The 288,358-nt window shown below is 41.6% G+C and overlaps 4 protein-coding genes across 10 annotated transcripts; 2 read left to right on the top strand and 2 right to left on the bottom strand.

Moving 5' to 3' along the window:
* Positions 1-20,393: 20,393 nt before the first annotated feature.
* On the top strand, positions 20,394-40,866 carry LOC113142625 (dapper homolog 1-like). Its single transcript, XM_026327676.1, has 3 exons — positions 20,394-20,786; positions 29,146-29,275; positions 39,024-40,866. The coding sequence occupies exons 1-3, from the start codon at positions 20,526-20,528 to the stop codon at positions 40,649-40,651; spliced, it is 2,019 nt and encodes a 672-aa protein (XP_026183461.1). The 5' UTR covers positions 20,394-20,525; the 3' UTR covers positions 40,652-40,866.
* Positions 40,867-64,822: 23,956 nt separating this feature from the next.
* smfn (small fragment nuclease) lies at positions 64,823-81,834 on the bottom strand. The gene is made up of 7 exons (XM_026328887.2): positions 81,542-81,834; positions 80,531-80,614; positions 73,562-73,639; positions 71,676-71,787; positions 71,474-71,582; positions 71,207-71,260; positions 64,823-68,052 (listed from the first exon to the last, which is right to left on the bottom strand). The coding sequence occupies exons 1-7, from the start codon at positions 81,803-81,805 to the stop codon at positions 67,923-67,925; spliced, it is 831 nt and encodes a 276-aa protein (XP_026184672.1). The 5' UTR covers positions 81,806-81,834; the 3' UTR covers positions 64,823-67,922.
* Positions 81,835-115,708: 33,874 nt separating this feature from the next.
* On the bottom strand, positions 115,709-237,918 carry amot (angiomotin). Of its 7 annotated transcripts, XM_026327807.1 has the most exons (16): positions 237,631-237,918; positions 237,466-237,539; positions 191,396-191,708; positions 183,054-183,173; positions 176,979-177,039; positions 174,636-175,647; positions 163,091-163,664; positions 161,554-161,698; positions 146,728-146,820; positions 146,374-146,519; positions 137,136-137,285; positions 136,780-136,976; positions 125,701-125,829; positions 124,722-124,960; positions 124,308-124,556; positions 117,886-118,019 (listed from the first exon to the last, which is right to left on the bottom strand). In XM_026327807.1, the coding sequence occupies exons 4-16, from the start codon at positions 183,066-183,068 to the stop codon at positions 117,886-117,888; spliced, it is 3,144 nt and encodes a 1,047-aa protein (XP_026183592.1). In that variant the 5' UTR covers positions 183,069-183,173; positions 191,396-191,708; positions 237,466-237,539; positions 237,631-237,918. The 7 variants fall into 7 exon arrangements, with proteins under 7 accessions (XP_026183593.1, XP_026183595.1, XP_026183598.1 ...); XM_026327808.1 differs by lacking the exons at positions 237,466-237,539; positions 237,631-237,918 and adding an exon at positions 214,308-214,538 and having other exon boundaries at positions 115,709-118,019; XM_026327806.1 differs by lacking the exon at positions 237,466-237,539.
* A 35,642-nt stretch (positions 237,919-273,560) lies between these two features.
* LOC113143016 (paraneoplastic antigen Ma1 homolog) lies at positions 273,561-274,391 on the top strand. The gene has a single exon (XM_026328434.1). It carries the CDS (start codon positions 273,561-273,563, stop codon positions 274,389-274,391), a length of 831 nt encoding a protein of 276 aa, XP_026184219.1.
* The last annotated feature ends 13,967 nt before the right edge of the window (positions 274,392-288,358 follow it).

A 288,358-nucleotide genomic window follows, 5' to 3' on the forward strand; every position in this document is an offset into this window, starting at 1 on the left:
AAAGACACTGAAAAAAGCACAAATGTCAGGACATGTCAAAATTTGTCCAGGCCCCAAAAACCCCCTCAGACCTCAGAGGGTTAATTAAACTGATTGGACTTGATTAGGAAAGGCACGCACCTGTCTATATAAGACCTTACAGCTCACAGTGCATGTCAGAGCAAATGAGAATCATGAGGTCGAAGGAACTGCCCAAGGAGCTCAGAGACAGAACTGTGGCAAGGCCAAGGTTACAAAAGAATTTCTGCAGCACTCAAGGTTCCTAAGAGCACAGTGGCCTCCATAATCCTCAAATGGAAAAAGTTTGGGACGACCAGAACTCTTCCTAGACCTGGCCGTCCAGCCAAACTGAGCAATCATGGGAGAAGAGCCTTGGTGAGAGAGGTAAAGAAGAACCCAAAGATCACTGTGGCTGAGCTCCAGAGATGCAGTAGGGAGATGGGAGAAAGTTCCACAAAGTCAACTATCACTGCAGCCCTCCACCAGTCGGGGCTTTATGGAAGAGTGGCCCGACGGAAGCTTCTCCTCAGTGCAAGACACATGAAAGCCTGCATAGAGTTTGCCAAAAAACACATGAAGGACTCCCAGACCATGAGAAATAAGATTCTCTGGTCTGATGAGACCAAGATTGAACTTTTTGGCGTTAATTCTAAGTGGTATGTGTGGAGAAAACCAGGCACTGCTCATCACCTGCCCAATACAATCCCTACAATGAAACATGGTGGTGGGAGCATCATGTTGTGGGGGTGTTTTTCAGCTGCAGGGACAGGACGACTGGTTGCAATTGAAGGAAAGATGAATGCGGCCAAGTACAGAGATATCCTGGAAGAAAACCTCTTCCAGAGTGCTCAGGACCTCAGACTGGGCCGAAGGTTCACCTTTCAACAGGACAATGACCCTAAGCACACAGCTAAAATAACAAAGGAGTGGCTTCAGAACAACTCTGTGACTGTTCTTGACTGGCCCAGCCAGAGCCCTGACCTAAACCCAATTGAGCATCTCTGGAGAGACCTGAAAATAGCTGTCCACCAACGTTCACCATCCAACCTGACAGAACTGGAGAGGATCTGCAAGGAAGAATGGCAGAGGATCCCCAAATTCAGGTGTGAAAAACTTGTTGCATCATTCCCAAGAAGACTCATGGCTGCACTAGCTCAAAAGGGTGCTTCTACTCAATACTGAGCACAGGGTCTGAATACTTATGACCATGTGATATTTCAGTTTTTCTTTTTTAATAAATTTGCAAAAATTTCTACATTTCTGTTTTTTTCTTTCAAGATGGGGTACTGAGTGTACATTAATGAGAAATAAAATGAACGTTTTTGATTTTGGCAAATGGCTGCAATGACACAAAGAGTAAAAAATTTAAAGGGGTCTGAATACTTTCCGTACCCACTGTACATACAAAACATAGGAAAAGCTTATAAACCACTTAAAGGCCTGATTTTGTTTTTTGGTATTTGTGAAGGACATTCCTCTTCAATTTCTGAAATTTTACAAACTAAACTATACAAACCAGATTAACTCATAAACACTGTCAGTGGTTACAGCACTGCATAAAACAAATAACAATAAAATAAAATACAATAAAACTGTTTCTAAACTGCAACAGTAAAATGCTGCTGATATATTAATGTATGCTCTGACTCAATAATGATCTAACAACGGGTCAGTTTAGATCAGTTTACATGGACTTTTTCTGTACTTCTGCATTCTGCAGTGTAATTTTATTGTCAATACTTATAACACAAAAAAGTGCTGTTCATGTCCCTTTTCCTGTCAGCATCTTCTCCAACATTAAGCTGTAGTTTAAACCCTAACCATCTAGCTTCGCTAACTCTACAAGCAAGTTATCCAAACCAAACTTAACTGTAAACATTTGTGTGTCACATCATAAATCAGATTAACTTTGAGAACAGCCAATTGTGTAAGGCTTTGTAAGCCACAGACAAATTATATTTTCCTGCTTATTGGGGTGCCAGACAAGCCCCGAGGAATGGTGCTTGCCATTGAAGCACGTTTGGTTTGATGGTTTGATTTTGGTTTGTGTCATGACACACAGAGGCCCAGAAAAGTATTTTTACCATAGAGAGTAATTGGAAATAGAATACGTGAATTCATTTTTCAGAAAAGCACAAACCTTGCAAAATGGGTCTTTTCATTATCAGAATTTGATTCCAGTATTATTTGTAAAGGCAACAAAAGCTGTAGGAGGCTTTTACTTTATACAATTTTATGCAGCTTGGCCAGGGGAAATCTCTGCTTAACTAGACAAGGACATTAGTTTCTTTAGGCAAACAAAAATGACGGACAAGCAGGTATAACTGATTGTTACCATAGAAATAGGAAGGATGTTACAGAGAAAGGGTGGCTTTTTGTAAAACTGTTTAATTAGATTAGATTATTTAAAAGCAAAATCAAGACTGGCCTAATATAGAGACCACTGCAAGATCTTAGTGAAACTTGCAGATAAGCATTGCAATTGCTAAATCAAACAATTTGGAATAAGTGCACTTCTTACGTTATGCTTAGACAGGGTCCATCACAAACACAAACTGGCTGTTTACTCATAAACAGCCAGTTTGGACAGCATATTCATATTTCACGGAAATGATAAGGTGTAATAGTTGGAAATTCCCCATTGGCATCAGCTAAGCAGAAGTAGAGAGCTATATGAAAAAAAAAAAATACACCCCCACACACGTATGAATAAGAGAAAAACACTCACCCCATTGTAGGAAACCAGAGACATACTTCTCTCTTGCAAATGGTGAGCTGTAGAACTCCTGATAGACACCCACCAGTAGGTCCAAAAGGGTCTGGAGTCCAACAGGTCCTGTGGACTGGGGGCTGTTGGCCTGGTCAGGTGCACCAAAGCCAGGGCGTGTTGACATGTTGCCCAGAGGGTGAAGTGGTTTAAAGTTGCAGTGTAACTGAGATTTCCATGCTGTATTGCATTTATAGTCATACAGGCTGGATGTTCTTTGTCCACTTGGCTTACAGTTGCTCTGATCTTACCCACAGAAACAGCCCACCTTCACTATCTTTTATGGTCTGCACCCTCCACCGATACACACGCTTACTGTTTGGATCTCTTTCTGGATCACCACCTAACCCCACCCCCTGCTCCTCCTGACATGCCTTTTCTTTATAGTTGCTCTGCCTGATCATAGTACAGAAGTGTGTGTTGTCTGAGCAAACATCCTTTTTTAAAAGTTCGTGTTTCCTCTTTTTCTTCATGCTTTTAGTTTACAAACATTTTGCTCTGTCCTTATCTTTATATGCCAGTTCCCTCCTCTCTGTCTCACTCCTTGTTTTGCTCTCCCAGTGGCTCCCCATGGCTGTGCAGCATCTGTCAAGCCTGCAACTTCACCAGCTCTGACTCAAGACCTTTTTTGGTGTTTGAGCCCTGCACCCCCACCATCCCACTCCCTCTATTTAAAGTACTCCAAACTTTCTACCACAACAGTGAAACCTAACAGAGAGGCATACACAGTCTGTAACAATTCCCCTTTATTGCAAAATATTTTTATTGCCTCTCTATGTTTGATTTTCCTACTTTTTTTTAGGTCACCCCTCTCCTTATGTCACGTCTCCCTCACAGGGGTTTTCATGGATGCAGTGGAGATTGTTTTCTCTTGATCAATTCACTGATTTTGAAAATCCTCCAAAAGTTGTCAGTTTCTCTGGTGACTCTATCCTTCATTCTTTACTGCAAAATTTCTTTTTGGACTTTTCAAGTAAAATGAAAAGTAAATTAAAATTTAAAAGTATAAATATTATAAATATGCCATATCTGCCACATGCACTGCTTGAAACCTTTCATCTTTTCGTTCCATGTGGAACCAGGCTGCGGCAAGCAGTATATTTCACAAGTATACCTTGTCATAAGTATACTACTATCAATGTACTATTAGCATACTTTTAAATGTAATATTTCAGCCTAAATTGGCCCACTTTTAATGTGTACTTTAGAGTAGTAAACTTAGAGTAGTAAACTTTAAGTATACAAATAATTCATATCTAAGTTCAGTGTTGTAGTGCAACTTCTGAATTGTACTGTGTTTTATACTTTTCCCCTACTTTTTAGTTGAAAGTGTATTTTGATGTACAGTGGGTACGGAAAGTATTCAGACCCCTTTAAATTTTTCACTCTTTGTGTCATTGCAGCCATTTGCCAAAATCAAAAAAGTTCATTTTATTTCTCATTAATGTACACTCAGCACCCCATCTTGAAAGAAAAAAACAGAAATGTAGAAATTTTTGCAAATTTATTAAAAAAGAAAAACTGAAATATCACATGGTCATAAGTATTCAGACCCTGTGCTCAGTATTGAGTAGAAGCACCCTTTTGAGCTAGTACAGCCATGAGTCTTCTTGGGAATGATGCAACAAGTTTTTCACACCTGGATTTGAGGATCCTCTGCCATTCTTCCTTGCAGATCCTCTCCAGTTCTGTCAGGTTGGATGGTGAACGTTGGTGGACAGCCATTTTCAGGTCTCTCCAGAGATGCTCAATTGGGTTTAGGTCTGGGCCAGTCAAGAACGGTCACAGAGTTGTTCCGAAGCCACTCCTTTGTTATTTTAGCTGTGTGCTTAGGGTCATTGTCCTGTTGAAAGGTGAACCTTCGGCCCAGTCTGAGATCCTGAGCACTCTGGAAGAGGTTTTCTTCCAGGATATCTCTGTACTTGGATTCATTCATTCATCATTCATTTCATTCATTCATCATTCATGCATTCATCTTTCCTTCAATTGCAACCAGTCGTCCTGTCCCTGCAGCTGAAAAACACCCCCACAACATGATGCTCCCACCACCATGTTTCACTGTAGGGATTGTATTGGGCAGGTGATGAGCAGTGCCTGGTTTCTCCACACATACCGCTTACAATTAACGCCAAAAAGTTCAATCTTGGTCTCATCAGACCAGAGAATCTTATTTCTCATAGTCTGGGAGTCCTTCATGTGTTTTTTGGCAAACTCTATGAAGGCTTTCATGTGTCTTGCACTGAGGAGAGGCTTCCGTCAGGACCCTCTGCCATAAAGCCCTGACTGGTGGAGGGCTGCAGTGATAGTTGACTTTGTGGAACTTTCTCCCATCTCCCTACTGCATCTCTGGAGCTCAGCCACAGTGATCTTTGGGTTCTTCTTTACCTCTCTCACCAAGGCTCTTCTCCCACGATTGCTCAGTTTGGCTGGATGGCCAGGTCTAGGAAGAGTTCTGGTCATCCCAAACTTTTTCCATTTGAGGATTATGGAGGCCACTGTGCTCTTAGGAACCTTGAGTGCTGCAGAAATTCTTTTGTAACCTTGGCCAGATCTGTGCCTTGCCACAATTCTGTCTCTGAGCTCCTTGGGCAGTTCCTTCGACCTCATGATTCTCATTTGCTCTGACATGCACTGTGAGCTGTAAGGTCTTATATAGACAGGTGTGTGCCTTTCCTAATCAAGTCCAATCAGTTTAATTAAACACAGCTGGACTCCAATGAAGGAGCAGAACCATCTCAAGGAGGATCAGAAGAAATGGACAGCATGTGAGTTAAATATGAGTGTCACTGCAAAGGGTCTGAATACTTATGACCATGTGATATTTCAGTTTTTCTTTTTTAATAAATTTGCAAAAATTTCTACATTTCTGTTTTTTTCTGTCAAGATGGGGTGCTGAGTGTACATTAATGAGAAATAAAATGAAGTTTTTTGATTTTGGCAAATGGCTGCAATGACACAAAGAGTGAAAAATTTAAAGGGGTCTGAATACTTTCCGTACCCACTGTATACTGTTAGTTTGCTAGTCACATAACACTCAAATTCTTTTTAGTTAATAAATGAATCCTTCCTTTATTACCTATAAGACTTGTAAACTTTGAGTACACTACTACTTTACCTTATATATTTACACTTCATTTGCAGCACTGGCTTAGACAGGAAGCACTTTTAATAGCTTCCTTTTATTTAGACAGGCCCATAGAAATAGTACAGACTGTACTTCTGCCTCCAATGGTAGTGTGTCCATTCATCTTTTTTTTTCTCTATGATTTACCTGTTCCTCTCTTTGTCATCACCAGAGTTTCCAGTTGTCATCTACCTGCCTGGCCTCTCAAAGGAATTAAGGAGTTTGCCAGCCTCACTACACACCAGCCTGTCCACTCGCCCATGTGTCATTTCTTGTGTCTCACTTTCTCTGCTGAACTGGTTATCTCATTATTGCCATTTTATATATAAACGTGTACTCCTTCAAACCTACCTCTCTGTAATTGCCTGTAATTGTTTATTCTTAAACTTAACAGAACAATCTGGCCAGTATGCCAACACAGTGGCCTGGAAAAATAGTCTATTAACATATTAAAAAAAAGCTCTCCATAAAACCAGAACTGCATACTATTCATCACTAATAGAGGAAAATAAGAGCAATCCTAGGTTTCTTTTCAGCACTGTAGCCTGGCTGACAAAGGGTCACAGCTATGTTGAGACCAGTGTTCCCTTAGCTCTCAGCAGTGATGACTTTATGAGTTTCTTTACAAATAAAATCACAACTCTTGGAGATAAAATTCATCAAATGGACAGACTCATTTCTGTTCATTCACTGGGAACACTAAACAGTGTCTCATATGTTCAGAAACCGTGGCACTTATTAAAAGTGCCAATGTGAAACGTCATTATCAGACACAACATAAAGATTATGAATTCATTTGATTTGAATTTCATTTTGATTTGGTATTGATTACATGCAGATGTTGATAAAACTACTAGGCTACTAGTTAGACATTATGATCTTCCAGACCTTTGTTTCAAGAAATTTGACTGGACCTCTTTAAATTTTAGTTGAATACCCCTGTCCTAGACCTTAGTGCTGCATTCGACACTATTGACCACAACATCTTATCACAGAGACTAGAGCATGTGACTGGTATCAGTTATGGAGTTCCACAAGGCTCTGTGCTAGGACTGATTCTGTTCACCCTGTACATGCTTCCTTTAGGCAATATCATTAGGAAGCACTCTATTAATTACCACTGCTATGCAGATGACACTCAGCTGTATCTGTCTATGAAACCTGTTAACACAAACCAGTTAACCAGACTTCAAGCGTGTCTAAGTGACATAAAGGTCTGGATGACCAGTAACTTTCTACTTTTAAATTCAGAGAAAACAGAAGTTATTGTATTTGGGCCTAAAAACCTCAGAAATAATTTTTCTAAAATTATAGCTACTTTAGATGGCATAGCCCTGGCCTCCAGCACTACTATGGAGTTATTTTTGACCAGGACATGTACTGAACTAGGACTGCCTTCTTTCACTTGCGCAACATTGCCAAAATTAGGAACATCCTGTCTCAAAATAATGCAGAAAAACTAGTTCATACATTTGTTACCTCAAAGGCTAGATTACTGTAACTCATTACTATCTGGATGTCCCAGTATCTCCATAAAAAGCCTCCAGTTAATCCAGAATACTGCAGCTCCTTCATACCTTAAAGACGTCATAGTATCATATTATCCCAATAGACCACTTCACTCAGAGTGCAGAGTGCAGGTCTACTTGTGGTTCCCAGAGTTTCCAAAAGTAGAATGGGAGGCAAAGCCTTTAGCTATCAAGCTCCTCTCCTGTGGAACCAGCTCCCAGTCTGGGTTCAGGAGGCAGACACTCTCTGTACTTTTAAGGCTAGACTTAAAACCTTCCTTTTTGGCAAAGCTTATAGTTAGGGCTGGCTTCAGGTAACCCTGAACCATCACCACAACCTGCAGTGTCTATCTCATAAGGGAATTGTTGGGTTTTTAGTTTTAGTTTTTGTAAAGTGCTTTGAGATGATTTGTATTGTGATTTGGCGCTATACAAATAAAATTGAATTGAATTGAATTGAATTGTCCTGTTTTCTACAGATTAACAAACTCTCCATCTGCATTGCCATCAGAACTAATTTCAACATCTAAATACAATGAGTTTGCATTATTTTTTAATGACATTTTCAGAGTATTAAACAAGCAATAAACTGCACAACACAACTCTGCAGCCATCCGGGAGACACTTGGTAGCACTGACATTTTACATCTGTAAATGACAAAACAGTTGAAGAGATCATCTCCAGTCTGAGTTCATACACCTGCTGCTTCGATGTTTTACCCACTAGATTTCTGAAATCAGTACTAAGCAGTTTGTTACCCCGATTCACTCAATTAGTTAATAACTCATTACAGTTTGGAACATCTTCAAAGGCCTTGAAAATTGATGTCATCAAGCTTCTGGAGAAGAGCAGTCTTGATGCCACAGTACTGAATAACTACCAGCCCATGTCAAACCTGCCGTTTTTAGGCAATATCCTTGAAAAAGTTGTTTACCAACAACTTACTGACTTTCTAATGCTAAACAACTACTTTGACAATTTTCAGTCAGGTTTTATGCGCCATCATAGCACTGAGACTGCACTCATCTAGGTGACAAATGACATTAGTCTGAATGCTGATGTTGGCAGAGTTTCTGCCTTAGTGCTGTGGATCTGTTGAACTGTTTCCAGGTAAGTGAGTCACTTCCTATTGCAAACGTATCATGCTGTATAGCTCGTCTACAAATTAGCAGTGTGTCAGCGATGTGCATGTCTTTGCCTGGTGTGTATGTGACATTTAGATCATACGTCTGCGGTTGTAGCAGCATTCCTTGTAGCCTTGCTGGCGCTTTTTGCTCAGTGGCTTACACATGATGACCTCCAGAGGTTTATGCTCGGACTGCACAGTCACTGGTCTGCCATACATACCGGTGGAATCTCTTTGTAGCAAATACTATGGCGAGTAGCTCCTTTTCTTTTTCTGCATATCTCTTCTCTCTGTCAGTAAGGGCTTGTGATGCATTGCACACTGGGTGACCGTCCTGTAGTAGGCAGGCTCCTAGCCCATCTTTTGAAGAGCCTGCTTGTAGGGGGCGCCGTGAGTGAAGCTTCATTGGTATGTAGGCTACTGTGCCAAGAATTTTGTCATTCTCAAGAGACGTTGAAGACCTTGCTTGTCTTCTGGTGTTGGGATGATTGCTTTGATCTTTGAATTGTCAGCTTTCTGTCCTGCTGCTGTGATAACATGTACCACGTACTTCACTGTGTTCACTTTGAACTGGATTTTTTCTTTGTTGAACTTTACTTTTGCTGTCTTTGCTCTCTCCATGACTTTCTATAAGATTTCATCATGTTTCTGCTCTGATTATGCTGCAATTATCATGTCGTCTGCTATGACGTACACTCCTGGGATATCCCCAAAGGTCTCACAGTTCTTTTGTTGAAATACTTCACTAGCAGACTTGATCCCAAATGGAAGTCCTAGGAAGTGAAACCTTTATGTTTGACCGTTCTGCATTCCAGAGACACAACACCATCTACAGGTATGCGGGTTCCACCAAAAGCAATTGACACACTATCTGTGGGCCTGAGTGTGAACATGTAGCTAACGAAACGTGTGCACATTTGCATCGGCACCTGTGTCAAGCTTGAAATCAATTGCTACACCTTTGATTGTAGCCTGTTTGTGCCACACTGTGCCCTTCATTTGACATACTGATTTATTTCCTCCTTCACACACCATTATAAAGAATTCATTTCACTTTCTATCTTGTTTACAGTTTTTAATTTAAAGTTGCTGCATTGGCTCTACAGACCTTTGAAAAATGGTTGTTTTTTCCACATTTGTGACACACCACTCTGTATGCTGGACACTGACGGGGCTCATGTTTATTTCCACACTTTTGGCAGGTTATTGCTTGCACCTTGTTCTTTGTCTTGCTTTTATATCAGCTAGCTGTTCGTGCTTGCCCTGTTGTTTTTCTTAATGCATTTCCTGATGTGTCATGGACGACAGATATAGTTTGCATGGCCTGTATTTGTGATTTGGCTAATTCTGCTGACCTGCATATCTCTATGGCCTTGCGTAGAGTCTGCTCGTTGTCACGTAACAGTCTCTCTTTCAGACGAGTGTCATTTATGCTGACCACTAATTTATCTCTGATCATGTCATCTTCATTTCGGCCAAACTCACAGTCTTTGCTCTTCTGACATAACTGTGATGAACCTGTCCACGGATATTCCTGTTGACATTGTGTGCGACCAGAACTGATGGCGCTCGAAAACAACATTCTTTTGTGGGCTGCAGTAGTCTGTGAGTGCCTTTGAATTGCTCCATGCTCAAGATGTAGCTTCCGTTCACTGTTGGCTAATCTTCAGTTGGCTTGTGTAGCAGACGTCAAGCAGTAACCTTGGGACAGAAGCACGACCACACTAGGACGGGATGACTGATGAATTTTATTCCCCTTAAAAGAAAAGTAGTATGAGGTAAAATCAGTACCAACACACCAAAGGATCTAACGTCACTCTCTCTCGCTCTTGCACGGAAAAACACACATAGGTATGAAGCGCTAAAACATATCGCAATTAAAAGTGACGGTTACATAGAAAATTCGCTAATTACACGGTCGCACTTCATAAAATACATATTAACAAAGTTTTAACACAACATACACTGTAATAAAGTTACACATAAGCAGGATATATATATGAGAGAGCGAAAGATACCCGTGCTTCCCATCTGCATCCACAATAAGGCTGCATGTGAGTGCCCAAAGGGGAAGCGGTACCTCTTCCTGAGGTGTGCCGCTAATTAAGACCCCACCTACAACAATTGGTAGGAACTCCTGACCGGAACCATTGACCTAAATTACACCTAAATAACAGTTACAGAGAGTAAACATTAAGTACAAGTTTTGATGAAGTTAATACAAACAAAACCTTCAACACAAATATATATATAAAAAAATGCTGTAAAATAACCGATATAAAATAAAATATAAAGGTCACAATCTACTGGCTACACTTGCTTGCATTAGCTACTGTCCTCGGCTCACTCCGCGACTCCGTCTTCTGACACCATGTTGTGTTATTTATATCTCTTGTAGTACTACGCTCATGGGTTATTTAATACACTGATACAAAACACACGGTCTTAGCTCAGGGGGGCTAACGCCATGCTTTTTACTCTACGACATGTCACCGTACATTACCACACCATCAATACCTCGAACCAGTGCTTGTGACATTGACAGTCCTGAATAGTTGAGCATCGAGTGCTTGATCCAATATACTGTTGAAAAGTCAGACCTTGTGACCTTCACCCGAGTTCATTAATGGAGAGATAAAAGAGGACGGAGTGGAAGTTAGGAATCGGCACACCGGTTTATTATAAAAGACAGAGACGTCTCCGGAGATCAGCTCACACACACAGGCAGAGAGATCCAAACAATAGCTGGAAACTATACAATGTTTAAACTGTTGGGCAGCGCCCCACCAAAAGGAATTTATGATGATCTTCTATGTGTTCTGGGTGGGGGTCGCTTGAGCAAACCAAGGCCAGTTACTTCCTTTATCTTATGTGAAGTCCCCATGGGTGCATCTGCATTCCACAAGTCCCCCTTTTGGGCTCTCCTAAGAGGCCATCTAAACAAATTGGAATTTTGCTATCCCTCTCTTGATCTCCTAAGGGAGATCACATCTCTCAGAGCTGTACCCCGTCTGAGTCATCACTGTCGTCATCTGAGCCCTGGGCCAATAAGGGCATCAGAACTTTCGGGTCATGTTTGTCTAAAGTAGACGATATAAGTCGCAGGCATGGAATGAAGCAGCACCCACAGGTGACTAAGACCCCTACAAACACAGCAATAGAAACTACTACAGACATAACAAGCCAATCCAGTCCTCCAGGGGATTGTTGATACCAGAGTGTTCATGCATAGTTTGTGAGAGCGTGCGCAACCCTTCCAGAGCTTTGGAAACCGACCCATCTGGTGCCGAGTTGTTGGAAATGAAAGTGCAACACATATCACCAAACATGGCGCATACACCTCCAGCGCCAGCACCATACGATTCTGAACTGACATCAGGGAGGTAGGACCGGCCTGCTCCGCCAACCCCTCTACCGCATCCCTGGTCAGATTAGCCAATCGGAGTATGTTGTAATGTACGTAATTGATACGGTCAACGTTTTTACTCTGGGTAATAGAAAAGAGAGCTGAAATAATCGGGAGATTTTCAAAACCTGCTGCAATTTGGTCCACCAATTTATATTCGTTGGGCACCCCTCGGGGCACTCCAATCACATCAATGTACGTGGGAGAACCGACAGAAAGGTCAAAATATTGAGAGGTCACCTCCCGTTTAGAGAAAACATGGTGTCGGCGTCGCGCGGTTAATTCTGGTGGGCTAACCCCCAGCCTTGAAGAGACCAAACGGTTTCCCACCAGCACCAATGGCGCACGAAGTTGCACCATAGCACATGTCCCTACACCAGCAGGGGGAAGACGAACGAGAAGACGTAGGCCACCACAATAGTAGTATAAACCTGCTCGTGCCCATGACCCGAGGACAGATCCACTCAGGGTATGGTTACACCAATCCCATGGGATCTGTCCCAGAGCAACGGAGGGACTCCGTGATGGTAAAACATATATAAGAACCGTTCCCCTTCTGGTGTAAAGGGGCCAGTCTTAGTCTTATTATCAATCGGCGGAAAAATACTAGCCAAGGTAGTACAGTTGGCGGGGGTGGCAGCTCGAGTTAACCCTATCATACACCCATAACCCCATTTGTCCTCTGGGAAAAGAGGAGCGGGTTCAGTTCTTAAGTGGGGGCGTGCGGAGGCACAGGCCACACAGTCCCCTATGTGTTGTTCTTTGGCATTTTGTGCCACCCAGGACAACCACAGGTTCTCCTCTAAATATCCAGTAGCCAATTCCATAATGTCTAGGGGTTTAAGAGTGGAATAATCAACTGCTATCACTTTATCTGTAATAGTCGAACTAGGCTCACTGGACGGAGCAGGCACAGGGAGGGATAGAAGACTTGTATTCTTGTTGGGAGGAGAATCTAGGACTATGGCAGGAGGGGCACATAAGTAGACATCGTATTCCCGCCAACTACTTGGATATCCGCCACAATTTATGACAGCGCACAGGTCAAATTTGAATAGTGTCTCAGACCATTGCGTGTAGTTGAGGGTCAACTTAGGTACGCAGTGATACCCTGTCGCAAACCTACGGCGATCCCTGTGAATGATAGTTGGGTCAGTGGAAAAAGAAAATATAACCAAACACAAAACAACAATCAGTCTCTTGGAGGAACTCAAGAGACTGCAAAAGGGGGCATCCCCCCAGGAGAGAAGTCTTTGGAAAGAGAGAGGGGCTACTGAGGTACAAGGATTGTGGAGGGGGCCGGATGGTCGTCCCATACTTCCTCCCGGAATCAGGAGGACAGCCCTCTTGGAAGCTCACGGGGTGGGGCATGTTGGTACAGCCCAAATGTTAAAGAACTTAGAGCAATGGTGGCATCCATATCTCAAAGATATGGCTAAAGAGCTGGTCAGGGAATGTGACATTTGTACTAAGTACAACACCAGACCGACAGTGAAACCAGAGATCGGTAGGTATCTACTCGTTACCAGGCCTGGACGAGAGATTGTAATTGATTTCACAGATATGGGCATCACCGTTCGGGGGTACAGGTATGTATTGATGTGTGTGGATGCGTATTCAGGGTGGCCAGAAATATCCAGTAGCCAATTCCATAATGTCTAGGGGTTTAAGAGTGGAATAATCAACTGCTATCACTTTATCTGTAATAGTCGAACTAGGCTCACTGGACGGAGCAGGCACAGGGAGGGATAGAATTGATTGTAATGATTCTTTAATCTCTTGCGCCAGCGACCATAGTCAAATGTTTCCTGGGGCCAGAGTGGGCGACACTGAGTCAAATCTGAAGCTGCTGGCTAAGGCTAAATATGGAAAAATTGTTATTCACGTCGACAGCAATGACACCCGATTACGCCAATCGGAGGTCACTAAAATTAATGTTGAGTCGGTGAGTAACTTTGCCAAATTAATGTCGGACTCCATGATTTTCTCTGGACCCCTCCCCAATCTGACCAGCGATTACATGTTTAGCCGCATATCATCGTTCCGTCGCTAGCTGTCTAGGTGGTGTCCAGCAAACGATGTGAGCTTCACAGACAATTGGGCCACTTTCTGGGGAAAACCCGGTCTGGTAGCGAGAGACGGCATCCATCCCACTTTGAATGATGCAGCTCTCATCTCTAGAAATCTGGCTGAGTTTATTAGCCAACCTAAAGCCTGACATTATTAAAGTCTGGATTATTAAATATCTAAATCTCTGTTAGTAAATGATTGATAACTGATTACCAAATTGATTTTCTCTGTCTTACTGAAACCTGGTTACAGCAGGATGAATATGTTGTGTACCGTCCACCTGTCCCTTACTCAGTTTTTAATTGAATTTCCAGACTTCCTATCTGATTTAGTGCTTAGTTCAGACAAAGTCATTATAGTGGAAGATTTTAACATGCATGTAGATGTTGAAAATAATAGTCTCAGCACTGCATTTAATTCAATATTAGATTCAATTGGTTTTACAGGCTTCAGTAAGAGCAATTTGTTCAGCAGCCTGTGCAGACAGATGAGAAGGCAATTTGCCTCTATAAATTACACTATGTTTGTGACAACTGCAAACCTTACCTGATTTTTGCCTGTTTTGACATCACAGGAAGCAGAGTCATCAACAAATAACTCCATCTCTGCATTCAAGATTGGTGTGTCTGCAAGATCAGGTCTGGGAGTACAGATGGTTTCCAACACCTCAGTGCAGTTATGAGCCTTTCCATCATTTTCTGTGGGAAGAAGCATTGCAGGGTTTGGCACGTTACACCTTTTGACAGTGATGTTAGGCGTTTCAAGCAAAATAGTGTGATTTCTTAACTGTGTTGACAAGTGTGCAGTTTTCTGTGTGTGTAGTATGTGTGCAACAGTATGCGGAACCATCAGTGACAACAAAATCACATGATGCTAGAACGGCTTTCTCTGCTGCAGCGACGGCTCTCAGACAGAGAGGAAGCCCTGTTGCTACTGGATCCAGCTTTGACGAGAAATAAACAGGTTGTAGTTTGCCGCCGTGAGGTTGGCATAACACAGATGTCATGTACCTGTGCTTCTGGTCGACAAACTAAGTGAAAGTTAAGTTAGGATTAGGCAGACCCAGTATGAGAGCTATGGTGAGTGCTGCCTTTAAATCCAGAAAGGCCTTTTCTCCTTCAGGAGTCCGCATGATTTTGTTATGTGCAGAGAGTTGTTTACCATGCACCATAGCAGACAGGGGAGCTCCACGCAGCGAGTAGTTTGGGATCCACTGCCTGCAAAATGATGTCATGCCAAGAAAACTCATCATTTGTTTTTTTGTAATTGGCTTAGGAACATTTTGAATTGCAGCAATTCTTTTTTGTGACAGTGTCTTTCCTTCTGGGGTGATGAGGTGTCACCTTTTGTTGTACAAACTGCAGTTTGGAAAGACTTACTTTAAGGCCATTTTCTGCAAGATGTTTTAGCAGGTGCACTGTATCTGTTCTGCATGCTTCTTCAGATGGACTACAAATCAGCAAATCATCTACATACTGTAGTAATGCTGAACTGCCAGGTAAATAAAGGCCTTGATGGCTTCTACTAAGAGTCTGATGAAAGTAACTCGGACCTTCAGAGTAACCTTGAGGACATCTGGTCCAGGTGTAAATCTTTTCTTCAAATGAAAAGGCAAACCAGTACTGGCTACACAGGGACAGAAAAGAAGGCATTGGCCAAATCTACTACTAAAAAATTAGTCAAATTTGACTGTCAAAGACAAGATGGTTTGAGGATTACTTACTTCTGGCACTTGGGGGTGGATTGGCTGCATCCACCGCCTGTAAATCTTGCACAAAGCGCCATTCAGTTGGTTGACCTTGGTAAAAAGGCAACAGCAGCAGTCTGTGACATGTGTCTGATAGACATGTGTCATATCTATCACTTCCACTTCCTCATTTTTTACCTTCCACATTCTTTCATATTCAACATACTGCTGTCCTTCACATGACTTCCCAGTCACCTTGTGTTTCTTTTTTATCTCTTTTGGACAAAGACCTGTGTTGCTCTGCGCGCTCTCTCCTCTTTCCTTCTTTTTAAGTTTATCTTTTAAACACTGCTAACTGTTGACTACTCACACTAAACTCCACAAGAAACCCCAGCTCCCACCAGTTACTTACAACTTGCGTTGTACTTTTTTCTAATTTCTTCATTTAACAGTGACAAATAAGTTGGTTGACCAGACCCTGGCTAGGCATTTGTTTCCCTTTTGTACTATTCTCTAGTAGCCGTTCTCTCTTGTTATCTTTCCTTGTGGGACCCAGTCCCTTTATTGTGCTGCATACAACAGTAATTAATAACACAACAGTCTCTACCAAGAGAACCGTGGGACTCAGCCCCTTTACTGTACTGCATAGAACAATAATTAATAACACAATGGATCTACCAAGACGACGTCTCGTCAGCTACTCAACCATGTAGTGAGTCAGCACTTTCCTTTACCGTGACATTACCGGTCTGTCTGTGTCTCTGCTGTTCCGCCGTTGGTCCGTACTTTTGTTTCTTGGGTTGGAGTGGCGACTGGGCTCCTTAGAATGAAAACTTCTCGACCTGTGGGGAGGAATCGCTATTTAGTGCGCATTGTTACTTTCCGTCCTTCAGAGTCCAGACCGTGCGTCCATCCCATTTCTGACACCAAATTTGTCGTGGCAAAAAGCACTTGGAGGCAAATCTCAGGTTAAAGGATGGCAAATTTAATAGGCAAAGCAACAGTCAGAACAGTTGAATTAACACAGGACACACGGGAGGTAGCAGACATATTTTCTATTACCTACACTCAGACATGCTGTCTGTCAAGGTGTGAATTTCCCTCACACATCCCTCCTTTTTCCAAACAGAAACCCAACAAATTCCTTATGAGTAAGCACTTGGCGACAGTGGAGAGGAAAACTCCCTTTAACGGAAGAAAAAAACCTCCAGCAGAACCGGGCTCAGTTTGGCTATCTGCCTCGAAAGGTTGAGGTGAGTGGATAGAGGAGAGAGAAAAGTAATGAGTTACAGTAACCTAGCCTTGAGGTAACAAATGCATAGACTAGTTTTTCTGCATCATTTTGTGACATGATGTTCCTAATTTTGGCAATGTTGCGCAAGTGAAAGAAGGCAGTTCTAGAGATTTGTTTTATGTGTGAGTTAATGGACATGTCCTGCTCAAAAATAACTTCAAGGTTTTTCACAGTAGTGGTGGAGGCCATGGTTATGCCATCTAAAGTAGGTATAATTTTAGAATTTTAGGACAGATTCTGTTCACTCTGTACATGCTTCTTTTTGGCAGTTTCATTAAGAAGCACTCTATTAATTGCCACTGATATGCAGATGACACTCAGCTGTATCTATCTATGAATCCTGTTAACACAAACCAGTTAACCAGACTTCAAGCATGTCTAACTGACATAAAGGCCTGGATGACCAGTAGTTTCTACTTGACAACTGAAAGCATCTCAGTAAATCATCAATGGAATTTTGACAACATTGGGGAGGTTTGTAGATGATTATGTAGAGAACAGAGGGAGATCATTTTAGCCCATGCAGCAGGATTGAGGCCTCAGCAGGGACGCTGTTGTCGCACTGAAGGAGGCTGTTGCTGCTGCGGCTGTGGCTGCTGCGGCGCTGGCTGGGGCAGCTCTGGAGACTCTGGCCAAGGTGGCGGCACTAGAGATCCTGGCCGAATGGGCAGCGCTGGGGACCCTGGCCGAGTAGGTGGCGTGGGGACCCTGGTCGAGTAGGCGGTGCAGGCTAAGGAGGCTCCTGAGACTCTGGCAGAGGTGGCGGCACTTGAGACCCTGGCCGAGTAGGCGGTGTTAGGGTCTCTGGCTACTGCGGAGCTGGAGGCTCTGGCTCGGTGAGTAAAAGTAAATCTCTTTTAAGGAAAGAGCCACAGTGAGTTACTACCAATGAGGCAGACTGACGAACTGGCAGTTGACTGGTGATGATCCGGTGCTTTTACTGTGTGGGATGTGGATACTGCCGTGAGTGCCTCCTCGCCTCGTACACCTGCGGGAAATCTCATTAACGAGACACAGAAGGAAAATGGGAAAAGAAACGAGGGAAAAAGGGGAAATGAGGCAGTGCTGCTGCAAAATGCAAATGAGGTGACGATCTGTGAACTTGAAGTGAATATTTTTGTCTAAAATACTGTGAATTGCTCTAAAAAATGCATATTGCTTTTTGAATTACTTAAGAGAGAAGGAGGAATTTAAAGTCATTACAGAAATGTGAAGTGTTACTTACCAACTGCCTTACTAAAGCCATCAGCTGGCAGCATAGTGTTAATATGTGACAGACTGGCAGATACATAAACCAAGCCTATAAATGCACAAATAAGTCAAATCAAGTTTGTCATATAGCACGTTTCATGCATAAAGGTACATTTTTAATGTGGATGCTGAAATTATGTATTTTACTCTAATTTATGATGGTCTTTGTCACTCCTGTGTATGCTCTACTGTATATGAATGCAGGGTTATCCAACAAATGCTGAAGCATTAGTATTATGTTACATTTCATTACATTTTATTTAATATGGCTGTGTAAACATTGACAGTAAAAAGCAGACTCCTGCTCAGTCAAATGCGTATATAATGGTATGAAATGACAACTCAGGATGTGGTACATTTAGTTACATAAAATGTGATGCCAAAATTAAAATTCCATTTACAAAAAGCAGAATTTTAATGGCAACCTCCAAATTGATTGCCTGTGTTGCTTCAACTCTGTCATTTCATACACATGCACACTCACGTACACACACCCACACACACACACCTTGGCTGCATCCAGTTCACTATGTGGCGTAGCACTGTATAATCCTGTGCATGCTCAAAATGTCTGACCTTTTTGGAAACCTATTTTGATCTGCATATATGAAACTATGAAACTAAACTGTTTATACAGATACACACATGGATAAAATTGCTGATACTCTTCCATTAAAGAAACAAAAACCAATAATGGTCACTGAAGTAACTTTAAACTGACAAAAGTAATAATAAATAAAAATTTACTAAAAATTAACTAATTAACTAAAAATAAATCAGACATTGCCTTTGAATTGTGGTTCAGTACAAGAATAAAAAAAAATAAACAAATGAAAATGGCCTGAACAAAAATGATGGTACCTTAATATTTTGTTATACAACCTTTTGAGGCAATCACTGCAATCAAGTGATTTCTGCAACTCTCATTGAGACAGGTATTTTGTTCCACTCCTTGTGAGCAAACTACTCCAGCTGTCTCAGGTTTCAAGGGTGCCTTCTTCAGACCGCATGTTTCAGCTCTTTCCACAGATGTTCAATAGGATTTAGATCAGGGTTCATAAAATAGTCAGAATAGTCTAGTGTTCTGTTCTTAACCATTCTTGGGTGTTTTTAGCTGTGTATTTTGGGTCATTACCCTGTTTAAGGACCTATGACTTGTGACTGAGACCAAACTTTCTGACACTGGGCAGCACATTTTGCTCCACACGACATTCTCCCAGAAGCTTTGCGGCTTATCAATATGCATTTTGGCAAATTCCAGTTACGCTTTTTTATGATTTGCTTTGAACAATGGAGTCCTCCTTGATCGTCTTCCATTAAGTCCACTTTGGCTCAAACAGCAATGGATGGTGTGATCTGACACTGATGTACTTTGACCCTGGAGTTCACCTCTAATCTCTTTGGAAGTTGTTCTGGGCTCTTTGGTTACCATTCATATTATCCATCTCTTCCAATTGTCATCAGTTTTCCTCTTGTGGATACAGTCCTGTGGACCTTAAACTAATAAATAATATGTGCAACTGTAGTCACAGGAACATCAAGCTGCTTGGAGATGGCCTTATAGCCTTTAACATGCTTGTCTATAATTTTATTTATAATCTCCTGAGACAACTCTCTCCTTAGCCTTCTGTGCTCCAGGTTCAGTGTGGTACACACCATGATACCAAACAGCACAGTGACTACTTTTCAGCCTTTAAATAGGGCGACTGACTGTTTGAAGTTTGAAGACCCTTGTGATGCTAATTACACTTTAGTCTAACATGTCCCTAAGGTCAAATTCTTTTCAATCTTTTCTAGGGGTACCATCATTTTTGTCCAGGCCAGTTTCATTAATTTTTTTTTAATTCTTCTGTTGAACCACGATTTAAAAGGAGTGTCTGATTTGCATTAGTTAAGGTTCAATACATTTTAGTTTATTATTTTTGTCAGTTTCACGTTATTTCAGTGACCATTGTGGGTTTTTCTTTCTTTATTTGAAGGGTACCAACAATTTTGTCCACGTGTTTCTGATACATATAATCGTGTATGGCCTGGGTCGATTGTAGATGTCTGGCAAGAGTCAACAAAACTACATGCCTATCTCTACATGCCTACCAACAGCTGTCCAAGTGAGACTGCACAGCAGAGCGCAGGAAGGGGGGGGGTGTCTGAGTCGCATAGCGGTGAGTTCAGCTGTTGAAGCCTTCAGACGATTCCGTTCTACTGTAGGTATCTAGAGAATAAAGGGGTGAAGCACGTATTCGGTAGATAATTTAGCCTCAGTCTGTTGGGAAAGAAAGAAAAGAGTCTGTATGTCTTTACAAGATTTACCAAGCTCGTTTGGAGTCATGTTCCCAGCGTTTACCCTGCCCATGAACGCGGAGCGCAGTCGGAATAAGGAACGGCTGGAGGCCAGTTTGGCCGGCTTGTGTGAGCTGGAGTTGCTCAAACAGAGGCAAGAATGCAGGGTGTTGAGCGCTCTCTGCCCCGGGGACTCTCCTGTTCCAGGCCGTCTGCTTTGGGATGCACGGAAGATAGACGCGGCTGATGACTATGGACCCGAGCTCCAAAATGTAAGTTTTGTTGATCTGATGATGATTATTTGGTAGAAATTAGGTAAAATGAATGTCCTGCTAGTTTGTTTTGTAAATTAATTGAAGTTGTAGTGTGGCGTGAGACGAAAACCCTACTTGATACACAACAAAACGCAAGTGTTAAATCAACACTAAAAGTGGACACATATAAAGACTTTTAGTGTTATATTAACTCGTTAGCGTGTTTGCTGTGTAAGGCTTGACCTTATCAGAAGGTCTTTTGTTATTAGATATGACTTGGCCGACAACTCCGCTGTAGCGAGAGAAATCCGCAGATTTATTTAATATGCTTAATCAGTTTCCTTTTTTGGAGTCTGCTCGGGCCTCTGGACCTCCTTGTGGTAACAACTGGGTTCGATTTACACCACCAGCCAAACATTTGGACATACTTTCCAATTTAATTCATTGTGAAAGTGTGTCCATGTGTGCATTTATGTGTGAAAAAACCCCCACAAAACCAAATAAAACAAAAAATAAAATGTTAGAATGCCAATGAGAAGGTAGCCTATGAAAATATGAAGTTGATCAAGTTACCGTTTATCATCAACTATTCTAGTTACAGGGCCTATTTTTAATCTGCTTAATGTTCTGCTTGTCTGAGGGTTTCATTTCTGACGGTGACAACGCAGCACCACTGCACTTTTAAAGGTCTACTAGTTTCTTGTGCCTGATTGTGTGTTGGGGGAATGAGATGAAATAATAAGCAAAGGAACAACAAAAAACAAAACAAAACATCTCCTGGGTGTTATGCAGGAGAGACACAGGCAGAGAAAGAATGGATGTTTGTGTTTACGAGAGTATTTATTCGTCACAGAGAGCTGCTGATAGCCTCGTGACAACCCACAGCAGCTGAAGAAGCAGCGCAGCCTTCACTGTTGCCTCCTGATTGTCAGGGGACTAATCAGAGGCTGCACTGAAATTTGCCATGTGTGCTGTGCATAGTTAATGCATCAATATCTACCCGTTGCACCCATGCTGTCTTAAAATATTTTATCTCTTTTAACAAAAGTGGAAAAAACTAACACTAATAAAAAAGATAAAATAAAATGAACAAATAAATGAAACAAATATAAATAAATGAATTTAATTATAAATTAATTAAGCAAAGTCAGAATACTAATAAGCATGACCAAATTGGAGACAAACTAAATGTCCATTAAACCTTCTAAATAGCATAACACTGTATCCATACCTACCTGAATGCCATATTTCATATTATATAATAATAATAATATATTATATCATATTTCATATCAAATCACAACATAGAGTGCTATATCACCATCATTATATGCTACATCATCATATTGTCCCGGATTGGTAACGGAGGAGACTTCAACTACACATGGACATAGGACTGAGGGGAAAGGGGTTTTATTTCACACAGACAAATGACTAGATACAACCAGTAGATGTCCCTGAAGAGCTAGGTCAGTCGAGTGAACAACATCCGGCAACATGCAGATCAGAAAGCTATACTTCACAACTCTCCTGCGAACGGGATCTCCGTTGTTCCACTCAACACGCCCCATGAGCACGGCTCCAGTCGGGATAACAGGGAAACAAAAACACAGGGAACTGAGCCGCATCGCTCAGTGGAAAACAAAAACGCAGGTGAGGCGCAGGTGAAAACAATCATTAAATCAGGAGAACCGAAAACAACCCAACCGGTTCCTGTCATGATCCTCCAAAATAAAACAAACAGGAAGTCCAGACTGCGGATCATGACACATATAAGAGGGTGTAGCATATATAAGTTACAGCATATGATCCCTACCACTATATAATTTCTATTCTGTCATCCTATAGCTGAATGCTCATTTTGCATACATAGAAAAATGGCTGACATCAGGCTATACAACATTATTGCCAATGTGAGATAACTGACCAACATGAATTTTTAGATTGTTACTTTGTTTGATTCATTATTATATTTTGCTACAAGACTACTTGGATTTCTTGTAGGAGATGAATAGTTTATCTGTCTGTATGTACTACACATGGACATAGGACTGAGGGGAAAGGGGAATAGTTAATGCTAGTCCAGACAAAATGACAGAAAGCTCTGATGCTTTCTAAGAGGACAAAAGTGATTGAATTTTACAATCAATGTAGAATGATTCATTGTTTATTATTAAAAACACATAGTGGCTGACAAAACATGGTACATCAGCTGCAAAGACTAGACTTGCCTTCTAGCAAGGTAGCAATCCACCACCTGCTGTAACTGTCAAATACTGTGGCTTTGCAGTGCTTTGGACATGTGAACAGTTGGTATGATGGTGCATGTAATTACATTGTGTGCTTGTGCTGCCAATATACTGCAAATCAGTGGAGACCTTTGCAGCTCTGTGGCTAACTTGTTGCTGAAATCAAACACAAACCTGCTCAACTGTACTGGATTTGTTTTTGTTTATATTTGGCACCTTCGTAAAGCCAGAACTGCATACCATTTATCACTAATGTAATGAACTATTGGAATGAACTATTTGAAGATTTTCAATCAGGATTTAGAGCACATCATAGTACAGAAACAGCACTGTTATAAGTCATCAACGATCTTCTCTTAGACTCAAATAATGGATTTGTTTCTATACTTGTCCTCCTAGACCTCAGTGCTGCATTCGACACTGTTGACCACAACATCTTATTACAGAGATTGGAGCATGTGACTGGTATCAGAGGAACAGCATTAAAATGGTTCCAATCCTATTTATCAGACAGATTCCAGTTTGTTCATGTCCATGATGAACCTTCCACACGCACAAAAGTGAGTTACGGAGTTCCACAAGGCTCTGTACTAGGACCGATTCTGTTCACCCTGTACATGCTTCCTGTAGGCAATGTCATTGGGAAGCACTCTATTAATTACCACTGCTATGCAGATGACACTCAGCTGTATCTATCCATGAAACCTGTTAACACAAACCAGTTAATCAGACTTCAAGTGTGTCTAACTCACATAAAGGCCTGGATGACCAGTAACTTTCTACTTTTAAATTCAGAGAAAACAGAAGTTATTGTATTTGGGCCTAAAAACCTCAGAAATAACTTTTCTAAAATTATAGCTACTTTAGATGGCATAGCCCTGGCCTCCAGCACTACTGTGAAAAACCTTGGAGTTATTTTTGACCAGGAGATGTCCTTTAACTCACACATAAAACAAATCTCTAGAACTGCCTCCTTTCACCTGCGCAACATTGCCAAAATTAGGAACATCCTGTCTCAAAAACTAGTCCATGCAATTATCACCTCAAGGCTAGATTACTGTAACTCATTACAATCTGGATGTCCCAGTATCTCCATAAAAAGCCTCCAGTTAATCCAGAATACTGCAGCTCCTTCATACCTTAAAGACGTCATAGTATCATATTATCCCAATAGACCACTTCGCTCAGAGTGCAGAGTGCAGGTCTACTTGTGGTTCCCAGAGTTTCCAAAAGTAGAATGGGAGGCAAAGCCTTTAGCTATCAAGCTCCTCTCCTGTGGAACCAGCTCCCAGTCTGGGTTCAGGAGGCAGACACTCTCTGTACTTTTAAGGCTAGACTTAAAACCTTCAATTCAATTCAATTCAATTTTATTTGCATAGCGTCAAATCACAATACAAATCATCTCAAGGCACTTTACAAAAACTAAAACTAAAAACCCAACAATTCCCTTATGAGCAAGCACTTGGCGACAGTGGAGAGGAAAAAATTCCCTTTAACGGAAGAAAAAACCTCCAGCAGAACCGGGCTCAGTTTGGGCGGCCATCTGCCTCGACCGGTTGGGGTGAGTGGATAGAGCAGAGAGAAAAGAACAGCAACAATAAACAACAAATAGACACTGCAGGTTGGTGGGACCAGTAACTGCACATCAGCGATATACAGCTCCAGGACCAGGGACACCTGCAGAAGGTACAGAGAGAATAGAGAGAGAGGGAGAGAGCACAAACTAGGGGAGAGAGAGAACACAAGGTTAGTAAGATTCAATGGTGGAATATACATGAGGTGGGAGGAGAGAAGAGAGGGGAGGGGAAGGGAAAGGGGGGGGTTAGGGTAGGGGAGCTCAGTGCACCGATGGTCCTCGGGCAGTCTAGGCCTATAGCAGCATAACTAAGGGATGGTTCAGGGTTGCCTGAAGCCAGCCCTAACTATACGCTTTGTCAAAGAGGAAGGTTTTAAGTCTAGCCTTAAAAGTATAGAGTGTGTCTGCCTCCTGAACCCAGGCTGGGAGCTGGTTCCATAGGAGAGGAGCTTGATAACTAAAGGCTTTGCCTCCCATTCTGCTTTTGGAAACTCTGGGAACCACAAGTAGACCTGCACTCTGAGAGCGAAGTGGTCGATTGGGATAATATGGTACTATGAGGTCTTTAAGGTATGAAGGAGCTTGATTATGAAGGGATTTGTATGTGAGAAGAAGGATTTTAAATTCTATTCAATATTTTACAGGGAGCCAATGAAGAGAAGCCAATATAGGAGAAATATGATCTCTCCTGCTAGTTCCTGTCAGGATTCTGGCTGCGGCATTCTGGATTAATTGGAGGCTTTTTATGGAGATATTGGGACATCCAGATAGTAATGAGTTACAGTAATCTAGCTTTGAGGTAACAAATGCATGGACTAGTTTTTCTGCATCATTTTGAGACAGGATGTTCCTAATTTTGGAAATGTTGCGCAGGTGAAAGAATGCAGTTCTAGAGATTTGTTTTATGTGAGTTAAAGGACATGTCCTGGTCAAAAATAACTCCAAGGTTTTTTACAGTAGTGCTGGAGGCCAGGGCTATGCCATCTAGAGTAGCTATAATTTGAGAAAAGTTATTTCTGAGATTTTTTGGCCCAAATATAATGACTTCTGTTTTCTCCGAGTTTAAAAGTAAAAAGTTACTGGTCATCCAGGCCTTCCTTTTTGGCAAAGCTTATAGTTAGGGCTGGCTTCAGGTAACCCTGAACCATCACCACAACCTCCAGTGTCTATTTGTTGTTTATTGTTGCTGTCCTTTTCTCTCTCCTCTATCCACTCACCCCAACCGGTTAAGGCAGATTGCCGCCCAAACTGAGCCTGGTTCTGCTGGAGGTTTTTTCTTCCGTTAAAGGGAGTTTTTCCTCTCCACTGTCGCCAAGTGCTTGCTCATAAGGAATTTGTTGGGTTTCTGTTTGGAAAGTTTCCTTAAAACAGGACTGTGGCGCCAGGAAAGCAGTAATTGTTACGTAGCCGCATTAAAAAAGCAAATGTTTCTTATAATGGTCACCAACTCTCAATGTAGTCGGTGGGAACAACAGCTGAGGTGGAGATGTGTGTGTGTTTTCCTGGGGCTGTGGAGGATTATTAGGGAGAGTTTGCTGTCAGAGGAGGGAGACAATCACCGGAGAGCCGGAACACAGCCTTCTTAAGGCCTTAAGGTGATGTTCAGAGCAGCGTCACCGCAAGCCGGACCCTCACAGAGCACAGCCGTACAGTCTGGTGCACTCCTCCGCACCACAGGGAAAGTCAACAAATGCCTCCAGATCTGGAGGACCTTAGGTCACACAGTCCTCATCAGGACAGGCTGGAGGATCAGCAGCCAAGGCTGCGAAGTGATTTGAGAGGCTCAGTGGGGGAGCTCTCGATGTATCCACCAGAAACCTTTTATGCCTGCGGTGTACTACCTCTTTTTTCAGTAACCCCTGCTTGGGAGTTGAGCAGAAAGAGGGCTGCAGACAGGTGGAAGGGTCACATGTAGCAGTGTCCTGCTGGACAGCACTGGGGGAGGGTAGTGCTGGGAGAGGCCAGCCATTTTTTTTGACCACAGGCCCCATCCATAAGTTCAAAGCTTTCTTCTGCAACTCAGCTTTGAGATGTCAATTATCCTCCTCAAGGTCAGTGATTTTACTAGCAGTCTTTTTTAAAAATGCAGCGCCACTAGACTACTGGTCATTGCGTTAGGTTCAAGTGACATGCTAAACTAAGCTAATCTCGGGCTGGGCCCCCAGTTCAGAGAAGTAAGTATTTATATAAGATGAATGGTGCTAGATTATTTATGCTGTCAGGGTTTGGAGCCCAGGTCAGTGCTGAGACAGAAACAGAAAACACCAGGTTATTACGAAATCTCTGTAACCTGAGTCTGTATATGTGGTAGTGCAATGTCTCGAGTCAATATGGATGACTAGGTATAGCCTAGTTCTAATGTTAAGTTGTGGAAACATGTTTAAAAATGCAAAAGCCTATTTTATCTGATTACTCGATAGAATACTCAACTCCAAAAATAATCAATAGTTACAGCCCTAAAATGCAGTTAACTTTTCTAGATTAGTTTAAACAAAAAATCACTATGTACCTGTGCATCAGCACTTTATATCATGCATGGAAAACAACTAGTGTTAATCAAATTTCCAAATGCCAAAAGAAGGACATTGTTGTTAAATGCATTCTTGGCAAAATTGTGTGTTTAAGGTGTTATTAGTAAGCGATGTGTGCCTGAAATGCATGAAATTCTTGGAGCATTAAGCCAGAATAACTGGTCAACCCATGTCTAACTCCTAAATATTTGCTGGACAACATTTGTTTGATCCAAATGTTGATGAATGTTGTGAAATGTGCTTGGCATTATCGGTGCAGTGTGTGAATCGTCCATTTGCCTTTGACCTTAAGATTGTAATTAAACATCGTAATTTCTGATCGACATCAGCTTTTTTTAGACTCAGGCACAATAAAAATAAATGTTCAAAGAATATACTGGCAGTACTGTATGCTTTAATTAAATAACTCTTCTAAAGTTTTATCACATTTGTGTTAAAACAAAATTTGTCACCTTCTTAAAATAATGGCCTACGTCATTTTTGACAAAGTTATTTTTTTTTGCCTAAGTCAGCTCTTCATGATGCTGGCCACCTCTGGCAAAATCACGTACATCCTCAGTGGAACAGATCATGCAATTCAAAACCTGTAAAATAATGGCCTATGGCAAGAATGTGACTTAGGCTGTTATATTTTGGTCAAGTCACGAGACAAAGTGTTTTTATAAGCTTTTGAAGATGGCGGCTGCTTCAAAAAGAAAGAAATTCTACCTAGCTAGTGAAGTTATTGCCATAATACAGGACCCATTACCCATTGTTGTGCGCCACTAGCATTTTCAAATGTTTGTGGCTTACACTTCCCCATGGTCAGTTTTTTGAAAAACCTGAAAATATGACTCAGGCAAACATTATAAGTGGGTGTTGACTTAATGAAGTCTAGCGTGTTTAGGAGAAACAATCTCTACAGATGCTCTGTACAATTCCCTTTTCGTCTACACACTAATTCTTTGAATATGCCAAAAACTGGTCAGAATTTTTAATTCAATTCAATTCAGTTTTATTTGTATAGCAGTGGGATACATAAGGTGGAATAACTGTAGAATCAAGTTGTCACTTTGCAATTGTATATATCAAACACATAATCTGTAATTAGAATTCCACCATTCATTATTGGTTTACAGCAGTTTTTTTGTCAGAAGGTAGTGTTAGAAAACATTGTATTTTAGAGGGTATTATTTAATTGAATTTCTGCACTAGGGCAGATTTTGGAACTTGTGAACGTGTCTCAAATTGCCTAAAAAAACAAGTGAGTTTGGTTAAACATGAGGTCTTCTGTAGAAATCATTGCACAAACAGAGTTTACATTTGGGTGGTTCAGACCAAATGTGTGTGTGTGTGCGCGCGCGTGCGTGTGTGTGTGTGTGTGTGCGCGTGCGTGCGTGCGTGTGTGTGTGTGTGTGTGTGAGAGTGAGTGAGTGATGGGGGCATTGTTTCTATAATAAGTGTTTGTGATCATAGCTGTTTGTGAGTGTGAAGGTTGTTGCTCTATACTTTTCTGTCTCTAGCTCTGTTCCTCTGAGATGAACAGGGAGATGATAAGTGCACTCGCAAATGAGTGTGTATTTTAATTGTATTTTTGTAGGAAAAAGATAAACTTTATTAATCCACACCGGAAATTCAGGAATGTATGAATGGATGAAAGGATGGATGGGTTGTTGTTGATCTATGTATATAAAAAGTAAAACACTTCCCACATTTTATTGCTTGAAGCATACAGGCTTACTGAGAGTAAGTTTTGTGTTACCTGTTGTAAGGAGTTTAAATAGTTCACTTTTTTTTTCTTGCTATATTTCCCCTAAAAGTAGGTATGATGACTAGTGCTTTGCAAGTTTGCCATTGCTACTTCCTGTGTGTCAAATCACATTTGACAACATTTATTCTAATTACACACAATCAAAACAATGCATGAACAGCCCACAAGTTATGATAAGTAAAAAATACTTTGCACATATTCACTTGTAATTTGAATGCTACCATTCCTACCTAAGTAAGGTCTCTTGAGTCTGTCTCTCTGTGTATTTCAGAGCAGTCTCCAGTGTACTCCATGGGATATAAACACAACTTTAGAGCAGCAGGTGTCAGAGCTGAAGGTAAACACTGAGGTAAAATCAACAGGTTCTCCTAATGATCTGAAGGACAACGAACTCAATTCAGGTAAAATTATCAACAATAACAGATATTAAAATTTTTGCAGGGCTTATTATGTGTAGAATACAGATACTGAAGACACCCATTTGGATTGTTGTCATGCCTACTCTGCCATTGCCTACTCACCTACTGGAACCTACTGGAAAGTTCAGTAGGTTGTTTTCATCCTACAGTTTCATTGTCATCTCTACGTACCTTACATAAGAAACAAATCTGTGCACACTGGAACTTAAAGAAGCAAATAGCCCTGTGTCTTGCATCAAGGAGGCAGTAATTCCATGGTGCTGGTTGTACAAGACCTTAATCAAGCTAAACTTGTGTCTGGCAATACCACAAGTCGCTTGAAGTATATGGATGAGTAAACTGAAACAAAATTAATTACTTTCATGTACTGTAACAAGCAACCACAACTGACTTTGTGGCAATTTTTGACTACTATTTCACATATCATATATATATATATATATATTATGAAATTTACCATTTACCTCTGAACCTTGAACTACAGAAACAGCCCCAAACCTACAGTATATGCAGTTTTAAAAGTAAACATGCATGAAGAATTCTCCTTTTCCATGGATGCAGAACTTTTTCCCATTTTATGTATGAATAAAAAATAATTGAGAGTATAAAAGTCAAGTTCAAGACTCATTAACTAGAGAATACGAGTAATATAAATACATTAATGTTAGTAAAGCTATATATTACTATAAGAAATTGCAATTTTATGATTTTAATTTCAATAGTGTATTTTTGCTGTGGTTGTAAAATGTTATGGTTAACTTTACTTTGTCTCCTGCCATGTTTTCCTTTTAAAATATCCAAAGCACTCTCAAATAACAATATATGAGATTGTGTTTTGATGTAAAAGGTGTCAATTTGACATTGCATAACATTATTTTACTCATTCAAATCTTCAGCATGTCTGGAAAGGTAGGCCCTGTGTACTGAAGCAATGATATAGCTCTTTTGGCAGATAATGTAGAAAACACCCAGCTAACCTGTTTACAATTTTTCTATGTACACTGTGTGCTCAATTATTAGGCAAGTTTCTCCTAAGATTTTTGAGGATTCATTTTATTACTGAACAGTGTTCTCTGTCAATCCAAAATATCAATAAACCCAATTATTGGGCAACTATTAGTGTGCAGAATTATTCAACTAGATGAAAAACAAAAATATTCCCATCTCATTTTCATCTGTTAAAGTGAGAATAATAAAGAACTCAAAATTTACAAATAAACATTTCTGACAAAAATAAAAAATCAGTGACCAATATAGTCACTCTTCTTTTCAATAAAAGCGGCAACCACAGCCTCCCAGATACTGTTCAGAGAGGTGTACTGTTTTCCTTCACAGTAAATGGGCCTGTTTGCACCATGACTGGTGGTAGACTGGTGATCTAAGAGTTCTGAGGTGAGTAGCTGAACATCCGGGTAAGCGAATCACTTTTGTCTTGCAGGCGTGTCGTGTTGTGTGTGTTGTGTGGTTCGTCTGCAGACTGGCGGCAGACTAGCTGTGGTTTGGCACACCTGGGAACCGGCTAGACTTTGAACAGTTCACTGGCTGCTGCATTCCGGTGCTGGTCGGGTACCTTTCTGTTTTGACCGGTGTTTGTTGCTATTTCCTGACTTAGCGCTCGTTGGCCTACCGGTTAGCTTAGCTAGCTAGTTAGCTTGCTAACATGGCCTCTCCCTCTCTCTCTCTTTCTTGCTCGGTGTGCCACATGTTTAGTTATTCCTCTGCCTCCTTTAGCGATAATGATACCTGTATTAAGTGTAAGGTTCTGTTAGCCTTGGAGGCGAGGATCACTGATTTGGAAGCGCGGCTCCGCACCTTCGAACAAAAGCCAGCTAGCCTAGCCCCGTTAGCTGGTGTGTCAGGGTCTGTTAGCGGTCCAAGGGCAGCTCCGGAGCAGCCCGGAGAATTAGCCTGGGTGACGGTCCGAAGGAAACATACTCCTAAGCAGAAGCCCACGGCTCATCACCTACCTGTTCACGTTTCTAATAGATTTTCCCCGCTCAGCGACACACCCGCTGAGAAACCGACTCTGATAATTGGCGATTCCATAGTCAGGAACGTGAAAATAGAGACACCAGCGACCATAGTCAAATGTATTCCTGGGGCCAGAGCGGGCGACATCGAGTCAAATCTGAAGCTGCTGGCTAAGGCTAATCGTAAATATGGGAAAATTGTTATTCACGTCGGCAGCAATGACACCCGATTACGCCAATCGGAGGTCACTAAAATTAATGTTGAGTCGGTGTGTAACTTTGCTAAATTAATGTCGGACTCCGTAGTTTTCTCTGGACCCCTCCCCAATCTGACCAGCGATGACATGTTTAGCCGCATGTCGTCGTTCCGTCGCTGGCTGTCTAGGTGGTGTCCAGCAAACGATGTGGGCTTCATAGACAATTGGGCCACTTTCTGGGGAAAACCCGGTCTGATAGCGAGAGATGGCATCCATCCCACTTTGAATGGTGCAGCTCTCATCTCTAGGAATTTGGCCGAGTTTCTTAGCCGACCTAAAGCCTGACAATCCAGGGTGGGGACCGGGATGCAGAGACTCAGTCTAAAACGCTTCTCCGCAGTTTCCTTAGAGCCGCCGCCCCCTTCAAACCACATAGAGACTGTGTCTGCCCCTCGAACATATAAATCAAACAAATCAGAAGTTAACAGAAGAGGAGTTATTCATAAAAACTTAATAAAAATTAAGACCACTCCTCTTATTGAACAGAAAAACAGAACTGTCAAATGTGGATTATTAAATATTAGGTCCCTTTCTTCTAAATCTCTGTTAGTAAATGATTTGATAACTGATCACCAAATTGACCTACTTTATCTTACTGAAACCTGGTTACAGCAGGATGAATATGTCAGTCTGAATGAATCAACCCCCCTCAGTCATAAAAATTATCATGTTCCTCGAAGCACAGGTCGAGGTGGAGGAGTAGCTGCAATCTTCCAGTCAAACTTATTATTAAACTTTCATCCTCAGAACAGTTATAACTCATTTGAGAGCCTCACTCTTAGTCTCTCACATACAAACTGGAAAACACAAAAACCAGTTCTACTTGTCATTTTGTACCGTCCACCTGTTCCTTACTCAGAGTTTTTAACTGAATTCCCTGACTTCCTGTCTGATTTAGTGCTTAGATCAGATAGTCATTATAGTGGGAGATTTTAACATTCATGTAGATGTTGAAAATAACAGCCTCAGCATTGCATTTAATTCTATATTAGATTCAATTGGTTTCATTCAAAATGTTAATAAACCCACCCACTGTTTTAATCACACCCTTGATCTTGTTCTGACCTATGGCATCGAAATTGAACATCTAATAATTTTCCCCCCAAATCCTGTTTTGTCAGATCATTCTTTAATAACTTTCGAATTTAAAATGATGGATCATGCAGCGTCTGGAAGAAAATTCCACTACAGCAGATGTTTATCCGACAACGCTGTTAATAAATTTAAGAAAATGATTCCATCTTTATTTGCATCTATGCCAAGTATAAACATAATGGAGGGCAGCTGCCTTAATCCTACTCCCTACCAAATTGATCATGTTGTTGACAGCGCTGTAACCTCACTGCGTGAAACGCTTGATTCTGTAGCCCCTCTGAAAAAGAAGTTAGTGATTGAGAGAAGACTAGCCCCATGGTATAATTTACATGTTCGTACCTTAAAGCAGGCATCACGAAGGCTGGAAAGGAAGTGGCGTTCCACAAACTTAGAGGAAATTTTTCTAGCCTGGAAAAACAGTCTACTAACATATAAAAAAGCTCTCCGTAAAGCCAGAACTGCATACTATTCATCACTAATAGAGGAAAATAAGAACAATCCCAGGTTTCTTTTCAGCACTGTAGCCAGGCTGACAAAAAGTCACAGCTCCGTTGAGCCCAGTGTTCCCTTAGCTCTCAGCAGTGATGAATTTATGAGTTTCTTTACAAATAAAATCACAACTATTAGAGATAAAATTCAGCAGATGCTTCCTATACCTGCAATAAATGAATCTTTTACTACAGTAGCTCTTGAATCATCTGTAGGACCTCAGTTATGTTTAGACTGCTTCTCTCCTATAGATCTCTCTGAATTTACATCAGTAGTTGCTTCATCGAAATCATCAACGTGTCTCTTGGACCCCATCCCGACTAGACTGCTTAAAGGCACCCTGCCATTAATGAACTCATCTTTATTGGACTTGGTAAATTTATCTCTAGTATCAGGCTACGTACCACAGGCCTTTAAGACTGCAGTAATCAAACCTTTACTCAAAAAGCCTAGTCTTGATCCAGGTGTCTTGGCTAATTATAGACCAATATCCAACCTGCCATTTATTTCTAAAATCCTAGAAAAAGCTGTTGCTAAGCAGCTATCAGACCACTTACACAGGAATGAACTATTTGAAGATTTCCAATCAGGATTTAGAGCACATCATAGTACAGAAACAGCACTGTTGAAAGTTACCAACGATCTTCTCTTAGCCTCAGATAATGGACTTGTTTCGATACTTGTCCTCCTAGACCTTAGTGCAGCATTCGACACCATTGACCACAACATCTTATTACAGAGACTGGAGCATGTGATTGGTATCAGAGGAACAGCGTTAAAGTGGTTCCAATCCTATTTATCGGACAGATTCCAGTTTGTTCATGTCCATGATGAACCTTCCACACGAACAAAAGTTAGTTATGGAGTTCCACAAGGTTCTGTGCTAGGACCGATTCTGTTCACCCTGTACATGCTTCCTTTAGGATATATCATTAGGAAGCACTCTATTAATTACCACTGCTATGCGGATGACACTCAGTTATATCTATCTATTAAACCTGTTAACACAAACCAGTTAACCAGACTTCAAGCCTGTCTAACTGACATAAAGGCTTGGATGACCAGTAACTTTTTACTTTTAAACTCGGAGAAAACAGAAGTCATTATATTTGGGCCTAAAAATCTCAGAAATAACTTTTCTAAAATTATAGCTACTCTAGATGGCATAGCCCTGGCCTCCAGCACTACTGTAAAAAACCTTGGAGTTATTTTTGACCAGGACATGTCCTTTAACTCACACATAAAACAAATTTCTAGAACTGCATTCTTTCACCTGCGCAACATTTCCAAAATTAGGAACATCCTGTCTCAAAATGATGCAGAAAAACTAGTCCATGCGTTTGTTTCCTCAAGGCTAGATTACTGTAACTCATTACTATCTTGATGTCCTAATATCTTAATAAAAAGCCTCCAATTAATCCAGAATGCCGCAGCCAGAGTCCTGACAGGAACTAGCAAGAGAGATCATATTTCTCCTATATTGGCTTCTCTTCATTGGCTCCCTGTAAAATATAGAATAGAATTTAAAATCCTTCTTCTCACATACAAATCCCTTCATAATCAAGCTCCTTCATACCTTAAAGACCTCATAGTTCCATATTATCCCAATCGACCACTTCGCTCTCAGAGTGCAGGTCTACTTGTGGTTCCCAGAGTTCTCAAAAGCAGAATGGGAGGCAGAGCCTTTAGCTATCAAGCTCCTCTCCTGTGGAACCAGCTCTCAGCCTGGGTTCAGGAGGCAGACACTCTCTGTACTTTTAAGGCTAGACTTAAAACCTTCCTCTTTGACAAAGCATATAGTTAGGGCTGGCTTCAGGCAACCCTGAACCATCCCTTAGTTAGTTATGCTGCTATAGGCCTAGACTGCCCGAGGACCATCGGTGCACTGAGCTCCCCTACCCTACCCCCCCCCCCCCCCCACCTCATGTATATTCCACCATTGAATGTTACTAACCTTGTGCTCTCTCTCTCCCCTAGTGCTCTCTCCCTCCCTCTCTCTCTCTCTCTCTCTGTACCTTCTGCAGGTGTCCCTGGTCCTGGAGCTGTTTATCGCTGATGTGCAGTTACTGGCCCCACCAACTTGCAGTGTCTATTTGTTGTTTATTTTTGCTGTTCTTTTCTCTCTGCTCTATCCACTCACCCCAACCGGTCGAGGCAGATGGCCGCCCAAACTGAGCCCGGTTCTGCTGGAGGTTTTTTTCTTCCGTTAAAGGGAGTTTTTTCCTCTCCACTGTCGCCAAGTGCTTGCTCATAAGGGAATTGTTGGGTTTTTAGTTTTAGTTTTTGTAAAGTGCCTTGAGATGATTTGTATTGTGATTTGGCGCTATACAAATAAAATTGAATTGAATTGAATTGAATTAAATCTCCCATTTAAGAAGGGGCCCATAAGTTCTCAATAGGGTTTAAGGTCAGGTAAGGAAGGTGGCCATGTCATTATTCCTTCATCTTTAAGGCCTTTACTGGCTAGCCATGCAGTGGAGTACTTCAATGCATGCGATGGAGCATTGTCCTGCATAAAAATCTTGATCTTCAAAGATGCACTTTTTCCTTTACCACTGCTTGAAAAAAGTGTGTTCAAAAAACTGGCATTAGGTTTGGGAGTTGATTTCGATTCCATATTTAACCCAAAAAGGTCCATCTAGCTCATCTTTAATAATGCTAGCCCATACCAATACGCCTCCACCTTGCTGGTGTCTGAGTTGAAGTGGAGCTTTGTACCCATTACTGATCCAACCACAGGTCCATCCATCTGGTCCGTCGAGTTACCCTCATCTCATCAGTCCATAAAACCTTTGAAAAATCTGTATTCAGATATTTCTTGGCCTAGTCTTGATGTTTTAATTTATGTGTCTTGTTGAGTGGTGGTCAGATTTCAGCCTTCCTCACCTTGACCATGTCTCTGACCACTGAACACCTTGTACTTCTGCACACTGCAGGTAGGTTGCAGTTCTGGAACGTGACAGCACTGAAGGATAATGGTAGCTTCACATTTGATTCTGCTCAAATCTTGAATCTTGGGCAGTTAATTTGTGTCTTTTTTTTCTCACATTTCTTGCAACCCTGTTGACTATTTGCAACAAAATGTGTGATGGTTCTGTGATCACACCCCAATATCCTAGCAATCTCAAGAGTGCTGCATCTCTCTGAGAGACTTTTTACAATTTTTGACTTTTCAGAGTCAGTTAAATCTCTTTTTTGGTCCATTTTGCCAGAGGAAAAGAAGCTATATAGCTATATAATTATGCACACCTTAATATAGGGTGTTGGTCTATGTAGGCCACACCCTCCCTCATTACACAAGTACACATCACCTGATATGCCTAAATCCAATAAGCATTCAAGTGTATACGGCTTGGAATTGATAAATTATATTATAGCAGACCTAAGGCAGGATGTTGATAGGATATGTGCAGGATATGTTCACATTCCAAGACCAAGGAAAGAGTTTTTAGCCTCAGGAAATTTATATTAACCTTATTAGTCCCACAATGGGGAAATTGCATTACCACCCAAAGTGCACACACACACCGTGAACACACACCAGAGCAGTGGGCAGCCATTGCTGCAGTTGGGAGTTCGGTCTCACCTCAATCATGGTATTGAAGGTGGAGAGTGCGCTAGCTATTCACTCCGCCCCACTGACTGAGACTCAAACCTGCAACTTTCAGGTTACAAGTCCAACTCTCTAGCCATTAGGCCATGACTGCTCTAAAACTTTTAGTAAACAACAGGAAGAGCTACAGCCCTCTCCACCAAATACTGCACTGTCAAGAGCAGACCACCAACTCTTACTAAGAGAACCCCTCTCTTTACAAACATACTTCCCCTGCTCACACCCAGCCACAAATACCTTAAAACTAGTTCCTCGCAGAAAGGACCTGAAACTTATACAATGACTTATAAGTTGTTCTTGTTATATTTCTGCTTTGATTGTTAAACATGTAACGTGTGACCAGACCTACAGAGCATCACTGTCAGACTAGTGTTCTATAGAAGCTGTGCTATTGTTTATCTGTCACTCATGTTTGTGGTTAATCCATGAACCTATGTTAAGTTTTATTGACTCTCATTTAAGTTGCTGAACTATTGACTCTGGTTAGTTGCTAAGTTTGTCATGTTTTTTAACTTTGCTGGGTGGAAAAAGAAATTATTGTTCCCATTATGAATACATTCTTAAAAACACTTAGTCTCACGATTCACGCAGACCAATGAGACTGTACCGTCACAATCAGGGGACTATGAACCAATCGCTAGCGAGGAAGGAGCACCTCCTGGGCACAACCACATCGTGTCAAGCATGATGACACACTAACCAGATGGATTCACCCGCCCAGCGCACCAAAACACAAAAAGACATCACACAGAGAGACACGTGCAGATTTACATATTTTGAGATTTGCAGAACAATTTAGAGATTTACAGGTCTGCAGACTCCTCAAGACCCTCTTGCTCTGAGGAGAAAGACCCTCAGAAAAAGAGCACCTACAGAGCAATGAGGTAGAGACTGCTTTTATTGCGGCTGTCCTGTAGCAAACAGCTCACCAGCTGACCATCTTGCATCAATGAAACTCCATAGGACAACTCTGCAGCAGCCAGACAGAGAGCGAGGAAAGGCAATGAATTGACTCCAGGCCTGCAGCCGAGGACTTCGGGGAGCACCTACATCTCTCCTGGAAAACTTCCGCGGGATTACAGTCAGACCAGCTCACAGCGGAATGGAGCGAGCCTCAGTAAACTCGAGGTCAGACAAGTAATCTGTGGCTGTTCTGGTTGTGTCACACTAATCTCAGTTGGTCTTGGTCAGTTGGACCTCAGACCCAAACACAGAACATAAATTAATTTCAAGATTTCTTTTCCACCACTGCAAACAACCTATTGTTAGACTGTTTAATAATATTTTACTCGTTAATTCATCTAGTTTCTCAGATTCAATTTAATTCAATTCAATTCAATTTTATTTGTATAGCGCCAAATCACAATACAAATCATCTCAAGGCACTTTACAAAAACTAAAACTAAAAACCCAACAATTCCCTTATGAGCAAGCACTTGGCGACAGTGGAGAGGAAAAACTCCCTTTAACGGAAGAAAAAACCTCCAGCAGAACCGGGCTTAGTTTGGGCGGCCATCTGCCTCGACCGGTTGGGGTGAGTGGATAGAGCAGAGAGAAAAGAACAGCAACAATAGACAACAAATAGACACTGCAGGTTGGTGGGACCAGTAACTACACATCAGCGATATACAGCTCCAGGACCAGGGACACCTGCAGAAGGTACAGAGAGAACAGAGAGAGAGGGAGAGAGCACAAACAGAGAGGGAGAGAGCACAAATCAGTTCTCCGTCCATTTCCCCCTATGTAAATAGCATCTATCTACCATGTAAATAGCTGAATAAATTTTAAAAAGACGTGTGACTGGCGTGATTGATGTTATTTTGCACAATAATTATGACACTGAATCTTGCTCAGATTGTAGAATGATATCCTATATGGTTAATTAATTGACTGGCTGATCTGCCATCAAAGGATGTAGTGCCCCGAAATTATGAAGATGGTTCATGATATTCATAATTCCTAAACTAGACATAACAAACACATTCATGTCCAATACATGTATATATTTATATTCTACAATATGGTCAAAATATTTACTTGCCTAATAATTGTGCACACAGTGTATTTAGTAGCAAAGTTGATGTTTTTTCCAAAGATGCCTTCTTTTGATTGAATCAATTCATCAACTTGTTCAGCAAGTTAAAGATACATGATTGACTTATGAAGTGAGAAGTAACATTAATGCAATTTGCAACAGTCAGAATTTGTACAGAATGATTTTTGTACATCAAAATGAGAATCATTTTACAGAAGTTTAACCACACAAAGATTCTGATCATTTTCGTTGTCCTTGTTCTCTTTGTCAGGTGAAGTCCTTGCAGGCAAGCAAACTGGATCTTCTCAATTAAATTACCAATCAGTAGTCACTTGTTCTCTCTCAGCTTCTTTCAAGGGAACAGGAGAAACATGGCTGTCAGATGCAATGAGACAGACCATGGCTACTAATGCTTTGGAGATGAGGGATGTTGATTCTAGTCAGGAAGATTATCAACAAGCCCAAAAGGTCAAGACTTACATATTTAGATTGATCCAACGCCGAGCTTTGCCCACACGGCCCTTAAAGCCCCGAACCAGCCTGGCACATGATGCCCGAGCTATCAGTATGCTGAAGCAGAACAATTTATGCCACAAGGAGGCACAACATTCACCAAAGCAGGTGTCTGTTCAAGTGGTCTGTTCTCCTCAGTGTTTAGAAGAAACTGCTTCACAGGCTAGCCATAACCTGGATCAGGAGTGCTACCTAGGGAAAGAGTTTGCTGAAGATGACCCACCCCCAAACCACCACCTCCATGAAAGAGTCCAGCATCAAACAAAGTTTTGTCAAAAACCTAGACAGGCCTCTATGATTAACACCCCCTGCTCAATCTCGCTGGAGTATCCATCTTGCAGAGTTCTGAAAGTCCATCCAGACTCCAGCAATAGTGAGTCCGATTCACCCCAGCATTTCAACAATTACCCTTCCCCTTTAGCTCTGTCACAGCCTCACAGACCACTTTGTCCTGATGAGCAGCTTGTCAGTGCAGAATATATTCCAGCCCAGCCCTGCAGAGCCTCCATGAGAACTTATGCCTATACCCACTCCAACCCCCTCAAGGGCTCAGGAATACCTAAGACCAATGAAAACACATTTTCTCCAGAAAAAGGTCATTATCATCATCTAGAGCAGCAGCCCACATCATCTCACATCCAACCCTCCAGATGCCGAGGTGGCCCAAAGAAATGTCGTTCACATGAAGACAGAAATGGTGCCAGTAGGAAGCTGGGGAAGAAGGCATGTAGGTCTCAGTCAGAGAACAGCCTCCAAAGAGTTCCAGAGCGCAAGTACAATACAGTAGAGCGGGACGGTGGAGGAAGTGGAAGTGGTGGAAAGGGAAGCCGGAGTAGTCAATCAAAGAGCAAGAAACAGCAAGGAAGTGGTAGCTACCTCCGCTGGCAGTCCACCCTGGAGCTAAGCCAAGATGAGGCATGCCAGTCACTGATGCATGGCTCTTTAACTTCAAACCAAAGGGATCACTGTGCAAGGCGTGCACGCAAATCTCGTTCTACACATACATCATATGCCTACCCACACCGCAACCACAGCCACCACCATTCCAGCCTTCATCAGCACATTAACTACCAGTTAGAGAGAGAAAAAGTGCCAATGTGCCACCCAACTGAAGACTACCCTCACCCAGGTCAGGGTGAGTCTGAGTCAAGCATGAGTGAAGCTGATTCTCTTGATTCCAGCTCTTTGTCCAGTGACTCAGATGAAAGTGGTGGTCTGGTTTGGCCCCAACAACTACCCCCTCAACTTTCCTTCCCATCATCTTCTGCCCCACATGGAGCCCCTCTGCAGCCCAAGGCTTTTGTCAAGATTAAGGCCTCACATGCTCTTAAAAAAAAGATCCTGCGCTTCCGCACTGGTTCACTGAAAGTAATGACCACTGTATAAATAGGAGTACTGGCCAAACTGAAGGAACCTGAACCATGTAAAATGATGGCTGACAAACCACAGTGTATATAAAAAGTAATGTGAATATGACGGTTATATAGTCCATTGATTGGGTGGTCTTAAATTTCAATTCAATTCAATTCAATTTTATTTGTATAGCGCCAAATCACAATACAAATCATCTCAAGGCACTTTACAAAAACTAAAACTAAAAACCCAACAATTCCCTTATGAGCAAGCACTTGGCGACAGTGGAGAGGAAAAAACTCCCTTTAACGGAAGAAAAAAACCTCCAGCAGAACCGGGCTCAGTTTGGGCGGCCATCTGCCTCGACCGGTTGGGGTGAGTGGATAGAGCGGAGAGAAAAGAACAGCAACAATAAACAACAAATAGACACTGCAAGGTGGTGGGGCCAGCAACTGCACATCAGCGATAAACAGCTCCAGGACCAGGGACACCTGCAGAAGGTACAGAGAGAACAGAGAGAGAGGGAGAGAGCACAAACTAGGGGAGAGAGAGAGCACAAGGTTAGTGACATTCAATGGTGGAATATACATGAGGTGGGAGGGCATCAAAAGTAGTAAGCATTATATGGTAAATTGTACATGATGTATTATAGTTTACTAAAATTCTTATATGAATGACTTGTGCTTTGCCAAAGGGTACACTAATTTGGCTACACTGACCAATAAATATTTCCACACAATCACTTCATATTCCATGCTGACATTCTATTTGAAGTAACAGAGAACTGCATTTCATGATTTTAATTTTCTTTCCTGATAGATATTAATCTAATAATATCTATTAATCTAATTAATTATTTTAAGCAACATTGGGCCTTATGTAAAAATAATTTCAGTATTCGTATTCTTAACCATTTTTTTATATGGTCAGATAATTAGTCATCCAGTAAAATGTTTACGCTTCTCATGCCAATTGACACAGTAAGTTGCACATCTCACTGAGCAGACTTGTGTTTTATTTAATATCAGTCCACACTGACTCTTAAGACGGGCAACCTCCATGTTTTTTAGGCTTCATTTCCTGTGGAAATATAGACATGTACCATTTAGGTAAATTTTCTAAGGCCAGCTATAATATGCAGGGTGAGAGCTTTTTTTTTTAGCCGCTGTGTCTCTCATGCTGGCAGTAAAAATTGTACACACTCACCACATACTCTGCTCTGCTCTGATGACTGAATGCAGATCAGCAGTGGTGTTGGTTAAATGTTTGTTTTCACACATAAACTCCCAACAATACCATGAGAATCATATTGTCCAAAGTTGTCATTTTAAATGTGCTCACACGCTCCTCAAGTGAGATACACACTCACATTGACAGAAAATCTAGCTAATTAAAGTGAGGGGCAGTATTGCTTTTGTAGAGCATACAGGATACACAGTTGACTTTTTACAAGGGAGCTCCTAGTTAAAAATTCCAGGTCTGTGTTTCTCAGAAAATTGTGTGTCTGAAAGCATGTCACTTCACATGGGTTATTGTGTCACACACCTTTGGTTTCAGTGTACAATTCTAGTAAATGCGCTTTTCTTAATGTAAAAAAACAAAAGTAAGAATAATTCAAGTTTGTTTTATTTTTTTATTACATGTAGCCACCTTGTTTCAGGTTCATACAATAAAATGTTGAAAACATACTTATTCATATTATTTTGTCTGATTAATTGAAAACATAATCAAACGATTACTCAATTATTAACATTTACTTATAATTGTTTGTTATAAGATAAGCTTTATTCATCCCCTAAGGGAAATTCAGGTTGTCCTGTAGTACAATAAGTCAGTAGTGTTGCAGTCCTAGTCATCATTAGTGTGTAGTCAGAGAAAAATACCAACTATTGCATTTTCTTAAGCTTAGTCTACAAAGGGAGTGGGTCACCTTTCATGGAGGCTGCCATGTTGTGCTACAGAATATACAAAATCCAAGAATGGATAATTTGATCACTGGCTCTATCACTGGCTACAATGCTCAGAATCACTCTCATCACTAGATGAGGTTCAATTTTTTACATTTTACACATTGCATCTTTAGCATTATGGTGGTCTTGGTGAGTGGCAAAAAATAGGTAGGTACATTTATTCATTTACTTCACTGCAATGTGCAATGATGCAACGTGTAAAGTGTAAAAAAATGGTCACCTAGGTCACCAGAAATTGCCCCTAGCCATCTACCAAATTCAGCATTTACTGCTATGAATCCACACTACTAATCAAGAATATTAGATTTTTCACAACTGTTCTTTGCCAGATGCCACCTCATCCAGACTTACCTTAAGACCCTTCTACTTCTCCTTCCTGTCTTGATTACAACTATTGCTGTATACACTGGACATATGGACATTTTCTGACAACAATCCGAAATCTCTAAACAAGATATTATCAACCTCATTGAAAGCACAAAATATTATGGATACTGTATGATTTCCAGCCCTTTGCCACTTCCCTGTTTCAGCAGCATCTCTATAGCCACTTAGGCAGTTTTCTTTTTTTTATCTCATGCAAATCCAGCATTTCTTCTTTGAAATAGAACCCATCTAAACATGAAGGGATCTGCTCTCCTAGATCAGAACATTAAACTCTCTTTACTATCTTACATTCTATCTACCTCTTCACAATTACCCATTCACATGACTAACAACCCCAACAAACCCCTCTCCTCCATCTATGCTGAAATTCCCTTCATCGTTACCATTAAGAACATCCTTCCTCCATGCTTAACTCTTGTATTGTCTTCACATTTCAATGATTAGAGGCATACAAGTAGATGGAATATCACAGACTGGTATATATCAAAGTTTAGTCAAGATGTTGTTTTGAAACCATTTAAATTTTTTAATGGAAGCAAACAGTCACAACTGTTGTCCTCCGGGGTCAAATTGACCCATCTAGGTCGACTGTTTATTAAGCATAAAGTGTAAAATGATCACACCATTCTGTGTTACATATATTTAACCAAGATCATTCAAATTACCTCTACCACTATTTTAAACTTCTTTTATATCTCCTTTGTATTACACTTAATTTATGAACAATAAAGCTCTATTACATGAAATTATACTTTTATTTTTGAATAAAATAAGCAGAAATTAATAGTTAGTTTGGATAACCACTGACTGGTATATCTCAAACATTAGCCAGGGTAGCCAGGTCAGCCAGGTCAAAATTGACTGATGCAATCATATTCATAAATAGAGAGCAAACATATGATTTGCAAAGCACAACATTTATTTCAAAACTTTTTTCAACTTCTTTAGAATACAATCAACAGAAAAACTGTGTGCGTGTGTGTGTGTGTGTGTGTAGCCCCATGAAGGTAGATCAGAAGTTGTGAGCAAATCGGCAAATTGGTAGCTTTGAAGTTGTGTGTGTGTTAGAGGTCATTTGGAGTTGGGGTGTGTGTGTAAATATGTTCGTTGTGCTGTAAAGCGCAATAGAATATGTTATAGTACAGAAGTGGACAATGCATGTTCCCCTAGGGCCACTTGCTTGCTTTCCAGCTTCTGTTCCAGCTTCTGATTGGCAGAACACATCTGACCCAGATAATCAGCATTGGTAAGGCAGGGATAGTTGGAAAACAAGCAGGGCTGTGGCCCTCAGTGCCCACCTCTGGTATAGTATATAACTGTTTCCGACACTAAATGTAGGTGGGTCAAACTGACCAGGGAAGACCACAGGTGCTATAAATTTTAATAAAACACACATAATTCAACAAAAATAATCAGAACTAATTTTACTTGCTAGAACTATCCATGTCATTTTTATGAAACAAAACCAATGTTATGACATATTAAGATTTGAAAATGGGTCAAATTGACCTGACGACAACAGGAGGATTAACTATGTTCCCCAGTGCAACCCCATTTCTATTCCACATTCCACATCTGTGCAACCTCCCTAATCTCACTTCTATCTCCTCCTTAAACCGTGCCAACTTCTGGTTGGGTTGCCTTAACGTCAGGGCCCGTATTCACAAAGTGTCCTAAGCCTAAAAGTTGAAGAAAATTCCTAGAATTATGATGTTTTCTTAGAATTTCCCCTTAAATTTAGAACTAAATCTTAGATTCACAAAAACATCTTAGCCCTACAAACAGCTCCTAAGGTAAAAATTGCTAAGAGTAGAGAGGAGGACTTTTGAGAGGCTTAAGAGTTTCTTTAGCAGAGGATTAAATGGTGGAAAGAAGAAATATTCTCCAAACACTGAACAATCATGAGTTAATTAAATGCTATAGATTGGATCACAATGGGATAATGTTTGTGGTCGAACTTATTAGAGATGCTCTCACATCTCCCACCCAATGTAGTAATGCCTTAATGCCAGAAATGAAAGTCATTACAACACTGAGGTAGTTGGCAACTGGAAAAATAAAACAGTGCAGTAGTGATGACTTGTGTCTGTCACAACCTTCCATCAGCAGAGTGATCACACAAACTATTGAAATGCTTTCACAGCCTCATATAGTGACACAGAAATCTTCTGGTTTCCCAGTCTCTTCTGTCCAGTTTGGTTTTCTTGTTCTTTTACTTCCTTCCATCTCTCTTGGATTGTTAGCTACATGCCATCCAAAAGTGCAACTTAAACAGACTGTCTTCCTTGGTAAAAGGTGAGCCATGTTGCTCCCATCAATCTCAAATGGATTCAAATGGAAGTAATAAAATCAGTACGGTAAATAAATGTAAGCACTTAAATATAGTAACTACTATGTGGAAATTGGTAGACACATTTTCAACATTTGGCTGTTTTAATAAACTTTAAGATATTTAACCTACAGGAACTTTGTATAAATTAGCCTGTATTCATGATTATACAATTTCTTAATACATTTTATGATTTCAATGTCCATATTCAATGTCCATTCTATTATCATATATTCTATTTTCACAAAGAGGCATTTTAAAATTTTTACAGATAGTTTTTGATCAACCAATCACAGTCGTTGATATACTACGTCATCAACAGCAACGGGGTCAACCACTCCAACTCACTAAGATAAAGGTTTTTGTACTTTCCTTACTAGCTGCTCTGAGAAGTTTCCTAAATCACTTTTAATGTAGGACTCCCAGCTAGGACTTTTTAGGCTGAGACAGGAGCTCTCTGAGAGGATTCTAAGAAGCTTTATGAATACGGGCCCTGGAGTTCAACCCGGTTTGAAACTGCAATCTGAGATTAAGATAAGAATTACTTTTAATTTTTGCTGTGAGGCTCTGCACATAATAAAACTTTAAGTAAATAAAATTTAAGCTACCATCAGAAAACTGACTTTTGTCAATCTGAATACTTTCTGAATACACTGTATATGTGTTTATACAGAACTTTCAATTTTAGACTTTCCTCCCAGATCCAAACCAACAACTGCAGAATCAAGGACACCGGAGAAAACACATACAGCAGTTGCCTGAGCCATGGCTAGTGTGGGATGCATCAACCCCAAGTTGGACTGCAATGTAAAAACCATGCACATTGCAGTCCATTGCAAACAAATTCATCAACAATGGGGCAAAATGCTGTACCACCTTCCACACAGCGAGTAACTCCAGCTTGTTTATGTGTACCATCCAACAGCATGGCCACTGACCTCCCACAGGCAGGTCCCTCCCCACCATAACAAAGACGTAACTGCATACCTCCCCCTCACATTTATGTTACCACTGAATATCATATATATATATATATATATATATATATATATATATATATATATATATATATATATATATATATATATATATATATATAACTTTGTCCCTTCTTTTGCATATAGGTAACACAACAGCAGCCTTTAGCTCTCTAATACAGTGTTTTCTCAGTTTTTGTAATGGACTGTTGTCAGCTCTGTCAAGTGGCGAAGGCGGTGCAAAGAGAGGAAAGAGAAGCAGGGCTGTAGAGCAGGCCTACTCGCTAGGCCAAGACATCCATACTGACCACCACTACCAAGCATATTTCTTTCTAACACCAGGTCCCTTGTCAACAAGATGGCTGGACTGCGGCTGGCAAAAGACAACTGTGTGCGAGACTGCTGTGTCTCAGTAATAACGGAGATCTGGCTTCACTTGGTCATTCTGACACTGCGGTACAGCTGACAGGCCGTGCCTTTCCCTAACAGGACCATAGCAAAGAGTCCAGTAATACCAGACATCATGTTAGGTGAGTAGCATTAATGAGAACGGATCCCAGAAAGAGTCAAAGTTTATTTCTATTTTACAAAAATTCAAGGTGAAAAAGCTCCAGTGAATACTCTTTTGTGCTGCACACAGTTCTCCCCCACAGGATTCCTTGCAGGAGTTGAGGGAGGAGTAACTGGCAAAGATCACAGATTGTTTAGTATACAGGTATCTGAGTTATAACTGGTGAGGATCTCAGAAGTCACTGAAGATTAATCAATTGGCTCTGTGAGTAGCTCCTATAGAAGGTAAACAAAATCCATACAACTACTTCTTTTGATTCCTGTGTTGAATTCGGCAGGGGAGTTTAGATGAGCTGGACTCTAAATAATAATCCTAGTTTACAATTTAGAACCAGATGACTGAACCTGTATATCTTAAACTAATTTAACATAAAATTAACAGTTTAACAGACCATGATCATCAGTGTGTAACAGATGCAGGCTGACTCAGAGGTAAGTGAAGTCACCCAAGTGTTTTATTAGACAGGGATACATACACTGGCACCAAAAGGAAACCATAGGAAACTGAAATAGGAGGATCGTAAGTTGGCTTTAGCTTGCGGGAGTAAGGTCCACGTTGTGTTCACGAGATCGGATGAGGAGAGGAGTGTGGGAAGTGCTTTTATGTGTGGCTGTGGTAATGAGGTGCAGGTGATCCTGGTAAGGACTCAGGTGAAGCGGATTGTGTTGATTGTCAGAGGAGGGAGCCTGGCCGAACCGTTACACAGTGTTAATTTTGGCAGTTATTTTAGAATTTCAGTTTTAGTGGCTGCCATTAATAGCACCATCAACTTCCTGAGATTCCATCTGCATGTGGGCCATCATTCAACCCAATGTCACAGACATACTGCTTAAGTGTAGACTGACCATGTAGCCTTTCCTAAATGTCCTCTCTTTGGAAAAAAAATTCTAGTTACATCTTGTCTCATCAACGAAGAAAAACATATATTTGGTCATTGCAATTCGTATTATCCATCTCTTCAATCTCTCATCAATTTTCCTCTTGTGGCCACGTCCAGGTAGGCTTCTGGTGAACCAATTCAATTCAATTCAATTCAATTTCAATTTTATTTATATAGAGCCAAATCACAATACAAATCATCTCAAGGCACTTTACAAAAACAAAAAACCCAACAAGTCCCTTATGAGCAAGCACTTAGTGACAGGAAAATCTCCCTTTAACGGAAGGAAAAACCTCTGCGGCCATCTGCCTCAACCGGTTGGGGTGAGTGTATAGAGGAGAGAGAAAAGAACAGCAACAATAAACAACAATTAGACACTGCAGGTTGGTGGGGCCAGTAACTAACCAGACAGCGATATACAGTGGGTACGGAAAGTATTCAGACCCCTTTAAATTTTTCACTCTTTGTGTCATTGCAGCCATTTGCCAAAATCAAAAAACTTCATTTTATTTCTCATTAATGTACACTCAGCACCCCATCTTGACAGAAAAAAACAGAAATGTAGAAATTTTTGCAAATTTATTAAAAAAGAAAAACTGAAATATCACATGGTCATAAGTATTCAGATCTTTTGCAGTGACACTCATATTTAACTCACATGCTGTCCATTTCTTCTGATCCTCCTTGAGATGGTTCTGCTCCTTCATTGGAGTCCAGCTGTGTTTAATTAAACTGATTGGACTTGATTAGGAAAGGCACACACCTGTCTATATAGGACCTTACAGCTCACAGTGCATGTCAGAGCAAATGAGAATCATGAGGTTGAAGGAACTGCCCAAGGAGCTCAGAGACAGAATTGTGGCAAGGCACAGATCTGGCCAAGGTTACAAAAGAATTTCTGCAGCACTCAAGGTTCCTAAGAGCACAGTGGCCTCCATAATCCTCAAATGGAAAAGGTTTGGGACGACCAAAACTCTTCCTAGACTGCTTAATTCTAAGCAATATGTGTGGAGAAAACCAGGCACTGCTCGTCACCTGTCCAATACAATCCCTACAGTGAAACATGGTGGTGGGAGCATCATGTTGTGGGGGTGTTTTTCAGCTGCAGGGACAGGACGACTGGTTGCAATTGAAGGAAAGATAAATGCGACCTTGTACAGAGATATCCTGAAAGAAAACCTCTTCCAGAGTGCTCAGGACCTCAGACTGGGCTGAAGGTTCACCTTTCAGCAGGACAATGACCCTAAGCACACAGCTAAAATAACAAAGGAGTGGCTTCGGAACAACTCTGTGACCGTTCTTGACTGGCCCAGCCAGAACCCTGACCTAAACCCAATTGAGCATCTCTGGAGAGACCTGAAAATGGCTGTCCACCAACGTTCACCATCCAACCTGACAGAACTGGAGAGGATCTGCAAGGAAGAATGGCAGAGGATCCCCAAATCCAGGTGTGAAAAACTTGTTGCATCATTCCCAAGAAGACTCATGGATGTACTAGCTCAAAAGGGTTTCAGTTTTTCTTTTTTAATAAATTTGCAAAAATTTCTACATTTCTGTTTTTTTCTGTCAAGATGGGGTGCTGAGTGTACATTAATGAGAAATAAAATGAACTTTTTTGATTTTGGCAAATGGCTGCAATGACACAAAGAGTGAAAAATTTAAAGGGGTCTGAATACTTTCCGTACCCACTGTACAGCTCCAGGACCGGGAACACCTACAGAAGGTACGGGGAGAGAGAGAGCACAAGGTTAGTGACATTCAATGGTGTACAGTATCTCACAGAAGTGAGTACACCCCTCACATTTTTGTAAATAGTTTATATCTTTTCATGTGACAACACTGAAGAAATGACACTCTGCTAATATGTAAAGTAGTGAGTGTACAGCTTGTATAACAGTGTAAATTTCCTGTCCCCGCAAAATAATTCAACACACAGCCATTAATGTCTAAACCGTTGGCAACAAAAGTGAGTACACCCTTAAGTGAAAATGTCCAAATTGGGCCCAATTAGCCATTTTCTCTCCCCGGTGTCATGTGACTCGTTAGTGTTACAAGGTCTCAGGTGTGAATGAGGAGCAGATGTGTTAAATTTGGTGTTATTGCTCTCACTCTCTCATACTGGTCACTGGAAGTTCAATATGGCACCTCATGGCAGAGAACTCTCAGAGGATCTGAAAAAAAGAATTATTGCTCTACATAAAGATGGCCTAGGCTATAAGAAGATTGTCAAGACCCAGAAACTGAGCTGCAGCACGGTGGCCAAGATCATACAGTGGTTTAACGGGACAGGTTCCACTCAGAACAGGCCTCGCCATGATCGACCAAAGAAGTTGAGTGCACGTGCTCAGCGTCATATCCAGAGGCTGTCTTTGGGAAATAGACATATGAGTGCTGCCAGCATTGCTGCAGAGGTTCAAGGGGTGGGGGGGTCAGCCTATCAGTGCTCAGACCATACGCCACACACTGCATCAAATTGCATTGCATGGCTGTCGTCCCAGAAGGAAGCCTCTTCTAAAGATGATGCACAAGAAAGCCCGCAAACAGTTCGCTGAAGACAAGCAAACTAAGGACATGGATTACTGGAACCGTGTGCTGTGGTCTGATGAGACCAAGATAAACTTATTTGGTTCAGATGGTGTCAAGCGTGTCTGGTGGCAACCAGGTGAGGAGTACAAACAAAAGTGTGTCTTGCCTACAGTCAAGCATGGTGGTGGGAGTGTCATGGTCTGGGGCTGCATGAGTGCTGGGGAGCTAAAGTTCATTGAGGGAACCATGAATGCGGAGAGGGTGAGCAGCACCAAGTTCCTGGGGGTGCACATCGCCAAGGACCACGCATAGTGAATACAGCCAGCAAGATCATCAGTGCCCCTCTGCCCTCCCTCACAGACATTTTCAACACCTGCCTCACCCACAGAGCCATCAGCATCGCTGGTGACACTTCCCACTCCTCACACTTCTACTTCAGCCTCCTGCCTTCAATGAGATGTTATCACAGCCTCCGGGCCCGCTCCACAAGACTTGTAAACAGCTTCATCCACCAGGCTGTAAGATTGTTGAACGCCGTCCACTACCTCCCCCCTCTGCCCCCTCCCCCTGAACTTTAACCCATCCATCGCACATGAAGACTCTACCTCAGCCATTCCCACACATGGCCACTGAAACTGTTGCACATAAATTCTGGACCTACAAACACATAATTTGTATATTAAACTTGACATAACTGCTGCTTTTTTGCACTTTATTGTAATCATTGCACTGCACTGCTGCTGTTGGTATTTGCACCATTATGCTCCATCCTGGCATACAGTTCAGTGCTGTTCTGTTTCCCATGCACCTTTCACACTGGTGCTGTCTCCGCAACACTGTACCAAGGTTTTACACGACTGTCTTATTGTACTTAACTTATAACGTACTTTGCAACTTATTGTATTTAGTATAGTTTAGTGTATACTGGGCCATTTGTATCTTCATTACGACTATTTCAAATTTTTTATACTACTAATTTTATTTCTATTTTTAGTCTAATTTTATTACATGTTCATGTTCATGTAAGAGAGCAGAAACTGCGAGCAGAATCTTCCACATCCAGGCAAAAACTCTCCCTTATTTTACTTTCTGATGATTAAGGGTAGGGCTGGGGGTGAGGGAATGCATTATGTCAGTAAATGTCCTCACAAAGATAGCAGCACTTCTTTTTGTGTGTATGTCCACTATAAAGAAGGCAAGCACAAGGGGTTTTCTATGGGTTGGGTTGTTTTATGACATTAGGATTCAGTTCCAACTGCCTCAGTTCATTAAAGTGGAAAAGAGAGATGCCATAAATGGAAGAAAGGATTGAGAAAAAGAAGAGTAGAAATATTTTTTTTAATCCACAAGTGTTCAGAAGGAAAAGAACAAACTCATGCACTGCAACTTTTAAGGCTCTTCATAATCTCTTCTATCTCTGTATTACCTGAGTTATCCCAGCTGCTGTGTTTCTGCTCTCATACCCTTCCCTTCCATCTTCTATCCCTCCATCTGTTAGTGGTTAGAAGAAACATGCTCCCTTCAGGGCCAGGAACCTGGAGTATTTCCTGCTTTCCAGGGAGCAAGGGGGAGAGGAGGAGACATAGAGGAAAACCTACACTGAGAAAGAGAAACAGGGGATTTGGGGTGTGTGGGGGAAGGGGGGTTGGAACGATGAACATACACACATCTGGCTTTGATTAGTCAAGAATTAGAACCAACTTTTTTAGTCGACTGTCTCTGTAGACGAAGTAGCAGGAAGGCAATTTAAGGTGTGGCCCATGTACTTCTCCACCGTTTCTCAATTCTTTTGTCTCATTCTCACACATACATTGAATCAAATATGTAGTGGTGCAAATATACTAAGAAACACCTAGTGTATATGCTGCGTACATTTCTGAAATGCACTGTCAGTGCTAAATATCTTTTGACTAAGGCAATATCTTTATCTAGTGTTGAAGATCAAATGTCTGAAATCAGTATTTTATCATTAACCCATGTCAGCACATGTACTTTATCTGTAGTCTGTCAGCCAATGATAATACATTTTTTAAAAAGACAATATGAAAATTATAATCTTCCTCTAACACTGTGGTTTCCAGAGATGTAACATCTTCAATTTGTTTATAATCATGCAATCAAAAATGAACTGATTTGGCTTTAGAAATGATGGCAGATCTGCTGGGGTATTTCAAAGATAATGAAGAGCTACTGAACTAAATGCTTATTGTATTCATGATATTCATTTGAAGACAGTGAGTCATGGAATTAAAGATGCTCTATAAAACTTTTGCTGTGTCAGCAAGGGTCAAAGAATTTACAGTCATACCCTGCCTTATATCATTAATTGATTCCAGAAGGTGCAGCGTACATCAATTTTTGATGAATGAATGAATGAACATGTGATGCAGCTATCATGATTCCCCTTTGGAACTTCCTGCCGTGGACCTTTACACTGAAAGAGACTTCCTCGTTCCTTTGCACTGGTCCCCGGCAGCTTTACACTATTAACCAGATTGATTTTACCTGTGTCTCATCACCTTTTTTGTTCTCTTTATATATATATATATATATATATCCCTTGTTACCTTTGTTGCTTCCTGAAGCATTACCTGATGACTAGCTAACTAGCTAACTAATGTTAGATTGCAGACATATTGCAAATGTTCTATGTGTTTTGATTGCTGCTACTTTCTACCGTTTTATTCGGTTATAGATTTGTTACCATTTCATTCGGATACCTTTGTATTTTTCCTGAACCCTGGGATTTCCTTGGTTGTCCTGCATTTCGGTCCTAACTCTCCTTCTTCTCTCCAGCACACCAACATGTAACAGAATGCTTCAGCCAGCCATGGACCCAGCGGAGACCCACGGAAGGATGCCAGAGGAGGAGTGGAAAGCGGGGTCGCTTTGTGCCTTCCAGTTCGTCCCAGGCTGGGAGAGAGAGAGAGTTAGAGGGGTCGTCCTGAGTCCAGTTCGAACCATCAATAACTGTTCAGCGGCACTTGTTGCTTGTGCCCAGCAGGAGTGGGATCTTTGGTACCCCCCACACTTCATAAAAGGGGAAAGATCAGAAGAGTGTGCTGATCTTTTTTGTTCTTTGCAGGCCATACAGACGACGCTTAGGGACCTTGGTTTCCACTTCGACGGGGCTAGATCGTTGTGCCTCGCCCAGTTTCAGCCCCTGTTCCAGTCGTTGGCTCTCCAGGTTCCCCGCCAGTTTCCCAGGCCCTCTCGCCAGAGCCAGGGTCTCCCAGTAGTAGTCTCCAAGCAGCGCTGCTGAGCCAGAATCCCTCAGTGCTGCTACAGCCCTGTAACCTCAGCAACCGTGTCGCCGCTGCCCAAAGAGGCAGCACACAGAACCTCAGTGCCCTGACGAGCTCGTTCCCACTGGGGTTTCACTCCAGCCTTCCTCACCGGTCCTCCGCTCTTCACCTCTGGCTTTCCAGCCTTTGACACCGGTTCCTCAGTTGCAGAAGCGCGTGCCATTTGGAAGGAGCTCAAGACTCAGCCCCTGACTCCATGGGACCTCATTCCTGTTCCCGCTAGCGGCATGCCCACAGCACGGCGACGAGTACTTTCTTTCCCTCACCCTGAGGTTTCTTTCCCTCAGTTTGAGGTCTCTCTCCCTCAGCCTGAGCTTTCACTTCCTCAGCCTGAGGACTGTCAAGCTCAATCTAGGCCTATTTTTTCTCAGTCTCTCAGCCTGGGTTCCCTTTCCCCCAGACTGAGCTTACTCTTTCTCAGTCTGAGCTCTCTCCCTCAGACTGAGGCCTTCCTCTCTCAGCCTAAGATTCCTTTCCCTCAGTCTGAGTACTCTCTCCCCTCACTCTGAGGCCTCTCTCACACAGCCTGGGTCTTTACTCACTCAGCCCAGGTCTCCTTCATCCCAGCCTGAGTACTCTTCCTCTCAGTCTGAGATTTCACTCACTCAGCCTGGGCCCACACTCACTCAGCCTGAACTCTCACTCAGTCATCCCAAGTCTTCACCCTCTCAGCCTGAGTCCCTTCTCCTCCCTCAGCCTGAGTTCCCTCTCACTCCCTCTCTTCCGCAGCTGGGGTCCCCTAACTCTCTTTCTCTCTCAGCCTGGGTCTTCTGTTTTGCAGTGTCACCACCGACGTCGTCGTCAAAGCGGTGTAGCAACATCCCCAGTCTGGCAACCCGAGTCCAGTGCTGCCTTCTCACTGCCAGAGCAGGGTTCCCGACTGGCCCTTCGCCTCAGTTTCCGGCCAGCTCGTCACCTCAGTTTCCAGCAGGCCCCTCATCTGAGTGTCCAGTCAGCTGTTCACCTCAGCCTCCAGCAGGCCTCATCCTTGGGTTTCCAGCAGGCCCCTCTCCTGAGTGTCCAGCCAGCTGTTCACCTCAGTCTCCTGCCAGCTCCTCGCCTCTTCAGTCTCTGGCTAGTCCCTCGCATGATCCTCAGGCTAGCCCTTCGCCTCAGTCTCCGGCCAGTTCTTCACCTCAGCCTTCAGCAAGCCTCCTACCTGAGTTTCCAGCTGGCCACTCACTGGAGCCTCATGCCAGTTTTTTGCCTCAGTCCACAGCCAGCCTATCGCCAGAGTCCCTCCTTGCTGCCCGGCTAGAGTCCCTCTTTGCTGCTCAGCCTGAATCCTCCTCGCCACTGGAGTCTCTAGAGCTGCAGAGACTTCCTCTTTCCCTCGCACTGGTCCCCAGCAGATTCACAGTATTAACCAGATTCATTTCACCTGTGTCTCATCACCTTTTGTGTTCTCCTTATATATACTCCCTTGTTACCTTTGTTGTTAGCTGAAGCATTACCTGATGACCAGCTAACTAGCTGACTAGTATTAGATTGCAGACGTATTGCAAATGTTGCATGTGTTTTGGTTGCTGATACTTTCTACTGTTTCTTTCGGTTACAGTTTTGTTACCCTTTCATTCGGATACCTTTGTATTTTTCCTGAACCCTGGGATTTCCAGGAGGAAATAAAAGTCTTGTTTGTCCTGCATTTGGGTCCTACCTTTCCTTCTTCTCTCCAACACACCAACACGTAACATCAGCATATGCTGAGTGACGCCAAATGACGAAACGGTCTGCGCAAACAAAACGTGGTGGCAGTGTATATGTACGTATTTTCTTGCTTGATATATCGGGAACTGTGATTTACTCTATAAGCAGGGTATCTAAGAGCTAGATTTAAGACTTTTTAAGACCTTTTTAATACCACGCTGAATGAAATTTAAGACCAATTTTGTAGAAATAAAATAAAACATCCCACAATACAACCAATTACCATAACACAATGTTTATTGATATAAACTGTTTACACACCGTTTGATTTATTGAGTAAAACAAAAATAAAATGCCAGGTGTTTTCGGACGTTTCCGCAGCCGCTTTGTCTTATTCACACCGCATGTGGGTCTCCAAAGCTTTCATACCCATTGTTCTGAGTTTTACATTTTTTTGCACAACCTGCACCGGACCTCGAACACGTTGCCACCAACTGGACTTAACCACGGCACAAAATCAGGGTAACCAATTGTCATTAAATTTATATTTACCCATGGCAAAAGACTAATGCTGAAACTTTCCCGCAGTTCACGCAGCTGCCGGAAAGCATGTGTTAAATAAACTCCCCTCAAACGCGTATTTTAGTTGGTTCCGCCTATTTTGTTCTGTGTAAAATTGATTTCAAGATGAAAATAAAATCTTCGTTATGGGATCGGTTAGATTTCATTTTAAGACCTTTGAAATGCGAATTTAAGACATTTTAATGCTAATTAAGGCCTTAGTTTTATAATATGGAATTTAAGACTTTTTAAGACTTTTTAAGGATACGCGGACACCCTGTATAAGGCATGGCATAAGTCTAATTTTGATCGAAGTAGAAAAGGAACAAGCCTATGGAATGACATTTGAGACAATAAGAACTGAACAAAAAAAGAGGACATTTAATGACAGTTTGTTTGAATCTGAAATTTTTCAGTTTCAGTTTTTCAGTGTCATTTTTTTCAGTTTTTTTCTGCTTCAGTTCTGGCACAAATATCACATGGGGGAGGGTGTTACAGGACCATGTCCTCATTGACCCGCTGTTTATGAGTGACTGTCAAAGAACCTTGTTCTCTTTTAGTGTGCACCTCTGTGGTGAATGTGTAGTAGAAACTTCTTGTGCTCTGCTTCTCTCTAGAGGCAGTGTGCTGCAAGCACATGTTCACTTGTGTCTAACAAGAAAAGGTGCATTCTTGTTGAATTCAACATCAGTACCTTTAGAGTTTAGAACTAGTTGCACTTTATGTCTGGATTTTCCATAATAGGATTGTATTACTCTTTGGTGTTTTGGCCTCTGGATGTACAGTATACCAAAAGGCTTTGTTTTAGACATGGTCTATACAGAGAGATCTATAAAAGTAAATAAAATGTATGCGTTTTCTATTTTATAAGCCTTTCCATGGAAATATCACTGAAGTGACAATGAGTTAGAAAATGTTATAAATCACTTAAGAAATGACCAGCAAATATCAGTCAAACAATAATATCAAACTGCAAATTCAATTCAATTCAATTTTATTTGTATAGTGTCAAATCACAATACAATCATCTCAAGGTACTTTACAAAAAACAAAAAACCCAACAAATCCCTTATGAGCAAGCACTTGGCGACAGTGGAAAGGAAAAACTCCTTGTAATGGAAGAAAAAACCTCCAGCAGTACCTGGCTCAGTTTGGGCGGCCATCTGCCTCAACCAGTTGAGGTGAGTGGTGACAGCGCGTTCGTTTTCTGCAGTGAGGACTCATCACAGTAACTCAATTTAGTAGATTTACTTGCATTGAAGAATTATCAGCATGTACAGTGGGTACGGAAAGTATTCAGACCCCTTTAAATTTTTCACTCTTTGTGTCATTGCAGCCATTTGCCAAAATCAAAAAACTTCATTTTATTTCTCATTAATGTACACTCAGCACCCCATCTTGACAGAAAAAAACAGAAATGTAGAAATTTTTGCAAATTTATTAAAAAAGAAAAACTGAAATATCACATGGTCATAAGTATTCAGACCCTTTGCAGTGACACTCATATTTAACTCACATGCTGTCCATTTCTTCTGATCCTCCTTGAGATGGTTCTGCTCCTTCATTGGAGTCCAGCTGTGTTTAATTAAACTGATTGGACTTGATTAGGAAAGGCACACACCTGTCTATATAGGACCTTACAGCTCACAGTGCATGTCAGAGCAAATGAGAATCATGAGGTTGAAGGAACTGCCCAAGGAGCTCAGAGACAGAATTGTGGCAAGGCACAGATCTGGCCAAGGTTACAAAAGAATTTCTGCAGCACTCAAGGTTCCTAAGAGCACAGTGGCCTCCATAATCCTCAAATGGAAAAAGTTTGGGACGACCAGAACTCTTCCTAGACCTGGCCGTCCAGCCAAACTGAACAATCGTGGGAGAAGAGCCTTGGTGAGAGAGGTAAAGAAGAACCCAAAGATCACTGTGGCTGAGCTCCAGAGATGCAGTAGGGAGATGGGAGAAAGTTCCACAAAGTCAACTATCACTGCAGCCCTCCACCAGTCGGGGCTTTATGGCAGAGTGGCCCGACGGAAGCCTCTCCTCAGTGCAAGACACATGAAAGCCCGCATAGAGTTTGCCAAAAAACACATGAAGGACTCCCAGACTATGAGAAATAAGATTCTCTGGTCTGATGAGACCAAGATTGAACTTTTTGGCGTTAATTCTAAACGGTATGTGTGGAGAAAACCAGGCACTGCTCATCACCTGTCCAATACAATCCCTACAGTGAAACATGGTGGTGGGAGCATCATGTTGTGGGGGTGTTTTTCAACTGCAGGGACAGGACGACTGGTTGCAATTGAAGGAAAGATGAATGCGGCTAAGTACAGAGATATCCTCGAAGAAAACCTCTTCCAAGAGTGCTCAGGACCTCAGACTGGGCCGAAGGTTCACCTTTCAACAGGACAATGACCCTAAGCACACAGCTAAAATAACAAAGGAGTGGCTTTGGAACAACTCTGTGACCGTTCTTGACTGGCCCAGCCAGAGCCCTGACCTAAACCCAATTGAGCATCTCTGGAGAGACCTGAAAATGGCTGTCCACCAACGTTGACCATCCAACCTGACAGAACTGGAGAGGATCTGCAAGGAAGAATGGCAGAGGATCCCCAAATCCAGGTGTGAAAAACTTGTTGCATCATTCCCAAGACGACTCATGGCTGTACTAGCTCAAAAGGGTGCTTCTACTCAATACTGAGCACAGGGTCTGAATACTTATGACCATGTGATATTTCAGTTTTTCTTTTTTAATAAATTTGCAAAAATTTCTACATTTCTGTTTTTTTCTGTCAAGATGGGGTGCTGAGTGTACATTAATGAGAAATAAAATGAACTTTTTTGATTTTGGCAAATGGCTGCAATGACACAAAGAGTGAAAAATTTAAAGGGGTCTGAATACTTTCCGTACCCACTGTACATGGACCTCTCCTTGTTCAGAAAATCACAGTCTGCAAGCAGTTAGCTGCAACCAACTTTCCAAAGAGAAAATGCTATCCTTAGCATTACACAAACTTTTGTATGAAAATGTGTGACTGATTGGTCTATACTGGTGGGGAGTAACTATGGTTTAGACTTAGCTCTCCCTTTGTTGGTGCTCAGGCCAGTCCCAGCCTCTTGGCACTTTCTTCAGCCAGTCCCGTGCGACAGCGCTCATCTGTAAAAACTAAAGAATTCTTTACTGACCGTTTCTAGGTACTCCTCATACTGAGGTTATCTGACTTGTAACACATGTTTACTAAGACAACGGTTTCTCAGTGTAGCCACTTCTGCCTCTCTATCTCTGTTCCTAGTCACACTATGCTGCACACTCAAGGTCACTTTCTTTTGCAAGCAGTTGATACAAGCATACAATAACTTCTAATCCCTACAGTGGATAGAGGAGAGAGAAAAGAGCAGCAACAATAAACAGCAAATAGACACTGAAGGTACAGGGAGAGAACAGAGAGAGAGGGAGAGAGCACAAACTAAGGGGGAGAAAGAGAGCACAAAGTTAGCTTGATAGCTAAACGGTCTGCCTCCCATTCTGCTTTTGGAAACTCTGGGAACCACAAGTAGGCCTGCACTCTGAGAGCAAAGTGGTCTATTGGGATAATATGGAACTATGAGGTCTTTAAGGTATGAAGGAGCTTGATCATGAAGGGATTTGTATGCGAGGAGAAGGATTCTAAATTGTATTTTGGATTTTACAGGGAGCCAATGAAGAGAAGCTAATAGGAGAAATATGATCTCTGTTGCTAGTTCCTGTCAGGACTCTGGCTGCGGCATTCTGGATTAAGTGGAGGCTTTTTATGGAGATACTGGGACATCCAGATAGTAATGAGTTACAGTAATCTAGCCTTGAGGTAACAAATGCATGGACTAGTGTTTCTGCATCATTTTGAGATGGATGTTCCTAATTTTGGCAATGTTGCGCAGGTGAGAGAATGCAGTTCTAGAGATTTGTTTTATGTGTGAGTTAAAGGACATGTCCTGGTCAAAAATAACTCCAAGGTTTTTCAAAGTAGTGCTGGAGGCCAGGGCTATGATTTTAGACAAGTTATTTCTGAGATTTTTAGGTGTTTTCTCTGAATTTAAAAATAGAAAGTTACTGGTCATCCAGGCCTTTATGTCAGTTAGACACGCTTGAAGTCTGGTTAACTGGTTTGTGTTAACAGGTTTAATAGATAGATACAACTGTCATCTGCATAGCTGTGATAATTAATAGAGTGCTTCCTAATGACATTGCCTAAAGGAAGCATGTACAGGGTGAACCGAATCGGTCCTAGCACAGAGCCTTGTGGAACTCCATAACTAACTTTTGTTCGTGTGGAAGGTTCATCATGGACATGAACAAACTGGAATCTGTCCGATAAATAGGATTGGAACCATTTTAACACTGTTCTTCTGATACCAGTCACATGCTCCAGTCTCTGTAATAAGATGTTGTGGTCAATAGTGTCGAATGCTGCACTAAGGTCTAGTAGGACAAGGATAGAAACAAGTCCATTATCTGAGGCTAAGAGAAGATCATTCGCGACTTTTAACAGTGCTGTTTCTGTACTATGATGTGCTCTAAATCCTGATTGAAAATCTTGAAATAGTTCATTCCTGTGTAAGTGGTCTGATAGCTGCTTAGCAACAGCTTTTTCAAATATTTTAGAAATAAATGGCAGGTTGGTCTATTGGTCTATAATTAGCCAAGACTCCTGGATCAACACTAGGCTTTTTGAGTAAGGGTTTGATTACTGTAGTCTTAAAGGCCTGTGGTACGTAGCCTGATACTAGAGATACATTTACTAAGTCTAATAAAGATGAGTTCATTAATGGCAGGGTGTCTTTAAGCAGTCTAGTCGGGATGGGGTCTAAGAGACACGTTGATGATTTCGTTGAAGCAACTACTGATGTAAATTCAGAGAGATCTATGGGAGAGAAGCAGTCTAAACATAACTGAGGTCTTACAGATGATTCAAGGGCTACTGTAGTAGAAGATTAATTTATTGCAGCTATAGGAAGCATCTGCTGAATTTTATCTCAAATAGTTGTGATTTTATTTGTAAAGAAACTCATAAATTCATCACTGCTGAGAGCTAAGGGAACACTGGGCTCAACAGAGCTGTGACTTTTTGTCAGCCTGGCTACAGTGCTGAAAAGAAACCTGGGATTGTTCTTATTTTCCTCTTAGTGATGAATAGTATGCAGTTCTGGCTTTACGGAGAGCTTTTTTATATGTTATTAGACTTTTTCCAGGCTAGAAAAATTTCCTCTAAATTTGTGGAACGCCACTTCCTTTCCAGCCATCGTGATGCCTGCTTTAAGGTACGAATATGTAAATTATACCATGGGGCTAATCTCCTCTGATTCACTCACTTCTTTTTCAGAGGGGCCACAGTATCAAGAGTATCATGCTTACAGCACTGTCAACAACATGATCAATTTGGTAGGGAGTGGGATTGAGGCAGCTGCCCTCCAACTGTGTTCGTACTTGGCATAGATGTAAATAAAGATGGAATCATTTTCTTAAATTTATTAACAGCGTAGTCAGATAAAGAGCTGTAGTGGAATTTTCTAACGCTGCATGATCCATCATCTTAAAGTTATTAAAGAATGATCTGACAAAATAGGATTTTGGGGAAAAACTATTAAATGTTCAATTTCAATGCCATAGGTCAGAACAAGATCAAGGGTGTGACTAAAACAGTGGGTGGGTTTATTAACATTTTGAGTGAAACCAATTGAATCGAATATAGAATTAAATGCAGTACTGAAACTATTATTTTCCAAATCTACATGACTGTTAAAATCTCCCACTATAATGACTTTATCTGAACTACGCACTAAACCAGACAGGAAGTCTGGAAATTCAGTTAAAATCTCTGAGTAAGGGACAGGTGGACGGTACACAATGACAAGTAGAACTGGTTTTTGTTTTTTCCAGTTTGGATGTGAGAGGCTCAGAGTGAGGCTCTCAAATGAGTTATAACTGTTCTGAGAATTAAAGTTTAATAATAAGTTTGAGTGGAAGATTGCAGCTACTCCTCTACCTCGACCTGTGCTTCGAGGAACATGACAATTTTTATGACTGGGGGGGGGTTGATTCATTCAGACTGACATATTCATCCTGCTGTAGACAGGTTTCAGTAAGACAGAGTAAGTCAATTTGGTGATCAGTTATCAAATCATTTACTAACAGAGATTTAGATGAAAGAGACCTGATATTTAATAATCCACATCTGACTGTTCTGTTTTTCTGTTCAATAAAAGGAGTGGTCTTAATTTTTATTAGGTTTTTATGAATAACTCCTCCTGTGTTAACTTCTGATTTATTTGATTTATATGTTCGAGGGGCAGACACAATCTCTTGTGGTTTGAGGGGGGCGACGGCTCTAAGGAAACTGCAGAGAGGCGTTTTAGACTGAGTCTCTGCATCCCAGTCCCCACTTTGGATTATCAGGCTTTAGGTTGGCTAATAAACTCGGCCAAATTTCTAGAGATGAGAACTGCACCATTCAAAGTGGGATGGATGCCGTCTCTTGCTACCAGACCGGGTTTTCCCCAGAAAGTGGCCCAATTGTCTATGAGGCCCGCATCGTTTGCTGGACACCACCTAGACAGCCAGCGACGGAATGACGACATGTGGCTAAACGTCATCGCTGGTCAGATTGGGGAGGGGTCCTGAGAAAACTACAGAGTCCGACATTAATTTAGCAAAGTTACACACCGACTCAACATTAATTTTAGTGACCTCTGATTGGCATAATCGGGTGTCATTGCTGCCGATGTGAATAACAAGGGGATGGTTAGGGTAAGGGAGCTCAGTGCTGCCCGATGGTCCTCGGGCAGTCTAGGCCTGTAACTAAGGGATGGTTCAGGGTTACCTGAAGCCAGCCCTAAATATAACCTTTGTAAAAAAAGGAAGGTTTTAAGTCTAGCCTTCAAAGTACAGAGAGTGTCTGCCTCCTGAAACCAGACTGGGAGCTGGTTCCACAGGAGAGGAGCTTGATAGCTAAATGCTCTGCCTCCCATTCTGCTTCTGGAAACTCTGGGAACCACAAGTAGACCTGCACTCCAGGACAGACTACAGAAAATCCCCTAGTTACACATGAGTTATTAGATCATACAAGTCAACTTAAAGTTAACTTCATCAGTAGAATGCAAAGATCCATGAGTGATTAATATCACACATTTTCAGGTGTGCTAAAACACAAAGTATTGATGTATTTTACTGGCAAACAATGTTGTCTTGTTGATCGTGGCAGTCTACATGACTATTTATCATTGTAAATTTTCATTTGACAGGACTAGCAAAGGTGGCACAGAGGCCACAGTTCAGACCCAAAAGACACATTTTTGACAACATCACAGTGAAAAGAGTGTTGTCTCTCATAAAAGCAAAGGATTTATTGAATACCAAGGTGAAAGCATGGTTCCAGTCACCTCAGAGGGAGCCTTTTAAGTGAGAGCAGAATTTGCACCCGGAAAGGTGAGGTGTGGGATTTTGCTATCTGCTGCAGAGAGCACATTTCTGCGGCCACAGTGATACAAGCACATGGAGACACACAGAAATGCAGGACGGCAGCAGACATTTATTCAGCTATTACACCTTTAAGGTTAAAACTCTCATTGAAAACAATGGAGGCTGTCTGCCGTTGCCAAGGCAACAGTGTGTAAAATAGAGCATGGTTCTCGTTGGCTTCTTTGATCGGGATGCTCTAAAGGATTTGTCTGCAAAATTTGGTACAGTTTTGACAAACTAAAATGTGGATCTCCGGGCAAACTTGAAAGCCCTTACAAAGGGGGCACCACTGTGCCTATTGTGACTTTGATCATGTGGGTTCAGGCCCACGGGGAGTGTAAGTGATTAAAATTTGGCAACACAGCAGCTGCAGCATCAGCATTTGCATCTTTAAGTGTAAAACTCCCATAGGAAATTAATGGTGGCCCAAGGAGGAGTTCGTTCAAGTTCGAGGTGAGCAAAAACAGCAAACTCAGTGACCTCAAGATAAACTCCCAGCTGGTGGACTTCCTGTTGGTCGCACAACCTCGACATGATAAGATTTTTTGCTTAGCCCGCCATGAAGAATAAACATGCCAAATCTGACTGTACGATGAAAAAAATGTCAGTGGGCCTCGGATAGGTGCAATGTATTTTCACTTTTGTCGGGGGCGCTGAAGAGCCATTCTTTTGAGTTCATTTATGAAACCTATAAAATATAAAATTTTCACGCCATTCTGCTTTTGGGGCAAATTTTGGTGAGTTTTCACACATTTTCAGGGGGTCAAATTTGAGGTATTTACGGAACGTGAAGAAAAAGAACAATAGCCGTAATGATTTCCAGGCCCATGCCTGCCCGGTAATCATAATATATTATATTTTCGGAAAAGTCTTGCTTATCCCCACGTCATGGTGGGGTGCGAGTAAACGCTAGACGATGCCTGAAGCCGCCCCACTGCAAAGTCGTCCCTTGCACAGTGAGCGATCATAATAGTCCTTGTGCTGGGACCTTCGATCTCTGCTAGTCCCTGCGCCGGGACCTTCGGTCTCTGCCCAAGCTTAACAAGATTGAGTGTGTGGAGATGCAGAGATGGAAGTAGTGCAAGACTGAAATTTCATGTGATTTCAAAACCAGATTACTTCAAAGATACTTTTTTTGCGCAGACTATCACATATCATCATTGGAAATGGCTAGTCCTGATGCTATTTTTAGGCACCACATATTTAAATGTTTCTTGTTCTTGATAAACCAGTATTTCTGTTATTTTCAGAGCCATGCAAATCACAGAATAGAGAATTAATCAACAGTTATTATTATTATTATTATTGAATGCTGATTTCTGTGACAAAGCTACCACTAACAAAAGGTTATCATGTTGTAATATCATCTAGAGATATGGTCTTAAAAAAAATCCAACTAGAATTTGCCACCTTGGGTGGTACCAATCAGTGAAAAATGTGGCCTGGGCCCATGGACTAACAGGACAGTCTCAAGTATGACTGCTGTCCTAGTTTTGACCAGGAATGTATTGCGTTACCCAAAGGAAGAGAACCTATGGCTGACATCTAAAGGTGATTTTTTTCCCTGGTTAATTCTTTTATTAAAATGTTAAAGTTAGGTAATTATTTTCTCTTGGTGCTTTTCATAGTGAAGATTATGTCCTCCAGTTTCTTGCAAGCCAAGTGGACCCTAGCAGAGATTTTAAAATATGTGTCACCTGCAATAACCTTGTCCAAAGAGACTGGTAATGTTATGTAAGTTATGGAGTCGCTTGTACCAAACACATACGAGTCAGGTTCACAGGTGCAGTTTGGCTAATTTCTTTGTTCTTGTTGTCTTCGTCCAACCTGTACTGTTTTTAGAAATAATGCATGGGATTGAGCGGCAATTGTTTGAGGGCAGTGTCAAAAAGGGAAAGAGTCCTGTCCACTCCATAAGTGACCTACAGGATGGTTTCTACAGGTTTGCATTGTTTCATAATTCTATTTTGTACACCTGAAAGCACTTAAGAAGTGTAAGTAAGTAAGCGTATGAAGCTCCATTTACAATGTCTGCAATGTTTGTTGACGACATGCAGAAGTGTTTTCGGTCAGATCTGGGAGAGACAACTATGTTCTGATTGGAGGATACTTAGCCACTTACTAAGAGAACAAACTCTTGATGATGAACGTCTTCACACTTTGTTTTGTGAGGTGGAGTCTATTGTCAATAGTCAACTGATTACCAGAGTGTCTAATGATCCAAACGATATAAAAGCTCTAACACCAAATCATTTGCTTCTTAGGAAAAGACAACCTATACTGCCACATGGATTGTTTGTCAAAGGAAGGCTTCTATTCAAAGTGAAGGTGGAGACAAATCCAAGACTAGCCTGATATTTTTTGGACACGCTGGATCAAAGACAATCTCCCGCTTCAACAAGAGAAACAAAAGTGGTTAAATGTGAAAAGAAGTTTTAAACTGGGAGATATTGTCCTTATAGTGGATGACAGTGTACCAAGACCCATGGTTAATGGGAAAAGTTGAAAAGACAACTCAAGGATTTGTAAGGCGAGCCTAAGTTAAGACTCAAACTTCAACGCTAGAGGGCATACACCTATTTTCTTGTTAGTGGTTGTAAAAATGTCACTTGTGCGCCAACAAAAAGGGAAAGACATTTAGGTTCCTGCTGTCCATCTACCTCAACACAAAAATTACAGTAATCCTTTTAAAACTGGAATGAAAAAATAAAAATATTCTTTGCATGGAAGGATTAATTTTCTTCATCATCTAGGTCATCACACAGCTGTAGTTCTTGAAGGGTTGATATTTGGACATTCCTGTCCATCCAAATAATCTTCTGGAAGACAACACTGCAGGTGAACAGAAAACTGAGGGCATTCTGAAAGATGACGTTGCATGCGAGCAGGAAACACTGTCAGAGGGGTGTTATGCTGATGTGACCCTCTGAAATGGGTGGACTGAATTTCTTGAACATATTTACAGGAGTAGTTCTCACTAAAATTCACATGGAACAGACATGGATTTTTTTTCTCAGGTTCTTATCAGTTGTCTGTTGGCCCAATATTAATAGTAGTAATAACATTCATACAACACAAGTTTCAGAAATATCTTCAAAGCCTGGTGCTGCAGTCACAGAAACTTCAGATCATTCATTTAAGAAATTTACAGCAATCGTCACAGAGGAAGCTCTGAATTGTTCTGTTGTCTAATAACTGGCGGGTTGTTGAAAATAATTGTTGGGGTCCACACTTGCCTGAGGCTGGGGTGTCGTTGTCCTGCTCTGGCTGTGTATAATGTTTGGTAACAAACACACACTCATACACAGTCTATGGTAGTTTTCATCTCTGTGCTGCTGACACTGTAAATTTTATTATTATTATTGTATTGTATTATTAGTTATTTTTACTACTAAGTGTGTAATGCATTATTGTTCATATTGCATATGCACCACTACAGTTGTTTTCTGTTGTCTTGCTTTCTCTATCCCTATCCCTTCTGTGCCCCCACCCCTGATGTGGTCTGTAGGTTCATCATTAAAATAAACAAGGCCTATTCAACAAGAGGAGTGGTTTGAACACCTCTTGGAAAAGCAGCTGTTGGCACGACAAGGCATCCAGATCCTAAATGCTGTACGACAAGCAGCTGCATAGGAGATTATTAAAAAAAAACAAAAAAAACACGGTGCATCCATAGTTGAATGGATTTACTGATCCAAAATTGATTATATGCAAGAGGTTCTGTTCATAATGACTAAACCTGAGAATAAACATGCTCCAGAATAGGTTTGCTACAACAAACAAATTCAAACAAATGACTTGAAAGAACTGACGGATCCAAATTCCTGTAAAACAAGTCTAGAGACATTAACTGTTTTTGGTATCTTGCTTATAGGACTGCAAACAAGTAGACAAAACACAATTTTCTACTCTGTAATACGTCTTACATAACATAATATATAACAAAACTGATTGTGTTCAACTAACTGAACCTCAAGTGACAGGTCAAAAAGCAGATTTATGTTCACGTGATCAATTTACTATGTATTTGGTACATGTCAATAAAGAATCACAGATCAACAATAAGGAATCTCATATTAACTTTAACAGGCTACTGAATTTACTATTAAAAATCTGTTCCCAAACATTTAATTTTTTTGTTGTTGTTGCTGTTCAAATCACTCTCCAAAATGTTCAAACCTTCATTTATATGTCAGCTGCCCATGCATTTCATTTTATTGGATTCACTGTGAGACAAAAGTATCCATTAATAGCAAAACTCAAAAAATATATTAAGCCACATACTACATATTAGTGCTAATCTCTGTGTGAAATTTACTTACTTATCCACCACACTTAACACTCTTATATTTAATGTGTAGATAAATGTGATGCAGTTAGACCCAACCATATTCTCACAGACTTCATTTGGTTTCATTTTAAAAACAAAGGCAAAATAAAGTAAATCCGAGTAGAGCTGTCTAAATAAATGCACAAATGCAAATGACCAAAGGTCAACTTCAACTGTTCCTCTTGATCTTGGAAAAAATCTTAATTTTGAATTAACTGTTACCAGAATCATACTCCTTTGATGAAACCTGTTAAACTTTTGAACAATAGTAAAAGAAAGAATCAGTGGGCAGCTAATTTTGAACAGTAATATCAGTCAAGACAATCATAGTCTCATTTGTGTGTGCTCTTACTGCTGCCTCCATTTTCTACAATCTTGCGCTTCTTCTCTGTTGATGTTTTAAAAACACAGGCTCTGTAGTACTGCAGCTCTTTAATGCTCTCTCTGATGTCCTCCAAGGCTCTAAAAGAAAAAAAACAGATTTTAACTGTACTTATAGTATGACGCATATTCCTCTGAAAAGAAATAAAATTAGTGCAGACAAAATAAAGGACAACTGTTAAACATTTTCAACCTCAACTAATTTTTGCACTGTGCTTTCAGTGCTTTTGGTTATAGTAACAATGTACCAACAAACCTAATTACTGATGGCAACAGCTCTCAAAATAACTAATAACGGACGTAAGCTGGGTTTAAACAAATGGTGTTTTAATTGATTGCAAAGCAAATACTTATTACCCTACATGTTTGTGCACCCCTGAGTAAATTACATAGTGTTCACTTTTGAAGTAAAAAGCAAGTGCTAGTAAATATAACTCTTGAAACAGACTTTAAAATGTTATGCCTTGTAGTATAGCTACTGTAGTTAATTTACAATGAAGAATATAAAGAGTCAGTCAGAGTTACATCAAGGTTACTGCATCATCCACATTCTTAAACCCACTTTAGGGGACTAAGATAGTAGGGTGTTTTGATCTGACAGCCAATGTAACACAGGAGAGAAATAATCTCACTCGTGTGAAGACAGTTTTAAGAGTAGGAGTGCACACTTACACTACCAGTCAAAAGTTTGGAGACACTTTACCATTGAATTGAATGAGAAAGTGTGTCCAAACTTTTGACTAGTACTGTCCATTAGCGACAAGGTCCAGTGTATTTTCTCCTCTTGTAGAAAACATTTTGGTGGAGTTTTATCAAAAGGGTCTTTTTGTATGATTTAAGTCACCAGATGATTTTTACAGGGTGTGCTAGGTGTACAAGTCAAACAGATACAACACTACAAAAACAGAAGCCATTAACTTTTTCTGGAAAGTGTTCTTGCAAGTACATCTCAGTTTTACCCTTCACCAATGGACAACAATGCAGGGACAGAACCACAGCATTCATGCACCATTTCTTGTAGATATAAATTTAGACTTCTGGCAGAGGTTTGTTGTTGTAAAAGTGAAATAATTAACTTGCCCATTAGACAAGGTACCAGTGGTGTGAAAAAGTGTTGGCCCCCTTTCCGATTTCTCATCAAACAAATTTAAATAGTAGTCAAACACAACACAAGTAAACACACCTTTCAGTTTTTAAATGAAGGTTTTTATTAATAAGAGAAAACAAAATCCAAAACTACATGGCCCTGTGTGAAAAATTCTTCGCAGAATTGTTGTAATTCAGCCACATTGGAGGGTTTTCGAGCATGAAACGCCTTTTTAAGGTCATGACACAGCATCTCAATCGGATTCAGGTCAGGGGGGCAAACACACTTTTTCATGCAGGGCCATGTAGTTTTGGATTTTGTTTTCCCTTAACCCTCTGGGGTCGACGCATGCGCCGGCGCATTTTGACGCATCTTTTTCTGATAAGGCCGAAACAAACTTAAATTACTCCGTCAATTCTGATCGTACAGATAAAAGAACTATATCATTCAAATCTGTAAAGAGTCTAGTTTTAGTGTTATACCATCATAATAACAACAAAACGTTGTGCTTTTTTTAAATAAAGAAAGCCGACAGGGTACGCTCTCGGCCTTTTCTGTCTCTGTCATTTCTCTTCACAGACGCGTAAATAAAACAACCAGAATCTCAGCAAATACTTGGCTCATAAAAATATGAATTATATGGCTAGAAAGCTTGAAATGTTTTCTTTTAAGTGAAACAATTCAAGTCGAAAACAAATCATCACTTTTGATTTAATCCGTAGGAACGTAAGGAGAAGTCAGTTTTTTCCTGTCTCACCTCATTACAGGTAATGCGGTCCCGCCTTGTACACTGTCCACTGTTCACATTTAAATAATCTCAGGTGAACCAGGTAAATATGTAAACACCCCTGAGAAATGACACAAAATATCAAACTTCATCAGAATTTACTCACTTCTTCTGCGCGTTTGGATGATGGCGCGTTATGCACGTGAAGCGGCACTCCTTATATACCACACAGAGACAAATAGTTTAGTTTGTCCTTAGAGTAAAAACTGATTTTAACTCAAATGAGGATCGTTTGGCTCCTCATTGTGTTGTATTGTGCTGCACTAATCCGTCCCATCTACATTGACTGAAAGGCTCATTATGCGCGTCTTTGTCTGGTCGTTCAGTGCGTCTTTTGTCTTCTCAGGTAAATCACATGACTATTCATCCTCAGACACACCCTCTTGCATATGGCCTTTCTGGACAAAAAGTGTCTTAGAAAATTTAAATCAGTGTATTGTTTACTGTGAATGTATGAACAAGATGACATTCACAGCACTCTGAAGTAAACACTTTAGCCTACAACATGCAGGTCTCCAAAGTCTTGTGAACCAATGTTCTGTTTGTGTTTTATGGTCTTATTTCTGTGAGTAAAAAATTGTAGTTTTTCACTAACCATGCATAAACACTTTTTTCTCAAAAACACAATCATGTATAAACTTGCTGCTCACATATTATAGTAGCCAATTTTGTGCTGATTACAGTGTTATCAGATTTTAGACATTAATATGTTTAAAAGACACTGAAAAAAGCACAAATGTCAGGACATGTCAAAATTTGTCCAGGCCCCAAAAACCCCCTCAGACCTCAGAGGGTTAATGATAAAAACCTTCATTTAAAAGTGCATGATGTGTTTACTTGTGTTATCTTTGACTAATATTTAAATTTGTTTGATGACCTGAAACAAAGTGTGACAAAAAAAAAAAAAAAGAAATCAGTAAGGGTGCCAACACTTTTTCACACCACTGTACCATCTGGGTTGGTTTTCTGGTGCCTGCTGGCTCTTCCAGTTAATTTTTGGGACTATAAAAAAAAAAAAATGTGGAAAACTAAAAACCAGGTGACAATTGCTAAGAACAATTCTTCACTTGCTTTAGTCCTAATGAGCCAAATCAGTGTCAACAAATTCATAAGGTTGGGTGTTTACAAGAATGGCATAAGGTTGCATGCCATGTATATGCCAAAATTATTTTTGGTTTAAGTTCACACCTAAAAAAAAAACAAAACAGTGAATTAGTGTGTCGGGAAAGGTTTATTCTTTTTAGTCTTTTTTGCAAGGGTTGGAGTTGCTTCTTTTCATTAAATGTAAAATGAAAGTAGTATATAATTTGCGCAGGGTGGTCATTTAAACAACTGCATGTTGGTGTGTTGTTATAATTTACCTGTGGGTGGCTTTCTTGTGAGGCACCATCTTGTATTCCTCTGGAAACCATCGTCTGAAATATGTATAAAACCAAGACAAACCCAAATTGATTTCCCTTTGCACTTGTCATACTATTCCCACATAAGAGAATGCCATATTATTCTACCATACTTTCTACACAATAGTCACAGAATAAGTCCTCGTTGCAAAGAATGTCAAACCTGAAAAATGTTTGGAACAACACTACACAAACTCTTAGATACTCCACAATCACACAAACACTGGCCTGCAAAGCTCCTTGATGGTGCTGACGTCAATAATTCTGTAGTGAAGGTGGTACATAAACTGTGGCATGTACTTGTCCAGGAACCTCTTGTCTGCATGCACAGAGTTACCTGCAGAAAAATAATTTGTAAGACAGTACTGCAGGAGCCAGATCAGCCAAGCAACATTACTGTTCTGTTCCCTGTTGCTGGAAAGTAACTCACCAGCAAGGTGACACTGTCCAGGTGGGGTGTGTTGTCTGACAAAGGACAGGAACTCATATTCAGCCTGTTCCAGTGTGATTTTACTTTCTCGTACAGCTTGGGTCAGTCCTGACTGAGACACAATTACCACTTAAGGTGCGTTCTCTTACACACGCATGTAAATTAATACATCATCTGGTTTTGTAATTATTGAAACAAACAATAACAGGTGAGACAAGGCACAATATAGCATAATGGGTGGCTTGACAAGGATGACAACAGGCCAAAACAGGCATGTGTATACAACAGAAACAGCAAAACAAAAAAAACATCATGAAAGGTTACCAATGGTTTAATTTCGGCCATTTTTGTATTACGAGGCCCACAAACTTACTCATCCTTGTTTTTGTCACTTAGGGGGTCCTTACATTGACATACATTAATTTCCTACAATTTACCAACCCTAAGCTTAAGCCTTGATGTCAAGATTATTAAAAAAATCATTATATCATTTTTGTAATTCCGCTACCCAATTCTTTTCTTTTAAATATTCAAACTGTGGAAATTTGCTGTTTCAGTGTTTCCTGTTTCTATTAAGGTGCCATAAGTTTTTAAGATAGTTGGTCTCAACCTTGAAGACTAATACACCTTTGCCTTTTTATCTATCCATCCATCATCTACACTCGTTTATTCCTATTTAGGATCACAGGGATCTGCTGGAGCCTATGCCTATTTATCATATACATCATTAATTACGATGAATCATAAAATAGAAAATAAGTAAAATAAGTTTTCATCTCATTCAGAACAGACTAATAAGTGGTTTCAGTGCAAAGGGGTTCCAGTTTACTTTTCTTAAGTCTGGTTTGGCTTTTAACTTTATGGTCCACATAGGAGCCTACAAGTCACAATAAAACAGAAACATTTAAAACCATAACGTTTTTAACTTTTTTGTATACAATATACATTAACAATGTAAATGTCTATATTGATCAAAAAGAGACAACTGTCAATAGCAATGCGAGAAAATGAGTGGCTTTTCGCACGCGTGATTTGCAATTTGGACTAGATGTGCAGGAGTGAACATCTTCTGCCTGGACTGCATTTGGGAGGGACTGTGTGCTGCGCGAGGACTAGGCAGCCTGGGAGTGCCTTGGGATGGGGGAGGGGACCACAGCAGCACCCGCTGCTTGTTGAGAAGAACAAAAACAATAAGTGGTTTCCCGTCAGTCTGCAAAAGTCTCCAATAAAATCAGAAAAAGTCGCTAGAAATTGGCTGCCCGCACAAGTGCCTGAAAAAAGACAAAAAAAAAAAAAAAATCGGCCTAAACAGCCACCGCCAGCCGAAAGCCGATTGTCTAAAAACTGCAAATATCGGCCAGATATATCAGCCAACCGATGTATCAGTCGACCTCTAGTTTTTAAATAGGAGGGACAAATGCAACTTTAGAGCTACACAGAATAAACAGTCTCTGGTTGTCCTTCAGTTTAGGTTGCCCTTGTTATGACTATTAAAATATTAGCCTTGAGAAAGACTATAAAACTTGAACATAGTGTTTCTTTGAATCCTACTCACGGAATGCAGAGGGACCTTCCAGTCCCCTGTAACTCAACATGAGTAAGCTGTCAAACTAGAGGAACAAACACGTCTTTGTTTGTTGCTTTGCGACTACGATAGAAAATGACTACTGCACTACTTTCTGCTGTTAGAACCAGGTCAAAATATTTGCAGAAAAAAAAATGGTGCCTCCCTGTTTCCTCTCTATCTATCTGAGGAATGATGGCAAAAATTTTCATTTTTTCTTAAATGTCCAACTCCAATAAAAATAATTTCTTCCCTATGTGACTTTCGTTTTTCTTTCATTTTTCCATTTGTCTTCAAGTGCCTGGCTACACAGACAACTTACCTTTCCATGATGTTCTTTACACCATTCTGACATCCCTTCCAGCAGTTGATCTGGCTGATTAATTATCAGGTTGGGCCCCTGCCAATAGATTAGGTTAGTTTAATTCACAAGACAAAACACAAGAACACAAAACATAAAGAACAAGGAACATGCCACATGACAGATATTGTATCACCATCCCATAGATAAGGACTTTTCCTTTTATCCACATATAAATTCAATGCTAGAATTGATTATATATAATATCTGCTCAAACTTCAAGATTATAATTCCTACATATCACAGTATCTTAATATCTGACCACAGTGATGTCTCATTCTAATTGAAAAATTTCTATCCAATAAAAAGTAAATCCTAGCTAAAAATGGCAAATTAGGGCAGCACGGTGACTTAGTGGTTAGCATAGTTGCCTCACAGCAAGAAGGTTCCTGGTTTGAAACCCATCAGGGGCCTTCCTGTGTGGAATTTGCATGTTCTCCCTGTGCTTGCATGGGTTCTCTCCAGGTAGTCTGGCTTCTTCCCACAGTCCAAAAACATGTACAGTGGGTACGGAAAGTATTCAGACCCCTTTAAATTTTTCACTCTTTGTGTCATTGCAGCCATTTGCCAAAATCAAAAAACTTCATTTTATTTCTCATTAATGTACACTCAGCACCCCATCTTGACAGAAAAAAACAAATGTAGAAATTTTTGCAAATTTATTAAAAAAGAAAAACTGAAATATCACATGGTCATAAGTATTCAGACCCTTTGCAGTGACACTCATATTTAACTCACATGCTGTCCATTTCTTCTGATCCTCCTTGAGATGGTTCTGCTCCTTCATTGGAGTCCAGCTGTGTTTAATTAAACTGATTGGACTTGATTAGGAAAGGCACACACCTGTCTATATAGGACCTTACAGCTCACAGTGCATGTCAGATGAGAATCATGAGGTCGAAGGAACTGCCCAAGGAGCTCAGAGACAGAATTGTGGCAAGGCACAGATCTGGCCAAGGTTACAAAAGAATTTCTGCAGCACTCAAGGTTCCTAAGAGCACAGTGGCCTCCATAATCCTCAAAAGGAAAAAGTTTGGGACGACCAGAACTCTTCCTAGACCTGGCCGTCCAGCCAAACTGAGCAATCGTGGGAGAAGAGCCTTGGTGAGCGAGGTAAAGAAGAACCCAAAGATCACTGTGGCTGAGCTCCAGAGATGCAGTAGGGAGATGGGAGAAAGTTCCACAAAGTCAACTATCACTGCAGCCCTCCACCAGTCGGGGCTTTATGGCAGAGTGGCCCGACGGAAGCCTCTCCTCAGTGCAAGACACATGAAAGCCCGCATAGAGTTTGCCAAAAAACACATGAAGGACTCCCAGACTATGAGAAATAAGATTCTCTGGTCTGATGAGACCAAGATTGAACTTTTTGGCGTTAATTCTAAGCGGTATGTGTGGAGAAAACCAGGCACTGCTCATCACCTGCCCAATACAATCCCTACAGTGAAACATGGTGGTGGGAGCATCATGTTGTGGGGGTGTTTTTCAACTGCAGGGACAGGACGACTGGTTGCAATTGAAGGAAAGATGAATGCGGCCAAGTACAGAGATATCCTCGAAGAAAACCTCTTCCAAGAGTGCTCAGGACCTCAGACTGGGCCGAAGGTTCACCTTTCAACAGGACAATGACCCTAAGCACACAGCTAAAATAACAAAGGAGTGGCTTTGGAACAACTCTGTGACCGTTCTTGACTGGCCCAGCCAGAGCCCTGACCTAAACCCAATTGAGCATCTCTGGAGAGACCTGAAAATGGCTGTCCACCAACGTTGACCATCCAACCTGACAGAACTGGAGAGGATCTGCAAGGAAGAATGGCAGAGGATCCCCAAATCCAGGTGTGAAAAACTTGTTGCATCATTCCCAAGACGACTCATGGCTGTACTAGCTCAAAAGGGTGCTTCTACTCAATACTGAGCACAGGGTCTGAATACTTATGACCATGTGATATTTCAGTTTTTCTTTTTTAATAAATTTGCAAAAATTTCTACATTTCTGTTTTTTTCTGTCAAGATGGGGTGCTGAGTGTACATTAATGAGAAATAAAATGAAGTTTTTTGATTTTGGCAAATGGCTGCAATGACACAAAGAGTGAAAAATTTAAAGGGGTCTGAATACTTTCCGTACCCACTGTATGTCAGGTTGATTGTTTCCCATAGACGTGAGTGTGAGTGTGTGAGGCTGTTTGTCTCTATGTGGCCCTGTGATGGACTGGTGACCTGTCCAGGGTGTACCCCTGCCTTTCACCCAAAGAGAGCTGGGATATGCTCCAGCAGATCCCTGTGACCCTGGTTAGGAATAAGTGGGTATGGATGATGAATTAATGAAATGGCAAATTACTCAGCAGTGCAAATCTGATATATGACTGCTTCTGAGATTAGAATTTTTTTTTTTCATCCAATTAGATATTCCTCAAATACATGAAATCTCTTAAGGGTCACTGATTTCTCCATTCTGAAGCAGATCTTTTGGCTGCGATATTTCCATATGGAAAAATCACCTATCCCAGGTCACTTTGGGTGTGAATTTAAAACTTAAAGACAGTATACATTACAAAGTAGTTAAATCCTTATGCTCAGGAAGGTTAATGATTCGATTACAAACAAGAAGTTTCCTGGCTCACTGTATTAAAATAGGGAAAAAGATGAGTCTGACCCTGCAAGTTACAAGTTGCTTGCAATTTCTGATTCCGAATCAAATTCAAATTTATTTAAAGTGCATTTCACCATTAGTCTCAATACAGTGTACAACAATAAAACAGCTAATATATAAACTAGTAAGTAATATATGTATATAAATAAAGGGTCAAAGTGTTAACATATTAAGGCTTGGCCATGAGTAAATTATGAAAGTAGCTTTAGGCTTCTAGCAAGATAGAAAAATAGAATGATAAGTTTAAACGTTTTTTTTTTTTTTTCTCTGGACCCCTCGCCAATCTGACCAGCGATGATATGTTTAGCCGCATGTCGTCATTCCGTCGCTGGCTGTCTAGGTGGTGTCCAGCAAACGATGTGAGCTTCATAGACAATTGGGCCACTTTCTGGGGAAAACCCGGTCTGATAGCAAGAGACGGCATCCATCCCACTTTGAATGATGCAGCTCTCATCTCTAGAAATCTAGAGTTTATTAGCCAACCTAAAGCCTGACAATCCAGAGTGGGAACTGGGATGCAGAGACTGAGTCTAAAATGCCTCTCTGCAGTTTCCTCAGAGCCGTCGCCCCCCTCAAACCACATAGAGATTGTGTCTGCCCCTCAAACATATAAATCAAATAAATCAGATGTTAACAGAAGAGGAGTTATTCATAAAAACCTAATAAAAATTAAGACAACTCCTGTTATTAAACAGAAAAACAGAACAGTCAGATGTGGATTATTAAATATCAGGTCTCTTTCATCTAAGTCTCCGTTTGGAAAAGATTTGATAACTGATCACCAAATTGACTTTCTCTGTCTTACTGAAACCTGGCTACAGCAGGATGAATATGTCAGTCTGAATGAATCAACCCCCCCCCCAGTCATAAAAATTGTCATGTTCCTTGAAGCACAGGTCGAGGTGGAGGAGTAGCTGCAATCTTCCCCTCAATCTTATTATTAAACTTTCATCCTCAGAACAGTTATAACTCATTTGAGAGCCTCACTCTTAGTCTCTCGCATCCAAACTGGAAAACACAAAAACCAGTTCTACTTGTCATTGTGTACTGTCCACCTGTCCCTTACTCAGAGTTTTTAACTGAATTCCCTGACTTTCTGTCTGATTTAGTGCTTAGTTCAGATAAAGTCATTATAGTGGGAGATTTTAACATTCATATAGATGTTGAAAATAATAGTGTCAGCACTGCATTTAATTCAATATTAGATTCAATTGGTTTAACTCAAAATGTTAATAAACCCACCCACTGTTTCAATCACACCCTTGATCTTGTTCTGACCTATGGCATCAAAATTGAGCATTTAATAGTTTTTCCCCAAAATCTTATTTTGTCAGATCATTCTTTAATAACTTTTGAATTTAAGATTCCACTACAGCAGATCTTTATCTGACTACACTGTTAATAAATTTAAGAAAACGATTCCATCTTTATTTACATCTATGCCATGTGCCAACACAGTGGACGGCAGCTGCCCTACCAAATTGATCATATTGTTGGCAGTGCCAACAAATCAAGCCAGGGCAAGATAGTTATCAGGGCAAATAGCATTTCATTAACTTTAACTCACTAACTTTAAAGCAAAACAAAGGACTTGAAGTGAGATTGGAAAGTTTTAAACAGCCTGTGATGAAACAAATGAGTTTAGAACTAGGAAAAGACTATTTTCTGAAGGATTATGGACAAATAGGTAAATCTGCAATAGGCTGGTAGTTACAGGCCTCTGGGGTCGACGCACGCGCCGGCGCGTTTTGACGCATCTTTTTCTGATAAGGCCGGAACAAACTTAAATTACTCCGTCAATTCTGATCTTACAGATAAAAGAAGTATATCATTCAAATCTGTAAAGGGTCTAGTTTTAGTGGTATACCATCATAATAACAACAAAACGTTGTGCTTTTTTTAAATAAAGAAAGCCGACAGGGTGCGCTCTCAGACTTTTCTGTCTCTGCCATTTCTCTTCACAGACGCGTAAATAAAACAACCAGAATCTCAGCGAATACTTGCCTCCTAAAAATAAGAATTATATGGCTAGAAAGCTTGAAATGTTTTCTTTTGAGTGAAACAATTCAAGTCAAAAACAAATCATCACTTTTTATTTAATCCGTAGGAACGTAAGGAGAAGTCCGTTTTTTCCTGTCTCACCTCATTACAGGTAATGCAATCCTGCCTTGTACTCTGTTCACTGTTCACATGTAAATAATCTCAGGTGAACCAGGTAAAGATGTGCACACCCCCGAGAAATGACATAAAACGTCAAACTTCATCATAGAATTTGCTCACTTTTTCTGCGTGTTTGGATGATGTCACGTTACACAGGTGAAGAAGTGCTTCTTATATTCCACACAGAGACAAATAGTTTAGTTTGTCCTCAGAGTAAAAACACTGATTTTATCTCAAATAATGAACGTTTGGCTCTGCATTGTATTGTATTGTGCTTCACTAATCCCCTCTCACCTACATTGACTGAAAGGCTCTTTATGCGCGTCTTTGTCTGGTCGTTGAGTGCGTCTTTTGTCTTCTCAGGTAAATCACATGACTATTCATCCTCAGACACACCTTCTTGCATACGTCTTTTCTAAACAAAAAGTGTCTTAGAAAATTTAAATCAGTATTGTTTACTGTGAATGAGTGAACAAGATGACTTTCACATCACTGTGAAGTAAACACTTTAGCCTACAACATGCAGGTCTGTTCTGTTTGTGTTTTATGGTCTTATCTCAGTGACTAACAGATTGTAGTTTCTCACTATCCATGCATAAACACTGTTTTCTCAAAAACACAATCATGTATAAACTTGCTGCTCACATATTATTGTAGCCAATTTTGTGTTGATTACAGTGTTATTAGACTTTAGCCATTAATGCGTTTAAAAGCAACTGAAAAAAGCACAAATGCCAGGGCATGTCAAAATTTGTGCAGGGCCCCAAAACCCCTCAGATTGTATTGTGATTTGGCATTAGACAAATAAATTGAATTGAATTGATAAGTAAAATGGGCAGTGGTCACTATATGGTAAAGATTTCAAATTGAAAATCTCCCAGGAATAAATCCAGTTTGATTGAGATGTATAATATTTCAAATATGGCTTCCTAATCTTGTGGATAAGATTTTGGTTGTTAACCCTCTGGGGTCTGAGAGGGTTTTTGGGGCCTGGACAAATTTTGACATGTCCTAACATTTGTGCTTTTTTCAGTGTCTTTTAAACATATTAATGTCTAAAGTCTAATAACACTGTAATCAGCACAAAATTGGCTACAATAATATGTGAGCAGCAAGTTTATACAGTATTGTGTTTTTGATAAAAAAGTGTTTATGCATGGCTAGTGAAAAACTACAATTTTTTACTCACTGAAATAAGACCATAAAACACAAACAGAACATTGGTTCACAAGACTTTGGAGACCAGCATGTTGTAGGCTAAAGTGTTTACTTCAGAGTGCTGTGAATGTCATCTTGTTCACACATTCACAGTAAACAATACCGCATTACCTGTAATGAGGTGAGACGGGAGAAAACGTATTGAATAAAAAGTGATGATTTATTTTCGACTTGAATTGTTTCATTTAAAAGAAAACATTTCCCGCTTTCTAGTCATATAATGACTATAATAGTCATATAGACTAAAGTATAGACTATAATGCAGACCACGGCTTTGCTGTAGATCTGATCTGCTGGTTACAGTACTTCCTAAAGTCCATACACATCATCACGTTATGAAAAAAAAAAAGTGTACTTTTTAGCAGTTTATGTAGTTAGTATGTAGTTTATGTAGTTAGTACATATCCTTAAAATTGAGGGTATAAAGGTTGTATTTATATATTACATTTTGAAATGCTCCAAAAACGGCATTACAGGATGTAAAAATGTAAAGATACACTCTGGTGGACTTGTTCTATGGTAAGTCATAAATGGACAAAATGCCACTAAAAGTCACAGCACACCATTCTTGACTGAACTGCACATTTAGATGTATTTCTTGCTGTGGTTTTATCAAAATGGTGAGGCCAGTTATGGGTATATTCAATTCAATAGAAAATTCAATTCATACTCCAGACAATTTAAAATAAACTTTAAATCAGAATCTAATCTGGCGAGTGACAAGGTCACTTTCTTCACGTCTCAAACAGGCTCTTATGACAGATATCATGGTGGTGAAGAAACTTATACTGTTGAACTGGTACCTTTCTTTTGTACTTGTTGTGTTTTTGTATTAGTTTAAAAAATATATATATATATTGAAAAAGATAGAAGAGGTAGTACAATTGTGTTTTTGTTTAAAATACCTCAGCCAAAATGTTCAGGTCCGAGTCAGTGATAATGCATGCCATTTCGATGATCTGGTCCTTCTCAATATCCAAACCTGTCATCTTAAAAAAAAAAAAAATACAGAAAGGATTAGCCTTCTAACATGTCTGATCTTCCAAATCAGCTTCAGCACATTAATTTGCAATACTCTCAGACAGGACTGTACAACCTTAAAGTTATTGCAACATCAATATTTATCTTTGGTAGTGATGCCTTCCATATGAACATCAGGTGTTCATATAGAAGGTAAGACAAAGAAAAAAAACTTGCCCTGTAGCTACAAGTCATGGGCAGACATCATAGATAAGCTTATGTTGGTTGTTCAGAGTCTGTGCCTTGTTATGTGTAGCAGGCTGCTGTCTGTCACGACCATCCTGCCAATGACAGAATGCTAGCATTACCACTTACACTGTATTTGATCGGCTGTATCGCAATGGTTCATGTTAAACACTATGAAGTAGACTCAGGGAAGTGAAGTCTGTTTCCTCAAAAGTATGTGTTTCCCTTTACCTTAATCTTAACTTCAATCTAACCTTTATTGGCCATGTCTTAGACTATCAAACCAGACAAATAGAATGAACTGGATTTATTGATCAATTTATGCTGCAGCACTGTTCAAAGTCTTCCTCAGCCATGAGATCGCTCTGGATTGTTCACATCATGAATACTCCATGAACTGGAATATTCAAGGATGAAGGTTTGAATATTTCAAAGTAACAATGTTATATGTTGTAGGGAACATAAAGGCGTGCTCACACCTAAATACACTGAACAAAAACAAGTCTGGTTGCCATTACAAAACTAAAACATACATTAACAAAGTCATCATATCATCTCATCTCTGTGGCGTATAAAGTTATTTCATTGAATGTTTTGCTATCTTTGTTCGTCTAACTTTATCGTCGGGTCGCTTGGTGTCACGTTAGCTAACATACATAAAAAAAACCTTAACTACACAGCTGAAAAGCAGTTTTAGAGCCAAGACTTGCCTCCAGGTCCACCCAAACCATTCTCTGAGACATTGCAGTCGATGACATGCTGTTTCTTCTCGACACCTTAACGCTGAAACCGGAACTTGTTCTCTGTGCGGTCAAGAGGTTTATAACACGACGAAACGGTGCGTTTTTCTGCAAAACACACACACAGTAGGACTGACGCCCTGCCTGAGTACATCGACCAATGAATCGCTTCTTCCTACAAAGAAACTCCAACGTTAAGAGTGACCACATCGAAGTCTGCGACCATACCGTCATCTTCTTCTTTGGTTCGGCAGTCTGGATCAGCACAGGCGTTTTGCTGCCCCCTCAGATTGGGCGGCACACTTCGATGGACTACATTTTTTATTATTATTTACAATTTTTCAAGTTTTTATGGCATAAACTGTGACATTTTAAAATTTCAAAATGGCAAAAAAATAAAAATAAAAAAGCAAGTCAGTTTCATCATTTCCTGTGTACATCCACATGTATATTTTTCATTTCAGTATGTGTGCCTTATAAAAATATAAAATAAAAGGCATTTTAATGCATTTAATGTTATGCACTTCTTGAAAATGTAATTTGGCAAAACAGAATTATTTTTCATATGATATTAAATTTAATGTCAATTATACAATCATAAATAATGCAAAATGTAGGTGTTGATTTACAAGTAATTCATAGCCACTTGCAGAATTTCCACACTTTAACTACAAATATTGAATTTTTTGGCTTTTAAGGTTAATCAATGTAATTTGTCAACATTTGTTCCAAAATATTTCCACTAGAGAGGTAAAAATATTTGAAATTATATAAAACTTCATAATGTGTTAAGTTTCTTTCTTTATTTTCATTATTTATGTCAATTAATGCAATATTTTATACATTTCCCAGGAATTTCAGTGTTTTACTGTATGACACATTTTGTTTTACCAAATGATGTAGTGCAATTGCAATATGCACTACATAAATATATTGATAACATAAATACAGTGGGTATGGAAAGTATTCAGACCCCTTTAAATTTTTCACTCTTTGTGTCATTGCAAAAGATACAAAAATGTCAACCTTTCATTCACTTTATAACATTTTCTAACAAATTTATAATGTCCTCCATCTTACAAACAAAATGATAATACTTCTAAGTTTTAGCATTTTAGATTCAGTTCTTAAGTAAAACAGCCCTCACTTAAAGTTAATGAAGACAACTGCTGCTAAGAGGCCATTTTGAGCTATAATTTCATGGGTTTAGTTAGATGACATGTGATGACATCACTCAAGAGACCCCTAAAGACCAATGAATAGTTGGAGGAAAGTTTAAAATTTTCTCCTCAATTTAAGTTAATTTCACCTACAGTGCTGTAGCCTCACTGCGTGAAACGCTTGATACTGTGGCCCCTCTGAAAAAGAAGTTAGTGAATCAGAGGAGATTAGCCCCATGGTATAATGGAAAGGAAGTGGCATTCCACAAATTTAGAGGAATTTTATCTAGCCTGGAAAAACAACCTATTAACATATAAAAAAGCTCTCCATAAAGCCAGAACTGCATACTATTCATCACTAATAGAGGATAATAAGAACAAGCCTAGCAGTGATGACTTTATGAGTTTCTTTACAAATAAAATCTTTATTACTCTTTACTAATGTTAGGTAAATTTTTTTACAAATAGACTCAGAGGACGAACTTCGGTAAGATTATATAAAAGTTTTACTTGCAAGGAGTAACAGTCAAACAGTACCTTGGTACAGCATGAGGGTCACTGATTCTTAGCTGGGCATCATTTTAATACTATGATACAAACAGTCGTGATAACAGTCGTGCAAAACATCTGGGTTTCGATACTAAGTGTCTTATCAGAAAGTGAAGGTTAGAACAGACTGGTCTTAGGAAGAGAAGAGTTAACAGGCCCTACTCAACAGTGTTTTTGACTTACATTAAAGTAAAGTGGATTAACAAACTTCAGGGTAACATTTTAATTTCTCTAACAACTAATCAAACTATTAGATAAAATTCAGCAGATGATTCCTATAGCTGCAATAAATTAATCTTCTACTACAATAGGTCTTGAATTATCTGTAAGACCTCAGTTATGTTTAGACTGCTTCTCTCCCACAGATATCTCTGAATTTACATCAGTAGTTGCCTCATCTAAATCTTCAACGTGTCTCTTAGACCCCATCTCACACATAAAACAAATCTCTAGAACTACCTTCTTTCACCTGCGCAACATTGCTAAAATTAGGAACATCCCCCTTTCAAAATGATGCAGAAAAACTAGTCCATGCATTTGTTACGTCAAGGCTAGATTACTGTAACTCATTACTATCTGGATGTCCCAGTATCTCCATGAAAAGCCTCCAGTTAATCCAGAATACTGCAGCCAGAGTCCTGACAGGAACTAGCAAGAGAGATCATATTTCTCCTATATTAGCTTCTCTTTATTGGCTCCCTGTAAAATACAGAATAGAATTTGAAATCCTTCTTCTCACATACAAATCCCTTCATAAACAAGCTCTTTCATACCTTAAAGACCTCATAGTACCATATTATTCCAATAGAGTGCTTTTCTCTCAGAGTGCAGGTCTACTTGTGGTTCCCAGAGTTTCTAAAAGTAGAATGGGAGGCAGAGCCTTTAGCTATCAAGCTCCTCTCCTGTGGAACCAGCTCCCAGTCTGGGTTCAGAAGGCAGACACTCTCTGTACTTTTAAAGCTAGACTTAAAACCTTCCTTTTTGGGTGCACTGACCTTCCCTACCGTAACCCTAACCCTCCCTTCCCTTCCCCTCTCCTCCTCTCCTACCCCCTCACATGTACAGTGGGTACGGAAAGTATTCAGACCCCTTTAAATTTTTCACTCTTTGTGTCATTGCAGCCATTTGCCAAAATCAAAAAACTTCATTTTATTTCTCATTAATGTACACTCAGCACCACATCTTGACAGAAAAAAACAGAAATGTAGAAATTTTTGGAAATTTATTAAAAAGGAAAAACTGAAATATCACATGGTCATAAGTATTCAGACCCTTTGCAGTGACACTCATATTTAACTCACATGCTGTCCATTTCTTCTGATCCTCCTTGAGATGGTTCTGCTCCTTCATTGGAGTCCAGCTGTGTTTAATTAAACTGATTGGACTTGATTAGGAAAGGCACACACCTGTCTATATAGGACCTTACAGCTCACAGTGCATGTCAGAGCAAATGAGAATCATGAGGTTGAAGGAACTGCCCAAGGAGCTCAGAGACAGAATTGTGGCAAGGCACAGATCTGGCCAAGGTTACAAAAGAATTTCTGCAGCACTCAAGGTTCCTAAGAGCACAGTGGCCTCCATAATCCTCAAATGGAAAAAGTTTGGGACGACCAGAACTCTTCCTAGACCTGGCCGTCCAGCCAAACTGAGCAATCGTGGGAGAAGAGCCTTGGTGAGAGAGGTAAAGAAGAACCCAAAGATCACTGTGGCTGAGCTCCAGAGATGCAGTAGGGAGATGGGAGAAAGTTCCACAAAGTCAACTATCACTGCAGCCCTCCACCAGTCGGGGCTTTATGGCAGAGTGGCCCGACGGAAGCCTCTCCTCAGTGCAAGACACATGAAAGCCCGCATAGAGTTTGCCAAAAAACACATGAAGGACTCCCAGACTATGAGAAATAAGATTCTCTGGTCTGATGAGACCAAGATTGAACTTTTTGGCGTTAATTCTAAACGGTATGTGTGGAGAAAACCAGGCACTGCTCATCACCTGCCCAATACAATCCCTACAGTGAAACATGGTGGTGGGAGCATCATGTTGTGGGGGTGTTTTTCAACTGCAGTGACAGGACGACTGGTTGCAATTCAAGGAAAGATGAATGCGGCCAAGTACAGAGATATCCTCGAAGAAAACCTCTTCCAAGAGTGCTCAGGACCTCAGACTGGGCCGAAGGTTCACCTTTCAACAGGACAATGACCCTAAGCACACAGCTAAAATAACAAAGGAGTGGCTTCGGAACAACTCTGTGACTGTTCTTGACTGGCCCAGCCAGAGCCCTGACCTAAACCCAATTGAGCATCTCTGGAGAGACCTGAAAATGGCTGTCCACCAACGTTCACCATCCAACCTGACAGAACTGGAGAGGATCTGCAAGGAAGAATGGCAGAGGATCCCCAAATCCAGGTGTGAAAAACTTGTTGCATCATTCCCAACAAGATTCATGGCTGTACTAGCTCAAAAGGGTGCTTCTACTCAATACTGAGCACAGGGTCTGAATACTTATGACCATGTGATATTTCAGGTTTTCTTTTTTAATAAATTTGCAAAAATTTCTACATTTCTGGTTTTTTCTGTCAAGATGGGGTGCTGAGTGTACATTAATGAGAAATAAAATGAACTTTTTTGATTTTGGCAAATGGCTGCGATGACACAGAGTGAAAAATTTAAAGGGGTCTGAATACTTTCCGTACCCACTGTATATTCGACCATTGAATGTCACTAACTTTGTGCTCTCTCCCTTTCTCTCTGTTCGCTCTCTGTACCTTCTGCAGGTGTCCTCGGTCCTGGAGCTGTATATTACTGATGTGTAGTTACTGGCCCCACCAACCTGCAGTGTCTATTTGTTGTTTGTTGCTGTTCTTTTCTCTCTCCTCTATCCACTCACCCCAACTGGTCGAGGCAGATGGTCGCCCAATCTGAGCCCGGTTCTGCTGGAGGTTTTTTCTTCTGTTAAAGGGAGTTTTTCCTCTCCACTGTTGCCAAGAGCTTGCTCATAAGGGATTTGTTGGGTTTTTAGTTTTTGTAAAGTGCCTTGAGATGATTTGTATTGTGATTTGGCTCTATACAAATAAAATTGAATTGAATTGAATCATCGGTGATGTGGACCACGAGGAGCTTGAAGCTGGTAAGGCACTCCACCTCACTCCCCCTGATGTGATGTGTGTGAGCTGTCCCCATGCCATCTGTAGTCTACAATGATCTTGGTCTTCTTTGTGTTGAGGGTTCTATTGTTGTGTCCACACCACGCATGTTCCACCTCCTTTCTGTAGGCCTCCTCATTGTTCCCGTTCATCAAACCCACCACTGTGATGTCATCTGCAAACTTCAAAATGGTGTTCAATTCATTCAGTTGTAGGTGTAGTTGTAGGTTGTAGGTGCCGGGTTTTTATTTTGAAGGGACAAGGGGAAATGTTTTGGGTGCTATACCTCAGCTTGTTTTGATTACTGATCTGTGTCACCTGCGGACCTGGCTTAAGTAGCTGGGTTCGTGGGGACACAGATCGCCGGATTGTTTGTTACCATAACTCCCGTGTGGATTCACGCTACGGCAAGTAAGTGTTCGTTTGAGAGCTGTTTGCTTAGATCGGAGGAATCAGTAGCTTACGGCAAGTGACCTTTTCCTGTCGCTTCACGGTTACAGCTCGGATGAGCTAACTCTTGACTGTGCTTACCACGAAGAGGAATAGACTCGACGTGGGGGACGCTTTCTCTATTGTGGATTACCTGTTGACTGTTGTCGCCATTATATAGGCACCTACTGTGCTCTCACTCCGGAGGAGTCTCGGGTGCGAACACTGTTTGCTTTGTTTTTGTGTCACTCCTTCATTAACCTGGTTTTCTCCTGTTTCCTGTTTTCTGAGTCTGGAGAGAGCCCGGCCTCTGGTAGGCCCCAGAGGGACCCATATACGTCAGATATTGCTCTGCGGACCCGCGACGGACTTACCACCCCCATCTCCGAGGACCAGCCCGGCGGTACCGGAACTGGCCGTCGGAGAAACCAACTCCTGCCGACTCTTTGGGTTCATCACACATCACCACCGGCCTTCACCATCCCACCTCACATTCTGTTGTACTGCATTTAATAAACTTTGGCATAATCTGCTTCTGTGTCTTGGGCACTTGTGTTAGACGAGGTTGCGATCCATACAATTTGATACACAAATCATGACAGATAAGATTGGTTTTATCAAGCTGTGTCAGTTTGGAGTGCAGGATAGAGGTAATGGCTTCCTAAATTGACCTGTTTGTTCAGTGGGAGAATTGGAATGGGTCCAGGGTGGGAGGGAGGCACGCTTTCAACTGGGACATGACAAGTCTCTCCAAGCACTTGGTGATGATGGTGGGAGTAAGCGCCACGGGGTGGAACTCATCCAGGTTGGTTACAGCAGCGTGTTTTGGAACATGGTTGTGATTTTGAGACATGTTTGTTTTGAGAGGGAAGGGTTAGAGGGGTATAGAGAGTTGCCCTGGGGTGTTTATATTCAGAGATGAGGTAGATGCCCTGCCACATGTAATGTGCATCTGAGTTTAGGAAGTGATTTTCAATTTTTCTGTGATTTCTGGCCTCTCTGATTGCTCTCTTGAGGTTGGCCCTGGATGTGCTGTACTCCTCTGCAACTCATGATCTGAAAGCTGCATCTCTTGCTTTCAGCAGCCGGAGTACCTTACTGTTCATCTAGTTTGGAAATGTAACATTGGTAACATTGTCAATATGGCTGTAGCCAAAACAGTGGATGTGTATTGTTCAATGTCTGTGTGGTTGTCTATAGTAGCTTGCATGATAAATGCTTTTGATTCAGTATTTTAAAAGTCCTGGTGCAGGATAGCATAAGCATTTGCAGCCCAGACTTCCACCTCTCCTGCAATAACGAAAGGTTTTGTTTTTAGCTGTGCTAATGGCTGCATGAAGATCTTCCTTAGCAGGCTTATCATTAGGCATCTGGTAAACAGATTGATTGATAGATAAATAGATACTAAATGCAGAATTATATATAAGGCTACACTGTTATATCCCTTTTGTGTTCAAATTTGTGCTATTTACCATTAAAATTCATTGTTGCATTACTGCGACTGTACTGTAAGATTTCAAAATAAATTTGTATATGTCCACACAGAGATGTTATTCCAGATAAATCACTTCATTAGTATGATGGAAAGGTAGTGCTTTTGTGCATATGGGTGTCTATATTTATACAAGTCCTACCTGACTCATTGTCCCATTTGTGCCTTTTGCAACACTTTGGCGCTTCTGGCTTTCAATAGGCGTCACATGGTTCCTGCTGGCTCCTGTGAAAATTTTGTTTAACACCCCCAAAAAAGGGTAATTAAGGGACATTAAGGCCCTTTAAAGTAGGCACACGGTGAAGATTCTCACACTCACTGTAATGGGCTGCATCACAGCATCTTATTTTTTTTAGAAATATTGCACAGAAATTGATCATCAAATAGCACTCTAATAAGCTACGTCTTATTTAGAAATACACAGCCTTTCGAACTAGACTAAATCCTTCATTAGATTAAAGTGATAAACTTCAATGGGAAAATGAAAACGGATATATTGCAGCCTCCTCTTTTCCAAACAGCGCAGCGCTCCGGGGGGTGAGAAATCTCAAACTGCCAAGTTGTCTGTGAAACCAATGAAGAGAAAAGTTAGACACCATCTGTGAGAAAGGCAACGGGGAGCATCAGTAAACTAATTAACAGGAGAAAGGGTTCTAAGCGTTTTGGATTCTTATCGCACTAAAAGGAGGTTACCAATACATCACAGTGCAATAGCATACTAGGCCTGTAGTTGCTATAATTAACAAATTCTGTCGTTGTTCATATTCCTTCGTTTACACCTACGATACCGCTTTTACTGGGACTGTTGTATTGTCTGACTGATGCATTGTGCAAAGCTTTTTTACACCTGTGCACATTTGATGCCCTAATAGGCCAGTAGCATATTTGTTTTTAGATTTGGTGTTACCTTTGGGATGCCTCTCTGTGTGTGTTCATTAGCTGACAAAGCATTTTCTTTCTGCTATCACTATAGTAGGCACATGTTTAGCTATTAGAAGCACCTGGAGTAACGTTGTTTTGAATGACCATGAACTGGATTTACTGTTTGCTACTTGGCTGAAATGACAAAAGCTACTTATTTAACTTGACACATTATATCCTGGGTTTGAGTGCGGGAGACCTTACGCTTTGTTCAAAGCATCATCATATGATGTCTCTATTTTTAAGAATTAGTCAACACATTAAAAGAGCAATTAAAATGGCGATAAGCGTTTGTCAGATAGGAAGAATGCTCCGTCTCCTCTCTTCCTCAACCCCCCACCCCAAAATCCCACCAACACACACCCCACCCCCGAACCCAATCCTTTATAAGCCCCTCACGTTTTCGCACTAAACCACAGCTCTATCGGCTACAGATAACGTTTATTTAGCTATAGCAGTCCCAGTCCTGAAATTCTCGGATCCTGTTGAGCCTAAGTGATCCTGTTAATTTTTAAGTAAAACATAGTTAGAAATTCCCCAGGATTAAAATCGATAAGAATGAGCCAAGTCCACGAGAATCAATCTTTCGGAACAGTACCGTGGTCGCGGCCCCTGACAGTGCGCAGCAGCTCGGACACACACGGCAGGTAGGTAGTGTACCGGTCTCAGAAGGGAATCACTTCAGGTATAGCCATCCTAGAAAATAAATGATTACCTTTCAGCCTGACCGTTATTGGTAACTTTAATTTCAATCAATTATAGGCGACTTTGCTGGCTTTGCAAACTTACGGCGTTCAGTGACGCACATTCAGAGGCTGACTGTAACATATACCATTTTTTTCTTTGTTATAGCCTAATTGATCTTCTTCTTTTAAGATAGTTCCACACTCCAGTCCGATAGAGGGCGGCACGCCGCCACAACGCATAGTCGTTTGGTTTCTGCTCCCTAAATCAGCACCCATGAAGACTTAATACGTGACACGAGCCTTGTTGTAGTCTTGTTGGAGAAAAGCTTCTCTCACACGTGTCTTTTGAAGACATAACATATAACACCAAGTAGACTTCACTTAGTATAAATGTGGGCTATGATTGCACAGTTTTTCTATTCTAATCTGTCCTCCTTTGTGGTCCTCTTCTTTGCAGCCCGACCTCACTATGGAGACCATGGTTATCCAGTAGAACGGATAGACCAGGGCGATGCCCACAGAGCAAGCTCTCTTTTGTAAGTTACAATTTATGATCACTTATTCACTTACAGTTAGTGTTTTGTCTAGTACTCTTGATTCTCACTAGCTATATTTTTGCCAGTCGGCTGCAGCAGAAACAAGTCGTGACTACACAATGTAACATAATCACTTTTCAAATTGATGTGATGAACTTGTTAGTACACAGATTCTTCAGAGTTGGGACAAAACATGCCCTACATAGAAAAGTCATCTTTATGATTAAAACCAAGAAATGCATAATGAAAAATATACATGCAGAGTTAAATTTAAAGACATTGTGTATACCCATGTTATTATTCTCATGTATTTTTACAGTTTTCATTGAATTTGTTAAAAATGTATGTTCTGTAGTTAGAAAGTACATGTTCTTGTACCTGTCCTCTCCATGAGGCAACAACTGCCCAAGAAAACTTATAAAAACTCTACAAATCAGGTTTTATCTCTGACACAGTTGACAAATCCACCCCATAACCTTTGGAAGTATATTATTTTTGAACACTGTAAAATATTTCCATTTTATTTCATGGTCTCTATACACACTCAAATAAGCCTGATGTATATTATTTATCCTTTTTTTGGGCAGTTTTTGCCTTTATTTGATAGGACAGTGGAGAAAGACAGGAAATTAGGGGAGAGAGCAAGAGAAGACATGCAGGTTATATGACAGCCAGCTTGCAGGTCGAGCCGGCATCCCCTGCGTATATGGACGGGCACACTACTGCTACACCACTAGCAGCCCCCATTATTTAGCCTTTTATAACATAGTATCACAGTATAACAAAAAATAGTGGTTACTCTGTTGAGTTTATATTGTTTATCTATTAAAGTTAACTGAAGAAATTGTTTTTATAGTGTTAACATTAAAAACAAAAGGTAGAAAATAAAAGAATTTAGAAACTCCGTATCTCAGAATAGCATGAACTCAGAACAAAAGTTTATATATTGTATTTTATTACATATCAGAGTAACTGAAAACAGTTATATGGTTGAGGACTTTAAATTCTTGTGGTCCTGAATTAAGTAAAATAGCTCACGGAGTTGACATAAATGATGTTATGAACTAAATAATGATTATTTTCAGAAGAAATGCTTTATGAAAAAGCCAAGACCTGTCTTTGCAAATATATAAATTTCAAATTAATGTACAACATATTTCAAAAACTTGAGTACTAACTGTTGTCCCTCATCTGAAGAATCAGTGAGTAAATATTTGATTATTTACACACCCAAAAGTTGCTTAGCAACATGATCATTCATATAGCATGGCATTTGTGTCACCTAATGAATCTAAGTCAAACATTCTCTTTGAGGTCTTTTTCTGGTATCAGTTAACTTTTATTAAAAATGAATGCTGATGCAGCTAAATGCATCATAGTGTATGTTTGCTGCTTAGAAAGAATTGTACAGTGTCTTTTTGCATCTTTTTCTTTGAACAGCTGATGCCGAAAATGATGTTTGAAAGCAGTGAAGGCAAATCAAAATAGTAAAGTTGTGATCCAGAAGCTGAACAATCAGCTGATACTCGCTACAAAGCATTACAGAGCCATGGGGAGGATATTCATGGGATAATTTTTTGTAGGTTCACATGCTTTGTCTCATGCTTCTTCAGCCTTACAGAAGACCCACAGTGCCAGGGTGCTTCTCATTAAATGGGAAACCTCAGGCCTTCCAGCACCCTGTCAGGTCAGGAACCGGTCTGCTTCTGCACATTTTCATTCTAATGGACAATGTTTAATGTCAGCATAGATGTCATGCACATGAAATCTACAATACACTTGACTTTATTGCAATTCAAGTTACAGTGGGTACGGAAAGTATTCAGACCCCTTTAAATTTTTCACTCTTTGTGTCATTGCAGCCATTTGCCAAAATCAAAAAACTTCATTTTATTTCTCATTAATGTACACTCAGCACCCCATCTTGACAGAAAAAACCAGAAATGTAGAAATTTTTGCAAATTTATTAAAAAAGAAAAACTGAAATATCACATGGTCATAAGTATTCAGACCCTGTGCTCAGCATTGAGTAGAAGCACCCTTTTGAGCTAGTACAGCCATGAGTCGTCTTGGGAATGATGCAACAAGTTTTTCACACCTGGATTTGGGGATCCTCTGCCATTCTTCCTTGCAGATCCTCTCCAGTTCTGTCAGGTTGGATGGTGAACGTTGGTGGACAGCCATTTTCAGGTCTCTCCAGAGATGCTCAATTGGGTTTAGGTCAGGGCTCTTGCTGGGCCAGTCAAGAACGGTCACAGAGTTGTTCTAAAGCCACTCCTTTGTTATTTTAGCTGTGTGCTTAGGGTCATTGTCAATTCAATTCAATTCAATTCAATTCAATTTTATTTGTATAGCGCCAAATCACAATACAAATCATCTCAAGGCACTTTACAAAAACTAAAACTAAAAACCCAACAATTCCCTTATGAGCAAGCACTTGGTGACAGTGGAGAGGAAAAAACTCCCTTTAACGGAAGAAAAAAACCTCCAGCAGAACCGGGCTCAGTTTGGGCGGCCATCTGCCTCGACCGGTTGGGGTGAGTGGATAGAGCAGAGAGAAAAGAACAGCAACAATAAACAACAAATAGACACTGCAAGTTGGTGGGGCCAGTAACTGCACATCAGCGATAAACAGCTCCAGGACCAGGGACACCTGCAGAAGGTACAGAGAGAGAGAGAGAGAGAGAGAGGAAGGGAGAGAGGACAAACTAGGGGAGAGAGAGAGCACAAGGTTAGTAACATTCAATGGTGGAATATACATGAGGTGGGAGAGGGGAGGGGGGGTTAGGGTAGGGGAGCTCAGTGCACCGATGGTCCTCGGGCAGTCTAGGCCTATAGCAGCATAACTAACTAAGGGATGGTTCAGGGTTGCCTGAAGCCAGCCCTAAATCTATGTTTGTCAAAGAGGAAGGTTTTAAGTCTAGCCTTAAAAGTACAGAGAGTGTCTGCCTCCTGAACCCAGGCTGAGAGCTGGTTCCATAGGAGAGGAGCTTGATAGCTAAAGGCTCTGCCTCCCATTCTGCTTTTGAGAACTCTGGGAACCACAAGTAGGCCTGCACTCTGAGAGCGAAGTGGTCTATTGGGATAATATGGTACTATGAGGTCTTTAAGGTATGAAGGAGCTTGATTATGAAGGGATTTGTATGTGAGAAGAAGGATTTTAAATTCTATTCTATATTTTACAGGGAGCCAATGAAGAGAAGCCAATATAGGAGAAATATGATCTCTCTTGCTAGTTCCTGTCAGGACTCTGGCTGCGGCATTCTGGATTAATTGGAGGCTTTTTATTAAGATATTAGGACATCCAGATAGTAATGAGTTACAGTAATCTAGCCTTGAGGAAACAAATGCATGGACTAGTTTTTCTGCATCATTTTGAGACAGGATGTTCCTAATTTTGGAAATGTTGCGCAGGTGAAAGAATGCAGTTCTAGAGATTTGTTTTATGTGTGAGTTAAAGGACATGTCCTGGTCAAAAATAACTCCAAGGTTTTTTACAGTAGTGCTGGAGGCCAGGGCTATGCCATCTAGAGTAGCTATAATTTTAGAAAAGTTATTTCTGAGATTTTTAGGCCCAAATATAATGACTTCTGTTTTCTCCGAGTTTAAAAGTAAAAAGTTACTGGTCATCCAGGCCTTTATGTCAGTTAGACAGGCTTGAAGTCTGGTTAACTGGTTTGTGTTAACAGGTTTAATAGATAGATATAACTGAGTGTCATCCGCATAGCAGTGGTAATTAATAGAGTGCTTCCTAATGATATATCCTAAAGGAAGCATGTACAGGGTGAACAGAATCGGTCCTAGCACAGAACCTTGTGGAACTCCATAACTAACTTTTGTTCGTGTGGAAGGTTCATCATGGACATGAACAAACTGGAATCTGTCCGATAAATAGGATTGGAACCACTTTAACGCTGTTCCTCTGATACCAATCACATGCTCCAGTCTCTGTAATAAGATGTTGTGGTCAATGGTGTCGAATGCTGCACTAAGGTCTAGGAGGACAAGTATCGAAACAAGTCCATTATCTGAGGCTAAGAGAAGATCGTTGGTAACTTTCAACAGTGCTGTTTCTGTACTATGATGTGCTCTAAATCCTGATTGAAAATCTTCAAATAGTTCATTCCTGTGTAAGTGGTCTGATAGCTGCTTAGCAACAGCTTTTTCTAGGATTTTAGAAATAAATGGCAGGTTGGATATTGGTCTATAATTAGCCAAGACTCCTGGATCAAGACTAGGCTTTTTGAGTAAAGGTTTGATTACTGCAGTCTTAAAGGCCTGTGGTACGTAGCCTGATACTAGAGATAAATTTACCAAGTCCAATAAAGATGAGTTCATTAATGGCAGGGTGCCTTTAAGCAGTCTAGTCGGGATGGGGTCCAAGAGACACGTTGATGATTTCGATGAAGCAACTACTGATGTAAATTCAGAGAGATCTATAGGAGAGAAGCAGTCTAAACATAACTGAGGTCCTACAGATGATTCAAGAGCTACTGTAGTAAAAGATTCATTTATTGCAGGTATAGGAAGCATCTGCTGAATTTTATCTCTGATAGTTGTGATTTTATTTGTAAAGAAACTCATAAATTCATCACTGCTGAGAGCTAAGGGAACACTGGGCTCAACGGAGCTGTGACTTTTTGTCAGCCTGGCTACAGTGCTGAAAAGAAACCTGGGATTGTTCTTATTTTCCTCGATTAGTGATGAATAGTATGCAGTTCTGGCTTTACGGAGAGCTTTTTTATATGTTAGTAGACTGTTTTTCCAGGCTAGAAAAATTTCCTCTAACTTTGTGGAACGCCACTTCCTTTCCAGCCTTCGTGATGCCTGCTTTAAGGTACGAACATGTAAATTATACCATGGGGCTAGTCTTCTCTCAATCACTAACTTCTTTTTCAGAGGGGCTACAGAATCAAGCGTTTCACGCAGTGAGGTTACAGCGCTGTCAACAACATGATCAATTTGGTAGGGAGTAGGATTAAGGCAGCTGCCCTCCACTATGTTTATACTTGGCATAGATGCAAATAGAGATGGAATCATTTTCTTAAATTTATTAACAGCGTTGTCGGATAAACATCTGCTGTAGTGGAATTTTCTTCCAGACGCTGCATGATCCATCATTTTAAATTCGAAAGTTATTAAAGAATGATCTGACAAAACAGGATTTGGGGGGAAAATTATTAGATGTTCAATTTCGATGCCATAGGTCAGAACAAGATCAAGGGTGTGATTCAAACAGTGGGTGGGTTTAGTAACGTTTTGAATGAAACCAATTGAATCTAATATAGAATTAAATGCAATGCTGAGGCTGTTATTTTCAACATCTACATGAATGTTAAAATCTCCCACTATAATGACTTTATCTGATCTAAGCACTAAATCAGACAGGAAGTCAGGGAATTCAGTTAAAAACTCTGAGTAAGGGACAGGTGGACGGTACAAAATGACAAGTAGAACTGGTTTTTGTGTTTTCCAGTTTGTATGTGAGAGACTAAGAGTGAGGCTCTCAAATGAGTTATAACTGTTCTGAGGATGAAAGTTTAATAATAAGTTTGACTGGAAGATTGCAGCTACTCCTCCACCTCGACCTGTGCTTCGAGGAACATGATAATTTTTATGACTGAGGGGGGTTGATTCATTCAGACTGACATATTCATCCTGCTGTAACCAGGTTTCAGTAAGATAAAGTAGGTCAATTTGGTGATCAGTTATCAAATCATTTACTAACAGAGATTTAGAAGAAAGGGACCTAATATTTAATAATCCACATTTGACAGTTCTGTTTTTCTGTTCAATAAGAGGAGTGGTCTTAATTTTTATTAAGTTTTTATGAATAACTCCTCTTCTGTTAACTTCTGATTTATTTGATTTATATGTTCGAGGGGCAGACACAGTCTCTATGTGGTTTGAGGGGGGCGGCGGCAGAGAAGCGTTTTAGACTGAGTCTCTGCATCCCGGTCCCCACCCTGGATTGTCAGGCTTTAGGTCGGCTAAGAAACTCGGCCAAATTCCTAGAGATGAGAGCTGCACCATTCAAAGTGGGATGGATGCCGTCTCTCGCTATCAGACCGGGTTTTCCCCAGAAAGTGGCCCAATTGTCTATTGTCCTGTTGAAAGGTGAACCTTCGGCCCAGTCTGAGGTCCTGAGCACTCTTGGAAGAGGTTTTCTTCGAGGATATCTCTGTACTTGGCCGCATTCATCTTTCCTTCAATTGCAACCAGTCGTCCTGTCACTGCAGTTGAAAAACACCCCCACAACATGATGCTCCCACCACCATGTTTCACTGTAGGGATTGTATTGGGCAGGTGATGAGCAGTGCCTGGTTTTCTCCACACATACCGTTTAGAATTAACGCCAAAAAGTTCAATCTTGGTCTCATCAGACCAGAGAATCTTATTTCTCATAGTCTGGGAGTCCTTCATGTGTTTTTTGGCAAACTCTATGCGGGCTTTCATGTGTCTTGCACTGAGGAGAGGCTTCCGTCGGGCCACTCTGCCATAAAGCCCCGACTGGTGGAGGGCTGCAGTGATAGTTGACTTTGTGGAACTTTCTCCCATCTCCCTACTGCATCTCTGGAGCTCAGCCACAGTGATCTTTGGGTTCTTCTTTACCTCTCTCACCAAGGCTCTTCTCCCACGATTGCTCAGTTTGGCTGGACGGCCAGGTCTAGGAAGAGTTCTGGTCGTCCCAAACTTTTTCCATTTGAGGATTATGGAGGCCACTGTGCTCTTAGGAACCTTGAGTGCTGCAGAAATTCTTTTGTAACCTTGGCCAGATCTGTGCCTTGCCACAATTCTGTCTCTGAGCTCCTTGGGCAGTTCCTTCAACCTCATGATTCTCATTTGCTCTGACATGCACTGTGAGCTGTAAGGTCCTATATAGACAGGTGTGTGCCTTTCCTAATCAAGTCCAATCAGTTTAATTAAACACAGCTGGACTCCAATGAAGGAGCAGAACCATCTCAAGGAGGATCAGAAGAAATGGACAGCATGTGAGTTAAATATGAGTGTCACTGCAAAGGGTCTGAATACTTATGACCATGTGATATTTCAGTTTTTCCTTTTTAATAAATTTGCAAAAATTTCTACATTTCTGTTTTTTTCTGTCAAGATGGGGTGCTGAGTGTACATTAATGAGAAATAAAATGAAGTTTTTTGATTTTGGCAAATGGCTGCAATGACACAAAGAGTGAAAAATTTAAAGGGGTCTGAATACTTTCCGTACCCACTGTATATGGCAGCATGTTTGTCTTATCAAAACTCTTTTTACTGCCTAAACATAGGTGAATCTCTACCTATTTAATATTGATTGATTATCAGTGCTGATAACCATATGCAATAATCTGTTTGTTTTATCTCTGTAATTACAAAACCTGGTTGTTAACAGGCGCTTATTCCTTCTGTCTCAGATTATTCTGGCCCAGATCCAAGTCTTTTGATCATTTGTACAGTGATGGAGAGGTCTTACTGAGGAACTTCCCCATTCAAGCAACCATTAGCTTATATGATGAGTCTGACAGTGAAGTTGAGGATGAGGAGGACTGCGACAAGGATGGCATTAATGTGCGAAATCACTCAGAATTCAGCCAGTTTTCACACCATCATGTCTCTCCGTAGTTTAGTTTTCCATTTTCTGTTATCAGTGGTGCACACAACAGTGCAGTGGTGTGTAGTATCTGTTACACTGTGTTTACATACCATGTCACTCAAGAAGTCCAGTTTCCATGATTTTCTAGATACACACAATATCAGGTTCTGATCCTTCCTAGTGTATACAGGGTGTAATCTACACATATTTCTAACTTATAATGTATATTGTACATAATTTCTACATATACACATATTTATGTTAACCTATTTTTTAGCTATATATTTGTGCATTAATTTCATTGTAGTGTCTATAGACTGTCCAAAGTTAGATTGTATAAAAATAACCTATTATGGGGAATAAAGAACATCTGTCTTTATTGGTTTTCTTCTTTATCTTTATGTGGATAGAGATTTTCATTACCCAGAGGGCAGCCCAGAGAATTAGCCTGAGTGACGGTCCAACGGAAACATACTCCTAAGCAGAAGCCCAGGCTCCTCACCTACCTGTTCACGTTTCTAACCGATTTTCCCCGCTCAGCGACATACCCGCTGAGAGGCCGACTCTGATAATTGGCAATTCCATAGTCAAAAATGTGAAGCTAGAGACACCAGCAACCAAAATCAAATGCATTCCTGGGGCCAGAGCGAGTCAAATTTGAAACTGCTGGTTAAGGCTAATCGTAAATATAGAAAAATTGTTATTCACGTCGGCAGCAATGACACCCAATTATGGTCACTAAAATTAATGCTGAGTCGCTGTGTAATTTTGCCAACACAATGTCGAATTCCGTAGTTTTCTCTGGACCTCTCCCCAATCTGACCAGCGATGACACGTTTAGCTGCATGTCATCGTTCCGTCGCTGGCTGTCTAGGTGGTGTCCAGCAAACGATGTGGGCTTCATAGACAATTGGGGCACTTTCTGGGGAACACCCAGTCTAGTAGTGAGGGACGGCATCCATCCCACTTTGGATGGTGCAGCTCTCATCTCTAGAAATCTGGCTGAGTTTATTAGCCAACCTAAAGTTTGACAATCCAGAGTGGGGACCGGGATGCAGTTTCCTTAGAGCCGTTACACTCCCCCACCCACCTAAACCCCATAGATATTATGTCTGCCCCTTGAACATCTAAATCAAATAAATCAGAAGGTAACACAAGAAGAGTTATTCATAAAAACCTAATAAAAGTTAGGACCACTCCTCTTATTGAACAGAAAAACAGAACAGTCAGATGTGAATTATTAAATATCAGGTCTCTTTCATTTAAATTTCTGTTAGTAAATGATTTGATAACTAATAACCAAATTGACTTACTCTGTCTCACTGAAACCTGGCTGCAGCAGGATGAATATGTCAGTCTGAATGAAATAACCCCCCTCAGTCAAAAAATTGTCATGTTCCTCAAAGCACAGATCAAGGTGGAGGAATAGCTGCAATTTTCCACTCAAACTTATTATTAAACTTTCATCCTGAGAACAGCTATAACTCATTTGAGAGCCTCAGTCCCTTACTCTGAATTTCCAGACTTCCTATCTGATTTAGTGCTTAGTTCAGATAAAATCATTATAGTCGAGATTTTAGCATTCATGTAGATTTGGAAAATAATAGTCTCAGTACTGCATTTAATTCTATATTAGATTCAATTGGTTTCACTCAAAATGTTAATAAACCCACCCACTGTTTCAGTCACACCCTTGATCTTGTTCTAACATATGGCATCGAAATTGAACATTTAATAGTTTTCCCCCAAATCCTATTTTGTCAGATCATTCTTTAATTTTTGAATTTAAAATAATGGATCATACAGCATTTGACAGAAAGTTCCACTGCAGCAGATGCTGACCATGCTGTTAATAAATTTAAGAAAAGGATTCTATCTATTTACATTTATGCCATGTGCCAATACAGTGGAGGGCAGCTGCCTCAATCCTACTCCCTCCCAAGTTGATTATGTTGTTGACAGTGCTGTAGCCTTACTGCATGATACTCTTGATACTGTGGCCCCTCTGAAAAAGAAGTTAGTGAGTCAGAGGAGATTAGATCCATGGTACAGTTTACATATTCGTACCTTAAAGCAGCATCACGAAGGCTGGAAAGGAAGTGGCATTCCACAAATTTAGAGGAATTTTATCTAGCCTGGACATATTAACATATAAAAAAGCTCTCCATAAAGCCAGACCTGCATACTATTCATCACTAATAGAAGAAAATATGAACAATCCCAGGTTTCTTTTCAGCACTGCAGCCAGGCTGACAAAAAGTCACAGCTCTGTTGAGCCCAGTGTTCCCTTAGCTCTCAGCAGTGATGAATTTATGAGTTTTACAAATAAAATCACAACTATTAGAGATAAAATTCATCAGATGCTTCCTATATCCGCCATAAATGAATCTTCTACTGCTACTACTAATCTTCTATCTTCTAGCTCTTGAATCATCTGTAAGACCTCAGTTATGTTTAGATTGCTTCTCTCCCATTGATCTCTCTGAATTTACATCAGTAGTTGCTTCATCTAAATCATCATCGTGTCTCTTAGACCCCATCCTGACTAGACTGCTTAAAGACACCCTGCCATTAATGAACTCATCTTTATTAGACTTGGTAAATTTATCTCTAGTAACAGGCTACATACCACAGGCTTTTAAGACTACAGTAGTCAAACCCTTGGTCAAAAACCTTAGTCTTGATCCAGGAATCTTGGCTAATTATTGTCATGAGCTGGTGTCGGTGTGAAGGTGTGGGAGAAAAGGTAGGACCCAATTGCAGGACAGAAACACAAACTTTAATTCTTCCTGGGAACTCCAGGGCACAAAACTCAATACAAAGCCGAGTGAGACGGTTGTCATAAAAACTCAAAAAAACACTTCCACTCTTAAACACTAACTATACACAACTAATGCTTCAGCAGGGAACAAAGGAAAGGGGGAGGTATAAATAGGGAGAACACAAAAAGGTGATTAACACAGGTGAAAAGGATAACCAATAGACAACAGGTGAAACCAATGAACACAATTAAACGTGAAGCTGCCGGGGACCAGTGCAAGGGGAAAAAGGAAGTCTTTACAAAATAAAGGTTCCCCGGCACGAAGTCCCAGAGGGGAATCATGACAATTATAGACCAATATCCAACCTACCATTTATTTCTAAAATCCTTGAAAAAGCTGTTGCTAAGCAGCTATCAGACCACTTACACAGAAATGAACTATTTGAAGGTTTTCAATCAGGATTCAGAGCACATCATAGTACAGAAACAGCACGGTTAAAAGTCACCAACAATCTTCTCTTAGGCTCAGATAATGGACTCGTTTCTATACTTGTCCTGCATGCATTTGACACTATTAATCCGGCTTATTACAGCGACTGGAGCATGTGACTGGTATCAGAGGAACAGCATTAAAATCGTTCCAATCCTATTTATCAGACAGATTCCAATTTGTTCATGCCCATGATGAACTTTCAACGTGCACAAAAGTTAGTCATGGAGTTCCACAAGGTTCTGTGCTAGGACCGATTCTGTTCACCTTGTACATGTTTTCTTTAGGCAATGTTATTAGGACGCACTCTATTAATTGCCACTGCTATGCAGATGACACTCAGTTGTATCTATCTATTAAACCTGTTAACACAAACCAGTTAACTAGACTTCAAGCGTGTCTAACTGACATAAAGGCCTGGATGACCAGTAACTTTCTACTTTTAAATTCAGAGAAAACAGACATTATTGTATTTGGGCCTAAAAACCTCAGAAATAACTTTTCTAAAATTACTTTTCCAAAAGTAGAATCGGAGGCAAAGCCTTTAGCTATCAAGCTCCTCTCCTGTGGAACCAGCTCCCAGTCGGGGTTCAGGAGGCAGACACTCTCTGTATTTTTAAGGCTAAAAAATCTCCAGCAGAACCAGGCTCAGTTTGGGCGGCAATCTGCCTCAACCGGTTGGGGTAAGTGGATGGAAGAGAGAGAAAAGAACAACAACAATAAACAACAAATAGACACTGCAGGTTGATGTGGCCAGTAACTGCACATCAGCAATATACAGCTCCAGGACCAGGGACACACGCAGAAGGTACGGAGAGAGAACAGAGAGAGAGGGAGAGAGCACAAACTAGGGGAGAGAGAGCACAAAGTTAGTGACATTCAATGGTGGAATATACAAGTGAGGGGGAGGACAGGAGGAGAGGGGAAGGGAAGGGAAGGGAGGGCTAGGGTAGGGGAGCTCAATGGACCGATGTGCCTTGAGATGATTTGTATTGTGATTTGGCGCTTTACAAATAAAATTGAATTGAATATTGAACTTTAGACAGTTGTTGTTACACCAATCAACAAAGCTTTTTATCAAGTGTCTGTATTCCTCATCCTTATCATTATTGATCCATCCAATGATTGAAGAGTCATCAGAGAACTTCTGGAGGTGACAGGTTCCAGTGCAGAGATCTGAGAGCAGGAGTAATGTGGTTGTACTTCCTGGTTCTAGTCAGGACCTGAGCAGCAGCGTTCTGAATGTACTGCAGCTGCCTTACAGCTTGTTTTGAGATCCAACAGTACTAAGAGAGACTCTGCTAGCACCAGTGTTCAGACAAATATTTGTCACCTTGCTGAGTGCAGTCTCAGTGCTATGATGGGGCCTAAAATCTGACTGAAAATTGTCAAAGCAGTTGTTCAGCATGAGAAACTCAGTAAGTTGTTGGTAAACATCTTTTTCAAGGATTTTACCTAAAAACGTCAGGTTTGATATGAGCCGGTAGTTATTCAGTCCTGTGGCATCAAGACTGCTCTTCTTCAGACGAGGCAATTTTCAAGGCCCTTAGAAATGATTACAAAGTGTAATGAGATATTAACTAATTGCGTGAGTTGTGTAACAAACTGCTTAGTACTGATTTCCGAAATCTATTGGGTAACAGTGTTAATTTCGTTGACGAAGTATTTTCGTTATAATTTTTAAGTTGTTAAGTTTTCACTGACGAAAACAAGACGTTAACTAAATAAAAATTAAGTGATGACGACGAAAACTAAATAAAAATATATATTCACATTTTCGTTGACAAATAAAAACGAGACGAAAATGTAAGTGAGGGACGTTTTAAAAAAAGATCCAATCAGAATCAATCTTCTTAGACGCATACGCACATTTGAAAAGTAACTGATCCACCTAGTGACGCGGGATGCGCGAGTACACGACATCATCATCATAGCCTACACTGGGTTTCTGTCTGACTTAAACTATCATGAAATGGCAACAGCTGGAGAAAACAAAGAGAAGATATATGGGTCAGTTTCACGTTTGATGCAATGGCATTACTGCTAAATACAGTTTTTCTCTTAAATATTTTGGAGTTGCACTTTTGCTTTAAGGAATGAAGAATGTATTATGCAGGTTATAAACAATGCATATCTAATTTTTGGTCTTTTATGGAAAGGCCATATTCCATATATATTTAATGAAACTTATTTTTCATTTAATTTTAATTTAGAATATTACAATAGTTTAACTAAATTACACTTAAATTAAATCTACAATCTAAATTTACAGTAGATTTAGTCGACTAAAATCTTATGCTATTTAGTCGACTAAAACTAGACTAAAACTAAAACAAAGCAGATGACTAAAATATGACTAAAACTAAAATTGCATTTTAGTCAAAAGACTATTGACTAAAACTAAATTAAAATCTGAACTCAGACCGGAGATGATCTTTTCAACTGTTTTGTCATTTACAGGTGTAAAATGTGTCAGTTCTACCAAGTGTCTCCTGGATGGCTGCAGAGTCGTTATTTGTGTTGTGCAGTTTATTGCTTGTTTAATACTCTGAATCTTGTCATTAAAAAATAATGCAAACTCGTTGCATTTAGATGTTGAAATTAGTTCTGATGGCAATGGAGACGGAGGTTTTGTTAATCTACTCACTGTAAAAAACAGGACACATAAGTTGTTACTGCTTGTCAGGATCTGAACTGGGTTTCCGGTTCTGAGCCCTGCCTGGTGTCTTATTTTGGTTAGTTTCCTGTTTCTGTTCTGTGTTTTAGTTCCAGGTGCCTTTATGTTTCAGTTGTCATTAGTAGATTGCTTTCACCTGTGTCTTGTGTTTAGTATTTAAGTTCTCCGGTTCCCTTTGTTCCCTGCCGGAACATTAGTTACGTTACCCCTCCTTTAGTTAGTTACCTTGCTGATGCCAATGACAGTTACATTCGTTCGAGGAGTTTTGTTAGTTAGTTACATCCGTTCGAGGAATTGTGTTAGTTTCTGTTTCCCTGTCTGCCTGAGAGTCTCTTGTGTTTTGCCTGAGCCCTGGACGACCCAGGGGGAATAAAAGCCTGCAGTGTCCTGCATTTGGGTCCTCACCACTCTTTCTTGCGCCGCCGACACCAGAGGGCATAACACTGCTGTTGATTTCAGAAAAATACATTTCTCTTTTTCTACGTAGAGTTTCATTGAACACACACAACATCTGCTTATAAATGTCATAATGAACTTGGAGCTTTGATTTACGCAATTTTCTTTCTGGCCTTCTGTTACTCCCTTTTCTGTGCCTTGACCGAGTCATCATTTCTCCACAGCACCTTTTGCCTATTTCTGATCACGTTATCTTTAACAGGAGCAATCACATCCATGACATTTAGAACATTTGAAGTATATAAATTCAACAAATCTTCAATGTGAGAAAAAGTGGTATTTTCAAACCTAATCATCTCCATAACCAGTGTCCTGGTGTTATCATTTATGTGTCTTTTCTGAACAAATGTAGGTCCAGCTGCATCTTTGGGAATTACTGGAGCTTATTCATAAGCCTGAAATATGTACAAGTCAACAATAGCTGGAAAGAAAGAAATTGTTAATATTCTTGATTCCAAAAGATGTACAATATTAAAATTAGAACATAAATATTTGGGACAATAAGCAGTGTTTAATAATTTGATTTGGATAGATCTAAATATATATATATGAAAGGGGTTGAGGTTATGCCCAATACTGAGCTGATAACAGAAGTGCAATATTGAGTCTGAGGTCTAAACAGCAATTTAGGAAGGAAACTCTAAGTAACTATGGAGACCAACTGAGATCAGTGTGAGACAACCAGCACAGCCATGGGTTTCTTGTCTGACCTTGAGTTGGTCTGTTCCGCTGTGGGCTGGTCTGAATGCAGTCTACCAGCGGGTTTTCAGGCGAGACACAGGCATTCCCTAATGTGTTCAGCTGCAGGCCTGGAGTCCGTTAATCCCCTTTTGTTGCTGTCCATCTGGCTGCTGCAGGGTTGTCCCGTGGACTTTCATTGACGTGAGATGGTCAGCTGGAGGTGAGCTGTTTGCTACAGGACAGGAGGATGTCTTTGGTTCTGTCCTCTGGGTGGACAAAAGCTAAAAGCAATCTCTACCTGAGCAGACTGTTCTTCCTCAGGAGATTCTGTTCTTTTGGTGTGTGCAACAAGCTACTGAAAATGTTCTATCAGTCTGTAGTAGCGAGTTCACTGTTCTTTGCAGTTGTGTGCTGGGGAGGTGGCATCAAGGCTGGTGAGGCCAACAGACTAAATAAGTTGAGGCAAAATCTGTTGTTGGACTGGAACTGGACAGTCTGGAGGTTGTGGCAGAGAGGAGGATGGTGGACAAAATAATCTCCATATTGGAAGATCCTGCCCGCCCACTTCATGAGGAACTGTGGCGAATGGGATGTTCATTCAGCCACAGACTAATTCCCCCTAAAGCCAAGACAGAGATTCAGGAAGTCTTTTGTGTCCACGGCCATAAGACTCTCTAATTCCTCAATATAAACAATAACACGCACACGCGCACGCACACACACACACACACAACCCCCCCAAATAAATAGTTAATTACTTTATGAATTACTATTAATATAATTTAAATAATCTCAAATTTAATAACTGCTGTAACAACTGAATTCCCCGTTGGGGATTAATAAAGTACTTCTTCTACCTCATCGTTCTTCTGTCAGTGCTCTCTTTTTCAGAGTCTCTGTCTGTCGGGCTCTGGGTGAGAGCAACTGTGTTCTTCCAGAGTGAATCTTCATGAAACAGACTGTATCTGTCTGTGTACTGTCTTTTTGCGTCTTGCATCTGGTTGGTCAGTCATCATGGTTGGTCCAGGAGATGCACCATCCTTGCTGGTGATTGGTTCACGGTCACCTGACTGCAATGGTGCAGTCTCTGAGCACTGTGTGATGCGAAAGACCAATCTAGCGTTGTCAATTTTCTCACCCCAACCAGTCGAGGCAGATGGCCGCCCAAGTCTTTTCTGGAAGGGAACCAGGAATAGCTTTAAGGTACTTATGGCTTGGTGTGAGCAGGGGAGTCTATTTGTTACAAAGGGTCTCTCCTATTAAGAGCCAGTGTAAATTCTGTGGTCTGCTCTTGAGCAAATAGAGTCTTGACAGTGCAACTTCCTGCTGTTACCTTCACGGGTCACTCAGCACCTGGGTTTTCAGTTTCAGAACAATAAATTCCTTAAGGGTAAACACTCCATCAGTCTTGGAATCTGAAAATATACTCCTGCTTTGGGTCCACTACACCAACTCTGTGTCATGGTTTTGGTATAAGTTCAGGAGGAAACTTCATCCACAAACAAACCCAGGACTGAAGGGGAAAGGGTCTTTTATTCACACAGAAAATAACTTAGACAAATAACCAGTAGATGGCATCAGAAGCGGCACATCTAACAAAACTCCCGTGACCGGGATCTCCATAGTTCACTTCATTAGGTTTCATGAGCCCGACTCCAGTTGGGACAAAGGGAAAAAGCACAAAGAACTGAGCGCTTCCGCTCAGTGGAAAACAAAACACCAGTCAGTATCAAAAAACAGGAGAACACCAAGGCACAACAACGTACTTCCCTGGTCTCCTTTAGTGTCTGTGTGTCGAGGACCGATGACGGCAAATGAAAGCCCTAGTCGTAGTCCGCTGACGACTGGGAAGGCAATAGTCCATAAACGGTGTGCACCGACAGGGAATTGAAGATCGTAGGGAAGAGGGTCGTAGGTACCGGGAAGGTTGGGCAACAGACAACCTGGCAAACGGCAAAGTGAAAAACAGGCGTATAAAAGGGAATGGGGAGAAAACCAGGCGCAGGTGATAACAATGAGCTAATTGGGTCCAAAGACAAGGGACCAGAAAACAACAAAACTGTCATGATTCCTGTCATGATCCTTCCGAAATAAAACCAAAACAGGAAGTCTAGAACACGGATCATGACACTCAAGTTTATTTATTTAACACAGTAATTAAATTAATTTACCTCATTAGTGAAACAAACATTTGGTTATCATAGAGTTAATTATTATGTAAGACAAAGTACACAGAAAAAAAACTGTTACCATACTATAAGACGTTGCATGAAATTAAGTACCTTTATTAGTCCCATAATGGGGGAATTGCACCCAAAGTGCACACACACCTGAAGCAGTGGGCAGTGTGGGAATGCAGACACACTTTGTGTGACTAGTATGCAGCATAGTGTGTAAAGTGTACTCCTGTATGTTTTAGACACGTGACAGGGTCACCGCTCTTCACTATGTCTTTACCATGAGGGAAGGTAAAGGGAATGACAACTCCATATATGGTAATAGTCCAAATTCCTTTTCTGGAAAAGTACTGGTATTTGGGGCGGTGGCCATCAGCTATATCTATTCTATAGTTTCCCCCTATAGCTCAGATCTCTCCGTGTGTCCCATGAGGGTTGATCTCCAGAGCGCTCTGTATAGTTTTAAATAAAACTTATGATCAGCTGAACCACTCCAGACGTCTTTGTGTACTTCCTCATCAAACGGACCTGGGTAAGTTAAATGCGAACTCAACAGCAGCCATTGCTGCAGCGCCCGGGGAGCAGTTGGGGGTTCGGTGCCTTGCTCAAGGGTCTTACCTCAGTTGTGTTATTTAAGGTGGAATGAGCACTGGCTATTCACTCCACCCCACTGACTATTCCTGCCGGTCCTGAGACTCGAACTCGCAACTTTCGGGTTACAAGTCTGTTAGGTAAATTCTTTTAACAAATAGACTCAGAGGACGAACTTCGGTAAGATTATATAGAAGTTTTACTTGCAAGAAGTAACAGTCACACAGCACCTTGGTACAGCATGAGGATCACTGGCTCTTAGCTGGGCAGCACATCATTTTAATACTATGATACAAACAGTCATGTGATAAAAGAAGAAAGAGGAGGCAGTTTTCCATGAAACTGCAAAACATCTGGGTTTTGATACTAAGTGTCTTATCAGAAAGTGAAGGTCAGAACAGACTGACCTTAGGAAGAGACAAGAGGTAACAGGCCCTACTCAACAGTGCTTTTGACTTACATTACAGTAAAGTGGATTAACAAACCTGAGGGTAACATTTTAATTTCTCTAACGCATCCCTCCTGTTTATGCTTAGCATAACTACTATATGAAAATGTTTAGCAGATCATACGCACTGTAAAATCATAATTACTATGATTAAAAAAAACAAACAAGATCACAATAACAATTCTAAGATGATTAGCATGCTTGTAGAAGTGAGAAATAAATGTGGTAACTTTCTGTCTTTATGGGCAAACAGTCATCACAACATCACTTTCTGTAGGAATTTCCAATAATAGAGTCATTTGTGCCATACAGTTCAGAAGTTAAGACAAATTTATCATAGTCGTTAAAAGACACAGGTCTTCCTTCATTGACTCTGGAGGAGTTTCAGGGTCCTGGTCATCCTGTGAAATGGACTGATATATTTGTTTGTTAATTGTTGTATCAATAAGGCGTTGACAAAGGCCTCTAATACATGGAATGCAGCAGCAACCACATGTAACTAAAATAGCAGTCATCACAGCCATAGAGATGAGTATGGACTGGATCAGACCGCTCCATTTACCAAACATTCCTTCCAGCCAAGAAGTGAAGGGGTTGTCAATACCAGCATTCTCAGCAACCTCCTCAGATAAGGCTTGTAGTCCTTGTAAAGCTCGAGTGACAGATCCATCTGGGGAAGTGTTGTTAGGAATAAAGGTGCAACAGGTAGATCCAAACATTTTACAAACACCTCCCTCCTTAGCCAGTAACATGTCCAATGCCATCCGGTTCTGCCAGGTCATAAGACTAGTTTTACCTAACTGCTCTGCTAAGCCTCTGACAGCATCTCTAGTGTAGTTAATGAATCTCTGCTGGTTATAATACAAATAATTTATTCAATCAACATTTTTATAAATGGTTAACCACCAAAACAGAAAAGATTCAAACCCTGCTGCAACTTGGTTTCTCGCTTTGTACTCGTCAGGAACTCCTCTAGGCACTCCGATGGCATCAATATATACTCTGTTATCAAAACTGCCAGCTGCTGCAGTGTCTCTTTTCACACAGTGTGGGCTGTCTAGGGATGAACCAGACAGAGGTAACACATAAAATGGCATCACCAATTGTATAAGAGCACAGGTTCCATGCCAATCAGGTGGGAGCACTGGTCTCAATTGGTTTCCACCACAATGCCACCACAGGTCAGCACGTGCAGTGACATGGTCAGTGAACCAGGAAGGGTCACAGCCTGCCCCAGGAGTGGTCACATTGGTGGTAGAGTTGCACCAGTGGAGATCACCGACCTTTCTCCCTGAAGTGGAATTTCTCAAAAACAGGTATAATTAGTTCTATAAGGTGTAAAGAAAGGAGGAGTAAGAGCAGGGATAGGTGGCATCAAATAATGCAAAAACATTGTTTACTGGCTAGAGGGCAGGTGGAAGTACACAGCTGCAGTGTGCAGTTTAAGCCTGTTGGATCATTGTGTGGATTAATTCTTATCAGTGAGAATACATATTTTAGTGACATAAATATACTTGTTTACCCATGTTAGCTGTTCCTGTCACACATTACCGCAGTTAACCACTTTACAAAAATCAAACTGGAGAAGCTTGAGTCTCATTGGCCCAAAAGATAAAAGTGGGCACATCATTAGCTCTCTTTGTCCTAGGTTTGGTTTTGGTGTTGTTCATGGCATTACCTGGCTGTAGCAGTTCCTTCTCAAGGGAGGAAAAAAATACCAGGTCTTATCTCAGTGGAGTGAGTAGCGTTCTCCGGCTGTTGCAAACACTTCTCAAAGAGAAACAACATCAACATAACTGTGGTCAGCGATATGACAGTCAATATGCTTATTGTCAGTGTCACCCCACAGAATAGTCTAAAGGGGTGCCAGGGTCGATATATAGGACCCTCCATGACAAAATGTACTTCTGAGCAGTCTTCTCCCCAGGTCACTCTACTCCTCACTCACCTAATTCCCCTGGGTGTGGTTGGTTTCTTCACTGGTTTGAGACGAGTGGTCCCTATAAGTCCCACCCCCCTTTGTAGCCAGACTTCACCACAGGTTAGTTGGAGTTTAGAGTGAGTCCCTGCTGGTTTGACAGAATTACTCAGACAGTACTTTTACCTTTTTGCAGTGTGTTAGATGAATCCAGGAAGGTCTTTCAACAATTTTCACAACCATGAGTATAGACTGCAGTACTTGGTAAGGTCCTTTCCAGCACAGAGAAAACCAATACTTTCTTTTGGTCATTTTTACAAAGACCCAGTTTCACTCTAGAGTCAGGTTCAGGCTCAGGACCCTCCTGTTGTGCATTAATCACAGATACAACATTTTTGCCATGTGATCAGCAATGGTCTCAGTCATGTGAGCATCCTCCTTAATGAATGGTTTTAACGATGATAAGATGATAACACTGCAGTAAGATGTTTAATTACCTGGTTTACAAAATATGTACCATTATTACAATAGATTTTCTCTGGAATTCCAAATCTGGTAGTAATGGTAGTTGTCAGTGTTTTAGCTGCTGTTAGTGCATCAGGATGCTTTGCTGGAAACACTTCAGTCTATTTAGTTAATGCATCAATGATCACTAAACAGTATTTCTTTCCCTCACAGTTATTTAGTTTAATAAAATCCATGCAGACATGTTGAAAAGGATATTCAGGTAGTGGAAACTTTCCACTATTTCTTGTCATAATCTGTCCCTGTGGATTATTTTTACACATATTTCACATTGTTAACATTTTTTTTTTTTTGAGTAGTTAGTAAAACCGTATGTTGTAAACACTATGTTTACTAATCTACCATCCCTCCTGCTGACGTATGCACATTAGCATGCGTCAGTACAGCTGCGTATCTAAATAAACTTTTAGGTAACACTACTTTTCATCTTTACATAATTTACACTCTTTTCTCTTTGTTTTTGTTGTTTACCCATGAGTCTTTTCATTTCTAAGGTTCACTGTTCTGCATGTCTTTAAGTATCTGCTCATCAAGATATTCAACTGTAACTGTAGCTTGTAAAGGCAATGGTTTCTGTGCTACTGATTTAGCAACTTCGTCAGCTTTACAATTACCAAAAGAAATCGTAACTAGTCCTCACATTTGTGTCGCACTTACAATTAGCAACCTCTTTAGGCAGCTACACAGCATCAAACAGCTGTAAAATAATATCTTTGTGTGTGATGGGCTTACCAGATGGTGTAATCAGTCCTCTGTTCTTCCACTGCTGAGCAAACACATGTACAGTTGAAAATCCATAATTGTTATCAGTGTAGATATTAACTACTTTTACTTCTCATAATTTACAAGCTTCTGTTATGGTAATAAGTCCCTCAGCCTGCAATGATAAATGAGATGGTAGTGATTCAGCTTTAAAACATTTTTAAGGGTTACAACAGTATATCCTGTAGAATTAGATCAATCTGATTTCTTTTTTTTCTTTCCTTTTTTTTTTTTTTACAAGATCCATCCACAAACATTGTCATTTCAGCATATTTATAAGGTGTGTCAGTTTGGTCAGCCCTGGGCAACACTCTATTCTCAGTTTCACAAATACAATCGTGGCTCACCATCCTCAGCTATAGGCATTAATGTAGCAGGATTAAAAGTTGTACATCGTTCAATAGTGAGATGTGGCTGTGAAAGCAATGTAGTCATGCAGGATAAATGTCTATCTGGTGACATGCATGCTAATCTTGTTTTTGCAACAACAGGACAGAGACTGCATGTGGAACCTTTAGTGTCAGAGGATAGAATAACATGATGTTTGCTGAAGCTTGGACTGTCATGGAGGCTGCAATAACAGCTTGAATTCATAGTTAGGCAGTTCTAAAATAGAGGTGCTGGTCAGGGTCTTTTTAAGGCGTTTTTCTGCAATTTCAGTCATTTTATTTTATCATAAGTTGCCATAGGTGTGTCATAGATAAATTTCAACAATGGACTAGACAACTCTGAATACTTTGGTATCCATGCTCTGCAGAAGTTTGTCATACTTAAGAAAAACATCATCTGTCTTTTAGTTTGTAGTTTTGGTACTTTAAGTATAGCTTCTTTTCTGTCTGAGTCTAGAGCTCTCCCTTGCTGTGAAAGGTTGTGACCTAGGTAACTGTAGTTTGTTCTTACTCACTCTGTGTCCCTGTTCTGCTAGAAACTTAAGCAGAGCTATGGTGTTTGTTTTGCATTGTTCTTGTGTTTCAGAGCATATCAAAATTTCATTTACATACAATGATTTCCTTTGATTTCCTGCAGGAGGTGAAAACCTAGCTAAGTTAGCAGACATTACTTGGGAAAATATGGTAGGAAACTCACAATAACCCTGCAGAATCCGCGTCCAAGTCCATCTTTTGCCCGAAAACTCAAATGCAAAGAAGAATTGTCATTGTTTGTCAACTTCAATAGAGAAAAATGCATTTGCCACATCAATGAGAGTGAACCACTTTGAGCTGGGCTTGACGTAATTCAGCAGGGTGTGTGGGTCTGGTACCAGTGGAGCTCTATGTATCTCTGATAATGCCTGCTTTTAGTAATGAGTCAAATACTGGTTTAATTCTTTCAGCAGCTTCATGTTTTAGTGGATATTGTCTTTGAAAGGGCCTGAAGGTACCTTTTGGTGTTATTTTAACTGGTTCTACTCCTTTTATTCTCCCTACATCTGCTGCTCCTGTAGATCATAAATATGAGGGAATTTCCTTTAATTGATCTTCTTCCTCTGTTGTTAGAGTGAACACTTCTACTCATTCTTTTACACTTAGATGTTTAGCTTTTGTTGTGATTGTACACCAGTTCATTTTTTTGCTATATGTGTCTACAGTGCAGTTGTAGAAAGCATGAGGGTCACCTGGGACTGGCTCCCAGGCGGTCCCCACCTCTTCAGCCCTGGTTACAAATGCTCCTAAATCTTTCCACTCAGATGTTGAAGGTTTAGCAAGTGAAATGTGTGGGCTCACCCACAATTTGAACAGTTTCTTTTCCTCAGGTTGTAGTCTGCATGCTGCTCCTACATCTTTTACTAAAATGTGTTCTTTTGTAGTCACTTTGACTTTGTCTGGTGGATTACTAAGAACTGACCTACAAGCTCCAGTGTGTCAAACACGGAAATTTTATTTTAACTCATTGCACCAACAATGTCACTTTTGGTTTTTCTTCATACAGCATGAGTTCAGTTACTCCTTCTAAGCTCAAAATGTTAGTTTCAGTCAGATGTGTGTCTCGTATCTCTCTATTCTGTTCAGTGTGTGCATTTTGCATCTGACCTTTTTTGCTGTCTAGTCATGCAGAGTAGCCTGCTCCTCCCTCCTGGTGCTCAGGGCGTGTCTTTCTCTGTGGGCACCTCTTAGCCCAGTGTCCTGCTTTTCCACAGACGTAGCAGTAGTCATGATTAACTATCTGCTGTCTGCCAGGTCTCCGGCTACGACCTCGTCCCCGCCCCCTGCCCTACTCAAAAGTGCTTTTGACTTACGTTAAAGTAAAGTGGATTAACAAACCTGAGGGTAACATTTTAATTTCTCTAACAAAGTCTGACTCTCTATCCATTAGGACACAAAAAACTAATCAGGAAATTGTTTTTATGCAAACTGATTGTACATCAATGACAAAATTAAGCAGCATGTGTATAAGATTGCAAACAAGTTGCCTTGAGAAAGAATCAAAATTCAGACATTGTGAAAAGCCCATAAGCATTGCAAACTGCCCAAACTGCCTCTATTTTTCAGCATGACTGTCAGTCCTCCTCCCTGTCTCCATCCTTGGAGACGAAGTAGAGATTGTGGACTCCTACAAATACCTTGAAGTCCACATTAACAACAAACTGGACTGGTCAAACAATACAGATGCACTCTTCAAGAAAGGACAGAGCAGACTGTTCTTCCTCAGGAGACTCTGTTCCTTTGGTGTGTGCAACAAGCTACTGAAGATGTTTTATCAGTCTGTAGTAGTGAGTGCACTGTTCTTTGCAGTTGTGTGCTGAGGAGGTGGCATCAAGGCTGGTGATTACTGGTGATTGATTGGCAGAGAGGAGGATGGTGGACATTCTGCCCACCCATTTTATGAGGAACTGTGGCGAATGGGAAGTTCATTCAGCCACAGACTAATTTCCCCTAAAGCCAAGACTGAAAGATTCAGGAAGTCTTTTGTGTCCACGGCCATAAGACTCTATAATTCCTCAATATAAACAATAACGCACACACACACACACGCACACACACACATGCATGTACGCATGCACACATACACACACACAACCCCCCCAAATAAATAGTTAATTACTTTATTACTTTAGTAATTACTTTATGGATTACTATTAATCAATATAATTTAAATAATCTCAAATTTAATAACTGCTGTAACAACTGAATTTCCCCTTGGGGATTAGTAAAGTACTTCTTCTTCTTCTCTTGAAAAGACATCATTACAGTGTAAATTGAGATTTTCATTGCCAGACACTGTATGTTCAGGAACTGTTGTGATGATTAGCTCTACAACAAAATTGAGATGTACCAGTCCACAAACATGACAGATGTCTGCTATAGACCTAATTTTTACACAAAAAATGTCCAAAAAAACAAAGGTGATCATTACAATGGCAAGTGCACAGGCACTTTTAACATGATTCAATATATGCAGTAAGTGTGCGGGTTGTAGATGTGAAAGAAATGTGGTCAAGCAGTTACTGTGGTTGACTGTAAGTTGTGGGTGCTTGGGCACAGACTGCAGGCAGGACTGTGGCCTGTGGTGAATTTTTTTAGGTAGGATGAAGAAATCACATAGGTTTCTGTCCAAGCTTTATGGTTAAAAGCAAAAAATCTCAAAGTCAGAAACATAAGTACTGACTCCATTAGCTTTATCAAGGTGTGTTGTTCTCAGAACACTACATTGTTCCAAGACTAAATTTGAAATCCCTAATGTTTGACACTCTGTTTTGATAAAAATGTCACAGGACTAAGTGTTTCTCACTCTATGGTATTTCAGTATATCTTCCACTACCAACTAAAAAGTTCTTCGTATTTTGAAATAGTCTGGTATGATCAATAAAGGTCCCTCCTCGAAGAGAAGTTATCAGTCACATAACATTCTGTGAAATGTGTTAGCTTCAAGGCTTTGAAACCTAGCAATTGAACTCTTTTAGTAATGGTTTATATGGTACTGGCTCATAAAAACACATTGTGATTGATCAAGTTTTGAAAGGATGATTTTGTGAAGGTTGCAGACTACCACCAGAAACCTGCAGTAATTCCATCTGAGGCTCCACAATTCCCATAAAGTCCACTGTCTTTAAGATTTAATCCGGGTCAAGCAAGCTATGACACAGCACCGTGCATATATTTTTTACAATAACAGCATAAATGAGACTTAATAATGAACTGATGAGGGCACAAATGAGTGAACATATTTATTATGCACTACTAATATGGCAATGGACACCAGTGTTGTACATTCTGTGACAGGAAGCAAAGACAATTTTTAAATGATTTAACACGTAGGAATGGCAGACTTCTGTAGTGGAAAACAAAGGCACATCATTTTGGCTAACGAGGTTAAGTAATGTCTGAGTCCTTATTTCTAACTCAAATGTCATTCGTCTTCAGTTACAACAATGCATTACTAATTAAGTTCATCAAATGAAACAGGTTTTAGTAAAATCATTCAACTAACCTTCTGAAATGATAATATCAAACTGACCATTCTTAGCTTCTCTAAACCAATTATTTTGGTTTTCAGTAAACATCGTCATTCTAACAATATCAAACTTCAGCTTTTCTTCTTTTCTATCAGGGATAGGCTGATATCATGTGAAGATTATTTCATCTGACAGAATATTAAGCATATGCTGTTTTTATAAGATGCTGATTTTTCACACAAATTTAGCCTCCAGTGATGAATACTGATCTATTTTATTACCTTTGAGCTAAAGCAAGAGAAGCTGGGCTTAGAGGCTACTTTCAATGTAAGACAGTCAGTCTGTGGCACTCCAATACAGTATGCGTAGTGTTATCTGCTCATAACTAACTAAAATCATACTGAATTCAATGTTACATAATAATGAGGCTGGATGTAGTTCTTATCTATTAACAAGTCAGGTGGTTGGCTGACTGACAGAGGTGGTTAAAGTTTGAAACGCAGTAAGTACAATCAAGGTTATGTAAATTCACTCCATCTTGTTCTTCAACCATGGGAAGTAAAATATTTCAAGAGCATCTAGTTGAGAGTGACCCCAGCCAGTGGGGTCATGCAGGCAGCCAACAGAAGTCTCAGACTCTCATCCCCCTTTTGCAACCAAGCTCCAAAGCCAGAGTTATTACAGCATGTTTTTCCAAAACACAAAAGGATGTCCTTCTTTATACAGGCATGGTCAGGCATTAGCCAACCTCCACTATTAGTCTGGGGTGTTTCATAAAGAACTTGCGAGGACTGTGCATGTCTACTGACCTATGAAATGCTTTGATTTCAGGTTACTTTTCACCACCCATGGAGCAAAGCAAGCCTGCAGTCATAAAAGTCAGCATCCCAACTTATTCATTCTGGAAATGTAACAATTCTCAGCTCTCAGATCCCTCTCTGTCACACAGTTATATAGGCCATTACAGTACATACAATGATGTATGTACAGAGTGAGGTTTTATACTATACATCCTTTCTGATTATTACCCATGTGCAACATCTAACTATAATAAAAAAAAAAAAAAAAAGAAAAAAACTTTACACATAAATACCTAATGTCAGACATATAATAGTATAACAGTAAAAAATAAGCAGTGCAATAAATGCAACAAAAAGGCAGACAATACATTTGGTCCAATGGAGTCAACCAGCTTCCAGTAACCAGATTACAGGTCTCTATCACATATCTAAGTAACAAGCTGCTTAAGAATTGTTGCAAAGTTTTTCATCATATGTTTACATGTGGGAAAGAAAAAAATGCAACATGCTAAAGTTCCCAAAAGTTCCCCAACCTCCTGAAATGCAGTTGCAGAAATGTGTTGTCACTTTCTGTACACACGGTAAAGACACTTTAATAGAAGATTTTGACCTTCACCTTTGTCCACTCCTTTTTATACTTTCCATCTTTAGAATGTTAATAGTGTGAGCTTTTACAAGCATACATTAATGACCAAAGTTAAATCCATCACTGCAAAGAGAAAGTGTCTAAGGCATCTTGCAAAGTTGCATCAGAAAAATAAATGATACATTTTTAGAATTTTAAGTTCCAGTCACCACTTCATATTAACACACACTTTTAGGAAAACTGTAAAAGCTAAGGTAACATAAAAAGCAGTCATGCTTCTGCTTTTTGCTTTTGATTTCTGGGCTTTCCTTACATAACGGTAAACAGTGATTTAGTAAAGCCATGAATATGTAAAACATCCAGTAAGGCAGAAAGTGTTGGATGCATGTGCACGTAAACATCAGATTATGAAAATGTTGCTTTGTGTGACTGTCAACAAAGACAGAGTTTAAGATTTGGAGGCTGAGCCAGGTTGACGCATGTCTGTTTCCATTCGTTACAGTGGAACTGGCAACCTCATTTGGATGACATTTTTCCAGAGATCATTGGATCAGATAAGGATCTCGACCATGTCATTGTCCACTTCCAGTTGGGTGGGTGGAGCTAGAGGAGGGGCCTGTTGCTGTGGGTAGGACTGGACTGGGAGCCGCCGCTCAAGAGTGCTGCTATGAAACCCTGCCACATCTGCACAGAGATGACAAATAACATCAAAAAATGTCAGAGGTTCAAAGTATCAGTCAACACCAAACCAGTCTGTTCTGTAAGCCTTCTGTGTTGTAGTTGAGTTACTGACTGATAGATAGCTAGAGAGATAGATAGATACTTTATTCATTTATTATACAGCACAGTAAAAATTATGTCAGTTGGACTATATCACCTAAAATCTAATGGCTTTCTGTTGAGCAATTAAGTCTGATATTTAAGCCCTGATTAATTACAGCATGACCCATTAAAAATCTGGGTCAGTATGGGTAAAGCTTATGGTTAAACACCTGTTCTATTTTTTTTGCCTGCTTGCCTGCCTGCCCTCACCAGAGTGGCGTTTCCTTGTGCCTGAGTCTTGGAAGATCCAGGAGATGTTAAATAAATATATTTTGTGTTCCACATTTGGGTCCTATGTCTCCTCTTTCACCACCATCACACCACCATTTCATAACAGAAAGACCTCAGTTATCTTTAGACTCTCTGAATTTACATCAGTAGCTGCTTCATCTAAATCATCGTGTCTCTTAGACCCCATCCTGACTAGACTGCTTAAAGACACCCTGCCATTAATTAACTCATCTTTATTAGACTTGGTAATTTTATCTCAGAGAGATCATATTTCTCCTATATTAACTTCTCTTCATTGGCTCCCTGTAAAATACAGAATAGCATTTAAAATCCTGCTTCTCACATACAAATCCCTTCATGATCAAGCTCCTTCATACCTTAAAGACCTCATAGTACCATATTATCCCAATAGACCACTTCGCTCTCAGAGTGCAGGTCTACTTGTGGTTCCCAGAGTTTCCAAAAGCAGAATGGGAGGCAGAGCCTTTAGTTATTGAGCTCCTCTCCTATGGAACCAGCTCCCAGCCTGGGTTCAGGAGGCAGACACTCTCTGTACTTTTAAGGCTAGACTTAAAACCTTCCTCTTTGACAAAGCATATAGTTAGGGCTGGCTTCAGGCAACCCTGAACCATCCCTTAGTTATGCTGCTATAGGCCTAGACTGCCCGAGGACCATCGGTGCACTGAGCTCCCCTACCCTAACCCACCCACTTCCCTTCCCCTCCCCTCTCTTCTCTCCTCTCACCTCCTGTATATTCCACCATTGAATGTCACTAACCTTGTGCTCTCTCTCTCCCCTAGTTTGTGCTCTCTCCCTCTCTCTGTTCTCTCTGTACCTTCTGCAGGTGTCCCTGGTCCTGGAGCTGTATATCGCTGATGTGCAGTTACTGGTCCCACCAACCTGCAGTGTCTATTTCTTGTTTATTGTTGCTGTTCTTTTCTCTCTCCTCTATCCACTCACCCCAACTGGTCGAGGCAGATGGCCACCCAAACTGAGCCCGGTTCTGCTGGAGGTTTTTTCTTCTGTTAAAGGGAGTTTTTCCTCTCCACTGTCACCAAGTGCTTGCTCATAAGGGAATTGTTGGGTTTTTAGTTTTAGTTTTTGTAAAGTGCCTTGAGATGATTTGTATTGTGATTTGGCGCTATACAAATAAAATTGGAATTAAATATGTAATAAATATATTCTTTGACTTTTCAAGTGCTTTCAACACTATTTAGCCCCACCTGCTAAGTGCAAAGATGCAGGATATGGAAGTTCCCGCAGAAATGGTGGAGTGGATCAAAGACTACCTCACTGGGCGGCCACAATTTGTTCACTTAGATGACTGCATAGCTGATGTAGTGATGAGCAGCACTGGTACACCTAAAGGAACTGTACTGGCACCATTCCTGTTTACACTCTACACCTGAGACTTATGCTACAACTCAGGAACCTGTCACCTCCAGAAGTTCTCTGATGACTCTTCAATCATTGGATGGATCAATAATGATAAAGATGAGGAATACAGACACTTGATAAAAAGCTTTGTTGATTGGTGTAACAACTGTCTAAAGCTCAATATCAAGAAAACCAGAGAACTGGTAGTGGACTTTAGGAGGAGCAGGAAGACCTCAGTCCCTGTCTCCATCCTTGGAGACGAAGTAGAGATTGTGGACTCCTACAGATACCTTGGAGTCCACATTTACAACACATTGGACTGGTCAAACAATACAGATGCACTCTTCAAGAAAGGACAGAGCAGACTGTTCTTCCTCAGGAGACTCTGTTCCTTTGGCGTGTGCAACAAGCTACTGAAGATGTTCCATCAGTCTTCTGATAGAAGAACATCTTCAGTAGCTTGTAGCAAGTGCACTGTTCTTTGCAGTTGTGTGCTGGGGAGGTGGCATCAAGGCTGGTGAGGCCAATAGACAATAGAAGTTGATCAGGAAGGCAAAATCTGTTGTTGGACTGGAACTGGACAGTGTGGAGGCTGTGGCAGAGAGGAGGATGGTGGACAAAATCAAGTCCATATTGGACAATTCTGCCCACCCACTTCATGAGGAACTGTGGTGAATGGGAAGTTCATTCAGCCACAGACCAATTCCACCTAAAGCCAAGACAGAGATTCAGGAAGTCTTTTGTGTCCACGGTCATAAGACTAATTCCACAATATAAACAATAACACGCGCGCGCGCACACACACACACACACACACACAAATCCCCAAAATAAATAATTACTTTATTACTTTTCTACATACACAGTTACTTTATAACTTAATTAATATAATTTAAATAATATTAAATGTAATAACTTTAAATTAGAATAACTGCTGTAACAATTGAATTTCCCCTTGGGGATTAATAAAGTACTTCTTCTCTCTACTCCTCTCTTTTCACTCTACTCCCTGCTCTTCTCTCCTTCCCCTCACATTTATATGCCACCATTGAATGTCACTAAATTTGCACCTTCTCTCTGTCCTCATTCTCTGTACCTTCCCTTAGATTGTGAGATGCGATAATTCAGGAGGTCTCTTAATGAAAGTGGTCAGTAGTAACAGTTGTCAGTGATAGTCCAGTTCAAGTTGATAGTCATTTTCCATTGTCCAAGGTGCTGTAGAGCCAGATGGCAGTGGGGATGAAGGATCCTCCTGTATGGTTCAGTCCTGCAGCTCAGTGAGGTGAGTCGTCCACTGCAGCTGCTTCTCTGCTCCATCAGGATGTTGTGAAGGGGATAGTCAGTGTATTCCAGGATGGTCTCTACCTGTGAGCATTTCCACCACAGCCTACAGTGAGTCCAGCCTCATTCCAGGCACTTAACCAGCTTTTGCACCAGTTTTTCCAGCCGCCTTGGATCCTTCTGCTTTATGCTGCCTCTACAAAAGAGTGATGCATAGAAGAGCGCAGTTGCTACCACAGTTTGGTAAAACATATGCAGAATCTTTCTGCAGATGTAATTTAGCCACCTTAGGAGGGAAAGGTAATCTCTGCCCTTTGTTTAAAAGAACATCTGTGTTCAGTGACCAGTCCAACTTATTGTCCAGGTGTACACCTAGATATTCGTAGGCTGCCACCACTTCAATGAATGTATTTACATGGACAACAAAATATTAATCAGATTAAGACAATACAAGACAATACCCACCATGTAAACCGCTATTTTTATTTACCTTAATCTGGTTAAGGTCATAGTCAAAGTAAGCAATAACCAAATTAAGGCATGTGGAGTATTCCTATTTTAGTCGCATTATGAAACGCAATATGAATGTTCTGAGAGTTTTTACTGCATACACACTCAGCAGTATAGTCATCAAATTCCATTAGAATGACTCTTTCCCACCAGTCAATACTTCGTACTCTCATCCAGTACCCCCATGTTTGTCACAGTGGCATGTTGCTGAATGAAAATACAGAATATACTATATACTGTATATTGTTGGAGAAGACACAGTCATCTATGTGCATGTATTACATGACAAGTAAATAAATGTAACTCCACTTAAAGCTTCCATAAAATTAAAAATTAAATACCCAGTTCGTACCATAACGAACTGTATAATGATATTCAATGCAAACGTGAAATTAAAGAGGGTATAAAGTCAGACAGCGTGACATAGGCCAACAGACGTGTGTAATTAATGTCTATACTTTATAATACGTAAAATGGGAACAAGAAAGGAATACTCTAAAAGCAACTCATGTAAACACAATGAAAATGCTGCCTTATTCAGAATATGGTCAATTATCAGATTATTGCTGTCCACGTAAATGTAGTCACTGTCCACACCACGGATGCTAACTGGAAAGTGGGATTAGGCCTTCAGAAATCCACTACCATTTTGTTTGTTTTGGAGGTGTTCAGTAGGAGGCAGTTTTTGTGACTCCAGTCAATGAAGGCTTTTATCAGACCACTGTACTCCTTTTCCTACAGGTATTCCAGGTCCTGGGGTGTGTTTACTTGTTGCTGTTCTTCTCCACCATCTGACCAGACGGTCAAAGCATCCCAAACTGAGCCCAGTTCAGCTTCAGGTTTCTTCCATGAGGAGTAATTTTTTGCTCTCCATTGTCACCAAGAGCTTGCTCATGAGATATTGAAATATTGTGAATTGCCTTGAGGCGATTTTTTTTTTGTGTTTTGGCAATACGATTGAATTGAAGTGAACTGAAACTAAACTAAACTGAAATGAAATGAACAAAACAGAACAGGGAGGACCCCAAGGCCCACTGTAGCAGTATGAGGTCAGACTATTGGCTACAACATGGAGATCTGTGTGGCCCTCCAAGGATATGCCTCTTCAGACCCACCATCAAACTGGTCATCCTCAACATAATGTTCTCCACAGCATCTCCAGACTCTTTCATCCCTGTCACATGTGCTCAGTGTGGCACCTGAACGGTGTGCCAGTTTGGGACATACCAATTCTGGTGGTCTCTCGTGAATGTGAATGTCAATTTAGCTGCATGGTACTGAGCATGTTGGGCACTCATGCCACCTCAGTGGAGTCAGTGGCTGACAGTTTTGATTGGGCTGCATGTACTGCCTCATGCTACTAGTAGTGACAAAAACACCAGTTTTAACTTGAAAAGAATAAGTCACATAAATGGTCTTACCTCAAGTGTACTCAAAGTGCTTTTTACACTATTTGTCCATTCACCCACTCGCTCACACATTCATACACCAGGGGAAACTTGGGGTTCAGTGTGTTGCCCCAAGGACACTTCGGCCTGGGGCCCAGGGAAGCCAAGTATTGAACCACCAACCTGCTCTACCTGCTGCTCCAGCAACCTGCTGTATCTGGTCGACCTGCTCTACCTCCTGAGCCACAGTCGTCCCACATAGGAGATAAGGAGAGATCATTTGTCTGTGGCCACTACATGCAAAACTGTTCTCTTTTTGGGGGTTGCCATGCTCGTCATGCCATGTGTTTTCAGTTGTACTTCCTAATGCCCTGATTATTATTCCTGAAGTAACTGACTTGCTGTTATACTGTGATGACTAGGTGTTCCCCAATTTATTTGAGCAGTACTCTATTTATGAGAGATCATCATATTTTCCAGACAATAAGTCACACTCTGGTTTGCAGTGCGACTTACATAGCAAAGTGACTTATATGTGTATATTTACAGTAACTTTGTCAAGTAGTCACTAGCATTAGATGACACACTTGACCCAATTGAAGAAGATATTATACCACTGAAAAAGTAATAAGGCCCATGTTAACGCTAAATTCCTAGCGTAACACGAGAAAATAGCGCTCAAAAGAAAGAGCTATACTGCAGACTTCAAAGTGCAGGTAAAGTCTGAAGCTGAAACACAGTTTGGAGTGAGTGTAGACATTCAGACAACTTGAGAAAGGACAAGAACACAGCACCCTCCTGCCCAAAGCCTAAAGTTGGTGTAGTTGTTTAACGTTACCTTCACGGATTAATGAATTTTGTAATGCACTTCTGCTTCTGGTTATGCAAACTGATATATTTCAAGTGTTTGTTTAAAAGAAATGTAATTATTTTGTAAACATTTTTTAAGATGACATTTGAATTTATTGAGATGCACCTGTATAAGTGTAGTCATTCTGTTGAGTAGGAACTAGTGCTAGAGTGCACTCTTGGCATGCTTGACTCAATTGAATATAATACTGTGCTGCAGAAAATGTAAAAATGTTTGTTCATACTAAACTCTTGTGTTACACTTAACTACTGTAACAAGTGAAAATGCTTTTTCTCAAAGTGACTAATACTCTGGTGTGACTTATAAGAAAATACCATACATATTTAGGTGGTGAAAATTATATTATATTATGGAAACAACAGTGTGCTAGGTAGGAGGTGATAAACTCTGGCAAGCTACCACTCTCCAACTAGATGCATACTGCAAGTGTGTTCAGAGCCTTACATATCTCTGGGATCAGACTGCTGTGTCAGACAGGCACAATAAGCTGACCTGCTATGCGATCCGGGATGTAGATGGGGCTGGGACTGGACAGGCGGGCAGGCAATGTCATGCTCTGAAGGGCTGGAGTACTAGGCTTGTCCTGACTTTGGCCCTTCTCAGTCTGTGTACAGCTGTCCCTGCTGCCTGTCTTCGAGTGGCCTGCAGTCATTGGGGTGGAAGGGAGCACTGGGGAAGGGGATGATGAAATTGATTCTGTCCTGAGAGACTCTGGACGAAACTCAGGACCCAGCAGAACCCCTGGAGAGCGATGAGAAGGTAATTACTGACATTATCACAGTAACTGACTATACACACTTTTTCATACTACAATTTCAGCTGCCATTTTTCAAAGGTCATAATTGGTAAATTCTTTGACTTGGTACAGCCAAGTCAAAGAATTTACCAAGGAGTGCTGGTTCTTACCCAGACTACCCTTCCAGCAAGTGTCCTTGCGTTCTTCTGTTATGGGCGAGCTACTTAGTCCCAGGCTGTGAGAGAGCAGTCCTGAACCACTGGAGCCAGTGTTGGAGATGGACATCAGGGACTTGGAAGGCCTCATGGCAGATGACAGGTCTGATTTGATGGGCTCCTTCCTGGAACGCTGGTGGAGCACCTTTATCATGGCATCCTTCTCTATGATCTGGGCATGGAGATTCTTTATCCTGAATTAGTCGGAACAAGGGTGAAGAAGATGTGTTTTGTGCTGATAAACCGCTAAATTTGAGATTTTAATGAAACACTTATAATTTAGAATGCAACACTTTCTGATGTATAAAGGAAAGTCTGACCAATTAGCCTTTAGGTCACAACTGGTAAATTATTTGACTTAGTTGTAAGATCTGCTGGTTCTTACCCAGACTACCCTTTCAGCAAGTTTTGTTGCGCTCAGCATGTCTTTGAAATACTACAGTGCATTCAAAAAGCATTCAGACGGCCTTCACTTTTTTAAAGTTTTCTTATGTTGCAGCCTGATAGGCCTACTACGATTGTTTAAATTTTTCTTTCTCATTAATCTACACTCAGCACCACATAATGACAAAGTAAAAACAGAATTTTAGAAAAGTCTAAATTTATTAAAAAGAAAAAGCTGAAAGATCACATTTACATAAGTATGACCTCACTGATTGAATGCCACACAGCTATTTTTTTGAACACACCCCTTTCAACTAATTGCCCAATTGCACAGCCTTAAGAGCGTGCATACCATGAATGCTGGGTCTTGTTTGTTTTCTGAGAATCTACTGCACGTACTGGTAACTTGTTTGCCATGTAACAAAAAATATACCAAAAACCTGGATTATTCTGGTTAGTCACATTGTACTGCTATTATTTTGCACAATACTATTTATATTGAAATACAGTAGGTCTGCTGGAAGTTCCATGTACATGCAGAGGGCTTTACCTGCTTTCCATGTCTAAACAGCGGCGATTGGCCATAAGAATTTCCTCCTCTTCTTTCTGGATTCGAGCCTCCACTGATGTGTCAAAGCTGCTGCTGGGGGAATGGCTTATTACTGCTGCACATGTATCTCTGCAAAACAGAAAATTCAATTCAATTTTATTTGTATAGCGTCAAATTCAATTCAATTCAATTCAATTCAATTTTATTTGTATAGCGCCAAATCACAATACAAATCATCTCAAGGCACTTTACAAAAACTAAAACTAAAAACCCAACAATTCCCTTATGAGCAAGCACTTGGCGACAGTGGAGAGGAAAAAACTCCCTTTAACGGAAGAAAAAAACCTCCAGCAGAACCGGGCTCAGTTTGGGCGGCCATCTGCCTCGACCGGTTGGGGTGAGTGGATAGAGCAGAGAGAAAAGAACAGCAACAATAAACAACAAATAGACACTGCAAGTTGGTGGGGCCAGTAACTGCACATCAGCGATAAACAGCTCCAGGACCAGGGACACCTGCAGAAGGTACAGAGAGAGAGAGAGAGAGAGAGAGAGGGAGGGAGAGAGCACAAACTAGGGGAGAGAGAGAGCACAAGGTTAGTAACATTCAATGGTGGAATATACATGAGGTGGGAGAGAAGGGGAGGGGGTTAGGGTAGGGGAGCTCAGTGTACCGATGGTCCTCGGGCAGTCTAGGCCTATAGCAGCATAACTAAGGGATGGTTCAGGGTTACCTGAAGCCAGCCCTAACTATATGCTTTGTCCAAGAGGAAGGTTTTAAGTCTAGCCTTAAAAGTACAGAGAGTGTCTTCCTCCTGAACCCAGACTGGGGGCTGGTTCCACAGGAGAGGAACTTGATAGCTAAAGGCTCTGCCTCCCATTCTGCTTTTGGAAACTCTGGGAACCAGTAAATCATACCATGGGGCTAATCTCCTTTGATTCACCAACTTCTTTTTCAAAGGGGCCACAGTATCAAGCCTTTCACGCAGTGAGGCTACAGCACCGTCAACAATATGATCAATTTGGTAGGGAGTGGGATTGAAGCAGCTGCTCTCCACTGTGTTGGCACATGGCATAAATGTAAATAAAGATGGAATCATTTTCTTAAATTTATTAACAGCGTTGTCAGATAAACATCTGTTATTTTCAACATCTACATGAATGTTAAAATCTCCCACTATAATGACTTTATCTGAACTAAGCACTAAATCAGATAGGAAGTCTGGAAATTCTGTTAAAAACTGAGTAAGGGACAGGTGGACGGTACACAATGACTGACATATTAATCCTCCTGTAGCCAGGTTTCAGTAAGACAAAGTCAATTTGGTGATCAGTTATCAAATCATTTCAGTATTTTGTGGACAGCTACATCCTGGAGTTCATTGTCATTGAATAATAATTTGGCTCTACAATGAATGAACATACCCGTGATCATCAGCAATGGGTTGTCATTTATTGGTTCATCTTCAGAGACATGTTTGGATGTAAAAGCAACACACGCCTGTCGTTGTCCATGTCGTTGTCAATGCCCCCCCCCCCTTTGTAGATACTGTGGGAATGCAGACACACTCTGTGACTAGTATTGCAGTATAGTGTAATCTTATATGTTTAGACACGTGACAGGGTCACCACTCTTCACTATGAGGGAAGGTAAAAGGGAATAACAACTCCATATATGGTAATGGTCCGAATTCCTTTTGTGGAAAAGTACTGTATGTAGGGCGGTGGCCACTAGCAATATCTATCCTATAGTTTCTCCTATAGCTCAGATCTCTCCGTGTGTCCCATGAGGGTTGATCTCCAGAGCGCTCTGTATAGTTTTAAATAAAACCTATAATCAGCTGAACCACTCCAGACGTCTTTGTGTACTTCCTCATCAAACGGACCTGGGTAAGTTATATGCGTATTCAACAATTTGGTGGCCCGTACGGGGATGAGGAAAATTGGACTGTCTGCCTGAGGAACGCATTGACAATATACTTGGCGCCACAGACAGGTGAGCAGAAACCTTTTCATGAATTCTGCATAATTGGCATATTCTAAAATTACAATTGTCAATGTGTGAATTGGGATAGTTATAAATTTGGACGGTTTGGGTGGTAGGTCGTCATTTCGTGTTGGATCGATTGACGAAATAAAATAAAACCGTGTAGGATTGGTGGACTTTAAGTTTTTATTTTCTGGCTGTGGTGGGCCCAACAATTTCTGACGGGGAATTGGTACAACTGGGTTGCAAGACCCGGGGAACTAAGAATCCCCGAAATAATACGTCATGTTGGATTGACACATAAACGACATAATACGTCCGTGTTAGATAGGTTGTGTAGAATTTTAGGTTTTAAATATTGTGCATTTGTGTGGATGTCGAGGAAGTTTGAGTGAATCTATGTCAGTGTGAATCAAAGAGTGGGGGGTGAGGACAGTAAGTGTGTGTGTGTGGAAAGCGCCAGAGATAGAGAGAGACAGGAAGTGTAGGGGCGCAGGGTTTGTGAAGACAGAGAAAGGCGGAAGTGAGAGAAGGTAAGGTAAGTAAGGCTCCGCCTATTATTTGGTTCCCTCTACTGGAGGAAGAGGGAATTGTATTATAATTTATTTGGCTCCCTCTGCTGAAACAACTAGGGATTGTAATAACTATAGATAGAGCTCCCTCTGGTGAGGAGGGGATAACCACAGATAAAATAAAATAAAAATAAGAGAATAAAATAAATAAACAAAAATAAATATATAATACAAGAATAAATGATAAATAAATATAAGAATAATAAAATAATAATAGTAAAAATATATAAAATAAAGATAGACCACGCATTAATTTGGTAGGCAGACTCGAATACAACAATGGAAAGACACCTTGACCAACAGGTAAGTGATGAGGAATGGGGCCCGCCTGAAAAATGGGTGAAACTGGAAACTCAGGTGGCATCAACCCTGGCAGCAGGTCGGCTGAAACGGGCAGAAAAATACAAAAGAAGAAATGGAAGAGCAATATAGGAAGAAGTTAATGAATTTGATTAAGGAAAAAGGAAGAAACCCACAGGATCGAGCTGCCCTGATCCCATGGATATGGGAGAAGGCACATGGACACGAGGAACGGGCCAAGGAAGCAGGAATGGAAGGAGAAAAAGCTTCCATGTTTCGTAAAGGTAAGTTTAGACAGAAAAAACAGGAAGAGGATGGCAGAGGCCAGTACCTGGATTAATATAGCCCTGCTGTGGCAAAGTACCCAGCATCTACACAAGGATAAGATATGGAAGGCCAAAGAGGGAACTGACGAGAAATTGCCGCCACTTTATTTCGTAAGTAGTCCGTCGGCATCCTTGGTTCCAACCCTATATCCAGTAATAGAGATCAAAAAAGGAGAACTGCAAGTGCCTGATCTGCCTCAGCCTAGTCCACAGGCCCACCCACAGAAATCAGGCCATAAGGAGTATATCGATTAGGAAACTTTGAAGTTAACTCCCTCTGGAAGTGGACGAAGTTCCCCGGATCACGCGGTAGAACCTGTTCCTTTTGCAGACAGCACATAGAGAGGGAGGCCCCCAGGAACGTTCATATTCAAACACCTCCTGAGACAAAGGTAAGTACTGACAAGTGGACGGACCCACAGACATTAGATCGGGAAGTGTTGCTGAAGTTCATCCCACAAAGACAAGCAAAGACAGGACAGATAGTCCTCTGGGCGGAAGAAGCATGGCGTCCAGAGATGAAGGAGGCTGATGAAGAAGAAATGAACGGCTCAGCTGGAAAGGTGACTGGTAAACTAGAGGATCCAGGTCCTAGTGAGAACTACTGCCAAAAGCTCAGATCATTGGGACCCCCCCCCAAGGGTCCCCCACCTCCCCCAATCAGTCCACCCAATCCATTGAGAGCAGCGAGGATGAAAAGGACCGACTGGAGCACGGGGAGGTAAACCAGCATCATTCTTTTCAAGCACTCATTGGCTTCTGGAGGAAGAGTGAAGTATCAGCCGTACGGGCTCGGGGATGTGCAGGCATTGGTGGATCAACTTCCCCCAGTGGCAGTGGGAGGAGGTTTGTGGCTTGGCAAATTGGACAAGCTGACCGCAGGGCAGAGATTGGCATTGGGAGACTTTAGGCGTTATTCAGAGGTGCCTGACCAGTATAGATGCACGAGACCTTGAGAAGGCAGCAGGGACTTTGCGCCGGCAGTATGAGGAGCCGTTTGCGCAATGGGCTGGTGACCTGAGCAGGGTGATTAGAGAAAAATATCCATTACCCACTTCATCCGCCGTGCCCAAACTGGCATCGAACTCGAAAGAAAATCAAGGACCTTCTTGGATCAGACTAAGGAACTGTGGGTGCATCATACTGAGTGGTATAGACAGGCAGTGTTGGAGGGAGTACTGGAGAAGGTAAAAACTGCTATGTGTGACAAGCCTGATTTACAGGGGGCCGACTCTGTAGTGTGGGAGAGACATCTGGTGCACCATCTGACTCGGGTTCAGCAACAATTGCAAAAGGAAGACGAGCAGAATCAGGGCCTCCAAACTCAGCTTTTAAAAATACAGCTGTCAGAGGCCCGGCAAAGGATTAATTCAGAAGAAAAGAAGGAGAAAAATGAGGAACCAAAGAAATTGATGTGGCAATGGGGAATGGATGCTCCGGAATCCCTGGACCTGTTTCCCATACCGCCCTGGGAGCCGAATCGCCGGAACAACAACAGTGGTATCAAATGGAGGAGGACTCTGCACCCCATGTGTCTCTCGCACTACACCCGAGTCATGAGGCCAAAGAATTGGGAGGTATCGTTAAGAGGGCATTGGCTCACTCAGACTGGAAGCCCACCTCAATACCACAGGTCTCATACGCTCCCACTATACAGACTTTTATGTAGATGATCTCTTGCTGGCGGCGCCATCTGCAACTGCCTGTATACAGGCCACTAAGACAGTCTTGATGCTTCTGGAAGAGAGGAGTTTCAAGGTTAGTAAACAGAAACTCCAAACCTGTAGAAGACAAGTCTCCTTCCTGGGGCGTTTGATCTCCCAGAAGGGGGCAGGATTGTCCCCTGCCCACAGATCCACCATACTGCACCACCCCAAGCCCCTGCTGGTAAAGGACATGATCTCCTTCCTTGGCCTTACAGGGTACAGCCGCTCCTACGTCCCGGATTACACCAACCTCACGAGCCCGCTCCGACGGATGGTGAAAGACCAAGGTCTGAGGAACCTCTCTACCCACCTTGTTTGGACGACGGAGGCAGAGCAAAACTTTATCCGCCTTAACCCTCTGGGGTCGACGAACGCGCCGGCGCGTTTTCACGCATCTTTTTCTGATAAGGCCGAAACAAACTTAAATTACTCCGTCAATTCTGATCGTACAGATAAAAGAAGTATATCATTCAAATCTGTAAAGGGTCTAGTTTTAGTGGTATACCATCATAACAACAAAACGTTGTGCTTTTTTTAAAAAAAAAGAAAGCCGACAGGGTGCGCTCTCGGCCTTTTCCGTCTCTGCCATTTCTCTTCACAGACGCGTAAATAAAACAACCAGAATCTCAGCGAATACTTGCCTCATAAAAATAAGAATTATATGGCTAGAAAGCTTGAAATGTTTTCTTTTGAGTGAAACAATTCAAGTCGAAAACAAATCATCACTTTTGATTTAATCCGTATGAACGTAAGGAGAAGTCCGTTTTTTCCCGTCTCACCTCATTACAGGTAATGCGGTCCCGCCTTGTTCTCTGTTCACTGTCCACATGTAAATTAATCTCAGGTGAACCAGGTAAATATGTGCACACCCCCAAGAAATGACAAAATATCAAACTTCATCATAGAATTTACTCACTTTTTCTGCACGTTTGGATGATGGCGCGTTACGCACGTGAAGCGGCACTCCTTACATTCCTCACAGAGACAAATAGTTTAGCTTGTCCTCAGAGTAAAAACTGATTTTAACTCAAATGAGGATCGTTTGGCTCCTCATTGTTTTGTATTGTACTGCACTAATCCGTCCCATCTACTTTGACTGAAAGGCTCATTATGCGCGCCTTTGTCTGGTCATTCAGTGCGTCTTTTGTGTTCTCAGGTAAATCACATGACTATTCATCCTCAGACACACCCTCTTGCATATAGCCTTTCTGGACAAAAAGTGTCTTAGAAAATTTAAATCAGTGTATTGTTTACTGTGAATGTGTGAACAAGATGACATTCACAGCACTCTGAAGTAAACACTTTAGCCTACAACATGCTGGTCTCCAAAGTCTTGTTTTATGTGCTTTATGGTCTTATTTCAGTGAGTAAAAAATTGTAGTTTTTCACTAACCATGCATAAACACTTTTTTCTCAAAAACACAATCATGTATAAACTTGCTGCTCACATATTGTAGCCAATTTTGTGCTGATTACAGTGTTATCAGATTTTAGACAATATGTTTAAAAAACACGGAAAAAAGCACAAATGTCAGGACATGTCAAAATTTGTCCAGGCCCCAAAAACCCCCTCAGACCCCAGAGGGTTAAACAAGAACTGGCTACAGCAGCTGAGTTGGCCATTCCGGACTATTCACTCCCATTCTTTTTGGATGTCTCTGTCACAGACGCCGTGGCCAATGGCGTACTGATCCAGAAAAAAAGGGGGAGAGAGGAGAATTCTGATGTATACCAGTGTAATGCTGGATACAACGGAGAAAAGACACCATGCCTGTATACAACATGTAGCAGCCGTGGCACAGATTATCCAAAAAAACCGCTCACATCATGTTGGGACAGCCCAGATGTTGAAGAACCTAGAGCAAAGGTGGCAATCATATCGCAAAGATATGGCCAGAGAGTTGGTCAGAGAATGTGACATCTGCACCAAGTACAACACCAGACCGACAGTGAAACCAGAGATCGGTAGGTATCCACTCGTCACCAGGCCTGGACGAGAGATTGTTATTGATTTCACAGATATGGGAACCACCGTTCGAGGGTACAGGTACGTACTGATGTGTGTGGATGTGTATTCAGGGTGGCCAGAAGCGTGGCCCGCCAAGAGGGAAGACAGTAACACGGTAATTAAATGCCTGATAAATTATTATATCCCCAACCATGGCTTCCCAGAGAAAATTAGGTCAGATAATGGGACGCATTTTAAGAATCAGGATTTGCAGAAAGTGGAGGCCATAGTGGGGTTGAAACATGGGGTTGAAAAATCTGTGCACAGACCAAATTGAACTGGATTGATGCATTGCCATTGGCACTTATGTCCATCCGCTGTTCTGTTAACCAATCCACTGGGTTTACACCTTTCGAACTCCAAACAGGGAGACCTTTTCCAGGGCCCCACACCACTACTCCAGTAACCACAGTAGAGAATGAGGGTCTGTCAGCCAAAGCATATTTTAACTTTCTGCAAGCTCTCGTTTCAGCTTTCTCCCATCAGGTGGCGGACCAGCAGGGCGACGGAACACAAACTTCACTCGACGCCGACTGGGTGCTGTGAAAGGTGATAAAAAGGAAGTGGTCAGAGCCACGGTGGACAGGATCCTATCAGGTGACAGAGAGAACATCCCACGCAGTGAGGTTAAAGGGGAAAGGAGATACCTGGTACCACTGGTCGCAGTGTGCACCAGGAGAACCGACATCTAGATCTCTGACCAAGGTCCAGGAAGATCTCCAACAACATACCTGTCTCAGTTGAGGCAGAGAAGGACCCTCCTCAGAAAGGGGCAGAATAATCCCTGGGGAGCGAGTCAGGTACTGAGGTAGTCCACCCTCAGTCCAAAGAAAGAAGAAGCCGTCCGAAAAGGGAGGGGGTGAGAAAGAGCGCCAGGGGCGTGCCAAGCCTCCAGCCGACGAATCAGAGCGCAGAGGGAGGCAGCTTCAAGGGATTGTTAGTTGTGTTTTTGTGTGGTAGTTCTAGCCGTTGATTTATTTAGTTTATTGTGTATGTTTAGCCATTATTAGATAGTTTAGTTAACAATTGGGGAGTTAAAGCGAAGATGTTTGGATTTGGGAAGGTATTGGGGGTCCTTACGACCCTGACTGTAATGATTGTTGTTTTGTGTTTGGTCTGTATTTGTAGGCATACTGGTCACACTCTGTGACTAGTATTGCAGTATAGTGTAATCTTATGTTTAGACACGTGACAGGGTCACCGCTCTTCACTATGTCTTTACTATGAGGGAAGGTAAAAGGGAATAACAACCAATATATGGTAATGGTCCGAATTCCTTTTGTGGAAAAGTACTGTATGTAGGGCGGTGGTCACTAGCAATATCTATCCTATAGTTTCTCCTATAGCTCAGATCTCTCCGTGTGTCCCATGAGGGTTGATCTCCAGAGCGCTCTGTATAGTTTTAAATAAAACCTATAATCAGCTGAACCACTCCAGACGTCTTTGTGTACTTCATCAAACGGACCAGGGTAAGTTATATGCATATTCAACAATACTTGTCCTGATTCTTTAGTTGCCAATTTATCCTGATTACTACAACAACAATGGTATTTCTCTTAACGATTTGATCGTGTTGCTCTGAGATGAGGTAATTGTTAGCCAAGTTGACCGTGAATCCCGCTAGCTTGCTACTCCTGCAAATTGTAACACTAGGTTACGTATGACAAAAGCAGGTTAGTGCAAGCCCTCCTGGAATCCATACAGAATACATTGCAGCGTCTAAAGTTTAAAAAAAAAAAAAAATTAATATGACAGTCTATGAGAACTATCTGGGCGATTTTCACTGATTTCAGTCTGGTTGCAGCACTCTACGGAACAAACCTTGACGCTGATTGGACCATATTTTTTAAAATCCTCTCTTTAACCCTTTGGTGGTGCGTTGCCCAATCACCCTTAGGAACAAACTGCCCATGGTTTTAGACTGAGTCTCTGTGTCCCGGTCCCCACTCTGGATTGTCAGGGTTTAGGTTGGCTAATAAACTCGGCCAAATTTCTAGAGATGGGAGCTGCACCATTCAAAGTGGGATGGATGACATGTCTCGCTAACCAGACCGGGTGTTCCCCAGAAAGTGGCCCAATTGTCTGTGAAGCCCACATCGTTTGCTGGACACCACCTAGACAGCCAGCGACGGAACGACGACATGCGGCAAACATGTCATCGCTGGTCAGATTGGGGAGGGGTCCAGAGAAAACTACGGAGTCCGACATTAATTTGGCAAAGTTACACACCGACTCAACATTAATTTTAGTGACCTCCGATTGGCGTAATCGGGTGTCATTGCTGCCAACGTGAATAACAGTTGTTCCATATTTACGATTAGCCTTAGCCAGCAGCTTCAGATTTGACTCAATGTCGCCCGCTCTGGCCCCAGGGAACATTTGACTATGGTCGCTGGTGTCTCTAGCTTCGCGTTTCTGACTATGTAACTGCCAATTATCAGAGTCGGGTTTTTAAGCGGGTGGGTCGCTGAGCGGGGAAAATCTATTAGAAACGTGAACAGGCAGGTGATGAGCCGTGAGCTTCTGCTTAGGAGTATGTTTCCGTCGGACTGTCACCCAGGCCAATTCTCTGGGCTGCTCCGGAGCTGCCCTTGGACAGCTAACAGACCCTTAGCTCAGCTAATGGGGCTAAGCTAGCTGGCTTTTGTTAAAAGGTCCAAATCAGTGATCCTCACCTCCAAAGCTAGCAGAACCTTGCACTTATTACAGGTATCATTATCTCTGTGTTATAGAGTCTCTATAATACTACCAAAATAAGCAGTACAATGTGGAATGGTAGTCAATAATACTGACTGCATGTGTTTTCCCTTTTTCTGTCTGTTACTCAAGTTATATAAAGCAATACTTTTTCTATATGAAAACACTGGACATAATCTGTGAGATACCCATTTGTCCATCCAGGAACTACACCTCTTATCCTATAGAATGTCATGGGGGAGCTGATACTGGGACATGCAATCCCAATCCACAAGATCTCTCTGTATCTTTACCAACATGCACAGTTCTACAGGTAGAAATACAGTATTTTAGGAAAGTCACACTAGGCACTTTCAGACCAAACAGTACTAGTACTGTAAATCAGTTCTTGGAACTGGAGTGGAGGAGTGGACTTGAGAAAGAAAGACCTTTTTTCTGTTTGCATTCATATCGCAGGTAGCAGTGTAATCTGGCTAGCGTCACTTCTGGATAACATCTAGCAACAACACCACTGAAAATTTTCATGTTTCACTTTGATCTGTCCAAATTTTCTCTGTCACGTAGGCATGGACTTCAGCATTGGTCCATTTGTTTGTTTTCTCTGTCATGTCAACAGCTGTTTACACTACTAAACCTTCATCAGACCTTGGATTTCATTCCCGTCTCTGTCTTGTGCTCATCTGTTGACTTGGTGGTGACCCATAGTGGTGACCAATGTTGCACTTACTTAGTCTTTGAATGAATATATTATAACATAATATAATATCCATCCAATATCTATACCCACTAATTCCTAACCAGGGTCACAGGGATCTGCTGGAGCCTATCCCAGCTCTCTTTGGGTGAAAGGCAGGGGTACACCCTGGACAGGTCACCAGTCCATCACAGGGCCACATAGAGAAAAACCTCACACCCTCACACTCACTCCTATGGGCAACATGGTATACATGTTTTTGGGCTGTGGGAGGAAACTGGAGTACCTGGAGAAAACCCACGCAAGCACAGGGAGAACATGCAAACTCCACACAGAAAGGCCCCTGATGGGTTTCAAACCAGGAACCTTCTTTGCTGTGAGGCAACTATGCTAACCACTACTGTGCTTCCCATAACACAATATATTATAATATAAGCCATGAAAAAACAATGCAAAATCAAAAATATTCCAATGTTGAATATTAATTTTATATGGTATATTGTTTAAATAAATCAATTTAAGTATCCTATTTAAACTCCAGATTCATTCAGATGAATCTGCTACAATTCTTAAAATTCTAAACTGAAACAAGTGTGTTTTCCCTAGGTGAAGAAAGGCAGTCTGCTCAGTGCTACTATGACAGGACTAAATAGGATTTCTATTCATACCTAAGACAAAATACAGAATACTGGTAAATTTTCTTAAAAAAACTTGTATGTATCCTTGTATATGACTGTTTCTTGTATGAGGCCCAAAGTCTCAGAAAATGAAATAACTTTAATGCACATTTACCTCTGAGTGGCAACGGAGGCAGCAGTGTCCAGAGCAAACTGCCTCATTACACTCTCCTCCAAGTACTTCTGCTCCCACTTGGTCATGTCAGCCTCTAGAGCTAGGATCCGCTCTTCCTTCTCCCTCAGGTGTTCCATAAGTGCTGTGGCATTGTATTCAGACGGGACTGCACCACTGCTTTGAGATCCTCCGTGACGCTAAGAGAATGAAAAACACATGAAGCGGAAAACTACTAGAGGAGCCCCTGGCACTTGTTCAAAAGTATTGGCAATATATTTCACTTCAGTAGGCCTGATGGCCTCTTCATTTACTAAGAGTCTGTGTTACTGTTGATCAGCACCAGCCTGACGTGTTACCTGCTGCATGCGTAGGGACTCTAGCTCTCTCTCCAGTCTAGTACGGAGTCTGTGCTCGAGTTGTTCTCTCTTTTCACAGGCTGCCTGGAGCTGAGCCAGAGCCTGTTGCATCCTTTCCACCTTCTCCACATAAACCTGCTTCTTCTTCAACTGCAGGCACCAAGAAAGAGAAGTATTTATATGTTGCTGTGATAATTCACCTAAATACAAGACCAAACAGCCAAATCTACATATCAACACACCTGGGTCTACTCAATGCCCTATTACAGAATTTAAACTGATAGGAAAAGTACATTAATTAACACCAGAGTATAGGTATAAGATTCAATTCAATTCAATTCAATTCAATTCAATTCAATTTTATTTGTATAGCGCCAAATCACAATACAAATCATCTCAAGGCACTTTACAAAAACTAAAACTAAAAACCCAACAATTCCCTTATGAGCAAGCACTTGGCGACAGTGGAGAGGAAAAAACTCCCTTTAAAAGAAGAAAAAACCTCCAGCAGAACCGGGCTCAGTTTGGGCAGCCATCTGCCTCGACCCGTTGGGGTGAGTGGATAGAGCAGAGAGAAAAGAACAGCAACAATAAACAACAAATAGACACTGCAGGTTGATGGGACCAGTAACTGCACATCAGCGATATACAGCTCCAGGACCAGGGACACCTGCAGAAGGTACAGAGAGAATAGAGAGAGCACAAACTAGGGGAGAGAGAGAACACAAGGTTAGTAAGATTCAATGGTGGAATATACATGAGGTGGGAGGAGAGAAGAGAGGGGAGGGGAAGGGAAAGGGGGGGGTTAGGGTAGGGGAGCTCAGTGCACCGATGGTCCTCGGGCAGTCTAGGCCTATAGCAGCATAACTAAGGGATGGTTCAGGGTTGCCTGAAGCCAGCCCTAACTATATGCTTTGTCAAAGAGGAAGGTTTTAAGTCTATCCTTAAAAATATAGAGAGTGTCTGCCTCCTGAACCCAGGCTGGGAGCTGGTTCCATAGGAGAGGAGCTTGATAACTAAAGGCTCTGCCTCCCATTCTGCTTTTGGAAACTCTGGGAACCACAAGTAGACCTGCACTCTGAGAGCGAAGTGGTCGATTGGGATAATATGGTACTATGAGGTCTTTAAGGTATGAAGGAGCTTGATTATGAAGGGATTTGTATGTGAGAAGAAGGATTTTAAATTCTATTCTATATTTTACAGGGAGCCAATGAAGAGAAACCAATATAGGAGAAATATGATCTCTCCTGCAAGTTCCTGTCAGGACTCTGGCTGTGGCATTCTGGATTAATTGGAGGCTTTTTATGGAGATATTGGGACATCCAGACAGTAATGAGTTACCGTAATCTAGCCTTGAGGTAACAAATGCATGGACTAGTTTTTCTGCATCATTTTGAGACAGGATGTTCCTAATTTTGGAAATGTTGCGCAGGTGAAAGAATGCAGTTCTAGAGATTTGTTTTATGTGTGAGTTAAAGGACATGTCCTGGTCAAAAATAACTCCAAGGTTTTTTACAGTAGTGCTAGAGGCCAGGGTTATGCCATCTAGAGTAGCTATTATTTGAGAAAAGTTATTTCTGAGATTTTTTGGCCCAAATATAATGACTTCTGTTTTCTCCGAGTTTAAAAGTAAAAAGTTACTGGTTATCCAGGCCTTTATGTCAGTTAGACAGGCTTGAAGTCTGGTTAACTGGTTTGTGTTAACAGGTTTAATAGATAGATATAACTGAGTGTCATCTGCATAGCAGTGGTAATTAATAGAGTGCTTCCTAATGACATATCCTAAAGGAAGCATGTACAGGGTGAACAGAATCGGTCCTAGAACGGAGCCTTGTGGAACTCCATAACTAACTTTTGTTCGTGTGGAAGGTTCATCATGGACATGAACAAACTGGAATCTGTCCGATAAATAGGATTGGAACCACTTTAACGCTGTTCCTCTGATACCAATCACATGCTCCAGTCTCTGTAATAAGATATTGTGGTCAATGGTGTCGAATGCTGCACTAAGGTCTAGGAGGACAAGTATTGAAACAAGTCCATTATCTGAGGCTAAGAGAAGATCGTTGGTAACTTTCAACAGTGCTGTTTCTGTACTATGATGTGCTCTAAATCCTGATTGAAAATCTTCAAATAGTTCATTCCTGTGTAAGTGGTCTGATAGCTGCTTAGCAACAGCTTTTTCTAGGATTTTAGAAATAAATGGCAGGTTGGATATTGGTCTATAATTAGCCAAGACTCCTGGATCAAGACTAGGCTTTTTGAGTAAAGGTTTGATTACTGCAGTCTTAAAGGCCTGTGGTACGTAGCCTGATACTAGAGATAAATTTACCAAGTCTAATAAAGATGAGTTCATTAATGGCAGGGTGTCTTTAAGCAGTCTAGTCGGGATGGGGTCTAAGAGACACGTTGATGATTTCGATGAAGCAACTACTGATGTAAATTCAGAGAGATCTATGGGAGAGAAGCAGTCTAAACATAACTGAGGTCCTACAGATGATTCAAGAGCTACTGTAGTAGAAGATTCATTTATTGCAGGTATAGGAAGCATCTGCTGAATTTTATCTCTAATAGTTGTGATTTTATTTGTAAAGAAACTCAAATTCATCACTGCTGAGAGCTAAGGGAACACTGGGCTCAACAGAGCTGTGACTTTTTGTCAGCCTGGCTACAGTGCTGAAAAGAAAAGAAAGATATGTACAGGGGTTGGACAATGAAACAAATGCCTGGTTTTAAACCAATAATTCAGTAGTATGATGTAGGGCCTCCTTTTGAAGCCAATACAGCATCAATTCATCTTGGGAATGACAGATACAAGTCCTGCACAGTGGCCAGAGGGATTTTGAGCCATTCTTCTTGCAGAATAGTGGCCAGATCACTATGTGATGCTGATGGAGGAAAACGTTTCCTGACTCGCTCCTCCAAAACACCCCAAAGTGGCTCAATAATATTTAGATCTGGTCACTGTGCAGGCCATAGGAGATGTTCAACTTCACTTTCATGTTCATCAAACCACTCTGTCACCAGTCTTGCTGTGTGTATTGGTGCATTATCCTGATACACGGCACCGCCTTCAGGATACAATGTTTGAACCATTGAGTGCACATGGTCCTCCAGAATGGTTCGGTAGTCCTATAGCAGCCCGGCCATGGATATTGACCCTATGGAGCTCCCGAAGAACAGTTTTTGGAGGAAACAGGAGAGTTGAGGTGCACATTTAATTCTGCAGTGAGTTGGGCAGCTGTGGTTTTATGTTTTTTGGATACAATTCGGGTTAGCACCCGGACATCCCTTTCAGACAGCTTCCTCTTGCGTCCAGTTACTCCTGTTGGATGTGGTTCATCCTTCTTGGTATGCTGACATTACCCTGGATACCGTGGCTCTTGATACATCAGAGACTTGCTGTCTTGGTCACAGATGTGCCAGCGAGACGCACACCAACAATTTGTCCTCTTTTGAACTCTGATATGTGACCCATAATGATGTGTGCATTGCAATATTTTAAGCAAAACTGTGCTATTACTCTGCTAATTAAACCTTCACCCTCTGGAATGTGCAATCAATGAAGATTGGCCACCAGGCTGGTCAAAGTTAGCCATGAAACCTCCAACACTAAATTGGCCAATGTTTCAGTTTCATTGTCCAACCCCTGTATGTGTGAGTGCCTTCATGGACAAAAAAAAGCAGAAGGCTAGTCAAAATCATAAATTCTTCCCTGGTGTCTGTGAGGTCATTGGGTAATAGAGGTGATGGATGGGAAAAACAGGACAGGAAGAAGAAGAAAACAGTGTTCCAGAAAAAAAATGTGGATTTCAGTGTCACATACTTGCAGGTGAATTTCAAGGTTCGCAGATTTATTTTAACATCAACATAGGCAGCGTGACACTTGCATGGAAATGTGATTCCACTAACACTAAACCATGAAGCAATATCCAACAAATTAACAGAAGGAACAACTGCAACCAGTCCATGAATAAGCGTTAATTAAAAGAAGGTGAAGGTGAGTGCTGAAGTGGAGAATACTGGAGACATGGAATGGCAGACTACTACAGAACTTAAACATGAAAGAACAAGCATTCCAAGAAAATGGGATGCTACAGGGAATAACATTGATCTGACACTGGATACCTAAGGAAAGTAAGCTTATGTATTGCTGTTCCCCTCCATCTCATACAGTATACATCCATCAACTTTCTTGACATTTTTCATGAATCCGCATTCATATATATATATATATATATATATATATATATATATATATATATATATATATATATATATATATATATAAATAAATATAAATATATATATATCGCCCGGGTCAACAAGGTCCGTGTCAGGTGCTAGGGGACCAGGGCAACCTGATGGGAAATGGGTTAATGGAACACGACACTCATGGACGAGGGCTGACAATAGACAACTGTTGGAATGCTACTACATGAGAAACCCCAGCGATAGGGGTTACATGAAGAGGATGTGGGACCTATGGAAACATCGAAACCCACCATCTATAATAGGGCCAAAACAGCTAGTAGCTCAGTGTTCCAACATCCACAAACGGCAACTGCTATCACAACTGGAGATCGAAGAGATGCAACACAAATGCTATGGCAAGGGGGAGCCCACACGCAAGGTCAGGGGGGAAACAATACCATCCCCACCCGAGATTGGGTACCAAGCCCCAATAACAAGCCCTCACATGCTCAACACAAGAGCAGCTGACCTGAGAGAAGATCGTGAGTAAGATGGACACCTGGAACCTCCGTAGCCGGTTACCAAGACTAAGTGATGTACCCTCAAAGTCTACTAGAAGATGTGAATGCAGCATTACGAACAATCCCTACTGTTACCATCACTGAGACCAACAAGCTGATATACACCACGGCAACAGTGATCCTTGAGATCCTTGGCCACAAAATACACACCAGCACCAAGGAACAGTATCCTGCATGGAGAAGGAGGTTAGAGGCAAAACTAAGGGCAACACAGAGAGAAGTTAGCCAACTATCAGAATTGCAGAGAAGTGGGATGAAGTTAGGTAAGAAGTACAGCAAGCTGTCCATACCAGAGGCCCTGGAGACTGTCAAACAACTACTCTCAGCCCTGGCCACACACCTGTAGAGGTACACCAGAGAAATAGAAGCAAGGAGAATTAACAGGATGTTCTCCACCGAACCGTCCAAAGTGTACTCAGTGGTAAGGTAGTAACATGAGAACAAACCCACCAAGGCCGGAGACTGAACAATACTGGAAAAACATATGGGAGAGGGAAGGCAAGGCAAGTTTATTTATATAGCACAATTCATACACAGAGTAATTCAGAGTGCTTTACAGAAATAAAAGACAGGTTAAAAATACATAAGCATCACATAACACCAATGCCCAGTGGCTGGCAGACCTGAGACCAGACCACAGCAACCTCCCTGAACCAGTAACCATCACAACAGCAGATATTCGAGAAAGGGTCTCAAACATGAACTGGACAGCACCGGGGCCTGACATGATCAACACCTACTGGCTAAAGAAGCTAACTGCCCTCCATGAGTGCCTGGCAGCTCAAATAAACCAGCTGCTAATGGATGGGACTCACCCAGAGTGGCTAACTGAAGGCAGGACAGTCCTGATCCTGAAGGACCCCCAAAAGGGAGCAGTCCCATCCAACTACCGTCCGATAACCTGCCTCTGCACAACATGGAAGTTCCTGTCGGGCATGAGTAGGCTAAGATGAGTAGGCACATGGCTCAATACATGAGCGGGGCCCAGAAAGGAATGGGTAAGGACACCAGGGGAGCAAAACATCAACTACTGGTGGATAAAGCGGTCACTCAAGACTGTAAGACCAGGCAGACCAACCTGTGCACCGCCTGGATTGACTACAAGAAAGCCTACGACTCAATGCCTCACACATGGATCCTAGAATGCCTGGAGCTGTACAACATCAATAGGACCCTAAGAACCTTCATAAGGAACTCAATGGTACTGTGGAAAACAACCCTAGTAGCCAACCTCAAGCCGATTGCACAGGTCTCCATCAAGTGCAGCATCTACCAAGGAGATGCTCTGTCCCCGCTGCTGTTCTGCATAGGCCTGAATAGGTCATAGGATACCCCGCTGGCATAATAAGCTGGCCAAAAGAGGACACAGAAGCCACTGATGTCAAGACAAGAAAGCTCTTCACAATGCAATGCAAATCCAGCATCCTGAGACTGTACATTAAGAGGAAGGAAGGAGGCCGAGGACTGGTGAGCGTCAGAGCCACCATCCAAGATGAAACAGCAAAGATCCATGAGTACACCAGGAAGATGGCCCCAAGCGATGGAATACTTAGTGCATATCTCAGGCAACAGAAGCCCGATGCAGAGGAAGAGGAGCAAGAACCATCATGGCAGGACAAAACCCCTGCACGGTATGTACCACTGACAGATACAAGAAGTGGCTGATATCGAAAAGTCCTACCAGTGGCTGGAAAAAGCCGGACTGAAAGACAGCACAGAGGCACTAATTGTAGCAGCACAAGAACAGGCCCTGAGCACAAGATCGATAGAGGCTGGGGTCTACCACACCAGGCAGGACCCCAGGTGTAGGCTGTGCAAAGATGCCCCTGAGACAATCCAACACATACAGTGGGTATGGAAAGTATTCAGACCGCTTTAAATTTTTCACTCTTTGTGTCATTGCAGCCATTTGCCAAAATCAAAAAACTTCATTTTATTTCTCATTAATGTACACTCAGCACCACCTCTTGACAGAAAAAAAAAAAGAAATGTAGAATTTTTTGCAAATTTATTAAAAACAAAAAACTGAAATATCACATGGTCATAAGTACAGAGACATCCTTGAAGAAAACCTCTTCCAGACTGCTCAGGACACCAGACTGGACTTTTTTGATTTTGGCAAACGGCTGCAATGACACAAAGAGTGAAAAATTTAACGGGGTCTGAATACTTTCTGTACACACTGTCACAGCAGGTTGTAAGATGCTAGTAGGCAGGACATACATGGAACGCCATAACCAAGTGGCAGGCATAGTGTACAGGAACATCTGTGCGGAGTATGGGCTGGAGGTCTCAAGGTCAAAATGGGGCACACCTCCAAAAAAGGTGGTGTAGAATGACCGAGCTAAGATCCTGTGGGACTTTCAGATACAGACCGAGAAACTGGTGATGGCTAACCAACTGAGGGCTGAAAGAAGAACTTGAAAAGATGTGGAAGGTAAAAGCAACAGTGGTCCCGGTGGTAATCGGCACCCTCGGGGCTATGACCCCCAAACTTGGAGAGTGGCTCCAACAGATCCCAGGAACAACATCAGAGCTCTCAGTCCAGAGCGCAGTGCCACGATCACCTAAGATACTGAAGAACCCTCAAACTCCCAAGTCTCTGGTAGAAGACCCAAGATTGAGGAAGACACACACACCACCCATAGGGGTGAGAAGGGAGGTTTTTTTTTTTTTTTTTTTTTAAATAGATAAATTTGCAATTGCAACATGTTGTAGGTTACGACGACTCATGTTAGAAATCACTGTTACCGATGTTAAGTTATAATGTTCAGTGGGTTCGGCTTTGAATTTGGAACCAAGTATAAAAAAAAACAAAAAAAAAACAGCTTTTTAAAGAACAATGCAAAAGATTTGCATTTCTCAGTACAGAAGATCAGTACAGAATGATACCCACAGTACCACAGATTTACGTAAATTTCTAACAGATCAAATCAGGTTCAAACTAAAAAATTCATTATGACACTAGTTTAAGAAATATACACTATAAAAAAAAAAACAAAGAAACTAATAAGCATGGGAATTTACTTCCAATGACAACTGAGCCACCACAATCAAGACAAACCATTAAAGAACAATTAGTTGGCCAGAGTGGGGAAGTGAACCCTACACTTTCTGATCATAAGACTGAAGAGTTTACCACAGTCACAGCAATCAAAAAGCACAGTGATTCACAAAAAAGTGTAATTGCCAAGCTGCCATTTCACAATTTTGGTAGATGTCACTGTCATACTCTAATATTAAACAAAATATATCAAACTTTTGCAATGTGGTTTTGTGGCAGAGCACACACACACACACACACACACACACACACTAAAACAGTCACTGTTCAGACACGTCATTCTGTTCTTTAATTGTAACTAGTCATTTCCGTCCATAGCCACTACTGACTGACATGACAGGTAGAGGATTTGTCAGCTCTTGGAAATCGAAGGGATTCGATCAGCTCTTATTTTTTTTAAAGACTATTTTTTATTGCAAGCTACAAACAGATTAACACAGTTGATTACATAAAATGCTTTGGCTGTCTTAATTGAATACATCTGCTAGTGGTGTGTGAGAAACCCCTTGTATAAATTTACTGGGGGCTTTTATTAAGAAGGACAGTGCATTCAGTCCTGGTTAATGCACTCTCTATGGGGTTCTGTAACGGTGAGTCATTTAGTGGCATTCAAGCATGAAGTTAATATATCGCAGCTTGTAGGAAACAGGGTATATTTGCTGTTAAGGCCACCAGTTAGACCACTACACAAATAACGTTGTCAGTGGTTAATACAGTTCCAACCATGAACCACATTATCCACAGTTCAAGCCTGGCCATCAACACCTACATCAGAAACTTTTAGTAGATGACACAAGTAGTCCAAGCTGACTTATAGTTTTGTTGTGTCTGCATATGTATCTCCATCACAAACATAGCACTGGAGTGTAGTCAGGTTTTTAATATTTTTAGCTATAGTGTAGTTATGGCTGCTAGGTATACAGTATAAGTTTTGCACCTAGAGCACTACTCTTTAATACCCAACTATAGGTTAACTTTTACTGTCTTTGTGATGATTCACTTCTGACAACTTCCTGCACACTAATTATAGTATACTGCAGTAGTAGTACAATCGTCTATCTCTGAAATATAAAAAGCTGTGCTTTCATTACAGCAAGAAGGAATCTCTTTTCTTCATTCCTAAACTCTAGACATTATCACCAAGATATGACTGGCCTCGGATGCCAGTGCAGCTGTTCCTGTTAAGATTCTAGCTAACTCATGGCACTTCTTCTGAAGTGTTTCCTCTTTAATTAAGAAAACCTTACGATGGCAGTTGTTTTTGCTTGGTTGTCCCACCTCAGCTCAGAATTTCTTTACCTATATTAGGATTTTCTGGCTCTGCCAAACATGGTAACAAGCAGTAAACAAAAATCTAGATACCAGGAACACATCCAAGAGTGGCAGCTGATGTTGTTACCTCCTCCTCCAGTTTGACCACTTTGGCCTGGGCATTGTTCAGTGCCTGGTCCCTGATCTCAATGTGTCTCCTCTGGTCTTCAGTGGTGGAGCGCAGTGCACTGAGCTCGATCTCCAGCTTCTCCTTCTCACGCAGTGTCTCTTTGTCTGAATACAAGCACATGATTCTATGAAGTAACACAATGCCTTTCATCTATTTTAAAGGGTTCTGCACCCCATAAATCAGTGTTGTTATATTTTAACTATAATATGTGGATTAAAATGTGACACAGAAACATATTTGATGAGGTAGTCTTTAAAAACATTTAATAGGGTGAGCATAATAGAGCATATAGGTTGAGTGAGTGGTACTCACTCTGTGCAAGCAGCTGGGAGATGGTTTTCCGGTTGTCCTCTGAGCCATCACACTCTTTAGCAGCAAGCTGCTTATTGGCTGTCTCCATGCGTTCTTCAAACACGAAACAAGTATTAAAACTTAGAACAAGCACACACACACAAAAAAATATTCAGCGTTTGTGTTTATTTGTCAGGGTTTGGGAATGATTGTTTATTTTAGGACCAGTAATTGCACCCACTCTGGTACTCAAGGTTCAAAAAAGACTTTATGTAACTGAACAAAAACAGGAAACAGAATCACTTGGCTTGGCAGGGACAGATCACGGCAGGAAAACGCAAGGACAGAAAACATGAACGTGGGACAAAGACATGGACACAAGGGAACAAGGCATGAGGGTCTGGGTCACACACACCTGGGGAGACGCACCAGACCACACAGATACATGAACACGGGAGGGGAACAAGGCATGAACAAAAGGGAGCTAGACGAGAACACTTGGGAAACAATGAACGTGAACACAAAGGAGAAAACACAGTGACACAGGACAAGGCATGGGAACTTAAGAAATATACAAATGGAGGCAGATACCTTAGTTAAACTGGGTAGAAACAAAAGGCAATCCAAGACCAAAACTACAAACAAGAACGCAAGGGTATCAACCTGGCAACTAAAATGTGACTGAACAAAGGAATATAAAGCAGAGCTGCCAAACAAGACACAGGTGAGCACAATAACTAATTAGGTCAACGTAAAGAATAAAACAAATACCAGTTCCTGTCAGGAGCCTTCAAAATAAAAGAAACAGGAAGTCACAAAAATGCGGATCCTGACTTTATTTTGCTGCGATTCAATTTGTATACTTTTTACAAGCTACAACACACACACACACACACACTCAAACTTCTGTCATTCTTTGACGCTTTCTTGCCATCCCACTGCAACATTCTCTGTTTTACACTACATTGAAAGCATGTCTGGGAGCTGGTTGGTCAGCAAATCACAAAATTACAATCAGAGGAGCACAAGTTATTAATCAAATTGAGAAGTAAGATATGTTTTCAGGGTAACATTTTACCATAATCAAGTGAGCATTTCTTTCAAATATGAGATTTGGGTTTATGTGCAAGATTAGTGAAAAATGAGTTTCTTTGGACTTTTTAATTTTATTTTAACCTTTATTTAGCCAGGTAAAGACCCATTGAGATTGAGATCTCATTTACAATGGTGACCTGGCCTAGAGATCAACTACACACACATCATAGATTAATACAACATCAAGAATCAGAATCAGAATCAGAATCAGAATGAGCTTTATTGCCAAGTGAGTGTGCACACACACACACAAGGAATTTGTTTAGGTACGGGGGGGGGGGGGGGGGTACTCCAGTGCAAACAGACATATATACAAATGCTACAAAGGGTCAAACAGTAAACATAAATGCTACAGAAATGCTACAAAAAACTAAAAGAAAAATGCACAGATAACCTGAAAAACAGGATGGATGGATCAACAGCAGAATTCTAACAATTCATTAAAAATAAACAATAGTTTAAGAATTTTAAACAACTAGTTGTAGACAGGCAGGTATTATAAAGTGCAGAAGTTGTAAACAATCTGGTAGTACAGTTCAGACATTTTCACTTCAGTTTGGAAAGCATTCCAGGCAGAAGGGGCAGCAAAGCTGAAAGCTTGTTTCCCCAAATCAGTCCAGACACGAGGGACTTACAGTTGATGAATGTCACTAGAACATAAGGCATAATGGCTGTTGGTTCTTTGAAGAAGTGTGCAAAGATAAAGAAACAAACTGAGAAGCGCCTTGTAAATGAGCATAACTCAGCTTTGGAATACAGTTCACAGTGGTGAGTGAGCCGACAGCAACTAGTAACAAACCTCAATGCAGAATGGTAAACAGTGTTCAAAGATTGTAGACATTTGTTAGAGGCATTCAAATACAAGACATCACCATAATCAAGTAATAGTAAAAAAGTTGCTGATACAAGACGTTTATGAGCTCTGAGGGAGAAGCAGGATTTGTTTCTGTAACAGAACCCGTATTTCACCGAAATTGGCAATACTGTATGTGCATTGAGAGAACTGAATACTAATTCCATTTGTTTACCTTTCCCAGTTTTTACTGAAAGGATATTCTCTGGTAGCTCTGAAATATACAAAAATACCGTTAAATGCCTTTGTGTTATATTTTGTGGTAAAAGCTTTGTCTAGGACCCAAGTGCAGGCAACGGAGATGTTTTATTAAAACTCCAAACAAGGAGAAATGAAACTAGGACAGGAACAGGTATAGGTAACTCTGAATCTCCAGGACATGGTATAAAGCAAATAACGTGGGGAACTCAACTACTCAGTTAACACCGCAAACTCACAAACTCACTCAGGTTCAGAAACAACTCAGGTACAACACAAACAATACTCCACATGGAACAAAGGAAACAGGCCAGTATATACCCCCGGTGGCGGTTTGGTTTGAGGTGCCAATCTAAAGAAACTTCTTAATCAAAAGACTGTGGTCAACAGCATCAAATGTTGGTAAAGAGGGCAGCACAATATTTTTTACAATCCAGTGTCCAGACTGAAAATTGGTTGAAATGCTATTGGAATCTAAAAACATTCAGCTGCTCACTGACAAGCTTTTCAAAATTTTTTGCCAGGATACATAGTTTAGATATTGGCCTATAGTTGTTTACTTCTGAAGGTTCACCTCCTTTAACGGAAGTATAGAAGCCGCCTTCCACACTTTGGGAATTTTATTACAATTCAGACTCAAATTAAAAATGTAAGACAATGGCTCGGCTATAAAGTCTGCAGGTGACTTCAGAAATACTGGGTCCAATTTATCTGGACCAGCTGCTTTCCTGGTGTCTAGACTTTTCAGCGGTTAGTGAACCTCCGTAGTGGACACAGGAGTAAAGTTGTAGATACATAAGTTAGAGCAAAGCTTCAGAATTTGAAACAGGCCCAGTTAAATCAGGGTTTGTGGAATTAAATAAAAAAACTGCTGAAATAAAGTTTGTTAAAGTAATTCAGCATGGCTGCTTTATCTGTCAGAATTTTACCTTCTTTGACTAGAAAGTTTGGAAGGTCATTTGCTAGTACCAAGTCAGAAATGGATTTCACTAATTTCCAAAACTTCTTTGGATCATTCAGATTTTTTTGTCATTTCAGAGAGGTAAAACTTTGACTTAGCTCTTTTTAGGTGCATTTGTTTTACAGCTGCCAAAACCAAAGCCAGTCAACATCAGTTTTAGTTTTTCTTGCCCTGGACCAGGCAACATCCCTATCTTTAAGAAGATGGCCAATTTCTGGGGTAAATCAGGGATTGTTGTGCCCTTTTATCCTAAATGTATGCAAGGGTGCATGTTTATTGAGTAATCTTAAAAACTTGTCATAAAAGAATTGGCATGCTAGTTCAATCTTATCAGAAAGATAGACCCTACAACATTCAAAGTGAGACAAGTCATGAACAAATGCTTGCTCATTAAAGTGTTTGAGGTATGTTTTAACCAGAACACAAGGCTTCATTTTTGGGAGTTTGACATTCCTAACATTAGCAACAGCACAATGATCACTTAGGAGTTCTGAGGTGAGTAGCTGAACATCCGGGTAAGCGAATCACTTTTGTCTTGCAGGCGTGTCGTGTTGTGTGTGTTGTGTGGTTCGTCTGCAGACTGGCGGCAGACTAGCTGTGGTTTGGCACACCTGGGAACCGGCTAGACTTTGAACGGTTCACTGGCTGCTGCATTCCGGTGCTGGTCGGGTACCTTTCTGTTTTGACCGGTGTTTGTTGCTATTTCCTGACTTAGCGCTCGTTGGCCTACCGGTTAGCTTAGCTAGCTAGTTAGCTTGCTAACATGGCCTCTCCCTCTCTCTCTCTTTCTTGCTCGGTGTGCCACATGTTTAGTTATTCCTCTGCCTCCTTTAGCGATAATGATACCTGTATTAAGTGTAAGGTTCTGTTAGCCTTGGAGGCGAGGATCACTGATTTGGAAGCGCGGCTCCGCACCTTCGAACAAAAGCCAGCTAGCCTAGCCCCGTTAGCTGGTGTGGAGCCACCGAGCTCAGGGTCTGTTAGCGGTCCAAGGGCAGCGCCGGAGCAGCCCGGAGAATTAGCCTGGGTGACGGTCCGAAGGAAACATACTCCTAAGCAGAAGCCCACGGCTCATCACCTGCCTGTTCACGTTTCTAATAGATTTTCCCCGCTCAGCGACACACCCGCTGAGAAACCAACTCTGATAATTGGCGATTCCATAGTCAGGAACGTGAAAATAGAGACACCAGCGACCATAGTCAAATGTATTCCTGGGGCCAGAGCGGGCGACATCGAGTCAAATCTGAAGCTGCTGGCTAAGGCTAATCGGAAATATGGGAAAATTGTTATTCACGTCGGCAGCAATGACACCCGATTACGCCAATCGGAGGTCACTAAAATTAATGTTGAGTCGGTGTGTAACTTTGCTAAATTAATGTCGGACTCCGTAGTTTTCTCTGGACCCCTCCCCAATCTGACCAGCGATGACATGTTTAGCCGCATGTCGTCGTTCCGTCGCTGGCTGTCTAGGTGGTGTCCAGCAAACGATGTGGGCTTCATAGACAATTGGGCCACTTTCTGGGGAAAACCCGGTCTGATAGCGAGAGATGGCATCCATCCCACTTTGAATGGTGCAGCTCTCATCTCTAGGAATTTGGCCGAGTTTCTTAGCCGACCTAAAGCCTGACAATCCAGGGTGGGGACCGGGATGCAGAGACTCGGTCTAAAACGCTTCTCTGCAGTTTCCTTAGAGCCGCCGCCCCCTTCAAACCACATAGAGACTGTGTCTGCCCCTCGAACATATAAATCAAACAAATCAGAAGTTAACAGAAGAGGAGTTATTCATAAAAACTTAATAAAAATTAAGACCACTCCTCTTATTGAACAGAAAAACAGAACTGTCAAATGTGGATTATTAAATATTAGGTCCCTTTCTTCTAAATCTCTGTTAGTAAATGATTTGATAACTGATCACCAAATTGACCTACTTTATCTTACTGAAACCTGGTTACAGCAGGATGAATATGTCAGTCTGAATGAATCAACCCCCCTCAGTCATAAAAATTATCATGTTCCTCGAAGCACAGGTCGAGGTGGAGGAGTAGCTGCAATCTTCCAGTCAAACTTATTATTAAACTTTCATCCTCAGAACAGTTATAACTCATTTGAGAGCCTCACTCTTAGTCTCTCACATACAAACTGGAAAACACAAAAACCAGTTCTACTTGTCATTTTGTACCGTCCACCTGTTCCTTACTCAGAGTTTTTAACTGAATTCCCTGACTTCCTGTCTGATTTAGTGCTTAGATCAGATAAAGTCATTATAGTGGGAGATTTTAACATTCATGTAGATGTTGAAAATAACAGCCTCAGCATTGCATTTAATTCTATATTAGATTCAATTGGTTTCATTCAAAACGTTAATAAACCCACCCACTGTTTCAATCACACCCTTGATCTTGTTCTGACCTATGGCATCGAAATTGAACATCTAATAATTTTCCCCCCAAATCCTGTTTTGTCAGATCATTCTTTAATAACTTTCGAATTTAAAATGATGGATCATGCAGCGTCTGGAAGAAAATTCCACTACAGCAGATGTTTATCCGACAACGCTGTTAATAAATTTAAGAAAATGATTCCATCTTTATTTGCATCTATGCCAAGTATAAACATAATGGAGGGCAGCTGCCTTAATCCTACTCCCTACCAAATTGATCATGTTGTTGACAGCGCTGTAACCTCACTGCGTGAAACGCTTGATTCTGTAGCCCCTCTGAAAAAGAAGTTAGTGATTGAGAGAAGACTAGCCCCATGGTATAATTTACATGTTCGTACCTTAAAGCAGGCATCACGAAGGCTGGAAAGGAAGTGGCGTTCCACAAAGTTAGAGGAAATTTTTCTAGCCTGGAAAAACAGTCTACTAACATATAAAAAAGCTCTCCGTAAAGCCAGAACTGCATACTATTCATCACTAATAGAGGAAAATAAGAACAATCCCAGGTTTCTTTTCAGCACTGTAGCCAGGCTGACAAAAAGTCACAGCTCCGTTGAGCCCAGTGTTCCCTTAGCTCTCAGCAGTGATGAATTTATGAGTTTCTTTACAAATAAAATCACAACTATTAGAGATAAAATTCAGCAGATGCTTCCTATACCTGCAATAAATGAATCTTTTACTACAGTAGCTCTTGAATCATCTGTAGGACCTCAGTTATGTTTAGACTGCTTCTCTCCTATAGATCTCTCTGAATTTACATCAGTAGTTGCTTCATCGAAATCATCAACGTGTCTCTTGGACCCCATCCCGACTAGACTGCTTAAAGGCACCCTGCCATTAATGAACTCATCTTTATTGGACTTGGTAAATTTATCTCTAGTATCAGGCTACGTACCACAGGCCTTTAAGACTGCAGTAATCAAACCTTTACTCAAAAAGCCTAGTCTTGATCCAGGTGTCTTGGCTAATTATAGACCAATATCCAACCTGCCATTTATTTCTAAAATCTTAGAAAAAGCTGTTGCTAAGCAGCTATCAGACCACTTACACAGGAATGAACTATTTGAAGATTTCCAATCAGGATTTAGAGCACATCATAGTACAGAAACAGCACTGTTGAAAGTTACCAACGATCTTCTCTTAGCCTCAGATAATGGACTTGTTTCGATACTTGTCCTCCTAGACCTTAGTGCAGCATTCGACACCATTGACCACAACATCTTATTACAGAGACTGGAGCATGTGATTGGTATCAGAGGAACAGCGTTAAAGTGGTTCCAATCCTATTTATCGGACAGATTCCAGTTTGTTCATGTCCATGATGAACCTTCCACACGAACAAAAGTTAGTTATGGAGTTCCACAAGGTTCTGTGCTAGGACCGATTCTGTTCACCCTGTACATGCTTCCTTTAGGATATATCATTAGGAAGCACTCTATTAATTACCACTGCTATGCGGATGACACTCAGTTATATCAATCTATTAAACCTGTTAACACAAACCAGTTAACCAGACTTCAAGCCTGTCTAACTGACATAAAGGCTTGGATGACCAGTAACTTTTTACTTTTAAACTCGGAGAAAACAGAAGTCATTATATTTGGGCCTAAAAATCTCAGAAATAACTTTTCTAAAATTATAGCTACTCTAGATGGCATAGCCCTGGCCTCCAGCACTACTGTAAAAAACCTTGGAGTTATTTTTGACCAGGACATGTCCTTTAACTCACACATAAAACAGATTTCTAGAACTGCATTCTTTCACCTGCGCAACATTTCCAAAATTAGGAACATCCTGTCTCAAAATGATGCAGAAAAACTAGTCCATGCGTTTGTTTCCTCAAGGCTAGATTACTGTAACTCATTACTATCTGGATGTCCTAATATCTTAATAAAAAGCCTCCAATTAATCCAGAATGCCGCAGCCAGAGTCCTGACAGGAACTAGCAAGAGAGATCATATTTCTCCTATATTGGCTTCTCTTCATTGGCTCCCTGTAAAATATAGAATAGAATTTAAAATCCTTCTTCTCACATACAAATCCCTTCATAATCAAGCTCCTTCATACCTTAAAGACCTCATAGTACCATATTATCCCAATAGACCACTTCGCTCTCAGAGTGCAGGCCTACTTGTGGTTCCCAGAGTTCTCAAAAGCAGAATGGGAGGCAGAGCCTTTAGCTATCAAGCTCCTCTCCTGTGGAACCAGCTCTCAGCCTGGGTTCAGGAGGCAGACACTCTCTGTACTTTTAAGGCTAGACTTAAAACCTTCCTCTTTGACAAAGCATATAGTTAGGGCTGGCTTCAGGCAACCCTGAACCATCCCTTAGTTAGTTATGCTGCTATAGGCCTAGACTGCCCGAGGACCATTGGTGCACTGAGCTCCCCTACCCTACCCGCCCCCCCCCCATCCCCCTTCTCTCCGACCTCATGTATATTCCACCATTGAATGTTACTAACCTTGTGCTCTCTCTCTCCCCTAGTTTGTGCTCTCTCCCTCCCTCTCTCTCTCTCTCTCTCTCTCTGTACCTTCTGCAGGTGTCCCTGGTCCTGGAGCTGTTTATCGCTGATGTGCAGTTACTGGCCCCACCAACTTGCAGTGTCTATTTGTTGTTTATTGTTGCTGTTCTTTTCTCTCTGCTCTATCCACTCACCCCAACCGGTCGAGGCAGATGGCCGCCCAAACTGAGCTTGGTTCTGCTGGAGGTTTTTTTCTTCCGTTAAAGGGAGTTTTTTCCTCTCCACTGTCGCCAAGTGCTTGCTCATAAGGGAATTGTTGGGTTTTTAGTTTTAGTTTTTGTAAAGTGCCTTGAGATGATTTGTATTGTGATTTGGCGCTATACAAATAAAATTGAATTGAATTGAATTGAATAGGTCAATTACAAAAACACCTATGTCAGTGTATTTATATGGGGCATTCATCATAAATAAATCAAGCAGGGATGATCTAGTGGGAGATTTAATATTAGAGCGAGTAGGAATATCTATTAATTGGGTGAGATTTAAAGAGTCACAGACAGTTTTTACCGCAGGCTGTAGGAGGTCTGTAACAGCCCATAATTGTGAGGGACTGACCCTTTTCAAGATTCAGGGCAAGAAATTCAAATTGTGTCAATATGGACACAGAGGTAATAGGTTAACATGAGATTTTATGTAGATAGCTAACCTTCCATGTTTTCTAGGGAGATCGCAATGGAAGACATTATAACCTGTTATAAAAGTATGTGAGAACGTTTTATTCAGTCAAGTTCCAGGCAGCACAAGAATGTCCGTATTAGAAGAAGAAGAAGAAGTACTTTATTAATCCCCAAAGGGAAATTCAATTGTTACAGCAGTTATTCAAAGTTATTAAATTTTAGATTATTTAAATTATATTAATTAATAGTAATTCATAAAGTAATTCATAAAGTAATAAAGTAATTAACTTGTATGAAAGAAAAATAATAAAGTAATTATTTATTTTGGGGGGTTTGTGTGTGTGTGCGTGCATGCATGTGTATGTGGTGTGTTGTGTGTGCATGTGTGTTACTGTTTATATTGTGGAATTATAGAGTCTTATGGCTGTGGACACAAAAGACTTCCTGAATCTCTCAGTCTTGGCTTTAGGAGGAATTAGTCTGTGGCTGAATGAACTTAGTCTGTGGCTGAATGAAGTTCCTCATGAAGTGGGTGGGCAGAATTGTCCAATATGGAGTTGATTTTGTCCACCATCCTCCTCTCTGCCACAGCATCCACTGTCCAGTTCCAGTCCAACAACAGATTTTGCCTTCCTGATCAACTTATTTAGTCTGTTGGTCTCACCAGCCTTGATGCCACCTCCCCAGCACACAACTGCAAAGGACAGTGCACACGCTACTACAGACTGATAGAACATCTTCAGTAGCTTGCTGCACACACCAAAGGAACAGAGTCTCCTGAGGAAGAACAGTCTGCTCTGTCCTTTCTTGTAGAGTACATCTGTATTGTTTGACCAGTCCAGTTTGTTGTTAATGTGGACTGCAAGGTATATGTAGGATTCCACAATCTCTACTTCGTCTCCAAGGATGGAGACAGGTACTGGGGTCTTCCTGCTCCTCCTAAAGTCCACCACCAGTTCTCTGGTTTTCTTGATATTGAGCTTTAGACAGTTGTTGTACACCAATCAACAAAGCTTTTTATCTAGTGTCTGTATTCCTCATCGTTATCATAACTGATGCATCCAATGATTCAAGAGTCATCAGACAACTTCTGGAGGCTGAATAGTGTTGAAAGTACTTGAAAAGTCAAAAAACATGACTCTCACAGTGCTGCCCTGCCTCTCCAGATGGGAGTATGCTCTGTGCATTAAGAAGATGATGGCATCTTCCACTCCAATGTGTTCTTAATATGCAAATTGCAGGGGGTCCAGAAATTCAGACACTTGAGACTTCAGGTGTTGCAGGACCAGTCTCTCAAACACTTTCATGACATGTGATGTTAGCGCTACTGGTCTGAAGTCACTAAGGGTACTGGGATGGCCTCTTTTTGGTAATGGGACAATACAGGAAGTTTTCCATAACTTAGGCACCTTTTTGAGCCTCAGAGAGAGGTTGAAGAGTTTCTGAAAAACCTCTGCAAGCTGTCCAGCACACACCTTAAGTACTTTAGGACTAATCTCATCTGGTCCTTTTGCTTTGTTGGTCTTTAGTTTAGCTCGTTCCTTCCTCACCTGCTCTGTGGCAAAGGCTGGGCCTGTGTATTGTGTTGATGAGGAGTCAGATGGTGAGGGCAGGGGAGAAGTTATTGGAGGTGAGGTATATATTTCAATGTTGTATGGCTGCTGATAGAGGAGATGGTATCAGTGGGCAATGGTGAGCATTGGCAGACATGTTGGGTGGAGGGATGTGAAGAGACCCCAAGGCATCAGCTAAGGTGGCGTAGGGAGGAGGGATGGTGTGTGAGGACAATGGATCAGAGTAAGAAGCAGAGGTGGTGTCAAATCTATTAAAGAACAGGTTAAGTTCATTAGCAAACTTTGGTGGATGTAGTCTGTGATGCAGTGAGAGATGCCTTTGATGTCCTCATCGTGAGCATCCATGAAAAGGTCCTAGTTTGTAACCCTGAAGCACTCTTGCAGGACCTCCTCAGCATTCTTTGACCAAACTTTCACATACCTCTTGGTAGCAGACTGTTGTCTTACTATAATATTATTATAATATTAATATATATAATATTGGTACTATATATATTAAGTTGTGGTCTGATCCACCAAGTGGGGGGAGGGCTGAAGAGGTGTATGCCTCCTTCACATTGGCATAAAGGAGATCAAGAATTTTATTTTCTCATGTTGCACAGTCCACATACTGTTTGAAGTTGGTCGGAGTTCCCGAAATACTGACATGGTTAAAATCCCCATTACATAGTATAAGGGCACAGGGGTGTTTTGTTTGGAGACCAGCGACAACTGTGTGGATGATGTCACATGCACTCTGTGCTGCAGCTGATGGAGGAATGTAAACAGTCACAACAATGGCGTGTGAAAACTCACGGGGCAGGTAGTATGGCCTCAGTCCAACGACCAACAGCTCAATGTCTGGAGTACAGATACAGTATTTCACTGTTACATGTCCAGGGTTGCACCATTTGGAGTTAATAAAAACATCAAGACCACCTCCTCTTTTCTTGCCACTCTGTTTGCCTCTGTCCGCTCACAGTAGTGAGAACCCAGGCAGTTCAAGTGAGCTGTCTGGTATATTTTTATTCAGCCAGGTCTCGGTGAAGGAAACCATGCTACACTCTCTGTACTCTCGCTGGCTGCTAGCTAAAGCAGAAAGTTCATCCACTTTGTTGCAGAGTGACCTCACATTTCCCATAATAATTTTTGGGAGAAATGTTTTAAATCTCCTACGTTTTTCTCGATGCTTCACTCTTGCGCTGCAGCCCCTCCTACGCCTCCTCAGGTCTTGGGAGATTTCAGGTTTTATACCAAGAAGCAGACTTGTTCCCTTGAGAGCTAACAGTTGCTCTCTTGTATACATGCCGTTGCCACAGAAACATATATTTTCTGATGCAGTTTGCATAATATCCATATGTCTCTTCACAGGAATTAGAAGATCCCAACTCATCCACTTTCATCCGTTATCAGAGAGAAAGCATAGATCTTAACTTGACTTGGATTAACAGATGATAATTCAGTAAAAAAACTTGCAAAAAATAAAAAACAAACAGAGGAGCTGCTGTAACTGGCTGCCACCTAACAGGCGCCATTCTAGAATATAGTAGACTGAATCCAGATTTTTATTATTAATTCCAGCTTGGGCAGCGGACTACAGACATATGCAAGATACCAAGACCTGACCTGGCTCTTAATTCATCAGGGATACAAATGTTATGCAGTAGGGGGCCTGGGTTTGGCTGAGCATTGCCTGATAGCAAAAGTAAAAGTAAGACGAAGCATTTCCGCCTAACAACAGATTTTGGCACAGTTTCAACCTCTTATGAATGGGTAATATTATTGAGAGAAGATTCATTATGCATGAAGCAGTTTTTCAGCACATAAGTAGAATGATTTAAAACCGGCCCAACATAGGACAGCAACAACTTGATGGTCAAATCAGTGGCTGAACAGGTGCAGGACACTGCACAGGAAAGACACACAGGGGGATAGGGCACTAAAGCGGAGCAAAAATAGCATAATCGGTGCGAGTAGTTTCATTGTTACTGTTTCACAAGGATTTAGTGGATCAAAAAATGAGATATGTTAGGTGGAATGGAACCGTGAACAGAGGAGACCTGTGTGGAGCTGCAGCAGTTCCAGCAGCACAACAGTTCTGCAGGATCCAGCCCATTACAGCCCTGGAACCTGGTGGCTACCAGTTACCGGCCAACAGCTGATGCTCAGTCGACAGCCAACAGGCTATACAACACAGTCCAGTACGACAGCCCATCCCGTGACACGCAGAAGCTCACCACAGCAGGATGATCCAGTAGCCAACGACTCCAGCAGATCGGGGGCTCTACAGATAACAGCCCGCTGCAGCCATGGGACCCGGTGGCTAACAGCTACTGGTCAGCAGCTAACAGTCCAGACAATAGCTACCAGATAAGCCAGGTGTCATCAGTATGGCGGCTCAGCATGCAGCAGCACTAACGGCAGGGTGATCCAGCAGCCAACAACTGGACCCCAGCAGCAAGTAGCGGCATGTTTAGTCATACAACCCAGTGGACAGCAATCAGCGGCTGATAGGTGACAGGCTAGCTAACAGCCCCCGACACGGCAGATGTCTCTCTGGCATTACATGGCAGAATGATCCAATAGGCCTCAGCTGCAGCTGAAATTGTATACTTCCCTACTATATAGTATGTGAAAAACAGTAGGCAAGAAGTACCCGGATGACGTAATACTTCGGATTGAATTCTGAAGTATGCATATGATGGACATTTTGCTATCCCATGATGCCACAGGAGAGGAGTTGTCATATTTGAAAATGGTGGAAACGCGGCTCTTTTCAAATGTCCCTCGGAAAAATATTATTCATTGTGGTTAAATTGTACTTGTTTAACATAATCCAAATAAATGGCTGATTTATTGAAAGTTGAAACAATGTAAATCGATGAGATCATTTTGTGAATCAGGTGTAAAAAGATGTTTAATCATTATTACTGAGCAGATCAAGCTAACATCAATGCTGCACATCAGCTTGCTAACACTGCTTTTTTAACAGAGACTTTGTTAACCAGTTTAATAAAATTAGAACATTTAATGGAATTAAAACAATTCTGTGTAGAAGAGTGGGTTCTTTCAATATTTGCATGGTTGTGATGACACGACACGACAGTACGTCCAAATTCCATTCATAGTACCCTTATTCATACTATATAGACTGTACTTTTAAAACAGTTGAGAAGTATGTACTTAAATGTAGTACCTATTAGAGACTATGCAATTTCAGATTTAGTCCTCGTCTCCAGACAGCCCAGAATATATTCAGGGCACCATCAGGTAGAGAGATCTGAGGAGGAAAGTATCCAGACTGACATGACAGGAGACCAACAGTGGCATGGAACTATGAACAGATCCTGGTCTCAGCCTCACAGTGAGTTTGGGCTGTCATGGCTGACAGGCCTCTGCAACATCGCGTGGCAACTGGGGACAGTACCCCTGGATTGGCAGACCGGGGTGGTGGTCCCTCTTTTTAAGAAGAGGTTCCAGAGGGTGTATTCCAACTATAGCGAGATCACACTCCTCAGCCTCCCTGGGAAGATCTATGCCAGGGTGTTTGACAGGAGGATCCGGCCGATAGTAGAACCTCGGATCCAGAAGGAACAATGAGGTTTTCGCCCTGGTCACTGGACCAGCTCTATACCCTCTTCAGGGTGCTCGAGGGTTCGTGGGAATTTGCCAAACCAGTTCACATGTGTTTTACGGACTTGTTGGAGAGGGCATTCAGCTGTGTCCCTCACGGCATTCTGTGGGAGGTGCTCTGGGACTATGGGGTCCGGGGCGCTTTGTTAAGGGATATCCGGTCTCTGTACAACTGGTGCAGGAGCTTGTTTCACATTGCTGGCAGTAAGTCAGACCTGTTCCCAGTGCATGTTGGACTCCGGCAGGGCTGCCCTTTGTCACTGGTTCTGTTCACTATTTTTATTGACAAAATAGTCGGGGAGTCAGGGACCGCAGGATTTCATCTCTGCTTTTTGCAAATGATGTTCTGTTGGCTCCATTGAGCCAGGACTTTCATCGTGCACTGGGGCGGTTTGCAACTGAGTGTGAAGTGGCTGGGATGAGAATCAGCACCTACAAGTCCGAGGCCATGGTTCACAACTGGATAAAGGTGGCTTGCCATCTCCAGGGCAGGAGAAAGATCATGCCTCAAGTGGAGGAGTTTAAGTATATTGGGATCTTGTTCATGAGTGAGGAAAGGATGGAGCGTGAGATTGACAGACAGATTGGTGCATCGGCAGCAGCAGTGCGGTCAATGTATTGGTCCGTTGTGGTGAAGAAGGAGCTGAGCCGAAAGGCAAAGCTCTGTATTTACCGGTTAATCTACGTTCCTACTCTAAGGTAAGGTAATTTTTAGCGTTATGCGTGTTAAGCATGTTTGATAAGAAAAAAAAACAACAGAGCTAACGAAAAAGTCTAAATCAACTTTAATTTCTTTTTTTTTAAATAAAATGTTTAATGGTCCAACAAGTTTTGCAATACACTTTAAGTGATGTATAGTGTTTTTATTATCTAGCTCCTTCTCTTCCCACAATATATATTTTAAATTTTTTTTCAGTTTTTATAAAGGTTTTATCAAAGATAAAGCATCCAGATGGTTATTGGACCTCTCTGCTCTCTCACCTCTGAGGTCCCTGTTGAAGTCGTGCAGGCGGCGCACCTCCAACTCCAACTTGTTCCTCATGGTTTTCTCCAGAGCCTCTCTCTTGGAAGAGGACTTGGCAAGGTTTTCATAGGCCTCTGACACCAGCTGGATCTCTGTTTCCAGCTGCACACATACACATGAGGAATGAAGTGAAACAGAGTGAAAATGTGTAATATAAATTTACATGATAGTTATAATGTTGAAATATTTGATCTTTTAAGACACAGACTTTATGACTTTTATTCTATTCTTTTCCACTATACTTTATAAAATTTAAAATGTGTCCATAGCATCACTTTTTAATTTCAGGTAATGGTTTATAAGTTTGTTAAAACATGTTATGTTGCACTTCAGGTGCCACGGCAAGACAAGTTTATTTATATAGCACAATTCATGCACAGGGTAGTTCAAAGTGTTTTACAGAAATAAAAAAAATAAAAGTTAAAGTACATAGGCAAAAATAAGAAACAGCTAATAGTAAAAGATTGACCTAAAATTAAATTAAAGGAGAATGAGTGCAGATAAAACACTTTCAATTCTCATATGCAGACACTAAAAAAATTTTAGTTGCATAAAACTGAAATGCTGCTTCTCCATGTTTAGCCCTGACTCTGGGTATGAGCAGAAGGCCTGTCGCTGATGTTCTGAGAGTCCAAGATGGTTCATATGGCACCAACATGTCATAGATGTGCTTGTGGTGCTGAGCCACGAAGAGACTTATACACAGTGCTGTTTTAAAGTCTATTCTCTGAGCAACAGGAAGCCAGTGCAGAGATCTGACAACAGGACTAATGTGGTTGTACGTCAGGACCTGAGCAGCAGCATTCTGAATGTACATGTATAGCCATACATCCATTAGCTTAACATTTCATTTATTTAGCTAAGGTTTTATTTTTGAATAAAGCAAATTCGCTTTGCATCACACATAATGTACTACTTATGTATTATCACTCCAGTTCTCTACAGTTTTTTTAGGTAAAAAATCCCTACTTTGTATTATTATGTTTCTGCTATTTTCCAGCAAAGAATTACTGTGGAGTTGAAATGTATTTAATGAACTAATTGTACAATTCATCAGGCTATTCACAGTATTCATATTTGTGTAAAAAAGTATGCATCTCCAGCATCTATCCACTTGCTTTATTTATCAGAGACAGTTCAAGTCTTGTTAGAAAATACATTGATGGTTCATTTTAATCATTACGTCTTTCAAGGGAGGCTAGCTGTATCTTCTGTTTAAACTCTGAGTTTTTTAGGCAGAAACAGAGGGAGATCTTTGGTGTGTGAGCAAACTGTGGACTACTATGTTTAATTTTTGGACCACTGGATATACGTAAGCTGCCTTTACAACAAAAAAGGGAGAGGAAAGTTTAATGCCATTCATTTACATATACTCCCCAAACTAGAACCACAAGGGACAACTGATTTTCAGCTGCCTTTTAGGAATGCATTTGAATGAAAATTAATTACTTAAATGAAATGTACTGTTTAAAGTTCTTGTGCAATATATATTACCTTGTGCAATTTGGTGACTTTCTCGCGGCAGGCCTCTGTCTCTTGTCTCAGCATCCTGTTCTCTTCTGTCAACACATCCACCATTTGGTGGGCACGAGCCATCATAGCAAAGGACTCCCCGTGCAGGTGGGAACAGGAATGTGGGTGGGGAAAATGTCCGGCTTGGACTGGAAATTGAGGCTGCAGAAATGGTCCTTGTAACTGTTGTTGCTGCTGCTGTTGAAATTGATGATGCTGCTGTTGATGGTGCATCCTTGGGGTGGAGCCATAGGGGTCATGAGGGAAACTGTGACCTCTCTGAGGTGTCGGATGAATGGCCCCTGGGGTGAAGGGCTCAGTTGTATGGTGGGAGCCAGGACCCTGCAGAGTGCGGGGAGCCATGTTGGGGAAGGGCTCTCCCTGGTTCTGGGGCTGCTGGTGAGGGAAGGAAGGATGGGAGGAGTGGGAGGCACTGAGCATGCTGCTGAGAGTTGAGGACTGGGCACGGGATAGGGAGCCCACAGAGGTGACAGAAGAAGTAGGACTGTGCTGATGAAGTGTCCTCTGGGAGTGAACTGAACCTTCTTTACTGGACCTGAGGAAAGATCAGCTCTCATCAGTTACACAAAGTGCCAATCTATCACAAGGTTAACACACAGAAAGACAAACCTTCACACTCACATTCATGCTTAAGGGCAGTTAAGAGTAACCAATTAAACTAACCAATATGTTGGTATGTTATGTGGAAAGAACTCAATACCAGAAATAAAAATCAAAATGTGTCTTGACCAAGCACAGAACGTTGCTTGGTCAAGTTTTGTTCACATATACTCTATGGTCAAGTAGTTCTGGATTTTAATATATGTCATTTTAAACTATTTTGTTATTCAATTTATTATTATTCACTATTCAACATTCTATTATGACTATGCTTTGATAACATTTAACATCTGCCAACTTTGTCTTCTTTTATTCAATGAAAAAACATGTTCATAAAAAGCATAATTTTGTATCAAATGCTGAACATGCTGAATATGTCTCACCATTAATATGTAGTAAATAATTACATTTTTTGCAATCTAAACAATCAGAAGCGCATTGTTCCAAATAATGACAATTTCCTGTTTCTCAGGAGAACCCATACATGTGTGTTTAAATCAGTGAAGGTAATTGTAGATCTGATTATAATTGTGACAGATTGTTAAAACGAGGTGTTAAGAATTATTGACAAACTGTATATAACAATAATGGCATTTGCTTTAGACATATCCATGACATGTTATTCACCAAAGTTTTCAAATTTCCCCATATTTTACATAAAATTAGCATATTTAAGCTTCCTAACAAAGACAATATTTTACAAAGAAACCTGGTGGTAGATAGCTTTAGTCGAGCAGTTTTGTCTTGCTGCATAGTGAACTTTATTGGAAAAAAATGTAAAATGTAATGTAAGTGAAATGTGCTGAACACACACACACACACACACACACACACACACTCTCACACACACACACACACAAGCATTTTCAATTGGTTTGATGTAGAGCAAACATTTCTGCCTTTTGTCCTCAAAAGAGTGTTATCAAAGCCAAGCAGATCACGTCCTGACTTGTTCTCCCGTGATGATTACAATTCTGCAGCTGTTTAAATCCAGTTTGCCCTGAGGTATGAGGTTACTGTGAAACAGGTCCAACAAGCTCCATTCTCAACATCCAAAAAAAACTAGGAAACCATGAAAATCTCTTGTATCTTATCTTTTTTTAAATGTTTCAACTTTGTCATGAAAACTAAAATCATATAATGTTTTGTTCTTACTGGAGTGGAAACAAATCCTAAATTTTCATTATTACTGAACAATGAAACTCCATGTGAACGTGTGCAATGATCCATTTCAGTCTGTATGTTGGCGAATCTATATATGGAGGAGACCAAGAACAGCTGGAGTCAAGAAGCTTCCTGGGACCAGGGACCACCTTAACTGATTGATAACTGATTATTTCAATTCAGAAGTTTAAAAACTTAAAATACAGTTATATGATAATCACAAGAATGCAACAATGAATGTGGGTCTTGGTATAGCATTTTTAGACTTTTTCAGCTTAATTTAAAATATGTACTTTGTGGCTGTAGTTATGTAATTAAAACAAACAAGTAACAAGATATTTGAAGATTTAACATTTATAGTGCTAATAAAAATGTTATTAGCATGATTTATTATTAATAAAACAGTTTCTGAAAACATACTAATATACAAGTGTAATATCCATTAACAAATACCCATGAAGGTCAGAGGTCAGAGCAGCTCTTCTTTGAGATGGCAAATGTTAACAACTATCCAGTGTACCCACCCTCAGGCTCTCCGTGTGATGCTCTCCCCTCACATTTTAAAGAGGTTTTAATTACATAAGGTCCATCTGTTCTTATCATTATTAATCTCAGTCTAACCTCAGGGATAGTTCCTAGCAATTTTAAAAATGCAATAGTACAGCCACTCATCCAAAAGCCTGGGCTACATCCATGAGTTCTTGCCAAATTCAGGCCAATCTCCAGATTCCACTTTTTATCAAAGATTTTAGAGAAAACTGTTTCTTGTACTACTTGACTTAACTGTTGCGTTTGATACTGTGGACCATGATATTCTGATTTCTCGTTTAGAACACTGGGCTGCTTTAAAGGGTGTAGCCCTGGACTGGTTTCAGTCCTACCTGACAGACAGGACTTTCTGTGTCTGCATTGGAGACTGAGTAATGCAACCACAGGGGGGCACAATCCAGTGTCTTCATGTGCTGGTCTCAAGTCTGGGTAAATGCAGATGGTTGTGTCAGGAATGGCATCCGATGTAAAATTTAAGCCAAATCAAACATGCGAATCCCAAATATGACTTTCATACCGGATCGGTCGCGATTAACAACAACCGCCACTGGTGCTGATGACTTACCGGGTGCCAGTGGAAACTGGACTACTGTTGGTCGAAGAAGGAGAGGAGGAATGCGTGTTTGGAGGCAAAGAGAGAAGAGGAAGGGCAGGAGTGTAGGACTTAGAGTAGGGACTGAATGTAGGGACTTTGTCAGGGAAAACTAGAGAGTTGGCTGGTGGATATCTTGTGTGTTCAGGAGACCAGGTGGAAAGGTAGCAAGGCCTATTGATTAGGAACAGGGTTCAAGCTGTTTTATCTGGTGTGGATGGAAAGAGGCATGGAGTAGGAGTTATCCTGAAGGAGGATTTTGCTAGGAATATTCTGGAGTGTCAGATAGGGTGATGAGTCTGAAGCTGGAAGTTGAAGGTGTGATGTTGAATGTTGTCAGTGGTTATGCCCCACAGTTAGGATGTGAGTTAGAAGAGAAGGAGAAATGTGGGTGACATGTAAGAGTGGAGGCAGGAGCACACAAGTTGATTACATCTTGTGTAGACATTTCAACCTGAAAGAGATCAGTGACTGCAAAGTAGTGGCTGGGCAGAGTGTAGCCAGACAGCATAGGATGGTATTGTGTAGGATGACTCTGGTGGTGAGAAAGATGAAGAGGACAAGGACAGAACAGAAGACCAAGTGGTGGAAGTTGAAAAAGGAAGTGTTGCATGGCTCTCAGGGAGGAGCTGAAACAGGCTCTGGGAGGTCAGGAGGTTCTTCCAGATGACTGGACAGATACAGCTAAAGTGATCAGGGAGACAGGTAGGAGGGTACTTGGTGTGTCATCTGGAAAGAGGAAAGCAGATAAGGAGAATTGGAGGTAGAATGAGGAAGTTCAGGAGTGTGTTAAGAGGAAAAGGTTAGCTAAGAAGAAGTGGGACACTGAGAGGACAGAAGAGAACAGACAGGGAGATGCAGCATAAGGTGAAGGTAGAGGTGGCAAAGGCCAAACAAAGGGCATATGAGGATTTGTATGATAGGTTGGACACTAAGGAGGGAGAGGTGGATTTGTACAGGTTGGTGAGGCAGAGAGACAGAGATGGGAAGGATGTGCAGCAGGTTAGGGTGATCAAGAACAGGGATGGAAATGTGTTGACAGGTGCCACAAGTGTGATGGAAAAATGGAAGGAATACTTTGAAGAGTTGCTGAATGAGGAAAATGTTAGAGAGCACAGAGTAGAAGAGATGACTGTTGTGGAGCAGGAAGTAGCAAAGATCAGTAAGGATGAAGTGAGGAAGGCATTAAAGAGGATGAAGAGTGGAAAGGCAGTTGGTCCTGACGACATACCTGTGGAAGTATGGAAGTGTTTAAGCAGAAGCCCGCGGCTCATCATCTGCCTGTTCACGTTTCTAATAGATTTTCCCCGCTCAGTGACACACCCGCTGAGAAACCGACTCTGATAATTGGCAGTTACATAGTCAGGAACATGAAAATAGAGACACCAGCGACCATAGTCAAATGTATTCCTGGTGCCAGAGCGGGCGACATCAAGTCAAATCAGAAGCTGCTGGCTAAGGCTAATTGTAAATATGGAAAAATTGTTATTCACGTCGGCAGCAATGACACCCGATTACGCCAATCGGAGGTCACTAAAATTAATGTTGAGTCGGTGTGAAATTTTGCTAAATTAATGTCGGACTCCGTAGTTTTCTCTGGACCCCTCCCCAATCTGACCAGCGATGACATGTTTAGCCGCATGTCGTCATTCCGTCGCTGGCTGTCTAGGTGGTGTCCAGCAAACGATGTGGGCTTCATAGACAATTGGGCCACTTTCTGGGGAAAACCTGGTCTGGTAGCGAGAGACGGCATCCATCCCACTTTGAATGGTGCAGCTCTCATCTCAAATTTGGCTGAGTTTATTAGCCAACCTAAAGCCTGACAATCCAGAGTGGGGACCGGGACGCAGAGTCTAAAACGCCTCTCTGCAGTTTCCTTAGAGCCGCCGCCCCCCTCAAACCACATAGAGACTGTGTCTGCCCCTCAAACATATAAATCAAATAAATCAGAAGTTAACAGAAGAGGAGTTATTCATAAAAACTTAATAAAAATTAAGACCACTCCTCTTATTGAAAAGAAAAACAGAACTGTCAAATGTGGATTAATAAATATCTGGTCTCTTTCATCTAAATCTCTGTTAGTAAATGATTTGATAACTGATCACCAAATTGACCTACCTTACTGAAACCTGGCTACAGCAGGATGAATATGTCAGTCTGAATGAATCAACCCCCCTCAGTCATAAAAATTATCATGTTCCTCGAAGCACAGGTCGAGGTGGAGGAGTAGCTGCAATCTTCCACTCAAACTTATTATTAAACTTTCATCCTCAGAACAGTTATAACTCATTTGAGAGCCTCACTCTTAGTCTCTCGCATCCAAACTGGAAAACACAAAAACCAGTTCTACTTGTCATTGTGTACTGTCCACCTGTCCCTTACTCAGAGTTTTTAACTGAATTCCCTGACTTTCTGTCCGATTTAGTGCTTAGATCAGATAAAGTTATTATAGTGGGAGATTTTAACATTCATGTAGATGTTGAAGATAACAGCCTCAGCATTGCATTTAATTCTATATTAGATTCAATTGGTTTCATTCAAAATGTTAATTAACCCACCCACTGTTTCAATCACACCCTTGATCTTGTTCTGATGACACATGGCATCGAAATTGAACATCTAATAGTTTTTCCCCCAAATCCTGTTTTGTCAGATCATTCTTTGATAACTTTTGAATTTAAAATGATGGATCATGCAGCGTTTGGAAGAAAATTCAACTACAGCAGATGTTTATCCGACAACGCTGTTAATAAATTTAAGAAAATGATTCCATCTTTATTTGCATCTATGCCAAGTATAAAGTGGAGGGCAGCTGCTTCAATCCCACTCCCTACCAAATTGATCATGTTGTTGACAGGTTGTCAGCGTTGACAACCTCACTGCGTGAAACGCTTGATTCTGTGGCCCCTCTGAAAAAGAAGTTAGTGAATCAGAGAACACTAGCCCCATGGTATAATTTACATATTCGTACCTTAAAGCAGGCATCACGAAGGCTGGAAAGGAAGTGCCATTCCACAAACTTAGAGGAAATTTTTCTAGCCTGGAAAAACAGTCTACTAACATATAAAAAAGCTCTCCGTAAAGCCAGAACTGCATACTATTCATCACTAATAGAGGAAAATAAGAACAATCCCAGGTTTCTTTTCAGCACTGTAGCCAGGCTGACAAAAAGTCACAGCTCTGTTGAGCCCAGTGTTCCCTTAGCTCTCAGCAGTGATGAATTTATGAGTTTCTTTACAAATAAAATCACAACTATTAGAGATAAAATTCAGCAGATGCTTCCTATACCTGCAATAAATGAATCTTCTACTACAGTAGCTCTTGAATCATCTGTAGGACCTCAGTTATGTTTAGACTGCTTCTCTCCCATAGATCTCTCTGAATTTACATCAGTAGTTGCTTCATCGAAATCATCAACGTGTCTCTTGGACCCCATCCCGACTAGAATGCTTAAAGACACCCTGCCATTAATGAACTCATCCTTATTAGACTTGGTAAATTTATCTCTAGTATCAGGCTACGTACCACAGGCCTTTAAGACTGCAGTAATCAAACCTTTACTCAAAAAGCCTAGTGTTGATCCAGGAGTCTTGGCTAATTATAGACCAATATCCAACCTGCCGTTTATGTCTAAAATCCTAGAAAAAGCTGTTGCTAAGCAGCTATCAGACCACTTACACAGGAATGAACTATTTGAAGATTTTCAATCAGGATTTAGAGCACATCATAGTACAGAAACAGCACTGTTGAAAGTTACCAATGATCTTCTCTTAGCCTCAGATAATGGACTTGTTTCTATACTTGTCCTCCTAGACCTTAGTGCTGCATTCGACACCATTGACCACAACATCTTATTACAGAGACTGGAGCATGTGATTGGTATCAGAGGAACAGCGTTAAAGTGGTTCCAATCCTATTTATCGGACAGATTCCAGTTTGTTCATGTCCATGATGAACCTTCCACATTAACAAAAGTTAGTTATGGAGTTCCACAATGCTCCGTGCTAGGACCGATTCTGTTCACCCTGTACATGCTTCCTTTAGGATATGTCATTAGGAAGCACTCTATTAATTACCACTGCTATGCAGATGACACTCAGTTATATCTATCTATTAAACCTGTTAACACAAACCAGTTAACCAGACTTCAAGCCTGTCTAACTGACATAAAGGCCTGGATGACCAGTAACTTTTTACTTTTAAACTCAGAGAAAACAGAAGTCATTATATTTGGGCCAAAAAATCTCAGAAATAACTTTTCTCAAATTATAGCTACTCTAGATGGCATAGCCCTGGCCTCCAGCACTACTCTAAAAAACCTTGGAGTTATTTTTGACCAGGACATGTCCTTTAACTCACACATAAAACAAATCTCTAGAACTGCATTCTTTCACCTGCGCAACATTTCCAAAATTAGGAACATCCTGTCTCAAAATGATGCAGAAAAACTAGTCCATGTATTTGTTACCTCAAGACTAGATTACTGTAACTCATTACTAGCTGGATGTCCCAATATCTCCATAAAAAGCCTCCAATTAATCCAGAATGCCGCAGCCAGAGTCCTGACAGGAACTAGCAAGAGAGATCATATTTCTCCTATATTGGCTTCTCTTCATTGGCTCCCTGTAAAATATAGAATAGAATTTAAAATCCTTCTTCTCACATACAAATCCCTTCATAATCAAGCTCCTTCATACCTTAAAGACCTCATAGTACCATATTATCCCAATAGACCACTTTGCTCTCAGAGTGCAGGTCTACTTGTGGTTCCCAGAGTTTCCAAAAGCAGACTGGGAGGCAGAGCCTTTAGTTATCAAGCTCCTCTCCTGTGGAACCAGCTCTCAGCCTGGGTTCAAGAAGCAGACACTCTCTGTACTTTTAAGGCTAGACTTAAAACCTTCCTCTTTGACAAAGCATATAGTTAGGGCTGGCTTCAGGCAACCCTGAACCATCCCTTAGTTAGTTATGCTGCTATAGGCCTAGACTGCCCGAGGACCATTGGTGCACTGAGCTCCCCTCCCCTAACCCCCCGTTAAAGGGAGTTTTTTCCTCTCCACTGTCGCCAAGTGCTTGCTCATAAGGGAATTGTTGGGTTTTTAGTTTTAGTTTTTGTAAAGTGCCTTGAGATGATTTGTATTGTGATTTGGCGCTATACAAATAAATTGAAGAAGGTGGAGGATTTTAAGTACCTAGGGTCAACAGTCCAGAGCAACAGAGAGTGTGGAAAAGACCTGAAGAGACATGTGCAAGCAGGTTGGAACAGGTGGAGAAAAGTGTCAGGTGTGATATGTGACAAAAGCAAGAATGAAAGGAAAGGTGTACAAGACAGCGGTGAGACCAGCAGTGTTGTATGGTTTAGAGACAGTGGCACTGAGAAAAAGACAGGAGGAAGAGCTGGGGGTAGCACATCAGAGGGAGTACATCAGAGGGACAGCTCATGTGAGATGTTTTGGAGGAAAAGCCAGGAAGCCAGATTGAGATGGTTTGGACATATTCAGAGTGACAGTGAATACATTGATAAATGCTGAGGTTAGAGCTGCCAGGAAGGAGGCCTAGAGGAAGACCAAAGAGGAGGTTCCTGGATGTAGTGAAGAAGGACAAGAGGATAGTTGGTGTGGGTGAGGAGGATACAGAGGATAGGGTTAAATAGAGGCAGATGATTCTCTGTGGCGACCCCTGAAGGAGCAGCTGAAAGGAAAAGAAAGAATTGGAGACTCTGAGTCCTCCTCTGCGCCTCTTTCTTATGGAGTCCCACAGGGTTCAATCTTAGGACCTATGCTTTTCTCTTTATATTTGTTGCCCCTCGGCTCCATCCTCAGAAAACACAGCATTTCCTTCCACTGTTCCATTGACGATGCCCAAATTTATGTTCTAACTAATTAACTAATGTGTTGGTACTTGTCCCCAGTTCTACGAGTACGGTCACCCCGGTGGACTTTGATCTAAAGCTTGACAGCCAGATCCGATCGGTGGTTAAATCCAGTTTCTTTTATCTGAGTCAACTAGCCAAAGTTAAGCCTTTTCTCACTCAGCAGCCTTCTTTACCTCCTGTAATGCACTTTAGTTCGGATTCAGTCAGTCCTCTATTTTTCGACTGCAGCTTGTACAAAACGCTGCCACACGTCTTTTTACTGGCACACTCAAATATGAACATACCTCTCCAATTTTATCCTCACTCCATTGGCTGTCAGTGCCCTTTAGGGTCCAATTTAAACTCCTTTTATTTCTTTTTAAATGTTTAAATTGTGCTGCTGCTGTGCTCTGAGCTTCTGCATGCTTACATTCCTACTTGGGCGCTCAGGTCGGCTGACCTACTACTGAGTGTACCCAAAATCAAGTGTGAGCTCAGAGGGGACCGAGATTTTGTGGTGGCAGCACCAAAATTGTGGACTGAATTGCCCTTCCACATTAGACAGGCATCCTCATTATTGACTTTTAAATCTGTTAGAGAAATTAAAATGTTTACCCTCCTGTGACCTGATCCACCTTACTTTAGTATAACTGAAACACTTCTGGCCCTGTGATGGACTGGTGACCTGTCCAGGGTGTACCCCTGCCTTTCACCCGAGAGAGAGCTGGGATAGGCTCCAGCAGATCCCCGTGACCCTGGCTTTCAGGAAAAAGCGGGTACAGAAGATGGATGGATGGATGAAACACTTCTGAATAGAGCCTATTGTGTATTGTGGAAATATAATTGTTGCTCTCAGTGAGCACAGTTTTCTCTAACCTTGACTATGTGATGAGGGCCCAGATGTCTTTCTGTGAAAAATCACCTCCTTTTTGTGTTACCATGAAAACTGATGTGTTGGGCTGCAAGCAGCCAGTGACCCTCATGCTGTACTAAGGTGCTGTGTGACTGTTACTCCTTGCAAGTAAAACTTCTATATAATCTTACCAAAGTTCGTCCTCTGAGTCTATTTGTTAAAGAATTTACCTAACAAAATCGCTTCTTAAAATTCACCTGTTTTCAAAGACGTTTGACACAGTCTGAGATGTTGACATTATTGGTCATTTTTTCTGTATTTATTTTGATGAATTTGTTTTTGTAGTTTTGGTGTTTGCTGTTGTTTTTTAATACTGTTTTTGTTTTGTGTTTTTGTCTTGTACGGCACTTTGGTCAACTTTGGTTGTTTTTAAAGCGCTAGATAAATAAAGTTACAGTTACAGTTACATTTACATTTAACTGGTGAATGAGGACACAGTCCTTAACACCCTCCCGCACAAGACTTTTGTGCCAGAACTGAAACTGAAAAATGGAAAACTGAAATTGAAAAATGGAAAATTAAAATTGAAAAAATTAGACTTGAAACTGAAAAAATACTTATTTACTTTCGGTGTCCTCATTTCTATTCAGTTCTTTTTGTCTCACATCTTGTTCCATAAACATCTAGAATATTCATTGTAACTTCTGCAACTGGAGGAAGATGAAGGTCACACAGGATAAGAAGGTAACAATTTTCCCTTGGTTCCAAGAAATGTGAGCAAGGCTAACCAATTCTCACAGCCTTCACACACTATTTAAGCATTGTCAAATGAGAAGGACTCCTGTTGTAATGAATATACTGTATAAAAGATATAGCTTTTATACAGTAGTTCTGCAAACACCATTAGTTGACAATAAACAGATAATTGTTTGCTAAGTAACACAACAAATGAGCAAGACTTAGGCAAGTCTAATGCAGTTTAAATGCTTTTGCCTTAATGTCTTAGCTTCATTTTTATTCTTCTCCAATTTCAAATGACTATTCAGAATTCAACTCATATGGTATTTTTGAAAAAAAAAAAAAAAATTGGTGTAACCCAATACAATGTAGCATTAAGCTGACTACCAATGTCATACACGCTTTTATCACAACACGGCTTGACTATTGTAATGCCCTGTATACAGGTGTCAGTCAGTCCTCACTCTCTTGTTTACAGCTCGTACCGAATGCCACAGCCCGACTCTTAACTGGTACCTGTATGCGTGAGCATATTACACCTGTCTTAGCTTCTCTTCACTGGCTTCTGGCCTACTTTAGAGTTGATTTTAAGATATTCTTATTTGTTTTTAAAGCGCCTAATGGTCTTCCCCCATTTTTTATATTTTGAAGCTTTTAAATCCCTTCAGTCCTGCTTGGTACCTAAGGTCAGCTGATCACCTGCTCCCACCTAAGACCAGACTCAGGAGCAGAGGAAACTGTGTATTCTCAGTCAGTTAAATGCCCCAGGAGTCATGCTACACCTCTTATCCAATCAAATTGCTTATTTGTAACTGCTGTATAGCACTATAAGAATTTGCCCTGACTTAAGTGGTAGTAAACTGTTCCTTATCCATATATTTAGCAGACACACAGCAACACTCTCTTATAGTCTGTGTCCATCTGATGGCTATAAGGCAGGGTTGATGCAAGCTTAGAGCTAACTAATGAACTATCTAAAAGTGTCTGTGAAGCACTGTACATACACGTAGAACTGCACAGGTCATTATTATGTGTGATCCCTGTCACATCACATCATGTGATCATCATTTGATTAAAGTATTATTATACATATTTAAAATATTTATTATACTGTATGTATACATGTAAATGAAGGGTTGTATGTGTGTTTGTTCCTTACCTAAATGAGCCATACTCAGGTGGAGGCTGGTATCGAACATGGGGCGTCTCCCTTGAGTGCTCCCTTGACCTCTGCTCCTGGTAAAACTGGCCTCCAGGTTCCTGCTGCTTGGTAGGTGAGCCCATTCCTTTGAAGGGGTAGTCTGGTGGTGGGCCACGATGTTGAGGTTTGTAGTAGTCACCTGGTGGCCCTGGGGGTGGCAACTGGGGGGACAGTGGGGCACTGGTGACAGGTGCATGGGTCTTCACACCGCTGGTGGCCAGGGAGAGCTGCATAAGTCGTTCACTGAGAGACCGAACATGCCCTTGCTTCAGGTCTTTCAACCCATCATCCTGGTGCACTTTGCCTGAGCCACTCACTCGCTGAACGGTAGGGCGACCCTCAGTGCGCAACTTGGTGCTGGTCACACCAGTTACATAAAAGGTAGCACCCACTGATGCAGGCAGAGAAGGTTGCTGGGCTTGGTTGTTCTGCTGCTGAGGCTGAGGAGGAGAACCATGGCCACGGAAGTATTGGGACTGCACTTTGGCCTCCTCGTATGTAGGAAGGTCTTCAGGGTTTGGGCACTGCCCTTGGCCACTACCACCACCTCCACTGCTGGTTCCTCCTCCAGCCCCTAAACCTCCACCCCCTCCACTGGTCCCACCTGCTCTTGCGGAGCCCAGTTTCTCCAGCCCATTGTCTGTCTGCAGCTCCTGTCCCTGAGGCTCCTGGCGTGCAATGTGGGGAGTTACAGAATGGTCGTCAGTGGGGCCTACCTGTCCCTGTCCCTGTCCTGAGTAACCTCCTCCCCCTCCTGTGCCTCCACCACCTCCTCCTCCTCCTACTTGTTGCTGCTGATGCTGTTGTAGCACATAATTTCGGTTCATCTGCTCCTGCAAGAGGCGCTGCAGGACAGTGTTGCCGCCACCTCCCACACTGTTGCTGCTGTTAGACATCTCCTCTGCTGCGGCCCTCATCTCTGCCTCACGCTGGCCACGCACCTCATGGAAGGACAAGCTCCGTCCACGGTCTACACTCCCCAAGAGGAGCAGAAAGTAAAAAGAAAGACAAAGGAAAAGGATGCAGTGTGTCAAAGGGATTTTATATTGATGAATGTGAAAGAATGAAAGAAGAAACAATCCAAGAGAGCGACAGAGAAGGCAGAGAGTTAAGAAATTGCAGATATACAAAGAAAAGCCAAAAGGGGGAAAGGAACATCCACCATTGTCCCACCCCTCACACACAAAGCCATGGAAGAGCTGATGACGCATGATGGGATAGAAGAACAACACAAGAGGAAGAAAAATATCTAAAACAAAAAAAAAACAAAGAAGCCAAACTACCAACAAAACCCAAATCCCAAATACCCCAAATATCAAGGCCAAGCATTAACATAAAGAATAAAGAATGTCTCTGGAGGGATGAACTTCAATTGTTGGCCCTTTTAACACAGAAAAATAAAGGTTCAGTGCAGCTATGGAAAGTAAGATATCCCTGTTTGACATTGTCCTGTTTTGTCCAACCAACACTCTGAAACATGATAATTATTTTACAATAATGAGAGAGAGATGGTAAGTCTCTCTTACACTATTCACTTACATATATGTTGTTGACTATTATCTATTTGAGGATTGAAATGTACTACTATGACAATGGCTATTCATGCATGGCATGGTTAAATTTCCCTCCATAGATATGAGTTTTATAGGCATTGATACATCATTTTAGTGTCATGACACGGATGACATAATCAGTGATGTCAAAAATAGCCATATGGTAGTAACAAAAGTGTTTTCACTCACTATCTCACCGACTAAGTGATTACATTCTTTGGAACCCCAGAGTCAAAAGAACCACCGTGGATTAAAATTATTCCATTTTACCACTTCATTTGGACAAAAGCCAGAAATGTTTTCACTCAAGACGAGACTAAAATCCATTGAATATGGCATACAAATGGATAACACAAATTAATACAAGAACAAAACCCAATGATTACCCAGTAGATATTTTCAGAGGTGATCCTAAGAAATTCAATTAGACATATTCATACACATTAAAAGACAGAAGTTTAATATTAAGTTGAATATCCAATGCTGTCAATGCAGAAACCACTGTGAAGATCCAAATCAAAGAGAATAATTTCAATAGAAGTCCACAAGAGGTTTAAACTAAAATCTGTTTACAATATCTTCTTTACAATCCTGAGAAACGAGTGAAAAAAATAATTTTAATTATTTATGTACACTTCGGTTGATTTTAAGTTTGTTTGTTTGGCAGAAGAGAAATGTGTGTAATGTGGTTTCTTTTGACAACACTGAATGTTTTACACCTTTTCATACAAAATAAAGAAATTATTACGTCTAGCACTTTCTGTTATTCTTCTCATTCTCAAGGATGAAGATGCTTTTTTCCGAAACATCTGTTGGCAAATAAAATCATGAGTCAAATATCAGTTTGTTAGGGTACCAACAAATGGTCAGTTCTCTTCAAACTTAAGAGACAGACAGAAAAGAAAAAAAAGTATTCTTAGTGTATTGGCTGGTGTTTTCAGATGGATAACAACAAATTTGAAACTTCAGTAAGTACAAAAAACATATAACAAAAATGATGATGCTTTAATAGATACAATATGCAACTTTTCATCTTTAGATTTTGATTTAAGCTTTCATCTATGCCAGGGGTGCCCAACGTATGTTCCTTGAGGTCCACTGTCCTGCTTGTTTTCCAACTATCCCTGCTGTGCCCACTGCTGATTACCTGGATCAGGTGTGTTCAGCTAATCGGAAGCTGAAAGATACTGTGCCAATTCACTGTGCCCCCCAGCACACGCTTTCATCTGAGTATTTTCCAGGTTATTGAAATTACATACAGCTACTGATAGCACAAATGACACAGTATTTTATGACACTGTATCAAAGATATGGGTCAGAGATCTAGTTTAGCTCTTCAAAAAATGTCTGATTAAAACATTTATGTAAATATGATGCTGAACTAATGATGCAGTTTCCTTCATTAAATTATCTCTGTTTAGCTGTTGACCAGCTTCTCTGTGACTGACAGCCACTTCCTAGCTACAAGACCACTGAGTTGTTGGCTTAGAGTGCTTTTATTAAGATGCCCTCTGATATATATTCCCCTAACTCAGCTTTTCTACACTACACTACACTCTACCTCCTGATCATTAAAAAATAGCAGGTGAGCAACACAGTCTGTGTGCCCAAGACCTACTGCTCTGAGCTCAATTAGCTGTATACAATTTAATCTATAATATATTTAAATTATAAAGATAAATTGAATTATAGTACAGCAAAGTGACAATTCAAGGATGAAAAGTGTCAGTAGGAGAGAAGAATATACAAACTGAAAAGAAATAAATAAATTCAAAACTATAATAATGACGGCAAGGCTTTTTATTATATTTACCATTATTTGCTAGCTTTTCACGCAGGTTTGCACAGGTTAACCAGGGTAATGATGCACTGGATCAAATTTAATGATGATTTCAACAAAGCTCTCCTGGCATGCAACCTACTCCATCATTTGTTAGGATACTCTATAGCACTGATACCACACAGGTACCACAAAGGTCAGGATCTTATATCTCAAAGATCATCAGAATTAATCTTACTGACCACTGTCTTGGCAGGTAGAGATACTGTCACACTCATTCGACGTAGATGTCAAATACTGTACTTGAGTACTATAAATGCTATCTGTGCTACTATCTATGAGTGTACTCTCAATGCAACTTTTCTGACTTAATCAGGGCCAGGAGGGAGGGACCAATTGAGCACCATGTCCATGACAAATCTCCCCAGGAGCAGCTGTCTCCAATGTTAGCCATCAGCCTTTTGAACTATTAATTGCAGCACTCTTTAGTGGTTTGTGGCATAAGCATTCAAGACAAAGCAAATATGTTTCACATACAAAACCCTTAGTTTTCAAGCTTCTTCATAGTACCATATAATCCACAAGGTCTACTTGTGGTTTCCAGAGTTTCCAAACGTAGAATGGGAGGCAGAGCCTTTAGCGATCAAGCTCCTCTCCTGTGGAACCAGCTCCCAGCCCGGGTTTAAGGCTAGACTTAAAACCTTGCTTTTTGACATGTAAAATGCATGTCAAGTGACAAAACATATAGTTAGTGCTGACTCAGGTTACCCTGATACCACTGATCTAACACACAGGCACATTACATTATACTGGTAACTGAGTTGTCAAACTATTTGGACAATCAATGCAGTATGATCATGGAAATAAAGTGCATGTCAGTGCTCTTATATTTTACTTAAACATGAAAAAAGTGCTCATTCACAGACAATTACAGTCAGTTATGTTCAAGTCTTTTGTTAGTAAACTAAAATCTACAATTTGGTCCAGAAAACAACAAAAAGGATGTCCACTCACTCAAAGCTTACAATTTCTCAACTTGAGTAAATAAAAACCATAGAAGCTCAGGAGAAAAAAAAAGTGTCACTGTGTTAACATAAAGTTCATGTACTATTTGCAAAAGGTTTTTTTTTTTGTTTGTTTTCAAAGGGTCCAGTATCTATGCTTTGGAAAATAAAAAAATACACCTGCATCTATAATTTTAGATTGGGGTTTGCCTCGCTACTAACATTTCAGCATGGTATCTTGTAGGTGAACCTGCAAGTTGGTCATGCAGCATCATTGCCTTTTTGCTGCATGGAAATGCTTGCAAACAACTTTTGTTTAATCCATATCTTTACTGCCATTTTTAACTTTTCCATTAACCCTGGGCCATTTTTTAAGCTTCCTTTATATAAAAACAACTTATGATCAGAAAACAGCTAAGGTAAGACAAAATTGGTAATCACTGCTTCATAATGTGACATTTATTTCTGCAATTCTTTGGCTGCTCTTTCAATGAGTTTTGGTGGTAGAGAAATGGGACTTATACTCTTGGAATCTGCTTAGTGTTTGTTTTCAAACGGTGCATGTCGCATTAGCATGTGTTTGTTGTGGCCATTTAAGTGCTTGTTGTTTGAATTGTGTTTAGTTTTCCTAAAATCATCTGATGAGCTTTTAGTGGACTTTCTTCTGGTTATGTGGATGTATAGCATGTGTATATTGCTACAAACATCTTTCTAGAGGTTGAGTCATGGCAACTGGACTTTAGGTCAAAACGTTTTTCTACTCATACGAGTAGCTTCATCAGTCTAAGAGAAAGCTGGTATGGAAACTCAGATTTATCTTTCAGGTTGGTTTCACTCCACCCCTAGTCCCATAGGCTCATTAGGTGAGCTATGTAAATCAGGTGAGAGTCGTTAGATCCACACTCCTGAGTTAGTTTCACATCACACCTCGTCTGAATAGGCTTGTTAAGGTGAACAAAGGAGTGAGCTCAATTCAATTCAATTCAATTCAATTCAAGGCAGTTTTATTCATATACCACCAAATCATAATACAATCATCTCATGGAACTTTACAAAAAACAAAAAAACCCAACAAATCCCTTATGAGCAAGCACTTGGCGACAGTGGAGAGGAAAAACTCCCTTTAACGGAAGAAAAAACCTCCAGCAGAACCAGGCTCAGTTTAGGTGGCCATCTGCCTCGACCGGTTGGGGTGAGTGGATAGAGGAGAGAGAAAAGAACAGTAACAATAAACAACAAATGGACACTGCAGGTTAGTGGGGCCAGTAACTGCACATCAGCGATATGTAGTTCCAGGACCAGGGACACCTGCAGAAGGTACAGAGAGAGCACAAACTAGGGGAGAGAGAGAGAGCACAAAGTTAGTGACATTCAGTGATGGAATATACATGTGAGGAGGGAGGAGAGGAGGAGAGGGGAAGGGAGGGGAGGGGAGGGTTAGGGTAGGGGAGCTCAGTGCACCGATGGAGAGTCCTCAGGCAGTCTAGGCCTATAGCAGCATAACTAAGGAATGGTTCAGGGTTACCTGAACCAACCCTATGTCAGGTCTCGTGTAGCTGAACCCAAAAGCACAAGAGAGGAGCCAAAGTAAAAACAAATAGTTCTGTATTACAACTGCTCTACTAATCATAGAGCAGAGGCTGGCAGAGTAACGTACAAGCAGGTGGTAGGTCAAAACACAGGCAAAGATTTATCAGGACATGAGGACAAAAGGATGGTAAGCTGAATACTGTGGCAGACAAACTGGAAACTAGACAAGGAACACATGGAGTATATGTACAGACAGGGGAAGCGTTAACAAGACACACGTGAAACAAGGACAGGGAAACAGAGACAGAAACCCAACTACAAAATAAAACAGGAAACTAAGTAACACAATAACACTAATACAATAAAACATGCCATACAAGACATCATACATGACACCCTAACTATGTTGACACCCTAACTACACCCTTTGTCAAAAAGGAAGGTTTTAAGTCTAGCCTTAAAAGTACAGTAAAAGGAGTGTCTGCCTCCTGAACCCAGACTGGGAGCTGGTTCCACAGGAGAGAAGCTTGATAGCTAAAGGCTCTGCCTTTTAGATGAAGCAACTACTAATGTAAATTCAGAGAGATCTATGGGAGAGAAGCAGTCTAAACATAACTGAGGTCTTGCAGATGATTCAAGAGCTACTGTGGTAGAAGATTAATTTATTGCAGGTATAGGAAGCATCTGATGAATTTTATCTCTAATAGTTGTGATTATATTTGTAAAGAAACTCATGAAGTCATCACTGCTGAGAGTTAAAGGAACACTGGGCTCAACAGAGCTGTGACTCTTTGTCAGCCTGGCTGCAGTGCTGAAAAGAAACCTGGGATTGTTCTTATTTTCCTCTATTAGGGATGAATAGTATGCAGTTCTGGCTTTACAGAGAGCTTTTTTATAAGCTAATAGACTGTTTTTCCCAGCTATATAAAATTCCTCCTAATTTGTGCAACACCACTTCCTTTCCAGCCTTCGTGATGCTTGCTTTAAGGTACGAATATGTGAACTGTACCATGGAGCTAATCTCCTTTGATTCACTAACTTCTTTTTCAGAGGGGCCACAGTATCAAGAGCTTCACACAGTGAGGCTCCAGCACTGTCAACAATTTGTGATTTTTATATTTTGAAAACCAAGTGGCCCTATTAACCCTTTACACAGGCCTGTGCATAGAAATCTTAGTTTCTGGCTTTTATATGGAGTTTTATATGGACTATATCAGCACATTATACTGTGTGTGTGTGTGTGTGTGTGTGTGTGTGTGTGTGTGTGTGTGTGTGTGTGTGTAAATGAAGTTTGAGATGAAAGAGACCTGATATTTAATAGTTCACATCTGACTGTTCTGTTTTTCTGTTCAATAAGAGGAGTGGTTTTAATGTTTATTAGGTTTTTATGAATAATTCCTCTTGTGTTAACTTCTTATTTATTTGATCTAGATGTTCAAGGGGCAGACACAATCTCTATGGGGCATGGGGATGACGGCTCTAAGGAAACTGCAGGGAGGTGTTTTAGACTGAGTCTCTGTGTACTGGTCCCCACTCTAGATTGTCAAACTTTAAGTTGGCTAATAAACTCGGCCAGATTTCTAGAGATGAGAGCCATGCCATCCCTTGCTACCAGACCAGGTTTTCCCCAGAAAGTGGCCCAATTATCTATGAAGCCCACATCGTTTGCTGGACACCACCTAGACAGCCAGTGACAGAACGATGACATGCGGCTAAACATGTCATCGCTGGTCAGATTGGAGAGGGGTCCAGAGAAAACGATGGAATCCAACATTGTTTTGGCAAAATTACACACCAATCGGGTGTCATGTAATCGGGTGTCATTGCTGCTGACATGAATAACAATTTTACCATATTTACGACTATCCTTAGCCAGCAGCTTCAAGTTTGACTCGATGTCACCCACTCTGGACCCAGGAATGCATTTGACTATGGTCGCTGGTGTCTCTAGCTTCACGTTTCTGACTATGGAATCGCCAATTATCAGAGTTGGTTTCTCAGCGGGTGTGTCGCTGAGCAAGGAAAATCAGTTAGAAACGTGAACAGGCAGATGATGAGCCGTGGGCTTCTGCTTAGGAGTATGTTTCCATCTAACAGACCCTGAGCTCTGTGGCTCCACACCTGCTACAGGACTAGGCCAGCTGGCTTGCGTTCAAAGGTGCAGAGCCTTGCTTCCAAATCAGTGATCCTCACCTCCAAAGCTACCAGAATCTTACACTTATTACAAGTATCATTATGCCTATACTGGAGAGAGAGGGAGAGGGAGAAGCCATGCTACTAGCTAGCTAAGCTAACTGGTAAGCTAACGAGCTAAGCTAAGTCTGGAAATAGCAAAAAATACTGGACAAAATAGAAAGGTACTTGACTAGTATAGGATTATGTAGTGGTTATTGATTTGTTCAAAGTTCAGTTAGTTTTTAGGTATGTTATACTAAAGCTAGTCTGTTATAAACAAGCTATACAGCACACACAGCACAACATGCATGCAACAAGATGTGAATTTGCTTACCCCAGGAAACAGCATCACATTCACAGCCCACAGTTCTGTTGTTCACTGATCAGGTGAGGGTTGTTAGGATCTAATGATAGACTCATGTGACCCCTCTGATTCACCAAGAATGTGTCCTCCCTGGAAGACATTGGATGTGTTCCTTAATTTCCTGGGAACAAATGAAAGGGCAGCCTGGTAGATTGAAGACAGGTTATGTCTGAGCCCTCCACCCCTGTTAAGGGAGGGTTTTCCACTTGTACATATATAGCTGCTCTGACTCCTCGCTCAAACCACCTATCTTCTCTGCCCAAAATATGTACATCACTTTCTTCAAATGAGTGTCCTGTCTCTTTTAAATTGAGGTGCACAGCTGACTGTGGTCCTGAGGAGCTGCTGCTCCTGTACTGGGCCATCCTCCTGTTGAGTGGTTGTTTGGTTTCTCCAATGTAGAGTTCTGAGCATTCTTCCTTACACTGGATGGCATATACTACATTGCTCCTCTTTTCTTTTGGTGTCCGGTCTTTAGGGTGAACAAGTGTCTGTCTCAGTGTGTTGGTGGGTTTGAAGTGAACTGGTATCTGATGTTTCCCAAAAATCCATTTAAGCCTCTCTGAAACACTGGCTACATAGGGAATGACCAGGTTTTTCCCCTATGGATCTTGAGGCTTAGCTGTGTCTCTTTTTTTTCTGCCTGATGTGGATGTTGCCTTGTTGAAAGCCCACTTAGGGCAGCCACAGGTTTTGAGGGTTGTCTTCAAGTGTGTGTCCTCTTTTCTCTTGGTAGGGATGTTGTTTGCTCTGTCCTGATGACTCCTAGTTTGTGTTGCAGTGGGTGATTGGAGTCAAAAAGGAGGTTTTGGTCTGTGTGTCTGGGTTTCCTGTAGACTTCTATCTCTAGGTTACCATCAGACCAGATCGATCGATAGATAGCTTTATATAGAAATTTCACTATATACAATATCAGCAGTGAATGTTAAGAAGTCTAATGGCTGTGGGGACAAAGGATCTCCTCAATCTCTCAGAGATTAGCCTCCCACTGCAGCTGCTACTCTTTTTAATCAGTATATCGTAGTGGAGGGAGTATTTATTATTGTCCAATATAGCAAGCAGCTTCCTCCATATCTGCTACTCCACCACAGTTCTTACAGGTTCCAGCCCCCTGCCTAGCATAGAGATGGCCTTTTTCACCACTTTGTCCAGCAACAGAGAACAGTGTATTTGCCATGACAGTGTGGTAGAACATGCACAGCATGTCACTCCAGACATTGCACCAACTGAGCCGTCTCAAGAAGAAGAGACATTACTCTGCCCTTTTCTGTACACTGCATCTACATTGGCAGACCACTCCAGTTTTTCATTCAGAACCACACCCAGTAGTACTTGAAGGTCTGCACAATCTCTATCCTCTGTCCATCAATGCAGACTGACTGGCATGGTGCTTTTGTTCTCTTAAAATCCACCACCAGCTCCTTAGTCTTGGTGGTTCTCAGGAGAAGATAGTTCTTTTTGCTCCAGTCAGTGAAGGCCTCCACTAGGTCCCTGTACTCCCCCTCAGGTCCACCACGCACACATGCCACAACAGCCATATCAACAGAAAAGGAGCAAGAACAATTCCCTGTGGAGCCCCAGTGCTGCATTCCAGTGTCCCAGAAACACATCTCCCCAGCCTGGCATACTGCAGTCTGGATGTCAAATAGGCCATAATCTATGATGTTAGGGAGGACACCAGCCCCATACAAGCTCGTCTCTCAGTATGGGAGGCCGTATAGTGTTGAAAACACTGGAGAAGTCAAAGAACATAATCCTCATATACGAACCAGGCACATCCAGATAGGCAAACTGAAGGGGATCAAGATCCTCCTTAACCTGCAGCCTCATGCAACGGACAAGGAGCCACTCCAAGGTTTTCATGATGTGGGATATCAGAGCCACTGGTCTATAGTCATTCAGCTCCACCGGCCGCGATGTTTTGGGCATCAGTATTAGACAAGAAGTCTTCCACAGCACTGGGACTTTTTCCAATCGAAGTCTCATATTAAAGAGCCTCTGAAGAGGGTCAGCAAGGTGTCCTGCAAAGTCCTTCAAAAGCTTTGGACACACTCCATCTGGTCCTGTTGCCTTCCCTGGGGGGAAGTCTTCTGAGCTCAGCTCCAACCTCTTCCATTGTTAGGAGCTGTTAAGATTGTAATGGAGGGATGGTGGAGGTAGAGGTGTAATAAGGAGCAGCAGAGGTGGAGACTGAGGGAGCAGCCTCATAGGTGGAGATGGAGGGAGTAGCTGCAGAGGTGGAGGTACAGGGAGCATCTGCCATGTTGGAGATGGAGGGAGCAGCCGTAGAGGTAGAGGAGGCAGCTGAACATGTGGAGGGGGAAGCCTCAAAGGTAATAATGGTGGAGGGAACAGCCGCAGAGAATGAAGTGTATTGAGAAGCTGCAGAGGTGGAGGAAGCAACCGCTGGGGTGATGGTGGAGGGAGTAGCTGCCGAGATATAGGTGGAAGTAGCCACATTGTCAAACCTGATGTAATACTGGTTGAAGGTATTGGCTTTATCCACATCACCATCCAAAGACAGAGTTCAGTTTGTAGCCAGTGATGGCCCTTACCCCTCTCCACACCTCCCTGGTATTCTTGCTCTCCAGTTGTTTTTCCAACTTTTTCTTGTACTCCACCTTAGCCCGCCTCAGTGTTTTTTTTAGTGTTTTTTTATGCTCCTCCACTTCTCCTTATCCCTGTCCTGGAAAGCCCTCTTCTTCTGGTTCAGGAGATCTTTAACTCTCTTGGGTCGACGAACGCACCGGCGCGTTTTGACGCATCTTCTCCTGATAACGCCGAAACAAACTCAAATTACTCCATCAATTCTGATCGTACGGATAAAAGAAATATATTATTCAAATCTGTAAAGGGTCTAGTTTTAGTTGTATACCATCATAATAACAACAAAACGTTGTGCTTTTTTTAAATAAAGAAAGCCGACATGGTGCGCTGTCTGTCTTTTCTGTCTCTGTCATTTCTCTTCACAGACGCGTAAATAAAACAACCAGAATCTCAGCATATACTTGGCTCATAAAAATAAGAAACATATGGCTAGAAAGCTTGAAATGTTTTCTCTGAAATGAAACAATTCAAGTCGAAAACAAATCATCACTTTTTATTTAATCCGTATGAATGTAAGGAGAAGTACGTTTTCTCCTGTCTCACCTCATTACAGGTAATGTGATCCCGCCTTGTACTCTGTTCACTGTTCACATGTAAATAATCTCAGGTGAACCAGGTAAATATGTGCACACCCCCGAGAAATGACATAAAACATCAAACTTCATCATAGAATTTACTCACTTTTTCTGCGCGTTTGGATGATGGCATGTCACGGACGTGAAGAAGCGCTTCTTGTATTCCACACAGAGACAAATAGTTTACCTTGTCCTCAGAGTAAAAACACTGATTTTAACTCAAATGAGGATCGTTTGGCTCCTCATTGTTTTGTATTGTACTGCACTAATCCGTCCCATCTACATTGACTGAAAGGCTCATTATGCGCGTCTTTGTCTGGTCGTTCAGTGCGTCTTTTGTGTTCTCAGGTAAATCACATGACTATTCATCCTCAGACACACCCTCTTGCATATAGCCTTTCTGGAAAAAAGTGTCTTAGAAAATTTAAATCAGTGTATTGTTTACTGTGAATGTGTGAACAAGATGACATTCACAGCACTCTGAAGTAAACACTTTAGCCTACAACATGCAGGTCTCCAAGGTCTTGTGAACCAATGTTCTGTTTGTGTTTTATGTCCTTATTTCAGTAAGTAAAAAATTGTAGTTTTCCACTAACCATGCATAAACACTTTTTTCTCAAAAACAAAATCATGTGTAAACTTGCTGCTCACATATTATTGTAGCCAATTTTGTGCTGATTACAGTGTTATTAGACTTTAGACATTAATATGTTTAAAAGACACTGAAAAAAGCACAAATGTCAGGACATGTCAAAATTTGTCCAGGCCCCCAAAACCCCCTCAGACCCCAGAGGGTTAAGGCATGTTAAAGCATTGGTGGTGGGGAAGTTGGTGAAGAGGGCCCTACTGTCCTGGGTGGTGAGGTTGGATGGTGGTGGGTTAGAACTGGAGAGTGCTGCAGTGACTTTTAGCCAGATTTCCTCTGCTTCTGTATCAGATAAGCCATTATTGTGAATGGTAGATTATGTGGCTGTAATAAAATACACAACAATACACAACATGTTTGACCGCGAATGCAAATTTATGTCCCTTGGCTAGGACATCTCTCTCTGCTAGGGAGAGTTCCCTGACTGAAAGATTCTTAACCCATTTGTCCGTTGTGACCTCTGCGGTGGTCCCATTTCCATTTTTATTCCCAGTGACTTCAGTGACTTATTTTCCTGTCTCCCTGTGAAAGAGGAGAAGGTCAGACTTCTTGCTCTGTCTCTCTTTGCCTTGCTGGTGTTGAGCCAACTGTGCCTGATGGACAAATTGCATGACTGCATCTCAAGCAGGTCCGGGCAGAGTTGAGGAACAGAAGGTGGACTGTGGTGTGCTTTCCTTTCATTTAGAAGCAGTTCTTGTGCCTTCTGAAGGATTTTGTTGGCTCTGTGACTCTTGACTGTGGACTGTAGGCATAGGCTAGTTGGGAAGATGCTCTGTTGTCTGCATCTGAGGTTGAAGCGTAAATGGTTTCTGTATTCTACCACTTTCCTGGCTGTCCTTTCATATTCCTGCACTAACTTCAGGGTTTTTCTCCCAAAATGTGCTGAAATAGAGGAGATCCTCAGACTCTCACACGATTTACATACCTCACCTAGGACTAGGGGTGGAGTGAAACCAACCTGAAAGATAAATTGGAGTTTCCATACCAGCTTTCTCTTACACAGATGAAGCTACTTGGATGAGTAGGGAAACGTTTCAACCTAAAGACTAGAAGTCCAGTTGCCATGACTCAACCTCTAGATAACTTCACCTGGACGTCTGAGAATCTCCACAGACTGCAAACATCTCGTGTCTACAGTCGTAAAAACTAAGACGCAGCTCGGCTTTGGCCAGTATCAGAGCTGTAACATCGATATTGTATAGTTTAAAAAAATATCGATATCTATCGAAAATTTTTTCCCCAAAGCCCTACCTCAAACTGCATGGATCTGGAATGTGGGAAGAAACCTGAGTACCCAGAGAAAACCAATTGCAGACGCAGAAAGAACATGCAAACAACATACAGAAAGACCTCAGGTTCAAATGGATTTAAACCCCAAAACTTCTTGCTGTGAGGCAACAGCGCTAGCCATCAGACCATCATGCTGCACAGTTATTTCATAACATCCTATTTATTTTATTAATGAACATTTTGAAGCTCCATAATCTAGTGTATTTAAAGAAACTAAAATGAATTATTCAACAAATACAATCATAGTCAAATAAGGAATAACCTTGCAATTACAGGACTGTACACTCAATATGTATTCACAGTCACAGTACCACAGTACCTCTACTTTCCAAGACACCACTATGCCAGCGATTGGTAAGATTAAATCAAGTTAATGGTAAATTGTGTTACGAACATATGCAAGAATGGATCTGTATAACTTATTTTTTGTTTAGTTATTGTAGCAGTAGGTAATGTTAAAAGTTGCATACTATAGCTCCAATATGAATCCATTTGATTTATTTAATAGGCAACAGCCTTCATTGCCCTGGGGACTGTAAATGTATACTCTCTTCGACATAGTGTAACTGATATTTTCATCCTTCAACAACGCACCCTCTGCATGCCAGGCAAAAAGATGCAAAAAACACAACCCAATAAACACATAAAGAGAGCTAAGAAAATGAAATGGTCTAGCTGTTAAGATGAGTGATAAAATTACTCGGCGAAGAGTTCATTCTATTGCTTTTAATTCTTTGTGAGAATCTAACCTACTCAGAAAATCCAAAATCCAAAAAAAAGTCTGATATTCTGTGACATACATTTATCAGATGTCAAATGAGAAGATTAGTACTGGTTCATTGCCTTTCAGCAATTAAACAACAACTATTTGTGGTATTTTACAATGTTTTGGAGCCCATTTAGCATCACATAAAACAGCAGCTTAGCTAATTTTTTAGATAAGTATTTAAAGTATTCATTGTATATTTGTGTTTATTAATTTACAGTAATCCTCTTGTCTGCGTATTGGTATAGTACTTCCCCTTTTGAATCCATCCATTAGTTTGAGACCATATCAGTTCATTAAAAAATGCTCCAAAGCTTTGTAGTAGAGGACAGGGCAAAGTACAGGTTATGTTTTATTTGAGACAGAATGTGCTTTAAACAGCCTAAAGCAATTACACAATGTTTAACATTATCAGGTATGCAATTATGCATATTTATTATTTTTTATTATTTTTATTTGTCAGAATTCAAATTGCCCATTATTATTGCAATGTACAGTGGGTACGGAAAGTATTCAGACCCCTTTAAATTTTTCACTCTTTGTGTCATTGCAGCCATTTGCCAAAATCAAAAAAGTTCATTTTATTTCTCATTAATGTACACTCAGCACCCCATCTTGACAGAAAAAAACAGAAATGTAGAAATTTTTGCAAATTTATTAAAAAAGAAAAACTGAAATATCACATGGTCATAAGTATTCAGACCCTGTGCTCAGTATTGAGTAGAAGCACCCTTTTGAGCTAGTACAGCCATGAGTCTTCTTGGGAATGATGCAACATGTTTTTCACACCTGGATTTGGGGATCCTCTGCCATTCTTCCTTGCAGATCCTCTCCAGTTCTGTCAGGTTGGATGGTGAACGTTGGTGGACAGCCATTTTCAGGTCTCTCCAGAGATGCTCAATTGGGTTTAGGTCAGGGCTCTGGCTGGGCCAGTCAAGAACGGTCACAGAGTTGTTCCGAAGCCACTCCTTTGTTATTTTAGCTGTGTGCTTAGGGTCATTGTCCTGTTGAAAGGTGAACCTTCGGCCCAGTCTGAGGTCTTGAGCAGAGGTTTTCTTCCAGGATATCTCTGTACTTGGCCGCATTCATCTTTCCTTCAATTGCAACCAGTTGTCCTGTCCCTGCAGCTGAAAAACACCCCCACAACATGATGCTCCATCACCATGTTTCACTGTAGGGATTGTATTGGGCAGGTGATGAGCAGTGCCTGGTTTTCTCCGCACATGTCGCTTACAATTAACGGCAAAAGTTCAGTCTTGGTCTCATCAGACCAGAGAATCTTATTTCTCATAGTCTCGGAGTCCTTCATGAGTTTTTTGGCAAACTCTGTGCGGGCTTTCATGTGTCTTGCACTGAGGAGAGGTCTCCGTCGGGCCACTCTGCCATAATGCCCCGACTGGTGGAGGGCTGCAGTGATAGTTGACTTTGTGGAACTTTCTCCCATCTCCCTACTGCATCTCTGGAGCTCAGCCACAGTGATCTTTGGGTTCTTCTTTACCTCTCTCACCAAGGCTCTTCTCCCACGATTGCTGAGTTTGGCTGGACGGCCAGGTCTAGGAAGAGTTCTGGTCGTCTCAAACTTTTTCCATTTGAGGATTATGGAGGCCACTGTGCTCTTAGGAACCTTGAGTGCTGCAGAAATTCTTTTGTAACCTTGGCCAGATCTGTGCCTTGCCACAATTCTGTCTCTGAGCTCCTTGGGCAGTTCCTTCAACCTCATGATTCTCATCTAACATGCACTGTGAGCTGTAAGGTCTTATATAGACAGGTGTGTGCCTTTCCTAATCAAGTCCAATCAGTTTAATTAAACACAGCTGGACTCCAATGAAGGAGCAGAACCATCTCAAGGAGGATCAGAAGAAATGGACAGGATGTGAGTTAAATATGAGTGTCACTGCAAAGGGTCTGAATACTTATGACCATGTGATATTTCAGTTTTTCTTTTTTAATAAATTTGCAAAAATTTCTACATTTCTGTTTTTTTCTGTCAAGATGGGGTGCTGAGTGTACATTAATGAGAAATAAAATGAACTTTTTTGATTTTGGCAAATGGCTGCAATGACACAAAGAGTGAAAAATTTAAAGGGGTCTGAATACTTTCCGTACCCACTGTATGTTCAAGGAAGTGTTACCTAAACCGTACATTGGCAGAATCTGTAGGGTTTACTAACTGCTACACACGAACTGCTAAACTGCTATTGCTATTCTCTTGGTTTAGCAACCAATTTGTATGCATTTCACATTTATTCCCCCGTAATATTTGACCTACTGTAACACCTTTTCTCCCCTTCCTTTTTTACACTTTAACAGTATCCTTCTATTACTCTCTTTCTTTCACTAAAACCATATCATGTCCTCTTTATCTGTCTCACTTTCCAACCTACAGTACTTTCCCAAATCTCAGAACTCTTCTCCCTCACATACCTACCTGTGTGGCTGCTCTCACTGTGCTCTCCTGGGAGCGTCAGTGGCAACAGCTGTTCATGTTGTGACGCTGCAGGAAGCTCACTAGGAGCCCCAGTCAGGATTTGGCCAGATAAGGGGGAGCTGGAAGATCGGACTGTTTGTGTTGTAAGTGGAAGTGCTTCACTGTAAAGTGGTGTTAGCCTGGTGGTAGCAGGTCATTCAGGTACTGTTCATAGCCTGTCTGCACGCTCAGCAGACAAGCTAAACAGGTCCTCAAGGTGCTATGGCCTCTGTGGTGCAGAGATGCTGGTTGACGTCACAGCGACCCAAACACTCTGTGGAAAAAATAAGTAAGGATAATTTTTACTACCACATAGAATATTTGAGAAAAGTTATTTGGGAAAATTGTTGCTATCTTTGCACAGCTGTCACCTCAATTATTCAGTGCCTTTACTGGCAGTATTTAACAAGGTTATTGTGGTTAGTGATACATCCAGAACAGCAAAATTAGATGTTTCTGTTTCAGAATGAGAGATGATCACAGTACATAAAGCATGTGTTCTTGTTCTTTAATTCTGACATCTTAAAGGGACACTTCACTGATTTTCAACCAGATCCCTATATTTCAAATGGTGATGTTATTATATCAATAGATAATAAGGAACTTCACTCTGTATTACCTATGTGAATACCTTTGTAAAAACTTCCAAACATGTCCAATGGATGACTTAATTTATGAGAACTGGTGGGCAGTGGATAAAAGAGGATATTTATGTCCAACTTCAACCTGGACACCACAAAGACTAAAAATTTAATGATGATCAGCAGCATCCAGTGTGCACTGAATACAGCTTGTCTCCTACTAACAGGAAGGTAACCAATGGATTTTTACTTTGGGAGCTTTTTGGAAGAAGATTTTTTCTTTAGCTGTAATAAATGATCATATGTAGTAGTGCGTTATTAATTTATGACATATATAAAACCATAATGTGCAGGGACAGGCACAGTATGTTGGGAAAGTGAGACCATTTTGGCTGGTCCTCTCTTTTTCAAAACACCTTTTTTCAGGATTAAGACTTTGTTTTAGAGATAGGGTTAGAAATAGTTAGAGCTTTAGGTTAGTGATTAGTTGTCATTGTTAAGGTTAGGGTAAGGATATGGAGTTAGGGAATGACTTCTGTCAATGAGTGTCTCCACAAAGATAGAAGTACAAGCGTGTGTGTGAGATGGCCTCTGGTTGAAACTGTTTCCAAGATATGAGGGTTGTCAGGAAAGCAGACACTGCAAAAGACAACTTTGCAACTCTTCTGGTCTTTTTTCCTTCTCATGACTCTTTCGCCATTCTGCTTTTTTCTTAATCTATTTCACACAGTATGTTAATGACATAAAATGGTAAATGGTCTTATACTTTTCTGCACTCAAAGCCCTTTTAAATTCTTTACCCACTCACCCATTTATACACACAATTACTCACGCACCGATGGAACAGCCACCAGGGGCTACTTGGGGGTTTTGGGGTTTTAGTGACTTGCCCAAAGATAATACAATGTTTAGACTAGTAAAGTTAGCATGTCCTTCCATCGCAATTCATTTGAAATATTGTAAAATCCATTCCCAAAATTTCATGACACCAACAAGCATTACTTAGTCTTCAAAAATATTTTAATAGTTTGATTTCATGAGAACCTACCTAGATGTATTTTTCTAGGTAAAAACAATGAATCCACTAAATGAAAATTAGAAAATACAAAATATTACCTGACATGAAAAAAATGCAGCAATGGAATGCTTTAGTCACACTAAAACTTTATAGGTAAAATATATCAATCACAAACACGCATACAGTGTCAACTCAAGCCCATACCACACACACACCACACACAAATGGACAGTATGAGTAAGAAAATCACTATAACAGAATTAATCCAGCTCCTCTCCTGAACAGAAAATCTCTTCCAGATGTATTGCTTTCCCCTTTACGCCACCTCCTTCACCATACAGCCCTGTCACCATGCTCTCATTTGTATAAAGTTTACAGAACACTTCTCAATCTGTATGTGTAGTTGTCATGCTATACTGTGCAGATTGAAACTTGCATTTCTGCCCCTGTGTAAAGCCAAATGACTTAGTACTTTTGCATTGTGTTTGCTGTGTAGCAACAGGGCCTCAGTGTGAGTTTCTCTCCAGTCTTTATAATGCACATTTTACTATTGCTTATGACAATGATTTATATTTCAGTTTTAGAGATGCCACTAATTAACAGTTAATTGTTGCTAATAAATGTAATATAATAACTCAATGTGATAAATATATACAGTATTGTTCAAAATAATAGCAGTACAATGTGACTAACCAGAATAATCCAGGTTTTTAGTATATTTTTTATTGCTACATGGCAAACAAGTTACCAGTAGGTGCAGTAGATTCTCAGAAAACAAAGAAGACCCAGCATTCATGATATGCACGCTCTTAAGGCTGTGCAATTGGGCAAGCTCATAGATGCATTTTACTAATGGCAGTAAATACTGGTGAGATGGAATCTGTGTGTCTTCAGTTATGTATTGTAGCCTAAAATTCTGTGAATTAGGATTAGCCCTCTAAGCTATTTATATGGGTCCAATCCTGTCCAAGTGCTAGTACACTGAAAAAAAAATGGTCTGGCCTACCTGGGGTGGGACTCCCCTGCCTGTCCAAATCAAGTGTCCCAGTCACATCCATATTTCTCCTATATATATTTCTGCTGAGATGGGGGTCTTTTCTTCAGCTCGCTGAGAGAGCTGGTAGGATACAGAGAACACCTAAACAGCTAGCCCAGGCACTGAGGCAACAGCCTGGAGGGCATGGTGGGGTGGGGGAGGGAACACCCCCAAAGTAACAAACCTGGACCTGAAGGAGCTGGTAATGCTCCTGGTCATATAAGCAGGATTAGGAAGCACTACCACCATACAGCAGTCTCCCCAAATCTATAATCATGCAAGAAGCACAGAGAGAGCAGAGTAATCACTCTCTTTGCCGAAAACGCACACTCAATCACAACACAAAGTCCCACTGCAGGAACCAGGCCACATGCCACTGGATGATGCCCTTGCACCCCACTGAACACTTGTGAGGAGATGCAGAACACAAATATTTCACCAAATACCTCGTGGCAGTTTAAAATAGCAGAGCAGCCTATTAAGTTTTAATAGTGCTCAAGGAAAATTTCTCTGCAAATCAGCTACAGGAGAGATAGCACTCACAGGAACAGGCAGGAAGACCACCTGAGAAACCACCTTAGCTATGCTAGCTTTGAAATCCATTTAGCTAGCTGTATTAGAAGCTGCTCGAGCACCCTGGATAATGGTGACCACCACAGGGGAGAACCACAAGCACTCCAGATGCTTTCTATCAGAAGCAAGACCAAAAAGAACTGACCTATGTGCCAACTAGCTGTGATAGACGAGTCAGGAGGGTGGAGTGGTCGACAGTATCAACTCCTGTGGTGAGGTCAAGCATTACTAGCAGCACAGGTTTCTTAGCGTCCAGGGACAGGAGGATGTCATTCTGAAGCTTCAGAAGAGAGGATTTAGTACTGTGCCGAGTTCTAAAACCATAATGGAATTTCTCAAAGATACAGTGGGTACGGAAAGTATTCAGACCCCTTTAAATTTTTCACTCTTTGTGTCATTGCAGCCATTTGCCAAAATCAAAAAACTTCATTTTATTTCTCATTAATGTACACTCAGCACCCCATCTTGACAGAAAAAAACAGAAATGTAGAAATTTTTGCAAATTTATTAAAAAAGAAAAACTGAAATATCACATGGTCATAAGTATTCAGACCCTGTGCTCAGTATTGAGTAGAAGCACCCTTTTGAGCTAGTACAGCCATGAGTCGTCTTGGGAATGATGCAACAAGTTTTTCACACCTGGATTTGGGGATCCTCTGCCATTCTTCCTTGCAGATCCTCTCCAGTTCTGTCAGGTTGGATGGTGAACGTTGGTGGACAGCCATTTTCAGGTCTCTCCAGAGATGCTCAATTGGGTTTAGGTCAGGGCTCTGGCTGGGCCAGTCAAGAACGGTCACAGAGTTGTTCCGAAGCCACTCCTTTGTTATTTTAGCTGTGTGCTTAGGGTCATTGTCCTGTTGAAAGGTGAACCTTCGGCCCAGTCTGAGGTCCTGAGCACTCTGGAAGAGGTTTTCTTCCAGGATATCTCTGTACTTGGCCGCATTCATCTTTCCCTCAATTGCAACCAGTCGTCCTGTCCCTGCAGCTGAAAAACACCCCCACAACATGAGGCTCCCACCACCATGTTTCATTGTAGGGATTGTATTGGGCAGGTGATGAGCAGTGCCTGGTTTTCTCCACACATGTCGCTTAGAATTAACGCCAAAAAGTTCAATCTTGGTCTCATCAGACCAGAGAATCTTATTTCTCATGATCTGGGAGTCCTTCATGTGTTTTTTGGCAAACTCTATGAGGGTTTTCATGTGTCTTGCACTGAGGAGAAGCTTCCATCGGGCCACTCTGCTATAAAGCCCTGACTGGTGGAGGGCTGCAGTGATAGTTGACTTTGTGGAACTTTCTCCCATCTCCCTACTGCATCTCTGGAGCTCAGCCACAGTGATCTTTGGGTTCTTCTTTACCTCTCTCACCAAGGCTCTTCTCCCACGATTGCTCAGTTTGGCTGGACGGCCAGGTCTAGGAAGAGTTCTGGTCGTCCCAAACTTTTTCCATTTGAAGATTATGGAGGCCACTGTGCTCTAAGGAACCTTGAGTGCTGCAGAAATTCTTTTGTAACCTTGGCCAGATCTGTGCCTTTCCACAATTCTGTCTCTGAGCTCCTTGGGCAGTTCCTTCGACCTCATGATTCTCATTTCCTCTGACATGCACTGTGAGCTGTAAGGTCTTATATAGACAGGTGTGTGCCTTTCCTAATCAAGTCCAATCAGTTTAATTAAACACAGCTGGACTCCAATGAAGGAGCAGAACCATCTCAAGGAGGATCAGAAGAAATGGACAGCATGTGAGTTAAATATGAGTGTCACTGCAAAGGGTCTGAATACTTTAGGACCATGTGATATTTCAGTTTTTCTTTTTTAATAAATTTGCAAAAATGTCTACATTTCTGGTTTTTTCTGTCAAGATGGGGTGCTGAGTGAACATTAATGAGAAATAAAATGAACTTTTTTGATTTTGGCAAATGGCTGCAATGACACAAAGAGTGAAAAATTTAAAGGGGTCTGAATACTTTCCGCACCCACTGTATGGTTACTTTCCAAAAAAAGAGTCTAGCTGGGTGAAAACAACCTTTTTCCAGAACCTTAGATAAAAACGATAAATGGGATACTGGTCTGGTTTGACAGAAGTGCAGGATCGAGGTTAGCTTTCTTGAGAAGAGGCTTGACCACGGGACGCTTGAATACATCCAGGACAGACCCTAAACTGAGGTAGTTATTAATGAATCAAAGAAAACACTGTCCCCACTGTCTTGAAAACCTGCTTGACGCACACTTCAGAGTATTGCAAGATGGATTTGTAACAGACTATAGTTTGTTAAACAACAACCTAGGACGGTTGGAACTGGTGGAAATGATATTACACAGATATTTACAGTACATTTGGCCTCTCTAACAGCATTCTGATACTCAGAAAGACTGTCCCAGAGTATACCCAATGATATAGTGGAACTGTGTCCAATTCCGGGCGCCTTTCACGGCTATTGTCCAAATCTGGCCACATCTAGTCTGGCGCATTTACCGGTCTTTTCGCAGGGACCAAGCTGTGAGAACGCCTATATCCCGCTTGGGCAACGCTCTTTCCCCGGTTAAAGTGTGCCTTTATTTTTGCTATACTCAGAAGATCTGCTCTCATACAAGTGCATTTTGTAGCTAGCTTGACGCCATTTTGTCTAGCTAATAATAGCATAGGATAATGTTTCCAAATAAGTTTATGTGACAAGCAGATAAGTAGGATGACTGGAGGAAAGTTGCAGTTGCATAAAAAAGCTCTATTTTTTACTGATCATTGAAACATAAAGGCATACTAAACAAATATTTAACCTTAAGTCATATAGCTGGTACTAGTAGCCAATACAAGTTGTTGCTGTTGTTAATAATGCTCAAATGAAGCTTTTTGAATGCTATTGAAATAACAAGCTGTGTGTGTGTGTGAGAGAGGGAGAGAGAGAGGGAGAGGAGATAGAGGAGAGAAAATGCTTTCTGTGTGTGTTTATAGATGCCTAACATCTGCCAGCTGGGAAAGAGGGAGAGGAAAACAAGGAAGTGGGCCCTGGAGGCCATGGAACTGGCAGTAAAAGAGGTGGAAGCAGGCACGCTCAGTGTGAGGCAGGCAGCCAAACATTTTGGCATCCCCAAGACCACTACGAGTGACGGAGCGGGTGGAAGGGTGTCATCTGATTGTGCGCTGGGTCAGAGAACACTTCTCACCCCTGAAGATGAGAATTCCCTGGTGGAGTACTGTTTGTATTCTGCCAGTCATGGGTTTCCTCTGACAAAGCCTTAGGTTGTGGCCCAGGCTCTGGCCATTTACAACCTCTGCCACCCAGAGGCACCAAAAACAACACCTGGACAGACATGGTGGATTAATTTCAGTGGGCAGCATCACCATTGCCTTACATCCAGGACCCCAGACATCATCGCCCATGGGAGGGCACCCTGTGCCAAGATGAGGCCCATTGAAGAGTACTTAAGGCTCCTTACCACCACCCTTGGGGAGCACGGGCTGAGGGAGAAGCCCCGTCAAATCTACACGTGTGATGAGACAGGGTTTCAGCTGTCTCAGACTAGGAGAAATGTTATCATGCCTCGAGGGACCAAACATGCGTATCTTCAGGCCCAGGGAACCAGGGACCACATCACTGTCCTGGACTGCTTTAATGCAGCTGGGGAGAATGTCCCCCATTTCATTATCTACAAGTTGGGATCTCCAGGGGCCCCTATAAGAAGGAAGGGGTCCCTGATGCCCTCTATGGGAAGTCGCCAGCAGGGTACATGGACAGGTCCTAAGAGACTCTTATCAGAGGCTTAAGGATTGTAGGGCTGCAGTGGCTGAGTTTAAGAGGTGTGGCCTCTATCCTCTGGAGCTGAGGGCCATTGACTGGTCACAGGTCATACCGTCGGGGCACGGCATGGGACCTCAGCACCTCTGCCTGCCCCATCGGCATCTTCCTGGGCCACGCCTGATGCTACCCACCCTTCTACTGATTCTCTTTCCAATGTTGCCCCATCCTCAAGCCCACCTGCCACTATATCTTCACCCCTGTGCCTGGTCCATGTCCCCAGCTGCCAGTGTACAGTTCATTGCTACTGTATTATGAGGAGTATTGGAAAGTACCTGCACAGGAGTTTCTGTCTGCGTTTGTTTGCTCCTGCTGCATTTGTGCGCCGCCATCACCAGCGTGAGAGGACGCCGCTTCGGCCATTGGGGATGCCGCTGTGTTGGTGGGGTGGATGCGCATTGCTGGAGTGGATCGGAGAGCATCGTGCCATTGATCGAGGACGCCGCTGTGTTTGTGGTGTAAACACACGTTGTAGGAGTGGATCAGGAATCAGCACGCAGAGAGTTGGAGCTGTTCGACTGGGTTCAACGCATCGGCTCGTTTGTCATCAATGGCGCCCAATGAGAGGTATTTTTGGTAGCGCTACTCTATATTAGAATGGCCATTTAAGTTGTGTGCACACTTAAGGGAACAAAATCCAATGCATTGGTGGTTAACAAACTACAAACTTTATTAACCCTCTGGGGTCTGAGGGGGTTTTTGGGGCCTGGACAAATTCTGACATGTCCTGACATTTGTGCTTTTTTCAGTGTTTTTTAAACATATTAATGTCTAAAGTCTAATAACACTGTAATCAGCACAAAATTGGCTACAATAATATGTGAGCTTCAAGTTTATACATTATTGTGTTTTTGAGAAAAAAGTGTTTATGCATGGTTAGTGAAAAACTACAATTTTTTACTCACTGAAATAAGACCATAAAGCACATAAAACAAGACTTTGGAGACCAGCATGTTGTAGGCTAAAGTGTTTACTTCAGAGTGCTGTGAATGTCATCTTGTTCACACATTCACAGTAAACAATACACTGATTTAAATTTTCTAAGACACTTTTTGTCCAGAAAGGCTATATGCAAGAGGGTGTGTCTGAGGATGAATAGTCATGTGATTTACCTGAGAACACAAAAGACGCACTGAACGTCCAGACAAAGGCGCGCATAATGAGCCTTTCAGTCAATGTAGATGGGACGGATTAGTGCTGTACAATACAACACAATGAGGAGCCAAACGATCCTCATTTGAGTTAAAATCAGTGTTTTTACTCTGAGGACAAGCTAAACTGTTTGTCTCTGTGTGGAATACAAGGAGCGCCGCTTCACGTGCGTAACGCGCCATCATCCAAACGTGCAGAAAAAGTGAGTAAATTCTATGATGAAGTTTGATATTTTGTGTCATTTCTCGGGGGCGTGCACATATTTACCTGGTTCACCTGAGATTATTTACATGTGAACAGTGGACAGTGTACAAGGCGGGACCGCATTACCTGTCATGAGGTGAGACAGGAAAAAACTGACTTCTCCTTACGTTCATACGGATTAAATAAAAAGGGATGATTTGTTTTCGACTTGAATTGTTTCACTCAAAAGAAAACATTTCAAGCTTTCTAGCCATATAATTCTTATTTTTATGAGCCAAGTATTCGCTGAGATTCTGGTTGTTTTATTTACGCGTCTGTGAAGAGAAATGGCAGAGACAGAAAAGTTGGAGAGCGCACCCTGTCGGCTTTCTTTATTTAAAAAAAGCACAACGTTTTGTTGTTATTATGATGGTATATCACTAAAACTAGACCCTTTACAGATTTGAATGATATACTTCTTTTATCTGTACGATCAGAATTGACGGAGTAATTTAAGTTTGTTTCGGCCTTATCAGGAAATGATGCGTCAAAACGCGCCGGCGCGTGCGTCGACCCCAGAGGGTTAACTAACTTTATTACCGCATCTACTTTGTTTGGAAACAGTCTGAAGGAAAAAACGTTATGAACTAATTTCAGTATCGCTTTCACTGTGTTTGAAATCAAATTGTTTGAATATGGAGTCAACTGAAACTGACTGTGTTTTTAAGGAAGCACCGCAAACGAACAATGGTGCTTTAAATGGTGATGATGATCAGACTGTTACAGAAAAACGAACTGTGAAAGTAACTCCTAAAGCATTTACTGCTAAGGTTGAAAGGCTGCAAAATGACTACATGACAAAAAATCAATGTTAACAAAAGCAACTAATATTAGGAGAAAAATCCAAGGTTTGATGCAACAGAATAATGTTAAATTGGTACAAGAGATTTTGGATGATCTATTGCATTTAGGTGATGAAGCCAAAGGTGTTCATGGTGTTTTGATGGGAATGTTACCTGAATCTGAAAGGGAAAGACATGACATTTGGTTTAAAGCCAAAATGATTCCAAATAATGAGTTTGTTTCTGAGATGAAATTATGGTTCTCAAGTGTGGAAAGTACTACTCTTGATGCAAACGAGGTGCATTCTGTGGGTATTGAACTAAATGATAGTGTTACAAATGGTAAAATTAGTACATGTAGTAGTGTTTCATCTGCACTGGTCCTAGCTGAAGCAAATAAAGCTGTACTGCTTGCTCGTATGGAGGTGTTACAGGAAAAACACGTTTTAGAGGAGCAAGAACAACTGTTGAGGAAGAAAAAGGAAGAATTGGAATTAAAAACTATGCTAGCTGAATGCACTGCTAAAGTAGCTGTTTTGCAGGCCTCTGATACTCACAGTGTTGCTAAATCTTCACAAGCTATGGAATCTCAGTTGAACACAAAAGAAGAAAAACCATCAGCATTAAATCCAATGGCAATTGAATTTGAGGTGGAAAATCATCCATCCATCCATCCATCTTCTACCGCTTATCCGGGTCGCGGGGGCAGTAGCCGAATCAGAACAGATGCCCGAGCCACCTCAACTGACTCCTCTCGATGTGGAGGAGCAGCGGCTCTACTCCGAACTCCTCCCGGGTGACCGAGCTCGGGTGAGGTGTCCACTGCTGTGTCCACTGTGTCCACTGCTGTGCCTTCTTGGCCATTGATGAAAAGTGCATCACACTTGGTGATGTGTCCACCTTCAATACCACGACTGAGACCCTTGATCAAGGGTCACCCTTGAGTGAGTGTACAGGTCATGATAGAAAACTTTTCGAGTATGATGACAATGCAGCAAATTCGGAAAAGCAAGGCATTCCCCATCCGTGGTCATATTTTTCAAAAGCTTATGTCGGCTTCAAGAATGTACCATGGTGAATGCATTGTGTTTTGTTCCCTGTAGAAGAATTTCCACTTTTTTTGTGTTTGTGTAGTTATCAAAAGATGTATTGTGTATCATTGATGGCAAAAAAACATTTTTACTTTTTTACTTAAGTATATTTTCAGATCCTGTACTGTTACTTTACTTGAGTAAAGGTGTCAGTACTTTTACCTTTTTTCACACATGTATCTGTACTTCTAAGTATACAATTTGAGTACTTTTGCCACCTTTATAAAAGTTATAAAATATTTAATTAGAATTTCAGTGTCCGCAGTCAAAAGAAATGAAAAAATTTTGTTCTTTTCATCTTGCAGATGTGACAAAATGCAGATGGAATTAATATATAAAGTTAAAAACAGTAATTTTGTGATTGGAGAACAAGAAGAATTTTTGATTCAGCAAACAAATGAGAGAGGGTAACTAGGAGAAGCTGTTTTGTCATTATGGAGACAGGAAATTTTACATCTATTGATGAATGAGAGTAAGACAGGCCTGAAGTACATCTTTCTTGCATCTTGATCTTGCAGCGTAAAAGGAATGTAGAGTTAAAAGCACAGAGTTGATAGTCAATATTGTACTACCTGGCAAATGAGACAACAGCTAAGAGATATGGAGTGCAGAGAAGCGGACTGAGAACAAGGCCTTGTGGGACATCATAAGGTATCTATGTACTGGGAGACATTGTAAGTGAAGCTACTAGTAAAAAATTAGTAAACTAGTAAAAAATTATTATAACTGACAGTAAAGATTTCATCTTGTATGAAATAAAAATTTGGTATGATGGTGAACAGTGGAGATAAAGTTGGAGTAGTAAGTGTACAACTCACATTTATATGTGAAACTTTCTCCAACTTTCTGCAGGGAACGTAGAATATCATTAAGCCATGGGGAGGTTGCACATGGGTGCCTATGCCTGATACGTGTTGGAGCCAATGAATCAAGTCAAACAAGGGAAATGTGTTGCTTAGTAATAGGTTGGGAGAATTGGGGTAGCATATTAGCATAATTGCCATGGGGATGACAGGGAAGGGAGTGATGCTATGAGTGATGTGGGTGATTTTAAGATAACTGAGAATTTAGAATATAGAGAAATAGTAATGAGTTGACAGGTGGGTGGAGACGAATGACCTTTTTGATATTGGGGTATATTGGGGTTTTTTGGCATGTCTATACGAAATCATAGGGGGAATAAGAGAGAGAGCAAGAGATGGGTGTTCGCTGGAGGAGTAGTGGTCTTTCATTTAACATGAGGTAAGACAGCTTGGACAGCTTAATATTAGAAGCAAGGACATCTAAACCAATTTGGTTAATGTGACTTTGGTGAAAATTTTTTTTTAAATTTTAAAGGGTAGAAAATGATCAACATATGGAATGTCAGTAGGCTTTAAGTCAGAGATGAAGCGGTCAAACTCTTGCTGAAATACACATCATTAAGACAGTGATAATGGAAAGGACCTGAGAGTCAGATCTCATCATTTTCCTGAATCAAGTAAAAAGCTGATTAAAGAGATAAGATCATTTTTATGGGATTCAGACAATTAAAGAAAAAGTGTACCACTGGTGTTGACAGAAGCACTTAATAGTGAAGTGTAGAGTGGAGGTAAGAGTAAAGTAGAATGTACAGTTAAAATGCAAGCATCAAGAAGGCAGTAAGAAATCTTACATCTATGTCCATGTCTAATGGCTGAATGAAGATTAGTGTAGAGAGTGGAAACAAAAGGGTAAGGTGACGTATAGCTTCCTTAGCTGGGACCAACTTGGGGTTCAGTGTCTAACCTGCAGCATCTACTTTATATAAGTGAATTTCTAATCATACACAAGACTTATGTTCCTTTACACATCTGTTTTTTTAGAATGTAACTACCAACTACCTTTGATATTTCTCTGATAGATTTTAGCCTTTTACTTTTTCATCTTAATATTACAATATCTTCTTCACATGCACAGTCACCTCTTAACTTTTCCCTATCACAGAACCTCACCCTCCATCTTGGCATGTCACGCTACATCTCTGTTTTCAAAATTCCAGCATATAGACCACTCAGCAGGCACACCAAACCGGTTCTGAAGCAGGTGAAACACTGGCCAGCAGGATCTACTTCTTTTCTATAGGACTGTTTTGAGCACACTGACTGACAAGCAAACAATCCTGGACCATCAATAAGGCAAAGTGTACATGCCCAGATGATCTGGAGCACCTTCCAGAGCAGCAATGATGCATGGTACAATCAGGCCATCACCATTTACTGGACAACCCCCCTTGCTCCTCACTGCAGTTCATATATTTCCCTACACTTACCCCAACACTCCACCCTGCACTCACAAACCTAGATAATAATGGCACTTACATTCAAATGCTGTTCACAGACTTCAGTTCAGCATTCCACACAATCATGCCTCAGTAACTGATGGGAAAGCTGAGCTTATTGGGCCTTAACACTTCACTCTGTCACTGTATCCTGGATTTCCTGACTGAGAGACCGCAGTCAGTCCAGATTGGGAAAAGCTTCTCTACCACCACACTAAGTACTGGTGCACCCCAGGACTGTATGTTCAATCTGCTCTTCACCCTGCTGACTCACGACTATGTAGCAATGTACAACTCTAATCACATCATCAAGTCCATTAATGAGATGAGATAAACTTTATAAATTCAATGTCTGCAATGTTTGCACTTTAGCTATCTAAAGCACTTTAGCTATCTTTAGCTAGCTAGCACTCTTAGTCTATTAAACTAGATAGGAGGAGTGCCAGATGATGGTGCTGCAAGACTTTCCAGGACATGGTGGCATGCAACTAAAAATACATTTGTTTTATTATAATCACCAACATTGCCACTGAAGGAGCTTGAAGACTACATGAAGGAGTGCTGCCAAGAAGAAGCTAAGAAGTAGAAAAAAGGAACACCAGAGCCATCTTTGAAAAGCTCCAGTCCTGAAGAGTGGTCAGGAGCTGTTTCATCCCCGGACGCAGATATTAATGATATATTAGAGTCCATTGATAAAAATTTATCCAGCCTAGATGCCAGGTTATTCTTAGTGTAAACAATCCACAAAGGCTTTGTGAGATTCTCTGGAGTTCAGCCAAAAACAGGGGTCGACCTGACGGTGGAGAACCAGCAGCTCCAAAGCTCAGTGAAAACGCTAGTCAAGGGCATGACATCTCAGAAGAAAAAAAATGATTAAAGATCATTGAGCTCCAGGCCAGAAACATAGGAGACAATCTGGTCTTATTGGGCATACCGGAACATGCAGAGGAGATTACGGTGAAAAACGTTATTGTAAAGCAGTTGAAGCTCCCACCGGTGCATCACTTGTGAGGCAAGAAGGAGCCAGATGGCCGGTGACCAAGGCCGTCTGTTGCTAAATTTGAATATTTTAAAAGAAGGAGCAGGTGAAAAGCTGAGGCAGGGAGCTAAAAGGTACAGATTATAATGTCAACAACCAGTTTCCTAAGGTGATCTTGGATCAACGAAGAATCCTATTCCCCATCAGGAAGAAATTCAATGAAGGTGGGTCTAAAACAGTGTCTAATACTGGTGGATAAACTGTATATCAATGGACAACTGTACTGCAAATGTGAATCCCTGGCTCTACTAACGCTTCGCAACTTCAAGCTGAGAACTTTCTTCTCCATTTCTTCCATGTACACTTGGCAACAATGGGTGAGACAGGGAGCCCATGGCACATCCATGTTTCTGTCTGTAAAATTCACCTCTGTATGAGAAGTATGTGGTGTTCAGACATGTTACGTGGGCAGATTTGATCTGGGTTGAGGCTGCTCCTGGCAGAGGGTGTTGTCCTCTTTTAGTCTTCTATTATTAGATGTCAGAGCATCAAAGTTAAAGTCTGCTTTATTGTCAATTCTGCTACATGTAGAGCACATACAGAGAAATTTCGTTATTCTAAACACTAAATAGTGCAATGTAAAAAAATACAAATAAGGGCATAAAAAATAACCTTAGATAAGATAATGTAAAAAAAGTGCAAATAGCATAAGACACATAGCCGCTTAGCATACAAAACCAGTGCAATATATGAACAGTTCAGATGTACTGGATGGTAGTGCAATTAAGTGAGCTTGTCAGTCTTGATAAAGTGACTTTGATGCATAGAGAGCTGTATAAATGAGTTTGAGTTTGTGCATACGAGCCGAGAGAGAGTTCAGCATCCTGACACCCTGGTGGATGAAGCTGTCCTTCAGTCTGCTGGTCCTACCACAGAGACTTCTCAGTTTCTCCCTGAAGAAGTTGCGTGATGGATGGGTGGGACCACCAACAATGCTGAGGGCTTTGCACCGTTCCACACAGTGATGCAGGTGGCCAGGATACTCTCGATGGTGCCTCTGTAGAAGATGCACGTGAGGGGGGGCCAGGGCTCTGGCTCTTCTCAGTTTGTAGAGGTGGTAGAGACACTGCTGTGCCTTCTTGGCCATTGATGAGGGGTCATCAGTCCAGGAGAGGTCTTCTGTGATGTGCACACCCAGGAACTTGGTGCTGCTCACTCTCTCAACATCAGCACTTTTGATGGACAAGGGAGCATGCTGGGTGTGCACTCTCCTGAAGTCGACAACAATCTACTTTGTCTTCTCCAAATTCAGAGAGAGATTACTGTCTCTGATTACTGGGAATGAGATGACGTCATTAGTTGAGCTGTTGGACTGATACGCAAACTCCACTGAATTCTGGATGTGTTGGTCTGTGTGACCACTAGTGGCACTAAGATGATGGCAAGGTGTTTAGCGATGTTATGTTACTGAATTTATTTTGCTGATGATAGCCCTTGAAGGGGGGCTTTGCTTGGGGAGCCCTTACAGGCAGGGGTGGTCTCCTCTGGATACAGTCAGTGGTAGGCAGCCCTGTTGATAGCATAACCCTTTTCCAGGTGTTTTAAACAGTCAATCACCTTTTTCTTGTAGGCAACAGTGGAGTCATTCCTTAGTTTCTCGTAGGTCTGTTGGTCTTCCAAAAGGGAGGTTATTTTTTTATGATAGCCTGCTGTGCTCAAGACAGCTGTGTATCTCCTTTTATCTGCAGGCAAGATGGTAACAGTCTCATCCTTGGACAGAGATGACACGGCCCTACTCTCCTGGGTGGTGAGGTTGGATGGTGGTGGCTTAGAACTAGTGTTGCAGGGGTTGCTCTGCTTATGTATCAGATAGGCCAGTGTTGGAAATTGCAGATTTTGTAGCTGTGATAAAATCTACAACAGGAACATGTTTGGGTGGGATTGCAAAGTTAAGTCCTTAGGCGAAGACATCTCTTTCTGCTTGGGAGAGTTCCCTGTTTTGTGAGGATCTTTAGCTACCTCCACAATAGGGATGGCTAGATACCACAATTTTGACTTCGGTGACAAATAACCAGCCTCAAAATATAAATGAATTGAAAGCAGTTTTATTAAACACTGTTTGAAACTCTGCATGAACAATTGGCCAAAAAAAAAAAAAACCTACATTGATTAAAGAACATTGATGGAAGAAAAAAAAAGAGATGGTGCTGTGAGCAGCTGAACATCCGGGTAAGCGAATCACTTTTTGTCTTGCAGGCGTGTCGTGTTGTGTGGTTCGTCTGCAGACTAGCTGTGGTTTGGCACACCTGGGAACCGGCTAGACTTTGAACGGTTCACTGGCTGCTGCATTCCGGTGCTGGTCGGGTACCTTTCTGTTTTGACCGGTGTTTGTTGCTATTTCCTGACTTAGCGCTCGTTGGCCTACCGGTTAGCTTAGCTAGCTAGTTAGCTTGCTAACATGGCCTCTCCCTCTCTCTCTCTTTCTTGCTCGGTGTGCCACATGTTTAGTTATTCCTCTGCCTCCTTTAGCGATAATGATACCTGTATTAAGTGTAAGGTTCTGTTAGCCTTGGAGGCGAGGATCACTGATTTGGAAGCGCGGCTCTGCACCTTCGAACAAAAGCCAGCTAGCCTAGCCCCGTTAGCTGGTGTGGAGCCGCCGAGCTCAGGGTGTGTTAGCGGTCCAAGGGCAGCTCCGGAGCAGCCCGGAGAATTAGCCTGGGTGACGGTCCGAAGGAAACATACTCCTAAGCAGAAGCCCACGGCTCATCACCTGCCTGTTCACGTTTCTAATAGATTTTCCCCGCTCAGCGACACACCCGCTGAGAAACCGACTCTGATAATTGGCGATTCCATAGTCAGGAACGTGAAAATAGAGACACCAGCGACCATAGTCAAATGTATTCCTGGGGCCAGAGCGGGCGACATCGAGTCAAATCTGAAGCTGCTGGCTAAGGCTAATCGGAAATATGGGAAAATTGTTATTCACGTCGGCAGCAATGACACCCGATTACGCCAATCGGAGGTCACTAAAATTAATGTTGAGTCGGTGTGTAACTTTGCTAAATTAATGTCGGACTCCGTAGTTTTCTCTGGACCCCTCCCCAATCTGACCAGCGATGACATGTTTAGCCGCATGTCGTCGTTCCGTCGCTGGCTGTCTAGGTGGTGTCTAGCAAACGATGTGGGCTTCATAGACAATTGGGCCACTTTCTGGGGAAAACCCGGTCTGATAGCGAGAGATGGCATCCATCCCACTTTGAATGGTGCAGCTCTCATCTCTAGGAATTTGGCCGAGTTTCTTAGCCGACCTAAAGCCTGACAATCCAGGGTGGGGACCGGGATGCAGAGACTCAGTCTAAAACGCTTCTCTGCAGTTTCCTTAGAGCCGCCGCCCCCTTCAAACCACATAGAGACTGTGTCTGCCCCTCGAACATATAAATCAAACAAAGCAGAAGTTAACAGAAGAGGAGTTATTCATAAAAACTTAATAAAAATTAAGACCACTCCTCTTATTGAACAGAAAAACAGAACTGTCAAATGTGGATTATTAAATATTAGGTCCCTTTCTTCTAAATCTCTGTTAGTAAATGATTTGATAACTGATCACCAAATTGACCTACTTTATCTTACTGAAACCTGGTTACAGCAGGATGAATATGTCAGTCTGAATGAATCAACCCCCCTCAGTCATAAAAATTATCATGTTCCTCGAAGCACAGGTCGAGGTGGAGGAGTAGCTGCAATCTTCCAGTCAAACTTATTATTAAACTTTCATCCTCAGAACAGTTATAACTCATTTGAGAGCCTCACTCTTAGTCTCTCACATACAAACTGGAAAACACAAAAACCAGTTCTACTTGTCATTTTGTACCGTCCACCTGTTCCTTACTCAGAGTTTTTAACTGAATTCCCTGACTTCCTGTCTGATTTAGTGCTTAGATCAGATAAAGTCATTATAGTGGGAGATTTTAACATTCATGTAGATGTTGAAAATAACAGCCTCAGCATTGCATTTAATTCTATATTAGATTCAATTGGTTTCATTCAAAACGTTAATAAACCCACCCACTGTTTTAATCACACCCTTGATCTTGTTCTGACCTATGGCATCGAAATTGAACATCTAATAATTTTCCCCCCAAATCCTGTTTTGTCAGATCATTCTTTAATAACTTTCGAATTTAAAATGATGGATCATGCAGCGTCTGGAAGAAAATTCCACTACAGCAGATGTTTATCCGACAACGCTGTTAATAAATTTAAGAAAATGATTCCATCTTTATTTGCATCTATGCCAAGTATAAACATAATGGAGGGCAGCTGCCTTAATCCTACTCCCTACCAAATTGATCATGTTGTTGACAGCGCTGTAACCTCACTGCGTGAAACGCTTGATTCTGTAGCCCCTCTGAAAAAGAAGTTAGTGATTCAGAGAAGACTAGCCCCATGGTATAATTTACATGTTCGTACCTTAAAGCAGGCATCACGAAGGCTGGAAAGGAAGTGGCGTTCCACAAACTTAGAGGAAATTTTTCTAGCCTGGAAAAACAGTCTACTAACATATAAAAAAGCTCTCCGTAAAGCCAGAACTGCATACTATTCATCACTAATAGAGGAAAATAAGAACAATCCCAGGTTTCTTTTCAGCACTGTAGCCAGGCTGACAAAAAGTCACAGCTCCGTTGAGCCCAGTGTTCCCTTAGCTCTCAGCAGTGATGAATTTATGAGTTTCTTTACAAATAAAATCACAACTATTAGAGATAAAATTCAGCAGATGCTTCCTATACCTGCAATAAATGAATCTTTTACTACAGTAGCTCTTGAATCATCTGTAGGACCTCAGTTATGTTTAGACTGCTTCTCTCCTATAGATCTCTCTGAATTTACATCAGTAGTTGCTTCATCGAAATCATCAACGTGTCTCTTGGACCCCATCCCGACTAGACTGCTTAAAGGCACCCTGCCATTAATGAACTCATCTTTATTGGACTTGGTAAATTTATCTCTAGTATCAGGCTACGTACCACAGGCCTTTAAGACTGCAGTAATCAAACCTTTACTCAAAAAGCCTAGTCTTGATCCAGGTGTCTTGGCTAATTATAGACCAATATCCAACCTGCCATTTATTTCTAAAATCCTAGAAAAAGCTGTTGCTAAGCAGCTATCAGACCACTTACACAGGAATGAACTATTTGAAGATTTCCAATCAGGATTTAGAGCACATCATAGTACAGAAACAGCACTGTTGAAAGTTACCAACGATCTTCTCTTAGCCTCAGATAATGGACTTGTTTCGATACTTGTCCTCCTAGACCTTAGTGCAGCATTCGACACCATTGACCACAACATCTTATTACAGAGACTGGAGCATGTGATTGGTATCAGAGGAACAGCGTTAAAGTGGTTCCAATCCTATTTATCGGACAGATTCCAGTTTGTTCATGTCCATGATGAACCTTCCACACGAACAAAAGTTAGTTATGGAGTTCCACAAGGTTCTGTGCTAGGACCGATTCTGTTCACCCTGTACATGCTTCCTTTAGGATATATCATTAGGAAGCACTCTATTAATTACCACTGCTATGCGGATGACACTCAGTTATATCAATCTATTAAACCTGTTAACACAAACCAGTTAACCAGACTTCAAGCCTGTCTAACTGACATAAAGGCTTGGATGACCAGTAACTTTTTACTTTTAAACTCGGAGAAAACAGAAGTCATTATATTTGGGCCTAAAAATCTCAGAAATAACTTTTCTAAAATTATAGCTACTCTAGATGGCATAGCCCTGGCCTCCAGCACTACTGTAAAAAACCTTGGAGTTATTTTTGACCAGGACATGTCCTTTAACTCACACATAAAACAGATTTCTAGAACTGCATTCTTTCACCTGCGCAACATTTCCAAAATTAGGAACATCCTGTCTCAAAATGATGCAGAAAAACTAGTCCATGCGTTTGTTTCCTCAAGGCTAGATTACTGTAACTCATTACTATCTGGATGTCCTAATATCTTAATAAAAAGCCTCCAATTAATCCAGAATGCCGCAGCCAGAGTCCTGACAGGAACTAGCAAGAGAGATCATATTTCTCCTATATTGGCTTCTCTTCATTGGCTCCCTGTAAAATATAGAATAGAATTTAAAATCCTTCTTCTCACATACAAATCCCTTCATAATCAAGCTCCTTCATACCTTAAAGACCTCATAGTACCATATTATCCCAATAGACCACTTCGCTCTCAGAGTGCAGGCCTACTTGTGGTTCCCAGAGTTCTCAAAAGCAGAATGGGAGGCAGAGCCTTTAGCTATCAAGCTCCTCTCCTGTGGAACCAGCTCTCAGCCTGGGTTCAGGAGGCAGACACTCTCTGTACTTTTAAGGCTAGACTTAAAACCTTCCTCTTTGACAAAGCATATAGTTAGGGCTGGCTTCAGGCAACCCTGAACCATCCCTTAGTTAGTTATGCTGCTATAGGCCTAGACTGCCCGAGGACCATCGGTGCACTGAGCTCCCCTACCCTACCCCCCCCCCCCCCCCCCCCCCTTTCACTCCCACCTCATGTATATTCCACAATTGAATGTTACTAACCTTGTGCTCTCTCTCTCCCCTAGTTTGTGCTCTCTCCCTCCCTCTCTCTCTCTCTCTCTCTGTACCTTCTGCAGGTGTCCCTGGTCCTGGAGCTGTTTATCGCTGATGTGCAGTTACTGGCCCCACCAACTTGCAGTGTCTATTTGTTGTTTATTGTTGCTGTTCTTTTCTCTCTGCTCTATCCACTCACCCCAACCGGTCGAGGCAGATGGCCGCCCAAACTGAGCCCGGTTCTGCTGGAGGTTTTTTTCTTCCGTTAAAGGGAGTTTTTTCCTCTCCACTGTCGCCAAGTGCTTGCTCATAAGGGAATTGTTGGGTTTTTAGTTTTAGTTTTTGTAAAGTGCCTTGAGATGATTTGTATTGTGATTTGGCGCTATACAAATAAAATTGAATTGAATTGAATTGAATTGAAAGGCTGGGGTACACCCTGGACAGGTCACCAGTCAGTTGCAGGGCCATAATGAAAACATATTTCTGAATAATATAATCAATTTCTGCTTATAGATCACTAAATATTGCACATTAAACCTTTAAAAAAACTATTACCATAATAGATATCCAGAGTCTTGAAATCCTGTCCTGCAAGTATGACTAACTGTTGGGTTGGGATAGCAAGTATATAGTCCTATATACAGTGGGTATGGAAAGTATTCAGACCCCTTTTAAATTTTTCACTCTTTGTGTCATTGCAGCCATTTGCCAAAATCAAAAAGGTTCATTTTATTTCTCATTAATGTACACTCAGCACCCCATCTTGTAAATGTAGAAATTTTTGCAAATTTATTAAAAAAGAAAAACTGAAATATCACATGGTCATAAGTATTCAGACCCTTTGCAGTGACACTCACATCCTGTCCATTTCTTCTGATCCTCCTTGAGATGGTTCTGCTCCTTCATTGGAGTCCAGCTGTGTTTAATTAAACTGATTGGACTTGATTAAGAAAGGCACACACCTGTCTATATAAGACCTTACAGCTCACAGTGCATGTCAGAGCAAATGAGAATCATGAGGTCGAAGGAACTGCCCAAGGAGCTCAGAGACAGAATTGTGGCAAGGCACAGATCTGGCCAAGGTTACAAAAGAATTTCTGCAGCACTCAAGGTTCCTAAGAGCACAGTGGCCCCCATAATCCTCAAATGGAAAAAGTTTGGGACGACCAGAACTCTTCCTAGACCTGGCCGTCCAGCCAAACTGAGCAATCGTGGGAGAAGAGCCCAAAGATCACTGTGGCTGAGCTCCAGAGATGCAGTAGGGAGATGGGAGAAAGTTCCACAAAGTCAACTATCACTGCAGCCCTCCACCAGTCGGGGCTTTATGGCAGAGTGGCCCGACGGAAGCCTCTCCTCAGTGCAAGACACATGAAAGCCTGCATAGAGTTTGCCAAAAAACACATGAAGGACTCCGAGACTATGAGAAATAAGATTCTCTGGTCTGATGAGACCAAGATTTAACTTTTTGGCGTTAATTCTAAGCGGTATGTGTGGAGAAAACCAGGCACTGCTCATCACCTGCCCAATACAATCCCTACAGTGAAACATGGTGGTGGGAGCAGGACGACTGGTTGCAATTGAAGTAAAGATGAATGCGGCCAAGTACAGAGATATCCTGGAAGAAAACCTCTGCTCAAGACCTCAGACTGGGCCGAAGGTTCACCTTTCAACAGGACAATGACCCTAAGCACACAGCTAAAATAACAAAGGAGTGGCTTCGGAACAACTCTGTGACCGTTCTTGACTGGCCCAGCCAGAGCCCTGACCTAAACCCAATTGAGCATCTCTGGAGAGACCTGAAAATGGCTGTCAAAAGGGTGCTTCTACTCAATACTGAGCACAGGGTCTGAATACTTATGACCATGTGATATTTCAGTTTTTCTTTTTTAATAAATTTGCAAAAATTTCTACATTTCTGTTTTTTTCTGTCAAGATGGGGTGCTGAGTGTACATTAATGAGAAATAAAATGAACTTTTTTGATTTTGGCAAATGGCTGCAATGACACAAAGAGTGAAAAATTTAAAGGGGTCTGAATACTTTCCGTACCCACTGTACCTCTCTTTACATAAATGTTAATTAAATATTGAGCTGACACACTGCAAAATAGCTATAGACTAAAAATTTGACGATGTGATTATGTGCTACTTGCTCAAATATTGCTCTAAAAACTATTGCTCAAAAATGGATTTGATTGTCTTAAATTAACAAATATGATAAAGAATATGACAAGAAAACCCATCAAGCCTTTTGTGGGAACTACAGAAATACTGGCAACATATGTCTTCTTAACATGTGAAAGTGGTGATGAGCCACTGAGTATTTTGTACACTGAACTTTGACAATGAGAAAGAATGTTAAGGGTCAAAGTTCAAAGCTCAAATCAGTTTACTGTATTTTGTCAACTCAAGTAACTCTGCTGTTCTGTTCATTTTTTCATTTAGACTTTTACCAGGCAATATTACTGAAAACATGTAACCTTCTGTTACTGATGTTTTCACTTATGAACTACAAAATAGAGCAAGGGGAAATGTGAGGCTGAACACCCCCAGCACAATCGGATACAATTAAAGTATTATAAAAACAGGTTTTCAAGGTATTATTTTAGGCCACAGTAACAGCAGAGAAACTCTTTAAATAATACAAAATTTCACCTTCCACCCTGTTTAATGGATTCTTTTTTGCCTTTGTTTTGTAGAATTAGTAGTTTCTAAGAGAATCTGAAGTTTTGAGAATGTGCCTACCTTTGAGGATTTCTCAGAAAATTGTCTTCTCCTAAAATCTGCTTGAGTGAACAGGTATGTGTCTCCATTCAACGTGTGTCTCTCTCACTAACAACTACCTGCTTTGTGAAAGATTCAAGGCACACCTCTTTAACCCCCCTTCATTTTCCCTCATTCTGACAGGTAGGGCTGGGAAGAGACAGGTGGCCACACCTTCATACCTATGTGCTAGTGTAACTGCTTTACCGGCGTTTATTCTGCCAACCGTCAATGTTATAAATACTAGAAACTGTAACATCCCTTTTATATCTTGGACTTCAACAATAACAGGGTGGACTACTGGGAAATGTTTTCCTTGCACTTTATATTGCACAATACATATTTATGCATGCACTCTCCTTGCTGTTTTTCTACATAAACAACAAGGGGACACATCCCATGCCCAGAAAACAGAAACACAATTGAGAAAGTATCAGGACTGTGTGTGCTGCAGTAGATTAACACAGAGGAGGCATGAAACAGGTGAAAAATGTATGAGACAAAGCAGTATCTAGACACTTGCTTGAGAAATCATCAAATCTTAACATGATGGCACACCGCTCATTCCCACATGACAACTGGAAAAATGTGATGCACAATAACATGACCTAGGCCAATATGCCCTGCATATATTGTCATGTGGACACAAAGTATTGCGAGTCTATCACAGGGCTGACACACAGAAACAGACATTCACACTACCTGCAACTCAGAATAACTAGTCTAAATCCAAACTTGCATGTTTTTTAGAGGGACTGTGGGAGGAAGCTGGAAGTGACAGTGCTAACAGCTGCATCGTAATGACACCCCAAAAGATACACTGTGGTGGTGTTTTTTTCCTGCTTAGATTTAGACTTTTTCAAAGTTGTGTTAAAGAAATATAGTGGGGAAGGAACTGATCCACTCTTGCATATTAGATGGTCGCAAATATTAGGCGTTTCTTTTTTGTAGTGTGTAACATGCACAGTTCCTCTCTCTGTATCAATAGGACAGAGACGAATAGCATAGCCCTGGCTCAGCTTTGTTGCATGTTGGATGTTTGCCTAAACTCATCACAATGTTCATAGCAATGTTCATTTTACACACATGCCAGAGGTAACAGAGGCTCTTTGTTATACATATCAGCCATTTTTATTACTATTCTTATTAGCACCAGTAATTCGCAGATAAGTCAGAACATCAGCACTTGTTAGGACAGAGCAGTTTCACCAATACGGTGTAACAACACCCTCACATAAGCAGCAGGCATCTTAAAGGTCCCCTATTATGCAAAATTGACTTTTTGGCCAATTTAGTACATTTATATGGCTGTCTAGTGTCCGCAGAGACACACCAAACGAGGTAGAGACACCTCCTGTTTTTCCTTTTCCGGAAAAGTTCGGCAGACCTCCTCTGTCCGCCATTATTGGACCCTGGCTCCGGCACCGAGAGGATGAACCCAGAGATGATGAGCTGAGCACAGAAGCTGCTCTGGTGTTGACTGTAACAACAGGAATCTGTTCTCACCACCATCAGCACAAGACCAGAAGGACCAGAGGATTTATTTCATTTATAACAAACAGATGCCAGCAAATCTCCCCAAAGTTTTGTTCCTGTGTGGAAACCACTTCATCTCAGACTGCTTTCAAAACCAGGGCCAGTTCAATGCTGGATTCGATTCACAGCTGAGGCTGATACCGGGATGCACACCAACAGTCCATGAGCAGTCCTACAATCTTTCAGTGGTGAGTTTCTGTATTTTTAAATACGTTTATTTCTAACATTGATGTGTTGACATTAGCCATGTTGGCTGCATAAGTTAGCTAGCGCTAATGCTGCCTGACTAATGTCCTGTGTTTAATCATAGCCTTGTTTTTACTCTGAAACAGGACATATTGGCTGTTTGCTTGGTAGTTTGAAAAAGGGAAACAGAACAGTTTTTAGTGCGTTCGATGGTTGGCCTGTTTATTTAAAAGCATTACAAGACTGAGTAAAGAGGCATCGTTGCTGTACGTCATTTGCTTCATCAAACAATTTCTTCAGACTCCCACCATTGCCATGGAAACAAGAATGTTGTCAGAGGGGAAGTTTACATAGTAGGCAATCTCAGGTAAATTGCTGAGATTGTAGTAGAAGAAATTTGGCCTAACTGATAGACCTTTTTATACAGGTACTACAACAGCCCAACATAGAGAAACTTTGGGTTGTCTAGAGCACATCAGTAGCCTAGAACACTATGCTCTTGTTATGGTTCAGAGATTTGAGTTCCTGTAGGGACTTTTATTTTGGTTTCAGGGTTCCTGTTGCACCTAGTGAGGTCCTAGGTAGCTTTATTTTTCTATTAGTAGAATTAGATTCACCTGTGTTAAATTAGTCGTGTTCCTTTTGTTTATATACAGTGGTGTGAAAAAGTGTTGCCCCCCTTCTGGATTTCTTATTTTTTTGCATGTTTGTCACACTTTGTTTCAGATCATCAAACAAATTTAAATATTAGTCAAAGATAACAAGTAAACACATCATGCAATTTTTAAATGAAGGTTTTTATTATCAAGGGAAAACAAAATCCAAAACTACATCAGGGTATCTGCAGGTTTCTAAGAGCTAGATTTAAGACTTTTTAAGACCTTTTTAATACCACGCTGAATCAAATTTAAGGCCAATTTTGTAGAAATAAAATAAACATCCCACAATACAACCAATTACCATAACACACTGTTTATTGATATAAACTGTTTACACACCATTTGATTTATTGAGTAAAACAAAAATAAAATGCCAGGTGTTTTCCGACAGGTTTCCGCAGCCGCTTTGTCTTATTCACACCGCATGTGGGTCTCCAAAGCTTTCATACACATTGTTCCGAGTTTTAAATTTTTTTGCACAGCCTGCACCGAACCTCGAACACGTCGCCACTAACTGGACTTAACCACGGCGCAAAATTAGGGTTTTGTAACTGTTGGGGTTATAAGGACAAAAGTTCAAATTGTTGCCATTGTGGAATTAGATCTGAAGACAGGATGTTTATGTGAGAGGTCTGTTTCTCCAGCTGACCTCCATAACCTTATGACCCATGATGAACTGAAGTTTTATTGCACCCAAGTATCCTGTGTCTGGTATTGTTCCCCACTATACAAATAAAGGACTGCTAAGTGAAAAGAAGGAGAAGGGTGTAAGTCGCATGGGGAGAGAAGAAAGTCTCTTCTCTCCGTTTGCAACTGAGTCGGTTTTTCACTTGCAGACATATACTCGGCACAAAGTTGTCGTGTGTTTCATTGCCTTCAGGAAAAGAACCATGTCAGTGTAGCGTATACCTGACATAGTTATTGGTGTTTCCGCCCGGTTTCCAATGCGACAGTGTGGATGAAGAGGAGGACGAGGACGCCGTGAATCTGTGCACAGTCAGCCGTTAGACGGCTGTAGAAAATCCACCCACGTGAATTCGTTGGGAGGTCAGCAGGTCCCCGTCTGGAAACATCCTCTCAGCCCTACTGTCTGACGGAAACCGTGAAGGCAATCTTTGCGTCAAATCAGGTAAAAATCCGCGGGTGAAACTGTGTGAATGGACGTCAGAAAAAAATGTGTGTCTAAACTAAATACTGTTGCAGAGCGGGATTAGAATCAAATTGATTCGAATGCACGAACGGTGAAAATTGTTAGACAAGACCACTTGATACCTGTCAGGGACAGGGGGATAAAAGACCATGGCAAAAATAATCTCCCATGTCAGGAACATGGTTGAGGTGTATCCAGTGTCAGGGACACTAGGAAGGCATTAAAACAGTACTGTGGAGTGAATGTGAATGCTCACTTGTTTGTTTGTTTATGAAAAGGGAACGTTGGACAGGCAATTGCCAACCGAGTAGAACGGTGTCACTTCCCACTGAAACTGTGTGTTATTTGTTGGGCACAAGTAAAAATTGAAAAGTTGAGTGTGGTGGACGGCTGTATCCGCAGGTAATTAGTACCTGTAGAAGCCTGATACAGTGGACGATCCTCACGCTGTTGTGACTGATCGTTTGCTTGTGCCAAGTTGCAACTATGGGAAAGGGAAACAGTAAACCCCAATTAACGGGGGATCCTAAATTTATGAACACCTATTCCCCCGGATCGGCAAGATATTTGGGTGAATGGAAGAAAAAATATGAGTTTCCTGGGAAACTGGAAACCTGCGCATGCGATAGATTGGTAACTCAATTGAAAGCAGAAATGGCTATAGCAGAACCAAAGAGAATTGATAAATTTAAATTACAAATTACAGGAAGGGGAGGTCCCCTCCTATGTAGTGCTAAAACAAGGGACGCCTTACTACTGGTGGTCCCTAGATCTGCCCACGCCTGACCCTGGACGGACAGGAGAGCAGCTCCTGTGCCTGTTGCCTGATCCTCAACCACCTCACACGGAAAGCCTCACTCCAGAGCAGATGCATGTCACTCTTTACTATAAACACACTCCAGGCCCTGACTTAGATTATGTACAGAAATTTGAAAAACTAGGGCCACAAAGAATAACTCTTAAAACTCTTTACACTGACAGAAAAGGAAAAGCAGTCTGTTCTGTAGGACTCACCCAGGAAGCTAAACGTCTTGTAAAAGGGTGGACACCTAATCCTCATCTGTCAGTGTCTAAGACTAATGACATGTACTGGGAGGAGCTGAAACAGTTTTTAAATGAAGTAGAAAGCATTTATGATTGGCACAAGGACGAGGGGGGTTGGTTCAGTAACAGTGTGGGAAACCGCTTTTACAAAAACCTAAATTGGGTTGTAACTGCCACTTCCCGTGCCCACATGGGGGAGGATGATCGAGAATGAGTGTTGCTACTAGAGGACATAGATCCGTGCTTGGCTGAAGTGCCCAGCAGTTTCTGGTCCCGAGGCAAGACTGATGTAGGCTTAATGACCACTGCCTCAGAAGTCATGATAAAACCCAGATCAGACTACTGGCCCAGAATAAGACAATACCCATTGAAGCTTGATGCTTTGGTGGGAATTAGGCCCGTAGTTCAGGAAATGTTAGATGCAGGAATTCTAGTAAGGGCCCCACAGGCCCAGTGCAACACTCCTATATTTCCAGTTAAGAAGGCCGATGGTAAAAGCTGGAGAATGATCCAAGACCTGAGAGAGGTCAATAAGGCAGTTGATAGCAGAGCACCCTATGTCCCAGACCCCCATAACCTGATGAACCAGTTGAAACCTGAAATGAAGCGGTTCACAGTAGTAGACCTTAGCAATGCTGTCTTTTCTATACCAGTCCATCCAGATTCACAGGGATGGTTTGGTTTCACCTTTGAGGGAAAGAAGCTTACATACACTAGGTTACCCCAAGGCGATGTAGATAGCCCCACCATATTTGCTTCTGAATTAGAAAACTGTTTATCTACATTCCACATACCTCCACACAGCCAAGTTTTGACTTATGTTGATGACATCTTAATTGCATCAGACACCCAGCAACACAACAAAGACACTGCAATAGCGCTGTTCAAACACTTAGAAAAAACAGGCAATAAAGCATCCCCAGAAAAATTGCAATGGGCTACTTCTGAAGTTGTATTCCTGAGTCATAAATTAACATCAGAAGGCAGAGCCCTGACTGAATCCAGGAAAACAGCTGTTCAACAAGCCTGTAAACCTATCACTAAGCAACAGATGATGCAATTCTTAGGGCTCTGTAACTATTGTCGACAGTGGATTCCAAACTATGCTCAGGTGACACAACCCCTGTTAGACTTCATTTATGAGACTCCAATGGCCATGAAGCAGGAAATAAGGTGGACTCCCGAAGGCGAGAGGACTTTCAGTGAGTTAAAAGGAAAACTAGTGACCACGCCAGTTTTAGGCCTGCCAGATTATAGTAAACCTTTTGTCCAGACAGTAGACTGTAAAGGGAAGTTTATGACTTCAGTGTTGACTCAACTGTCAGGAGGAAAACAGAAACCAGTAGCCTATTACTCTAAGAAGTTAGATCCTGTGGCTTGTGCATTGCCTGCCTGTGTCAGAGCTGTGTGTGCGGCTGCAATGGCAGTGCAAGCATCAGCAGAAGTGGTACTTTTTCACCCACTTACACTGCTAGTTCCACACTCAGTTGACATGCTCCTGACAGAGACCAAGATGTCATTTTTGTCACCAGCTAGACATCTGTCTGTCATGGCTCTTTTAATGTCTCAGCCGCATTTGACCATAAAAAGATGTTCTACACTTAATCCATCTACTCTGCTGCCCACAGCTGAGGAAGGCACACCACATTGCTGCATTACAAACACGGAGGAGACATGCAAACCTCGTAGTGATTTGAAAGATGTTGCCTTAGCTGAGGGGGAAGTGTGGTTTGTGGACGGCTCCTGTTCTAAAAATGAGAAAGGTGAAAATATGTGTGGGTTCGCTGTAGTGTCACAACAGGACGTTTGTGCAGCAGGTCAACTCCCCTCACATTTCTCAGCACAGGCTGCAGAAATAATTGCATGCAGACTAGCATGCAGACTAGCAGAGGGAAAAAGTGTTATAGTGTATACAGATAGCCAATATGCTTTTTCAACACTTCATTTCTTTGCTGCACAATGGGCTCGCAGAGGAATGAAGACAGCTGGAGGACAATCAGTTAAACATGCCTCCCTCCTAAAAGAGTTATTGCAAGCTGTTATGTTACCAAAGCAGATTGCTATCTGTAAATGTGTTGCACATACACAAGGTACAGACTCCGTATCGAAAGGAAATGAGAAGGCAGATGTAACAGCAAAGGCAGCTGCACAGGGACAATTCGGCAAATGTAATCTATATATTATAGAAGACGTGAAACAGCCCATAGATCATGAAGTACTTTCAGACATGCAGAAAAGAGCCCCACCAGTTGAACAACAACTCTGGCTCAGAGAAGGAGCCACAATAGAGCAAGACCTTTTTAAAATCAAAGACAAACTTTGCCTACCTAGAAGTCTTTATCATACAGCAGCTATTTTGACACATGGGCCTTGCCATGTGTCAACAGGAGGGATGGTATATGCAGTGGAAAAGTATTTCCACGCACCAGGATTTAATAACTACTCAAAAAATTTTGATTTGTTTGATTTGTTGTAAATACAACTCACAGGGAAATCTCAGACCAAAGAGAGGGAGATTCCCCAACCCAGAATATCCATTCCAAGTCATACATATGGATTTTATAGAGTTGTCACAATGTCAGACATACAAGCACTGCCTTGTTCTGATAGATGCATACTCTAAATGGGTTGAAATTGTGCCCAGTAAAAATGCTGATGCATTAACAGTGGCTAAAGCGCTGTGCAAAAATATTATTCCAGACCATGGGATCCCACAGCGAATTTACAGTGATAATGGTCCACATTTTGTGAATGAAGTAGTTACACAAATGTCAAAACACCTGGGGTTCAAGTTAAAAAAACATTGCTCATACCACCCCCAGAGTGCAGGATTAGTTGAAAGAACTAATGGCACTATAAAAATGAGACTGAGAAAAACCATGGAGCAAATGGGGAGGACATGGGTAGAATGCCTCCCCCTGGTAAAAGTGTACATGAGGGTCACGCCAACAGACAAAGGCCTGACCCCATTTGAAATCCTTTATGGGAGACCTTTTACACTTCCCATTTGTGAGGATGTGTGTGAAAAACCTCAAGCAGAAACTACTCTTGCAGAGTGGATGAGTAAAATGTTAAAGACCAAGGAAGTTGTGAGTGCAAATAATCTGCCAGATGACCTTTTGTCTCCACAGGGCCAGAGGGTTAAACCAGGAGACCAAGTGCTGATAAAGGTCATAAAAAGGAAAACCTGGTCTACACCTAAGTGGGAAGGACCCTACACTGTGATCCTGACCACACCCACAGCTGTAAAGATCCAAGAGAGACCCACGTGGATTCATCAGAGCCACTGTAAGGTACTGCAACACCCGGTGAGTGTCGAGTAGAGGTGGAAGTCGGCCGGTATCAAAACCCTTGGCCGCAGAAGAAAACATCTAATCCTCGCTCCCAGCTATGGCACCCACCGCCTGCCCTAAAGGGTGGGAATGTGTTCTCCTACCAGTATGGCTCTGCCTGACCATACTGGTAATCTTCCTCACAATGGCAGATCTAGAGACTATAGCGAATAATAATTTTACGAAGGAGCACAAAAAACCTAGGGCCAAACGATGGACACGTACTGACCTCACTGACTGGCACTGGATACAGGAAATGACTGGAATGCCCCATCCGTTTAAGACTAATATATGGTATAGATATGCTGTCCATGTGGCCAGAGCAAAAAACCAAACTGGATGCTACGTATGTTCTTATATGCCACATTCAGTGTCACACCTAACCCTATACCCTAGAGATGTTGGCCCCTCTCTGCCAAAGACAGTACATGCTTTGTGGGTCTAACCCAATATGGGAGAGACTATGGTGAGCACTTCCAAGTGCATGATTGGCATAAATACAAGTTCGAGGTTTTAAAGGTAATGATTCTTTTTAATGGTTTTAAAGGTGTTCTGGTGTATCAGAAGCCAATTATACGACTGAATTGTGTTTCAATGGCACCCTAAATCTCACGTCAGTAACCACATGTAAAGGTATGCCACACACCAACAAAACTCTGATCCCGCAGACTGAAGGTAGTTACCAGAGTAATGTCACATGTAATGCATCGGGTATCACACCATTGAGGATGAACATCACGGGGATGATGCGGCCTGGAACAGCCGTTCCTTCAGAGGCAAGCTACCAGGAGTGCTTAGATGTTCGGATGACACCCCAGGGAGTCACTAATGCCACACGAAGGGCATTGCCTTGGTGTCTGGAGAGGAATGTCCCCGAGGCAAAACCATACTCAGTGGAAGTAGGATCAATACCAAAGGAACAGTGCTGTGTGATGTGGGAATTGCCCCGTGAGCGCTCACAGAACATGACCACAGCTCATGGGACTGAGACAGATGCTGTTTACCACACACACATATGGGAAGGAGCATGGTGGCTATGTGGACACAGCTGGGCTTCATTGCCTACGAATTGGACGGGGCGATGCGCCCCTGTTGCTATTACAGACCACGCGTATATAGTGTCCCACCAGCCACAGCAGCCCAAGAGCCCTCGGAAGAAGAGAAGTTACCCTGTTTTCAAACCCCATGATAGTATAACAGGGACTGACGTCCCGCCGGAGTACAAACTCTGGTCCTTTTCTCAAAGGACCACCCTCTCCCTGCTCCCGTGGCTAGGAGTGGGGAAGGCTCTCCTTCGAATAGAAACAATGGACTATCGCTTTAAATCGTTTGTAAACATGACCATTGATGTTAATGAAGCTCAAAATAGAGAAGTAGATGCTGTGCGCTTAATGGTACTGCAGAACAGAATAGTGTTGGATCTGTTAACTGCGGAGAAGGGGGGTATGCCATATGATAGGGGACTCATGTTGTACTTATATTCCTGATGAAGTGAATACAAATATTTCTGAAGCTATGCATGCCTTAAAAGAGTTCCAGGGAGCATTAGCCCAGGATAAGAAGGCTGCCAATTGGGACCCACTTGCTTGGTTTACTAGTGGTCCCTGGTGGCAGATCATTATGAAACTAGTAATGCCTTTTATTGTTGTTCTAATACTGTTTTGCTTATTTACTACATGTATTCTGCCATGTATTAAGTCTATGATTACCAAAATGTTCACCCAAGCCTTTGTGTCCTATACTCTCCTACAAACAATTCTGTTGAAGGAAGAGGACCGAGTGTAAAGGAGATGTGAATGTTTTTCTTTTATCTATGTAACGTTTTATGGTAGCAAGCCATAAGGTGACTGCCCTGGTGAGGGGGTCGGCTGGGAATTTTCCCCTGAAGGAGGGGTTTTTCGCCCAGCCTTGCTACATACATATCTATGTGTGTTATTCATTTTTATTTTAGCATTAACACTGTTAGATTAGGACCTATGTGATTTCCTCCACTCCCTCTGTGGTCTGTTATGAATGATGGTGACTCAGAAAATCTTATGAAGTTGGGTCAGCCTGATGTATGTTTCACAATGACAAACAGGAGGGAAATGTTGGGGTTATAAGGACAAAAGTTCAAATTGTTGCCATTGTGGAATTAGATCTGAAGACAGGATGCTTATGTGAGAGGTCTGTTTCTCCAGCTGACCTCCATAACCTTATGACCCATGATGAACTGAAGTTTTATTGCACCCAAGTATCCTGTGTCTGGTTTTGTTCCCCACTATACAAATAAAGGTCTGCTAAGTGAAAAGAAGGAGAAGGGTGTAAGTTGCAACTGAGTCGGTTTTTCACTTGCAGACATATACTTGGTACAAAGTTGTCGTGTGTTTCATTGCCTTCAGGAAAAGAACCATGTCAGTGTAGCGTATACCTGACAGTAACCAATTGTCATTAAATTTACATTTACCCATGGCAAAAGACTAATGCTGAAACTTTCCCGCAGTTCACACAGCTGCCGGAAAGCATGTGTTAAATAAACTCCCCTCAAACGCATATTTTAGTTGGTTCTGCCTATTTCGTTCTGCGTAACAAATACGTGAAAGGCTTTCAAATTGATTTCAAGATGAAAATAAAATCTTCTTTATGGGGTCGGTTAGATTTCATTTTAAGACCTTTGAAACGTGAATTTATGACATTTTAATGCTAATTAAGGCCTTAGTTTTATCATATGGAATTTAAGACTTTTTAAGGATCCACGGACACCCTGTACATGGCCCTGTGTGAAAAAGTGTCACTTAAATAGGACCTGCCTGACCAAAATGAAGTACACCAAAAGATCCTCACAAGCTAGACATCATGCTGAGATCCAAAGAAATTCAAAAACAAATGAGAAAGAAAGTAATTGAAATCTATCAGTTTGGAAAAGGGTATAAAGTCATTTCTAAAGCTTTGGGACTGCAGCGAACCACAGTGAGAGCTATTATCCACAAATGGCGAAAACATGGAACAGTGGAGAACCTTCCTAGGAGTGTCCGGCCAACCAAAATTACCCCAAGAGCGCACGACGACTCATCCAAAAGGTCACAAAAGACCCCACCACAATACCCAAAGAACTGCAGGTCTCACTTGCCTCAGTTAAGGTCACTGTTCATGACTCCACCATAAGAAAGAGACTGGGCAAAAATGCCAAGTCGAAAACTGCTGCTGAGCAAAAAGAACATAAAGGCTCGGCTCAGTTTTGCTAGAAAACATCTTGATGATCCCCAAGACTTTTGGGAAAATACTCTGACTGACAAGAAAAAAAAGAAAAACTTTTTGGAAGGTGTGTCCCATTACGTCTGGCATAAAAGTAGCACCTCATTTCAGAAAAAGAACATCATACCAACAGTAACATATGGGTGTTGGTAGTGTGATGGTCTGGGACTATTTTGCTGCTTCAGGACCTGGAAGACTTGCTGTGCTAAATGGAACCATGAATTCTGCCAAAAAATCCTGAAGGAGATGAAGCAAACTTGGGTTCTGCACCAAGACAATGATCCAAAACACACCAGCAAGTCCACCTCTGAATGACCGAAGACTCAAGATCTGAACTTTAATTTTGATTATTTGTTATTCTTTGGAACACTGCATTAACTTCCTGTAAATAACTGTAAACTTTTATTGTGAAAGTCTCACCATGTCCTGGTAGCAGACACCGTGGCTGATACTGAAAATGGCCTCACTTGGTCCCTGAAGCTGTATGCCAATAGGCAACGACCGTTTTAATATTGAGTTGCTGTTTCAAGCCAAAATGAAGACTTCAGAGTGGCCTAGTCAAAGTCCTGACCTGAATCCAATTGAGATGCTGTGGCATGACCTTAAAAAGGCGGTTCATGCTCAAAAACCCTCGACAACAATTCAATAATTACAATTCTGCAAAGATGAGTGGGCCAAAATTCCTCCACAGTGCTGTAAGACTCATTGCAAATTATCGCAAATGCTTGATTGCAGTTGTTGCTGCTAAGGGTGGCCCAACCAGTTACACTACTCACAAAAAGTTAGGGATATTCGACTTTCAGGTGAAATTTATGGAAAATGTAAAAAGTTCATACTACAGTGATATTATATCATGAAAGTAGGGCATTTAAGTAGAAGTATGCAATGGTAATTTCTTCATCTCAAACAATTTATTGAAACAAAAGCTAACAACAGGGGTGGGTATACCACAACAAAAAATTTCAATGTCTCAATAACAATCAATTGTCAATTGTTAGGTGTCGTCTTGGTCTCATGATGTCAAAATGTGAACAGCATGATGAAGAGGACTGTTTAAATACGAACTGTCATTGAACCAGAACATTTAGTGGTCGATGGTCATGGATCAGACACTTGTTGGGATTTTTGTGGTTAATCACCTTGTTAGAGAACACCATGTTATGCAATAAGTACTGAAACACTGAACAGTTGGACATGTGCATTCAAAAGTTTAGAGAAGGTCAAATTAAGTTCAGCTGTAAAGGTTATTGTGCATTTTAGGTGCATTCTGAAATTCTGAAAAAGTCAAATATCCCTAACTTTTTGTGAGTAGTGTTTAGGGGGCAAACCAATATACACTGGATGACAGGATTATAATGTATAATATTATATTATAATATATCTATCTATTAAACCTGATAACACAAAACAGTTAACCAGACTTTAAGCATGTCTAAAGGACATAAAGGCCTGGATGACCAGTAACTTACTACTTTTAAATTCAGAGAAAACAGAAGTTATTGTATTTCGGCCTAAAAACCTCAGAAACAGCTTTTCTAATAATATAGCTACTTTAGATGGCATAGCCCTGGTGTCCAGCACTACTGTGAAAAACCTTGGAGTTAATTTTGACCAGGACATGTCCTTTAATTCATGCATAAAACAAATCTCTAGAACTGCCTTCTTTCACCTGCGCAACATTGCCAAAATTAGGAACATTCTATCTCAAAATAATGCAGAAAAACTAGTCCATGCATTTGTTACCTCAAAGGCTAGATTACTGTAACTCATTACTATCTGGATGTCCCACTAACGCCATAAAAAGCCTCCAGTTAATCCAGAATGCTGGAGCCAGAGTCCTGACAGTAACTAGCAAGAGAGGTCATATTTCTTCTATACTAGCTTCTCTTCATTGGCTCCCTGTAAAATCCAGAATAGAATTTAAAATCCTTCTTCTGACATACAAATCCCTTCATGATCAAGCTCCTTCATACCTTAAAGAACTCACAGTACCATATTATCCCAACAGAGCACTTCACTCTCAGAGTGCAGGTCTACTTGTGGTTCCCAGAGTTTCCAAAACCAGAATGGGAGGCAGAGCCTTTAGCTATCAAGCTCCTCTCCTGTGGAACCAGCTCCCAGCCTGGGTTCAGGAGGCGGACACTCTCTATACTTTTAAGGCTAGACTTAAAACCTTCCTTTTTGACAAAGCTTATAGTTACGGCTGGCTTCGGGTAACCCTGAACCATCACTTAGTTATGCTGCTATAGACGGAGACTGCCTGAGGACTCTCCATTGCTGCACTGAGCTCCCCTACCCTAACCCTCCCCATCAACCTCCAACCTTGTTGCTTATTGTTGCTGTTCTTTTCTCTCTCCACCTAAAACTAGCAACTGGTCGAGGCAAATTGCTATCTGCAAATTCTGTAACTGTGGACAAACCAAAAGAATTGTGGGAAAGGGACTTAATGATTGACCTTGACAACGAGACCTGGTTGGATGCTTTTGTGTCTGTTTACATGTCATAGACTTCAGGAGAGTCAGTACAGAATACTGCACAGATTGCAGTGGACTCCCTGTTTCTTACATAAGATCAACCCTGATATCTCCCCACTCTGTGTAAAGTGTAAGACCGAAGAAGAAACCTATTATCATTTGGTATCAGGTATCATCTGGTCAGCTGTTTTTGTCCTCTGAGCAGTCCATTTTAATGTGGAAGCTCTTGCTGTTGGCCCAGCAATGTGTTTTGTTTCAGTGGTCACACAACAGTATAGAGACACATTCAAGGTTTTCCCCAGGGAACATCTTAGTGCTCTTCTGAAGAGCAATCTGGATGCATGTGGTAGAATATGGCAACCTCTACTTGAATACCTACCCAAGGAACTGGCTGATTTTCTACGGAGGGTGCGCCCATACTTTACATTCACCAATAAGTTGTAGAGGGTTTTGCGTGGGCGCTGTGTGCTCTGTGTGTATGTGATGTGTATGTATGCTTTACATCCCTTGGTGTAGATATGTGGTAAAGTGCTCTTCATTTAATACTACGCATCCCGACCAGACACACACACCACCCATAGGGGTGAGAAGGGGAATTATATATATATATATATATATATAATGGCTGATGGTATATATATATATATATATATATATATATATATATATATATATATATACCATCAGCCACCTCCTGTACATGGATGACATCAAGCTGTATGCCAGGAATGAGCGAGACATCGACTCACTGATCCACACCACCAGGATATACAGCAACGACATTGGAATGTCATTCGGACTGGACAAGTGCGGTCGAATGATAACAAAGAGAGGGAAGGTTGTCAGGACTGAAGGAGTTGAACTCCCAGAAGGCAGCATAGCGGACGTTGAGGGCAGCTACAAGTACCTTGGAATCCCACAGGCAAATGGGAACCAAGAAGAAGCCGCAAGGAAAGCAGCCACAGCCAAATACCTACAGAGAGTAAGGCAAGTCCTAAGAAGTCAGCTAAATGGGAAGAACAAGGTCCAAGCCATCAACACCTATGCCCTGCCGGTCATCAGATACCCCGCTGGCATAATAAGCTGGCCAAAAGAGGACATAGAAGCCACTGATGTCAAGACAAGGAAGCTCTTCACAATGCATGGAGGACTTCACCCCAAATCCAGCATCCTGAGACTGTACGCTAAGAGGAAGGAAGGAGGCCGGGGACTGGAGAGCGTCAGAGCCACCATCCAAGATGAAACGGCCGAGATCCATGAGTACACCAGGAAGATGGCCCCAAGCGATGGAATACTTAGTGAATATCTCAGGCAACAGAAGCCCGATGCAGAGGAAGAGGAGCAAGAACCATCACGGCAGGACAAACCCCTGCACGGCATGTACCACCGACAGATACAAGAAGTGGCTGATATCGAAAAGTCCTACCGGTGGCTGGAAAAAGCTGGACTGAAAGACAGCATAGAGGCACTGATCGTAGCAGCACAAGAACAGGCCCCGAGCACAAGATCGATAGAGGCCGGGGTCTACCACACCAGGCAGGACCCCAGGTGCAGGCTGTGCAAAGATGCCCCTGAGACAATCCAGCACATAACAGCAGGTTGTAAGATGCTAGCAGGCAGAGCGTACATGGAACGCCATAACCAAGTGGCCGGCATAGTGTACAGGAACATCTGTGCCGAGTATGGGCTGGAGGTCCCAAGGTCAAAATGGGACACACCTCCAAAGGTGAGGGAGAATGACCGAGCTAAGATCCTGTGGGACTTCCAGATACAGACCGACAAACAGGTGATGGCTAACCAACCGGACATAGTAGTGGTGGACAAACAACAGAAGAAAGCCGTAGTGGTAGATGTAGCGATCCCAAGTGACAGCAACATCAGAAAGAAGGAACATGAGAAGCTGGAGAAATACCAAGGGCTTAAAGAAGAGCTAGAAAAGATGTGGAAGGTGAAGGCAACAGTGGTCCCCGTGGTAATCGGCACCCTCGGGGCTGTGACCCTCAAACTGGGAGAGTGGCTCCAACAGATCCCAGGAACAACAACAGGAGATCTCAGTCCAGAAGAGCGCAGTGCTAGGAACAGCTAAGATACTGCGAAGAACCCTCAAACTCCCAGGCCTCTGGTAGAGGACCCGAGACTGAGGAAGACACACACACACCACCCATAGGGGTGAGAAGGGAAATTATATATATATATATATATATACCTATGGGTGGTGTGTGTGTGTCTTCCTCAGTCTCAGGTCCTCTACCAGAGGCCTGGGAGTTTGAGGGTATATATATATATATAGTCCGAATGACATTCCAATGTCGTTGCTGTATATCCTGGTGGTGTGGATCAGTGAGTCGATGTCTCGCTCAGTCCTGGCATACAGCATCATGTACAGGAGGTGGCTGATGGTTGCCCCATTTCGTAGTCGGTATCTGAAGCCAGTCTTAGTGATGATCTGGCTGAGGGGGTTCAGGCCTATGCAGAACAGCAGCGGGGACAGAGCATCTCCTTGGTAGATGCCGCACTTGATGGAGACTTGTGCTATCGGCTTGAGGTTGGCTACTAGGGTTGTTTTCCACAGTCCCATTGAATTCCTTATGAAGGTTCTTAGGGTCCTATTGATGTTGTACAGCTCCAGGCATTCCAGGATCCATGTGTGAGGCATTGAGTCGTAGGCTTTCTTGTAGTCAATCCAGGCGGTGCACAGGTTGGTCTGCCTGGTCTTACAGTCTTGAGTGACCGCTTTATCCACCAGTAGTTGATGTTTTGCTCCCCTGGTGTCCTTATCCATTCCTTTCTGGGCCCCGCTCATGTATTGAGCCATGTGCCTACTCATCTTAGCCGCTATGATGCCCGACAGGAGCTTCCATGTTGTGCAGAGGGAGGTTATTGGATGGTAGTTGGATGGGATTGCTCCCTTCTGGGGGTCCTTCAGGATCAGGACTGTCCTGCCTTCAGTTAGCCACTCTGGGTGAGTCCCATCCATTAGCAGCTGGTTCATTTGAGCTGCCAGGCGCTCATGGAGGGCAGTTAGCTTCTTTAGCCAGTAGGTGTGGATCATGTCAGGGCCTGGTGCTGTCCAGCTCTTCATGTTTGAGACCCTTTCTCGGATATGTGCCGTTGCGATGGTTACTGGTTCCTGTTCAGGGAGGTTGCTGTGGTCTGCTCTCAGGTCTGCCAGCCACTGGGCATTTGTGTTATGTGATGCCTCCCTCTCCCATATGTTTTTCCAGTATTGTTCAGTCTCCAGCCTTGGTGGGTCTGCTCTCGTGTTACTGCCCCCCCCCCACTGAGAGTACACTTTGGATGGTTATATATATACAGTGGGTACGGAAAGTATTCAGACCCCTTTAAATTTTTCACTCTTTGTGTCATTGCAGCCATTTGCCAAAATCAAAAAAGTTCATTTTATTTCTCATTAATGTACACTCAGCACCCCATCTTGACAGAAAAAAACAGAAATGTAGAAATTTTTGCAAATTTATTAAAAAAGAAAACCTGAAATATCACATGGTCATAAGTATTCAGACCCTGTGCTCAGTATTGAGTAGAAGCACCCTTTTGAGCTAGTACAGCCACGAGTCTTCTTGGGAATGATGCAACAAGTTTTTCACACCTGGATTTGGGGATCCTCTGCCATTCTTCCTTGCAGATCCTCTCCAGTTCTGTCAGGTTGGATGGTCAACGTTGGTGGACAGCCATTTTCAGGTCTCTCCAAAGATGCTCAGTTGGGTTTAGGTCAGGGCTCTGGCTGGGCCAGTCAAGAACGGTCACAGAGTTGTTCCGAAGCCACTCCTTTGTTATTTTAGCTGTGTGCTTAGGGTCATTGTCCTGTTGAAAGATGAACCTTCGGCCCAGTCTGAGGTCTTGAGCAGAGGTTTACTTCCAGGATATCTCTGTACTTGGCCGCATTCATCTTTCTTTCAATTGCAACCAGTCGTCCTGTCCCTGCATCTGAAAAACACCCCCACAACATGATGCTCCCATCACCATGTTTCACTGTAGGGATTGTATTGGGCAGGTGATGAGCAGTGCCTGGTTTTCTCCACACATACCACTTAGAATTAACGCAAACTCTGTGCGGGCTTTCATGTGTCTTGCACTGAGGAGAGGCTTCCGTCGGGCCACTCTGCCATAAAGCCCCGACTGGTGGAGGGCTGCAGTGATAGTTGACTTTGTGGAACTTTCTCCCATCTCCCTACTGCATCACTGGAGCTCAGCCACAGTGATCTTTGGGTTCTTCTGTACCTCACACCAAGGCTCCTCTCCCACGATTGCTCAGTTTGGCTGGACGGCCAGGTCTAGGAAGAGTTCTGGTCGTCCCAAACTTTTTCCATTGAGGATTATGGAGGCCACTGTGCTCTTAGGAACCTTGAGTGCTGCAGAAATTCTTTTGTAACCTTGGCCAGATCTGTGCCTTGCCACAATTCTGTCTCTGAGCTCCTTGGGCAGTTCCTTCGACCTCATGATTCTCATTTGCTCTGACATGCACTGTGAGCTGTAAGGTCTTATATGGACAAGTGTGTGCCTTTCCTAATCAGGTCCAATCAGTTTAATTAAAAACAGCTGGACTCCAATGAAGGAGCAGAACCATCTCAAGGAGGATCAGAAGAAATGGACAGCATGTGAGTTAAATATGAGTGTCACTGCAAAGGGTCTGAATACCTATGACCATGTGATATTTCAGTTTTTCTTTTTTAATAAATTTGCAAAAATTTCTACATTTCTGTTTTTTTCTGTCAAGATGGGGTGCTGAGTGAACATTAATGAGACATAAAATGAACTTTTTTGATTTTGGCAAATGGCTGCAATGACACAAAGAGTGAAAAATTTAAAGGGGTCTGAATACTTTCCGTACCCACTGTATATATAAATAAATATGTGAGTATGATTGACAACTACCACTCTCCAACAATGATACAATAAAAACTTAAATATAAGAGCAGTCTCTGGACACCTGCCTAACAAAACTAACAAAACTAACCTAACTACCTTCTACGGTTACCAGGCTTGAGACAACTTTCAACGCTGAACTCAAGGTTCCTGCAGTAAACCAAAGACCAGCTTATTGTAGAAACCCTGAAGGTACACCCACCCAGAATAGCCCCAAAAACAAAAAAGACAAAATAAAAGAGTGAACCGTTGGAAGGATTAATGCCCAGCTGAAACACCTATTTAACCAGGGAGCTCACATATTGATATTTAATGTAATTGAATTGTTAAAATTTTAAATTATCAAAATGAAGCATGTTAAACAACCATACTCATCAAACTAATGGAGAAAACCAAGAAAAGAGGCAATCACTGCAACAGTCCACAAAGTAAAAATGAACACCAACCAACAAAACCCTAGGGAAAAATCAGCAGTCCCCATTATGTTACAACCCTGCCTCAAAGGGAAGCAACACAACAAGCACACAAATAACAGAAAATAGTTTAATGAATTTTACTGAATCCAAAAGGTGTGGAGTGAGCAAGATGGCCTGTTGCTAGCAAGCAACATGGGAGAGAGAGAAAGAGTGGGGGGGGGGACATATCTGGTTTTTATAGGCCAGTCGCACCTGCAGGTAATCACGTGAGTTCAGGTACCTGAAAAAAAAAGGAGACACCAACCACAAATACACGGTCTGTAACACTAACCACTGGGGAATGTAGGTTTCAGTCTATAATAACCACACCAACCCGTCTCCTGTTTCTCTAGCCTTTCAAACTGAACATAGAGAGGTTCAGGGAATGGAATCTCTATCACTGTCTCTGTGTATTGGGCTGGGTCCAGAAACACCTTCTCAAAGATCAGCTCCATGAGGTCATCCACCTACGCTGCAATAAAATGATTTTCAGCTTTTAAAATAGTCAAACATCTGAATTAGAACAAACTATTAGACCTTTGTAATGTTACGTTTACTTGATTTTATGTCCACAATTTTATGTAAATGTGTACATCCTGTTTACGGTAGTGAGCTGAAGTTTTTAGGAACTTTAGATGTTTTAGATTCTTATCTTAAATGTTCTGGTAAATATTCTTAAATATAAAAAATCTCAGACAATTAAAGATTGCGTCAATAACATATTTGGTCTTTCAATACCATTCTCTTAAGCATACTGTATCAGTTATAAATGCATACAGCATACAGATAAAGAAATTAGATATTATATTTTGAGTTTAATATAGTTATTGCTATTATTGGTTACACCAAATGACATGAGGACTTTGTATCATTACAAATTAATTTAAAGAGATCAATAAAGAATAAATACATTTTATTTATAGTTTACATTTTAACATTTTTTAACATACCTTTCTCTTCTCCTAGCAAGGTACTCTGCTAGGAGGGTCACAACAAACCCTTAAACACACAAACTTAAATTACTCTGTCAATTTTGATCGTACAGATAAAAGCAATATATCATTCGAATCTGTAAAGGGTCTAGTTTTAGTTGTATACACTCATGATAACAACAAAACACTGGGCTTTTGTAAAATAAAGAAAGCCGACAGGGTGCGATCTCTGTCTTCTCTGTCATCTCTCTTCACAGACACGTAAATAAAACAACCAGAATCTCAGCAAATATTTGCCTCATAAAAATAAGAAATATATGCATAGAAAGTCTGAAATGTTTTCTTTTAAATTAAACAATTCAAGTCAAAAACAAATCATCACTTTATATTTAATCCATATGAATGTAAGGAGAAGTACGTTTTCTCCTGTCTCACCTCATTACAGCTAATGTGATCCCGCCTCACACTGAGCACACTGTTCATAAGGAAATAATCTGAGGTGAGCCAGGTAGTTCTGTACATGACCCTGAGAAATGGCATAAAACGTCAAGCTTCATCATGGGACTTGTACTCACTTTTTCTGTGCGTTTGGATGATGGCACAATACGCGAGTGAAGAAGCACTTCGTATGTTCCAGACAGTGATGAAGAGTTTACTTTCTCCTCAGAGTAAAAACACGACTCAAATGACGAATGTCTGCATCTGCATTGTATTGCGCTAATTCCCTCTCAGCCACATTCCTGACTGAAAGGATCATTATGCAGGTCTTTGTCTGGGTCTTTGTCTTCTCAGTTAAATCACATGATTATTCATGATCAGAAAAACACAATCGTGTATGAATATGCTGCTCACATATTATTGTAGCCCAGTTTGTGCTGATTATAGTGTTATCAGACTTTAGCCATTAATATGTTTAAAAGCAACAGAAAAAAGCACAAATGTCAGGGCATGTCAAAACTTGTCCAGGGCCCCAAAACACCCTCAGACCCCAGAGGGTTAATAAATTCTCAGGACACATGAAGGATGAGACACCATCCAGTAGGTGCAGACCATTAAAGCAGGTAGAAAACTCTCCTGCTGTTGAAGAAATGATTGTATGTCTGAAACCAAAAATAGTGAATATTTAAAAAGCCTTTGGAGAATGGATCAACTGGGCAACAGATGTGAATATTGAAATCGCCAACAATTAACACTTTATCAAATTTTGGCAAGATAAAACCTAAAAAGTCAGAGAACTCCTGAATAAAATTATTAATCAATTTAGGAGGATAAACTACTGCCCAAAGCAGTGGGGAGCTAAGCTCTAAGATGAACAACTACAGCTCAAAAGTTTCCACTGAGAGCTGTCGATACTTAAAAATATTTTTAAAAACATTAGCCAGGCCTCCCCCTGTACACAGGGAGCTAAAAAGAGAGCAGTCAGGAGGAAGAAGTTAGAAAATACATGATGTTCACCTTCCTTTAGCCAAGTCCAATATAAAATCCAATTCCTGGAATGTAAAAGTCATTCGGAATAAAGGTCTTGTACTTCAGAAATCTGGCATTAGTCAAACCCATCCAGATCAATGAAGTGAAGTCGGGCTGATGGGATGAAGGTCTTATTTTTAACATAGTGCAGCACAGTGTAAAGTCTGTAGTATGCATCACTGACTATAAGACTGGGACTATGTCAGCCTTGATGAGAGGAACAACTTAAATGCTCTATTAAATGTATCTTGTTGGCAGCACAGTGCATGAGTTACCACTGTTGCCTCACACCAAGAAGATACCTGGTTTGAAACCCAACAGGGGCCATGCTGTGTAAGGGAAGACATGGATGGAGCAGAATCATACTTAAATAAATATAGCAATATGAAGAGGCCGAAGCTCTATGGGGGTACTATGCAGAAAAAAAAGGAGGAGAACAGAAAAGTGAAATACGGAGGTCTGCATACACATTCATGATGTTGTACCGTTAATAATGTTAGCTTAATTAGTAACATTATGTAGTTTGTTAAGCTTGTTTATTATCATCACAGTGATACAAGTTTAAGTTAGCTAACCAAAATGTCCAAGCTGAAACGAACTTTAGCCAATTAAACACGTTATATAGTTTACTATGATAAACATGGTTATCTTGCTGTATACGCAAGGTAAAAAAGCTTAATTAAATGGATAACACAGTGAAACACAATATTTAGACCTACTTGATTAGCGGTAGTTAATGTGGCATTAGTATGCTATTTAGGATTCCTGCTTAAAGTGACAAAGAAAAAAAAATTGATAGAGAAGAGCTCTCTTCACAGTCTAACTTTCCAAATAGGAACTTTCACTGCATCTCTCTGCATTAATGTTGTTGGGTTTAACAGTTATGTTATCTTTTTATAGCATTATAATACGGTCAGTTTGCTACATTTAGGCCTACTTTATAAGCAGTATAAGCAAAACGCATTAAACAAATGAATGAAAAAAACAGGTTACTGTAATATCTTCTGTTTCAGATGGTATTTGTGCAGTTTGATCGGTATTTACTGCCATATTCTTATGCTAAAATGAATGAAAAATGCACATTAGCATATTGTATTTCATCAGAGTATGGGGGTTGGAGGAGGCACCTGAAGGCTCTGGATAACTGGCAGGATAAGTATACACCCTGGACACATCCAAAGTCTGGGAATAGTTTTAGTTCTTGGCCAAGATTTTTTTTTTTTTTTTTTACAAATAATGGTGCAGCCCTACTGTATTGTACTGGCTGTTGACATAGTATACCCTCGCCATCTTTAATGACGAGGGTATACTAATTTCACCAAATTTTAAATTTCATGTGTGCGGTTTTCTAAAGTAAAAACCCTAAACAGCAACATGTTAGGACCAAAGCTTTGCTGAGCAGATACAATCATGTTCCTGTGAGGCATGTAAATGCTGCAAAAGAAATCTTATGTTAAGTACATCCCAACATGCTCTCACTGAAACTGATGTGTAAGCCATAGAAGTTACAGAAACCACATCAAGGATCCCTGTGTGGCCTCCACATTCTGACCCAGAAGCTAAAACCCAACAAGAAGGGCTGTTGTTGAGGATACTGAGAAACAAGTTCAAATCCCACTCGTTTTCTTAAACTTGAAACAATGCCTTGTTCTGGTTGCCTTCGTTAGCTACTAATAGCCAAACATTAGTTACTGTAAAACCCCTGCCATTTTGACACTATAGGATCATCTTACACGAAGACACGTTGAGAGATTGGTGCTGTTTCGTTCGTGTCTCTTGCCCCTCACCTTATTGCTCTGACCAGTCGTCGTTTAAGAAACTCCAAAGTGGAAACACTGTTGTAACGGGAGGGAAGTACCATCTGGAGAAAACAGACTTTGACACGAGAATACAAGAGCGGCACACACTTCAAACTTCCTAATGACATAACTTAGAAGTAAAGTCAGCTTTACCTTGTTACGGAGCTCCTTTATTTTACTTTCCCCGTCTTTCGACTTGGTGAGACATCGTTGTTTTTTTGTCCTTCCCTGCTATACTGAAGCGACTCCCACTACAACAACCGGACGGAATAATGGTTTTCACTGCTCCCGGTCTATCGAGGGTCCCGCAAAGGGGTTTAATCCTTGCTCCAGGAAAAGGAGCTCGGTTGTGACTACAACGTCTTCGTCCTCCTTCGCAAATGTCATGTTTAACCTATGAATAAAGGAAGTGGTCCAATGAGAAGTGGCAGGAAGCTCCCCCCTGCCTGGTCTGCAGTATGAGAGGAATGTCTATCCCCCCTTCCCCCCAGCTAATGGAAACTGGAGGAAACACGTCTTATGGAAATCGCTCCAAGTCTCCTCTTGTCTGTTTTTAAAAATGAAATTAAATCAAAGTATTAGAAAGCACAAGCCTAACAGACCAACCTACTAAAGCAGCTAACAGCACACAAGACTGAATTCTAGGTAAACTTTTAAGTAGGAAGTAAAGCACTAATGTTCCATATGTCATTTAATACTGTGTCTCTACTGCTTTACCAGCACATTTTATGAATAAAACAAAGCCGATCTGACAAATGTCTCAGTTTATACATTTAATCAGGTTATTTAGGCTGTTATGATGATGGTACTGTCACAGCCACGAACTCAGAAAAAAATTAAAAGGGCGAGGCGAGACAAGTTCATTTTAACCATCTCCTATGATGCTGAAGCAGACCTTGCCCTACATCTAACCATGTGTCTCTGCTCCGCTACTCCTGAGCTCACGTTTACCACATGGAAACGTCAAAGCACATCAGCGAGTTTGACTAAAGATGTCAGTCTCTTTGCTGCCTTTACGTGCTGTCAGAAATTTCTAACGTGGTTAATCATAGCATTTCCCTGATGGTTGCCCGAACTTCACTGTGGTACAAAGTTTGTGGACACTATAATAATAATAATAATAATACATTTTATTTCATGGCGCCTTTCAAAGTCTCAAAATCACCTTACAGGCAAGTAAAAACAACATAAAACATACTGTATGAAATACATTAAAATGCCTTAAAACGACAAAACAACAAATAGAGCGACAAAGTTATAAAAGCAAAAGGTTTAAATGACATCTGAGAAGTGATCGATAGATGTAAAAACATAGAAACCACAAAGACACAGCGACAATAAAATAGTAAGCAGAGGATTGCAGATTAATGATCAATGAGTCAGAGATTGAGAAAGTTAGGTGGGGAATGCTAGGCGGAACAGGTAGGTTTTGAGACAAGATTTGAAAGTTGGTAAATCGGGAGACGACCGGACACTGTGAGGGAGAACGTTCCAAACGCGGGGTGCAGTGTGGCTGAAGGATCTAGAACCCATAGTGGACAGGCGAGCCGTGGGTGTGCAGAGGAGAATGGAACCAGAGGAGCGGAGTGTACGATTCGGAGAGTAGATATGTAGGAGATCAGTGATGTATGGTGGGGCTAGAGAGTGGAGGGCTTTGTAGGTGAGAAGGAAGATTTTATAGTTTATACGGAAGGACACGGGGAGCCAGTGAAGTTGTTTAACAGGGGTGATATGGTGTGAGGATGGGGTTCTGGTAATGATCCGGGCAGCAGAATTCTGGACAAGTTGGAGTTTGTGAAGTGATTTGAGAGGTAAACTACTAAGGAGTGAGTTACAGTAATCTAAACGAGAGGTGACAAGGGCATTAACAACAAATATGGCAGTGCTGTCGGAGTTGAGTGATGAACAGATACGATTGATGTTAGGGAGATGGAAGTAGGCTGACCAGGTAGTGGTACTGATATGCTGAGAAAAGGAAAGAGTGCTGTCGAGAATGACACCCAGGCTCTTGACTTGCGGGGAAGGGAGGACAGTGTTGTTATCGATTTGTATGGAGAAGGTGCCGGTTTTGGATAATGTGGATCGGGTGCCTACAAGAAGAAGAATTAGGCAGTTTACTTCAATTAAGGGATGTTAATGCTTAATATATGGATCTTCAAAGTGTTCGAAATTAAATAAATAAATAGAACATCAAGGGCTAACTTATTATTTGAATAAATATGCACAGTTTTATAATTGAAAGTATACTATGAAATTGTAAAATACTGCAACACAGTTTTGAAATTCAGCTCATGATTATGAAATTTTCATTATATTTTAAAAATGTCCTCTTTATTGCAAAACACTTTTTAAATGTCAGCAGCTTTTATTTCAAAATGGTGGTTTGTATTTCACAATGCTATTTTCCCCTATGTCCTTTTTATTTCAGGCTAATTAAAAAGCACTAATAATTACATAAAATAACAATTAGTAGTAGAATTAACTACTTTTGGCAAGAATTTTTATAATAATCCAAAACTTCTATACCTTTAAGTTAACCAAATATAACATGACAGGAACTGAACTATTTTCTTGCCCATTTTGAGACAACACCACCACTATCACTATCTTATGTGGTAGAGTCATGGAGAGTCATGGAGTCACTGCTCCCAGTCTATCCAGGAACACCAGGTGAGACATATGGTAAAGATGGTGAATTCAAGAGAAGCAGCAGGCCCAACTAGAGTACTCTGTAAAGAACTGAAAGCTGTGCAGACCAGGGCTTCACAAAACAATTTAAACATCTCCCTGAAAAAGCGACAATCCCATCCTACTTTAAATCGGTTACTCTCATCCCTGTCCTCAAAATGCTAGCTGTCAATACTCTAAGTGACTAAAGACATTGACTGTTATGAAATGATTTGAGAAACTTGTGTTACAATATAGCCATGTTCCATGGAGAGGCTATGAAAACAGTGTAGAAAATTGTTGGCTGTCCCATGCCCACTCTAGAAAACATTTCCGGTTCATGATGTCTCAACAGGGCAGCACATGGTGGCTGAGTGGTTAGCACTGTTGCCTCACAGCAAGAAAGTCGTGGGTTTGCATCCCAGCCTTTCTGTGTGGAGTTTGCATGTTCTCCCTGTGCTTGCATGGGTTTACTCTGGGTACTCTGGTTTCCTCCCACAGTCCAAAAACATGCATGTTAGGTTGATTGGTGACTCTAAATTGCCCGTAGGAGTGAGTGTGAGTGTGTGAGGTTGTCTGTCTTTGTGTGTCTATATGTGGCCCTGTGATGGACTGGTGACCTGTCCAGGGTGTACCCCTACTTTCCACCCGAGAGAGAGCTGGGATAGGCTCCAGCAGATCCCCGTGACCCTGAGCCAGGAAAAGTGGGTATAGAAGATGGATGGATGGATGTCTCAACAAGGTCAGAAATGTAATATTTTGCCATGAACATTTTGCTCTCCTGCCGTCTTTGGAGGTGCTATAAAAGCAGAACAAATAGACTCAAAAGCAAAAGATAATTTATTACCTGTAGACTGCTGAATAAAACATGTTGAAAGGGTGTTTTTTTTTACAGTATATGTACTTATTACATAAATTAAATACTGGTGTATAGCAGACTCTTTTAAATATCATGCCATTTACAATTAAAATTTTGAAATTCAGCAAGTATCCCACCATCTCATAGTCATGTGTTTCCAGAGAGGAAACTGAGAAACTTGACACAGTGTTTCTTTTCAGTGATATTGATATCTGTAAATTCAGAGCTCTCCTGTCATTCTTGTATCCCTTTCTATTTGCAATGAAACTGGTTTGATCAGGTTTGATAAGAGTTTTGATACATTTCTGAATTCTATTTGCAATAACAGGTCAGAATTTTCACATCTACACACAAGAGACTAATTATATGGTGAGATGTACAAAGAGTTGGGTCCTTATTCTCTCGGGGATGACACTAATCAATGCCTCTGACCATGACCCTGGGGGTCTCCCTCTGTCAGTGCATGATTATACACTGTAGTTAAAATTGGTATTAATTTGTTCGAAAATGCCTTATAGACCATATATATAGATATAGATATATATAGACCATTGACCCCTCTTTAGTTGGGAGGAGATGGCAATAAGATTTCTCCACATTTTGGCCTTACTCCCATCCCATAGGGTTGAGGGGGAGATTGTGTCATTATCATTTGGCTCAAAGTATTCTGTTAGGGGCTGATGGAGGACTTGCTTGATTTTTTCATCATTTAGCAGGGACACATTAAGTCTCCAGTATTTGAACTGGTTATTTAATCCCATCTTTAGCTTGAATGAGACTGGCATATGATCTGATATAATTATTGGTTCTATATTGCATTCACAAACTCTGTAGGAGTCATTGCCTGATATCATGAACATATCCAGTCTGGAGTAGCTACCATGAACTTGTGACATGACAGTAAAATCCTTCTCTCTAGGGTTTAAGCAGCACCAGACATCTATTAAACCCAGTTCCACCATCATAGCATGAAGGGTTGTGGACTTTTTTAGAAATAGGGCCCCCTTCTATTGGAAGTCGATCTAAACACGGTCTCAGGACACAGTTGAAATGTCCATTGATCAAAATAGTTCCTTCCGCTTTGTCCGCTAACACAGAGGCTATTATCTTAGGACATAATAATGGAAAAATGCTTTTTTTTCAGTTGACTAAAAAAATTTTTTCAGTTTGGTTGGGTTGTCTATGCCCTTTACATTATAGCTAATGCAACTTAAACAATTCATATACTCGTTTTACACCTTTCGTGTTTATTTTTTTCTCCTCCCTGTTCTTTATTAGGCCCATGTATAGAATACAAAAGGTTTGCTACCATTGCACAGTGGCTTAGTGGTTTGCACTGTTGCTTTATGGGTTTGAAACCCAGCAGGGGCCTTTCTGTGTGGAGTTTGCATGTATTCCCCGTGCTTGTGGGGGTTTTCTCCAGGTACTCTGGTTTCCTCCCACAGTCCAAAAACATGTATGTCAGGTTAAATGGTGACTTTAAATTGCCCATAGGAGTGAGTGTGAGAGGTTGTTTGTCTCTATGTGGCCCTGTGATGGAATGGTGACCTGTCCAGGGTGTACCCCTGCCTTTCACCCAAAGAGAGCTGGGATAGACTCCAGCAGATCCCTGGGACCCTGGATAGGAATAAGCGGGTATAGATAATGGATGCATGGAGGTTTGCAACCATAAGGATGAGATAAAAATAGCCCAGTATTAGTTTCAACACAGAATTAACACAAAATGTAGTATAGGAGAACACTATAAGTAAGGAAAACTTCCATATACCCAACTGGGATTTCAGTGTTTTTCCATCATTTACCAGTCCCAGAATTTCAGTGGATGGTGACAGCTCCTTTGCAAGAGTCACACTTTGTGCAGGTAAGACCTTGTAACACTAACGAGTCACATGACACCGGGAAGGGAATATGGCTAATTGGGCCGAATTTGGACATTTTCACTTAGGGGTGTACTCACTTGTGTTGCCAGTGGTTTAGACATTAATGCCTGTGTGTTGAGTTATTTTGAGGGGACAGCAAATTTACACTGTTATACAAGCTGTACACTCACTACTTTACATTGTAGCAGTGTCATTTCTTCAGTGTTGTCACATGAAAAGATATAAACTATTTACAAAAATGTGAGGGGTGTACTCACTTCTGTGAGATACTGTATGTGTATATTTACAATCATTTTGTCAAGTAGTCACTAGCGTTTAGATGGCACTTTTGACTTAAATGAAGAAAATATTATACCTCTGGAAAAGTAAAAACAATAACTCCTACTATAATTCAGTTCAATTCAATTTTATTTGTATAGAGCCAAATCACAATACAAATCATCTCAAGGCACTTTACAAACAAATCCCTTATGAACAAGCACTTGGCGACAGTGGAGAAGAAAAACTCCCTTTAACAGAAGAAAAAATCTCCAGCAGAACCAGGCTCAGTTTGGGCGGCAATCTGCCTCAACCGGTTGGGGTAAGTGGATGGAAGAGAGAGAAAAGAGCAACAACAATAAACAACAAATAGACACTGCAGGTTGATGTGGCCAGTAACTGCACATCAGCAATATACAGCTCCAGGACCAGAGACACACGCAGAAGGTACGGAGAGAGAACAGAGAGAGAGGAAGAGAGCACAAACTAGGGGAGAGAGAGCACAAAGTTAGTGACATTCAATGGTGGAATATACAAGTGAGGGGGAGGACAGGAGGAGAGGGGAAGGGAAGGGAAGGGAGGGCTAGGGTAGGGGAGCTCAATGGACCGATGTCTAGCCTTAAAAATACAGAGAGTGTCTGCCTCCTGAACCCCGACTGGGAGCTGGTTCCACAGGAGAGGAGCTTGATAGCTAAAGGCTTTGCCTCCCATTCTACTTTTGGAAAAGTAATTTTAGAAAAGTTATTTCTGAGGTTTTTAGGCCCAAATACAATAACGTCTGTTTTCTCTGAATTTAAAAGTAGAAAGTTACTGGTCATCCAGGCCTTTATGTCAGTTAGACACGCTTGAAGTCTAGTTAACTGGTTTGTGTTAACAGGTTTAATAGATAGATACAACTGAGTGTCATCTGCATAGCAGTGGCAATTAATAGAGTGCGTCCTAATAACATTGCCTAAAGAAAACATGTACAAGGTGAACAGAATCGGTCCTAGCACAGAACCTTGTGGAACTCCATGACTAACTTTTGTGCACGTTGAAGGTTCATCATGGGCATGAACAAATTGGAATCTGTCTGATAAATAGGATTGGAACCATTTTAATGCTGTTCCTCTGATACCAGTCACATGCTCCAGTCTCTGTAATAAGCCGGATTAATAGTGTCAAATGCATGCAGGACAAGTATAGAAACGAGTCCATTATCTGAGCCTAAGAGAAGATTGTTGGTGACTTTTAACCGTGCTGTTTCTGTACTATGATGTGCTCTAAATCCTGATTGAAAACCTTCAAACAGTTCATTTCTGTGTAAGTGGTCTGATAGCTGCTTAGCAACAGCTTTTTCAAGGATTTTAGAAATAAATGGTAGGTTGGATGTTGGTCTATAATTGTCATGATTCCCCTCTGGGACTTCGTGCCGGGGAACCTTTATTTTGTAAAGACTTCCTTTTTCCCCTTGCACTGGTCCCCGGCAGCTTCACGTTTAATTGTGTTCATTGGTTTCACCTGTTGTCTATTGGTTATCCTTTTCACCTGTGTTAATCACCTTTTTGTGTTCTCCCTATTTATACCTCCCCCCTTCCTTTGTTCCCTGCTGAAGCATTAGTTGTGTATAGTTAGTGTTTAAGAGTGGAAGTGTTTTTTTGAGGTTTTATGATGACCGTCTCACCTGGTCTTTATTCTTAGTCCCGACCGTCTTACCTGGTCTTGGGAGCTCACCGTCTCACTCGGCTTTGTATTGAGTTTTGTGCCCTGGAGTTCCCAGGAAGAATTAAAGTTTGTGTTTCTGTTCTGCAATTGGGTCCTTGGATTTTGTTTTAGACTTTGTTTGTGGCCGTCTGGTATCCGGCCTTGAGTCAAAGTCAAAGTCAAAGAAGCTTTATTGTCACTTCAACCATATATAGCACACGCCGTACAAAGTGAAGCGAAACAACGTTCCTCCTAGACCGGAGGTGCTACACAGAACAAAGACAAGTGCAGTGACGCAGACAGACATAGAGCTATGACAGAAACTAAAATTAAACTAAAAAAAAAAAATTAAACTATACTTAAGGTGCATTTTAAGAACTTAAACACAGAAGTGCACAGGAAGACAGGGCAGGACAAGACAGTGCAGACAACATATAGGCCGACTTTGTGCAAAGAAAAGCAGTGAATGTCCAACAGTCATGGTAAGTGGTAGACAATGTGCAAAGAACAATATGTGCGTCATTGCAGATATTAAATTGACAAGTGTAAACAGGGTTAATAAAAATATAAATATAAATGTAAAGTGGCATGTGCGTGTGTGTGTGTGTCCAGTTCAGCTCAGTTCTCTGTTGAGATGCCTGATTTCTTGAGGTAAGAAACTGTTTAACACTCTGGTTGTGCGGGTCCGAATGCTTCGGTACCTCTTTCCGAATGGCAGAAGGGTGAAGAGTGTGTGTGAGGGGTGCTTGGAATCACCCACAATGCTGTTAGCTTTGCGGATGCAGCGTGTGGAGTAAATGTCTGTGATAGAGGGAAGAGAGACTCCGATGATCTTTTCTGCTGTCATCACTATACGCTGAAGGGTCTTGCGGTCCGAGATGGTGCAATTCCCAAACCAGGAAGTGATGCAGCTGCTCAGGATGCTCTCGATGGTCCCTTTGTAGAAGGTGGACAGGATGGACGGTGGAAGATGAGCCTTCCTCAGCCTTCGCAGGAAGTAGAGACGCTGCTGGGCTTTCCTGGTGATGGAGCTGGTGTTGAGTGACCAGGTGAGATCCTCCGCCAGGTGAACACCAAGGAATTTAGTGCTCTTGACGATCTCCACGATGGACCCGTCGATGTTCAGTGGAGAATGGTCACTCCTTGTTCTTCTGAAATCAACAACCATCTCTTTGGTCTTGTCGATGTTCAGAGACAGGTTATTAACTTTATTAACACGGGGATGATGGTGGTTGACTTTAGGCACGTTGGGACGACGGCACTGCTCAGGGAGATATTGGAGATGTCTGTGAAGACATCCGCTAGCTGTTCTGCACACTCCCTGAGCACTCTGCCAGGAATGTTGTCTGGTCCAGCAGCTTTCCGTGGGTTGACTCTGCATACAGTTTTCCTCACGTCAGCCGTGGTGAGACAGAGCACCTCGTCCTCTGAAGAAGGGATGGTCTCCCTCGCTCCCTCCCTCGCTGTCACGTTGTTACGTGCCCCCTTGAGGGGGGATACTGTCATGATTCCCCTCTGGGACTTCCTGCCGGGGAACCTTTATTTTGTAAAGACTTCCTTTTTCCCCTTGCACTGGTCCCCGGCAGCTTCACGTTAAATTGTGTTCATTGGTTTCACCTGTTGTCTATTGGTTATCCTTTTCACCTGTGTTAATCACCTTTTTGTGTTCTCCCTATTTATACCTCTCCCTTTCCTTTGTTCCCTGCTGAAGCATTAGTTGTGTATAGTTAGTGTTTAAGAGTGGAAGTGTTTTTTTGAGTTTTTATGACGACCGTCTCACTCGGCTTTGTATTGAGTTTTGTGCCCTGGAGTTCCCAGGAAGAATTAAAGTTTGTGTTTCTGTCCTGCAATTGGGTCCTGCCTTTTCTCCCACACCTTCACACCGACACCAGCTCATGACAATAATTAGCCAAGATTCCTGGATCAAGACTAAGGTTTTTGACCAAGGGTTTGACTACCGTAGTCTTTTAACGCCTGTGGTATGTAGCCTGTTACTAGAGATAAATTTACCAAGTCTAATAAAGATGAGTTCATTAATGGCAGGGTGTCTTTAAGCAGTCTAGTCAGGATGGGGTCTAAGAGACATGATGATGATTTAGATGAAGCAAATACTGATGTACATTCAGAGAGATCAATGGAAGAGAAGCAATCTAAACATAACTGAGGTCTTACAGATGATTCAAGAGCTAGAAGATAGAAGATTAGTAGTAGTAGTAGAAGATTCATTTATGGCGGATATAGGAAGCATCTGATGAATTTTATCTCTAATAGTTGTGATTTTATTTGTAAAAAAACTCAAAGTCATCACTGCTGAGAGCTAAGGGAACACTGGGCTCAACAGAGCTGTGACTTTTTGTCAGCCTGGCTGCAGTGCTGAAAAGAAACCTGGGATTGTTCTTATTTTCTTCTATTAGTGATGAATAGTATGCAGGTCTGGCTTTATGGAGAGCTTTTTTATATGTTAATATGTCCAGGCTAGATAAAATTCCTCTAAATTTGTGGAATGCCACTTCCTTTCCAGCCTTCGTGATGCTGCTTTAAGGTACGAATATGTAAACTGTACCATGGATCTAATCTCCTCTGACTCACTAACTTCTTTTTCAGAGGGGCCACAGTATCAAGAGTATCATGCAGTAAGGCTACAGCACTGTCAACAACATAATCAACTTGGGAGGGAGTAGGATTGAGGCAGCTGCCCTCCACTGTATTGGCACATGGCATAAATGTAAATAGATAGAATCCTTTTCTTAAATTTATTAACAGCATGGTCAGCATCTGCTGTAGTGGAACTTTCTGTCAAATGCTATATGATCCATTATTTTAAATTCAAAAGTTATTAAAGAATGATCTGACAAAATAGGATTTGGGGGAAAACTATTAAATGTTCAATTTCGATGCCATATGTTAGAACAAGATCAAGGGTGTGACTGAAACAGTGGGTGGGTTTATTAACATTTTGAGTGAAACCAATTGAATCTAATATAGAATTAAATGCAGTACTGAGACTATTATTTTCCAAATCTACATGAATGTTAAAATCTCGACTATAATGATTTTATCTGAACTAAGCACTAAATCAGATAGGAAGTCTGGAAATTCAGAGTAAGGGACTGAGGTACCTGAGGCAGCCAGGTTTCAGTGAGACAGAGTAAGTCAATTTGGTTATTAGTTATCAAATCATTTACTAACAGAAATTTAAATGAAAGAGACCTGATATTTAATAATTCACATCTGACTGTTCTGTTTTTCTGTTCAATAAGAGGAGTGGTCCTAACTTTTATTAGGTTTTTATGAATAACTCTTCTTGTGTTAACTTCTGATTTATTTGATTTAGATGTTCAAGGGGCAGACATAATATCTATGGGGTTTAGGTGGGTGGGGGAGTGTAACGGCTCTAAGGAAACTGCAAAGAGTCTCTGCGTCCCGGTCCCCACTCTGGATTGTCAAACTTTAGGTTGGCTAATAAACTCAGCCAGATTTCTAGAGATGAGAGCTGCACCGTCCAAAGTGGGATGGATGCCGTCCCTCACTACTAGACTGGGTGTTCCCCAGAAAGTGGCCCAATTGTCTATGAAGCCCACATCGTTTGCTGGACACCACCTAGACAGCCAGCGACGGAACGATGACATGCAGCTAAACGTGTCATCGCTGGTCAGATTGGGGAGGGGTCCAGAGAAAACTACGGAATTCGACATTGTGTTGGCAAAATTACACAGCGACTCAGCATTAATTTTAGTGACCATAATTGGGTGTCATTGCTGCCGACGTGAATAACAATTTTTCTATATTTACGATTAGCCTTAACCAGCAGTTTCAAATTTGACTCGCTCTGGCCCCAGGAATGCATTTGATTTTGGTTGCTGGTGTCTCCAAATCAGTGGCAAATTGGCGGCAGACAACCAAACTGTCTGGGCTTTCCTGTATTTTGGGCCAGGTAGGTGATGGCAACCATACCATCTTGCATATTTTTGGGAAGTGCGAAGCAAAAGGATCCATAACCATCTCCAGGTGTGAGAACACAGTAACACAAAGGCTTTGGCTGAGGGAACTTCAACCTTTTATTCCTGAGGCAAAAATAGAGGTGGTTTATATCAACATGCCTCCTGGAATGGAGAAAGCCCTATAACTGAAGACATAAGGGAGTTCTGAGCGTATTCTACAGACGAGAGGGAGAATCATCTTTAAGGGTTTGGCTCAATGGTGCCCCCTCTCTCTCTCTACTGAGCCTACTCTTTTACTAGACATGAGATTACCCAGGGGCCTGGAATACAACACAAATTGTTGGTTAATTTAACTTTTTTCTTCAGATGTTCATTTAGCCCTTCCAAGCTGCATAGGTTCATCGTAGTCAGAAAATGATTCTGAAGACCTCATGGGTCCAACCTTTTGGCAATGTTATCAGCAAGTTGAATGGTATTGCATAAATATTCTGTTTCTCTATCTGCATCCTTCACATAATCTTTGGTCAACATGGGTTGCCAGCTCAATCACTCCCTCGAGTCTAGAGGGGTAATTCTCTAACAGAAAGCTGTCCTTTAATGTCCCTGATAATACTCTGTAAAACATAGCTCTTAAAGCTGCCTCATTCCACAATCAGTTGCCAAAGTGTAAAATTCAGTTGAATAATCAAGCACTGACCTGTTGCCTTGACTGATTGTGGTTGTTTTGACTTTGTATTGTCCCTTCTCCTTTACTCTCTCTTCACCCATGACTGCATGTTAACAGCATTAGCAAGTTTGCAGATGACACCACTGTGTTAAGCCTGATTAGCAATAACAGTGAGATGGGTTACAGGGAGGCAATCCAACACCTTGTGCCATGGTGTGAGGACAACAACCTGGAACCCTGTTATGTGTTGGAGAGAAACAGAGGTGGTAGGACCCAAATGCAGAACACAAAGTTTAATCTTTACCTCCTGGGATCACTAGGGTACAGAAAAAGAAACACAAAGAAGAGCCGAATGAAACGGTAGCATTTACACAACCTATGTTCATACACACACTAGGCAATGCTTACGCGCAAACAAAGGGAACAGGGAAGTATATATAGGGAGAACACAAAACATAATGGACAACAGGTGAAACTAATGAACTCCATTAACTGGGAGTGTTAAGCTGCCGGGGACCAGTGCAAGGGGAAAGAAGAAGTCTTTTCAGAGTAAGGGTCCCCGGCAGGAAGTCCCAGAGGTGAACCATGACAAACCCAACACTAGGAAAACAAAGGAGGTTATTGTGGACTTCAAATGTGCTGAAAATCACACTCTACCATTTACATCAATGGAGCTGTTGTTGACCATGTACCCAGCTTTAAGTTCCTCGGCATCCACATCTCTGAGGACCTCACCTGGTCCGTGAACTCCTCCTTTCTTGTAGGTTTATCCATTCTTATCTATTTCATCTGTATATACTGTACTATATACTTGCATATATATTCATTTGTATATCCTGTTCAGCATATTGTTAGTGTCTTCACCACTGTACATTGATTGTACCTACATATATTGATCATATTTATCCCTACTTATACTTACTTATTGGCTTTGTAAATGTACTTTAAAATCTAATCTAATCTAATCTAATCTTTGAGCAAAAGGCATTTGTTGTCATGATCTGCGTCTTGTGATTCCTGTTGGTATTTTATTTTGGCGGGTCATGACCAGAACTGGTTTTGGTTTTATTCTGTTCTCTTTACTTTGCCCCAGTTGTTTTCACCTGTGTCTTGTTTTGTTCCTTTGGTTTATGTACCAAGAGCCACAGCCTTTGCCGGGTTCTCTGCTCACAACTGCCCACAACTGCTCTGAAGTGCCAAAGCCTGATTAGAGAGTTTTTTGTTTGCCATGCCTGCCTTGCTTTTTCCCATTTGGATTTATGTTCATGGATACCTTATTTTAAGTTAAGTAGTCCCGCTTTGTTCCTGTTCTGTCTGTCTCCTGTAGTCCTGTTTTGTTTCATGCCTCCTGTAGTCCTGCTTTGTTCCTGTTCCCTGAAGTCCTGTTTTCCTCATGTTCACTGTGTGGTCTGGTGAGTCCCTAGTGTGTGTGACCCAGACCCTCATGCCTTGTCCCCTGAGTTCATGTCCAGTCTTACCTGTGTTCATGTTTATGTCCTGTCCCCGTATTTCATGTGCTTTGTTTATATTCCCGTTTCCTGTGTTCCTGTTTTCTGCTTTCCTGCTTTGTTCTAGTACCTCGTTTAAAATAGTCTTTTTGTTTAACCCTGAGTACCAGAGTGGGCGTTTCCTTGGTCTGAACCTAGTTAACCCTGACACATGACATTTGTATTTGTAGAATACTTTCAACTATCAATCTCTACTGAGAGGGAAACTGTGACTGCTTTTAACCTCCACAGTCTCACAACCTTACTGTGCTTTTTCTGAGATCAATTGTTACAATCCTCGATCGTAACAATATGAAATTAAGGAGATTTTTTTAATAATCCTGTGTTAGGGTGCTACAGCTGCTTTTCCTTCACTGTCCACTCCAGTTCATCCCAAATAAAGACCACTGGATTCAGGAAGGCCAGGTTATCAAATGCAGCATTCTCCTTGGAAAAAGCTCTTTCATAACTGTGGGAATGCAGACACACTTTGTGTGACTAGTACTGCAGCATAGTGTGTAAAGTGTAATCCTATATGTTTAAACACGTGACAGGGTCACCGCTCTTCACTATGAGGGGAGATAAAAGGGAATAACTCCATATATGGAACTAGTCTGAATTCCTTTTGTGGAAAAGTACTGGCATGTAGGGCGGTGGCCATCAGCTATATACATTCTGTAGATTCCGCCTATAGCTCAAATCTCTCCGTGTGTCCCATGAGGGTTGATCTCCAGAGCGCTCTGTATAGTTTAAATAAAACCTGTAGTCAGCTGAACCACTCCAGCCGCCTCTGTGTACTTCCTCATCAACGGACCTGGGTAAATCACGTGTGTATTTAACAATTTGGTGGCCCGTACGGGAACTAGGAAAATTGGACTGACTGCCTGAAGAACGCATTGACAATATACTCGGCGCCACAGAAAGGTGAACAGAAACCTTTTCATGAATTCTGCATAATTGGCATATTCTAAAATTACAATTGTCAATGTGTGAATTGGGATAGTTATAAATTTGGACGGTTTGGGGTGGTAGGTCGACATTTCATGTTGGATCGTTTGACGAAAAATAAAACAAAACCGTGTTGGATCGGTAATAATAATAAATGTCATGTTGGATCGACAGATAAACAGAAAAACCGTTGGATCGGTGGACTTTAAGTTTTTTTTTTCTCGGTTGTGGTGGACCCCACCAATCCTCGACGGGGGACTGGCAGAACTGGGTTGCAAGACCCAGGAAACTTGGGAACCCCCGAAATAATATGTCATGTTGGATTGCGAAATCCAAAAGCGAATCACTTTTGTCTTGCAAGCGTATCGTGTTGTGTGTGTTGAATAGTTCGTCTACAGACTAGCAACAGACTAGCTATAGTTTAACACACCTAAAAACTAACTAAACTCTAAACAATTCATTAACTGCTACATTCCGGTACTAGTCAAGTACCTTTCTATTTTTACTGGTATTTATTGCTATTTCCTGACTTAGCGCTCGTTAGCCTACCGGTTAGCTTAGCTAGCTAGTTAGCTTAGCTAACATGGCCTCTCCCTCTCTCTCTCTTTCTTGCTCGGTGTGCCACATGTTTAGTTATTCCTCTGCCTCCTTTAGCGATAATGATACCTGTAATAAGTGTAAGGTTCTGTTAGCCTTGGAGGCGAGGATCACTGATTTGGAAGCGCGGCTCCGCACCTTCGAACAAAAGCCAGCTAGCCTAGCCCCGTTAGCTGGTGTGGAGCCACCGAGCTCAGGGTCTGTTAGCGGTCCAAGGGCAGCTCTGGAGCAGCCCGGAGAATTAGCCTGGGCGACGGTCCGAAGGAAATGTACTCCTAAGCAGAAGCCCACGGCTCATCACCTGCCTGTTCATGTTTCTAATAGATTTTCCCCACTCAGCGACACACCCGCTGAGAAACCGACTCTGATAATTGGCAATTATATAGTCAGGAACGTGAAAATAGAGACACCAGCGACCATAGTCAAATGTATTCCTGGGGCCAGAGAGGGCGACATCGAGTCAAATCTGAAGTTGCTGGCTAAGGCTAATCGTAAATATGGGGAAATTATTATTCACGTCGGCAGCAATGACACCCGATTACGCCAATCGGAGGTCACTAAAATTAATGTTGAGTCGGTGTGTAACTTTGCTAAATTAATGTCGGACTCCGTAGTTTTCTCTGGACCCCTCCCCAATCTGACCAGCGATGACATGTTTAGCCGCATGTCGTCGTTCCGTCGCTGGCTGTCTAGGTGGTGTCCAGCAAACGATGTGGGCTTCATAGACAATTGGGCCACTTTCTGGGGAAAACCTGGTCTGGTAGCGAGAGACGGCATCCATCCCACTTTGAATGGTGCAGCTCTCATCTCAAATTTGGCTGAGTTTATTAGCCAACCTAAAGCCTGACAATCCAGGGTGGGGACCGGGATGCAGAGACTCAGTCTAAAACGCCTCTCTGCAGTTTCCTTAGAGCCACCGCCCCCCTCAAACCACATAGAGACTGTGTCTGCCCCTCGAACATATAAATCAAATAAATCAGAAGTTAACAGAAGAGGAGTTATTCATAAAAACTTAATAAAAATTAAGACCACTCCTCTTATTGAACAGAAAAACAGAACTGTCAAATGTGGACTATTAAATATTAGGTCCCTTTCTTCTAAATCTTTGTTAGTAAAAGATTTGATAACTGATCACCAAATTGACCTACTTTATCTTACTGAAACCTGGTTACAGCAGGATGAATATGTCAGTCTGAATGAATCAACCCCCCTCAGTCATAAAATCATATCATGTTCCTCGAAGCACAGGTCGAGGTGGAGGAGTAGCTGCAATCTTCCACTCAAACTTATTATTAAACTTTCATCCTCAGAACAGTTATAACTCATTTGAGAGCCTCACTCTTAGTCTCTCACATACAAACTGGAAAACACAAAAACCAGTTCTACTTGTCATTTTGTACCGTCCACCTGTCCCTTACTCAGAGTTTTTAACTGAATTCCCTGACTTCCTGTCTGATTTAGTGCTTAGATCAGATAAAGTCATTATAGTGGGAGATTTTAACATTCATGTAGATATTGAAAATAACAGCCTCAGCATTGCGTTTAATTCTATATTAGATTCAATTGGTTTCATTCAAAACGTTAATAAACCCACCCACTGTTTTAATCACACCCTTGATCTTGTTCTGACCTATGGCATCGAAATTGAACATCTAATAATTTTTCCCCCAAATCCTGTTTTGTCAGATCATTCTTTAATAACTTTCGAATTTAAAATGATGGATCATGCAGCGTCTGGAAGAAAATTCCACTACAGCAGATGTTTATCCGACAACGCTGTTAATAAATTTAAGAAAATGATTCCATCTTTATTTGCATCTATGCCAAGTATAAACATAGTGGAGGGCAGCTGCCTTAATCCTACTCCCTACCAAATTGATCATGTTGTTGACAGCGATGTAACCTCACTGCGTGAAACGCTTGATTCTGTAGCCCCTCTGAAAAAGAAGTTAGTGATTCAGAGAAGACTAGCCCCATGGTATAATTTACATGTTCGTACCTTAAAGCAGGCATCACGAAGGCTGGAAAGGAAGTGGCGTTCCACAAACTTAGAGGAAATTTTTCTAGCCTGGAAAAACAGTCTACTAACATATAAAAAAGCTCTCCGTAAAGCCAGAACTGCATACTATTCATCACTAATCGAGGAAAATAAGAACAATCCCAGGTTTCTTTTCAGCACTGTAGCCAGGCTGACAAAAAGTCACAGCTCCGTTGAGCCCAGTGTTCCCTTAGCTCTCAGCAGTGATGAATTTATGAGTTTCTTTACAAATAAAATCACAACTATTAGAGATAAAATTCAGCAGATGCTTCCTATACCTGCAATAAATGAATCTTTTACTACAGTAGCTCTTGAATCATCTGTAGGACCTCAGTTATGTTTAGACTGCTTCTCTCCTATAGATCTCTCTGAATTTACATCAGTAGTTGCTTCATCGAAATCATCAACGTGTCTCTTGGACCCCATCCCGACTAGACTGCTTAAAGGCACCCTGCCATTAATGAACTCATCTTTATTGGACTTGGTAAATTTATCTCTAGTATCAGGCTACGTACCACAGGCCTTTAAGACTGCAGTAATCAAACCTTTACTCAAAAAGCCTAGTCTTGATCCAGGAGTCTTGGCTAATTATAGACCAATATCCAACCTGCCATTTATTTCTAAAATCCTAGAAAAAGCTGTTGCTAAGCAGCTATCAGACCACTTACACAGGAATGAACTATTTGAAGATTTTCAATCAGGATTTAGAGCACATCATAGTACAGAAACAGCACTGTTGAAAGTTACCAACGATCTTCTCTTAGCCTCAGATAATGGACTTGTTTCGATACTTGTCCTCCTAGACCTTAGTGCAGCATTCGACACCATTGACCACAACATCTTATTACAGAGACTGGAGCATGTGATTGGTATCAGAGGAACAGCGTTAAAGTGGTTGCAATCCTATTTATCGGACAGATTCCAGTTTGTTCATGTCCATGATGAACCTTCCACACGAACAAAAGTTAGTTATGGAGTTCCACAAGGTTCTGTGCTAGGACCGATTCTGTTCACCCTGTACATGCTTCCTTTAGGATATATCATTAGGAAGCACTCTATTAATTACCACTGCTATGCGGATGACACTCAGTTATATCTATCTATTAAACCTGTTAACACAAACCAGTTAACCAGACTTCAAGCCTGTCTAACTGACATAAAGGCCTGGATGACCAGTAACTTTTTACTTTTAAACTCGGAGAAAACAGAAGTCATTATATTTGGGCCTAAAAATCTCAGAAATAACTTTTCTAAAATTATAGCTACTCTAGATGGCATAGCCCTGGCCTCCAGCACTACTGTAAAAAACCTTGGAGTTATTTTTGACCAGGACATGTCCTTTAACTCACACATAAAACAAATCTCTAGAACTGCATTCTTTCACCTGCGCAACATTTCCAAAATTAGGAACATCCTGTCTCAAAATGATGCAGAAAAACTAGTCCATGCATTTGTTTCCTCAAGGCTAGATTACTGTAACTCATTACTATCTGGATGTCCCAATATCTTAATAAAAAGCCTCCAATTAATCCAGAATGCCGCAGCCAGAGTCCTGACAGGAACTAGCAAGAGAGATCATATTTCTCCTATATTGGCTTCTCTTCATTGGCTCCCTGTAAAATATATAATAGAATTTAAAATCCTTCTTCTCACATACAAATCCCTTCATAATCAAGCTCCTTCATACCTTAAAGACCTCATAGTACCATATTATCCCAATAGACCACTTCGCTCTCAGAGTGCAGGTCTACTTGTGGTTCCCAGAGTTTCCAAAAGCAGAATGGGAGGCAGAGCCTTTAGTTATCAAGCTCCTCTCCTGTGGAACCAGCTCTCAGCCTGGGTTCAAGAGGCAGACACTCTCTGTACTTTTAAGGCTAGACTTAAAACCTTCCTCTTTGACAAAGCATATAGTTAGGGCTGGCTTCAGGCAACCCTGAACCATCCATTAGTTAGTTATGCTGCTATAGGCCTAGACTGCCCGAGGACCATCGGTGCACTGAGCTCCCCTACCCTAACCCCCCCCCCCCTTCCCTTCCCCTCCTCTCTCTTCTCTCCTCCCACCTCATGTATATTCCACCATTGAATGTCACTAACCTTGTGCTCTCTCTCTCCCCTAGTTTGTGCTCTCTCCCTCTCTCTCTGTTCTCTCTGTACCTTCTGCAGGTGTCCCTGGTCCTGGAGCTGTTTATCGCTGATGTGCAGTTACTGGCCCCACCACCTTGCAGTGTCTACTTGTTGTTTATTGTTGCTGTTCTTTTCTCTCTGCTCTATCCACTCACCCCAACCGGTCGAGGCAGATGGCCGCCCAAACTGAGCCCGGTTCTGCTGGAGGTTTTTTCTTCCGTTAAAGAGAGTTTTTCTTCTCAACTGTCGCCAAGTGCTTGCTCATAAGGGAATTGTTGGGTTTTTAGTTTTAGTTTTTGTAAAGTGCCTTGAGATGATTTGTATTGTGATTTGGCGCTATACAAATAAAATTGAATTGAATTGAATTGAATTGATACTAGAGATAAATTTACCAAGTCCAATAAAGATGAGTTCATTAATGGCAGGGTGCCTTTAAGCAGTCTAGTCGGGATGGGGTCTAAGAGACACATTGATGATTTCGATGAAGCAACTACTGATGTAAATTCAGAGAGATCTATGGGAGAGAAGCAGTCTAAACATAACTGAGGTCCTACAGATGATTCAAGAGCTACTGTAGTAGAAGATTCATTTATTGCAGGTATAAGAAGCATCTGCTGAATTTTATCTCTAATAGTTGTGATTTTATTTGTAAAACTCATAAATTCATCACTGCTGAGAGCTAAGGGAACACTGGGCTCAACAGAGCTGTGACTTTTTGTCAGCCTGGCTACAGTGCTGAAAAGAAACCTGGGATTGTTCTTATTTTCCTCTATTAGTGATGAATAGTATGCAGTTCTGGCTTTACGGAAAGCTTTTTTATGTTAGTAGACTGTTTTTCCAGGCTAGAAAAATTTTGTGGAACGCCACTTCCTTTCCAGCCTTCACGATGCCTGCTTTAAGGTACGAATATGTAAATTATACCATGGGGCTAGTCTTCTCTGATTCACTAACTTCTTTTTTTAGAGGGGCCATAGAATCAAGCATTTCAAGCAGTGAGGTTACAGCGCTGTCAACAACATAATCAATTTGGTAGGGAGTGGGATTGAAGGAGCTGCCCTCCACTATGTTTATACTTGGCATAGATGTAAATAAAGATGGAATCCTTTTCTTAAATTTAGTAACAGCGTTGTCGGATAAACATCTGCTGTAGTGGAATTTTCTTCCAAACGCTGCATGATCCATCATTTTAAATTCAAAATTTATCAAAGAATGATCTGACAAAACAGGATTTGGGGGAAAAACTTTGGATGTTCAATTTCTACACCAAAGGTCAGAACAAGATCAAGGGTGTGATTGAAACAGTGGGTGGGTTTATTAACGTTTTGAATGAAACCAATTGAAACCAATATAGAATTAAATGCAATGCTGAGGCTGTTATTTTCAACATCTACATGAATGTTAAAACCTCCCACTATAATGACTTTATCTGATCTAAGCACTAAATCAGATAGGAAGTCAGGGAATTCAGTTAAAAACTCTGAGTAAGGGACAGGTGGACGGTACAAAATGACAAGTAGAACTGGTTTTTGTGTTTTCCAGTTTGGATGCGAGAGACTAAGAGTGAGGCTCTCAAATGAGTTATAACTGTTCTGAGGATGAAAGTTTAACCCTCTGGGGGGGGGGTTTTTGGGGCCTGGACAAATTTTGACATGTCCTGACATTTGTGCTTTTTTCAGTGTCTTTTAAACATATTAATGTCTAAAGTCTGATAACACTGTAATCAGCACAAAATTGGCTACTATAATATGTGAGCAGCAAGTTTATACATGATTGAGTTTTTAAAAAAAAAGTGTTTATGCATGGTTAGTGAAAAACTACAATTTTTTACTCACTGAAATAAGACCATAAAACACAAACAGAACATTGGTTCACAAGACTTTGGAGACCAGCATGTTGTAGGCTAAAGTGCTTATTTCAGAGTGCTGTGAATGTCATCTTGTTCACACATTCACAGTAAACAAGACACTGATTTAAATTTTCTAAGACACTTTTTGTCTAGAAAGGCCATATGCAAGAGGGTGTGTCTGAGGATGAATAGTCATGTGATTTACCTGAGAAGACAAAAGACACACTGAACGTCCAGACAAAGACGCGCATAATGAGCCTTTCAGTCAATGTTGATGGGACGGATAAGTGCAGTACAATACAAAACAATGAGGAGCCAAACGATCCTCATTTGAGTTAAAATCAGTGTTTTTACTCTGAGGACAAGCTAAACTATTTGTCTCTGTGTGGAATGTAAGGAGCGCCACTTCACGTGCCTAACGCACCATCATCCAAACGCGCAGAAAAAGTGAGTAAATTCTATGATGAAGTTTGATATTTTGTGTCATTTCTTGGGGCTGTGCACATATTTACCTGGTTCACCTGAGATTATTTACATGTGAACAGTGGACAGTGTACAAGGCGGGACCGCATTACCGTGTAGTGGGTGTCCCATAACCATGTGTGCTGTTTTTTGTATGAGCTTTGCTACTCCGGCTGCATGTTGTGTGCATCCTGGATGTCTTTTTTCCATGTTGTCAAGCATCACACTTACGTACATAAGTACCCTTCTACCTCCCCCTTTTTTCTGAAACAGGATACCGTTTACAGTGTCTCCTGTTTCAGAAACATCTAGGAAGAATGGTGCTGTGTAGTCAGGGAGAGTTAAGTCTGCTGCCTGTGCTAGGGTCATTTTCAGAGAGATGAAGGCCATCTCTGTGGCTGTGTCCCATTGAAGTCTAGCTGCAAGGTTTCTCATGCCTTGATCATTGACCAGTTTGCAAAGAGGCTGAGTAACTTGAGTGTAGTTGGGGATATAGTTTCTGCTGAAGCCTGTGAGACCTAAGAAGGACAGCATATCCTTCACAGTTTGTGGTTTGGGATGATGCAGGATGGTGGACCGATGGGATGGTGAGAGTCCAGCACCTTTCGCCGAGATAATGCGACCTAGGAAGGAAACTTGTTTCCTGGCAACTTGAAGCTTAGATTTACTGACTTTAAAGCCCTTTTCTGCCAACCTCTGTAGCACTGAAAGCGTTGCTGCAAGACAGTCTGTGTCAGTGCATGATGCAATCAAGATATCATCCACATACTGGATGACAGTAGTACCAGGTGGCAAGGAGCAGCCAGCCAACATATTTTTCAGGACTTGATTAAAGAGACCTGGTGAGAGGACGAAGCCCTGTGGCACCCGAGTATACCTCAACTGTTGGCCCTGAAAAGTGAATGAAAAAATGTCCCTGCAGTCTGGATGAAGAGGGAGGCAGAAGAAGGCATTCACTAGGTCAATACAAGTGAACCATCTCTGTTCTGGAGTAAGATTGGTCAGTGCAGTGTAGGGATTAGGAACAGGTAAAGTAGGAGTGACTGTAACCGAGTTTATTTTCCTAAGATCATGGACCATGCGATATATTTACCCATTCCAGGTTTCTCAACTGGGAGGATGGGAGTGTTCCAGGCTGAGGTGGATGGTTCAAGGACGCCGGATTTCAGGAGGCCCTGTATAGTTTCAGAAATTCCCACCTCTGCTTGGGGCTTATGGGGATATTGAGCCTGCCATATTGGCCCCTCGGCGGAAACGTCGAAAGAAATGGGAGGGCAGGACTTACAGATGCCCACGTCCGTGGAGCCCCGGGACCAGAGACTGTCTGGGAGTTGTTGTAGGAGGTGCTCTGCCAGATCATGGTCAGTTTTGTCTCTGCCATGATCTCTTGACAGCTGACAATGTTCAAGGATGGCCAAATCAGTCGTCGAACAAGTAATTCTGTACATTTTGGAAGAGTGAGTGAGTGCAAGGGCTCTCTTTACCATAGGACCTAATTCTTTAGCTTGGTGCCCTGGATGTAAGGCTAAGGAAATATGTGGAGCGGCCTCATCTGCCATCTCATACCAGATCATCTGCTCAGGAGTGAGTTTGATGCCCACAGCCACTCCCTCAGGACCCACAAAGAGGTCAGAGCACTCCACTGTCCATGACCGTCCTTCCAAATGATTTAGAAATTCTTCCTGATACCAATCACAGGAGTTTCTGTCATAGAACAACGTTACATGGGGAGGGTCAAGGGGGTTGGTGTATGACTCCAAGAGAGACATCCACGGTTTCCACTCCATGTATGTGCTTATAATGCCCTTGAAGGTGGGAGCTTCAGGTTCCAGTATTCCCCAGTAAATGTCTGTTGTTTCATGTTGCCCTGGAAGTGGTTGAATTATCCATTGACCACCAAGGGATGTGGTGCTGGGGGAACAATCCACCTTTTCCCCATTTGGGAAAGAGACTTGCAGGCCCTCCAGCTCACAGAGTATAGAGGCCCCAATACGAGTCAGGAGGTTTCTGCCTATGAGATTATCTGGGACCTGGGGTGAGACAACGAACTCATGGGCCAACAGCTGGCCGGCAATCTGAACAGTTAGCAGCTTGGTAACAGGCAGTCTTTGAGGTACCCCAGGGAACCCCACCACATCAACAGTGTGGTGTGAAATGTCACTTTTGGGATGGTCATTCAAGTCCCCCCCTTCCATCGTTGGGAACTGCCCTTGGGGTGCAGTGGATGGGTTTGGCGCCTGATAAGTAGGTGCGTTTGGTGCTTGTCGAGTGGGTGCATTCCCCCTAGAGGGCCCACCACGGCCCCTTGGTGGTTGTCTAGGGCGGCCTCCCATAGCTGGACATTCTCTGGACCAATGTCCCAGCTGACCGCACCTAAAGCAAACGTCGTCTCCCCAGGGCGGACCGTAGACTCTTCCCCCCCTGCCATATCCTCCCTCTCCCCTGTAAGCATAAATTTTCTCCGGCTGTTCTGTTCCCCCCACAAGGAGGAGGGTGGGGATCTACCCACGGTCGGATAGGGAAGAGGTTGGGCATGTCCTGGACAGCGGGGGTTGAAGTGGGCTGAGCGACCAGTTGTTTTCCTAGTTTATGGTCTTTCTTGTTATCATTTACCTTTTTTCTGGCCTCCCCCAATTGTAATTTAAGCAGCTGTGTTTGTAATTCTTTCATATCCTTTTCTCCCTTAGTCTCATCGTCCTTGGCTCTTTGGAGGTGATGCAATAGGTGCCTTTCCCAGACGGAAGACTCACTTCCCGGTAGGTCGGGGTTAGCCATCATGACGTCTTTAACAGATGGGGGCACTCCTTCCATCACTGCCTGTCTGAACCATTCCTGTTGCAGCCCTCGCTTCCCTGGGTGACACCCAGTGATTTTCTCCCAGGCTTCCTTATAATTATCCAAATCCTCTCTGGGAGTCTGATCAGATTTCCATGGCAGTTTGGGGACCCCAGCTGAGTTAGGCAGTGGGAACTTTTCACACATGACTTCACCTATCTCTGTAATCACCCTAACCAGCGGAGTTTCATCTGACTCCCGATCTGTCCCAGCCTGTTCCTCTACTTCCTTAAGGTCCCTGAAAGTCAAACACCTACTAGCCACAGCCCTGAAATCTCCTAAAGCAAGCCTCTGTCCTGCAGTCAGTTTATCCAACTTCTTAAGCCACAGTCCACCTCCTTCGGAGGGAGGGGGCATCTGCTCTACCAGGCTAGTAACATCTCCTAAGGCCAATGGTTTATATCTATCTCTACCTCCATCTCCTCTAAAGAGAGGGAAATTCCCTGCCGGTGTCGAAGGGTCAGGTCTCGCCGGTCCTTCGGGACTATCTTGGGATCTCAGCTTCATGCGATGTCTACCTCTGGGCGGTACTTCTCACATGGGGGTGGTCTCATCCACCCAGAGTAACTGATCTACGTTCTGGGTAGTATGTCCTGGTTTCTGGTCTACTGATGGAGGACCTCTCTGTTGTCCTCCTCCTCTTCTTTCCAATTACTTCGCTCTCTGATACAACTTCCCTGTTCTATCCACTCACTCTCTTCCTCCTTCCAATTTCCCTGCAGTTCTCCCCTGGCCAATACCTTACGTTTATATTCCTTTTTTAAAGAGCTCATAGTCTGACCTCTGTTATTTTCCAATCTCATCTGTGCTTCTCTAGTCTCTCTTTCCCTTTCTTTTGTCAGCTCTTTCATTTTCCTAGCCTCAAATGCTTCTTGTTCTGGCTGCGCGTCTTCCCCATTGTCCCTTTTTCTTTCTCTCACTCTGTGTCTTCCTACAGCTGCTGCATGCTCTATATCTAATCGTCCTGTAACTGTTAAGACTGGGTAGAACTGCGCTGGGGGGCGGTGGGTTTTCACTTCCTGATATGGCGGTGGAGGAGGTGCAGGCTCGCTTCTATTCCTCCCTTTTGACATTGGTTTCTGTTACTGATTGTGTGATGCACATGTGCAACACACCCAGGCATCATAGAGGTTAGTTGTGTATTCTTCTAAATCTTTTACATTTTTCTTTAACTTGGACTTGTTCAACATTCCTGCTTCCCCAATATCTTTTTCCAATTTTTCCTTTTCTTCTCTAACCTCCTCTTGTTTTTTCCACAAGGTATTTTTCAGCGGCACTCTCGTGGATGGGGAGAGTCCTTTCTCCCTCATTACTTCTTGTACCAAAACTCTCATGTCTTCTTTAGCTTTGTCTCTATTTTTCGGATTTTCTCTTCCACTCACCACTTGCATGAGATGGATAATCTGATCACTTACCGGTTTCCATCTCTTCGTTCCAGGACCCCACCCATCATCATTTATTTCCCTGTCAAATTCTCCGTCCATTTTTACTTACCTCCTTGAATTTTTAAATGTAAATGAAACCTTTTCTCAATACAAAACAACTTTCCCTATACCACACAAGCAGTTTGTATGGAGTACACCTGAGCAACTGACCCAATTGAACACAACTTCTCTCGCAACTTCCTGATCAGCTGCTTAGTTAACACCGCAAGGTATCCACAGCTCAACAGGGGCGGCTTGTGGTTTCAGACATACAAACAAAACATAAAAAATTCACAACACTATATCATTTCAAACCTTCACTCAATTTGGATAAATGCCCAAACGCAAGGACTTCGGGGGTCCTGAATTCCCCGGGATCCAGCTGTCCCAGCTAAAACAGCCTTCGTCAAGTACTGTGGGGGTTGCCAAACCAAGGACTTCTACCAGTAGACTAACCTGGTAAGGCCTCTAACCTCTACCTTTCACCGGATAAGCCGATCCGGTGGGGACTTCAACCCTTTTCCTTATAGGGACTCTAACCCTTTTCTTTAGGGACTCTAACCCTTTTCTTTATAGGGACTCTAACCCTTTTCCTTAATCACTTATGTGCACATTTACTACTGTTTGCTCATGCAATAATTTCGGAACAGGTCAACTCACCCACTGAAATTCTTAATTTAATGTTTCAGCCAATACACAGAATTTGATGAAACAGGTTTCTGCTTACCTTTCTATGGCCGGCCAGAATTTTCAGTGGAGTGCATCTGATCTGTCTTTTGATGTCCAATAACAGATCTCCCCAAATCCCGGAGAGCCCCCAATTTGTTGGGACAAGAACTTCACCTGTGTCCCCCCGAGTTGGTTTATTTGAAGAGATCAGTCAGTAGCCTATTGAAGATTCTATACTTTTAATGTTTCCACAGCAAAACAGATTACATGAGCAAATACAGTCAGATATATCTGGAGTTCTGTGACACTATTTCTAATGCATGTAGCCACAGAACTGAAAACAAGGAAACACACAGTGGTTATATAGTCTGATTACACCCTTCTCAACTGTAACTCTTGCTGCTCAGCTCGTTCCCATATATAGCCTTTACATCAGTGTATGCTCAATAATATTTCACCTCCTATATATGGTCTCTACACCAGTACATGCTCAGTAATATTTCACTTCCCATATATGGTCTTTACACCAGTGATTACAATAATTCGATCTTTTATCTTTGACCCCTCACAGCTGCCAGTAGAGATTCAAACAATTGACAGCGGAGCCGGAGGAGGTCGGCGGTTGTATACTGAAGTAGACCTGCAGGTTGGTGAAAGAACAACAGTAAAATCCAGGCAAGTGCAGACCAGATATAAATCTTTCTGGCCCGCCTTTTCCACTACTGCGGTCGAATTGGATCATTAGGCAGGAGGTTTAGCAAACAGGTAGCCTAATGTTAGCCTGCTCACACACAAAACACAGGATTGAGAACTGAGGTGCTGATAGCCTGAGGATAGATGATTTGTTTTAATCTCACATAAGTGCAATTGCATAGATAATTTAGGCCAAAAAACCCCATTTTTATTAAGGCCAAACTGTCAAACAATTCAAAGTTGTTGGGGAACAGCGGCAGCAACAGCAAGTCCCCCAAAACCCCAAAAGACCACCAGAAGACAAAAAGCCTAGAACAAAGGCTTGTCTCCCTTTTATTGGCCATTGGTCTGGAGGTGGGGGATTCAAAATCATAAAACTGATTCCAAAGAGAAGAAAAAATCTTTGTTCAAAAATACTGACTGAGGAGTCTCGTGATCACTGCCACTTTGACTATTTTCAGTGATATTTCTGTTATGCATAACTAAGTTAATAATGTTAGTTACAAATAATTACCTTGTGAGACAGCTGATTATTTACACTGCATTCAGAAAATATTCAGACACCCTTTACTTTTTAAAATTTTGTTATGTTGCAGCCTGATACTTCAATTGTATAAATTCATTTTTGTTTCTCATTAATCTCATTGTTTAAAAAGCACCTAAATACAGGAATAGCTTAGGGACAACTCTGTGAATGTCCTAGAGTGGCCCAGGCAGATCCCTGACTTGAACTCTATGGAACATCTCTGAGACCTGAAAATGGCTGCCCACCAACCGTCTCCATTCAACCTGACCGAGCTTGAGAACAATGGCAGAAAATCCCTCAGTCCAGGTGTTCAGAGCTTGTTGTGTCATTCCCAAAAAGACTTGAGGCTGTAATTGCTGCCAAAGTTGCTTCAACTAAGTCCTGAGTAAAGGATCTGAATACTTATGGTTAGGGTTAGTTTTTCCCCTTTAATAAGTTTACACACATTCCTAAAATTCTGTTTTCACATTGTCATTATGTGGCACTGAGTGTGGATTAATGAGAAAAAATAATTTTAAACAACTGTAGTATCAGCAACATACCAAAATTGAAAAAACTGAAGGGGGTCTGAATACTTTCTGGATGCACTGTAATTACATATGAAATGTGAAAAATGATTTATGATATATGAAACCCTCATAATCCAGATAGGCTAATATGATTACAATATACTGAATTACATCGCCTAATACAGACAAAATGTATATCTGTGTATGGCTTTCACATAGGTAGTCTCTCCAGTAGGGGTCATAGTAGCTCCATCAGTCCTTCAAGTTGGATCCTGTTTGACAGCAGCAGTGTTTTATGGCTGGTATCGGGCCTGGCTCTGAGGTCTTTGAGGTGCACAGGTCAGGTGGCCTGAAGCTGCAAGGAAGGAGAAGGGGGGACAGTCAACTGCTGCATAAGCTGAGATTCTTCACAATAAATAAATTCTAAAGTGCATATAAAAGATGTATTTCCTTAGCTGTGCTGTTTTGATGGGAAATAGCCACATTTTTGATGGGACATAGCTAAGTAAGCTCATTTACTAATGTAATACAAGGGACTAATATCAGTAAGTAAGATTTAGAGTGTTTTTGTCCAATCAGCCAACTTCAGTGATAACTGTTGCTTATAATGTTCTGAGGAAAAAGTACAAGAGGGGCCAATTTTAACAATCCTGCAGTACATGGCTATAAAACTGAATAAGTCCTGTATTGACAGAATTTGTCATGAGTGACACTTTGACTGTTTACACTGCACTCAGCATATCTGACAAGAGTTTATGTATAGAATGGATGTCTGAAAGGGGCATCAGTGTTTTAAGCCATGCTTTAAGTTGATGTTTATGAACACACGTTATTTCTCTCTATGTTACCTCTGTGTATAATTTTGTTTAGCATTTACATGATTACTGGCTGCCATTTCTCTTTGGAATATGAGTTGTGTTTGCTGAGTTAGGCTGACATAAATGTGCTAACACTACGTCTATGAAAGATGACTTGAGAATGCAATATGTGTTGCATATAAATTTGCATCTTAAGGTTGTGAGAAGGTGCTATGAAGGTGAGTATAATTATGTTCTTTATTCTACAGCAGTGAAACAGTATGACTGCAGTATGTGCCCCTGGAAATGTCTGCTAACCAATCTGTCTGACTCATTAAACTGTAAAGCATTATAAATTTGATCATCATATTTATGATTTTGTGGGTGTTTACTTGTGTTTACTGTATATAGCCAGATCTTTCATCCACAGCTGCTGCAGCTGATGACAGTGAGCCTGTCTGATGATCTCCAGAGGACTAGTCTGGTGTTTGAGCCAGTCAGTGTTGGCACACTGCACAATCTACTTCACAACAGGGTATGAAAGATACACATTTAGGACTTCATATAAATATATATATATAATTATATATATATATATATATATATATATATATATATTAAAAAAAAAATTTCCCTTCTCATCTCTATGGGTGGTGTGTGTGTCTTCCTCAATCTCGGGTCCTCTACCAGAGGGAGTTTGAGGGTTCTTCGCAGTATCTTAGCTGTTCCTAGCACTGCGCTCTTCTGGACTGAGATCTCTGATGTTGTTCCTGGGATCTGTTGGAGCCACTCTCCCAGTTTGGGGGTCACAGCCCTGAGGGTGTCGATTACCACGGGGACCACTGTTGCCTTCACCTTCCACATCTTTTCTAGCTCTTCTTTCAGCCCTTGGTATTTCTCCAGCTTCTCATGTTCCTTCTTTCTGATGTTGCTGTCACTTGGGATCGCTACATCTACCACTACGGCTTTCTTCTGCTGTTTGTCCACCACTACTATGTCCGGTTGGTTAGCCATCACCTGTTTGTCGGTCTGTATCTGGAAGTCCCACAGGATCTTAGCTCGGTCATTCTCCACCACCTTTGGAGGTGTGTCCCATTTTGACCTTGGGACCTCCAGCCCATACTCGGCACAGATGTTCCTGTACACTATGCCGGCCACTTGGTTATGGCGTTCCATGTACGCTCTGCCTGCTAGCATCTTACAACCTGCTGTTATGTGCTGGATTGTCTCAGGGGCATCTTTGCACAGCCTGCACCTGGGGTCCTGCCTGGTGTGGTAGACCCCGGCCTCTATCGATCTTGTGCTCAGGGCCTGTTCTTGTGCCGCTACGATCAGTGCCTCTGTGCTGTCTTTCAGTCCAGCTTTTTCCAGCCGCCGGTAGGACTTTTCGATATCAGCCACTTCTTGTATCTGTCGGTGGTACATGCCGTGCAGGGGTTTGTCCTGCCATGATGGTTCTTGCTCCTCTTCCTCTGCATCGGGCTTCTGTTGCCTGAGATATTCACTAAGTATTCCATCGCTTGGGGCCATCTTCCTGATGTACTCATGGATCTTGGCTGTTGATATATATACATATATATATATATGTGTGTTGTCTGGCTTTATTGTCGATGTGAATTAAGTTGGGTTGTCTGTTTGTCTGCAAAGAAAGAGAAATAATGGGAACTTGTGTTTTTTCTATGTTCTTTTTTTCCCTGTGTTTAATAGACATGAACAAGTTCGGTACTCATGATCTTCAATCTCAGGTCAGCTGCTCTCGTGTTGAACATATGGGGGCTTGTTGTTATTGGGTCTTGGTACCCAATCTTGGGTGGGGATGGTGTTATTTCCCCCCTGACCTCTTGTCCTGGCTTGCCATAGAATTTGTGTTGTATCTTTTCAATCACTAGTTGTGATAGCAGTTGCTACTAGTTGTTCTGGCACTAGTGTAGATGGTGGGTTTCGAGGTTTCCATAGGTCCCACATCCTCTTCATATAACCCCCTGTCCCTGGAGTTACTCATTGCAACTCATTACTCACGCAACAGATCTTTATTCTCAGCCCTCATTCATGAGTGTCGTATTCAAGTAGCCCAAATATATATGTATATATATATATATATATATATATAGATATATATCCCACACCTGACCCATACCTGACCAAGAACGTGTCTAGATTGTGATCCCCAGCTGACATACATTATGTCATTGAAAATGTCATGCCACCCTAATATTCAGTCTATGCTTTCCTGTCGCTAATTCAATTCAATTCAATTTATTTGTATAGCACCAAATCACAATACAAATCATCTCAAGGTACTTTACAAAAAACCCCCCAAAAATCCCAACAAATTCCTTATGAGCAAGCAGTTGGTGACAGTGGAGAGGAAAAACTCCCTTTAATGGAAGAAAAAACCTCCAGCAAAACTGGGCTCAGTCTGGGCGGCCATCTGCCTAGTCCGGTTGGGGTGAGTGGATAGAGGAGAGAGAAAAGAACAGCAACAATAAACAACAAATAGACACTGCAGGTTGGTGGGGCCAGTAACTGCACATCAGCGATATACAGCTCCAGGACCAGGGAACCTGAAGAAAGTACAGAGAGAGAGAGAGAGAGAGAGAGGGAGAGAGCACAAACTAGAGGAGAGAGAGAGCACAAAGTTGACATTCAATGGTGGAATATACATGTGAGGAGGGAGGAGATGAGGAGAGGGGAAGGGAAGGGAGGGGAGGGTTAGGGTAGGGGAGCTCAGTCCTCGGGCAGTCTAGGCCTATAGTAATTACACATGCTTGGTTTCTAGTCAATCAGGAATTGCATTGGGCCATTTGCCAGTCTCATGGTGTGGGAGGAACATCACTGTTAATGCTACACTGCTGGGGTCATGGGCCCAAGGTGACCTGTACTGGTTTTGTGGCGGAGGTAGGTTGCACATACATCTGCCCTCATCCTGGCAGGGCACCTGTGCTATGGTTCGCTTAGGGGTTCCAGTAGCGCTGATTGGGCATGCTAATAATGTTTCTATGTTTCCTTTAGGTCTCACTCAGTCAATTCCGGCGAAACTCACCCAGAGACGGCACCGCCACGTTCTTCTCTCTGGGAGACGTACGCCTAACTTTGACCTCACACAGGGCAGTCCCACATACATTGATGCAATTGGGGTTCCACGAGGGGTACCTGATGAATTCAAATTGGCAGACCAGGTGGCAACAGGGTTTGAAAATTTACCTATAATCTCGGCATTCTTTCCAGTCACCCCCAACAAAAATGTAGACCGTATCAATTACATACATTACAACCTGCTAAGACTGACTAATATCACTAGAGACGCTCTGAGGGCCTCTCTGAGCAATTGAGTCCCACTTCCCTAATGATGGTACAGAACAAAATGGCATTGGATATGTTATTGGCTGAAAAAGGGGGTGTGTGTTCCATGTTTGGGAATCAGTGTTGTACTTTCATCCCTAACAACACAGCTCCAGATGGGTCCGTCACCAAAGCTCTGGAGAGCCTACAAGCCCTGTCCAGGGAGATGCAGGAACACTCAGGTATTACTAATCCCTTGGAAGATTGCTTCAGTCTCACTTTTGGCAAATGGAAGACTGCAATAGTTTGTCTTCCTTTCTCTCATTGGTATGGTCACTGCTCTGGTCTTGTGTGGTTGTTGTTATATTCCTTGTTTTAGATCTCTTTGTCACAGACTCATCATGACTACCATTGAGGGCCAGCAGGTGGCTCACCAAATGCCTCTGTTCACTCCAAAGGGGGAGGCAGTGGAGTTTGAGGAGGAGGAAGACATCACGATGGCTGTAAAATAAAAACTTTCCTATTTGTGGGTTAAAAGGGGGACTTGTGGGAATTATTACCTTTATTACATTATAGTTTAAAGTATAAGGCATTATTACAGTTATAGTCATGAAGCATTTGGTATGTGCAAAACAGTAGCAGTTTAGAGATGAACATGTTTTTCAGTAATTGCTTTTGTTGTTGTACTCTGTCTTGTAGGGCAGGTTGACCTCTGCCTGGAGGCATAGCAACAGTGATACATCAGGACATCCCACCGTTCTCAACCTATGGGAGAAGAACACGCCAACTTCCTAAAGATTGCACATTTCATTCTGTAATATTATCACTGGGTCAGGGAAAGATAGGAGTCAGACTTCTTGCCCTGACGGAGAGAGTATGTTATCAGCTAGGGAGAATTTGATCCAGAGCTCTGTAACTGTTTTATTCAGTGTGTTTTAATAAACGGCTAATTTGAGACCATATTCATCGCCTCCGCGTCATCAATCAAACGAACACGCGGAACTGAGGGAGGAAATTCCAGTTCCAACACTGGTCAGATTGGGATAAGGGTCTAACTATGACATCAGACTGCATCTACCCCTTTCAGCTGAATTTGGGGTGAAACTCTCCGTGCGTTATGAGGAGCTTCCTTGCCTTGACATCAGTGGCCTCTGTCTCCTCTTTTCGGAGGCCGTAGGTATTGATGGCTTGGACCTTGTTCTTCCCATTTTAGTTGGCTTCTTAGGACTTGCCTTAAAATGACAACCCAATGTCATTGCTGTAGATCCTGGTGGTGTGGATCAGTGAGTCGATGTCTCTCTCACTCCTGGCATACTGCTTGATGTCATCCATGTACAGGAGGTGAGTGACAGTTGCTCCGTTTCATAGCCGGTATCCATAGCCAGTTTTTGATTAGTGCCTTTTTGCTTATTATTTTCTTGGAGCTTTTAATTGTAATAATCTCTTCAGCTGGCTGGGAAGGTTGTAATGAGTTGGTTATATTAATCTTTGCTTTAATTATGGATTTTAACTACTTATACAGTAGAGACTGTTCTTTCCCAACTCCATACTTCTGGACCAGTGTATTAAATGAGATGAACTCATTATTTTTAAATATTGGATGAAACGCAGTGGTTCCTTTGTGCTGCTATGATGGATCGGGTTGTGCAAATGAGAATCTAGGTTGTGCCAGATTGGAGTTTAACTAAATAGTGTATTAGTTTTTGTAGTTTAGTAATTGTAATTTTTTTCAGGCTGTCAGAGTTGAAGAGCCCGTGATCTCCTTATAGTAGTTCATTTTCCTGATATAGTGTGATAGAAACAGGAGGTCTGTCACTGTGGCCTTCATGCAAATTGTTTTGCTGTAGTTCCATCCATGAGCTATTATTAAGTAACTATCCTTCTGAAACTATTTGACCCGACATTGTAATTGATTTACAAAGACATTTGAAGTTTGGTGCTTCACCTTGTGTTTTCTTTTCTTTAATTTTTTCTCTTTTAAGTAAAACTGTACAATTATTGAATGAAGTTGTAACCCGGGAGAATCTCCGAGTCAAGTGTCAATGTTAGTATTGACTCCCAAGGGGATAAAGGGGAAGGTTATGTTCTGAGAGAGAGGCGACAAACAAAGCCGTAATCCGGTTTACCTACGATGAGTTGGGGGAGCCCTCAGATTGCCCATTAGTTATATAGCACAAGGGCATGCGTGTATTTGTTAGCAACGAAGGACATGGTCCTAGTACAGCATGCTTGATGATTCGTATTGTTCCAACAGTCTGATGGGACATGCAGACAATTGAAGGGGGAGGGTGTAACCCGGGAGAATCTCCGAGTCACTGAATTGCACTTCAAAATTTTCAGCAATAAATAAACAGATGGTTAAGCTCATGATAAAAAACATTTCAGAAGCATACTAAATAGAATATAATAAGATTACATCGTACATAAAAGGACAATGGGAAAATGTATGTGAGTTTGTGAAGTTATCGCGGGAGTTGAGAAAAAAGAAGAAGAGAGAAGAGAGAGAGAACGGGGGGTTCGGCGTGAGCTTGCTTGGAGGAGTGATATGTAAAAACAGTTAGAGTTTAGATATAATTCTGCATAACACTACGAAAACGTCCGTGTTGTCATTTAAAGATTGTGTTGAGAAACGCGGAGCTTTTCTCTATGCTATGGCATTGATAGAGTGCAGTGCCACAACTATAGGCTTAGCACTGCTGGAGTGTGCGGTGAAGCTAGCTGGTGTGAAGGTGCAAGCTAGCTAGATTAAAGCAACATGTGCAGTGGCGTTGCATTTGTTGATGCTCATATAAAGAAAGACTAGACTGTTGAATGTTGCGTGGTTAGTGTCTCAGACTACCAGACACGTCTGTGGTTCCACCAAGCAACCGACGAGGGATCAACGCGCCCAGATAGCACCACTGGCGACCTGGGTAAAGTCAGTGGTTCCTCTGGGCTACGAGGGAGGCTCGTGTGTACAGGACGACATCTTAGATGTGGCTGAAACAGCAACGGCTGCTTACAGTTTGCAAGTTATCGGTATCGTGAGTAATGACTGACTACCGAATGGGAAAAGACTCTTAACGAGAACTGCTAACAGGCCTGCAACGTTTGTTTGTTTTTTTTATAGCCGGCTTTAAGTTTTATTTCTTTTTTGTGCATCGGCGTTTTTATATATGATAGTTTGTAGCCAACAGGTGAGCTAAGCCTTTCGTTCACTGAGAGAGAGCAGGTCAATCTGTAAACCCACAGTTACCGTCTGATACCGTGCTAACAGAAAAGTGTTGTAAAGAATCTTAACTCCAACTGTTAAGTCCTGTTCCTTAATGAGGCAAGGGGATATGTTGTTATACAAATTGATTGTGTTTGAGCATGTGCATATTGTAGCCACGGTTTAGAGGAGTGGCCGTTAACGGAGGGGTGGTATTTGGTAAGTGGTATTAATGAAACAAAAATCAGTATATTGCAAGTTGGGAATAATACACTTATTGTTTTTTTGTCTATATCAGTTGTCAGTGTACAGTTAGCATAGTGAAAGTGGATATCTTACTGTTGGGCCCATGTAATTGGATACTTCCGTTAAAGAGAGTGTAATGTCAGTGCCCGTTCATACTCTATGGTATATATTCGGCATTTAATAAATATTTTCCTTTATTGATTGGAATTATACATCTTGTCAGACTCCACTCACTTCAATATACATACATTTGTGTGTACGCCATATTGCTATAGTGCTATAGAACCCACTTTGGTCCGCTCATTTATCTGAGCAGTAATGAGAAGGGCTACATAAAATGGCGACGAGGATGGGATCTTTCTAGATGTGTAGTAGTGGGTAATATTTTATTTTCGCAGTTAAATTAATAAGTGAGTGGAGTGGTTTTAGGTAAATATAAGAACTTAACAGTAGCAATGTCCCTGTGTATAAATTGGTGTAAGGGCAAGGGAGTAGACCCCAAGCATGCCTTAATGGTCCGCCAAGTCCCAACTGATGTCGGCATTGACACAATAGAAGAAACACTGCATACAATTAAACGTCTTGGGCGGGTTAAAGTGAGAGGGAAGATGTTTGATCCTGAAATTAATGGACTGGTGGTGCTATGTGTCTGTAGTGAGGTGGTGAATATAAGAGAAATTCCCATGGATGTGGTACCTAGCGTGGGAGGGGAACCATGGGTGTTAAGTGTGCCTGAGAATATGGATAATGGCAATGTGCCACAGGCGCCTGTGCCTCCACCTGAGCCACCTACGTTCACTACAGAGCAGTTCTTAAAGTCCATCGGGGAGATCTTGGAGAAAACCAACCGGCCAGTCGTGCCAGAGAATACTGCTTTCAAGCGGTTACGTGCATTTTCGGGGAATATCCCGCCCCCAGCAGGAGAAGAAACTTTAGACACTTTGCTGATGCAGGCCCATTTGATGGTGGATGAGTGTGTGTGCTCTGATGGTGAAAAGCGTAAGCGCATAATTGAGAGTTTAAAAGGCCCTGCGTTAGAGATGGCCCAGGCGGTGCGGTCCAGTGACCCCAATGCTACACCTAACGACTATCTAGAGGCCTTAGAGCGCGCCTTTGGCTCCTCTGAGTCAGGAGAGGACCTGTATTATGTATTTAGAGCGCTTCGTCAAAACCATGGAGAGAGATTATCTGATTTCTTGCGGCGCATGGAGCATGCACTAACCAAGGTTGTTTACAGCGCATTGAACAACTTCTGCGGGGGGCAACTGAGTCAGACCTTATGTTAATACAGTTACACCTTCGTGAGCGCAAAGATTCACCACCCTCATTCTTACAGCTCCTAACTGAAATACGTGAAGAAGAAGACCTGCAGTCAATGAGACAGAAGTCTATCACACTGAACACTAAAACTACAGTACGACAAGTTAGGGCGACTGATGATGAGCCACTGAGTCCAACAGATGCAGCGAAATTGCGAGCAGAACTTGATAAGCTCAGAGTTGTAGTTGCTAAATTGACGGCTAATGAAGCAAGGCACCACACACAGAACAGGGAGGCTGACACTACAGTAATTCCACGAGGTAGTTCAGTAGACAGTGATAATGAGGTCAGAGCATTACAAAGACAAGTAATGGATCTTCAGCAACAATTACAGATTATGACAGTGAACCACCGTAGTCTGCCCATGAGTGCACCTGTGGAGTGGAAGCCTCAGATGGCAAGTGACGCTTATCACAAACCTAGCGTCACTAGCAGTAGGAGAATTCAGCCTTCTAGTGGGGTGGGAGAGTATTTTTGCAATCGCTGTGGGCAGGATGGTCATATAGCCACCCGGTGCAAGGCAGAAGAAGACTCTGGTAAAGTCATCACTCGACTTATTCGTACTCTGCGTAAACAGAAGGGAGAAGACCGTGAATTTTCTCCGAACAAACCTGAATCAGCAGATAAGAATTGCCCAGTAAAAAAAAATCATGTAGAGGTCCCGGTAGCATCACTGCTGCCTTACGGGTTGGTGGGAAAACCATCTCTGAGTCCTGTGAATATAGATGGATAATGGATAGTGGGTCTACCGTTACCATTATTTTTGAAAAGTGGTACCGTGAGCATTTGTCCCATCTCACAATTCATCCTATTCCTAGTTTATGTAGCTGGGGTCTAAGTGATAGTAGCTATCCCTATCAGGGGTACGTGGCCGTCACCTTGGAGGTACCCGATGATGAGGGCAACTTGCTTACCCAGACAGTTTTGGCTTTAGTGTGTCCTGATCCCCAAGGACCAGACCAAGTGCCAGTAATTATAGGCACCAGTGCGAGAGGGTTTTGCCATGGACCAGTGGGAAGTAGCACTGCATCTGAACAGCACCATGCGGTAGCCTGGAGAGTGGTTGCTGGCCCTTCAAAGCCAACTTACAAACACACGAATGGTCCCACTTCCGATAACGTGGGGCAGGTGAAGTGGGTAGGGCCCGGGTCACTTACTTTGACACCAGGGGAGTCTTGTCTAGCCATCAGCAAGGCCACTATTAATGGGACAGGGAACCCTGGCATACTGGTTGTGGATAGTTCACGTGATTTACCCCAAGGGGTGGCCTTACCTCCTTGTGTGTTACTACCTGCCGATCTTGATAAAAACAGTTGTACAGTCCTCCTACAGAATGTCTCCCTAAAAACAAAATCCATTCCTAAAGGAACTGTCATAGCTCAGATCCATAAAGCTGATGTGGTAACTGGTCTTGTACAGACACCATCCACTATAGATGGCATTGATCCAGCTTTGTTCGACTTTGGCAACTCCGCTTTATCTCAGATGTGGCGGAACAGATTAGCTAAGAAGTTAGCTGAAAGGACCAAGGTTTTCTCGGTAGAGGAATGGGATGTGGGGTTGGCTAGAGATGTGGAGCACCGCATTAGGCTTACTGACCACCGTCCCTTTAGAGAGCGGTCAAGACGTAATGCTCCTGGGGATATAGATGACGTACGTGTATTGATTACAGAACACTAAACACACACACTATTCCCGATCAGTACACAGTTCCCAGAATAGACGACTGTTAGAGAAATTAAAATGTTACCCTCAAGTTTATTAATCTGTTCTGACCTTCACTTTCTGATAAGACACTTAGTATCGAAACCCAGATGTTTTGCAGTTTCATGGGAAACTGCCTCCTCTTTCTTCTTCTATCACATGACTGTTTGTATCATAGTATTAAAATGATGTGCTGCCCAGCTAAGGGCCAGTGATCCTCATGCTGTACCAAGGTGCTGTGTGACTGTTACTCCTTGCAAGTAAAACTTCTATATAATCTTACCGAAGTTCGTCCTCTGAGTCTATTTGTTAAAGAATTTACCTAACAACAACGCACTAGATTGTCTATCCGGAAGCAAGTGGTTTTCTGTCTTGGATTTAAGGAGTGGGTATTACCAGATCCCTATGGCAGAGGAGGACAAGGAGAAGACCGCTTTTATCTCCCCACTGGGTTTCTATCAATTTGAGCGAATGCCACAGGGCATCATGGGTGCTCCTGCTGCTTTCCAACGTTTGATGGAGAAGGCAGTAGGAGATAGGAATTTGTTACAGTGCCTAGTGTATTTGGACTATGTAATCGTATTTAGTAACACCCTGGAAGAGCATGAGGAGCGATTGTTTAAGGTATTGGACCGTTTGGAAGAATTTGGTTTGAAGGTGTCAATTGACAAGTGTCAATTCTGTCAGACTTGTGTCAAATACGTAGGGCACATTGTGTCTGAAGACGGTGTCTCTACTGACCCAGACAAGATTAAAGCGGTGGCTCAGTGGGCACAACCAACGAACCTGAAGTTGTTGCAGTCGTTCTGTGGTTATTACAGACGGTTTATTGCTGGCTACTCGGCCGTTGTGCGTCCTCTGACAGACCTAACAAGAGGCTATGAGCCCCCCAAAAGGGGACGACCAAAGCAAACCGGACAGACTAAACAATACCTGAGCAAGACGGAGCCATTTGGAGAACGATGGACTCCTGCTTGCACAGAGGCTTTCCAAAAAATTAAGACTTGCTTGATTCATGCCCCAGTTTTGGCATTTGCTGACCCAACACGTCCGTACATACTGCATGTGGATGCCAGTTTCGATGGTTTGGGGGCTGTACTCAACCAAGAGTACCCAGAAGGGTTGCAATCAGTGGCATTTGCCAGTAGAAAGCTCAGTGCTTCGGAACGTAACTACCCAGTTCATCAACTTGAATTCCTAGCCCTGAAATGGGCTGTAGTTGATAAATTTCACGACTACCTTTATGGCCTTCGCTTTACCAAGAACAGACAATAATGCACTAACTTACGTCCTATCTACAGCTAAGTTGAATGCCTGTGGCCATAGGTGGTTGGCGGCCTTGTCCGCATATGATTTCAGCATACAATACAGGCCAGGGCGTGAAAATGTAGATGTTGATCTTCTATCTAGGAACGTAGCTGATGAGAGAGAGTGTATCTCCCCCGCTGGTGTGAAAGCTATTTGTAGCTTCAGATTCAGGTTCCTTGCCCAGCTGACACTGTGTCCCAGGCTTACGTTCACTTGACCCGGGTGAGTGAAGGAACATTGCAGCCTTTTAGTTTAGGTGAGTTGCGAGTGGCACAGGATGGAGATGTCACTATTAGCAAAATGAAACAAGCCCTGCGAGCTGGACGACTAATCATCTCCCCGCATGACCCTCCTGAACTAAGTACTTTAAGAAAAGAGTGGCCACGGCTAGTCATCAGGGTTAGGGTTATATAGGAACACTGTTAGGAACTTAGGGAAGAAGATTTCCCAGTTTGTACTGCCCAAACAGTTGAGATCTCAGGTACTAAGGTCGCTTCATGATGATGGTGGGCACTTGGGGATTGATCGTGTCACCGAAGTGATGAGGGAGAGGTTTTTCTGGCCAAAGATGGGGCTAGACATAGCCAATTATGTAAAGACCTGTGGCAGATGTGTAGTTAGGAAGACTATCCCTAGACGTGCTGCTCCGTTAAATCAACTTACCAGTAGCGGACCACTGGAGCTGGTCTGCATTGATTTTTTGTCAATTGAGCCAGATTCTCGCGGAGTCATGAATGTCTTGGTAGTGACAGACCACTTTACCAGATATGCGCAAGCATACCCCACTCGAGATCAGAAGGCAACTACGGTAGCCAAAGTACTGACTAAGAGGTTTTTTGTCCATTATGGCTTGCCGGATAGAATCCATTCCGATCAAGGGAGGGATTTTGAAAGCCGCTTGATCAAGGAGATGCTCAAGGTTCTGGGGATACAAAAATCTAGGACGACCCCATACCATCCGCAAGGAGACCCGCAGCCGTAGCGGTTTAACCGTACTTTGCTTGCCATGTTAGGTACTCTTGACCCAGCAAAGAAACACAGGTGGAGTCAACAGGTAGCCACACTTGTGCATGCGTACAACTGCACACAAAACGATGCTACCGGTTACTCCCCTTATTTTCTAATGTTCGGGAGGGAGGCCCGATTACCCATAGATGTGTGTTTTCAAGCAGTGCTAGACAGTGAGGGAGGAGGTAACTCACCAGCGGTATGTTGAAAATCTAAGAATGGATCTCAAGAATGCTTACCAGTTGGCAGTAGAAGTTTCCAATAAGAGCCATCAAAAGAACAAGCGGGCTTATGACTTTACTGTGCGACAACAGGTGATAGGAAAGGGAGATCGGGTACTTGTGCGTGCATTAGGGGGGGTTGGTAAGCAGAAGCTGAAAGACAGGTGGAGTTCACTTCCTCATGTAGTCCTGGACAGGGTGCCTAATTTACCTGTTTATCAGGTAAAGCCAGAAATTGGGACAGGAACAGTGAGAACTTTACATAGAGATCATTTGTTGCCCATTGGCTATGCAGTAAGACTGTCTTACTCTCAGAATAATGCCATGGAGGTACCACAGACAGAGCATAGGTTATCAAACACTGCTAGACGAACACAACACACTGACCAAGAATCCAGTTTCTCTGATGATGATAGTGACCATTATGCACCTAGAGTGACACTGAGTTTAGAGTCTCACCTTCCACCGCCTCTAGAAGAGTCTGTGAACAAGGAGACCAGAGGTCAAGAGGTGTTGGGGATAGAACTACCGCTGCCAGCACAGCCGACTACAGAGTGTAGTGAGGTAGATAATAGTGGAGATGAAAATCTAACTGGAGAGAAGATCTATAAAGGCACATAGGTAAGCTCTACTGAATAGGACCATAGACCATGTCTCAATTCACCGTAAGCAGTCAGAGGTCATTAACACATAGCCATTAAATTACTTTAATTAATAAACAAATTTAAAAAAAAAAAAAAAAAAAAAAAGAGATAACCCACAACAAAACCACTTCCCCCCAAATTAATCCCAGGAGCCAAGGCTCGGTTGTGGGGGAATAAAGACCAAAGAGGGGATTTACTAAAATAGAAAAACCACCCAAAACACAGCAAAATAATAACTAAATTGTGCACTACAAACCAAGAAAAGAGAACCATCACCAGGACACCAGAGCATTGGCTCACACACAATTAAAATTACTACAACAAATGCAATAACCAACAAACAAATATACAAACAATTAACCCATACAATTCACTCCAACATCACAGTGCAACACAGAGAGACACTACCGTTAAGGTTTCTATAAAGCAAGAATCGCACACAAACTGGTACGAGCTACAAGCCGCAACACAACCCAATCCAGTAGTTGCAGCATACAGTGGGTACGGAAAGTATTCAGACCCCTTTAAATTTTTCACTCTTTGTGTCATTGCAGCCATTTGCCAAAATCAAAAAAGTTCATTTTATTTCTCATTAATGTGCACTCAGCATCCCATCTTGTCAGAAAAAAACAGAAATGTAGAAATTTTTGCAAATTTATTAAAAAAGAAAAACTGAAATATCACATAGTCATAAGTATTCAGACCCTTTGCAATGACACTCATATTTAACTCACATGCTGTCCATTTCTTCTGATCCTCCTTGAGATGGTTCTGCTCCTTCATTGGAGTCCAGCTGTGTTTAATTAAACTGATTGGACTTGATTAGGAAAGGCACACACCTGTCTATATAAAACCTTACTGCTCACAGTGCATGTCAGAGCAAATGAGAATCATGAGGTCGAAGGAACTGCCCAAGGAGCTCAGAGACAGAATTGTGGCAAGGCACAGATCTGGCCAAGGTTACAAAAGAATTTCTGCAGCACTCAAGGTTCCTAAGAGGACAGTGGCCTCCATAATCCTCAAATGGAAAAAGTTTGGGACGACCAGAACTCTTCCTAGACCTGGCCGTCCAGCCAAACTGAGCAATCGTGAGAGAGGTAAAGAAGAACCCAAAGATCACTGTGGCTGAGCTCCAGAGATGCAGTAGGGAGATGGGAGAAAGTTCCACAAAGTCAACTATCACTGCAGCCCTCCACCCGTCGGGGCTTCATGGCAGAGGGACCCGACGGAAGCCTCTCCTCAGTGCAAGACATATGAAAGCCCGCATAGAGTTTGCCAAAAGATACATGAAGGACTCCCAGACCATGAGAAATAAGATTCTCTGGTCTGATGAGACCAAGATTGAACTTTTTGGCGTTAATTCTAAGCGGTATGTGTGGAGAAAACCAGGAACTGCTCATCACCTGCCCAATACAATCCCTACAGTGAAACATGGTGGTGGGAGCATCATGTTGTGGGGGTGTTTTTCAACTGCAGGGACAGGATGACTGGTTGCAATTGAAGGAAAGATGAATGCGGCCAAGTACAGAGATATCCTGGAAGAAAACCTCTTCCAGAGTGCTCAGGACCTCAGACTGGGCCGAAGGTTCACCTTTCAACAGGACAATGACCCTAAGCACACAGCTAAAATAACAAAGGAGTGGCTTCGGAACAACTCTGTGACTGTTCTTGACTGGCCCAGCCAGAGCCCTGACCTAAACCCAATTGAGCATCTGTGGAGAGACCTGAAAATGGCTGTCCACCAACTTTCACCATCCAACCTGACAGAACTGGAGAGGATCTGCAAAGAAGAATGGCAGTGGATCCCCAAATCCAGGTGTGAAAAAACCTGTTGCATCATTCCCAAGAAGACTCATGGCTGTACTAGCTCAAAAGGGTGCTTCTACTCAATACTGAGCACAGGGTCTGAATATTTATGACCATGTGATATTTCAGTTTTTCTTTTTTAATAAATTTGCAAAAATTTCTACATTTCTGTTTTTTTCTTTCAAGATGGGGTGCTGAGTGTACATTAACGAGAAATAAAATGAACTTTTTTGATTTTGGCAAATGGCTGCAATGACACAAAGAGTGAAAAATTTAAAGGGGTCTGAATACTTTCTGTACCCACTGTAAGTAGTAGTCCCGTCAGGCTCCAACACACAAAGTTAATCTGCCCCACAGCCCAGGTGCACCACCCGCGCTGGGGCTGAAGAAGAACTCCACGAGGCCCAGAGGAACAGGACTACGGCAGAGCCCGCAGCATCCAGCACTCAGTCAGAGCAGACACACAGCGAAGCAGCGGCAAACGCAAGGATGGCTATGCAGCCGTAGGGTAGTAGGCCTAGTCTTGATCCAGGAGTCTTGGCTAATTATAGACCAATATCCAACCTGCCATTTATTTCTAAAATCCTAGAAAAAGCTGTTGCTAAGCAGCTATCAGACCACTTACACAGGAATGAACTATTTGAAGATTTCCAATCAGGATTTAGAGCACATCATAGTACAGAAACAGCACTGTTGAAAGTTACCAACGATCTTCTCTTAGCCTCAGATAATGGACTTGTTTCGATACTTGTCCTCCTAGACCTTAGTGCTGCATTCGACACCATTGACCACAACATCTTATTACAGAGACTGGAGCATATGATTGGTATCAGAGGAACAGCGTTAAAGTGGTTCCAATCCTATTTATCGGACAGATTCCAGTTTGTTCATGTCCATGATGAACCTTCCACACGAACAAAAGAGTTATGGAGTTCCACAAGGCTCCGTGCTAGGACCGATTCTGTTCACCCTGTACATGCTTCCTTTAGGATATGTCATTAGGAAGCACTCTATTAATTACCACTGCTATGCAGATGACACTCAGTTATATCTATCTATTAAACCTGTTAACACAAACCAGTTAACCAGACTTCAAGCCTGTCTAAATGACATCAAGGCCTGGATGACCAGTAACTTTTTGCTTTTAAACTCGGAGAAAACAGAAGTCATTATATTTGGGCCAAAAAATCTCAGAAATAACTTTTCTAAAATTATAGCTACTCTAGATGGCATAACCCTGGCCTCCAGCACTACTGTAATAAACCTTGGAGTTATTTTTGACCAGGACATGTCCTTTAACTCACACATAAAACAAATCTCTAGAACTGCATTCTTTCACCTGCGCAACATTTCCAAAATTAGGAACATCCTGTCTCAAAATGATGCAGAAAATCTAGTCCATGCATTTGTTACCTCAAGGCTAGATTACTGTAACTCATTACTATCTGGATGTCCCAATATCTTAATAAAAAGCCTCCAATTAATCCAGAATGCCGCAGCCAGAGTCCTGACAGGAACTAGCAAGAGAGATCATATTTCTCCTATATTGGCTTCTCTTCATTGGCTCCCTGTAAAATATATAATAGAATTTAAAATCCTTCTTCTCACATACAAATCCCTTCATAATCAAGCTCCTTCATACCTTAAAGACCTCATAGTACCATATTATCCCAATAGACCACTTCGCTCTCAGAGTGCAGGTCTACTTGTGGTTCCCAGAGTTTCCAAAAGCAGAATGGGAGGCAGAGCCTTTAGTTATCAAGCTCCTCTCCTGTGGAACCAGCTCCCAGCCTGGGTTCAAGAGGCAGACACTCTCTGTACTTTTAAGGCTAGACTTAAAACCTTCCTCTTTGACAAAGCATATAGTTAGGGCTGGCTTCAGGCAACCCTGAACCATCCCTTAGTTATGCTGCTATAGGCCTAGACTGCCCGAGGACCATCGGTGCACTGAGCTCCCCTACCCTACCCCCCCCCCCCTTTCCCTTCCCCTCCCTTCTCTTCTCTCCTCCCACCTCATGTATATTCCACCATTGAATGTTACTAACCTTGTGCTCTCTCTCTCTCCCCTAGTTTGTGCTCTCTCCCTCTCTCTCTGTTCTCTCTGTACCTTCTGCAGGTGTCCCTGGTCCTGGAGCTGTATATCGCTGATGTGCAGTTACTGGTCCCACCAACCTGCAGTGTCTATTTGTTGTTTAGTTAATTAGTAGCTTCCAAATGCAGCAGCCGCAATTGACAACAACAAAGGCAAAACAGCAATTTCTAGATAAAACAAACAAAAAAATAAATAAAAAATTGAAATACCAAGCTCACGCACCCCCTATGGCATTAAACTTACCACTTCGGACTGAAGGCAGCTCTTATAAAAAGACAGCTCAGGAAACGCTCCAATATTTACCTATAATAGCAAAAGCTAAGTTAGTACTAACCAAGACAGCCAAATAAACTGAACAAGCGAAAATCCTTACCGTTCATCAGTAACGTAGCCTGTCCGCGGGTGAGTGAACACAATCCGCGCTAAAAATAAAGAATAAAAATAAGAATCATTTATAGGGGAAAATCTAGGGCTTCTCTTACCTGCCGCGAGGCATCGATAAACGTGGAAGCGAACAGCCAGAAGCCAAACAAAAAGGGAAGAACAAAACTAAGGAGGGCCCTTTCATAGAATGCCAACTAGCGCGAATCGCCAATGGAATCTGGGCCCGAAATGACCAGCTAGTCTGTGGCTCATACTGCCACATGAGGTAAATCACATGACTATTCATCCTGAGACACACCTTCTTGCATATGGCCTTTCTGGACAAAAAGTGTCTTAGAAAATTTAAATCAGTGTATTGTTTACTGTGAATGTGTGAACAAGATGACTTTCACAACACTGGGAAGTAGCCTAAACACTTTAGCCTGCAACATGCAGGTCTCCAAAGTCTTGTGAACCAATGCTCTGTATGTGTTTTATGGTCTTATTTCAGTGACTAAAAAATTGTAGTTTTGCACTAACCATGCATAAACACTTTTTTCTCAGAAACATAATCATGTATAAACGTGCTGCTCACATATTATTGTAGCCCATTTTGTGCTGATTACAGTGTTATCAGACTTTAGACATTAATATGTATAAAAGCGTGTCGTGCTGTGTGTGCTGTATAGGTCGTCTACAGCAGTGATTCTCAAACTGTGGGGCGTGATGCCGTGACAGGTGGGGCGCAGCGATATGGATATACACAAAATTAGTCTAATTTTGTGTATATCCTAATTCATAATTTTCTTTACTGACAAACACCATACACGCAAAATAAAACAACCACATACAAAGAAATGTGTCATTAAAAAACACAAATAGAGGGAAACAAGAGGAACCATGGTGTGGGAAATAAATGCTTAACATCAGCACTTAATTGTAGCGGAAAAATAAGCAAAACTTGCCGCAGCGACGCAATGATTAGTGGGCATAACAATGGATAAATTCGTTACACGGACCCCTAAAAAAGCAGGCGACTCCACGCCAGCAGATAAAAACATGACAGACAGTAAGGTAAATCAAGCAAAAAGCCAGCCAAAAAGAAAATACGATGACTCCTACCTGGGTCTTGGATTCACAGTGGGGCTGGTGGGGGCAGAGGAGAGATACAACAAATTAAAAAGACACTTAGAAACAACGCACCCCAATCTCGTCAATAAACCACTCAACTTCGAAGTAATTACACAATTGAACTTTCATTTTATTTATTTTGAATTGTATATTATTTATTTAGAAGTTATTTTGAATAAATTTGAAAATTTTAAGTTTGAAATAAGTTTCATTGTCATTTTTTGGGGTGAAGCGGGGCTTGAAACCTTATGCTCGCCTTAAGTGGGGAATGGCAGGAAAAGCTTGAGAACCACTGGTCTACAGATTAGCAACAGACTAGCTTTAGCCTAAAACACCTAAAAACTAACTAAACTCTCTAAACAATTCATTAACATTCCGGTCCTAGTCAAGTACCTTTCTATTTTTATTGGTATTTATTGCTATTCCCAGACTTAGCGTTCGTTAGCCTATCAGTTACCTTAGCTAGCTAGTAACATGGCTTCTTCCTCTCTCTCTCCTGCTCGGTGTGCCACATGTTTAGTTATTCCTCTGCCTCCCTTTAGTGATAATGATACCTGTAATAAGTGCAAGGTTCTGCTAGCTTTGGAGGCGAGGATCAATGATTTGGAAGCGTGGCTCTGCACCTTTGAACAAAAGCCAGCTAGTCTAGCCCAGTGATGGGAAAATCGAAGCTTTATGAAGCAATGAACCACTTTGATACAACTGCCCTGAAACGACACACTGCTTCGAAGCATTTGATACAGTCAGAAGAGCGACATCTGCTGGCAGGCTTTGAGAACTGCATCTGAGCGGATGTCCTGACAAAGCCTCATTGCTTCAGGCTGTAGTGGATCTCACATTCTATCTTTCATTGAGGCTTTAATAAAAGTTATTTTGTCAAAGGTGTTTCATTGTGTTTGTCTTTGCATAATGGAATATTTAAAGCTGTTTGTACAACAGGCAGCCTTGATTCAATTCAATTCAATTCAATTTTATTTGTATAGCGCCAAATCACAATACAAATCATCTCAAGGCACTTTACAAAAACTAAAACTAAAAACCCAACAATTCCCTTATGAGCAAGCACTTGGCGACAGTGGAGAGGAAAAAACTCCCTTTAACGGAAGAAAAAAACCTCCAGCAGAACCGGGCTCAGTTTGGGCGGCCATCTGCCTCGACCGGTTGGGGTGAGTGGATAGAGCAGAGAGAAAAGAACAGCAACAATAAACAACAAATAGACACTGCAAGTTGGTGGGGCCAGTAACTGCACATCAGCGATAAACAGCTCCAGGACCAGGGACACCTGCAGAAGGTACAGAGATAGAGAGAGAGAGAGAGAGAGAGGGAGGGAGAGAGCACAAACTAGGGGAGAGAGAGAGCACAAGGTTAGTAACATTCAATGGTGGAATATACATGAGGTCGGAGAGAAGGGGGAGGGGGGGGCGGGTAGGGTAGGGGAGCTCAGTGCACCGATGGTCCTCGGGCAGTCTAGGCCTATAGCAGCATAACTAACTAAGGGATGGTTCAGGGTTGCCTGAAGCCAGCCCTAACTATATGCTTTGTCAAAGAGGAAGGTTTTAAGTCTAGCCTTAAAAGTACAGAGAGTGTCTGCCTCCTGAACCCAGGCTGAGAGCTGGTTCCACAGGAGAGGAGCTTGATAGCTAAAGGCTCTGCCTCCCATTCTGCTTTTGAGAACTCTGGGAACCACAAGTAGGCCTGCACTCTGAGAGCGAAGTGGTCTATTGGGATAATATGGTACTATGAGGTCTTTAAGGTATGAAGGAGCTTGATTATGAAGGGATTTGTATGTGAGAAGAAGGATTTTAAATTCTATTCTATATTTTACAGGGAGCCAATGAAGAGAAGCCAATATAGGAGAAATATGATCTCTCTTGCTAGTTCCTGTCAGGACTCTGGCTGCGGCATTCTGGATTAATTGGAGGCTTTTTATTAAGATATTAGGACATCCAGATAGTAATGAGTTACAGTAATCTAGCCTTGAGGAAACAAACGCATGGACTAGTTTTTCTGCATCATTTTGAGACAGGGTGTTCCTAATTTTGGAAATGTTGCGCAGGTGAAAGAATGCAGTTCTAGAAATTTGTTTTATGTGTGAGTTAAAGGACATGTCCTGGTCAAAAATAACTCCAAGGTTTTTTACAGTAGTGCTGGAGGCCAGGGCTATGCCATCTAGAGTAGCTATAATTTTAGAAAAGTTATTTCTGAGATTTTTAGGCCCAAATATGACTTCTGTTTTCTCCGAGTTTAAAAGTAAAAAGTTACTGGTCATCCAAGCCTTTATGTCAGTTAGACAGGCTTGAAGTCTGGTTAACTGGTTTGTGTTAACAGGTTTAATAGATTGATATAACTGAGTGTCATCCGCATAGCAGTGGTAATTAATAGAGTGCTTCCTAATGATATATCCTAAAGGAAGCATGTACAGGGTGAACAGAATCGGTCCTAGCACAGAACCTTGTGGAACTCCATAACTAACTTTTGTTCGTGTGGAAGGTTCATCATGGACATGAACAAACTGGAATCTGTCCGATAAATAGGATTGGAACCACTTTAACGCTGTTCCTCTGATACCAATCACATGCTCCAGTCTCTGTAATAAGATGTTGTGGTCAATGGTGTCGAATGCAGCACTAAGGTCTAGGAGGACAAGTATCGAAACAAGTCCATTATCTGAGGCTAAGAGAAGATCGTTGGTAACTTTCAACAGTGCTGTTTCTGTACTATGATGTGCTCTAAATCCTGATTGGAAATCTTCAAATAGTTCATTCCTGTGTAAGTGGTCTGATAGCTGCTTAGCAACAGCTTTTTCTAGGATTTTAGAAATAAATGGCAGGTTGGATATTGGTCTATAATTAGCCAAGACACCTGGATCAAGACTAGGCTTTTTGAGTAAAGGTTTGATTACTGCAGTCTTAAAGGCCTGTGGTACGTAGCCTGATACTAGAGATAAATTTACCAAGTCCAATAAAGATGAGTTCATTAATGGCAGGGTGCCTTTAAGCAGTCTAGTCGGGATGGGGTCCAAGAGACACGTTGATGATTTCGATGAAGCAACTACTGATGTAAATTCAGAGAGATCTATAGGAGAGAAGCAGTCTAAACATAACTGAGGTCCTACAGATGATTCAAGAGCTACTGTAGTAAAAGATTCATTTATTGCAGGTATAGGAAGCATCTGCTGAATTTTATCTCTAATAGTTGTGATTTTATTTGTAAAGAAACTCATAAATTCATCACTGCTGAGAGCTAAGGGAACACTGGGCTCAACGGAGCTGTGACTTTTTGTCAGCCTAGCTACAGTGCTGAAAAGAAACCTGGGATTGTTCTTATTTTCCTCGATTAGTGATGAATAGTATGCAGTTCTGGCTTTACGGAGAGCTTTTTTATATGTTAGTAGACTGTTTTTCCAGGCTAGAAAAATTTCCTCTAAGTTTGTGGAACGCCACTTCCTTTCCAGCCTTCGTGATGCCTGCTTTAAGGTACGAACATGTAAATTATACCATGGGGCTAGTCTTCTCTGAATCACTAACTTCTTTTTCAGAGGGGCTACAGAATCAAGCGTTTCACGCAGTGAGGTTACAGCGCTGTCAACAACATGATCAATTTGGTAGGGAGTAGGATTAAGGCAGCTGCCCTCCATTATGTTTATACTTGGCATA

Source organism: Mastacembelus armatus, chromosome 14 (genome assembly GCF_900324485.2).
Source record: "Mastacembelus armatus chromosome 14, fMasArm1.2, whole genome shotgun sequence".
NCBI classification, from domain to species: Eukaryota; Metazoa; Chordata; class Actinopteri; order Synbranchiformes; family Mastacembelidae; genus Mastacembelus; species Mastacembelus armatus.

Bases quoted from the DNA above. Each gene is read 5' to 3' on its own strand.
- smfn (XM_026328887.2), bottom strand. From the start codon at position 81,805: ATGACGGTATGGTCGCAGACTTCGATGTGGTCACTCTTAACGTTGGAG. The intron at 71,583-71,675 runs GTGAGTTACTTT...ATTTTTCTGCAG, and splicing joins TGGACAGTGTCACCTTGCTG to GTAACTCTGTGCATGCAGAC. The intron at 68,053-71,206 runs GTAAATTATAAC...TTTTTCTTTTAG, and splicing joins CACAAGAAAGCCACCCACAG to AGCCTTGGAGGACATCAGAG.
- amot (XM_026327808.1), bottom strand. The intron at 125,830-136,779 runs GTAAATGTGCAT...TCTGTTTTGCAG, and splicing joins GCCTCCGTTGCCACTCAGAG to AGATACATGTGCAGCAGTAA. The intron at 118,020-124,307 runs GTCAGCTTATTG...ATCTCTGTGCAG, and splicing joins CATCCCGGATCGCATAGCAG to ATGTGGCAGGGTTTCATAGC.
- LOC113142625 (XM_026327676.1), top strand. From the start codon at position 20,526: ATGTCTTTACAAGATTTACCAAGCTCGTTTGGAGTCATGTTCCCAGCG. The intron at 20,787-29,145 runs GTAAGTTTTGTT...TGTGTATTTCAG, and splicing joins ATGGACCCGAGCTCCAAAAT to AGCAGTCTCCAGTGTACTCC. The intron at 29,276-39,023 runs GTAAAATTATCA...TCTCTTTGTCAG, and splicing joins GGACAACGAACTCAATTCAG to GTGAAGTCCTTGCAGGCAAG.
- LOC113143016 (XM_026328434.1), top strand. From the start codon at position 273,561: ATGTCCCTGTGTATAAATTGGTGTAAGGGCAAGGGAGTAGACCCCAAG.